The sequence below is a fragment of the Balaenoptera physalus genome (assembly GCF_965194825.1).
Source record: "Balaenoptera physalus genome assembly, chromosome: 2".
Taxonomy (NCBI): domain Eukaryota; kingdom Metazoa; phylum Chordata; class Mammalia; order Artiodactyla; family Balaenopteridae; genus Balaenoptera; species Balaenoptera physalus.
In genome coordinates, this window is record NC_138883.1 from 118,411,733 (window position 1) to 118,694,258 (window position 282,526).

General features: G+C 48.2%; 8 protein-coding genes, 1 long non-coding RNA gene and 1 pseudogene across 26 annotated transcripts; 6 read left to right on the plus strand and 4 right to left on the minus strand.

The window, feature by feature from the left end:
• The first annotated feature begins 11,651 nt into the window (after positions 1-11,651).
• ARID3B (AT-rich interaction domain 3B) lies at positions 11,652-75,174 on the plus strand. Of its 8 annotated transcripts, XR_014260622.1 has the most exons (10): positions 11,652-11,758; positions 14,362-15,010; positions 42,120-42,191; positions 42,411-42,483; positions 55,464-55,647; positions 56,898-57,178; positions 57,297-57,551; positions 58,955-59,056; positions 59,615-59,951; positions 60,779-62,139. XR_014260622.1 is itself a non-coding variant. In XM_082449955.1 (9 exons), the coding sequence occupies exons 2-9, from the start codon at positions 14,441-14,443 to the stop codon at positions 74,440-74,442; spliced, it is 1,635 nt and encodes a 544-aa protein (XP_082306081.1). In that variant the 5' UTR covers positions 11,652-11,758; positions 14,362-14,440; the 3' UTR covers positions 74,443-75,174. The 8 variants fall into 8 exon arrangements, 7 of the variants coding, with proteins under 7 accessions (XP_082306081.1, XP_082306082.1, XP_082306080.1 ...); XM_082449955.1 differs by lacking the exons at positions 59,615-59,951; positions 60,779-62,139 and adding an exon at positions 74,345-75,174; XM_082449956.1 differs by lacking the exons at positions 59,615-59,951; positions 60,779-62,139 and adding an exon at positions 74,345-75,174 and having other exon boundaries at positions 58,958-59,056.
• LOC309655112 lies at positions 65,699-80,384 on the minus strand. Its single transcript, XR_014260625.1, has 8 exons — positions 79,191-80,384; positions 77,301-77,419; positions 75,168-77,228; positions 73,470-73,657; positions 68,055-68,128; positions 67,020-67,104; positions 66,584-66,737; positions 65,699-65,815 (listed from the first exon to the last, which is right to left on the minus strand). It is a non-coding gene; the product is annotated as an uncharacterized lncRNA (long non-coding RNA).
• Positions 80,385-80,883: 499 nt separating this feature from the next.
• Positions 80,884-95,051, plus strand: CLK3 (CDC like kinase 3). 5 transcript variants are annotated; one of them, XM_082449959.1, is made up of 13 exons: positions 80,884-81,027; positions 84,449-84,600; positions 85,284-85,500; positions 87,382-87,478; positions 87,756-87,822; positions 90,128-90,244; positions 90,904-91,070; positions 92,324-92,418; positions 92,509-92,638; positions 92,881-92,963; positions 93,528-93,607; positions 93,799-93,889; positions 94,098-95,051. In XM_082449959.1, exons 2-13 carry the CDS (start codon positions 84,449-84,451, stop codon positions 94,356-94,358), a joined length of 1,557 nt encoding a protein of 518 aa, XP_082306085.1. In that variant the 5' UTR covers positions 80,884-81,027; the 3' UTR covers positions 94,359-95,051. The 5 variants fall into 5 exon arrangements, with proteins under 5 accessions (XP_082306085.1, XP_082306087.1, XP_082306088.1 ...); XM_082449961.1 differs by having other exon boundaries at positions 94,390-95,051; XM_082449962.1 differs by having other exon boundaries at positions 80,887-81,027; positions 94,557-95,051.
• Positions 95,052-95,383: 332 nt separating this feature from the next.
• EDC3 (enhancer of mRNA decapping 3) lies at positions 95,384-147,950 on the minus strand. 4 transcript variants are annotated; one of them, XM_082449967.1, is made up of 8 exons: positions 147,779-147,950; positions 139,869-139,961; positions 131,241-131,451; positions 127,371-127,687; positions 117,293-117,628; positions 103,668-103,821; positions 100,328-100,545; positions 97,415-97,825 (listed from the first exon to the last, which is right to left on the minus strand). In XM_082449967.1, the coding sequence occupies exons 3-8, from the start codon at positions 131,402-131,404 to the stop codon at positions 97,491-97,493; spliced, it is 1,524 nt and encodes a 507-aa protein (XP_082306093.1). In that variant the 5' UTR covers positions 131,405-131,451; positions 139,869-139,961; positions 147,779-147,950; the 3' UTR covers positions 97,415-97,490. The 4 variants fall into 4 exon arrangements, with proteins under 4 accessions (XP_082306092.1, XP_082306093.1, XP_082306094.1 ...); XM_082449968.1 differs by lacking the exon at positions 139,869-139,961 and adding an exon at positions 146,972-147,066; XM_082449966.1 differs by lacking the exon at positions 139,869-139,961 and having other exon boundaries at positions 95,384-97,825; positions 147,779-147,947.
• A 5,403-nt stretch (positions 147,951-153,353) lies between these two features.
• LOC309655081 (DNA-directed RNA polymerase III subunit RPC6 pseudogene) lies at positions 153,354-155,059 on the minus strand (annotated as a pseudogene). The gene is made up of 2 exons (XR_014268276.1): positions 153,836-155,059; positions 153,354-153,590 (listed from the first exon to the last, which is right to left on the minus strand). The product of XR_014268276.1 is annotated as a DNA-directed RNA polymerase III subunit RPC6 pseudogene (transcript).
• Positions 155,060-184,450: 29,391 nt separating this feature from the next.
• On the minus strand, positions 184,451-191,317 carry CYP1A1 (cytochrome P450 family 1 subfamily A member 1). Of its 2 annotated transcripts, XM_082449964.1 has the most exons (7): positions 191,220-191,317; positions 187,520-188,384; positions 186,841-186,967; positions 186,663-186,752; positions 186,446-186,569; positions 186,214-186,300; positions 184,451-186,050 (listed from the first exon to the last, which is right to left on the minus strand). In XM_082449964.1, exons 2-7 carry the CDS (start codon positions 188,354-188,356, stop codon positions 185,765-185,767), a joined length of 1,551 nt encoding a protein of 516 aa, XP_082306090.1. In that variant the 5' UTR covers positions 188,357-188,384; positions 191,220-191,317; the 3' UTR covers positions 184,451-185,764. The 2 variants fall into 2 exon arrangements, with proteins under 2 accessions (XP_082306090.1, XP_082306091.1); XM_082449965.1 differs by lacking the exon at positions 186,214-186,300.
• Positions 191,318-205,747: 14,430 nt separating this feature from the next.
• On the plus strand, positions 205,748-212,282 carry LOC309654814 (cytochrome P450 1A2). 2 transcript variants are annotated; one of them, XM_082449280.1, is made up of 7 exons: positions 205,748-205,848; positions 207,158-207,997; positions 208,570-208,690; positions 209,154-209,243; positions 209,526-209,649; positions 210,801-210,887; positions 211,615-212,282. In XM_082449280.1, exons 2-7 carry the CDS (start codon positions 207,167-207,169, stop codon positions 211,910-211,912), a joined length of 1,551 nt encoding a protein of 516 aa, XP_082305406.1. In that variant the 5' UTR covers positions 205,748-205,848; positions 207,158-207,166; the 3' UTR covers positions 211,913-212,282. The 2 variants fall into 2 exon arrangements, with proteins under 2 accessions (XP_082305406.1, XP_082305407.1); XM_082449281.1 differs by lacking the exon at positions 210,801-210,887.
• Positions 212,283-240,042: 27,760 nt separating this feature from the next.
• CSK (C-terminal Src kinase) lies at positions 240,043-257,984 on the plus strand. The gene is made up of 13 exons (XM_082450910.1): positions 240,043-240,668; positions 252,981-253,060; positions 253,414-253,527; positions 253,631-253,743; positions 254,093-254,312; positions 255,123-255,216; positions 255,411-255,476; positions 255,560-255,659; positions 255,749-255,839; positions 256,330-256,403; positions 256,487-256,682; positions 256,791-256,877; positions 257,126-257,984. Exons 2-13 carry the CDS (start codon positions 253,046-253,048, stop codon positions 257,306-257,308), a joined length of 1,353 nt encoding a protein of 450 aa, XP_082307036.1. The 5' UTR covers positions 240,043-240,668; positions 252,981-253,045; the 3' UTR covers positions 257,309-257,984.
• Positions 257,985-258,689: 705 nt separating this feature from the next.
• Positions 258,690-275,110, plus strand: LMAN1L (lectin, mannose binding 1 like). Its single transcript, XM_082442329.1, is given in 14 exon segments — positions 258,690-263,252; positions 265,583-265,737; positions 265,869-265,958; positions 266,050-266,100; positions 267,537-267,680; positions 268,042-268,137; positions 268,141-268,162; positions 268,744-268,799; positions 269,427-269,559; positions 269,847-270,016; positions 271,112-271,179; positions 272,129-272,252; positions 272,911-273,038; positions 274,104-275,110. Coding segments are annotated over 14 exon segments (1,566 nt in total). The 5' UTR covers positions 258,690-263,071; the 3' UTR covers positions 274,252-275,110.
• A 160-nt stretch (positions 275,111-275,270) lies between these two features.
• On the plus strand, positions 275,271-280,135 carry CPLX3 (complexin 3). The gene is made up of 3 exons (XM_082448356.1): positions 275,271-275,479; positions 276,650-276,737; positions 278,456-280,135. The coding sequence occupies exons 1-3, from the start codon at positions 275,316-275,318 to the stop codon at positions 278,678-278,680; spliced, it is 477 nt and encodes a 158-aa protein (XP_082304482.1). The 5' UTR covers positions 275,271-275,315; the 3' UTR covers positions 278,681-280,135.
• The last annotated feature ends 2,391 nt before the right edge of the window (positions 280,136-282,526 follow it).

The following is a 282,526-nucleotide window of genomic DNA, read 5'->3' on the forward strand; positions in this document are numbered from 1 at the left end:
TAGATCTGCCCATTTTTTGATTGGGTTTCTTTTCTTTTCGTTTTTTTTTGATATTGAGCTGCATGAGCTCTTTGTATATTTTGGAGATTAATCCCTTGTTGGTTGCTTCGTTTGCAAATATTTTCTCCCATTCTGAGGGTTGTCTTTTCGTTTTGCTTATGGTTTCCTTTGCTGTGCAAAAGCTTTTAAGTTTAATTAGTTCCCACTTGTTTAGTTTTGGTTTTATTTTCATTACTCTAGGAGGTGGATTGAAAAAGATCTTGCTGTGATTTATGTCAAAGAGTGTTCTGCCTGTGTTTTCCTCTAAGACTTTAAGAGTATCCGGCCTTACATTTAGGCCTTTAATCCATTTTGAGTTTATTTTTATGTATGGTGTTAGGGAGTGTTCTAATTTCATTCATTTACATGTAGCTGTCCAGTTTTCCCAGCACCACTTAAGAGACGGTCTTTTCTCCATTGTATATTCTTGCCTTCTTTGTCATAGATTAGGTAACCATAGGTTCGTGGGTTTATCTCTGGACTTTCTATCCTGTTCCATTGATCTATATTTCTGCTTTTGTGCCAGTATCATACTCTTTTTTTTGGTTTTTTAAAATTTTTATTTATTTATTTTTGGCTGCATTGGGTCTTCGTTGCTGCGCGGGCTTTCTCTAGTTGTGGCGAGCAGGGGCTACTCTTCATTGCGGTGCGCAGGCTTCTCATTGAGGTGGCTTTTGTTGTGGCATACAGGCTCTAGGCACACGGGCTTCAGTAGTTGTGGCACGTGGACTCAGTAGTTGTGGCTCACGGGCTCTAGAGCGCAGGCTCAGTCGTTGTGGCGCACAGGCTTAATTGCTCCGCAGCATGTGGGATCTTCCCAGACCAGGGCTCGAACCTGTGTCCCCTGCATTGGCAGGCAGATTCTTAACCACTGAGCCACGAGGGAAGCCCCATACTGTTTTGATTACTGTAGCTTTGTAGTGTAAAGAGTGGAATTTTCCAGTCTTATCTCCCTTTTGGTCCTCATTGACAGATCATGGAAGAGGCTATTAAATATTGTCTAGAACAAGAATGGGCAATTTTTTAAAAAGGTACAAATGAACTTATTTACAAAACAGAAAGAGACTCACAGACATAGAAAACAAAAGTATGGTTACCCAAGGGAAAGGGGGGTGGGGAGTGATATATTAAGAGGTTGGGATTAACATACACACACTACTATATATAAAATAGATAACCAACAGTGACTTACTGTATAGCACAGGGAACTGTACTCAATATTTTGTAAAACCGATAAGAGAAAAGAATCTGAAAAAGAATATACATATATATATGTATAACTGAATCACTGTGCTGTACACCTGAAACTAACACGACATTGTAAATCAACTATACTTCAATTGAAAAAAAGATATTAAAAAAAGAATGCTAAAAAATATGTGCACAGGTATGATAGGACACATTTTATTAAAAATCAGAAAAAAAGAATGGGCAATTTTTTTCCTGCAAAGGACCAGAAGGTAAATATTTTAGGCTCTGCAAGCCGTCCGGTCTCTGTTGCTGGTACTCAGCTCTGCTGTTGTAGCACAGAAGCATCATGGACAATATGTAAACAAATAAGTGTGGTCATGTTCAAATAAAACTTTATTTACAAAAACAGGTGGTTGGCCAGATTTGATCCACAGGCCATAATTTGCTGACCCCTAGTCTAGAATTCTAGATCTAATCTATCTAGGTTAGATATGGTTATGGTTTTCCCTGCTGGGTGAAATGGTGGTTGTAGTGATCATCATGATTTCATTTTGTTTTTGATTCAGGATCATCTGTTGCACCATCTGATGAGGCAGCCACCACATAGTAGAGTTTAATTCCGACACCAACTACATAGAATATGACTGCAACATAAACAAATATACAACTAGTAGAATAAGGAGGGACTGGAAAGTTCACCAAAGTCATAATTCACATTTTCACAGATTAAACCGTCAGATAAGATCTTCTTTTTTTTTAAATATTTATTTATTTATTTTTATTTATTTTGGTTGTGCTGGGTCTTAGTTGTGGCACTCGGGATCTTTGTTGAGGCGTGTGGGATCTTTAGTTTTAGCATGCGGGATCTTTCTTTTTTTTTTTTTTTAGTTGCAGCATGTGGGCTTCTTAGTTGCAGCATGCATGCGGGATCTAGTTCCCCGACCAGGATAGAACCGAGGCCCCCTGCATTGGGAGCGCAGAGTCTTACTCACTGGACCACCAGGGAAGTCCCAAGATCCTCTTCTTGACCTAAGTTATGGTAATAAGAAAAGGAGTATAGACCAGGTTGTTACCTTTTGAAATTTTTTGAAGTTTCTCTCACTTTTTTGATAATGTTGAAAACCTGTCTGAGAGATCTTTGGGAATATAAGCTGCTTCAAAGCAAATAGATCTGAAGTTTCTGAGGGAACTGTATTGCCAAAAAACCCCACAAGCCTGGCCTGAATAAATAAGTAAAGCCATAAAACAACACTTGGGTCTCCAACCCTGCACCATCAGGAAGCAGGCTGTCAAAGCTGTATAGTCCCCAAGGAAGGCATGCTCCCACTTCACGTACAGCCAGGGAAAAAAATGGCTGAGGGAGGACTTGCCAGAGGGCAGAACCAGGGTAGAAGGAGAACAATGACAAGAGAATTATTCCTCGAGAGCAAAACTGGGTCTAATCTGAGAACTTCCTTCACTGCCCAGAAAGGGTGTCTTTTTTTACCCGCCCCCATTTAACTTTTTGTTTTAATTGAAGTATAATTGACCTACAACACTGTGTTAGTTCCAGGGGCACAACATGGTGATTTGATATTTCTATACATTACGAGACGCTCACCACAATAAGTCTAGTTACTATCTGTCACCATGCAAAGAGATTACATAATTATTGACTATACTCCCTATGCTGTTCATTTTATCTCTGTGACTCATTTATTTTGTAAATGAAAGATTGTACCTCTTAATCTCACCACCCATTTCATTTATTCCCCACCCCCCAGCCCCCGGCAACCACCTGTTTGCTCTAAGTATCTATGAGTCTGTTTCTGTTTTGTTGTTTGTTCATTTGTTGTGTTTTTTTTTAGATTCCATATATAAGTGAGATCATACAGTATTTGTCTTTCTCTGACTTATTTCACTTAGCACTATACCCTCTAAGTCCATTCATGCTGTTACAAATGGCAAGATTTCATTATTTTTTAGGCCAACATTACATTGTGTGTGTGTATGTGGGAGGAGATATATAGAGAGAGACAAATAGATCCAAAACACGACTCAGCAAAATAGTCTATTTCTTGCTCACCTAATAGTCCTGGACAGATATAGTTGATTTACAATGTTGTGTTAGTTGTCTTTTGATAATAGCTATTCTGACAGGTATGAGGTGATACCTCAGTGTGGGTTTTTGTTTTTAACTGTTAAACTCATTGTGGTTTTGATTTGCATTTCCCTAATGATTGAGCATCTTTTCATGTGTTTCATCCAGGCTAATTAGAAAAGACTGTGATCCAGATATTGATATGAAATTCAATAATTGAATGGGACTTTTGTCTTCTCCCTTGGGGGAAGGGTGAATATATTTGGTGACCAGAGAGGCTGACTGTAACAGAGACCTTGTCTGTCTACCGAAAGCTATTAATCTCTGCGACTACTAGACTAGTTTCCCATATTCCCATTCAATTTGGGTGCAGCCATATGACCAAATTTTCTCCGATGTAATGTGAGTGGAAGCAATATCTACCACTTTCTGGGGATGGTAGACCACAAGATGAACAGATCCAAGGACCCTGAATGACGGCAATGTAGGAGAGCTTCCTCCCTGACCTGAATATCTGTCCAGGACTATTAGGTGAGCAAGAAATAAACTATTATGCTGAGTCGTGTTTTGGATCTACTTGTTGCAGTAGTTTAGCCTGCATTAACTGATATACACCCCATGAGTCATGCTTGTTCAACATAATGATTATATATATACATCCTCTTTAAACATAATTATTAATGGTAACATACTAAACATCCTGTAACGAGCCTTGCTTTTTTCATTTAATGTCTTGGAAAGTGTTCCATATTAGTACATTAAAAACTTCATTTTTATATTCTTTCTTTTTTGCTTTTTGACAGCTTAAGTACAATGTTACCTAACCAGTTCCCTACTGATGGACATCTAGGCTTTTTCTAATCTTTAGCTAGTGTTCTATGTTGCAGTTCTTTCAGCTGGTACTCTGCAAATGCAAGGCACAGTTCAGCTTCAGGTCCAGCAGTGTCTGGTTTTACTCTCTGAATTAGGACTTTACTTAGTTTCTTTTAGACAAATTACAAAGCTAATATTTGACCATATTGATTCTCTGTGGCCTACTATTGTAAAATTCAAATGGTTACAAATTCAAATACTTACATTGATGGGAGGAATATAGCATGGTGGTTAGCAGCACAAATTACAGTCAGGCAGCCCTGGGTTCAAATCCCAGCTCTGCTACGTGTAACATGTAACTTAACCTTGGGTGAGTTGCTTAACTACTATAAGCATTAGTTTTCTCACCAGTAAAATGGGGGTTATTTTGAGGATTAAATGATAATGTAAGTGAAGTGCTTAGCGCATGATAACCATCAGTTAATAAGCACTGTAGAATTTTCCTTAATATACAATTTTTTTCTAAGTACCAAAGAAAGCAAAAATTAAAGCTGAGTCTAAGGTTAGGACATGTATCATAACTATCTTTATTGTTAAGATGGGAAATTGTTTTTTAAAAGATTAAATGATTTTTTCTTTTTCAAAATGATTTTATTTTACATACTTTTCTGTAACTTGCTAGTTTCTTTTTAAATTCTACAACTGAACACTTCCTATGTCAGTAGAAATGTACTGACTTCATTCTTTGTAAAGACTGTAATTTGGGGGGTGGGGGATGATTCATTTTTATTGAGGAGAGAGCCCTCAAATCTTGTGACTATTCATTTGAATTTTGTATCAAACTGTCAGGGTTAGATTGTATTGGGTCCAGGCTGATTCTATATTGCAGGTTCAGGAAATTCAGTCATTGCAGATGCCATAATTACTGTTAAAGCAAACAACACAGATGCTTCATCGAGTTGGGGAGTGAGAGGGAAGGAGCTACAGAAAACATACACAAACGTAAATGCCATTCTCCTAGCACTTGAATTCCAGAAGTGAAACTGGAGGGTTCAACTGTCCATATTAGGAAATGACTGGTTGCTTGATGACCACAGCGTTAAGCTAAGTATTTTGCCCTATTTATTGTGAGGGTAGGAGGAGGCATGAAAGGGAATTGGTCAGGAGGACATTATTAGTAAATCAGTTTTAGTAAAACTAACAGTTTTATAACCACCCTATTCTCTTCCAACCTAATCTCAGTGCAGTTATAAGCATTATAAAATCAAACTCTCACTTTAAGTGGAGAGACTGAAAACCGAGCTCAGTTCTTTAAGACGAAGTTTCTGAAACAGATTCCCAAATGGGGTTATCTCCTATTCCCTGAAATTGCAGCAGAGTTAAGAACCTGTGTTAAGATTAGTTTGAATCCATCAAAGCCTTCAACATGTGCTCTTGCCATAAAGTAGCAAATGAAGGCATGGAGAACAGACAACCTTTTCAACTTCTCTGGCACTGAATATATTTCACCTTAATAAAATGTCAGGAACTCCCATTAAACTATACTTGGTTTCCTTTAGCTCAGATTCAGGATTAACTAGCATTAAGCTTGCAACAGAAACACAGCTGTGGTGCACGTGCTGTGTGGAAGCAATAAAGACATGATGAACCTGGTGCCCAAACATCACAAAGGCAAGTGCTCCCCTCCCTATATTTGGGAAATTTCTTTTCCACTGATGTTTCTTCAGTATACCTTGCATCTTCTGAGCTCTTGTTTCTAAGATCCTTGCCTGGTCTCCTCCATAACATCTCTATACTTGTCTTGATTTTTTTTCTTTTAACACAGAAAGGGCAAGGGTCCTGGCCAACCTTGACAATAGAAAAATGTATATTACTATTCTTGAGAACTCAACCTTCAGTGCTGGTGCTTGGGAGTAAAGATTTTTGATGGATTAAAGCCCCTGGGCATGTGTAGGTATCTGTGGACACATTTACAGGAACCAGCTGGACCCACAATTCTCCCAGCCAACCAGCCTCACTGGCAGGCCAACTTCAGCTTGGGCACCCTCTCCTCTTAGTCTCACCAGCACTTGATGGTGTCTGGTTTATAACAGCTCTGTTGGATGGGGGGCCACATGGCTCCCAAAGAGCCCTGACGAGAGGCACAGACCTGAGACCAGATGTCTCGTTCTAGGACAGATGGCTTGAACGGCCTCCTGTTCCCCTTTGCTCTGGAAGTCTACGGGACTGCTGAGTGCCAGGGCCACCACAGAAATCTAGGTGGAGCTTTGCAAAGACAGCTTTCAATTAAGTGTCAAGAAGAGTGAAATGATCCAATGTTTTCAAAGATGAACCAATTGCCTTAGAGGTCTGACCTCTTCTATTCCCAGGTGAGGGAAAGAACAACATAGTCCAGTTCACCAAAATGTTGGCAAATCCCAGAATCACAGGGTTGGAAAGGACCTTCGTGGTGAGAGCAGGCTGAAAGGGAATGTGGCAAGAGAGCTGCTTCCTGCAGGAGAAGGCTGGCTGCCCACCGCCAGGAGTCCTCAGTAACTAGGTGCTGGCAGTTCCTCAGCGTTGACTGGCTTGTGGAGGCTGACACATCACAACTCGAGACATCAGACACCAAATACCAATTATCTGATTTAAAAGATGAACCACAACAACAAAAATACAAACATTTCTGTGAAATAAAGGACCCAGGAGTCAGCCTGATGGGCATATGCCCCTCTGTAGGAAAACACATTGGAAGCCCAATCAGGCGGCAGGTAACGTTACTGGTACAACCACCACCACAGCAGCAAGGTCCCCTCGGGAGTGTGTGGACTGGATATACCTGCCTTCAGACCCCTGGCCTTGGACTGTCACATTCTTTCCTTACACACAGTTAATACCATTTACTCATCAGAGGCTTCACACGTGCTAATTGAGGTTCCTGAGGCTATACCTTGATCTCAGAACAAGAAGAATCTTAATCATCTGTTACATTTTAATTTCCTATTACAGTAAAATGTATAGTAACTGCCTCACTGCCCTTCTGCCTTACCTGAAAAACCTCTTGTAGGACCAATGCAAGTCGAAAACATCATCACTGTTAATTTCAATGGGAAAACATTTTATACGTTCCAAGTCCCCAAACTGACATCCATTCATGTGAAAACACCAGATCTCTTTAAGATGGACACAATTACAACAATAATTAACATTGGTTATCATAAAGACATAAAGGCACTTTCTCTTCATTAATTATTACTAATTACACTATTATTCTATAATATGGCCATTTACCTGTTGTTTCTTAGCTTTTATGCCCTGTACTATTTAAGACTAAATTTATAACAAAACATACATACAAATGATACCCAATATTTATACAATTCAACTTTTATTTTTAACAAGAGAAATAAAATCAATGAAAACCATGCAAATGATATCACCTTTATTGAACAGTTGAAATAAAAGAGACATGATGTAAGATTATCCCTGCTATATTTAAGCAAAACACTAAGAAATGTGATGGGAGAACCTAAGGTAACATGGGCCAGCTATGTGAAGATGATACACGGTGACGCTCTTCTTCAGCTCTAAGAATTACACCAAGTAAATCCAACTTGATTGACAGATGCAAAGAAATGCCTTGGGTATCAGTTATCTTTTATTGCAAAACAAACTGCCTCAAAACTAATTGGTTTAACTTTAAAACAATAAACCTAATTTTTCACTGGTCTATGGGTTTGTCGATGGGCTTCTTCTGGTCTGGGCCAGCATAGCTGGGTCTAGATGGTCTACAATGGCCTGGCTCACATGTCTGATGGTTGGCAGGCTAGTTGGTCTAAGGAGCCCCACTCATATGTCTGGCAGTTGCTTAGATGTCAGTTGGGGTGATGACCACATGTCTTTCATCATTCATCAGGTTAGCCAGGAGTTTTTCACAAGGTGATGGAAGAGTTCTCAGCAGCAAGAGAGAGCAAGCCATAATTGTAAGCATTTTTTAAGACTTCTAGTATCAGAAGACTGCTAATATCCCACAAAACAAAGCAAGTCACAGAGCCAAGCCTAGATTCATAAAATGGAGAAATAGACTCCACCTCTCGATGGGAGAAGCTGAAAATACTATGGCTATTCCGTTCAATGTACCACACCTCGGAAGCCAAAGTAGCGAGATTAAATGGTATTCCTTGTAACCAGAATGGGTGAATATCTCAGGATTTAAACACATTACTATGAAAGGGGAGGGGGGTGTTTCTGCTTCAACTACTGAGGTTACCTAGTAAGGCTGCCCTCTTGGGTCCTCTACTACATGTGAGGCAAGGAAATAAAACCAAAGAGGTAGGCAGAGGCTAGGGCTCTGCAGGCCACATGAAGGAATTTAGGTCTTGATCCCAAGAGTAATGGGAAGCCATAGAGCGTTTTAAGGAGAGAGATAAGATCACTTGGGCTGCAATGAGGGCAGTAATTCTAGAAGCTTTGCCAGGAAGGGGAATCTTGAGATAAGGCTTTAGTCACAGAATATGGGGTCAAAGGAAAGGGGTTTTTTTGTTTTTGTTTTTTCAAAGCAAAAGATGGTTGAAACTGATGGAAGGATCCAATATTGCAAGAGGTTAAGGGGAGAACCCTGAGAATTGGGAAAGGAAACTTGAGCATGCATGGAAAGTTTAAAGTTTAAAAAAATTATCATACAATAAAATTGATTGTATTTTTCTTATACAGTTCTATGGATTTTAATACATGTATAGACTCATGTAACTACCACCACAGTCAGAATACAGAAGAGTTCCATCATCCCAAAACCCTTCTTTTTGCTATCCCTTTATAGTCACTCCTCCATCCCTAATTCCTGGCAACCACTGACTTATTTTCCATCACTATAGTTTTAATAATTTCAAGATTTTCATTTTGAGACTAGCTTCCTTCATTCAGCATAATGCCTTTACTGTTATGTTGTTATAATGCCAAGTTGTTGGGTGTATCAAAACTTCTTTCCTTTGTATTGCTAAGTAGTATTCCATTGGGGTCAGCTTCTGATAGAATTCCCCAGGTAGTAGTGATATCACTATTCTACCATTTACTTGGGGCAAAAACCTTGATCACCCTTGACTCTCTTCTCTAACCTATACATAATCCATTAGTAAATCCTGTGGCTTTACTTTCAAAATACACCTGAAATCTGACCAGTTCTTACCACCTCCAATGCTATCATCTAGTTCAGGCCACCATCATCTTCTGCCAGGACTAGCGCTTCCACTCTTACTTCAATACCCTCATTGTCTATTCTCCATACGACAGCTAGAATGAAACTTTTATTTTTTCATTTATTTATTTTTGGCCATGTGGCATGCGGGATCTTAGTTCCCCAACCGGGGATCAAACCCATGCCCCCAGCAGTGGAAGCTCAGAGCCCTAACCACTGGACTGCCAGGGAATTCCCTCAAATGAAACTTTCAGAGACTTAAATCTGATCAAGTTACTCTTGTGCTCAAAACTCTTCAGTGGTTTAAGTGGTAACAATCCAAAGTTGTCACCATGGCCTACAAAGTCCCACATGACTGGGCCCCTGGCTACCTCTCTGATGTCATCTCCTACCACTCTCCCCCCACTCACTCTGTATCAGCTATAGTGGTCTCCTTGCTAATTCTATAGCATGTCAAGCACGTTCCTCCCTCAGAGCATTTGAATTTGCTGTCTCCTCTGTCTGGAACATGCTTTCCCTAGTTATCCACATGGCTTATCCCCATCAAGTCAATTCCAGTTTCTGCTTAAGTGTCCCTTATCAATGAGTCTTTCTCTGACTAATGTCTAAAATAGCAGCCACCTGAGACCAATGTCTAACCCTTACCCTGCTTTGTTCTTCTTAGAATACATATATATATACATATGTATAAAAACAAATATATATGTATTGTTTTTCTGTCTCCCCACATTAGGAAGATCCTTGAAGACAAGGAATTTTTTTGTTCATTGCTCAACAAGCACCTAGATGAGTACATGAGTGCCTCACCTGGCATACAGTGGGAGTTCTATGATTTTTTTTTTTTTTTGGCCACACTGCGCAGCATGAAGTATCTTATTTCCCCAACCAGGGATGGAACCCGTGCCCTCTGCAGTGGAAGCATGGATTCTTAACCACTGGACTGCCAGCAAAGTCCCTCAGTGAATAGTTCTGATTGAGTAACTTATAGGAGGAAAGGACAGATGGGAACACATGTAGATTTCTAGATTTTAGGGCATTCTACATTTTCTATTACTTATACAGTAAGATAATCAGGGGAAGGGGTACGGGAAGCATAGGGGATTAGAGACTTGCCGATAGTGGAGAGCAGGTTAACTAGAAAAATATAATGAAATTTCCAGACACTGTTCAAAACCCATTTAAGGCTGACATTATTATATTTAGTGATGCCAATCTGTTCAGCAGGACAATTTACTATGACAAGTTACAGGCATTGAGAAGAATGTTAGTCCACCCACGGTGGAGGATTTAGTTGGGGAAAAGAGGAGTGTTGGGGCAGGTTTAAGAGTAAGTAAGAGGGGGATTGTAATGAGGTACCATTGAATCTAAGATGGATAAGGAAGGAACTGAAGAATGAGAATTAAGTAGAAGCTTTCAACAGATTGGAGGTTCTGATAAAGTAAAAAAGACCGTTATGGTGAAGTTCTTAAGCAGTCAAGCTAAAGGTTATCAGGCTGTGGTTGGACAGAGGGACGTTCGAACTACTGATTCATAACACGATAGGGGTTCTGGTGACAAGGTCCAGGTTTTTGACTGGGATTGGGAGGTTGATGTAAGGGATGAGGCCTGCATGTTAAATGAGTTGTCCACAGTGACTCTGAATTTATCAAGATGGAAGATGGTTAGAGAAGAGAAAGTAAGACAAGGACCTGGATGCACAAATTAAAAGATCATCTCTACAGAGGCGGTTAAATGGGCAGCAAAGTCTTATAAGTAAGCGTCAGAGAAGCAAGGGTTTTTACAAGAAGTGACAGTATATGGCACCTTGCCCCCACTTTTGGAACCTGGGAAGCGAGACTACTAATCCATGTGAGGGAGCTCCAGGGGACGCAGCATCCTCAGAGAACAGAGAAAAGCTGATCTGGAAGCGGGAATCTCAGAGGAAGATCGGTTTGAAGGTAGGAGGTTGGGGAGGGGACCGAAGCAGCAGAAAACCCTGACACTCCTTGTCCTTTATTTACCTTCCTCCCAACTTACCGCCCGCCCACGCTACACCAACCTCCACAACTAGAAAACACTCAGAAAAGACTGTAAGCAGACCGGCTCTTTTCAACTCCCCGCGGAAGTACTCACACCGGAACTCCTCCATGTCTGCGCTTCCCCATTGGCGGAAGCTTCCGCCAGCTTCTACTCACTTCCGCCCACGACTCAGTTGGGCGGGGCTTTCCCTATAAGTCACTTCCGCCTGACCCCGCCCCTCGTTCCCTTTTTGGCCGTTTCCGGCCTCAGGCCCCGCCCCATACCGTGTGACCCCGCCCCCTTCCCGCCCCGGGCCGGCAACTCGGCCCCGCGGCGCCGCTTCCGGTGCGGGCCCCGCCCCGGCTGTGGCCCCCGGCTGCGGAGAAGTCCGAAACGCAGCTGCCGCGCCGGGGCCTGAGTGGCTGCCTCTTCCACCGCCGGCGGACCCGGAGCGCCCCGTACAGGTAAGCCGCGCGGGGCCCAGCTCCCTCAGCCTCGGCGGGAGCGAGGGCTGTGGCAGGTGGAGGGGACTGCGGAGTAGGAGGAGAGGCAGGTGTGTAGGGGAAGACGTGAAGACGCGGGCCAACGGAGCACGGGGGCCAAGAAGGAAAAGTGAGAGCGCTGGGAGGAGCCCGGAGGCGCCCTCGCCCATTAGGGTGATATGAGATAAAGGGATGGGAAGAGTGAGGGGCCCCTGGGAACTGAGAGGGCTAGAATAGGTGGGGTTGGGACAATCTAAGAAGACCCGGCGGATTGGCTGGGAGGGCTAAGTAGAGGTAAAAGTGATAGAGTTGGGTTGTGGGGGTATAAAGAATGGCGGGGGGTGGGGGTATGGGGCTTAAAGGGGGCTGAGGCCAGAGGGATCCGGCAGCGAAGGTAGAGGGAATGGTGGGCGAGGCCGGCTTCAAAGCTGCAAGGAGTCCGTTGCGCCGGGCTTAGAGGTTCGGGACCTTTAGGGGAAATGGGAGAGGGAGCCGTGTGAAGGGATGGAGTGGTTTAGATTTCTGAGACCTAAGTTTTCTAAAAGTAGGCAGGTGGTATTGTTGTTTGGATCAACTAGCTGCTTAGGGACAGGGGAAAGATAGGCTCTTTGGGGGAGGGTGTGTGTATCGAGTTGTAGAACTGAGTCATCTCAGCCTTAACTAAAGAGGCTGTGAGACACCACCCCCTCTGCTGGGGACAGCATACAGAGAAGATGGTGCCACAAGATGAGAAGCAGTTGTTCAATGACTGGCAGGACTTGGATGAAAAATTATCCCGCTTTTGATTGATTGATGTTATAATGTTGTAAGGAGAATTAAAATGACCACCGAATTATTTTCTTTATTCTTTGGTTTACTTTTCTTTGATGCAAATTGTTTTTATTTTAAATGAACACTTTTGGCAACTGGATTTAATGTGGGTGTAAATCTTTTCATGCTTTGTTACACTGTAAAAAGGGCTATAGCAGAATGAAAGTATTGCTTCCGGCATAATTCACACTTTCTAAAGTGCCAAGAGAGGAAGTAAAGGGAGTAAGAGGCAAATTGGAATTTGAATCTTTCACAGAATGCAAAAGACAAAAGCAGTGCTTCTAAGATTAAACAGAAAATGAGAATTTTAAAATTTCTACTTTTTTGCCTAGCTTTAAAAGTCGTACCTTTTTTCTCTAACCTGGTTTTTAAAAACTGCCTAAATCCAAACAGTTTTTATTGCTAGGAGTTTGATTACTTCCCCATGAATTTTTGAAGATACCTAAGATATTTAAGTTTTTGGGGTTTTTTGTTTTTTGTTTTTAAATCTTTCTACCCAGTCCTAAAACAGTGGAACAATGCAAATATCAAGTCCCAACCTGTGCAGTGCAGCTTCTTCTTTCATGTGATGACAACATTGTACGCCATGTTGCAAGTCCTGTTAACCTAAAATTTGCCCATGCATAGTAATCCATTCAGTTATGGAGACTTGCTGAGGAAGCATAACTCAAGTGAGGTTTGCTGGGGATGGGGGCCTGGAAAGGAGGAAGGAAAGGGGGGTTGGTTAGAGGAGGAGAGGGTGTGAAAGGGGTGTGTGTTTGGAGACTGATTGGTAAGAATGCTGATAAACCTGCCCCCAGAATACTTCTGGCCTGAAAGCCTTTTCTTTTTGTATTCGTCATAGAATGTCATAGAAGTGAATCAGAAAGAAAGGGGATGTGAAGAGATTTACTAGGCTGTTTATGAAAAAGAAGCTTTGCCTCGTTTAGACAATATTGATACCTGTTTCCAATTAATTACCTTAAAAATCTCCAGAGGAATTCCCCCGTTTGTTTTTTGAGTGAGGATTGCAATTTGAAACTCTTGCCTCCTTGCGTGTTTCTTTCTCTCATGTTGTTGAAATTGGATTCTTTTTGAGGCTATAATGTCTGGTTAGCATTGGCTCAGCCCACTCAAAAAGCAGGCTTGGCAATTTGATCTGGGAAATTTTAAAAGTTTAGACCTAAGAGCAGTTTGCTAGGTTCCGCTTTTCTATGAGAGAAATCTTGCCGTCTGCCTGATAGCTCTGTGCCTTGCTTAGATGGTAATATCTTTCTCTGATGGGCCTGGGAACCTAAGCAATATTCTCTTTCTTGTAGGCAGGCCCTTCTTTCCCTTTTTTTTTAATTGTGGTTTTCATACTCGCAACCTCTGTACAGTGCAAACCCAGTTGCTTTTTCAGTAATAAACAGATTAATGTTTGATAATGTTGAGGAAGAGAGATCAGAACACAGATGTTTGCAGACTCAATGTCATCTGGATTTACTTCATTTTAAACCCACAGTAGTCCACTGCAGCTGAGATTCATCCTGTATTTCTCCTCTTAAATCCTGTTCCTCTTCTGCATACTTTTCCTTACCCAACTCCCACCACCCCCTACCCCGCCCTACCCCACCTCAAACTCCCACCACTTACTCATCTTAAAACTCAGGTTTACGGGCATGTGTTTAATACTCAGAACTCATGCCCTTTCCTGGAGAAAAGAAAACCTTTTTATACCTGCTTTACATTGTTGGTTTTTTTTTTTTTTTTCTTTTTTCTTTTCTCCTTCTTTGTGGTTTCTATTAATCACTTAGAGGTTTACACCCAGTGTGCCTGCCGAGCTGTGCCCAGGTTCAGAGCCATGCCAATCGGTGGGTGAAGCTTGAGGCAGTGATGGAGCCACTGCAGCCTCAGCAGAAGCAGCAGCCGCCGCAGCAGCAGCCGCCGCCACCACCACAGCCACCACACCTGGCTCCTCTGCAGATGGACGCCAGAGAGAAGCAGGTTCAGCAGATGAGAGAAACCCCGTTCTTGTTTGCCCAGAAGCTGGTCACACAGCAGACTCACCTTTCTGCCACACCTGGGAGGCCTTCTGGCAGCCCTGCCCTGGGTCCCTTAGCCAGAGTTCCACCAGCCCCAGCAGTGGCCCGAGTGTTTGAACGGAGCAAGGTGAACTCAGAGCCTGAGGAAGAGGAAGGAGGTTTGGAAGATGAGGATGGGGATGATGAAGTTGCAGAGGTGGCTGAGAAAGAGACCCAGGCTGCTTCAAAATATTTTCACGTGCAGAAGGTGGCTCGCCAAGACCCCAGAGCAGCACCCGTATCTGGTCTGCTTCCAGCGCCAGGGCTCCCACCACATGGACAGCAAGCTAAAGAAGACCATACCAAAGATGCTCCTAAGGCCTCAGCTTCGGTCTCCACAGCAGGGCAGCCGGGCTGGAATCTGGATGAGCAGCTCAAGCAGGTCAGTCTTTCTGGTATGGGGGCGTTATTTGTTCTCCCTAAAGGCTAGCCAGGGAGGGGTACTGGACTGCCAGGGTCTGTGCCAGTCTGTGCCTTCTCAGCCTACTTCAGTGACCAGTAGCCTAGAATGAATAGACTGAGTTTTTTCCTCATAGTTGTTTTCTTGATTAGAGCAGTGAAATGTGTAAGTTATTCCTAATATAGATTGTTCCAAGTTTAATATGAAAGACTGTAAGTACAGTCTTTTTTTTTTTTTAAAGGAAGAATGAGGTTGCAACAGTGTTATGAGGGATATCTAAAAATGAGATGTGTGGCTCTAATTTCAGTTTTTCTAGTAGTAGTTTGATAAGAGAACAGTCTTGCCTAACACAGTGTCTTAGCTCCAGGCTAACGCAGGATCGTGCTTTTTAAGGTCAGTTTTGTTGTTTTGCTGCTAAACATAGCTGATGAGAACCTTTTGCATTGTGTATATTTTCCAGCAAAGAGCCTTTAGACATGATTTCATTTCACCCTTATATCACCTCCTTTGAAACAGGGAAGGGTAGACCTCACAATTCCCTTTTTATTTTTTTACTTTTTTTTTGCTGTGCTGTGCGGCTTGCAGGATCTTAGTTCCCTGACCAGGGATTGAACCCAGGCCATGGCAGTGAAAGTGCGGACTCCTAACCACTAGACCTCCAGGGAATCCCTCACAATTCCCTTTTGAGCCAAGGCAAGCTTCAGTGATTCCCAAACATGGCAGAGCATCAGAGTCATCTAGGGAGTTTTTAAAAATATAGATTCAAGGGTCCTAATGAATTATCCTAGGGGGTAGAGCCTAAGGAATCTGTGCTCTCTTTGCCTTCTAATTCTTCTTGTCTTTCTGACTTGCCTTGCCGCTTTTCTTCAGCTGAAGAATGGGAGTGATGATCAGTTCTTCCAGGCTAAGTGACTTGTTGGTGATTAGGCAGGGAGTTCATAATAAAGCCGGTAATATTTGGGTCCTCCCCATAAGCACATATACTCCATGTGGTCCAGTGGCGCTGTTTAGAAATTAGTTGTGAAGGGCTATGGATTTACACAGGGCATCCGAGAAGTCATATGAGAAAGGTCCTTTGCAAACTGAAAACTCAGCATCTTTCTATCAAGGCGCCCTGCCTATGCAGTTGATCTGAGTTTCACAGTAGCAGTGTTTGTAGTAGATCCCAGAGCCAGCAAAGTGGGGTTCAAATCCCATCTCTTCCATCTATTACCCTTGTGATCCTTTGGTAGGGCTCTTAATTCCTTTGAGCCCTCTGTGAAATCAAACTAACGACGCCTACCTCCAAGGATGTTGTGACGATTAACAGAACCAGCGTGTGGTGGGTAGTAGTGCTCCAGGTGCTCTTTCATGCAAACAGTGCCATCCTCTGCTGCATCCACACAGACATGCTCGGAAGCAGGGGAGACGCTGAGATGCACCGAGGTTTTCCCTCAGATCACCAGGGAGGTAGTGGCAGAGCTCAGACTAGAATCAGAGAATGCCAGCTTCCCCGACAGCAGCAGCCTGGCCGCCAGCCCAGATCCGCCTCCTGGCTGATTGCTTTGGTTTAGCAAAACATCTGTGACTTGCCGGCAGCCCCCGCACTGCTGTGTGGTTGGCAGAGTTCCATGCTGGCCGCTGAGTCAGCTCCTAGTGGGATCCCGCCCTGACAGCACTGGGAAAGTTCAGGCCCGAGGTGGCTGGGCTGCCCCCGCCTTGGCAGCTGGCCAGCCTCTGCGTGTGTGCGGTCGTTCCTAGAAAGTACAGCCTCGTGCGAGGAACAAGTGGAGCTCCAGAGCCTGTCTGTCTTCAGGAAGTGCAGCAGGTGTTGAGGTCAAGCCATTAGAGCTTTGAAAAAAGACACTCTGCAGAAGTGGCGTGTGCGTGCACACACGTGTGCGCCATGCAGGCACCCAACACTGGTTCTAGACAGCGTCAGCCCCGTGGCTGCACAGCTCAGTGCTTAGGAGGCTGGCTGTTGGCTTCTGAAACCCTTTGAGTTCATTTTAAGTTTCCGAGGCATACTCACTAATTATAGACTGCCTGGCAGAGCACCTGCCAGAATGTTTTTAAATGCCAGCGTAGCTGAGGCCTAATCTCGCACCCTAAATTTACCCTCCCCCTGGATTTGGAGATCAAGAGCTGGGTTAGGGGGTCACTGGGTAACGATGACTTTAAACCTTAGATGTGTACCTCCTTTTCTCCTTTTGAATTTAATTTTTCAAGATTGATTTGGTCTGTGCCCTCCTCCTTTATCTAATCCTGCTTCTAACAGTAAATAATGTGCTTGGGGATTTTTAAAATGTTTTAGTTGTGCTTTGGAAGGGGGACTAAAAAAATAATATCCTACGGGAGAGCCTTTAGAAACTACTACAAACTGTGAGACTAGCTTTTTTAAAAAATTATTCAAAGTCTTTTGTTTCTTATGCAGTTAACTTCCAGAGAGCAGAAAAAGATCTTATTAATGGGTGACAGTGTCCATTTTGTTCTTTTACATGACAAACTTTTACAGAGGCTTCTTTAGGCCAGGCCTCTGCTCCAGGGGCTAAGGCATGCTTCTCCCTTGAAGAGCTCACCAGCTAGGTTTAGCAGAGGCAGTGTGGGAACTCAAGGGGGATTGAGTCTTGGGTTGCAACAATTTTACTGTCCTGACTCAGTTAAAGCCCAACTGTCCGGTCTGAGCTATGCTGCAGATATTTTAAAACAGAGTTTTGTTTCAGGTATTCATACACCAAGATAACGTTGATTTTGTCTACAGCATAGCTAACATAGCTTGGTAAATCAACATAAATACTCAAAAGTATTTACAAGATTTGGGGCTGGTGTGGGGGCCTCAGCGGGCATCTGCCAACTGCAAAGCAAAATTTGGAACACTTAAGGGCTCCACAGATTATCTTTTGTTTCTGAAATCACAATCTTATAACATGTAAAGTCAAAATTATTTCATGTTTTCTCCTTGAAGAAACTCTTAGAAAGTAAGTAAGAAAGTAATTTGCTTCTCAAGGCCTGGATTGTTAGAAAGAGTGTGGTATCCTCTGACACCAGAGCGATGGGAAGATGGATAATGCCCTTGAGCCAAGCTTCTAAAACCCATCAGATTTCGATGGGCAGAGTAAATAATTGTAAAGCAAGACAACAGAGAGCTGAGTGTCCCTTCTCTCAAGGGAGATCAGTAGAAGCCTGTCAACATACAACCAGCTAGGGGTGTTGCTGGCCTGTTAGGGGTGGTCTTCTGTCCTTCTGGAAAGAGAGCAGTTCAGGCAGTGCAGGCTTTGTCTGTCTTGAGCCCATTAATGGAGCCAGTTTTCCAGAAGGGCAAAGACTCCTTCCCATAGGATAGGAAGATGAATGATGGCTTGATGGGCATATGAGAGCCAGAGAGTGTGTCTGATTTTCTGTATACTTTGGCAGTCTCTTGGATTACTGAGTGTGAGAAGGAGGAAGGTTGACTGACTGCTTGGTCTCCAGAATCCATTACCAAGAGTTCGTCTAAGTAGTGAGGTGTAGTCTCTCAGGCTAGGCCTACTTTTCTGGGTACATACTGCATGTCTTGGAACATTTGATGCTTTTAGTAAAGATTGTGCAGACTATTACCTGAAAATAAATAAGATCATGCGCTTTCTCCACTTTCTTCGTAAGTCTGCTTTGCATGGCCTTAGCTCCGATATTCATAGTGGAATCCATCTGGATCAGTGTTTCTCAATTGGAGTTGATCTCCCCAACCCCTCCTTCTCCCAAGGGATGTTTGGCAAAGTCGAGAGATATGTTTAGTTGTCATGACTGGGGCAGGTGGAGCTGTGCTGCTGACATCGCGTGGGTGGAGGCCAGGGATACTACTAAACGTCCTGCAATGCACAGGACAGTCCCCCACAGCAAAGAATTATCTGGCCCCCAAATGTCAGTAGCGCCAAGGTTGAGAAACCCTGCTTTAGACTGTGTAATTAGAACGAGAACATATGCTGTGCTTTCATCAGACACTGCCCTAGACTCTTCCTTTGTGTTTTGGTCCTGGTAACTGAAGTGTTTGGCAACCTTGAGTTTTCTTCACTTCTGTTTTCAGTATCCGTGTTGAGTTTGTGTCTTCTCCTGTCATCATCTGGGTGAGCAGACTGTCCATCACTTGGGGGAGGAATGGGACCTAGAACTTGCGCTCTCTTATTTGGCTCTGTCAGTGGTTCTTCAGCCCGGTGTTCCATGATATCTAAGGTGTCGATGGTGATTTGTGAGAGTGCTCGGTCGCCCCTCTAGACTTTAACCCCAAAAGGTCAAGGCATAAATACTCAGCAAACGTGTTATGTAGTAAAAGATGTAATTATTAAATCAGCATTGGTTTCGGAGCCAAAAGATGTGGATTTAGATCCTAACTCCACCACTTGCTTGCTATAATGCTTGGGACAGATGTCCTACCCTACCTTTCTGAACCCATACATACATCTCTCCCAGAGGATGATAATCCTCTCTTGCCATCCTCAGGGAGCAATTTTAAAGATACTACAAAGATGGAAGAAGAAAATGAGTGTGAAAGAACCTTTGTAAAATTTATACCATTATGCAAAGATTAGGTTGAATTGTCATTAGCACCTAAATACTTTTTGAAGCTATAATTTTTCAGTTTTTACTATCTTTGTAGGGTAAGATGTTCCATAAATCTTAGTGCTCTCAAGCAACTCCTTTTCAAGTTTTCTAGAGTTGTGACCAAACTCTAGTATTCTAGGGTTCTCTGAAGCATTTCAGGATTATGTGAGTTAAAGCCATTGCACTCTTGAAGCTGCTTCTTTCCATATTAAAATAGGGATATTTCTCCTTTAGGTAGAAGTAAGCTTTGTTTATATTGAATTCTTATAAATACATGATTAGGGACTTAACTTGGGTCTTTATCTTTCTTAGCAAAGACTAATCCCTCCATGTGTGTCCCAGATCCCATCCCCTCCTAATTTTCAGGGACCTGCTCCATCCGTGAACCCATTTCCCTGACTCTTGGGACTCTCTTCTGAAGTTTATTCCACATTAACACGTGTTCTACTATCCCCAAATTAAAAAAAAAAAAAAAAAAAGTCTCCTTTTAATCAGTAAATCTGCCTGATTTGATTGCTACCAGGAAATGAGAAGTCACTTTTTATTTTTTTAATTTTAATTTTATTTTTTTTGGCCACGCCACTTGGCTTGTGGGATCTTAGTTCCCTGACCAGGGATCGAACCCGGACCTTCTGCAGTGAAAGCATGGAGTCCTAACCACTGGACTGCCAGGAAATTCCCTAGAAATCACTTTTTAAAAACCTTCCCTTGACTGCACATCTCTTTCCAACATGTTCTGTAGTCCTGACTATCCACGCACTTCCCACAACAAAGCCTCTCAGAAGTCGTTTGCACTCCTTACCTCCACTTTGTCACCTTCTACTCACTCCTCAACACACTTCAGTCTGGCCTCTGTCTCTTCCATATCCCTGAAGTTCCTCTTGGTAAGGCCTCCTAGTGATCACCATGTTTCCAAGCCCTGCCTGCTCTCGCCTCATTTGATTTCTCTGCAGTATTGAATTCAGTAGACTCCTCTCCTTGAAACATTTCCTTTTCTTCCTTTCTGTAGCTCCTCCATTGGCTTATTTTCTTTAACCTCTTGAACTCCCAAGTTCCCCAGGGCTCAGTTTTAAACCCTCTTCTTTATATGCTTCCCCTGGGCAATTTCTTTTACTTTCATGGCTTTAAATACTGTCCACAAGCCACTGACTCCAGTGTACATTGCTTGAGCCCATGTTTCCATTCTGAATTCAATGGATATATTCCCAACTACCTTCTTGGGATGTTTTACTTAGATGTTTTACTGGCACCTCACGTTTAATACATGTAACTCTTAATTTCCAACCTACTTCCCACAACTATTTCCTCTATTTTCCTTCTCTGTAAAGGGCATTTCTACCCACTTGGTCATTCATATCAGAAACCTTAGAGCTGACTATCTTTGTATACCTTCTACTCTGTCACTCCATCTGGTAATGTCCAGTTCATCACCAATTCTTATCAGTTCTCCCATCTAAATATCTAGAATCCTGCCACTTCTCTCCTCCACCATCGCCTGCTTAATCCAAGCTTCTTACCTACTGTTGTAACTATCAACAAGTTTCTGTGTCTTCCCTCCTCCATTCTAATTCTCCGCACAGCAGCTACAGTGATCTAAAAACCAAATCAGATTATGTCACTACTTTAATGCCCTCGAAGTTTGTCATCAGTTGCTCTAATTGTAAAAGCCCAAATCTGCATAATCTGATCCCTGCCTGCTTCTCCAGCCTTATTTTTGCCAATATCCTGACCTATCACTGTACTCCAGTCACCCTGGCCTTTGCATATGCCAGTGCTACTGCCTAAAACACTCCTTCAGGCTCTTACCCCAGCTTCCGTTTTCACCTTAAACATCACTTTCTCAGAGGCACTGTCTTCACCTTTAGTGTAGGTCATGTTACAGGCATACCGTGGAGATATGGCGGATTCGGTTGTGTATATCACAATAAAGTAAGTCACATGAATTTTTTGGTTTCCCAGTGCATATACAAGTTATGTTTACATTATACTGTAGTCTAGTAAGTGTGCAATAGCGTTATATCTAGAAAAACAGTGTACATACCTTAATTAAAAAATGCTTTATTGATAAAGCATACTAACCATTATCTGAGCCTTCAGCAAATTGTAATCTTTTTGTGATAGTAACATCAAAGATCACTGATCACAGATCACCATAACAAATATAATAATAATGAAAAAGTTTGAAATATTTTGAGAATTACCAAAATGTGACACAGAGACATGAAAATGAGCAGAGGGTACTGGAAAAATAGCACCAATAGGTGTGCTCCAGGGAGGTCGGCTCGGTGCTTTGTGACGACCTAGAGGGGTGGGATAGGGAGGGTGGGAGGGAGGCTCAAGAGGGAGGGGATGTGGGGATGTATGTATACTTATAGCTGATTCACTTTGTTGTACAGCAGAAACTAACACACCATTGTAAAGCAATTATACTCCAATAAAGATAAAAATTTAAAAAATTGGTGTGCTCAACGCAGGGTTGTCACAAACCTTCAGTTTCTAAAAACAATGCAGTACCTGCAAAGCGCAGTAAAGCAAAGCACAATAAAATGAGGTATGCCTGTATATGTTGTCACTGAACATTATACTTTGTGTGGTTTATTTGTTTGATATGAGTCCTGTACTGGATGGTAAGCTCTCAGAGGACGGGGACCTTGTCTGTTTTGCTTATCATTGTGTCCCAGCACCCAGCAGAATAATGTCAGATAATAGGCGCTGCATAAATATTTGTTTCTTGTGCTTTCTTTTAATTTACCCTGTTTTTTTTTTCTTTTAATTTACCCTGTTGGTTTTTTTTTTGTTTCTTGTGCTTTCTTTTAATTTACCCTGTTTTTTTTTATGTTTTTTTTTTTATGTTTTATTTCATTTCTTTAAAAAAATGCTTTTTTTTAAGAGCAGTTTTAGGTCACGGCAAAATTGAGCAGAAACTACAGTGATTTCCCATATACTCTCTGCCCCCACGCATGCACCGCCTCCCCTGTATCAAAATCTGCACCAGAGTGCTGCATTTGTTATAGTCGGTGAACCAACACTGGACCATCATTATCACCCAAAGTCCATAGTTTACATTGGGGTTCACTCTTCTTCATTCTGTGGGTTTTGACAAATGTATAATGACATGAATCTACCATTATAGTAACATACAGAGCAGTTTTGTTGCCCTAAAAATCCTCTGTGCTCCAGCTATTCATACCAACCTTTTCAGATTGGCTTCTTTCACTTAGTAATATGCATTTCAGTTTCCTCCATGTCTTTTCATGGCTTGATAGCTCATTTCTTTATAGCCCCAAATAATATTCCATTGTCTGGATGTGCCACAGTCTATTTATCCATTCAGCTACTGAAGGACATTTTGGTTGCTTCTAAGTATTGGCATGTATGAATAAAGCTACCATAAACATCTGTTTACAGGTTTTTGTTAGACATAAGTTTTGAACCCATTTGTGTAAATAACAAGGAACAAGATTTCTGGATTGTATTCAAAGAGTATGTTTAGTTTTATAAGAAACTGCCAAACTGTCTTCCAGAGTGGCTGTACCATTTTGCATTCCTACCAACAATGAATGAGAGTTCCTGTTACTCCACATCCTTGCCAGCATGTGGTGGTGTTAGTGTTGGGGATTTTGGTCATTTTTTTAAAACTGAATTTTCATTGAGATAATTGTATATTCACGTGCAGTTCTAAGAAATAATTTAGAGAGATTCCTGTACACTTTGTCCAGTTTCCCCCAATGGTAACATTTCATAAAACTGTAGTATACTGTGACAACCTGGATATTGACATTGATACGATCCACTGATCTTATTTAGATTTCCTAAGTTTTACTTGTACTCTGTGTGTCTGTCCTGTTTTTAAGCCTGAAATTCTTTTTACTTAACAAATGCATTTGAAGCTGCAGATTTCTCTCAAGGTTGCCCTTTTGCTGTATCCCACAAGTTTTGATATGCAGTGCTTCCATTGGTTAGTACTAAACGTTTCAAAATTTCAGTTGTGATTGCTTCTTTAAACCATGAGTTGTTCAAAAGTATTTTTTAGTTTTTGAATACGTGGGTTTTATCTTTTTAAAAAATATTATAGCTTATAATTAAGCTCTAACCATCGTTGTTAGAGAACTGGTGCATTATCAGTTTTCTGGAATTTGTTGTGATATCCTTTGTGTTGGCCTTGTGTAAGATCAGTTTCTATAAATTCTCCATATATGCTTGGAAAGAATGTATATTCTCTATTTAATAGAGGTGGGGTTGTATATCTGTATGTTGGATCAAGCTTTTTAATTGTGTTATTCAGATCTTCCTTATCCTTACTAAGTTTGTTTGTGTGATCACTTTCAGAAAGAGGTGAATTAAAATATTCTGGTGTAAGACTGGCTTTCTTTTGATTAGTATTAGTGCAGTTTTTCCTTGTACATTCCAGTCTTTATATATTGAGACCACATACAAAAGACCTATAATCTGTCTTTTTTATTAGGTTAATTTAATCCATGTAGTTATTAGAACTGGTGATACATTTGGACCTATTTCTGCCCTCTAACTTTGGATTTGCAGTTTAACCATACTTTTTCTTTGCTTCTTGTTTTCTCCTTTCCTGTCTTTTGTTCGTTTGATTGAATATTCTTTTCTTTTCTTTTTTTTAAAATTAATTAATTTATTTATTTTTGGCTGTGTTGGGTCTTTGTTGCTGTGCGCAGGCTTTCTCTGGTTGCGGCGAGCGGGGGCTACTCTTCGTTGCGGTGCACAGGCTTCTCACTGCGGTGGCTTCTCTTGTTGCGGAGCACGGGCTCTAGGTGCACGGGCTTCAGTAGTTGCGGCTCGCAGGCTCAGTAGTTGTGGCTTGCAGGCTCTAGAGTGTAGGCTCAGTTGTTGTGGTGCAGCAGGCTTAGTTGTTCCATGGCATGCGGGATCCTCCCGAACCAGGGCTAGAACCCGTGTCCCCTGCATTGGCAGGCGGATTCTTAACCACTGTCTTTTTCTCCTTTACTGGCTTAGAAGTTATGCTTTCTGTTTCTATTCTTTTGTTGATTAGATTTTGACTTTCATTATTGACTTTTTATACTGCTTTCTTTTTTATTAATTAATTAATTAATTTGGCTGCACTGGGTCTTAATTGTGGCACTCGGGTTCTTTGTTGCTGTGTGTGGGATCTTCGTTATGGCATGTGGAATCTTTAGTTGCGGCACGTAGGATCTAGTTCCCTGACCAGGGATCGAACCCAGGCCCCCTGCATTGGGAATGTGGAGTTTTAACCACTGGACCACCAGGGAAGTCCCCTACACTACTTTCAAACAATATTAGGATCTCAGAAATTCTACTGTAGCTTCTGCCTCTCCACTTCCATCATCCAATATTCCAATTTGTTTTACCCCCACCCCCAAATTAGGGTTTTTTTTTTTCCCTACCAGTCAATAGTTATTTAAACTTCCCAACAAGTTTATCCATCTTTCTTTTCACCATTACTTCTTATATCCCATTCTTTCCCTTTGGGTTCAGTCTTCTTCCTTTTTTAGTAACTCTTTCAGCAGAGATTTGTATATAGTAAACTCAGTCTTGGTATGCCTGAAAAATTTTTTTTAAATGTATGTCTTTCTTGGGACTTCCCTGGTGGTGCAATGGTTAAGAATCTGCCTACCAGTGCAGGGGACACAGGTTCAGTCCCTTGTCCGGGAAGATCCCACATGTCGCGGAGCAACTTAGCCCATGTGCCACAATTACTGAGCCTGTGCTCTGGAGCCTGCAAGCCACAACTCCTGAGCCCACATGCCACAATTACTGAAGCCCACGTGCCTAGAGCCCGTGCTCCACAACAGCAGAAGCCACTGCAATGAGAAGCCCGTGCACCACAACGAAGAGTAGCCCCCGCTCGCCACAACTAGAGAAAGCTCACGCACAGCAACAAAGACCCAATGCAGCCAATAAATAAATAAATAAAATTAATAAAAAAATAAAATAAAATAAATGTATGTCTTTCTTTATCTTGCCCTTATTGTTGTACGATTGTTTATAGCTTTAGATTCTAGATTGACCATTAGTCACCTTAACGCTTTGAGGATATGATCCCATTTGTCTCCTAGCAACTATTTTTGCTGTTGAGAAGTGTGTTATCAGTTTAATTGTCACTGTTGTGAATCTTAAAGCTCTTTTGTAGCTTTAAAATTTTTTCTGACTCTGCTGTTTTGCACTTGTACTAGTGTTCTGGGTTTGAACATATTTTTATTTACCCCACTTGGGCCTTGATCTGCACCTTCAACCTGATTTGTGTCATTTTTTTTTCTTGGCTGCTATTTTTCCTTGACCACTATTCTTTTTAAAAAAATATTTATTTATTTATTTGGCTGTGTTGGGTCTTAGTTGCGGCACATGGGCTCTTCGTTGCGGCACGCAGGCCTTTCTTTAGTTGTGTGGGCGGGCTCCAGAGTGCGTGGGCTCAGTACTTGCGCCCTGTGGGCTTAGTTGTCCCGCAGCATGTGGGATCTTAGTTCCCTGACCAGGGATCAAACCCATGTCCCCTGCACTGGAAGGCGGACTCTTAACCACTGGACCACCAGGAAAGTCCCTTGACCACTATTGTAATAGAAGTATTTGAACCTTCTCATTTAGCCTTCTTTGTATCCTTTCTTTTATAACCTTATCTCTTTATGTCTTTCTCCTGAATTCTGGAATATTTTCACATTCTGTTTTCCAGTTTCTAATTCTCTCTTCAGCTCTGTCTGTACTACTTAATCCCTTAAAAAAAAGTTTATCTTAATATTGTGTTTTAATATCTATTCTTTTTTGGTTTTTAAAAATATGCCTCTTCTTACCATATGGTTTCTATTTCCTCCTTTAGCTCTTTGAACATCTTTAACTTTTAAAAAACTTTATATGGACTTGTTAAAACTCTTTATTATGGGAATTTCATATATACAAAAGAAGAGAATGGTAATGAACCACCTGTGTCCTTTGCCCAGCTTTTAGCAGTTACCAACCAACATTCTGCCATTGTTTAAACATGCTTGTTTTTGTTTTTTTTTAATTAATTTATTTATTTTTGGCTGTGTTGGGTCTTTGTTGCTGCACGTGGGCTTTCTGTAGTTGTGGCGAGCAGGGGCTACTCTTCGTTGCAGTGCGCAGGCTTCTTGTTGCGGTGGTTTCTCTTGTTGCGGAGCATGGGCTCTAGGTGCGTGGGCTTCAGTAGTTGTAGCATGTGGGCTCAGTAGTTATGGCTTGTGGGCTCTAGAGCACAGGCTCTGTAGTTGTGGCACACGGGCTTAGTTGCTCCACGGCATGTGGGATCTCGCCGGACCGTGGCTCGAACCTGTGTCCCCTGCATTGGTAGGTGGATTCTTAACCACTGAGCCACCAGGGAAGCCCTAAACATGCTTGTTTTAAAGATGCTTTTAGAATGTCTGTATGTGTATAACTGAGTCACTTTGCTGTACAGGAGAGATTGTCACAACATTGTAAATCAACTATACTTCGATAAGAAAAATTAAAGGTGCTTTTCGATTATTTTATTATTATCTCTAATTCTTGGGGTGCAAGTTCTCCTTGTGTCATGTTACTCTCCCCTTTGATGGTTTGTTTCCTCTTGCAGTGGTTTGTTTTTGTTTTTGTTTTTCAGTGTAATCCTCTTTTGAGTTGGGATTTGTTTCCATGGGAGTCCCATGTGTTTTGGATTATGGAAGCATTCCTAAGGGGAGTTTTGTTTTCTCCCCTGCTGGGGCCCTACAAGTTTAGCTGGTTGCCATTGGTTTGGGGTATGAATTAGGAGTTTACATTTGTACCTGGTGAGAGCCTGGGTTTCCATTTCTTATGGACCCTCTTTTTCCATGTGGACCCTAGCAGATGGCAGTGTTCGTCACTTCTTCTCCAGGTTGGTGGGCAGTTTTTTATAGGCCCTAGTTCATGGAAGGGTGGAAGCGTAGTCCTTCCTGGCCTCTGGCTTTATGCATTTATCTCAACTCTGGTTCCTGGCATGGACTTTTCTCCCATAGGGGTGATTAAATCCCCAGTCCTCAGCCCTCAGCTGTTAAAAACTATATCTAGGTCCCTTTTCCCTTGAGCCCTTCAGCTTCGGTGCCTGCTCACTGCTCTCTGATTCCTTCCTTTTTGTTTCTGGCACTGTGGGCTCTTGGTTTCAAGCTTAGCTATGTGTGTAAGGAGTGTGGAGTGTTAAATTTTATCTAGCATGTCTAGTGAGGTTTTCTTTGGAGACGGGGAGGTGGTAGAGTTGCTCCACATCAGACTATCCTCGCTCATGATTCTGTTTGCTACTTTGGTTTTTTGCTTGTTTGTTTTTGATTTTTAATAGCTTGGACTTTTTTTTGTCTCTCCTGTGCTGGATATTTGCCTTATTTCAATGAGTTGTGTGAGGTAAGCCCTGATATTATCCCCCCTTTACATGTTTGTTTTATTTTACAGATGAGGAAAGAAGGGTGAAATGGGCTGCTTGTGGTCTCAGAGTTGGGAAGCTGGGCTATGAACACAGGTGGTCCGACTTCTGCCTCCATGCCTCTCCTCTTCCTATTCCAGAGAGAGCAGGGCAAGGATAATCTTTTCTCAGTGGTTTTGTTACTCTAAAAGTAACTTTATTTTTTCTGATTTTCCAGGTAATTCAGACTCATTTTAGAGAATATAAAAATTTGTAAAGAAGAAAATATAATCACCACAACCATATAACTTAGGTATAAATGTAAACATTTTCTTGTATTTCCTTTGTGTTTTGTTTTAAATGCCTATTACAGACATATTTTTTTGGTTTTATTTTTGTTCCCAACCTTTATTACCTAACAGTCCATGAGCAATTTTTATAAAGTGTTTATTATTTTAAAGTGTTATTTTAAAATAGTTTAATTTTTTTTTTAATAGTTTAATTTTTAAAAAACATTTTACCAAAGTTATATTGACTCAAATAATTTTTAAAGTACAGAAATGTGTAAAGTAAAAGTCGGCCTTTCCACAGGTCATTGTTAACAATTTGGCCTGTACCTTTTCAGAGCTTTTTCTCTTCACAAATACATTTGCTTGCTTTTAACAAATTACTTTTTTATTCAGGAGTTTTACAACTTTTTTACTCAGTATTATGACTGTCCTTTGATGCGTGTTTATAAAGATTTATTTATTAATGTTTTTATAATCATATCTCAAAATTATATAAGTAATGTGAATAGATGCTCATGAAAAATTGAAACTATAGGAAAATACAGAGTGAAAACTTATAGTTTTAAACATATTGTAGTGTTCTGTTGCCTACTCTGCTCTCTCCCATCCCAGAGGAGGCCACAGTTAGGCATGAATCAGCTTCTGTGGCTGTTTCTGTATATTTACCTATTTAGTGTATAGTCACACAATGTGTGAGAGTATGTGTGTTTAGTATAAATACAGACTATCTTTGTAGATGCCGTTTGACCCTTTGCCCTTCTGTCTGTATTTCTGTGGTAGGATAGATTATTCTAGAAGTTGAATTTGCTGTATCAGAGGGTATATGTATATTACTATCTTTTCATATATTTATTTGCCTTTTGTATTTGTTCTGTGACTTACCCTGCTTGTAGCCTTTGCCCATTTTTCTTTCTTTTTTTAACTGTGAAAAGCACATGAGATTTACTCTAACAAATTTTTAAGTGTATAGTTCACATTATTAACTGTAAGCATAATGTTGTACAGCAGATCTTTAGAACTTTTCCATTTTGCATGACTGAAACTTATACCCATTGAACAGCAGCTTCCCATTTCCCATCCCCCTCCCCTCAGCCCCTGGCAACCACCATTATACTTACTGCTTCAATGAGTTTAATTACTTTAGATACTTCATATAAATGGGAGTGGCTTATTTCACTTTATTTACATTTATTTAAATTTCTATTGAAATGTTTACATTATTTAGCATAATGCCCTCCAGGTTCATCCATGTTATCACATATTGCAGAATGTCCTTTTTTGTGACTGAATAATATTGCATAGTGTGTATAAACCACATTTTCTTTATCTATTCATCCATTGATGGACACTTAGGTTGATTCTATATCTTGATTATTGTGAACAGTGCTGCAGTGAGCATGAGAGTACAGATATCTCTTCAAGGTCCTGACTCCAGTTCTTTTGATTAAATACCCAGAAGTGAATATTGCTGTATCATATGGTAGTTCTATTTTTTATTTTTTCAGAAATCTCTATACTCTTTCCCACCAACAGTATACAAGGATTCCAGTTTCTCCACATCCTCTTCAATACTTGTTAATTTCTGGCTTTTTGTTTGTTTGTTTTTTATAATGGCCATCCTAGCAGATGCAAGGTGATATCCTGTGCTTTCAGTTTGCATTTCCCTGATGATTAGTGATGTTAAGCATCTTTTCATATACATATTGGCTGTATGTGTGTCTTCTTTGGACAAATATCTATTCAAGTCTTTTGCCCACTTTTTAATTGGGTTATTGGTTTTTTGCTGTCAAGTTGTAGGAGTTCCTTATATCTTTTGGATATTAATCCCTTATCAGATGTATGGTTTGCAAATATTTTATCCCACTCTCTAGGTTTCCTTTTCACTCTATCTCCTTTATCTCCTTTACTGTGCAAAAGCTCTTTACTTTGATGTAGTCCCATTTGTCTATTTTTGCTTTTGCTGGCTGTACTTTTGGTGTCATATCTAAGATCATTGCCAAAACTAATGTCATGTAGATTTCATCCTATATTTTCTTCCAGGAGCTTTACAGTTTCAGGTCTTACATTTAAGTCTTCAATCTTTTTTTTTTTTTTTTAAGATTTTTTGATGTGGACCATTTTTTAAAGTCTTTATTGAATTTGTTACAATATTGCTTCTGTTTTATATTTTGGTTTTTCGGCTGTGAGGCATGTGGGATCTTAGCTCCCTGACCAGGGATCAAGCCCACACCCTGTGCATTGGAAGACAAGGTCTTAACCACTGGACTGCCAGGAAAGTCCCAAGTCTTTAATCATTTTGACTTGATTTTTTATGTGTGGTGTAAAATAAGAATCCATTTTCATTCTTTGCATGTGGATATCCAGTCTTCCCAACACCATTTGTTGAAGAGACTGTCATTTCCTCATTGCATATTCTTGGCATCCTGTCAAAGATCAGTTGACTGTATGTACGTGGGTTTATTGCTGGGCTCTGTATGCTGTTCCATTGGTCTATTTGTCTGTCTTTATGTTAGTACCATACTGTTTTGATTACTGTAGCTTTGTAATATGTTTTGAAATCAAGAAGTGTGAGGCCTCAGATTTGTTCATCTTTCTCAAAGATTGTTTTAGCTATTCGGGGTCCTTTATGGTTCCATAAGGATTTTAGAATTGTTTTTTCTCTTTCTGTTAAGAAGTGCCCTTGGGATTTTGATAGGGATTGCATTGAATCTATAGATCACTTTTGGGTAGCATGGACATTCTAACAATATTCAGTTCTTCCAATCCATGAACACAGGATGTCTTTCCATTTATCTGTATCTTCTTTGTTTTCTTTCAGTAATGTTTTGTAGTTTTCAGTGTACAAATCTTTAATTTCCTAGGCTAGATTTATTCCTAGGTGTTTTGTTCTATTTGATGCTATTGTAAATGGGATTGTTTTTCCTAATTTCCTTCTCAGGTTGTTTGTTGTTAATGTACAGAAACAAAACTGATTTTTGTATGTTGATTTTGTATCCTATAACTTTCTGGAATTCATTTATTAGATCTAACAGTTTGTGTGTATGTTGTGTGTGTGTAATCTTTAGAGTTTTCTACATATAAGTGCATGTCATCTGCCAACAGAGGTACTTTTATTTTTTCCTTTCAAGTTTGGATGCCTTTTTACTTGTTTTTTTGCCTAATTGCTCTAGCTAGGGCTTCCAGTACTGTTGAATAGAAGTGGTAAGAGTAGGCATCCTTGCCTTGTTCCTGATCTTAGCGGAAGAGCTTTTAGTTTTTCACCATTGAGTATGATGTTAGCTGAAGACTTTTCATATATGGCCTTTAAAATGTTGAGGCCATGCGTTCTTTTCCTAGTTTGTTGAGTATTTTTATCATGGAAGGGTGTTAAATTTTGTCAGATTCTTTTTCTGCATCTATTGAGATAATCATGTAATTTTTATCCTTTGTTCTGTTAATGTGGTATAGCACATTGATTGATTTTTGTATGTTGAATCATCCTTGCATCCCAGGGATCAATCCTACTTGGTCATGGTATATGATCCTTTTAATGTGCTCTCAAATGTGGTTTGCTAATAGTTTATTAAGGATTTTACATCTATATTCATCAGGTAGTTTTCCTGTAGTGGCATATTTTGGCTTTGGTATCAGGGTAGTGCTAGCCTCATAAAATAAGTTTAGAAGTATTCCCTCCTCTTCAATTTTTGGGAAGAGTTTGGGAAGGATTGGTGTTTTAATTCTTTAAATGTTTGGTAGAATTTACTTGTGAAGCCATCTGTTCCAGGGCTTTTCTTTGTTGTGGGGTTTTTGATTACTGATTCAGTCTCCTTACTAGTTATAGGTCTCTTCAGATTTTGTTTCTTCATGATTCAGTCTTGGTAGGTTGTAAGTTTCTGAGAATTATCCATTTCTTCTAGACTATCCAGTTTGCTTGCATATAATTGTTCACAGTAGTCTCTTATAATCCTTTTTATTTCTGTGGCATTGTTGTAATGTTTCCTCTTTCATTTCTGAATTTGTCTTCTCTTTTTTTCTTAGTTTAGCTAAAGGTTTGTCAATTTGGTTCATCTTTTTTCAAAAAACCAACTGTTACTTTCGTTGATGTTTTTCTGTTCTCTGTTTTGTTTATTTCTGCTCTAATCTTTATTATTTCCTTCCTTCTGCTAGCTTTGGGCTTAGTTTGTTCTTCTTTTTCTAGTTCCTTGACGTATAGTTAGGTTGTTTATTTGACATCTTTCTTGTTTTTTAATGTAGACTTTTATTACTATTATAAACTTCTCTCCTAGTACTGCTTTTGCTGCATTCCATGAGTTTTGGTATGTTGTGTTTTTGTTGCCTTTACCCAGCTTTCTATTCTGTTATCTTTTTCTTATTGATCTGTAGTAGCTCTTTTGCATAGATCCTCATCTTTGTGTTTCAAGTATTTTTCACAGTTGTTGGTCTTCCAACTTGATTGTAGTTCTTTCATCAGGTAGTTTAAATTTTTGATGTTGCTAAATCTATTGATTTTTTCCCTTTATGGTTTCTGTCATACTTAAAAATTTAAAAAGGCCCTCCCATCCCCCAAATTATAAAATATATATAGTTATTATTTTATGGTTGTATTTTTTATATGTAGATATTAACTCCATCTTGAATTAATGGGAAGGATGTGAAGTAGGGATCAAACTCTTTTAAAAGGCAGTGTTAAATGGCTGCACAGTGTTCTGTCATGTGGGTAGCACCTTCATGTGTTGCCTATGCCCTTATTGTCACACCTTTAGGCTATTGTAATTTTTTGCTATTAAAAATACAATTGTACTGTATTTCTAGTTGTTTCTTTCAGGTAGATTCATAGAACAGAATTACAAGATCAGGAGGAGACTAAGAAAGTAAGGCAGTTACAAGCAGGGACTTGAAGGTGCACTGCCTGCATTTGATTGTCAACTTGACACTCTTGGATCACTTTGCAGCCTTCTTCAAGTCACTTCCTTGTGTCTTCCTTGTTCCTTGGTTTTCTCATCTGAAAAATGAGGGTAATAATAGTACCCACCTCAGAGCATTGTGCTGAGGTTTAACTGTTTAATGCACATAAAACACTGGGGGTAGGTCCTGGCACGTGGTAAGTATTCAATTATTATTGGTTGTTGCTGCTGCTGTTGTTTTTATTGTGATGGGTATTTTAAGGCAAGTGACTTTCAGAAAAGGTCATGGTATTTTAATATTTCCCTATGGGAATATAGGAGATCCCATTGCCCCAATCCTTGTTATCATTGAACATTGTCATTTTTTTAAAGCTTTTCTAATTTTACGTATGAATAACGGGGCTCCTTCTTTGCCAGCCCGGGAGAGAGGGTGCACTCTCCTCTGTGTATCCTCTTGAAACTCAAAATTAAACTGTTTTCTTTAGGAAATGGCTTATATTGCTTTCTAGATCCCTTTTATGGAATTGTATTTTAGAACTTGAAGTCCACCTGCTTTTCAGTATGTGATTTTTTTTTCCCCCCAAATTCATCAGTTAGCCCGCAGCAGTTCTCCTAAGTTCATTCCTGTGGCTTGCTCTTCAGGTATTGACATTTATTTGAGCCCCTACCGTCTGCCAGGCCCTGTGCCAGGTGCACAAGCCTCACAGAGGAGTAAGTTACTGTCTCTGTATGAGAGAGACTTAGCCTGGGCGAGGCAGCGGGCAGCACAGGGGCAGCTGGCCTCAGAGTTGGAATGTGTATACCGTAGTGCTGTCCCCCAGGGTGTGGGGCCGTGGGTCGGGAGGAGCCCTAGGAGATGCTCTCAAAGTTGTAAATGGGGCTGACTTGAAACACAAAGTGCATCTGTGTGGTCTGCCTGAGAAGACCTGCTCTGGGGAATCCCACACTTGAAAATTTTTTTTACTTTATAAAATGATTCATCATAGCATTTTTTAAAAATGTGTTCTTCCTATACGTTTAAAATATGTAGTTTGAAGAAAAAAGTTTGGTGACACTTTTCTGAAGCACCAACTTCGGGCAGGTTTCTTGACTTCCTCTGTTCTCAGACGAAGGTCAGATGAGGTGTTCTCCCACTCAGCTCAGCTCTGGCTTTCGGAGCTCTGTGGTGTGAAGTGATGTCAGCAACCATTGTGGACGTTCAGGTGGTGGATAGTTCATGGGCTGGAATAAGCAGTGCTGCCGACTCGAATTCTGCAGAAAAGGAGCTGGGGCTTTCCTCTGGGGCGCTCAGACTTAGACTTGGCTGGGCCGCTTCACTCTTTGGCATAGAGGTGTCCTCATCACCAACAGTGCATTTTAGTTTTTCTTCCTCCTTTTGTAGAAACACCCCATTTCTGGGCAGTCTTCTTGATTATTGCATGGAGTGATTATATACCTAGATGGAAAGGTAGGACTGCCACCCTCTCTCCCCTCCCCCACCCTTCCTCCTTTCTACTGCTTAATCAGAAAAGTGTCCCTTGGCTCTTTCCAAGCCACCGAGTTTGAATTGATCTTTGTTGCTTGTAAGAGGTGGGGAGGCACTTTCTGGTTCCTGCTAAAGTTACCTGACAGCGGAAGGTGTGCATCTGATAATTATAACTCTAGTGCTTCCAAGGCCTGAGCGATTGAGCTAAGAGCAGTAATCCTGATCTTATCAGGAGGGTTTTGTAGTCCAACAGTGTTGCTTATAACAGTATCTGTTTTACTTCCTGGGGCTCCCCTCTCCTTTTAGGATTCTCCTATAATCCTGCCCATTACCCCCTTGTGCATGTCTCATTACCTCCTGGGATCAGTTAAAGCTGGTGGGAGGGCAGAGATGTTTTTCTTTTCTTCCTCCTGAGATCTGGGAATTGGACTTATAACATTACAACATCATTAACCCGTCCAGTAGTAGGATAGTCACAAGTGTGGTATAGATAATACCTACAGAGCCACAGGTGTAGCCAAAGAAAAGGTAGTTTATGTGTTGCTTATTAAAAAAATAATAACAATACTAACAACAGCACTATTCAGCCCGAATACTTTTGTTACACTTCGTATTTCAAAGTTATTAACTGATATCCATGAGCTTGGGATCAGCCCTTTGAAGTCTGGTGATTTAGCTAATGACTACTTTGAGGTTCAAGTCCCAGGAATTTGCCCAGATCCGAACCTTGGGTGGGGTTCAGAATCTATTAGATTATAGAGAGTAGACGGAAAGGAAACACATGACTGTTTGTGTCTTCAGAGAACACTCAAGAATCTCTATAAAAGTTGTGGTGTGTGTGATGGTGTTCTAAGGATGGGGCAGTTTCTGAGAGGTTTCAGAATATGGGGAGCTCAAGTGAAGAGTTAGTAGCTTAGCCTCTGTGCTTTAAACCTGAAGGAAGGGGTTAACTCTTGCCTTGGGGAGGAGTGAGGAATGGGAACTAAAATTGCTTTGGACATCTGAGCTGTGCTTTAATAAGATATTCCAGGTGGTCAAGGAGTAATCCTAAAATAGCCTAGATACTTAATTGCTTTTAAAGTCAGGCGCTCCTGTCTCTGGGGAGGTACAGCTCTAAGGAATGCAGTGCTGGCTCCTAAGATCTTAGAGGCGTGGTCTGGTTGGGCTTTTTTTTCAAATCCCAGTAAAAAAGCCCAAGGTACCTTTCTTGGGTCAGGAGATGCTGGTTAAATGTCTCTCTTCTCACTGGAAGTTTGGCAATAAGCCTTTGGCTCTTGCTGCTGCCAGTTGCCATAACCTGGCATCCTCCAGGGCTGTGGGATTATTTTTGTCACCCCCGATGCAACCCCGGAGACAGTGGTCTGTTTTCATTAGTGCTCAAAGACCTCCTGCTTGATCCCCTGCCCAGCGTCTCTCCATTTTCATCAGAACATACCTTTCTCACGATAAGATTCAGATTCATCCTTCTCTTTCTCTTTCATCCCCTCAGTCCAGATCCGGTTGATTCTCTGACTTGGCTGCTTCTTAAGACAGTCATTTCTTCCTGATTCTACTGCTTTCCCCACCCCCAACCCAGATTATCAGCGTGGGCTACTGCATAGCTGGCCAGCCCCTGTGCTGGCTTTCCCTCTCAAATCTTCCATACCGTTTACAAAAGTAATATGTTAACGTTGTAAATCATTACTGAGGAGCATTAAAAATATGTTTTATTAAATGAAGAGTATTGCTCTCTTATATTGTGATTGTGTCAGTTCACTAAATTATTCTGTAATTTCAGTGCAGTCCGAATTTTCTTTGTTGCGGGGGGTGGGGAAGAAGCAAGTGATGGGTCTTGACAAATGATTCAGACGTTAATCTAGAAAAAATAAACAGTTTTTTTAATCGTCTCTCTCTCTCTCCATTAGACTGTAACTTCCAAGAAGTCAGAGGTTCTTATCTGTCTTGTTCTTTTTCCCTCAGAACCTTTCACAGTATCTAGTATATCCTAGTGATCAGATGTTTGTATGTGAATGAATGTAATGAAAAAATTGAAAAGTGAAAATCCCCCATGATTCCAATCCGATTAGGTGCCTATATACATTTGTATGTGTATATTATGTATTTTCCAACAAAAACGGGTCATTAAAATCATCTAAAACACTGATTTAATCATTTATTTTTCTGTTCAGAAAACATCCACCGCCTCCCCCCTCTTCACAGTTCAGAGTTTAAATTTCCTCCTGGTATTCAAGGCATTTCACAGCCCGTTTCCACGTTAACTATTCAGACTTGCATCCTCCCTGCCAAAACATGCCTTGTTTATCCCCCACTCCATGCTCACCGAGACTGTAAATCTCTCAGCCCATTCTTCGAGGCCAGCTTCATCTCCACCTCTGAGCCGCCTCCTTTTTTCCACCTCCTGGGCACTTTGTGTTTTGGTACTTTGACTTGCTCTATCTATTAAATGCTGTGTGTGTTCAGCTTGTTTTTCCAACTCTGTGGTAAAACTCCTGGTGGTGGGAACCACTTTTTGGGGGGAGTGGGTAATTCTTCTCAGCAGCTTGCACAATGCTCTAACTGGGGTGGGTTCTCAGGAAATCAGCGTTGAATGAATTTGTCCTAGGCTCTTTGCTTCTCAGGACAGAAAGGGCCCCTAGGGGCCCTCTCATCCAGCCCTATCTCATGTTGGAATCCACACCATGACATCCCAGACAGATGGTCATCTAGGGACAGGAAGCTGCCTACCTCCTGCGAAGTCCCACTCCATTATTGGTCAGTTCTGATTGTTAGAAGTCTTTCTTCTAATCGACCTGAAATCTTCTCCCTGTTAACTTTTGCTCGGTGACTCTAGTTCTGCCCTCTGGGGCTTTAGAGAAAAAAGGAAAAGGGGGAAAAAAAAAAAAAAGACAACCCTGCTTCCTCTTCCACAAGGCAGCCTTTTAGATTTTCAAGGATAGTGACTACATTTCCTCTTCCAGGGTTGAGGTGTTGAGGAAGCACTATTTAAATTTTGAGTAGCAGTCAGATTAGACTTTGATTTGTTATTTTTTCAAGGCCTTTTATTTGCATGCTGGCAGTGCTAGGTGCCATATTCTTCTAGTCCCCTCAGAGGCATAACCCACTTGTCTGTCTGTCTGTCTGTCTGTCTCTCTTCTGAGAGGAATGTGGGGGCTCCTCTTAGCCAGGATGTTCTGTTTTGGAGGTAGTGGTAAAAGGTTAGCAGTTCTTATTCCAGTACCCCCAGTAGCCCCAGGTAAGTCTCCTGGGCAGATGCTGTGTGAGGGCTGGTTTTCTGTTTGGCTGCACCTCCCAGATGAAGCCAGTGAGAAAAATCAAGGAGCAAAAGAATCTCCCATTGATAGAGCCACCCAAGGCCAAGACTTGGCATTTGTAGACATTCTGTGTACAGAGGACATTATTCTTCTTTTCCTCCCTTTCTCCCTTCCTGATGTCCCCACCCAGAACACTCTCTACTGTTCTTTCCACCCATGAGGCAGGGTGGTGTAACAGAGAGCCAGGCAGACCTGGGTTTTAATGCTGACGCTACCACTTGGGAGCTCTGAGACTGTGGGAAAGGTAACTAACCTACTCTTTGAGCCGTTCTTTTCCCATCTCCAAATAAGCACCTCTGCATTGTAGAATTAAGGGGGAAAATGCTTGGTAAGCTCCCAGTCTAGTCCTTGTTACACAGAAGATGCACAAACACTAGCTTCCTGCTCCGCTTTCTTCTTTCCCCAGCCTTCTTTCACTACCAATCTTGAGAGATTTACAGGCAAAACACCCGGTGGCCTCCCTGGGGAAAATGAGCTGAATGTGGGTATGGTAGCCGAAGCTAGCCTTGGGTGGGTATTTGGGAACAAACTGTCAGTTTCCTGTGAGCTCCTGGTGAGATCAAAGCCCTTAAAGGGAGCTCTCAAGTAGGAGAGGCTGAGAAGGTCGTAAATGGCAGTGAGCGGCTGCTCTGGCTACTGTTGATCCCACACATTTCTCGGCTGTTGAATGCTGCTGCCTGCTGCCCACAGGGAACAAAGCCTCTTCCCCCGGCTGGTAGACTTGCACGTGGCGACCCTTCAACTGAAACACTTTTCTTGGGGACCCCTCTTGATCTCTAAACTGTTGAGTGGGGTGCGTTTTCCCCACACTTGCTTCTACCACTCCCTGGTTTCCTCCACCACTACTGTCTCAATCAGGCACATTCTACATTCAAGAAATTCAATCATTTCTGAGCTGATAACTTTCTAGCAGGCACACCCACACCCCGCTGATAGGCCAAGAAACCTGCACATAAACTTGAAGTGCATAAGTGAGCTGTGTTTTACAGCAGTTGATCAGAGTTAAGAACCAAGAAAATAACTGCTGAAGCCTGTAATCCTCCCAGTGAAAGGAGGAGGGGAAAATAGGAGTTGTGGGGTTGGAGGTCCCATGGGGGAGCCCATTCCTGTCTCTGAGCAGATGTGTCAGTGCTTTTTATGTACTGGGGGCTGGGGATACCCTGACAGGATGCTTACAGACTGGGGACATAAGCAGGGGCACAATAACCAGAACACGAGGTGACACAGCCCAGAGGAGAAAGACACTGGTGGGCAGAGAGGCTGCACGGAGGAAACAGCATTCCAGCTAGACGGTGAAGGGTGGGCAGGGCTTAGGAATTACTCTCACCTCAGCCAGAAAATCCTGTGAATCAGGGTTGAAGTTTAATTGCCTCAAAACAAAGTAATGCAGAGAGAGTGGACGTTTCCCCATCAGCCCCAACTAAATGTTTTAAATTGTGTAATGGCCCAATTTTGCCTTGGACAAAAGAAAACACCTCCGCTCCTGGGCAGCTCTTTTCCTGTGTTTTCTTTAAATAGTAGCTGACACTCCTATCTGTGTAATGGGTCAAACAGTGGGATTGCTCAAAGAATGTAGTGTCCTATTTCCATCCTGTTCTGACAAGTCTCCCTGTCCTCTGTGGTCACCGACCTAGTGCGTGTCAAGCTGAAATCCCGTCTCTAAGCAGATTTTGAAGCTGAGTGGTTCCTACTTAGTGGGCCGTGGCTAGTGCACGGTCTGACCATCCCACTGCTCGGACTCTGCTGAGATTTGGGCAGAGCTGGTGAAAGCCACGGGGCCACGACGACCCCCATCCCCATCCTACAAGGCATTCTCCTCCGTTCCCGGAGCTGAGCCCTCACACTCGGGTGTTTATTTTCACACGTAGTCACACCCGTGGTGGCACTGGCACTGGCGTGCTTGTTTTTACACTCCCTTAGTGCTGTGGAAAGCCCTGTCTGAGATTCTAGGCTGTGGATTCCATCCTCCCCACCCACCTGAGTGTTAAATAGTTTTTGAGTGAGCATTCAGAGTGCCTAGAAGTTACTGTGATGAGCAAAAAACTGTGTTTTCATCCCTCTTGGTGACTGATAAAGAATCCTCCTGTGAACAGAATCAGCTTCAGATCTCCAGCTAGAGAGTTGGGAATTGAGCTGCCACAGTAAACAGCTGACATAACAGAAGCAGCAATGATCCCCCATTAAATGTCTTTCAGCTGATAGGGGCCCCAGGGATAATTGACTTTCCAGCAGGAATTACTGGCTCAAACAAAATCACTGGGCATTAGGGCGACCTGCTGCAGCCTTTGAAAGGGGACTGTAACTGTCTGGTTTTGCTGAGCTGACAGGCAAATTCATCTTGATTATTCACTGTGCTAGTTGCCAGCAGATGACACCAGATTTCTGTTGACTGTAATTACAACGTGGGGGTGGGTTTTAGCTTTTTTTTTTTTTTTTTTTAATAGTGTTCCTCCTGCTTGGTTGTTGGCCTCCCTGAGCTGAAGGTGCTATAGGAAGATTTCTACAGCATCTGCCTGGGGAGATGATGTGTGCACAGTCAGATAGCATTTCCTGAGCACTTCCGTACACACGTCTTTTACTAGATAAGCAGGGAAACAATTTGATGTAGCCTGTTTCATGTCGACTGACAGGGTGTCACTTCTTCTCGGTTATACTTACCTCTGTGTGCGCTAAATTGCTGCTCTCAGAAAGTGGGTCTACATCTCAGAACCCACTTTGAGTAGGGGAAGCAAAGTACGGCCCCAGAATTTAACTGAATAAACTGAATAACCTCCTGCTTTCAGGCAAGCTTTACTAAAGAGAGAGAATGGAATTAGAGCACGCTTTCATTTATTGGCATGATTTTACGAGATCCCTAAGCAATCCAAAGAATGTCCTCCCAAGAAACCTGCTCCCCAACCCCAGATGTCTCTCCCCAGCCACTTACACACCCCAGCCAGCTGGGTGGCACACGTGTGTGCTTGTGCCTATGGGCACCTTTGGTCCTGGGGGAGAAATGAGAGAGTGATGGTCTCAGTGTGTCCATTCCCATCCCTGGGTCCTCCACTGACAGGTGGGATGAGGTGAACAGGCGACTTCTGCTCTGACATTTCATACTCCCCACTAGCAGAGGGCCTTTTGGACTCTTCTGTATGGTATATATGTCTATATTTTTTCAAGAGCTGCTTAATTGGTTCAAAAAAACAGTTAATGCCTTTTAACAGTGATTATAGTTCATTAGGTATTCACTGGAGCCTTATAAGTGTCAGGCAGTGTGCTGCGTGCTAAAGGTACAAAGATGAATAAGACACTTTGCTCTCAAGGAGCCTACAATATGTGGGGATGACAAATAATTCCAAAATAATGTGTGAAATTCTAAGCTCGAAATGTACAGAGTGCTTCCAGAGTACTTGTGCAGCTGGGTGTGAAGGGAAGGCTTCCCATAGAAGATGATGCCTGATTTGAGAAATAAGAGTTACCCAACTGATAAAAGTGGGAAGCAGATTTCAAGAACATAAACAAAAGCATATTTGCCATTTCCTCCTGTTCAGTTGAATGGTGTTGGTTTGACCTAATCAATTGAATTAGGTTTAGGTTTTTATTACTTCTTTAATGAAAATGAACTTCACCCTAGTGGCATAGAGTCTCTGTGCCTTGGGAATAATCTCAGGCCCTGGGGGCCCTCATATCACTCGGCAGTTCTAATCACTAGAGTTAGGGCTTCTGGTGGTGAGGCTTGGCTGAGAGACCACAGGATCTTTGAGATCTTCGAGATCTTTGTCTTGCTCCCTTTGACCGTTTATCTTCCACTTACAGTGTTGTGTGGGAGGCCAGGCTAGGTATCTTCACAACATACCATATAATATACAAACACATCATAAAACATACAAACATATGCCATATAGAACCTGCAGGAAAGTGGTACATCTCAGAGTGATGGCTTCCAGAAGATGAGCTAGGGTTGAGCAGGTTTTCAGAAAATGGGGCCTTTGTGTCCTCCTTCCCCAGGGTTATCAGCTACAAGTAACACCCACCCCCCTCCAACAAATGGACATGATTCTTCCACGTGACTCCCTCTGGTTTTGGAACCATAATTGAAAGCATAAAAACAAGATGTCCCTGCTCGGGTGGCAGTCAGTCTTTCAGTGTGAGCCAGGAGAGCACAGTTGCTAAGGGTCCTCATCTGCACCCCAAACGATTGCCTTGCCCTCTCTCACTCTCTTCCTGCTCCCTTCTGAACGCTGTGCTTTGTTCCCCTTTAGAATGGTGGTTTGGCCTGGAGTGATGATGCGGATGGAGGCCGGGGAAGAGAGATCTCTCGTGATTTTGCCAAGGTCTGTAATGTTTCCTTTGTGATAACGAAAGGGGCGGTTCTGCAGTGTATCTGGGTCGTTGTATCTGATCCCCAAGGAATAAGGATAGAAGTGGCCTATGAGTCACATTTGTAGTCATTCAGATGGTTGTGTATCACTGACTGGTGTAAGACTTCCTGCATAAGATGGAATTTTTCATTGTGGTGTTTTTTTCCTCCCCTGGGGGGTTTGGGATTACAGCTGTATGAACTGGACAGTGATCCAGAAAGGAAGGAGTTCCTGGATGACCTCTTCGTCTTTATGCAGAAGAGAGGTGAGTGTTCAGTCTACTCATCATTTCAATTCACTGAATATTTACTGAGTGCCTACTGTGTGCAGGTCACTGTTAGCCATCCTCCCTGCGGAGTGCCAGCATCTTAGCCCAGGAGGACGAGAGCCGTTTACTGCCAGTTGGTCCCATACTTATCAGAATAATTGACAACCAGGTTGAAGGGGGCAAAGAGGGCCTGGGTAGAAAATGAATGGAATGATCATCCAGATTTGGTCCTGCCTTATTTTTGTCACTGTTCTGATTAACTGGTCTCTGGAGTCATTTCAAATTCAATTATACTTTTTTCTTAGCCTTATAGCAGTCCTGCACATCACTTAAACTGGTATATGGGGCTTCCTGCTGGCGCATCTAGCTTAGTAGAGACTTAGAAGGGTCAGTGAAAGAATAGAGGCCCTTCAGGATTTGTTGGGAGGATCTGAAATGATCCACGAAAAGGAAAAGCTAACTCTTTTTTTCTTGTCCATTGGCTCTTTGATTTTTGCATTCACTGGCTTGGTTGGGGTGTTCCTGCAGTTTAAGTGTAGGGCACATGGGCATCTGCCTTAAAATGCACCTTCCAACTTCCCTGTCCTTCTCTCCTCACTCTTCCCCGCCCACCCACCCCCAACCATCTCCACTTTGGACGATGGCATGTCTGAGTCTTGAGCCCAGTGACTCAACTTCCTGGCTTTGTATCCTGTCACAGCAATGGGTTCACCAGCTGGGTCAGCCCTCAGGAAGCACGGTCAGAACCCCAGCCTCTCTAGGAGATGATCCTCTGCAACCTGTGTAGCTCCATCTTCTTCACCTCAGGACAAAGCTGTAAGGGAGAGCTGCTCCTGCCAGCATGTTCCCTGGGATCCTGTCTGATCATGTATCCCTTGGTTTCTGTGTCAGCTCCTTTATTGAGACCTGGGAATGAAATCCTCCTCTTTATTCTGGGCTGAGCTATAATGACAGCCCCCAGCAACTAAATATTCTGAGTTAACTCCTCTCCCTCCCTCTTCCTCTCCCCACCAGCCCCATCCCTCTTTCTCTCCCCCTCCTTCCCCTTCCTTTACCTTCCAAAGCCTTATTGCCTTCTTAGTAGCACGCCTATTACTGCTGGTTTGCTTACAAAGGCAATCGAAAGTTTTGAGTCTCGGTTTCCCCCCATCTCCAAGCCTATCAAAGCAGTCTAAGAAGCTCTAATTAGTTTACTCCTCCAACTGTTATCTGGAGCTGCATGTGTCAGTAAAAAACAAGAATATAATCCCGAAAGATAATGTGACTGGCAGCAATGAAACTCCCTGGTTGCCCTGAGAGAGAGAAATCCACTTAATACTTTGGTCTCCCCTTCCAATTACCTTTTAATTATTTACAAGCTCCACAAGCCCAGCTGGTGCAAACCCGGGAGCTGATCTCATCTCAGAGGGGCTGCTATAACAATATAGATTTTAATCAGCAGTGTGGCTCCACTGCTTTATAGTCTATTGATAACTTTATTGTTTTTCTCCCTTCCCAGAAGGATTTTTAGTTATATCAGCCTAGCCAAGAGTGAAGATCAGTAATTGTTTGTTTACTTCTATATGTCCTCACTAGAGGAGGCGCTCCTTGAGGACAGCCACTTTGTCATTTCTCCAAGTCCCCAGTGCTAGCACAGGGCCAGACCTGGAGGCGGGTGCCGCTCAGGATGTGTTTGCTGTGGGAGCAGTCCTGTTGGTTTTCCTAACTCAGCTGCCCCACGCAGGGAAGCCGAGCTTCCCCTCCCCCACCTCACTCCCACCCACAATTAGACCTCGGCCCGTGATTGGAGGTCAGCAGTAGAGAGCAGTGTGTGCTGAGTGTCCCGCTATTGCACAGCACTGGGGCTACCAGACTGCCATCTAGTCTATTCCACCCAAAGCAGGAGTAAGAGACTCTCTTTGATCATGTGAATTTATGGTTATTCAGGCCCTGAGTAAATCTTTTTTCTGTTTTCAGCACTTATGTTAGGTATTTCACTATTTGCTGGCATCAGCAGTAGAAGGGAGACAGTCAAGTCAGTTTTGCTACTTGTTAATTACTCTAGTATAAGGTTTCTCAGCTTCAGCATATTGACTTTGGGGATTGGATAGTCCTTTGTTGCAGGGGGCACCCCCCAGTCTTGATAACCAAAAATGTCTGCAGATATTGTAAATGTGCCCTGGGGGACAAAACTGTCCCCCTGTTGAGAACCACTGCCATAGAAGGATAGGAAAGAAGGTGAAGATCAAAAATTTCCTCTGCAGAGAAACTCTTCAGGGAAATCATCTTATCTCCACTCAGGTAGCAATGCCTGAGGGCGGCAGGGCCTGTGTCGGGCAATAGGATGAACTCCCCGTCCGTGGCTGAGTGCCAAAGGAATGGGTGGTGGGGCCCCGTCCTAGGCTGGAGTGTAGGGACCTGAGAGTTGCTGTAGCTCCAGCATAGGGAGAGTGGAGGCAGAAACGCGGGGCATGCGTGGTGTACGTGGTCCAGGCACGGCTGAAAGAACCCTTGTCTGTGGCCTGGATGAATCAGCTGGCACCGGACTGTGAAGAGCCGTGTTTGGCCAAGAAGTTAGCACTCCTGTCTGTGACATAGCCGAGCTATTGAAGTTAACACATGAGAAGTATCGCCAGAGCTGTGCTTTCAGGAGGTTTGCTGTGGCAAACAGTGTATAGTTGGGCTGAAGAGGGAAGGCTGAGGCAGGGAGACTGTGGAGGTTGTTCCCTTTAAAATCACAGTGTTCTCCTCCCTGGAAAACTCATGGTTGACGGTCTAAATTAGAATGGGCAGTTCAAGGGGACTGGGAGCAGTTTGCGCTTCTAACCATGTGAAGCTTGCTGTCTTTACTCTTCACAGAATGGTGAGACCAAGGGCCCCCAGACGTTTGTGACTTATTTGTCACTCCCAAATTGGAGTGTCTGGGGCACTCGGGAGCCCAATCTTGTTAGCTGGCTGGGTGCAAGGAAAAGCCTCATAGACCCTGGCAGTGGGTCAGCAACTCATCCTCCAGAGCTAATATGAAGGATAAGCAATAGATTTCAAAGGAACCACTGAAAGCGACCTGAGTTTGAAAGGCCCGGTGCCGCCCACCTGGGCCGTGAGTGGGCCAGGCAGCGTTGACATGGAAGGCTCCGCTGCAGAGGAAGTGGACCGGGCTCCAAGGGTGGCAGGACACAGCAGGCGGCCCCAAATGACTGCAGCTGCAGGTGATAAAACGTCTGTCCAGTGGGAGAGGGGCCCAGCCGTAACCGCTGCTTTGTGCTGGGTCTCTCTGGCTTGTTAACATGTTTGGGTGAATTGACTGCAGCAGATGGGCCTTTCAGCTCGAGGCACCTTGGTTTCTAGGCCAGACCGGGTGACTTGCACCTCGCGACTCCTCCCCCACCAGCAGAACAACCCGGCCCAGAAGGCGCCTGAGAAGAGGCCGAGGCAGTGCCCAGTCGGGCTCCCTGTGTCCTGCCTGCCTCAGGAACGGCTGCTGCAGCCTGTCGGGAGGCATGCGGAGGGGGAAAGAGCTCTGGACTGAGGAGTGTGAAGCCAGTGCTAACATCCCACCCTTCTCCACGATCCTGAGCAAATCCTTCCTCTTCTGGGGGCCACAGTTTCCTTATCTATAAAATGCGCAGGTTCAGTTAGAGTCAATCTGGAAATTTCTTCCAAGTTCTCTGTTCTGTGTTATGTGTCCCTGATTGTGTCTGTTGAGCTACAAACAGATAATGAGCCACCCTCGATAACCAAAATAGAAGAAAAGCCCCTTGAGCAATTTTCTATCAAAATAGTTGTGTAAAAACTACACCAGGGACCCCCAAAACCAAATGCTTCACTCCTTTCCTTGGTGAATCATGTGTTTCTTTTGCTGACTGAAGCCAAACTGAATTAAACAAGTTTCCTTTGTTTGTGCTTCCCCCACAAATGTTTCTGTAGAAAGATGGGTTAGATCTCAGAACACCTATGCCTCTTTTTCCTCACCTTTTGCCATGTGCACGTTTTTGTGTGTGTGTGTGTAAAACACACACACACATACACCTTTCTTTGTCCAAAAAAAACGCCAAACATTTGTAAATAAAATTCTCTGTTTAATTTAACTCACGGTGGGTGATTCCTGAGGTATCATTCCCTGGTAGATTTTCCAGGGGGTACAGAGAGGGGGCGGTGCTAGTTTGGAAGTCTCATAAGCAAAGGCTTGTAAACAATTCCATTCTTCCTTCATCACTAAGGAAGAAGAGCTTGTTCTCTTGTTCCCCAGGCAATGAAACAGAAGTGTGGTTTCATCAAAGAGGAGGGAGATGATTTTGCTGTTAATTTTATTATTGTTACCCCATGTACTTTACAGAACCCTTTCAACCCATTATCTGATCTGCTGTTCCCCACAGCTCCAGCTCTGTGGGGTGGAGAGAGCAAAGGTTATCACGTTAGCCATGAAGAATCAGCCCCCACGTTAAATGACTCACCTGAGGCCACAGAGCCAATTTAGCCCTTGGTCTCCTAATCCCGAGGCCAGGACTTTTTCCCCTCTCCTGCACTGCCCTTGAGAAACTTGGCCCCTGGCACCAGCAGCTCCATCACTTCCCACTGGGACAGTGGACAAGCCTCATCTCTCCTTCAGCCTTCTGAGCCCCACAGAGACCGTGGCCCGCCTCCACAGGTCGGTCTCCGGTAGGGTCTGACAGCATCTAACTGATTAACACGAGGTAGAACTCTTCATGCAAGAAGAGTCTTCATCTCAGGGTAAGGCGGCTTATCTCTCAGGGAAGGGCAGATGTGACAATTCACAGTGGCTGGCACAGAAGCGCCATCTGTCAAGGCAGGATGAGGTTGGGATTGGGGGCACTGGAGACAGAAGCCCTAACGGTAGCATCTTGCGCGCACCAGGAGTGCCCACAAGCAAGGATCTCCCCTCCAGGCCCCGTCCCAGCTCGGCACACCAGGCTAAGGACCTGCTTGGTCATGTGGAAGACAAGTTTTGTCTAGACCTCACCGGAGAACTGCCCTCCCTCCCCCACCAGTTCTGTTCAGGGCTGCAAACTGACCTTGGTTTTCCCAAATGGATTGTTGGATCTGTTTTTGATGTGTATATACAAAGAATTTACTGTGGGAAAAGGGCTTGGTCTGCCTCGAAGTGCAATTTGAGTGTTTTTCCTTCTGTTGTGTGCTTATCTATCCATCTCAGGCAAGGAAATGTTCGTGACATATATTGCTTTGCCTTTTGGTGGAGGGAGTTTCTTGTATATTCTTTGTATCTTGCTGTAAATGGTCTGTGCCGTGGCCACTCTTCCTGACAGACTAAAATATGTTTGTCTTTGTCAGATAAAATAGGCTTTGGGGCTTCATATTCTAACTTTACCCCCAAATGAGAGTCCAAAATGCAAATCTTCCTTTGTCTTAGGCCAGATCTTTTTCTCTCCCCAGGTGATCCAACCACTGTTCAGGTACTGGGGGTTTTTTTTCCCCCCACTTTTAATAGTCATTTAAATACCTTATAACTACCCAGTTATCCATGATAATGAGAAGAGACCCTGGTTTTTGAAAGGCATGATTAATTTGAATAGCTCACTTTTGTCTTTAAATTCAGCCTCTTCCCCTTCAAGATCATTTATTGGTACTTCTAGCACTTGGTAAAATGGGGTTGATAGTTTTGCCTCCTTTTTTCCAAGGTGAGCCAATATTCAATAAATCGTCCTAAGGTTGGCGTAGGAAAAGTTTAAAGGGAGAGTTTGACCCAGTTACACTGTGGGAAAATCTACTAGGTCTGGAGAGGGAGGGGCATGGATTGGCAATGGAAGCTCAGACAGCCATGCACTGCTCAGGCCAGAACACCCCTGAGTTGTTGCACCTCTCCCCGGCCAGCCTTCCACCCCCTCTCCTGGAGACGCGGGCCAGGTCTGTTGACCAGCAGCAGGCGAAGCAGAGATGACCCGATGGTCCACCTCCTTCTAACTCCTTAGCCTACTTCTCTGAATGTAGTTTTTATGGAAGGAAACAGCACAGCCATAACCATAATTTTGTTATTGGCCATAGTAGAGTACAACACTGCACATACTGTTGAACTTCACCTAAAGCAATTAGTCTGAACTAGAGTATCAAGAAGGGTAATGGGTTTAAAATTAGCCTCTCAGGTTTGGTGCCTCCAGAACTCCCATGCATTGCTGGTGGGAATATAAATGAGCATAACCACTGGAAATCTGTTTGGTAATGTTTACTAAAGCTACACATATGCCAACCCTATTACCCAGCAATTTCACTTCTAGGTGTATCCGCAGTAGAAATGAGAGCTTATGTTCACTGAAAGACACATGCGAGAATATTCATTATAGCCAAAGAGTGGAAAGAACTCAAATTTCCATTGGTAGTAGAATGGGTAACTAAATGTTGGCATAGTCCTGTAGTGGAATACCACACAGCGATAACAAAGAATGAATTGTTGCTGTACCCAACTGGGATGACTCTCACAGGCCTAGCGTGGAACAAAGAAGCCAGACACAGAAGACTATATACTGCATTCTTCCATTTATGTAAAGTTCAAGAAAGTCACCTATAGTGATACATGTCAGGATAATAGTTACCTCCTGGGGGGGGTGGTAGGAGATGGATATTGATTGGGAATGGTAATGGAAGAGTTTTCTGGGGTGCTGGAAATGTTCTGTATTTTGATCTGAGGAATGGATACAGGGGTATACACAGCAGTAAAGATCTGGAGGGCTGTATACTTAAGATTAGTGCACTGGGCTCTATGTCAGTTAGACCCCCCCCTTCAGTGGGAAATCAGAGGTAGAGGGCTGAAACATACGTGTTGGTATTAGGATACTTGCGCATCTTGCCTCTGCCCTGACCTGTGGAACAGTCATCTACTACTCACTGCATGGCATGCCACCAGAGCCTGCTGCCCAGTTTCCCGGTGGGAGGTATTTTCTACATGAACGAGTCAGGGGGAAAAAAATCACCAGTCATTCCTCTGCTTGTTGCTTGGGAGCAGGACTAGAGCAGGGCAGGAATTAATATGCAGAGGAATAAGCAGGAGGCCTGCCTGCCTGTCTGCCTGTGCACATTCCCTGCTTAACGTGGGACTTAACTCTTCTAGGCTCCCTGGTCAGCCGCCCAGCTCTCTTGACAGGCTATGGAAATGATTAATGATCTTGTTCAAAGTCAGGAAAAAGCAGCGAGGGTCCTTGGCAGGGCCACGCCCTGGGTCCTGGGCCCTCACCCCTGACCAGTAGGCAGGAAGGCAGCCATGCGACTCTGTCTTGGGTCCCTGCCCCCTGATTGCTTCTGGTCTTGACTGGAATGTGCCCATTCTCTGTGGTGGGGAGGAAGTGGCCCTCCCCCCAACACTCCTGCCATCTCCCATCTTTGTCTCTAGTGCCAGAGGAGGCCATCTCCCCGCTCTGCCCTCTACCCCACTAAGCTCTGTCTCCACAGTCTGATTGCTGGTAAGACTGAGCCAAGTGCCGGGGAGCAGCTTTTGTTTAGCTCCATCTTCGCTGAAAGCTCCGGATCACAGGTTTGGCCTGCGAGCGCCAGTGCCCAGCGGCATTCCCACCTCCAAGGGTTAAAGCCCCAGGAGCCCCCACAGCTTCGCTGGGTCCGGGCCTCATAAAAGCCTTTTCCACATCTCCCTCGGGCTGCCTCAGGCTCCCCGGCTGAAATCTGATAAGGGGCCTCTTTGTTGGAACTGTCAGTCTCCTTTATTGAGGAGGGAACTGGAGACCAGCGGCATTTCTTGGGGTACAGATAAGGCCCTGGATTGCTGTCAGAGGAAGCATGATTAATTACCCTCAATCCTAGCTCCTGCTTTGATAGCAGTGACTGACAGTCCACAGGCTTCCCCATCAGGTGCTCCCGCCCCCTCTGGGAGGTGTGATGGGGGCGGAGATTCGGCCTCCTGCAGGGCCAACACTGGTGACCCACCGAGAGCTCCCTGCAGTGGCTGCTGGCCTCCTTCCTGGTTCTCTGCAGGTTGCTTTTGCATTTATTGTGGACTGAGGCCTGCCCCCTCTCAGGTGAAGAGCCTCTTTAGAGGAAGATGTAATCCAGCCCAGAGAATAGGCCAGAGACTCCCCCACAAGGCTAGAGAAAGAGCCATTGCTTATGGACTTGAACTTCACAGACCTGGTCCTAAGCCACACAGGCGCCCTTCATCGGAGAAGATCCCAAACCATCCATCTCAAGGTTACCTGGCAACATTATTTCGTAATTCAGGCAAGCTCCTAAAACCAAGTCACCTCCCTTGGTAATAGTCACAACTATCAATTTTTTTTAATTTAATTTAATTTTTTTACACAGCAGGTTCTTATTAGTTGTCCATTTTACACATATTGGTGTATATATGTCAATCGCAATCTCCCAATTCATCCTACCACCACCACCACCCCCCCACCCAAACTATCAATTTTTTTAAAAAAAATATTTATTTATTTATTTGGTTGCACCGGGTCTTATTTATTTATTTATTTTTATATTTATTTTTGGCTGTGTTGGGTCTTCGTTTTCTGTGCGAGGGCCTTCTCCAGTTGCGGCAAGCGAGGACCACTCTTCATTGCGGTGCGCGGGCCTCTTCACTATCGCGGCCTCTCCTGTTGCGGAGCACAGGCTCCAGACGCCCAGGCTCAGTAGCTGTGGCTCACGGGCCCAGTCTCTCCGCGGCATGTGGGATCCTCCCAGACCAGGGCTCGAACCCGCGTCCCCTGCACTAGCAGGCAGACTCCCAACCACTGCGCCACCAGGGAAGCCCAAAACTATCAATTTTTGTTTTAAGTTTTTATTCATAGACTCATAGGACTTTAGAACTGGAAGTCATCTGGAAGCAAATTCCTTGCTTCAGACTGACAGGGAAACTGAGGCCTGAATATTGTCGATCCCCCCCATCCCCACCCCCCAGCGTGATGTATTGGTTTTCTTTCTTGTTCAGGCAGGGAAATTCAGCTAAAAGGCCTTCTCCCCTTCTCTTCATAGTTGAGTCTCCTTGGGACAAGGGAGATGGCTGCCAGGCCCACTAAGCACAGAGCAGACTGCAGAGAGAGACCAGCCTGAGGATCCTGCCTCTCTCTTAGTTGTTGAAAGAATCGAAGCCAGGGCAAGTTTTGTGTCTGGATTGGCTGCATAATGTGAGAAAACCATGATGTCATCTAGAGCTGGCTCTCAGAATAGCTTCAGCTTTGTTTCTGACGGTACTGAGGGGCCCGCCTGCACTGGGAGCTACTTTTAGCCGTTTCGTGGAGAGCCAACCATGAGGAAGAAAATGCCCATTCCCCTTACCCACTGATCCTGGAACCGGGGTGCCTGGCCAGGCCTTAGGGGCCCTGGTGAGAGAAGTCATGACCCCCACATGCCCAGAGTGGGGCTGGGTTGCAAAGCAGCCCTGGCCTGTGTTTTCTCTCCAGCGGTGCTGGGAAGAGGTCACTCTGGGGACTTGAAATGCCACTTTGCTCCTTCATTGTCTTCTCAGGTCCGGTATCTACCTGTTTCCCTTGCCCCTGAGCAGTTCCCAGCCTAATGCAGTCACTCTCTGTGTGACTATAAAAAAGGCTAATTTTTAATGAAATTTCTACCTCTATGACATTGTTGTCTTTGAAAGAAGCCATCTCAAATGACTAGCCATTTAGTCTAGTGACTACTCCGAGCAAATCTATAATTCCTCTCTGGGGAGTTGCCTTCAGAGGCAGTTTGAGCCACACTAGATAATCTGTCATGGTTTATGGCCACACCTCATCTTCACACAAAATCAGTATAAACAGCCTGGTCACTTCATCCTATTTTCCTGGCTTGTTTCCATGAATGACCATTTCTAAAAGTAAAATACACCCTTTACATTTGAAGATTTACCGCCCTTGGAGAGAATCAAATGAAAATAGAGTAAACTCTGAAAGCTCTTCACAAACGGAGCGGTAGCTGGCTCTCCAAGGTGACAGTTCCGAAGGACAGCACTCCCTCGGCTGGACATGCCCTGCTTGGTGGTCACTCACTCAGCCACGCCTGCTCTGGGGGCATCACAGACCCAGCCCCCTTGCCCTCTTTTACACCTGTCTCGCCTTCCCTTTGGCCCCACTGAATGAAGTCACGGTTTCTTTACCGTCTCAGTCCCCAGCTCTCCATCCGTTCCTGTGCTGCCAGTTCTCTTATTGTAGGACTCGGACACAAAGGGCTTAACCACCCTGGGCCTCGGTTCCGCAGTCGTTTAATAAGGGTCGTGACCCCCTAATGAACCTGCCAGGACCTGAGAGGAGAGGGTGACTTCTGTTCAGGGCTGTCAGCAATTAGACACTTAGAGTTAGTGACAGACCCTGGTGGGCACACCACAAGCAGGAAGGAAATGCGTTTAATATTCCCAGTTGGGTTAAGACAGAGCTGGTTGCTTTGACTCTGAGAAGCAGGTTGGTTGGTTGGTTGGTTTAATCTGCATGGTAGTTTAGCTTATTAAACATTATAATATTCAAGACATGATGAAGGAAAAACGGTCCCTGCCTTCATTGAGCTTACAGTCCTCCTGGGATACCAGACGAACATATGTGAAACAAGTGTAACTATTTGCTGAACTTGTAGTGGTTATAATAGAAATTCTGAGAGGAAAGAAATCCATGTGAACTGGGGTAGTTGGAAAATTCTTCCTGGAGGGAGTGAACGTTGAAGGCCAGTGTAGAGAGGATTTGAGCACAGACAGGTCATTTTAGGCTTGATGAGGAGGGAGAGTAAAAACAAAAAGTAGAGGAGAAAGGAGCTTGGCTTTAGGGGTGAGGGTGAGAAGACCCAACTGATTGGAGTAAGAGTGAGTTGTTGGGACATGCTTGAAATACATCGTACATAATCTTCTAAGGAGTGTTGGGGAACCCGAGTCATGAGATTGAACATGTGAGGTGGGCTGGGTTGGCAGTAAGAGTCATTGTGGGTTTTTAAACTAGGAAGCGAGTAATGGCGTGAAAGTGGTGTTTTCATTAGATGGTCTGGCAGCAGCTTGCAGGTTGAGCACGTGGATTCAAAGCTGCTGGGGGCATCTGATGGTGAGCCAGCGAGGGCCTGGCCCAGGGTGGTGTCTGAGGGCCGGAGAGGAAGATGGCTTTGAGAGGGGCCTCAAAGCAGTAATCGGTGAGCCTCCCGACAGCCTAAAGGTGGGTGAGAGAGGAGGGAGAGGAGCCAGTGCTGCCTCGGAGGTCTACCCAAGACCTCAAAGAATGATGGTGCTGCTGGAAGAAGAGGAAGTGATGGGAAATGGGAGCTGGCCTAGGGGATGAAGGTGAGCTCATTGTGAACATCTGACCTGGAAGTGAAGAGGTCACATGTATGAAGATGTTCTGGAAGCTTCTGGAATTGAGAGCTTTGGGGTCTTGTGTGAGGGGGCCTTGGGAGTGGTCCTCCCAGACTCTCCAGGTGATGCCCTGAGGGTATGAACTCGCCAAGGCCATGAGCGTGCTCGGGCAGACAGGCCTGCAAAGAAGGGAGACCTCAGCCGTGTCCTGCCAGGAGGCCAGTTCTGCTGCATGAGACTCTTGTGCTTATGACAGGAATAAGGTCTACTATCCAGAACAGCACAGGGAGAAGAAGTTAACCAACACGCGAGCTGTCGTGTCTTAGGAGCATGCCAGCAGTCCTCTGATACTTCACCAATGAACCTTTGAACTTAACTCTATGGCCCTTTTGTCCTTGACCCTCCAAAGATCAGCCGGTCAAGACAAAGGTCTTCAAGACCTCTAGCTCCCTCTCCACACTGAGAAGAGAGGCCCGGTCCCACCATAGCAGTGCCACGTGTTCGTGCTCACGCTACTTCCTCCTCATAAACGTGGGACCCTTCACTCCACTCTGGCTTGAATTACCCTATAAAAGAGTTGGTGAGGCCAGTGTTCTAGAGCTGAGAAGAAAATGCCATTCCTTGAGGGGAAAGAAGCAGGAGGAGCTGAAACAAACAGCCCTTCTCTAATCAAGCTGGCCTAACTCCACCAGGCAGTCAGTGAGACCTCAGCAAGCCTCGGGGGGGCCACGACACAGGAGGAGCAGCCTATGTACAGTAAAAGGACTTGCCATCAAAAGGCAACAAGTCTCATACCCTGCCCTGGACGGTGACCCTTCCTGCTGGAATTCTCCCCTCTGACCTCCAGATCATTAATCCCGAGGCTGCCAAATGACAGTCATCCATCACGCCTCCTGACGAGCATCCCAGCCGCCCGAGAAAGGAGCCTGGCCCCGCCCTCCCTGCCGTCCCCCGGTGCTCATTAGTGGGCCTTCCTGCTCGGTGCCAGGTTTCCTAATCAAGTCCCTGGCTCCTCTCACTTCCCTTCGGGGCCAGTGGGCGGAAGCGGCTCTGACCCTCCCTCTTTCAGAGGCCAGGGAGGGGTTGGAGTGATTAGCGGGGAGAGAATTGTTGAGTGGCTTTTCATCCCCCTGGAGGCCTGTGTGCCCAGCAGCTCCTTTGACATGGTGGGGACACAGGAGAGAAAAAACCATTTCTCCGTCCTGCAGCAGGAGAAGAGATGAAGAGAAAACAGGCAGTAGGCAAACAAAAACACGGTTATAAACTGCACTGAGAGCTGCAAAAGAGAAGCCCAGGAAGCTCTCCAGGTGGACAATGGGGCAGGACCTCACCTGTCTTGGGAGTCAGGGAAAGACTTCCCTGAGGAGGCAGCTGAACGGCTTCTGAAGGCTCCAGAGGACTGAGTTGCCAAATCATTAGGAAAGAATCTGGAATCATACTGCTAGCCAAAAAAAAAAAAAAATCTTTGAAGTCATTTAGTCTGGCCCTCTTATTTACAGATGGGAAACAGACCCAGAGAGGCTGTGTGTTTTACCCAAGGCCACACAGCCTGTGAGTTGGACCTATCTTTCTGTTCTTCCCAAGGAGAACTGGCAGCTAGTCTGATAGCTTCCAGGCTTTGGGAGTTTGAGTCAAATTATACTTCTAAGCAGATTTATGAACATATTTCCAACTCAGCAAAAGGTGGGCATCCACAGATGTCTTCTTTCTCTGCATGGTAATGACACAACCCTCTGTTTCTCTCTTCGCACAATCACAGGGACCCCCATCAACCGAATCCCCATCATGGCCAAGCAGATCCTGGACCTATATATGCTGTATAAGCTGGTGACAGAGAAGGGGGGCCTGGTGGAGATCATCAACAAGAAGATCTGGAGGGAGATCACCAAAGGCCTGAACCTGCCCACATCCATCACCAGCGCCGCCTTCACCCTGAGGACCCAGTGAGTGGCCAGAGCCTTGGGGAAAGGAAGCTAAGGCTGGAGAAAGGGGATGCTTTAACCTAGAGGAAAGGAAGGAAGGAAATTCCACTGTATAGTGAGCAAGATGGGCGGAATTCCTGAAAGGGCCAGGAGCTTTCTGAGATGAACCCCTCCCTAACCTAAGTAATCCTGAGAGCGCCCCTTCCCAAGCATCTCCTGTGTGCTGCTGCTTCACTGTTCTGTTTCATTCAAACCTCACCAGCAACCCTGTCAAGAAGGTTTTTGTCCCTGTTTCCCAGACAACAAGAACTAAGTCTCAGAGGTTAGATCGTTTGGTCAGAGCCATACCAGCTAGTAAGTGTTCAGGCTGAAGAGTCACGCCTGGGCTTCTGTCTCTGAAATCCACGCTTTTTCCAGGACGTCGTCTCCCACACAGCGCCTCCACCCTAAGCCTGGCCCTTCCTACCTGACACTCAGCTTGCCCAGCAACAGCGGACCCAGAGGAAGGCAGGCAGGCTGGCCCCACTGGGACTGGTGACCTGTTTTTCTACCCATTTGAGTTAATTACAAGGGTGATAGAAGCAGTGAGAACAGGAGGAGCACTGGCGAATGAGGGCCAGAGGGGAATCTGTTCTTTCAGAACTCTGGACGTTGTTCTGTGAAAAATACGGAAAGATCAGCCATGTATAGGTTAGGTGGCATGTTAAGGCCTTGTTGAAAAGTAGAAGGGTTTTATCTAGTGAAACTGTTCCAGGAGAAGTTGGGAACAGAGCAATATCCAGCATAGCAGTCCTTCTCCCAAGGTTCTTGGGTAGCGAATTGCTTCTTGGGGCATCTGACACAAAGAGGGACAGCACTTCTAGGTCCACACACAGTGGGAAGAATTGCTCCTGTCTGACCAGCCTGACTCAGAACGGTTAGGAGATCAAGGAGCCAGAAAGACATTGCAAAACATGGCATTTCTCATTTCTCCCAGGGCACTAGAAAGGCGCCACACAAACATGAAACGTTAGCGAAAATATCTATTTCCCTAATGAACCGTGCCTCCACTTCGAGCTGCGTTTAGAATTGGGTAGCAGTTAGAGGGCCTGGGGTGGGGCATCGCTGTCCGGGAGGTTCCTCTTCCATCGGGTGCACCAGGTTGTGCTCCTTTGTCCTAGAGGACAGAGCCTGCCCCACAGAGCCCGCTTCCAGAGGCCCATCGACTTAAACTGGGCAGTCCTCATGCCACATTTTGGATGACTCTGGCTTCCTTCCTTCCTTCCCTCCAGGTATATGAAGTATCTCTATGCCTACGAGTGTGAGAAGAAAGCCTTGAGCTCCCCGGCCGAGCTCCAGGCAGCCATTGACGGCAACCGGAGGGAGGGCCGCCGGCCCAGCTACAGCTCCTCCCTCTTTGGCTACTCGCCCGCTGCTGCCTCTGCCGCTGCCGCTGGGGCCCCTGCCCTCCTCTCCCCACCCAAGATCCGCTTCCCCATCCTCGGGCTGGGCTCCGGCAGTGGCACCAATGCCAGTGGCCCTCGGATATCCCCAGCAACCACTCTCAGGAAAGGTCTGCAGGGCCCTTGTGAGGAGGAAGGGCAGGGAGGAAGGACGCCAAGTTCCCTGGGTCCAAGACACAGGTGGGAGGGTGGGTTATGGGTTGGGTCCAGCTCTGGTGCCTTTGTCAGGTGATGGAGTCCCAGTGACAACCGTGCACGTGCCAAATCGCCTGGCTGTGCCCGTGACCTTGGCCAGCCAGCAGGCGGGTACCCGGACGGCCACGCTGGAGCAGCTGCGGGAGCGGCTGGAGTCGGGGGAGCCCCCTGAGAAGAAGGCGTCCAGGCTGTCAGAGGAGGAGCAGCGCCTGGTGCAGCAGGCCTTCCAGCGCAACTTCTTCAGCATGGCGCGGCAGCTGCCCATGAAGATCAGGATCAACGGCAGGGGTGAGCGCCGGGCGCAGGCGCCAAACCCCGGCTCCATTCGAGGGCCCGTTTACGTCCCGGGGACTGGGGTGGAGCCCCTCCAGGTTCTGCCCCCCTGGCCCCCAGATGGATCTAGAGGCCAAAGAGCCACCTGAGGCTTTGGTGGCCACAGAGATCTCAGTTCACCAAAGCTGAAGTCATTTTCCAGGGGACCTGCAGTTGCCTCAGGCGTGCCCTGTTCTCTAGCAAAGAGGAAAAGCAGTTGTTCAAGGAGGAGGAGCAGGAGACCTTGAGGGACAGCTGCTGTGTCTTCCCTGTCCCCTCCTGCCTTTTGATCTGTCTCAATTAAAGGGCTCGCCCTTCACCCCCGTGCCTCACCGTCTGGGAGAAAGACAGCACCTCCGTTCCGGAGGCTCAGTTAGGGGCCAGAGCTGCCTCAGGCCAGGCTGCCGGTGACCCCCGGGAGAGAGGGCAGGAGGAAATACAAGTTTGGCAGCATAACTGGCATCTTTTCCCTTCCCTTCCACATTTTTCAGGTGCCCCACCTTCTCCCCGGCCCCCCCGAACCACACACTCCACATCCCTTGTTCCCCTTTCTCCTCTTTCCCCCTCACACACATTTTCTTTGCCATTCTTGACTCTGTCTCAGAACAAACATGAGCAGGCTCGTGTTGGGAAGAAATCGGGTGTGAAGAGAGCTGTGCGTGTTCCCAGGCAGCCCCTCCCCGTCCCTCTCCCCCCCGGCGAGGAGCCGAAGGGAACTGGAGGCGACAGCCCAGACAGCAGGGCTCTGCCCTCTTTACCCACTCAGGCCAGGTGCCCCTGGCCCTGCACAAGCCAGAGGCTAGTAGATGAGGCAGCTCATCTGGAAGAATTCTTGGCTCTCAACATCATGAAAGGGCAGAGGCCCTGTGTGCCAGCGCCTGCAGCCTTCCACAAACCACGGATGGCTCAGATTGAGAGGGAGTGCCAGGTGCTGGGCAGGTAGACCCTCTCCTTGAGGACCTCCCAGCCTGGTTACGGGGAGGAGGCAAGGCGAATCCTCAGAGGAAGGGACTGGGTCTTAGTGACCTCTGATGCCCCACCCGGTGGATAGTGGCTGCTCAGGGTTTGCTGAATCGTGTTGAAAGCATCAGTGCGCAGCTGCGAGCTGAGGTCAGCCTCCTTGTCTATGTGATCCCTCTTCTCTGAGAGCAGAGGGAGTTGGGAAGGTGAAGTGGTTCAGTGGAGAAAGCCAGCCGTAGGACGTTCACCAGCCTGGTTCTCCTGCCACACCTTACACTCGGCCGAAGGTTATCCAGGTGCTTTCTAACTCTGGGAGGCCTCAGCCTGCTGTGGCCAGGCCGGGAGGGCGGGAAAGCCTTGGAGGGAATGACAGAAATGCCGGAGGGCTTGACCGGGCCTGCTGTCTCCCTTGTCCCCAGCAGAGGACAGAGCAGAGGCCTCGGCTGCAGCACTGAACCTGACCACGAGCAGCATTGGGAGCATCAACATGTCTGTGGACATCGACGGCACCACTTATGCAGGTGAGGCTCTTGGCGCTCTGAAGGAGGTCAGCCTAGAGACACGCGGGCCTCCATTTCCTCGCCCTCCCACCTCTCCAGCCTCCTGTGCCGCATGCCTGCCTTCAGCTCCCCCCCAGGCCTACCGCATTGCTGCACCAGCCTCCAGCACGTTCGTCGCCTCTCTCTGTTCTTTGTTCTCTCAGATTTCCTCTGCCTGCCACACCGTCTCCTCCTCGTCATGTGGCCACTTTTTCTAAAAAGTCCAGGCATGCTCTCCCGCCAGAGCTTCTCCTTACCCACTTTCCCCTGCCCTCCAAAGCCGCCTTTTTACCCCACAACACACTGGGTACACTTCACTTAGAGCCTTTGTGACATTTCAGCAAAATGACTCTGTCCCCCTCACCAGCCTGTAAGCACCTGCAGGCAGGGCAGTGTCGTCACCTAGCGCAGTGTCCAGCATGGAGCCTCTTCGCCCAGAGTTAGGCGGCAATAGATACAGTGGAATGAACTGAACCCCTGAACCTGTCCGTCCTCTGCCCATGTGCTCACACTTCCTTCTCCCCGCCCCCACTCGCTCAGGTGTGCTGTTTGCCCAGAAACCTGTGGTCCACCTCATCGCAGGATCCGCTCCCCAGAGCATCGGCAGCAGCGCCAGCAGCAGCAGCAGTTCTCACTGCTCGCCAAGTCCTACCTCGTCTCGGGGCACCCCCAGTGCAGAGCCCTCCACCAGCTGGTCCCTCTGAGGGGCAGGACCCAGCTCCCAACTCCCTCCACCCTCCCATCGAGAGTGGAGGAAGTTGATGCACAGAATTTACCTCATCTCATGGAGCCCACATCAAACACCGTTTGGCCAGATGTTGAGAGTTTGGACCTGTCCGTCTGTCTAGGCTCCACCAGGTCCTGCTGTACTCTAGAGGCAAGGAGAGGCTGGAGGGGCCTGACAGGGCAGCGTTGTCCAATCAGGGATTGTCCTGGAGAACTGGGCGGGGTCTGTGGGCGTCCAGCTTCCTCCAGGGCTCCCAGGCCACCTCCCATCCCGGGCACAATGTATTGACAATCTGTAAGCTGACACAGGGCTGGAGGCCCTCCACATCCCTTCCCCTTTAATTTATTTCCCTTCCCCTGCCTTCTGCCATGACCCCAGGGTCACTGGTCTCTTCCCCTGCTCAGTCCCCCAATCTTTGACTCCACTGTGGGGCTGCTAGGAGCCAAGAGCATGTCTTTGTGGCCCTTCTCTGCTGAGCATGGCATGGGGTCCTCCCAGCCCACCTTGCCTCCCATGTTTGGTTCTTGGGGTGTGGGTCTCTCAAATTCAAGTCTTGAAGCAGTCCTCAGGGCCCCATATCCCCCTTTTAATGGTCCCCAAGACAGGGATCATGAGGGCAGTTCCTCAGGACCCAGGGCCTGCTGGGCATCTGCTGAGGGAGAGGCAGAGCCTCAGGGGCTGCCCAGGCAGGCCCTGGCACCCACTCCACTGACCCTTTTCTGACCCTCCCAGACCTCACACCCCCACTCATCCCTGTTGGCCAGCTCTCCCAGGAAACAGCCCACTTGTCCCTTGGGCCCCTCTTCTTCTCGTGGGGCCCAAACCTGCCAATGTCAGGTTCATTGAAATACCTCAGATTTGTAACTGTTGATGTTTGATTCTTCAGGAAGTATTTGCATCTCTGAAATCTTTTTTATATGTGTTTGCTGACTTTTGTGTTTTTTTTTACTTTAAAATTTTTATTGTGGTTATTGTAGCACCAAAGAAATGAAAGCAGATCACCCCCAAAGCCGAGCAAATGATTTGGTACCCCAGCCCCTCCGGCCCTTCCCTAAGACCCCAGTGAGGGTGCGAGCGAGGCAGCAGGAGAGATGACTCAGGGATCACAGTGGCAGGAGGAGGTGGAACGGAGAGGCCCGCTCTCACGCAGGTTGGATCGTGAAACCACACCGGTTCTCAAGATGGCCCTTGACCCATTTCCCACCAGAGCAGGGCAGTCCCAAACCCCAGCGCCCAGCTCGCCAGGGTGGGGGCAGGCCATCTTCCCTTCACTCAACATTCCCACCTCAGGGCAGGAGCGGGCTGTGGAGGCCATGGGCCTTGGAGAAGTCGAGCTGCCCCAGAGGGTGAGGAGATGCTGAAAGAGCTCTGTCTCTCCTCTTGGACCCTGGGGTGGACTGGGCTGTTCCTGTGTCATAAAAAAGAGGTAATTCTCACACAAGGCTCACTTCTCAATCGAGTAAGCCCTGCAGTGTTCAGTGGAACCCCACCCGCTGTGATATCGTCGCGCTGTGGCGCTGGGAGACCATGGTGGCACAAGCCCACGCACAACTAACGCTCAGTCCATCTAGGAAAGGAAAGGGAAATCATACGCTTGAGCACAAAACGCATACCTCAGCCCAGTGAGCTGCAGCTGCACTGACTGCATCTTCTCTCCCTTCCCTAGCCCTCCACACTGTCTCACACTCACACATACTCACACACACAGCCCCATCCACTGGGGGCTGACCCTCTCCTGGCCTCACCAGGCCGGCGCAGGGCCTGGCAGAGAAGGGCCTCTGAGGTCTGTGTCAGGGAGGAGCCCGGTTGGCTGGCGCTGGGCCCACTTGAAGGCATCGCAGACATTTGGCCAGTGTGTCTTTCTCAGGGCTTTGGTCACAAAGGACGGACTCTTCCCACCTGGAGGACACAGGGGTGGTGCACTGTGTCTTCCTGGTTGTTGGATCCTCTCCCTTTCCTCAGGCAGCTTGCCCAGCTTGCCCTCTCAGCAGGCCCCCGCTGCCCTCAGGGGCAACAGCAGGGTCTCAGCCTGAAAGCCCGAGGGTGGGAGCGCCGGCAGGTGCCCCCAGAATGGGGCCCTGGGCCAAGAGGAGCTCTCCTGACGGTGCAGCCCTGAGGTCACATGGCAGCCATTGGCCAGGGCCGCTCCGTCCCCTACCCTTCCCCATCTTACTTGTATTTAACCAGGAAAAAATGTGATAGCACATGGGTAGCCTAGGCAGTGGATAAATACCTCAGAAGTCCTCTTGCAGCAAGTGTCTGTATATGTTGTGGTCATTTTCTATCTTACATGTTCTCGAATGTTTATATTTCAATAAACCTCTACCTCTTCACACAAGCAGGTCTCGCAGGCGCTTTCAGTGACTCTTTCATTTGACAGTACTAGGGAAGAGGCGAGGACCTTCAGAATAAAAGGGGCTAAGTGAACTACTCCTCTGATCCCTTAATTTTTCCTAACCCTTCTCTTCTTCGCTGCTCACCCATCGTTTTCCCAAAGCGCTTACTCTCAGCCTGTCTTCTGTATTAGCCGGGCACCGCTGATGTTGCATGATCACCAAAACTGACTCCCCTAGTGTCACGCGAGGGTCCCAGCAGGCACAGGGCCGGGGGTCTCCTCCATGAACAAGCCCTCTTTGAGCTCCTGCTGAATAAGTACACTCCCCACGCTCACAGAGCTCATACTCTTGTCTGGGAGGCACACACGACTCTAGACAAAAACCGAGTCTTTAGAATACAGCATGACTGGGACCAGTGGGGTAGATAAATGCTGGAGCAGCTCACTAGGGAATCTCTGGAAGGCTTCCCAGCAGCGGACATTTCAGCTAGAAGAATGAGGTGGCCAACTGGAGACGTGAGGAAGAGCAGAGGAAGTGATACATGTGGAAGCTCGGTGGCATCAAAGGACCTGCCATTGGGGAACTGTGGGCAGTGCCTAGGGTTGGGGTGTGCTGGAAAGAAGTGTGGCTGGGGCCAGGATGGAGCCCAGGCTAAGGAATTTGGGCACCATCCTCTGAGCATCGGGACCCTGCTGACATGTTTTAAGGAGGACATAGGCTTAGAAAGAGGCTTTTCTAGAAGGGTGATCTGGAGCTGGGAGACATTCTAGGCATGGACACCCTGGGACACTGCCACTGAAACAGGCCTATACCCAGACTGCTCAGCCTTTTTCTCTGCCACGATGCGCATCGTATGGGCACAACCTGGTTTTGGCAAAACCAAAAGAAATGGGCAGAGAAGTAAAGCACTGGGTGGGTTTGTGATTGCCCTCCTCCATCCATAACAACATATACCTCGCCTGTCTGTAACCTCTGAGGCACAGGTGGGGTTCTCTCTGCCATTTTGAAGTGCTAGAAAGTGAGGGTGACACTGGGACAGTCTTGAACCTCTCACTGATTCTTTAAAATCTTTTGAAAGAAATAACCAACCCTTTAGTACTTTAATTACTAAGCAATAGTTGGGATCACACATCACAACCTCCTGTGACACACCAGGGGGCTGCCACATGGAGATTCAGTGGGCCTGGTATAGGAGGCGGCCCAGAGATGAGGAGAAGCAGGGTCCAGAGACATATGAGATAGAAAAAGTATGGAGTGGATGTGAGGGGATGCTGAGGGAGAAGTGGCAGCTGAATAAGCCTCCTGATAGAGATGGAGAATCTGAGAAGAACAAGGCACTGAGCCACTGCAATTCCATCCCACTCTAAATTAACAGAAAAAAATATAGGAGAATATCTAAGACCTCGAGAAAAGGAAGAATTCCTCAAACTAGACCCTCCGAAAAAAGTTCATCAAAAGGTACCATAGATAAAAAGACAAACTGGGAGGAGATACTTGTAACACACAACTAGTCAGAATTTCTTTCTTTTTTAAATGCTTATTGTTAAGACAAAAGCAAAAAGGATTGAGGAGAGGGGGCAAAGTCATGAACAGGTGTCTGGCAGAAGAGGAAATAAAATGGTCCTCATTAGTAATCAGGGAATTGCACAAAAAACCATTCCACACCATCAGATTGGCACAAACTGTAGTCTTAAAATACCAGGCCTTGGCGAGGATGGGGAGCAATGGGAACTCTCACAGATTGCCGGGGGGAGTGTAAATTAGCCTAACTCTGGAAAACACTTCGGCTGTACCTAGTAAAGTGGAACGTGCCCACGCCCTGGGGCCCAGCAATTGTGCTCCCAGGTTTGTACCCCAGAGGAACTCTGAACGTGTGCCCCAGGACATGGGATGGCACTGATGGTAATAAGAAGGCTGTGAAATTACCAATTACTGAACACTGGTGTATGCCAGGTGTGGTTTAAGTTCTTTGCGTGAATTAACTCGTTTGCTCCTCTACACATTTATGAATTTGGAGGCGCGGAGAGGTTGAGTAACTAGCACGAGGTCCCAGAGCTGTGAGAAGAGCAGTCGGTGGCTACGGGGTCCAGAATCTGCCCTAACCACGAGCGAGGCAAAGCACTCTGTGCTCAGTGTCTCATTTAACACTGCACCCATAGACCTGTGAGGCAGTGACTTTGTTCATTTTACAGATGAAGAAACTGAAGAGCAGAAGTGTGCACGAGGTCACATACGTAGTGAATGGCAGGGCTGGGAACGGACTCTTAATGCAGCTGTCCAACTTCTCCCGCAGATGCCTCTTTTCAGTTAGGTCAGGGGTAACCCAGCGCGGTGACGAGAGGGAAGCAGAGGACGCGGGGAGGGGGGTCTGATCATCCCACGTCTCGGCTCTGGCTACACCCGACCCCCCAAGCCTCGCACAACAGGGGGGTCACCTGAGGGACATGAGCATCTCCGGGACCAGCTTTCCCAGCCAGGAGCCGCAGCTTCCCCCACCTCATTGGCCAGGGCTGGGCATGTGCCCTCCGCGCAGCCAATGGGGCGAGCGGGGGTGGGGGGCGGCTGGGAAGGGCCTGGGGCCGACAGCGTCTCCGCCCGCCTCCCTGTGAAATGAAGTGCCGGTTACTGCCCGGAAAGGAGGGGGAGTTGGTGGCTTGGGACTTCTGAAAGAGAAGGTTTGTAATCACCACCGGAAGGAAGGGGAGAAGGAACCGACCAGACCAGCAGGACTGGGAAGAGTGGGAGCCCCCGCTGCGCTTGGAGACAGTGAGTACAAACCCCGTCAGCAGCTGGGACACAGGGACACACAAGAAGGCAAAGGGGTAGTGGGGTGGCCTTCTGTGCCAGGGGAACAAACCGGAGCCGGGTCTGAGATACGACGGTGGAGGGCAATGCTCCGCCTATCGGGAGGGCCTTTGGGACAGGGGGACAGCCATCTGGTTTGGAGGCATTCCCTCGTAAGGGACCCAAATCGCTCAGGCCCATATGAGCAGACAGGACGGGTATTTATTCTCCGACACCAGGGTGTGTGGAGGAGCCCAAGGGCAATGGGACCTGGGGCTGGCCTCAGGAAGGGTCTGGAACCCAGAAGCGCTGCCTGTGGAAGGTATTCCTCCCCTCCTGAAGACCAGCTCAGCCTGACGCCTGAGCTACAGAGCAAGGTGAGATGACCATCCCAAAGGTCAAGTTTATGTCTTCTGCATGCATGAGACCCCCTGGGCTGAACCAAAATCTCTCCATCCCAATTTCACTTTCTGGGAATCATCAGCTCCATTTGCTCTTACTGAAATACAACTTTTTCCGCAGAGAAAAACAGGGCGGTTGACAGCTCCCCAGTTTTATGTGTCCAGTCTTCAGCTCTGGAAAGATTACTCTTTTGTCCTAAGTCCAGTGACCCCAGGAAGGAGACCATTGGTTCAGTTGGGTTCAGCACCCAGTGCTGGACCAATCAGTTGAGAACTTGGCAGCCCCCACAGTAGCCTGTATATGGCAGGGAGGGCAGAGAACATTTTGTGGAGGACGATGCTGGAGAAACAATCCCAAAGATGTTCTGTCCCATCACCCTGCCAGAGTCCCCCTCTGCAAAACCCTGCTTCACTTAAGGCAGTAGATGGGGGGAGCGTTCAGTGACAGCATCGAGGATGGTTCTGGGGGGCATGTGGCCCAGCTGACAGAGCTCTGTAGGGGAAGGAAGCACAGAGGAGGGTGGGGAGGGAAGTTCAGAAAAAGAAAAATGGCCAGATGACCTTGAGGGGGATGACAACCCTAAGCAGGCCTGGCCTGTGGCCATTGGAGATGGTCCTGCTGTCAAGCTCAGAATAGGCAGTGTGAAATGGGAAACCACCTTTCTGGGACAGGTTAGGGAACCAGCGGGCTTAGCTGCTGTTTTGCTGTGTGATCTAGGGCAAGTTACGGCCCTTCTCTGGGCAGTTTCCTGTCTGTGAAATGGAAACTGTAGAGTGATTTGAATGAAGCACAAGTAAATGAAAACTCACTTTGAAAAGCCTAAAGCCCAGTGCCCAAGGCCTTCACCAGTAAGACAGAGGGTCCCAGCCATCACTCTGCTGGCACTGGGGCAATGAGTGGGCCAACCAAACCCCACAAGGACCCCAGCATCCCCACTTGGCCACTCCCTGCCCAGCTCTACTCTGAGCCACAGGGTCCCCCTGGGAAAGAGCCAGGTGGCCTCAACCACTGAGAGTCAGGAACCTTGTGCCGGCATGAGCATTTCAGGCCCCGTGGCAGGTGGGGGACAATGACAGCCTCTTACTGCAGCCACCTACAATAGGCCTGACAGAGACTTTGGCCTTGGGGGCTAAAGGCATAGCCACCGGGGCCTCCCCTCTCCCCAAGAGTCTTTGTCCCCGCTTGGTTTCCTGAGGCCTATCAATCCAGGCCCTCTGTGCCAGGACTGCCCGGCTCCCTGGGGCTGGGCCAGGGGCTGACCTCAATCTCTCATGCTGCAGAGCGAGGCTGTGAATCTGTTCCCTCGTGGCTCTGGGCCTCAGTCTCCACGCCACCTTTCTTCCCCAGCCTGGGCACTGCCCCTGGCTGCTTCTCAGATGCTCCTCTCCTCTGGTTCCAGGGCTGTGGCTAAGATCTGGAAGCAGATGAGGCAGAGGCAGAGGCTGACCCCCACAGAGGGCGCAGAGGCAGGGCAGGTACCAGGTATGCGGTAGCTCCACCTCTGCCAGGGAAGGGTGGGCAGTTGAGGAATCCAGGAGAACCAGCAAAGGTCCAAGCTGGAGGGACCCTTCGAGCCTCTGTTTCCCCCTCCAACTTGCGGATAGGGAGACGAAGACAGAGAGAGAAACTGGGCCTGGGTCCCACAGGGAGGCAGGGGTCACTCTGCCTGTCCCTCTGGAGAATCCCCAAATGCTACCTTCAGGAGTTGAGAGGCGGATGGAGGCTCCTGCCCTCCCGGCGCTGGAGCCCTTGATGCTCGGAGCTGCACCAGCTCCTGTTCCCTGTGGACACAGTTCCCAGCCTGAGGGTCCACTGACGGATCTACCTCCCTTCCCCCGGGATCCCCAGAGAGCAGCTGAGGCAAAAGACAGGATCCCCCACCCCATCCAGCTCCTCCATGCGGGGTCATAAAGATGAGGCCCTTGGTAAGAGTGAAATAGGATCCAAGAACTAACAGTATTCAAGCTCCTGGTCGTGGGCATTGCTACATTGTCTATCACTGGTGGCTGCACATTATATCAAATTGTTTCCTGAACTTAATAAGAAGTGCAAACAATGCCTAGTTGGAACAATGGATAGACTTTGTGACTGAAGCCCCATACACAGTTGGTCTTGGGCACATCTCTGTGGTTTTATGGTTTTAATACTGACTCACCCAAACTGGACCCCAGGTATCAGGAAGCTTAGGGGGACTGAAAACAGGCACTGTGCTCCATGCACTGTCTCGTGTAATCCTCACATCGTCCTTTGAGGTAGGTACTGTCAGTATCCCCATTTTGCAGATGAGGAAACTGAGGCTTAGAGAAGGCAGACTTGCTCATGCTCACCTAGTTGGTTGGTGGTGAAGCTGACTCGAGCACAGGACTTTTCAGCTCTGAAGGCCACTCTCCTTCAATCTCTGACGCCAGGCCCAGGAACCCAGACATCCTGACTCCCTGTGCCCCCAGAACCCACCTAGCCACGCTTCCTCCTGCTTCTTCCCCTAGATTCCCCTCTTCAGAGAGGAGAAGGCAGACAGGGCGATACATCAGGCCCCAGGCCCATCAGTATCCCCCGAGGGGATGAGAGGGCTCACTTAACAGCTTGTCCCCAAACGCCCCCTGCCACCTGCCCCAGATTCTCAGGGGCAGGGGAAGAGCTGTGGGGCCTGGTGAGCATCTCTGTGAGGGAGGGGGGTTTCTCCCCGTGAGCCCCTCAGATCCGGGTGCCCCTCACCACCTGTGGTCCTCACTTTCCCACCAGCTCCTGCTCCAGAGTCCTCAGCTGCTGCTCCAGCCTCAGCTTCTCAGCAAGGCTCTCTGCCACCTTGAGGGAGAGTGGGGAGAGGCAGTGAGCACATTCGAGGGCTTCAGCCCTGTCGGGAAGGGGGCAGTGAGGGCTTGGGAGGGACTTGACTAGGGAGTCGAGGAAGGGAAAGCCAGTGGCCACAGTGTGACCAGGAATGGGCAGGGGAGACTGTGGGTCCCTCCCTGGGCATGCAGGCCTGGCAGCGGCACAGAGGTGGGGGTGAGTTGAGCCCCTGGTTCTGGGGACCCTCCAGGGCCAGCTGCTGAGCCTCCAGCTCTGAGGCTTGAGCTTTCAGCACGTCCCAGACTTTCTCGAGCTTAGGCCACATCTGGGTCAGCTCGGAGCCCACCTCCTGCAGCGAAGTCTGCAGGAACTGGGGGCGGGGGGACGGTCGTTGGCTCCTATCTCGATCTGGTGCTTCTCCAAGGACATCACCCCACTCCATTCTCACAGGGGCCTGCCTGGGACTATGCCTTGACCCAAAGAAGGGACAGATGACTATCAGGTGCTGGGAGAAGCTGATGGAACAGCACTAGGGGGAAGGAGCAAGATGGCCTCTTTCTTCCCCTCCAAATTTTTAGGTGACTAAAAATTTCCCTGAATCCAAAAATATTGATGGGTGAAACTCCCTCAGTGCTTCCTGTATGACTAATTCCTTCCAGCCCGAGAGCTTCCTAAGGGCAGGCCCCGGTCTCCAAATCCCCCTCTGTCTCCAGATCCTCCCCTCTCTCCCTGCACTGGGTCCCTGTGCACCAGGCCAGGCCCACAGAGCCTTGACCGTGATGCACTTGCTTTGTGTTGACTGGTGAGCCCACCCTGCCAAGGAGTGAGTGCCTGGTCCCCACCCAGGGCCACCCCGAGACCATGCAAGAGCAGGGCAGCCTGGGGTCCAGCCTGCAGTGGGTCTAGGCTCAGCTCTTGGCCCTCGGAGGAGACATCCTGATCCCGATTCACTAGTTCCAACAAGCCTTCCCCTCCCCGCCTCCGGAGTTCACCCTACCTTCACCTCTCCAGGTGGCCTCGGCCTCAGTTTCCTGGCCGCAAGGACCCAGTGTGGTCTTAGAGGGCCCAGTCCACACAGCTGCATCCTCTGCCTGGGAGGCCCTGTCCCCAGCCCTGAGGGAGGGCAGCCAGGACCAACCGAGGCCAGCTCTCATCTCCCAGTGGGGCTGCAGTGGCTCTGCCCCTGCCTGCTCCCAAGCTTTCCCCTCTGCCACTGGGAGCCGGTGGGGCGGGGGGGGTGCCCTGGACACTGCTTGGGTTTCTCTGCAGGCCTCGGCTCTGGCAGCACCTGGGGCAGGCCTTGCCCACATCCCATTCTGAATGTCATTAGCCCAACCAAGGACAGTGGGCCACTCCACTGGGACACAGGCCCTAAAGATCTGGAGTGTGACCCAGGGACAGCAACCTAATGGGTAAACCAAATAGGGTCACAGTATCAGTGAGGGTCAGGAACCCCCGAGTCCTGCCGACACCAGGCCCAGTGCACAGATGGGAACCTGAGCCCAGAGTCAGCAGAGGGTTTGTCCAAGGCCACCTGGCCACAACCCCCATCTCTGTGTTCTTGGAAACCCTGCTGCCTGAGAGGCCCAGGGAGGATTCCACAGCGGCCTCCCCTGCAGACTATGGGACTGGAGGCTGAGGGGAGTGGGCTTGGCTGGTGCCCACTCAGTAAATGCCAGTCTGGTCCCCAGAGAGAAGCCAAGCTGGGCCCAGACCTCCACAGGGGGCTGGGGATGGGGTGGAGCCCACCTTGCGTGCACAGACTCAGAGGCTGCCTGGGGTCTCTGCCGGGGCCCGCACCTGTGGGAAGAGGGTGGGTGCCTAGGACTTGGGAACACCTGGGCGGCTGGCCTTCCTTCTCAGCCGGCTGGACTGTCCAGGGTTTCGTGTCCCTGTCCTGGGGTGTGAGCAGGCCCGGGCCACACTCAACCGAGGGCACCGACCCTTGCCCCTAGTAGCTCACGCTGCAGGTTCCGGTGCCAGCTGCACCCAGAGTCCTGCTCCTGCCCCCAGGCATCCAGCTCAGACTGAAGTGAGAGGCCCTCGTCCATTTGTGGACAGAAGGGCTGCCTTAGCCCAAGAGGCCCCACACCCTGGACCTGAGCCCCCAGGTACTTACAGGGGCCAGGACAGGGAGTTTGCGACCCATTATACAGACAGGGAAGCTGAGGCACCATGAGGGGAAGGGGCTAGTGCCTGTGACGGAGCCCGGGCTGCTTACTTTTTTGCACTAGGTCCCTGGTTTCAGGCTTGGGGAAGACTCTAGGGTCATCAGGAAGGGCTTCTGGGGGCCCTGACCCCAGGTGGGCCCCAACTCCCCCCACCCCAGGCAGCCCCTAGCTCCTCCCACCTTCCACCTGTGGATCCTGGCAGTCATCTGGTTGTTTTTCCTCTCCAGACCCTGCGTCTTGCTCCTGTCACTGGCCAGGGCCAGGCAGTGAAGGACAGATTGCAGCCCCATCTGAGGGGAGCCCCACCCCCATCCTCTCATGCCCACAGACACCCCCACACAGGCTCTTGAGTCTGGGCAGGGCCCAGCCTGCAGAGAGGAGCCTGATTTCCAGCCTGGACCCCAGTCTGCCTCCCTCACCCGTATGTGGATGAGGTGCCTGGGGGCTCACTGAGCGGCCCCTCCCGTGGACACTCCAGCCCCTCTGCGGCTGTGCCAGGGTCCTGGGATTAAGGGAGGGGAAAAACAAGACAAAGAACAGCTGGGTCCCCAAGATCCCAAGTCACACCCAACCCACCCAACAAGAAGGTAGCAGGAAGCAAATTGGAGGGTGTTGTGGGTTGAACTGTGTCCCCCACAAAAAATGGTATGTTTGCATTCTAACCTCCACTACCCCAGGATGGGACTTTATTTGGAGACAGGGTCTTTACAGAAGTAAATTTAAAATGAGCTCATTAGAGTGGGCCCTAATTCAGTGTAACTGGTATCTTTATAAATAGGGGAAATTTGAACACAGAAACATACACACAGGGAGAGTCCTCTGTGAATATGAAGGCAGAGACTGAGGTGATGCGAATGTCCAAGACTGTCAGCAACCACCAGAAGCTGGGGGAGAGGCAGGAACAGATGCTCTCTCTCACAGCCCTCAGAAGGAACCAACCCTGCCAACATCTTGATCTCGGACTCCAGCCTCCAGAACTTTGAGACAGTAAGTTTCTGTTGGTTAAGCCCCCCATTTTGTGGTCCTTGGTTATGGCAGCCCTAGCAAGCTAACACAGAGGGTGAATGAGATCAAACCCCCATGGCAGCTCTTTGGCCCCAAAGGGACCCTGATTCAGAAGGGAGACTTTTGCCTCAAAGCGGCCAGGCCTGCAGCAGCATGAAGTGTGTAACAGTAGCAGCTAACATCTCATGACTATGTGCCACGTGTCCAGCACAGCACTGAGCCTCTTACATGCTTGTCCAGTTTAACCCTCACAGCCAACTGCTGGGGGAGGAAAGCTGTTGCTGTTCTTGGTTTTTACAAATGAGGGCCAGAGAAATGGAGTAATTTGCCCAAGGGCACACAGCTAGTATAATGTGGAGTCAGTGGGCAGGCTCCAGAGCCCACAGTCTTAACCACTATTTTGGGGACAGTGAAGCCCACAGAATTCTGGGATTGAAGAGGAAGACAGACTGAGGTAGAGACCCAGAGAGGGTCAGGGTGGAAGGAGCCTGAGGTGGGGGATGGGACTAGAGGTGGAGAGTGCTGGAGGCCCTGGGTGCCCCTCACGTCCCCTGCAGCCAGATGTTGATGCAGCATCAGACCCTGTCCGGCTGCTGCCCCCTCTCCCTGCTGTGTTTGGCCCATTGGCTGCTCTACACAGGACCCCTGCCCATGATGCACGGCCAACTTCTAGGTCACCTTCCCTGGACAAGCACAGGGCCTGGGGCACCCATTCACTCACAGATGAGTCCTAGTCCTGGGAGGAGCTCCCAGGGACTGGAAAGAGGGAGACAGGGCAGGGCAGTCCCTGAGGGGCACGGAGCTGGGAGACCCTAGAGCTGGGGCTCACATCTGTACTGGTTACGGGCCAACTGCATGGTGTTTGCATAGGGCTCCCCTGGCACCACCTCCTGCCTTCCCGGAGCCTGAATCTGACCAGAGGGCCTGGCCCTTGGTCACTGAGTGCCCTACCTTCTCGCTGGCACACCCCGTAAAGAACAGAGTCCCTCCAGGCCCCAGGGAGACAATCTCCGACCCTCAAGAGTCTGGGTTGAGAAACAGACAAAAATCGAGATTTTTTTCTGTACAAATGTGCAGTTGCAGACTGTTACTGCAAATTTGCTTCCTTGAGGAACTAACAGCCCTCTCAGAGCCCAGCTCTGGACCCCAGTTTCAGGTTCACCAGTTTAGACCAACTCCACCTTCTATGAGGCCCGGGCCAGCTAAGCACTGCTGCTGAGACCCCTCTCCCTCTGCTTCCAGCCATAGCAACAGATCACCTCTGGTTGGGGTCCTGCTGCACAGTGTGGATCCCATCCAGGTCCTTACAACTCTCCATCCCTGTGGCTCTGAGCCATCTCCTCGGTGTCTGTATCTATTTCTCTGTGTCTCTGTGTGGGCACATCTGGGAGCAAGCGCACGTGTCTCTGGGTGAGTGTCTGATGTATATCTTGGTGTGTGTGTGTGTCCAACTGTCTGTCTGCCTGTGCACACAGGCATTTGGCCAGGAGACTAAGGGAGGGTGCTGGCCAGCAGGAGGCCTCCTCCAGGAGGAGCTAGAGGTAAAGTTGGGTGGACAGGGCCTGGGACCGCAAGCCCTTGCTGTGGCCCCCACACTTCACAGCAACTCCTCACCTCCTCCACTTCTCATTTGGGTCAGGGACTATTCACAACACCCCCGCCTCCATGCCTCTCCTCTCTGGGCCTTTGCATGAGCTCTTCCCTCTTGTTGAAATGCCCTTTTTTCTTTTGTTCCTTGAAGATGCCTGTTCATCCCTCAGTGAAGATTTCAAGGCTCAGAAGCCCCCTCTCTGGGGAGGACTTTGCTATCTGCCGCCCTGCCCATAGCTTTTATAGTGCCTCTCCCCTCATTAGGCACATTAAATTATAATTGCCTGCTTGATTCTCCCCACCCCCAATGCCAGAAGCATTTGGGGACAGGGAGTGGTCTGCTCCTACTTTGGTTCTACTGTGTACAGAAGAGGGCCAGACACGTAGTGGGTGGTTTGTAAATGCATGCTGAATGAATGAATGGAGAATGACGGAGCATGATGAGGAAGAGGCAGAAGGGAAAGAAGTGGAGGACAAAGCCGGGACATCCTAAGAAGGGGGAAGAGATTCATTGGCATGCAGGAGGAAGGACAGGGCGGTGGGGAAGAGAACGGGGAGGGAGAGGAAGGGGGTGGACAGAATGCACCAACCTGGGGAGGTCAGGCCTCATTCTGCTTCTGAAGTCTCTGTAGTTCTTCCTCTGAATTTCAGAGCAACTGCTACCTGGTGCCAGCATGCCTTCCAGTGCTCAGCCACCTTCTCATGAAGCCTGGGATGTGATTCTTTCTCCTCCTGCTCTTTCCCGAGGGGCACTGGTACCTCGTGGACCTTGAATGTGCTAGTAGAAATGGGGTGGTCTGGGCACAGCATGGACCTCAGATCACCCACACCTTGTTTTCATACATTTTCAATGATTCCTTTCCAAGTTGCGTGGGTGTCCTCACTATGTCCTGATGGCAGGGATGGGGACTAGGACAGAGACCGCTCCTTCACGGCTCCCTGTACACACAAAACCCTCTGTCCCGAGCACTTCCACTCCCAATCATCCTGCCTTGAGCTCAGCAGCTAAGGTTATCTCACCTCCCCTGAGCCTGGCCCTGGGCCAGCAGGAGGGGCTCAGCCATGTGTAGGGGAGACAGGACTTGTTGAAGCTGACATATTTCCCACATGCTCCCATAAATGAGCCAGAATGTGACAACCAGGAGTGTTGATACCTGGGGAAGGGAGTCTGGCCTTGGCCACGTGATTTAGGGATTGGGGTTCTGGGCTCCTTTCCTTTACCGGCTGTGACAGAGGCTGGCCCACCTCCTGCCCACAGGCCATCTCACCCAGTGTGAGAACGGGACCGCCCACCCCAGCCCAGCTTGAGCACTGAGGGGTGGGCCCGGGCAGCCATTTACCAGACCTCCTGGCCCAGGGCTGCCCTCAGCGCTGCTAGCAGCACCGACTTCTCCCCAAGCAGCCAGACACGCTCTGCCTCCAGGGCCTGCACGTGGCACTCCAACACCGTCTTTTCTCCTTGCAGCTGCTGCAGCTGCTCCAAGCAAGCCCCTGGCTGCTGGTGGCTCTGGCCCAGCTCTTCTGAGTCTCTTGTTTACCTGTGAAGACCCCGCTCCATCCTGAGTCATGGCTCAGCCTCCCCTGGCTGGGATCTGTCTGCTTGAGCTAGCCCGTGGGTCTTTACCCACGCAGCTCCCTCCTCCCGAGTTCCTGACCTCTGCATCCTCTGAGAGTCAACCCTTCCAGGAGCCCTTCTCTGACCACCCCGGCCCACAGAGGCTTCTCAGAACTCCAGGCTTCAACTCTGGACCAAATGATTTAAGGCTGGACAGTCCCTGGCTGCCCACCAGCAGAGGGTGCTGTTTTGGTGGACAAGGGTGTGAACTGTGCTCTCTGGAGTTGGGCTGTGTGGGGGCCCTGCTCCAAGCTGTCCCTCCTGGTCGTTCTCTTCTCCATGGTGTCCTTAGGGCCACTCAACCTCAGAATCCCCCAAGCACAGGGCCCAGGTTCCCCTGCTTCTCTGCTCCCTGGCACAGGTGGGCATAGCCTGGCTCATGTGGTACCCTGGGTTCCCTGCAGGGCTGACAAGTTCCCTGTCTTGACCCACCTGGGTGAGCATCAGCAGCCGTTCCTGCAGGAAGGCTGTATCCTGAGCCTGTGCAGGGGTCTCAGCTACCCCCACCGAGAATCCATCTGGGTCCTGAAGTACCTGTGCCCTGTTGCCATCCCAGCTCCGCTCCTGGCCTTGCAGGCCTGGCACCAGCATCTCCTGCAGGTACATTCAGTCTAGGGGGCTCCTCCCAATCTTCAGACCACACTGTTACGACCCTGAACAAGCTTTTCTCTACCATCCGGACTGTTTTCCCATCTGAACCGTGAGAGGAGTCAGCTGGATGATCGCAGGGTCTTCCCAAATGTTTGGGAGAGGGGCGTCCCTCTTGGGCCGAACAGAAGCCCCTGCACTGGCCTCCTTCCCCAGCTACTGCTCCAAGAATGAAGACCTGGGAATGAAGTATAGGGAGGGCCGAATGTGTGGGAGGGCCAGTGTTCAGGGCCCTGCCATGCACCCACTTGGGAGGGGGGCTCTGGTCATCCCTACCTCAGGGGGCCCCAGGCTGAGCCCTGCGCCAAGGGACTGTCGGCCCATCTGGTTCAAACACTGCTGGGCCTTTTCCACTTCTGTCTGCAGTAAGTAGCAGGATCATGGGGGCAGAAGGGACTGTCTGCCCCTCCCCCATCTCTGAGCACCCTCACTTGTCTTCTGCGTCCTGGTCTGGCCTCCTCCACTCCTTCTGTCTCTGAGATCCCCACAGCCTCTCCTGCTCCAGGCGGGCCACAGAGCATTCCACCTGCTGGGGGGAGGGCTGAAGGCAGCACAAGTCCCTGGAGAGGGCTGGCCCAGTCTCATAACACACATCCCCCACCCCCGGCAGGGTAGCATCTGCAGCCCCTGATAAAGCAGGCTCACTCCACAAGGCCCTGCCTGCTCCACCAGCTGTGATAAGCCCAGCTGGGGGCCCAGCATGGACCTGTGCCCTGGCTTGTACACAAGGGACTGTGCCCTGCAGCTCTGAGGAGCTGCACAGCTGTTACCACCACTGGCTCCAGATGTGAAACCCTCCACCTCCAGCTGGACACAAGACACATCACCTTCTCCAGCCCAGCTCCTGATGGCTTTGGAGCTCCAGCAAGAGTACAGGGGCTGAGACTTCCCTGGTGGCGCAGTGGTTAAGAATCCTCCTGCCAATGCAGGGGACACAAGTTTGAGCCCTGGTCCGGGAAGATCCCACATGCCGTGGAGTAACTAAGCCCGTGCGCCACAACTATGGAAGCCCGTGTGGCTAGAGCCCGTGCTCCGCAGCAAGAGAAGCCACCGCAGTGAGAAGCCGGCGCACCGCAACGAAGAGTAGCCCCCGCTCGCCACAACTAGAGAAACCCCGCGTGCAGCAACAAAGACCCAACACAGCCAAAAATAAATAAATAAATAAATTTTAAAAAAACAACAACAAAAAAGAGTACAGGGGCTGCTGTTGTGGAATGCTGGAGAGTGAGCAGGCATGTCAACTGGGTTCGCAGGGTCCTCCCTGGCCGGTAGGGAGCAGTGGCTCTAGGAGGGTCAGCTGTGCGCTGAGACCACCAGGTCACATAAAGGCTTAGGTATCTAGGCCATCACAGGGTAGCACTGTCCATACTCTCACATGGGGCAGGGATGCTGGGTACCTCCCCTAGAAGCCTCAGTGTGCATAACCCTCTCTCCCTCCCTGGGGACTGAAGCTTCACCAGGGGTGACTGGGCTTCGGAGGAAACTCTTCTGTCCACTGAGCTAAAACCAGCCACCTCCTTCCCTCTTATTCTACCTGGGAAGGGAAGGGCAGAGGTTCCCTGGTCCTTCCTTTGCCTCTATCCACTGCTCCCAGCCACACCAGGCAATGCACTGCACACCTCCAGGGGGTGCCATTCACAGAGATGACACTTTCAACATGGTAGCCCTCTTGGGGACTCAATTTCCCTCTGTCTCCTTTGGATGCCCCAGGCCCTGACAAGCCTTCTTCCTGAGAATATGACACCAGATATGGGCATCAGCCCTGAGCATTCTGGGGTTTTCAGTCTAGTAACGGGAACTTGCTAGCTCGGGGGACCTCCCTGGGGCTGTGGACAAGCAAGGAAGACCACAAGGAGAGGACCAGAGCCTCACTTTCTGCTTCGGAGCCAGCAACTCACACTGGATCCTGCTGAGTCCCAGCTCGCGTTCCCGCTTCTGCAGCACCTGTGCTTGCTCAGACAGGGCCTCCAGTGCTGCCCGCAAGCGACCAGCCAGCTCAGCCCGCTGCCACCTGCTCTCTGCCAGCCACACCCACAGGTTCTTCTCTGACCGCTCCCAGTCTCCCTCAGAGGCCCTGTCAGAGCACCTGCCAGGGAAAGAGCAGTCAGGCTTTGGCCCAGGCCCCAGGGACTGCCGTGCCCAGCCTCCCCACACTCACCTGCATCCTTCAGTGGGGCTCAGTGAGTGAGCACAGTCCAGTAGCCAGGGGTGATGGGAGTGCCGGGAACAGCAGGCAGCACCAGGCATCAGGTCCGTGGGGCTCTGACTCAGTGGGTCCTGACAGCAGGATAGAGGGGAGACCCTGGAGCTGGGGCACGCCTGCCCTCCCAGAGCACCAGCCTCTGAGGCCTTGCCTCAGTTGCAGAAACAGGCCCTGGGGCTGAGTGGGCACTTAAACCCTTCAACCCCAAACTTTCACCCAGGATTCTCCCTGGTGATTCAGATTTCAAATAAACACCAGCCTCAACCTCGCTAAACAGTTCTCATTTCCAACAGATTCCATGATCTGTGGGTGCTATGGCCCAGCTACTTGCTCAACAAACACGGGTTCATTTGATCCTCCCGGGTTTGGGGTGGGGGGACTGAAGCTCAGAGGGGAAATCAGTTGCCCCGAGTCACGCAGGTAGTTAGTCCACTGCAAACTGGGCCCACATTCCTCCATCCTGCTGCTCTCTTTCCCAGTGTGGGAGCCTAGAAATGGCCGGAGCTGGGGAACATCTGGGGAGACACTGTATTTTAGCTCTGACGTAGGGGGTCAGAAGCCCTCAAATCAAGTCACTGCTCCAGTACCTCTCTGGCTTTCAGAGCTTCAGCTGTAAGGCGGGGGCCCTGACCCGTAACTGACCTGCCTATTCCTCACATTCCCAGACCCGTCCCCGCTCAGGATTGTAGCACCACCCACCAGGCCCTCTCCCTTCTAGACACCTTGACTCTCTCCTCTCCCCTGACTCCAGGCTCAGGTTACTGTAGCTCCCTCCTGAGCTGTCTCCCTCCATTTCACCAACACACAAGGCCTCTCCCAAATGGACCATGAGGACCAGTCCCTGCCCCGCTCCTTCCACACCCTGCATAGCACCCACAGCTTCATACTGGCTGGGTTCTCTGTCTTTCCCACTTAGAGGCAGGGGCTCGCTATGGGCAGCCCCTAGCCCTTACTGAGACCCTGAGCTTGCCTGGCTTGGTTTGCGGGGGTGCTCATGGTCTACCGGAGTGGGGAGTGGTACAGGTCAGGCTGTTGAGCTTGTGGAGCCAGTGCAGAGGGAAGCACAGCCACCAAGTGCCGTGGCAGCAGAGAGAAGGGAGTCTGACCTTTCCTTGGGGCTCCCAGAAAGGCTTTCCAGGGTGACCCTTGGGCTAAGGCCTGAAGGTGAATTAACTGCCCCGGAAAGGGCAAAGATGGATGTGGCAGATAGAAGAGAGCAAGGGCAGGAGGACAAGGAGGGGATCAGAGAAGGTGGGGCCTGGGGGGAGAGGTGAGCTGAGCCAAGAGCACAGGGGGGCCAAAGGGAGATCAAGGGGGCCATAGTTGCTGTGGGGCTCAGGTGGCTGGTGGCAAGGCACAGGGCAGAGGCATCTCCTTGGTGTCCTCAACCAGCACAGAAAAGACTTGGCGGGCACATGGGTTGAGGCCCAGAGAAAGAGCGTGGACCTGAGGGGTGGAGGATGTCGAGCAAACCTTCTCTGAAGGTGGTCCAGGCCCCTGACCTCCCCAGCCACCAGTTGCCAAGGTCTCAGCCATCCAGCACTGGAGGAATGAGGGGGGTGGGGTGGGGTGAACTGGGGGTGGGGGAGTTACCCATACTTCACTTTTCCCAAGTGTCTCTCTTTCTTCTAGGTGTGAGTTCTTTTAGGAACAAAGAGACAAAAGAATGAGGCTCTAAGGCAGAATTTCAGGCAGGACAGCTGCTGGACTGAAGATTTTAGAGGGGGAGCTGGGAGATGGCACCTATCCTACTTCTGAAAAAGAAAGCTCTGCTTCTTTACTGGGAGGCGGGGACTCCTGTGTTCTCGATGGTGGGAGGGCTAGCGGGAAGAGGGCCCGACTTACCCCCTCAGAGCCTGGCGCCCAGGTCAGGGCTAGGGACAGGAGCCTCTCTGAGCTCCTCCACCCTCAGCTGCTGACGCAATCGCAGCTTCCAGGAGCCATGGAAACTGCGGGCAACACCAAGAGGTGGGAGGAGGAGACACCAGAGTCCTCCCGCCTTGTCTGAGTGGATGAAACCCTTAGATGAAACCCGGCTGGTATGGCTGCGGGCCATAGGCCAAGCTTTGGGGCCCAGGAAAGAATGGCAACTCAGAAGCTCCGACCCCTGAGGCAGGAGCCTGAAGGGGCGGGATCTAGGGGCGCAGACAGCCGGGCTCTTGGTCATCAACTGCACACTAGAAGCGGCTGCTGAAATTTCTATACTGGGGGAGAATGGGTGCATTTGGTTGGAGGGGGACCGGGAGCCGGTTTTGAGGCTGCAGTAGTGTAGCAAGCATCCCGTTTTTACTTAACTTCTGTTGTTTACTTCCGGTAGGGATGGTGGAACTAACGGAGATTTTGGGGGTACCAAGCACCCGCTCAAGCCACGCCGTCAGAACCCAGTTTAAGGGGGAGCCAGAGGCTAGAGACTGGACAGCCCTCCCTAACTCCCGAGGGGGCGGCTCCGCTCCGACAGCGCCTGAGTGGCTGCGAGGTGAAGACTCGCGCCAGGGGCGTGCCTAGCCTCATTGGGGAGGGGCCGGGGGAGGGGCCGGGGCGGGGCCGGGGAGAGGGAAGGCAGGCGGCCAGGCCCCGCGGTGTTGTCCCGGGGAGCGGTGGGGCCTGGAGGGATGCTCTGTCCCTGGCGTGGCGCGGGGGCAGTTAGAGGACGCTCCCGCCCGCTTTGTTGAGCGACGCCAACTAGAGCCCGGGGGCGGGGATTGTGGGGCCCTCATAAACAGTGAGGTCTTCCAAAGGACCCAACCTCGGTTTTCTCATCTGGAAACAGGGCCTCGTTATTCCGCTCTGACCATGCGCGGGACAAGTAGGTGGGCGGGGCTTTGGTGAGCCCACTCTCGCGGCCCGGGCAAAGGGGTCGCCCAGTGACTCCGGGGAGAAATGGCAGCTGGGTCGGCCCGCGGCGGGGCTCAGGGCTTTTGTTTGGCAGGGGTTTATAAACTGAGAAACAATGCTGGTCCGCTTAGTGCCGTCCTCCAAGGATGCTCAAGGAAAAGGAGACACCCCCCCCCCTTTCTTCCAGACCCCATCCCTCCAGAGGCCCCGCCTACGTGACTCTCCGGTATCTTCTCAGAAACTGCTGTGCACCTACGGCTTGCCGCCACGGCTTAAAAAAAACCTCCACACAAAGAGAATAAGGTCTCATTTGCTTCTTCCACATAACTGGGAGCCGGGACAGCCTTCCCGAGCCTTCCGTGATCTTTAGCGCCCTCCTGGGCCCCGGAGCCAGGCGGGCACTCAAGGCCCGCCTGGTTTTCACTGGGGCGACAGCGGAACAATGCCCTCCTCCCCGCACGCAGGAAGGGACAGGCGGGCACAGGCGGGGTTGGGGCTCCACCTTTTGGCTTCCGGCGCCGTGGGCCGGGGACGCCCCCGTCGCGTCTTTGGGGCCTACGTGCGACGCGACACGGCGGGAGGCGGGCCGCGGCCGGGGACTTCCTCTCGGCCTTCCCGGAACCAGGCTCCGCAGCTGCCTCACCGACCTGGCCTGAGAAGGCGGGTCCTCCATAGCCTTCGAGTCGAGGGCTAGAGCGGCCAGGCCGCCGAGCCGGGTCGAGCCCGGGCGGGCGACGGCTGCGTCACGCGAGGGGCGGGGCTGCCACGGGCGGAGGCCGGAGCCGGAAGCGGAAGAGGCGCTCGGAGCGGGGAGTGGGGCCTAGCTGCAGCCGGAGCCTGGGAGACGGTGAGTATGGGGTCCGGGCCCGCGACGGGAGCGGTGGCGGGCGGTGAGTCGGAGGCGTGGGCGCGCTGGGTGTGGATCCCAGGGCTCCCGGTTCGGTCTCGGGCTACTCCCTTTCGTTTTCTTCTCGGTCTATCTCAGGCCGCGGACCCGACCTCTCACCCCTGACCCGTCGCTTCTCCCCCAGAGGGCGGTCACCGCAGATCCCGACCTCTCGATCCCGCGTGTCGGAGTCCGAGCCTAAGAGGTCTCTGAGGCCCCAGCAGGGATCCTGTTTGGGCCCTGCACCTGCCCGCGGAATGGGGTCGGGGTCCTACCTGGGATAGCCTGGAGGGGCTTTCAGACCACTCCCCTACCCCCGGCTCGAGGCTTAGTTCGCACACTCCTCTTCCCCGCGCGGGTTGGAGTTTGATTCTGGCCCAAGCTGGCATTCCCCTCCCCTCCCCCCTCCCCCTCCCCCAGGTCTCCCCTCGCCTCCACTGGCGGCGGTTACGGGGGACGGGGCTCTGAGATCTGTGGGAACCGAGGCGTCAGGAGGGGACGCGAGCGAGGGTCTCAGGCCCCCTGCGTGTTTTGTTGTGATGCTGGATCCGCTCCAGCCCGGAGGAGGGGCCCGGCCAAGCTGACAGTACAAATGCCCGGGCTGCTCCTCGGTCCGGGAATCTCTGTGCTTTAGTTCCGGGTGCGGGTGTCCTCGTGTGGAGCTGGGGTGGGAATCGCCTGAGCCAGGGCTCCGTCGAGGCGGAGTTGGCGGCCTTCCAGCTTCCCTCCTCCATGCCCTTGAAAAGGAGGAGCGTTTCACCCGGTGGTGGCGGCTTGCAAGGTGGCAGGTTTGAGGTTGCAGCGGTGGGGCAGCGTCAGCCAAAAATAACCATGGGGCGCTGGGGTGGCTGGAATCCGGGAGGGCAGCCACTGACCTGGCTGGCTGCTCTTCTTGTCAGCCCAGTTCTCTGGCCAGGACCAGCAAATGAGAAGACAACTAGGCCTGTGCTCAGAGAAAAGCTGGCATCCTCCGCCTGGTTTCCTTCACTTTACCTTTTTCTTCATTGTGCAGAGGCAGAGCCTTCCAGAGCATAGCTTAACAACCTGTTTGCTGAGGTCTCAGAGAATCAGAGATAATTGATGAGAAATGGGCCCTAGAGCCCTAGCTGGGAAGATAATGAGGAGCATCTGGTATTCCTAATATTTCACTTGCCTAGAATGTGTTAAAGGAGAAGTTATATCCTCTATGATTGCCTTGTGTGTGATGTCTTACATAGTTTTCATACTTGTCATCTCCTTTGCCAAGTTGGTTGGGAGGTCGTGTTATCTCCATTTTCCGGGTATGGTAACCAATGCCCAGTGTATAAGGTCACGAGGCCAGTAAGGCAGCACTGGGATTTCGTTCAGGGTTTTCTACCCGGATCTCTCTCCCCTCTGGTGCCTTGGAAGGGACTTAAAAATGTCCTTAATGCCCTTAGGGCATTTAACACAGACCCAGAGGTGTTACCTGGAACCTTTTTAATGTTGGTAATGAAAAGCTGCCTTCAGTACCTCTTGTGGGCCCAGACCTGTGCTGGGCCTTTGACCTAAAGGCATGTACTACGCATGTTACTTAAAGGAGTGATATAATTTAATCTGCACAGAACCCTGTAAGAGATTACTATCCCCTTGTTGCAAGAGAAAGCTGAAGGTTAGACTTGTTTAATAACTTGCCTAAAGGCACAAGCTAGAGGTGGCAGTGCCAGGATTCAGATTGACATTTGAAGCTGTGATCTTTCCACTAACATGAGCATACATAAGAATCTTCTAGGTCCCAAGAGAGAGTCTTTGGCCTGTTGTAGACTAGACCATGTCTTCCAGGTCTGGTGCTTTGCCCAGTGAGGATGGGCAGGGCCTTTGTCCTGGCCATTGGAGCATCTTCCTTGTCACTTATTGAGATGCGAGATAATGCCTTCATTCCATCGCTTGGGCACCTGACCCAGCCATAATTACAGGGAAACAGTGAAATATTAGTCAGAACAGAACAGTTCTTGAGCTGTTACAAAGTACTTATCTCCAAGGGTTGCTGTGGCCTGGGCTTCCAGGTAGAGGGCAGAAGACAGCTGCTCGCGGGGAGACAGGGCAGTGACTTTCTCATGATTGCAGAGAAGCTCTCAGGGGTTTTGTCAGATACGCCTCCCTGACCTGCTCGTTTACGGAGAGCCATTCCATTCTGTTCTCCTCCAGACAGACCCTTTTCATAAGATGGGACAGCCTCAGTGGATTTGTCCAAAATGTGCTTGATCAGGCAAGCCCAGGACTGACCACCATTGGTTGGCTATGGCCAAGTGAAGGGTTGGGAGGAAGGCTGGCTACGGTCTCTGGCCCAGCCCTCCTGTGGAGGCAGTGTCAGGGTTTGGGGAGTGGGTGGAACAGGGAGCTGGCCTCACATAGCCATCTTTCTCAGCTGATGGCTGATCCAATCTGGCAATTTTCTGTGGTGGGTGTAAGTCCCGACTGAACCAGGAATAGTGAGGTGGGGCCCTTTTGGCCTGCCTCTCCGAACCCAGAGCCTGCCAGACAGCCAGCCTTCTGACTTCTCTTGAGATGGGCACAGAAGAGGATATTGGAGCAGGGAATCCAGAAGAGGGCACAGTAATGGTACTGTTGGAGGTGAGGCACTGCCTGGCATGGCACCAGTGACAGGCGGTCTGCGGGTGCTAAATAGGCCTCGGGCAAGTGACTTGGTTGCTCTGAAGACCCTGGCATCTTTACAGATGCTAGGACTGAATGTAGACCAACAAGGGCTGCAGAGACCCCCATGTCTGCTTGGCCAGACCCTCAGGTAGGCTAGGGAATGTTTGTGGGACCCTCTTTGTCCAAGGGCTGGTCTTCTCGATTCTGCTTGTGGCTCTTCACACTGATTTGTGGTCCTTGAGCAGGGTACAATTCAGGGCCTCAGCCAGGCAACTTGGCTTCTCAAACTTGAGGGCCTTCACCCCTTGCTCCTGTGTATTGGCTCCCTGCCAGCAGCCTTTTGACTCTGGCCTCTGGCTCGACAGAGCAGGCACTTCATAGGACTCTACAGACAGTCAGGAGGGAATTGAGCACAGGAGGCTCCCTTTCTACTTGGCCCTGGTCTCCTGTGATGGTGCTCACCAGCCCCTCCCTGCATTCTGCCTCGGCACCTGTCCTGGCTCTCCAGGTTCCCTGAGTGCTCAGCCCACCAGGCCAATGATGCTGTGCTGGGGAGGCAGCTGCTTCTTTGTTCTCTGGTGGAGAAGGGTGTTACCCATTGTCTGCTGTTTGACCAGTGTGACCTGAGTTCTTCACTTCATGAACCCCTGGGAGGGGCTGCCCCCAGACAGAACAATGGGCCTCTTCTTCAGGAGCACCTAGGCTGCCTGGGCAGCCCTGTGGCTGGCTGCGTGTTTAGCAGGGCTTTCTATTTCTCATGGCCTAGATGCATCACTGTAAGCGATACCGCTCCCCTGAGCCAGACCCGTACCTGAGCTACCGATGGAAGAGGAGGAGGTCTTACAGTCGGGAGCATGAAGGGAGACTGCGATACCCCTCTCGAAGGGAGCCTCCGCCCCGGAGATCTCGGTCTAGAAGGTAAGAGGGAACTAGGTTGGAAGAAAGGATTCCTTCCCACTTCCGGGCTAGGGAGACAGCCTGGAGGCTTGTGGCAGCCCTGGGCCTCTTCAGGTGACTGCCGCCTCTGCCCGGCTGCACACTGATCACTGCCCTGTCCTCTTCAGGCTCTTCCCCTGATCTCACCTGCATTCCCTGGCCTCAGTTCGCCACCATCCGTGCCAACCCTTCTTTCTCTATCCTTGAGTCTTCCTTCTTCTGACACATTCCCCCGTTTTCTAGGCCAGCATCTCCCCTGCTAACCTCTGAGCCTTCCTCATTGTGGATTGGGAACATAACCTCAGCCCTTTCCAGAAGTTGGTCCCTGGTCTTAACTCAGTCCCCAAACCAAAATAACAGTCTCTGCAGGCCACAGAGAGCTCTGGGATGGGGGACCCTCAGAGGTCCTCCACCATGCTCACCTTTCCCAGTGCTCTGCCTCCTGTGGCGCTGGAGGGGTGCTGTCAGGAACCGGGGTTCTGGAGGTTGGATTTCACGCACACGTGCTCCCCCTCCCCCACTTCCCCTAGTCTGGATGCCTCTGCTCCCACAGGCTACCCTTGTGAGCTCTTTGCAGGGGCCCCACCACATGAGTCTTGACTAGTAGCAGGAGCCCGGTTGGTGGGAGGAGGCTCTGACCAGTGTCCCTATCCCCGTCTTGGCAGCCATGACCGCCTGCCCTACCAGAGGAGATACCGGGAGCACCACGACAGCGACACATACCGGTGTGAAGAGCGGAGCCCATCCTTTGGGGAGGACTACTATGGATCTTCACGTTGCCATCATCGACGGCGGTCACGGGAAAGGGAGCCATACCGGACCCGCAAGCATGCCCACCACTGCCACAAACGCCGCACCAGGTCTTGTAGCAGCGCCTCCTCGGTGAGTGGTGGCCAGAGTGTGCTGGCTGGGGCTTAAAGGCCTCGTCTCTTTCTAGCCTTCTCTCAGGCTGGCTGGTCTGGGTGAGTACTGCCAGCCCTGCGCACGTGCATTTGGTGTGCGTGCGTGTGTGTGTGTATGTGTCGTCTGGTCCAGGTGCAGGGCTGGGCAGGGGGCCCGGCTCCTCTATCTTCTGGCCCATGGGCAGTGGCAACTTAGGGGCTCTGGTTCCGGCGCTGGCTGGTCCCCAGCCTATCTGTGTCTCCACACCGCTCCAGGCACAGGCCACATGCGCAAGTAGCCAGAGACATTTCTTCAGAATCCTTAATAGGGTTGCTGGTACGTGGTCTGGAGCTGTATGGCCTGGTCCTCCCCACCCAGAGATTGCCCTACACACACAGCTGAGTGCTCCGACTGGTATGGACTGCATCCACCTCTGCAGTCTCTTCTCCACACCCCTCAACAAAGGCCCGGAGGCTGGAGCGCCCACGGGTAGGGGAGGGCCCGTCAATTAGCTTGGACTGGGACCTTCCCTCTAACCTCCAGTCAGGTCCTCTGCAGCCTAGCCTCTTCACGTGAGGGGCAGTCAAGGCAAGGGGGACGAGCTGCCTGTGTGGTGGGGCATGTGAAGAAATGGCAGAAAGGCCCGCAGCTCCAGGCCTTGTCCAGCTGCAGGCCACATGCCCAGAGCAGGGCCTGGAAACATCCTTAATGTGAAGGGTTGTATAGAAGGGTCTCTGCTGAGACCAGGAAGCCACACTGCGCTCAGGCCTCTGGGAAGGAAGGCCAATTGTGTATCTCTGAGGGTATATGCTGTCTTCTCTTCTCTTCCCCAGCTCTCTTCCCTCCCTCACTCGCTGCCGGCCGTGAGGCCCCTGAGGAGTAGTGGTGCAGCAGTGGAGGGGAGCCAGGCGTCTTCTCTGCCGAGCTTTCCCGTGGTTCTTTGAGTAGCCACGGGTTGAGGTTGACTGGGCACCTGGCATGGCCCGGTGGCCTCTCTGCACACTGCCACAGGATGGTAGTGCAGGTCTGTGGCTCTGCTTCTTCTCTTTTTGGTGCCCTCTGTCGTCATGAGGCTCAGGATGGGCCGGGCCTGGCCTGTGAGTAGCATAGGTGCCAAGGCCAGGGCAGGAGCTGGCTTGGGGCCTGTGTGGGCCATCGTGGTGGTAGGCCTTGGAGAGTCGACTGGCCCAGAGGATCCAGGGCTCCTTCCCTGCTCGAGGCTGGTGGCACAAGGGCTGCTGACGGAAGTCCGTTTCTGCTGGTGATGTTAATTAAGTCTGGCCACGGATGCCGTCTAGGGACAGGTGGCAGCTGTCGGGCATGTGCAGGACTGCGTGGGCGAACAGAGGCAGGCAAGGGCAGGCTGGGCATTCTGCAGCTGAAGCCAGCCAGAGTGGCCTCTGACCATTCTGGATGATCGGACCCAGGCTGGGCCAGCCATCTTCTTGCGCCGTTCTCACTGCGTCTTCACCCTGGCCGAAGCCATCATGGGAGGGCCCGGGAGGGGGAGACTCAGTGGAGGAGGAAGTCAGGCCTGTGACTCCCTACACGGCAGCCCCTCAGCAGCAGAGGCTGGTTGTCTTTCTGAGCATTTGCAGCGCCCTTCTCTTAGATAATGTCCGAGTTTTCTTTACATACCTGTAGCTGTTTTTACTTTTCTGTTTTTGAAGTCAGTTTGTGTCTTGACGTGTCCCTTGCAATATCCCTATCGTTATATATGCTGTGTGCCTTATGAAATGCTGGGATCTGGAAAATCCAATCAACCAACCCACCGGCTCCTCACCGTCTCCACCTCTGCCTTTGACTGACACCTCAATCTGTCAATCGGAACCGCCTACCATGCGATTGGTCGGATGGCGTTTCGGGGGGCGGTGCATGCAGAGAAGCCAACAGAGCAGTAAGCGCAGCAGCCGGAGTGTGGAAGATGACAAGGAGGGCCACCTGGTGTGCCGGATCGGCGATTGGCTCCAAGAGCGATGTACAGCCACCTTTCGTAAAACTTTACCTCTCTACTTTCTACCCCCCTTGTTAGACGAGACCTCTCCTGCCTGGAGGGGCCTCTAGTGCGCGTGGCGCCTTAGCGGGGCCACCAGTAATTGCCTGAATGACACAGACGCTAGCAACTTCTGTTTTTAAGAGTGTAGCAGTGAGAGAGAAACCTTTTTTGTTTTTGAGAATTTGAATGCTGTGAACTTGCAGGAGCTGCCGATCCTCTGTCCTCCAGATCCTCATGCCCTGTTTCTTTTCTCTCCTAGATGAGATCGTGGGGAACCTTGGTGAAGGCACCTTTGGCAAGGTGGTGGAGTGCTTGGACCATGCCAGGTGAGCCATCTTCCTGGGAAGAGTTGGCCTGAGGTTCTTGAAGATGGTGACAGAGCTTAACCTCTTTCTTTTTAAAGGGTAGCACCAAAGCAGAGTTCTGACCTGTGCATATTGGGGTTGTGCTGATCCCCTGAACTAGGGAGAAATTCTTGGGATTCCATAGGCATGTGGCATCTCTGCCCAAGAACTGCTGGTCAGTGAATGGCGCTGCCCCAGTTTCCCCACTTCCCCAGGACTGTGGTTGCGGATATCAGAACAGGGCAAGGACCTGGCTCCTCCGTGGTCTGGATCTGCTTCCTGTGATCTCTTAGAATCTGGGCCTGGCAGGGGGTTGAGAGTACTGCTGAGCCCGACTCAAGCATGAGCCCTCACCCTCTGGAGGTCTGCTTGAGAGGCCGTGCAGGCCCCCGCTGAGAGAAAAAGACCCTGGGCTTTCTCACCAGGCAGGCTGCTGCCTTCTCCAGTGTGGCTAGGGTTGGGCCCCTTTGAGTGTGCCGAGGTAGAGCAGGGGTGCACCCGTGTGTGTAGGGGTGCTCCTGGGGGTACCTTGCTTCCTTCTAGACCGAACAGTGAAAAACATTTCTGTCCCCTTGCCATTCCTCAAGACCAGAAGCCTTGCCTCCTCCACCTTAGGCTGGGAGGCTACCTCCTGGGAGCCCACTGCCTTCCCGCCTTAATGGCCCTCTGTTTGGTTTGGCGCTTTGACCAGGAAGTGCTTGTGTCCTTGTTGTCTCATTTGAGGCACGTGCTGCCCATATGTGACTTGCACTATTTTAGAGATGAACAAACACACTTGGGGTCTGACTGTATCCCCCAGCTGTTGAATGGAGGAGCCGGGTACCGCTGTGCTTGGTGTTCCCACGTTCAGAGGGTTGCTCGGAAAGGACAGTTAGACCCAGCAGCCCGGCCAGCCATGTGGCCCCAATTTAAGGTAGTGATTATCACTGAGGAAGCCTCCCTGGGTGCCCAGTTCCCATTTAAACACCCCTCAGACCCCGTGTGGCCCAAGAGGTTAGGGCCGGGACCAGTGGGCATAGGGACATGTAGACTATACAGTGACCAGAGAGAGATGTGGCAGATCTGAGAGCTGTGCCACATGGGGGCTCTCTGGGCTGTGTCACTCTGAGTAGCTAGATGGAAAGTGAGCCTTTGAAGTCACTAATGGGTAGGCACAGGGCTTGGGGGACCTTTAGGGAGTCCAGAGGGAGTCGGCCAGTGGGCTTGTTGTGAGGAGGCAGAATTCAGCTCAGCAAAAGGAAGGGCCGTCCAAGCCTGGCAGTAGTTGTGTGGAAGTGACAAGCTCCTTGTGTCGAGGGTCGGAATGCCCTTGAGGGATCCTGTTCTAGGAGGCTGGAGTGGTGGTTTTTCCTGAGGTCCTCTCCTGCCCTGAAAATCTGGGAAAATGGGATAGGGAGAGAAAAGCAGGGTGTTCTCTAGAAGATGCCTCTGCCCTGGGGCCTGTAAACCTTTCCTCAGGCACCGAGGCCAGCTTCCCAGAGGCCTCAAGGCCACACCATTGTGGGCCAACACTTATCACTCTAGTATCCCACTGGGCATCTGGACTCTGGCTGTTCCTTCCTGACAGCGTTGGGCCTAGCAGGCTACCCTCAGCAGATATTCTCTGCTGAGATTCTGCAGGTGGCCTACAGGGGTGGTGCTGGGGGTAAGGGTGGGAGGTGTGGAGCAGGAATTATTAAAATCCTCATGGACACTGAACAAGGGTTCCTGGCAGTCAGTGGTCTCTGATAAATGCCGTGGCTGGTAGGCAGGCAGGTGGGGCCAGGGTGGTGTGCTAAAGGGATCGGCCCTGGGGTTCCCAGGGGGAAGAACCTGCTGCTGGGGCCCTTACCCTCTTGCCAGGCCCTCACTCCATGCTGGAACCCCAGACTTGTAGATGTGCTCTGGAAGGTCAGGAGGTGCCGCAGAGGGTTCCGAGTGGGACCGCCTGGCCAGGATCAACGGACTGGCCTACAGGTTGGGTTACTGAGTGAGCTCTAGGGCTGGCGCTGGTCAGCAGGATAGGGCTCTACTCCTCTGCCCACCCCCCCGGGAGCTGGCAGTGGCTGAGATCATAAAAGCCTAAGACTGGTACGGATGCCAACAGCAACTTGTTGTTATAAGGGTAGATAGAGGTCTAGTGTTATTATAAGGGGTAGGCTGGGCATCAAGAATCTGCTGTCTTCAGGGCAGGCCCTGCTCCTAGAGACCTGAGTAGTGTTTGCCAGGAGTTGCTGGGTTGGGGTGGCGGGTGGGGGAAGGGCTGCACAGCTTCTCATGAGAAATTCTGCTTCCTTCCCTGGTCCAGAGGGAAGTCTCAGGTTGCCCTGAAGATCATCCGCAACGTGGGCAAGTACCGGGAGGCCGCCCGGCTAGAAATCAATGTTCTCAAAAAAATCAAGGAGAAGGACAAAGAGAACAAGTTGTGAGTGTCGGCAAGGAATGGGAGGGAAGCTTCCTAGGGGGCAGCGTCCACTCCGGCCCCAACTGCCTGGACCCACTGGGGCTGAGCAGTGCCCTTTCACCTGGTTGGCACCATGCCTTCTGCCGACAACCAGAGCCAGGGGAGTTTGGCGAGTGAGTCTTGCTGGAAGGAACCTTTGGATTTCAATCTAGGCTTCACCACAACCAGCTCTGTGTTCTGAGGCGGGCCTCCCCGCCCTGAGTTTGTGAATTGGGGGCTTCACTGGGTTGTGGTGGGCATTAGACAAGATACAAACCCAAAGCTGTTTGGGGCTCTCATATAGTCAGAGATATCCAAGGGAGAGCCACCTTTGGCACACAGACACTGAGCATTTCCCCTCCTCCAAGCACTGTGCTGAGCCCTGCAGGATCTCAGGAAGCTCAGCTGAGGGAGTTGAAAAAAGCAATGCTTGTTCTGTGGAGTGTACTGCTATTACCCCACCTCTTTCTCTGAGATGCAGGGATTGTGCCCATAATTTTCTTTGTCTATGTGTATCTGCATCCTGCGTGGGACCCAGCAGCCTGGGAGGGAGTGGGGACTGGAGTCACCTGAGGAGAGGGGGTGAGGCAGCCAGCTCCCCCCAGTGCAGACCCTGAGCCCCATCCATCCTTCTCCTCCAGCCTGTGCGTCTTGATGTCTGACTGGTTCAACTTCCATGGTCACATGTGCATCGCCTTTGAGCTCCTGGGCAAGAACACCTTTGAGTTCCTAAAGGAGAATAACTTCCAGCCTTACCCTCTACCACATGTCCGGCACATGGCCTACCAGCTCTGCCACGCCCTTAGGTGTAAGTTTCCACCCTCAAATGGAGCATGGGTCAGCCACATATCTGCAGCAAAGTCATCTGGTGGTCCTGCTCTCCATCATTCGCTGTAGCACATCGTTAACTATTCTGCTGGGCCAGAGACACCAGGGCCCCTTTGGCTGAAAGGCCTTCAGGTAGGAATCTGTGAGGATGGAGAGGCTGCAGTCCCCTCCAGGGGCCTCCTGAGCTGGCTTCTGCCCCCAGGCACTCGGGAAAAATAAAAGGAAAGAGCCGCTCTAGAATTAGCCCCGTACCACCCCGGTTCCTACCCTCCTGCATAGGATGAAGAGGTCAAAGACTGACCTGGCAGGTCCCACCCACAGGTCCTGTCAACATAGACACCCTCTGTCTCACCGTCATTTCCCATCTGTCTGCCAGCCTTTGAGAGCATATCTGGTGGTGCCTGTGCTCAGCACTGCAGGATTTGCAGTGGTTGGAACAGGTCGGGAAGGCTCGTTGGAGAGGAGGTGGATAGACCTAGAGCTAGACTACAGGGTCTGCATAGATGATGGGACAGGGGGGAGTGTTCCAAGCCAGGTGAGCACTCAGCGATGGCCCAGAGCCTGGCATGTGCTGCAGCTCATTCTGGTGAAGAGAGGGCCCATGTTGGGAGAGATGGGCCACATCGTTGTGAGGGTCTTGAGTGCCAGATGGGAAAAGTGATGCGTGGCAGGGTACCACCATCGGTGGGACAGGAGTTGGAGAAAGAAGGCAGACCTCTCCCCGCTCGGGGCTGGGGATGAGGAGAGGCAGGACTGGCTTCATTGTTGTGCTTCATAGGGGGCCCTGTGCTTGGTTTAATACTCTGCTGCTACCATCTTGAGATTCTTAACTTGAATAAGAAGACCTGCATTTTCATTTTGCCCTGTGCCTTGCAAATTACATAGCTGGTACTGGGGAGAGGGAACCACCCCAAGGCTGATGCTGCAGCTCTGGTGAGAGACAGGTTGAGGCCTGGTCCCCTGCAGAGAGGTGGAGGGAGGTTTTATAAATGGAAAAAGTCTCCCCTGCCCCCTCAAGAATCAGAACCTTCCAAGGCCCTAAGCACAGAGAACTCTAGAGAGGGAAGCCAGTACAGAGGCACTTCGGTCTGCTCCCTTGGCCCACTGCTGAGGTTAGGGGCTGTGAGGGGCTCTGGCAGGCTGGCTTTGGAGGAGGGAGCTGGCCTAGCGCTGGCAGGTGCGCCAGAGAGGAAGCCCAGGTTTTCAGTGTCTGCTTCCCTCCTGCTTCCCCAGTTCTACATGAGAACCAACTGACCCACACAGACTTGAAGCCAGAGAACATCCTGTTTGTGAATTCTGAGTTTGAAACTCTCTACAATGAGCACAAGGTATTGGTGGGGGAAAAGATTGAGGCCCTGTTCCAGGGTGCGTTACCCACCAGGACAGACTCGACCTGGCTCACCTTCCTTGCCCTTCAGAGCTGTGAGGAGAAGTCGGTGAAGAACACCAGCATCCGAGTGGCTGACTTCGGCAGTGCTACCTTTGACCACGAGCATCACACGACCATTGTGGCCACCCGTCACTATCGCCCACCTGAGGTGATCCTGGGTGAGTGACTGTGTAGCTCCCAACCCTGATAAAGCGGGCAGTTGTTGGGAGGGTATAAACAGGGAGTGAGGTGCCTGTCCACCACCTGAGGCCAGTGTCCTGAGTCACTGTGGCTGTTGACTTGGCCTTACCAAGAAAGAGACTTCTACTGGGTTTTGGGCAGGAGCCTCGCCAGGCAGTGTGGTAGCTGTGCTGTGACCTCTAGGCTGGGATCTCATAGCCTGTCCCATCTTGGCTTTCAGAGCTGGGCTGGGCACAGCCCTGCGACGTCTGGAGCATTGGTTGCATTCTCTTTGAGTACTACCGGGGCTTCACACTCTTCCAGGTAAGGCCTCTCCCACATCACCCCACTACCCTAAGGGCTGCTACTCTGACAGGCTGCAGAGGCCTAGTGTGGGACCACTGCCCACCAGTCAGCATGTTGTGAGATTGTCTCCTGAGGGTTGTAGATGCTGGAAGGAAGAGGTCAGGGTAGCTGGAACACTCAGGGAGTCTTGTGGTCAGCCATCAAGGATGGAGGACTGGGGTGGGAGGAGTGAGCATTCCAGGCAAGGGGCACCGCATGCGTGAGGGCACGGAGATGGGCTGGGGCAGGGCACCTTCTGGGGAGAGAGTGAGGAACGTAGCCAGAAAGAGGTGTGTAGTTATGCAGTGCACCTGAAGGGTCAAGGAGTCTGACCGTGACCCTGAGAGAACAGGCTGGCCTCATCCCTGGTCCCAGGCTGCCACCAGGTCAGAAAGGCTGGGACTGCTATTCCATTGGTGGGTTTGCGTCTCCTGGGGCAAGAAGGGAACTTGCCCATCTTTTTTGTCCTTTATTCCCTGAGGGACCCTGAGGGGGCGGAGGCTGGCACTGACCCCCACTTGCTGTGTCCCTAACCTTCCACAGACCCACGAAAACCGAGAGCATTTGGTGATGATGGAGAAGATCCTAGGGCCCATCCCATCACACATGATCCACCGTACCAGGTAAGGAGCCCTGGTTGCTCCCTCAGGGCTGGCCTAGGGGCCTTTCCCACCTTGGAGTGACCTGGCAAACCTGTTGCCGAGACCTTCCTACTGGGTCAGGCCAGGATCCCCTGCCTTGCTTTGCTGCCATTCCTCAGGCTGCCGCTGTCTTTCCCATTTAGGACTTGACCCTTCTTGTCCTTTGTTTTCAGGAAGCAGAAATATTTTTACAAAGGGGGCCTGGTTTGGGATGAGAACAGCTCTGATGGCCGGTATGTGAAGGAGAACTGCAAACCTCTTAAGGTCAGTTTCTGGCTTCCCCCAGCTCAACTTACGCCAAGCAGACCCCAGGCACTGGGCAGACACACTGCAGAGAGACAGGCCAGGCAGCTACAGGCTGCCTCCTGGTTCCGGCCCTATGGGAGGCTGTGCCTAAGGCTGCTGGGTGCTGGCAGTGGGGCTTCTTGCAAACTGCCCCAGAGGGGCCCTTAGCTCTACCCCTTCCCCACAGGGTGGCTGTGAATGTAATTGGGGAACACCAGAAGAGCCAGATGTCAGAGACCGTGCTACTTCCTGCCCCCTCTTCTCTCAATTTTGGGAAGAACTAGGCAGGACTGAGGTGAGGGGTAGGGAAGACCTAGACATGGCCAGGAAGCCTCTGTCAACTGCATTTGGTGCTTGGACAAGTGAATTCCACAGAGGTGATTTCTACCCACCTGTCAGAACTTTGCACTTGGGGGCAGAGGCACCAAGCCAGCAAGACACCCAGTAGCCTGACAAGTTCAGAGCAAACATTATTACAGGCACAAAAAGAAAAGAGCTGCTCATTGTCCAGGAGGGGAGAAGTAGTCCTCCAGGGAGGCATCCCTGCCTCCTCAGCCACGCAGCAAGGCTTCCCAGAGGCAAGGGGACCTGCTGTGGCTTCCCACGACCCTGCCATCACACTGAGACACCTTGTGTCCCTGAGCAGAGTTATATGCTCCAAGACTCCCTGGAGCACGTGCAGCTGTTTGACCTGATGAGACGGATGTTAGAATTTGACCCTGCCCAGCGCATCACATTGGCGGAGGCCCTGCTGCATCCCTTCTTTGCTGGTCTGACCCCTGAGGAGCGGTCTTTCCACACCAGCCGCAACCCAAGCAGATGACAGGCGCAGGCCACCGCACTGGGAGATGGAGAGCGGAACTGGGCTGCCCGGCCCCTTTTCTCCAACCTCTACCACCGGCCCCAGGGCCAGAGCCACCCAATGAACAGTGCAATGTGAAGGAAGGCAGGAGCCTACAGGGGAGGAGACTTGATGCCCAGCTGCCAGAAAGCACAGATTTGACCCAAGCTATTTATATGTTGTAAAGTTATAATAAAGTGTTTCTTACTGTTTGTAACCCCTGGTACCAGTGTGTCCATCTCCAGGCTCCTTGCCTTCTCCCTTCCCTACCTTATTAATAAAGTCTTTCTTAGCAGTTCAGCTTGTGGAGAGCTAAGTGTGAACTGGGCCAGGCACAGAAGGGCTAGCCAGAAGCTCGGGCGTCCCTCTGGGCCCAGAAGAGCAGTGGTAGGTCTGCTGAACAGTCCTAAAAGGGGACTGCAGGCCCCTGTACCTCTCAGCCCCAAGGAACGTAAGGGAAATGGCCCACTGGTTTTACCTATCCTTCCAGCCCTGTCTTTGGCTGGGACTTTAGGCTGTTATGTGCCCGATAACTTTAATGAAGTGAAGTGTGAGAAGCAACGCAGGCTCCTAGGGCTGGGGATGCAGTACTTCACTGCAGCATACCGAGCAATTTACCACAGAGCACAGGACTCCGTCATTCAGCTTTATTTTCGTGCTGGTTTTTGGTTCCCCAAGAGCTGCATGAGTGATCATCTTGGCCACCTGACAGGGGGTCCCTGGGACTGGGCATTGTGGGCAGGGTTCCTCTGAAAAGAGCTGAAGAGAGAGGAATCATGCTTAACTTTACCACCACTGGGGAAGGCCCAGGCTGAGGGCAGGAAGAGGCTCCAGTGCCACCTGGGGAGAGAACAGGGAGAGGCTTGGGCACCAACTCCCAGTGGCCCCTCAACACAAGGCCATCACCCCAGGGTCACTGTGACTTACTGGAGCAAGCACAGTCTTCTGGGCCAGGGTTCTTCTAGCTCGTTTTTCACTGTACCCAATTAGGAGACCTCACTGCATTAACAGGCAGCCAGAACCTGTTTAATGGTTGCTTACTAAAATGCCTGTAATCCAGCACTGCTCCTCAGATTATGGCCCTGCCTCTAAAGAGAGGGCCCCATTTTGGGAGCTTCTTGGCCCTGAGAGTGAGCAGAGGCTCAGGAAGGATACACAGCACGGGATTCACAGTCGCTGGCCTTCCACTGCTGGAGACAATTTAACTAACATCTGAGGGAAGATGAGAGGAAAGGAGGGACCAGCCCTCTCTCCCCTGCCTCATCTGCTCCTGGCTATGCTCCTATAAGAAAAGTGATAAGTAGCCTGAAACCCATGGTACCAGGGCCTACCCTGTGTCCATGATCCTTGGCAAGCCCTTCCACTCACCCCTTTAACCAGAGTGGGTGGGCACAGAGCAGAAGGAAGCCTGAAGCCCTGAAAAAGGCTTTAAAGCACAAGCCTTCTGCAAGGGCCCTTCTCAGGAACTTCAGGGCCTGGGCCTGTGAACAGCTGGGGGCTTAGTGCCTTAGGATCTGAGCAGCAGTGTGTTCCTAAGGCTGAGCCCCACCAGCTGGCTCATCCAGAACTAGCCTCATTTTGGCATCTTTGAGACAGGGTGCTGGCCCTGAGCCCACTCATCTAGAGACAACAATCATAAAGGGTTCAAGGCCCAGACTGTAAAAGCTGGGGTAGAGCCCACATGGGAGGGACGTGCGCCCTGCTCTGGGATCACAGCTGCCGGGGACCATTTCAGGGGAAGGGCAGAGGGGGCAGAAGAGCGTAGGGGTGTGTGTGCAGGCAAGGAGGGGTGGGGAGTGGTGGCTTAGGACAGAAGCACCAGGGAGCCTCTTCTGGCTCAGCACCAGGCTCCCCCAGGGGCCTCCCCAATACTGAACATTAAAGCTGCACCCTGAGGGGTCTGGCCCCAGACCAGGCAAAGGCTCAGCCCCCAGCTATAGAGTATGGGGTTGGGGGGGCACTGCTGGCAAGATGGGCACTGTGGTTCTACAGTAACATAACCTTATACTACCTGTGCTGAAGACAACAGAAAAACAGTAAAAAAAATCCCAATACAGTACAGTTAACACCATTCTGATGCCATTCCCCTTCCCTGCCTCCCAGAGTGATGGAGTGGAAAAAATCTTGAAAAAAAAAAACCCCAGCATAAAACTTGGATCAGCTCAAGAGAAAGGGTCAAAAGCCCCCAAATCAACCTGTGGCGGGGCTGAGGGAAGGCCTCAAAGCCCTCAACGGAACGGAGACTGCAAGTCTGCCCTCTAGTGGACAACTGCAGCGCAGCCAGTTCTACGAGATCTGAGGAAGGGCCGCTTAGCTGGGGTTGTGAGGGAAGCAAGGGAGACAGAGCCAGCTCGGCACCAGAGCCAGCTCAGGCCCCAAACAGGGCTGCCCCACCCCGCGAGGCGCTCGCCCAGGCCCAGTGGCTGTAAACCTGACACACAGTCTGTGAGCTGCCTATGTCTGTAAACAAAGCCCCACCTGATCACGCAGGGGGCCGAGTGTAGCGATGCCTGGAGCCACTGTGCACCGAGCCTGCCACTCGCCCCGCACACCCAGTGAGAAAGCCTTCCCTGGCTAAGGGCAGGTGACAAGTCCGTTTTAAATATGAGCTGTTCTCTCAAAAAAAGAAACCAAAAAGAGAAAAAACTTAACAACAAGATCCATGAAGCTTCACATCCTTAAGGCGTTCGTTGTCAGGAGCAGCAGGGGACTGCAGGGTCCAGCCTGCCCAGAGCCCTTCTAGGCAGAGTGCAATGGGATGACAAATTTGCAGCCAAAGGGTGAGTGGTAGCTGATGCCCACCTCCTGGAATACCTGCTGGGGAATGCCGATGTCGCACAAATAGACGCGGCCTGCGTGCTCCCCCAGAGGCAGAGGTAGGCCCAGAGCCAGTGACCACTTGGCATCGATGCCCTGTTCGACTTCATGCACAGGAGGGTCTATGCTGAGTACTGGTGCCCGGTTCTGGTTGGCCCAGGCCACGGCTGCTTTGTACCAGGGCTGATCCCGCAAGAAGGCATTCTCGGGACAATCCAGGCAGTTGATCACCAGGTCCACAGGGCTGGTGGGCAGATCTGTAAGTGGAAAGAGTGCCATCTGAAAACCCCTACAAAGTAGAGAGCAGCCCAGGCTGGGACTAGAACCATGGTGGCCCCCAAGAGTGTCTTGTTCAGACACCACTCCAATGCCTCTCCAGAGGCCAGCCTTCTCAAGGCTGGGTCAGTACTCAGGCCCTGGAAGTTCCAAGGCCTGGTTAGGCTGGGTGCTAGAGACCAAGGGCGTGTCAGCCTGATGGACCACTGTCCTCATGGAGCTCCCAGGCTGAAGCACTGTCCTGCTGGGTGTGCAGAGCTTCTCAGGACACAAGGCCCTTGCCTCCTCCGCACATCTGACTGACTCCCTGGTAAATTATAAGCTCTGGGAAGGTGGGCTCTACTGCCATGTCAGCCCTCACAGGGAGACCGTGCCTAGGGCTCAGGAGAAATGGGCTGACTGCCATTTGCTGTCCGGCCCAAGAAGTGTGAGCAGGCAAGAGCATGCTCATTCTACACCAGGCTGGCCTGCTCCAGACTGCCTGGCCTTGCTGGCCCCTCTCACCATCCTGGAAATGAGTCCTCCTTACAGCCCAACCTTAAGAACGGGGAAGAAATCTATCACTTCTCCCAGATGTTTTAAAAGGCTTCTCTGCTCTAACCAGGCCTCTGGGACAGTGTAAGAACAGATGTCTCAACAAGTATGTAAGTCTTGACCAGCCCAAGAGGTTAAACTGAGACTAGTGGAAATCAGACCAAACTCAAAGGTGAGCATCCTCAGACTTGCCTCCTGGGGCAGTTGGGATAGAAAGGCTTGTGGGCAGCTAGAGGAAGAACCAACTGCCTGGAAAAGGGCATCATGTTATAGATCTCAAGGGGGGAACCCACATACGAGAGCCCCTCCCCAGGTCTCAGCCTTAAGTAATGACACATCTCAATTAGAGACTGATGGCTTCCTTACTCAGAACAGGCCACTACGGATGGAGGTGGTGGTGTCCCTGTGGGCCCTGAGGCTCCCAAGAGTGGGAGCGGCATCTTATCTTCCGCACGCCCACAGGAGGAGCCTGGCCTGAGAGTAACGCAACCTAGAATGGCTTGCTGACATAGCTGAACACACCCTTCTTTCTTTACTTGCCTTTCAGGTACCAGGCCCTCTGGGTTTTCCTTCTCCTTCACTGACCACTCTTTCCCTGTCTCCTTAGCTGGTCTCTCAAGTCCCTGACTTCTATACAAAGAACTCAGTCTAACAACTTCTCTATCTAATCTCTCTTCCTAGGAGGTATCTTATCCAGGCTCGTTATGGCTTTAAATACCACCCACACACTTGTAACTCCAGACCAGATCCCTTAACTCCAGACTCTTCTCCATCAATCAACATTTCCACCTGCATATCCAACAGGCATCTCTAACTGAGCTTCTGCTCTTCTTCCCCAAACCTCCCCCCCAGCTCTTCCCATCTCAGTGATGGGACCTCCATCCTTCCGGTTACTCAGGCCAAAAACCTTAGAGTCATTCTTAACCCTTCTCTTTCTCTCGTCCCTTACATCCAATCTGTAAACTCTTATCTTCAATACTGCTTCAGAAACTAACCACCTTTCATCACTTCCACGCTGTCTTAGCCACCAACATTTCTCTCTCCAATTATCAAACAGCCTTAATAACTCTTTGTAAGCCTACAGTCTGCTCTCACACAACAGCCATAATGATCATTTGGAACCCGAGCTGGATTACATCTTTCTTCTACTAATTCCTCCAGTGACTCTCCATCTCACCCAGAGTAAAATTTCAAACCCTCACAGTGATCCACAGGCCCTTTATAACTGGACCTTGAAATGTCTAAGTCTGCTACCCTCCACCCAACCCTCCGACATTCTCTGTCTTCCTTCCCTGCTTTATTTGTCTCCATAACACTTACTGCCATGTGACCCGATAGAGATATTACTTGTCATCTGTCCTAACCAGAATGTAAGCTCCACGGAAGCATGGATTAAGAAAAAAAATCTGGGACTTCCCTGGTGGCACGGTGGTTAAGACTCCACTCTCCTAATGCAGGGGGCCTGGGTTTGATCCCTGGTCTGGGAACTAGATCCCACATGCATGCCGCAACTAAGAGTTCGCATGCTGCAACTAAGGAGCCAGCGAGCTGCAACTAAGGAACCCCTGAGCTGCAACTAAGGAGCCGCCTGCCACAACTAAGACCCAATGCAACCAAATAAATAAATAAATATTTTTTTTAGAAAAAAAAATCTATCGCCATATCCCCAGTGTCAAAAACAGTGCCCGTTCTGTAAATATCTGTGAAATGAATAAATGGGTCCCCACCTCTCCATTTGAGTAGTGGGAGAAGGAGGAGGGTGAAGGGATAGGAAGTAGGCAAGTCGACACCAAAGGTATTTATTTCCTTCGACACTAAGACTACTTGAGGGCAAAGCACTCTTTACACTTGTGGTGCTTTTCCACCTGTCACCACTGGGCGGCACCGCCAGACCAGTGAAAGCACCGAGGACGGAGAGGGCCTCAGCCCAGCTCTGTGCAAGTGCTCACCTTTGAGGCTAGACACTTGTTGGCCCTGGGTCTTGCTGAAGAGAGACAGTTCGTTGGTAATGGATTCCAGCATCTTCACGAAGTTGGGCAGGAAGAGGATGACCTGGACATCATGGTTGGCTAGGTGCCTCCCACAGCTGATACCCTGAGCCCCCTTCACATGCGGCCCACATAGCAGGGCCACCGTAGGCCTCTGGTGAACATTTTTGGGATTCAACCTGGAACAGAAGGCAAAGAAGCATTATCAGCTGCAGACTTGCCAATCCCTTGCATCATATACCAGGCAAGTGCCTCTCGGCACCTATTGCTCTCAGAGTTCTCGCTAGTCCCAGGTTCCAGAGGGGGATGGACAAAATGCACTAAAGGCCAGGTTTACAGGGTGGCACTCCCACTGTCCCACATCCCGGTGTCACGTCATCTGCTGGGTCCTCTCATTAGGTAGTTCACTCAGATCTTGTTCCATATAACACTGTTGCCAGAACATTGCTTTCTGACCAAGGACACTGACTGTTCTCTCCGTATGACCTATTAGGTCCAAACTCTTCTTAGCAAAGAGGCTTTTCTACCTCTGCAGCCTTCTTTGCTCTTCTTCCCCGACATGCCTGCTCCACTGCAGGAACACTGGTCTCATCATTCTCTGCAGCACGTGTAAGGTTCTTTCTTGCTTCTGCTCCAACTATTTCCCCTGCCCAGAAACCCCTTCACTTGTGAAACTCTGACCCACCCCTTTTACGATTACTCTGGCTCAACTCCTAAGACACTCACAGCAAGTACCCAAGAGGGTAGTTCTAAACATCCTCAATCAGTTGCCAGTCCAAGTTCTCTGTACTGAGCTGCCAGTAAGCTAATAAGGGCAATGGTGTAGATACTAATAGTACCTATTTCACAGGACGCTGGGTGGATGAATGGATGTAAAGCACTTGGAACAGGAACCGACACACAAAGTACTCAATCGATGCTGGCACTGTTACACTACCGGTCACAGAGGAGGCAGCGGGCAGGCTAGGGGCTTCCTGGCCTCCTAGGCTGGTAGCTGCCTTGGACACCCACTTCCTGATGAAGTCACTTCCAGCTTCCTGCCGTTCAAAGCTGAGACCTCTCTGGTCTCAGCCACAAGTAAGAAGGTTTAGAGGATTAGCCCTAGAGCTGTGCCCGACTCAGTCTGCCCCCAGGGCAGGAAGGGAAGGGGAGATGAACAGCAAGAAAGAGGCTTAGGCCCCTGCTTAGGGGCGGAGCAGTGACAGTCACTGTTTTTCCCCAAAGAGAGGAAGACAGATGTTGTCAAGCCAAAGAGGAAACCCCCACTCTCCAAATACATTTGGGGGAATGTGGTAATGTACTTTACATATACACCGAGTCATTCATTTCCCTCACCGTGTTTGCATCTTACGGAAATATGACGAGTACTTCTCCCTTCACAGGGGTTATTCCTCAAGTTGCCCCAATGGCTGCTCTGGGAGAAGGTTCAACGGTCATCAGACCCAAGGGCAGGATACTCCTTCAGAGAGCAGCTTGCACTACTTCCTCTTTTGGGGTCTCCACTGGCTCTTTCCTGGCAGAGGAGAGGCCAGGGATCCAGGTTGGGAAGCAGGCCTAAATCAAGGGACAAGGAGGAATGAACACAACGCTATAGGGTGAGGGGAGTAGAGAAGCCAGGAGGGGAAACCTCACAGCCAGCGTGGATCACTTTAGACACCACTCTCCCACAAGGCTACCAAAGTCCTCCTCTTTATTGACAAATCCAGCAGATACCTGTCAACTCTAATTGTGCTTGCTCTCTCAGCATCGCCACTGCTGACCATCCCTTTATTCCTCAAACACCATTCCTTTGGTTCTTACACACTGCCCTCGTGGTTCTCTTACCTCTCTGGCTTTAAACTTTCTTAGCTAGTTTGGAAGGCTCCTCATCTCTTAACTCTGCTTTAATGCTGATGTTCCCCAGAATTCCACCCTAGGCCCTTTCCTCCCTTTACACCCTCTCCTTAGAGGAGCTTGCCTATTCTTATACCATGTACCAGATGATGACTTCCAGATCTTTATCTTCTGCTCAGACCTTTTTCTAAACTTCAGATCCAGATTGCCAGTGGTTTATCTGGATGTCTCACAGGCCTCCTAAACCCAGCATATCCAGAACAAAATCCATCATCTCCCCCAAACCTGCCCCTCTTCCCACGTTCCTTATCACAGTGAATGCTATCACTATCCAACCAGATGTCCATGCTAGAACGCTTTAAGTTCAGTGATCACCGACACTTCACTTTCTATCACCATCCATATCCATTCAATACCCTGCCCTGCTGATTTTACCTTTAAAAATTCCCTCATCCACCCACTTCTCTGATCCCTACTTCCCTGCTTGGGGCCACCATCATCTGGCCCCTGGCTCAGTTTTCTAACTGGTCTCATGGCCCCAGTCTTGCCTCCATTAATCTACTTGGCCAAAGTCGCCTTTTTAAAACACAAGACTAACCATGTTACAGCCCTACTGAAATCCCTTCAGCAGCTCCCTATCTCTCAGCTGTACCAAAGCCCTACTTTCCAGCCACACAAAGTGACTTATGGATCCACAGTCTCCTGATCCTTTCTGCCCTTGGCACACGCTTTTTACTTTTCCCCCTTCCTGCTCGCCGCTGTGAACTCCCCCTTGCTCTGTAGGACTCAGTTTGGATGCTACTGCTCTAGGAAGGGTGGTGAGTGGCTTCTCCAGCCTGGAGTAGAAATGTGGCTTCCTGGAGAGTCTTCTGTTTCCTCTACCACAGCACTGGACTTTCTGGAGACCTCACTAGGCTACTGGAGGACAGGAGCAGTATTTTCTTATTCTTTGTATCCCTAGCCCTAGCACAAGGTCTGGTACATGGTATCAGTAAACATCCACAAAACTAAGCGCTGCCCCTGATATAGCAGCCTAAAGGGCAAGTGGAAAGGTACCAAAGTCTAGCTCTTATACCCAGTTGTCAGGGTTATTCTAGAAGCTCTCAGGTATAGAACTGAGGATTGATTTTTATCCCAGCCCTCTGAGTGAATGGCGAGTTCCAAAGGCTGGGTCTCTGAAGGTTCTTAGAAAGCAAGCCTCTGGTAGTCAGCAGGAGTCTGACAGTCAGCTGTTACCACGAAGGAAGGATCAAAGGGTGGTTTGCTGGGAGAAGAATGAGGACTTCCAGGACAAGGGTGAGAGAGGCAAACAAAAACCTTGTAGCATCCAGGAAAGTGACTTCACAGAGGTACTCACGTTAGAGGAGCAGCAACGGTCTGATGAACTGTGTGTGTGACGCACTGTGCTGGTGCTGAGGCAGAGCAGCCTCACCCCACACTCAGCCCCCGCGGATCTGGAGGCATTTACCTGTTGGGTCCTCCGAGTAGGGTCAGTGCCATCTGACTGGCACACACGCCTGTCATCTCCAGTCTCCGCTCCAGAGTCAAGCCATGCTTCTCAGCCACAGACAACAGCTTTTTATGCAGCTCATAGGAAATACTTGGGACAACCAGGCCAGAGTCTGCAGTTGGAAAGGAGGTGAGGAAAAAGGGAAAGTGATTACAGGAAACCAGCTCCACAAATGGGTGTAGTTGATCTGTGAAAGCCAAGACTTTAAGACTGACCCTCCCCAGCCCATCTGCCTAATCTGGGACTTAGGCGTGCTATGCAGCTCTCCACAGAGCTCAGGCAGTGCATGGGGAACTGAGTAACAACCTGTTCAGGTTACCACAGAGCAGGGATGAACTTAAACTCTCTTAGAAGTGTAGCTTTAGACCACAAAGGCCAAATCCATGAAGATGTATCTGGTACTATCAAGAAAAGGCTGCAATCTATCAACCACATAAGAAGAAAACATGCTTTTCTCAAAGTGGGGGAAATGCCGTTCCTGGCAGTGAGGTTTTCCTCACAAGCAGACCCCCTTATCCTTCCCCAGAGTGGAACAGACACTAGCTAACCCTCCTGACCCTCTTGGTCCCTGCTGTTCAATTTCAAGGCAGGATGACTTGTTCATCCCATCTGCTCCCCACATCTTCTTCCTCCTATTGTCCTCTATTTAGCCCTTCCTTTTGGCTGAAGAAATTCAACTAGGAACTTGTTTTCTTAAATAATTTTGTCATTTTCTCCCCATTTGGGGTGACTGTAACCCAATACTCTTACCACAGGGAAAGAGTACACGGAAAGTAACCTATGGCTTGCTTTAAGCGACTCAGAAGAATCTTTTACTCACCATAAACAAACAGAACTCTATAAAGGTTAGGGAGAATCACAGTCATTGAAAGTACACCATGGAAAGTATTGATACCTGGTTTTACAAGGTCAAAGTCTGCAGCAGCTGGGTACACTTGAAGGAGTCCATAGTATTATACATATCAGTAGCAAGGTGCCGTTTCAGGGCCCAGAAAACCAGGACAGGAAAGAGACAACAAAGTCAAAAATTGTGATCTTTTGCCTTGACAACCAATGCCATCTTACAAAGGCTAAAGCCACTGGGCTGACCCCAAGGGAGCAAACCCTCTGCCAAACAGCCCCATCTGGCCTCACTGGCAGACCAAGAAACACAGATTCCAATCAGCAAGTCATCGTGGGATTGCATGTAATTAGTTTTGTCTGGCTGGATCACATGCCTTTTTAGATCCTGTGTCCTCATCTATACTGGACTGTAAACTCCTCAAAGTAGGAAATAAGCCTCTTACCTCCTCAGCCCCCACCTCAGTATACTGTCCCAGCTGTAGTTATTTACCAATAGAGGCAAGTTCTCATCAGGTACTCAAACGTATAAATGATGCAAACCTACTGCTATTTCTTGTGTGGCTTACTTAAATCGAAGGCAGAAGTTTTCAGAAAGTGCATCATCATCCTGCTGGTTCCAGAACCCTGTATAGAAAAACTTCTCTTCCTCACTGATCCTTTCGGGAGAAATTTCTTGAGGTTCTATCAGATATCCAATCCTGCCTACATGGATTCTTAAAACCACACAGAATTAGGCTGTGGCTGTACATTTTAACAACAGAAATCCAAGCATAAAGACTGAACTTAAAGCACCCACATCTGTATCCTCTCAAGGGAAGGCAAAATAAGGCAAAATGATAATAACTTAATGTAATAATGAAATAAAAACCATCGCCATGTCAAAATTCACACTATCCAGTCGGTTAATTGACCCCTTCCACCTGTATGAGTCCTACTCCTGCCTGGGGCAGAGACAACGAACAGAGAGCTTCGCCTCTCCCCTCACCCTTTGTGAAATGTCAGTCATTGATATCCCGGATGCCGATGCTGGAGGCTGTAGCCTGACCTTGCAAGTCAACCGCTGATTAAAAGAGCCATTTTTATGGCCTGCTCCAGACATGCACATGTTATCAGAACTAATTAGGAACCACTGATAGCAGTGTGAAAAAGCTGAATGAATTCTCAGGAGTCCTAAGCCACTAACAACTCTAAACCTGTCAGACAAGTCATGCACTTGCCTACTTCAAACACCCTCTTCACCTGCAGAGTCACGCAAGGGAGAGCTTTCCCTCAAGTCTGTGCATTTCTTCACCTACGTATTCCCTTCCTGGTGAATTTGAAACAGATCAGGGCAGTGAGTCTTGGGCCTGCCACCCCACTAATCAAACTTTCTTTCTGGGACTAGGTCTTGTGCTCTGCGTATAGGCACCCCCTCTCCGGTTCTGAGGGCTCTCTGGGGGCAGGCTGAGTGTTTTCTGCTACCTTCCTCCTCAGTCTTAGGGGTACAAAACTCATGGCACAGGCGGAGAAGAGTTTACTCCACGCTGGCTGGCTGAATGCTGCAGCTGGAAACTGTGTGTCTGTTACATCTCACTGATTTGTGCTGCAGGGAAGGGGTCCTGTTGATGAACTGGCATGTTTTGTAGCCTAGGGAAAGATACGGCCAGGAATCCTTTCTGCTTAGTCTGCCGGTCGCAGGGTCTAGGACTTCACTGTACTCTACTCTGTATCTCTGAAAGGAACACGCTAGCACCACAAAATGTTCCTTTTCAACATTTACACACAGAGTCCAACCAGTCAGACTGGCTTATCAGAAACAGGCAGAGGGAATAAAATAAACTCCAAAGGAAGGGAACCAAGAACATAGCGTGTAAACTGCAAACAATAACATCACCAAAGCCTGAACATGGGCCAAGCCCAATTATATTTTGGTTGGAAGGTGGATCTTTATTGTTTGGGAACCAAGGCAGTAAAATTAGTTGGTAGGGCTTCTCTTAATATTAATATGTACTTCAGAGCTGTCAGTGAAACAAGAGAGAGATATAATTATAGCCAGTTCGTGACAAGCAGAGCACTTCTTAGGATCTGATTAATCTTAGGATATCAAGGAAAACGGCTTAAGCACACCCAGTACAGGCCAGGAGAGAAGATGCCTCCTCCCCGCACAGCTCATCCCACAGCCTGAAGCAGGGCCATGGAGCCTCGTGGCCCAGCACCATGTGTGCTGCCCCTTCTTCAGGTCTTTGTCACTTCCGCACTGCTCCTTCCAGTACATACTATTTGGGGCCTTGCTCTCCCTTACGGACACATACGCATGTTATCACACCCTCCATCGCACTTCCCCACCCTCAAGACACCTTCTAGCACCACGTCCAAGCCTTCCCCCGCAGCCTCTGCATGTACCTCCCAGCCTTTGTTGTGTAACAGGGCTCCCACAACAAAGTGTCATCTCAAATCCAAACTCAATCCTCACACCGGCATGGCCTTTTAGTTGGAAAGGCTGTTTGTATCCTATGTCTTATCAATGAGGAGCACAGCCCATTACTGGGCATGGGGATTTCTCCAGGACTATGAGTTCTGATTCCATTCTGTGGTGGTCACACAATTGGGCAGCGATATCAGACGAGTTCTTTTTTGGAGTATAAAACAACTGGTAAACGCATACCTTTAGACCCAATGTACAGACAGCCCCTGTAGACTTATATTAAGGCTGCCACAAAACGCAATTTGGTGTCAAGCATACCTTTGAAAGAAGAATTTGTTACGAGAAACCTAAATACCCCTAGTACTCTTTACTGGGGTCCACAAGGCACCCCGTGATCTGGCCCCTGTGCACTTCAGCCCCTTTACTTCGGGCCTCAACCTGCACCACGCTCTGGGCATCGGGGCTGCCTCCTGGTTCCTCAGTACTCCAGGTTCCTCCCAGCCTCAGGAAGCATGTCCCCTCACATGCTTTCCCTCTTCCGGCACTCTCTTCTCTCTTCCAATGCTCCCTGACACCACACATGGCAGGTTCCTCATTCTTCAGGTCTCAGTTTAAAGATCCCTCAGTCTCAGCATGCTGCCTACCTGCTTCACTGTGCTTAATACAATTTGTAAATAACTCTTTTTTCCTTTTGGACTATCTACTTCACTAAACTGTAAGCTCCACGAGGGCAGTTAACTGTCTTGTTCACTGCTGTATCCCCTTCCTCTCCATTGTGCCTTCAGTGCACAGTGCCTAGTGGAGGGGCTACATAAATATGTGTTGAATTAATGAATGAATGTGAAGGAAACCTGTATAACAGCCTCAGGGCATTCCTCTCTGCAGCTGGGTAAGAGTCCAGCTGTAACCAAAGGCAAGTGCAGGTAAGATGTTTCTGACTCTTTCCCCACTTCTTCCTTCCCCCATTAACAACTAGAACAACCTCCTATCCACACTGGACCTCATTCCCTCAGGTTAAAGCTCTACTGGAACAAGCTTTGGACTCAAGAGGTAAAGGACTTCCTGACAAGATACTAATTACAAAGGGGAAAAGTATCTTTATAAGGAAGAAATCTGTTGGACAACACCTTACCAAGTGATCAAACTAGCCTCAGTGATGGGACAAACTGACGTTGTGTACTGTATGATGTAATGCTCCAAGAGAGACAGAGTCCCACCAAAATCCTGGAAAAAAGGTTCAACATGAAATCACATCAAAAGGAAACAATCAATAAATCAAAACCAAGGGTTATTCTGCAAATCAACTGGCCTAGACTCTTCACAAATGTCAATATCACAAAGGACACCAAAAGTTGTGGGAACTGTCCTGATTAAAGGAAATGAAAGAGATCTGACAACTATATGTAATATGCAATGGTTGATTAAAAATACAACTATAGGGACTTCCCTAGTGGCGCAGTGGTTAAGAATCTGCCTGCCAATGCGGGGGACATGGGTTCGAGCCCTGGTCCGGGAAGATCCCACATGCTGTGGAGCAACTAAGCCCGTGTGCCACAACTACCGAGCCTGCGCTCTAGAGCCCGTGAGCCACAACTACTGAGCCCACGTGCCACAACTACTGAAGCCCGTGCACCTAGAGCCCGTGCTGTGCAACAAGAGAAGCCACCGCAATGAGAGGCTTGCGCACTGCAACAAAGAGTAGCCCCCGCTCACCGCAACTAGAGAAAGCCCGTGCACAGCAATGAAGACCCAACGCAGCCAAAAAAATAAATGAGTTAAAAAAAAAAACAACTATAAAGGACATGATTGGGACAACTGGAAAACTTTGCATATGGAATTAGATAATACTTTTGTATTAATTTTAAATTTCCTGAGCGCAATCTTGTAGTGTGGCTGTAGAGAGCAACATCCTACTGAATACATATGGAAGTATTTAGGGGTGAAATGTAATGAGTGCAACTAAATCTAAATTATTCAGGGGTGTGTGTGTGTGCATTTCTATAAAGTAAATGTGGCAAAATGTTAACTGGTGAATCTAAATGAAGGACATATGGTTGTTCACTATACTATTCTAGCACCTTTTCTGAAAGTTTGAAATTTTTTTCAATATAAAAAGTTGGAGAGAAAAAAGAGTAAAGTGCCTCCAAATACGATCAACAAATGTTTGCAGAGTAATAATACATCAAGCCAGTGGTGGTGGGGGGCGGGAATGGCAGGAAACAGAATAAATAAAAAGAATATGAAAACAAACCACATTCCCAGTCTTACAACCTAGCTGGAAACAAAAAATATATATGTGCAAACATCAGAGAAAAAAAACTGTGTCATCCTGAGCACAAGTGTAAAATAGGAATTTCAAACCAGGAGCTGTAGGTAGTGTCAAATCCTCTATCTGAACCATGCCTCACAAGACAGACAGAATTACAGTCACAATGATAGAAAAGGGAGCGCACCTGAGGTGGTGGAGGAACCATGAACAAAGTTACAGAGGCTGGAAAGGGTGTGACATGAGCAGATGAAAACTACCCTGGCTTGGAGCCCAGAGACTGCCATGAAGGCTAGTTTAGAGTAGTGGGCAGGGCCAGACTTCAGAAGGCATTAAAACCAAGTTGTTTTATACAGGATGAAGTTGACAGGGCTAGAAAATGAGGGCAGAAGGCCATGTAGAATCGATTTCAAGGGACAAAGGGAACCTGTGGGGTAGCATAAAAAAGTAAAAGGTCATGACAATTTCAAGGACCACTGAGGAAGAAGAGAATCTAGAGTCAGAATGAATACTGAGGATAAAGGAAAACTCCTTGTCAGAAGGAATCACTGTGTTATTAAATTAGCAAAAAATGGCCTCCAGGGTTCTTTCTAGTCATGAATTTTTTTTTTTTTGGCTGCATTGGGTCTCCATTGCTGCACGTGGACTTTCTCTAGTTGTGGCAAGCGGGGGCTACTCTGTTGCAGTGCGCGGGCTTCTCACTGCAGTGGCTTTTCTTGTTGTGGAGCACAGGCTCTAGGTGTGCAGGCTTCAGTAGTTGTGGCACATGGGCTCAGTAGTTGTGGCTCGCGAGCTCTAGAGCGCAGGCTCAGTAGTTGTGGCGCATGGGCTTAGTTGCTCTGAAGCATGTGGGATCTTCCCGGACCAGGGCTCAAACCCGTGTCCCCCACATTGGCAGGTGGATTCTTAACCACTGAGCCACCAGGGAAGCCCTCTAGTCATGAATTTTTATGAGAAGTAAGAGGCAAAGATGGCCACAAAGTTTCATGCTGGACACTTTAAAAATGGTGATTCCACTGAAAGAAATGGGAATGCTAAGGAGTCAAAGCTATGGGAGGGGGTGAATGACTGACTTAGCTTTGATATATTGAATTTAAGGAGGATGATGGATACATTGAAATCAAACCCCTTCCTTGCTCTGGCCAGACGCGTGTGGCTGTGAAATGGCAAAGGGCACATAATAGCAAAAAAAATCACATTTGCAGAGACCAACTCAAGTTTCTAAAATGACCAACTGGCACCTTCATCAAAACTCAGGCGTCAGGCCATCATGTGCTGGCTCCAGATCCCCCAGCCCTTAGTTTGAGCTTAAACTCTTAAAATTAAAAAACTCTGGCAGTAGGGCTTCCCTGGTGGCGCAGTGGTTGAGAATCTGCCTGCCAATGCAGGGGACACGGGTTCGAGCCCTGGTCTGGGAGGATCCCACATGCTGTGGAGCAACTAGGCCCGTGAGCCACAACCACTGAGCCTGCGCGTCTGGAGCCTGTGCTCCGCAACAGGAGAGGCCGCGATAGTGAGAGGCCCGCGCACCGTGATGAAGAGTGGCCCCCGCTTGCCGCAACTAGAGAAAGCCCTCGCACAGAAACGAAGACCCAACACAGCCAAAAATAAATAAATAAATAAATAAAAATTTAAAATACAGACATACACTTAAAAAAAAAAACAAAAAAAAACTCTGGCAGCAAGTTGCCATGAGACCTTTTCCAGTAGGACTGTAGGAAGCACAAGTGTTCACTACTGGGGGAAGAGTCTAAGCCAAGACACCTGTCTTAACAGTACTGCTCTAAATCCTCATGAGCGCCAAGGACGACAACCAAGCCCTTCAGGCTGATGACAAGTGTCCACCTGATTATCCAAGCCCAGAAACTCTGAAGGATTCCACATTAAAAGAAATAACTGGGCTTCCCTGGTGGCGCGGTCGTTGAGAATCTGCCTGCCAATGCAGGGGACACGGGTTCGAGCCCTGGTCTGGGAGGATCCCACATGCCGCGGAGCAACTAGACCCTTGAGCCACAACTACTGAGCCTGCGCGTCTGGAGCCTGTGCTCCGCAGCAAGTGAGGCCGCAACAGTGAGAGGCCCGCGCACCGCGATGAAGAGTGGCCCCCGCTCGCCACAACTAGAGAAAGCCCTCGCACAGAAACGAAGACCCAACACAGCCAAAAATAAAATAAATAAATAAATTTTAAAAGAAATAACTACTCCCTCCACTCCTGGCACCGGAGGATCTGCTAGAACCTGAGGTTCCCCAGAATCAACCAAGTCACTGTCAAGGAAGTCTGCCTGCAGAGACACAATTTCAGAAACTAGGCTCATCAGCTCTGCTCAATGAAAAGCTGTGGCGGCACTTGGTGCAGGAGCACAGGTATTGTTAATGCAGGTTTTCTGGTCCAGAACACCTCCTAGAATTTACCTCCTCATGTCTCCCCTGTGGCTCTCTTAGGATGAGAAATGTAAAAGAGGTGCCTCCCCGGGAATGGCATCCCTGTAGCACATGGTCTAATCTGTAAACACAGGAAGGGGAATGAGGGTTGAAGGGAGATCAAGGAAGAACCCATGTGGGTTGGGTCAATGGTTTGAAAAAGCAGTGAGATCATGACCAGTTCCATTGCAGCAGACACTCGAGTCTCCGCGCGAGAAGGGTCCTCCTCAGGAGCACGACAGCCACTGAAGGCAGTCTTCACTATCCTCAGGGTAAAATTCCTCGATGGCCACTTCTAAGCTCAAAGATTTCTTTCTTTCTGAATTCCTTCTGAACACATAAACAAACCCAAAACAGGTTTCCTGATTACCTGTTCTTCAGGAGGTAAAAAACACTGCTCGTCTTGAAAGCATTAGGACACATCTTGAGGGCCTCTGGGGACAAGAAGCAGAGGAAGGCAGACAGGGCTCAGAGGCAGAAATGGAACGCCAGCTGTGGAAAACAACTGACAGCCTGGAATGGTGAAAGCAGAGCTTGTCCTGAGAGCAATATACAGCGCTACTGAAGCGCAAAGAGAAGAATAAAGAGGCAAGCCAGAAGCAGCAGAAACAAGCCAACTGTGGCTTCACCAGCTACTCCCCTTCAGAGTAGAACTAGAACTGCTTTTACTGAGAAAAATGAGTATGCGTTAAGTGGTGCTGAACTAAGGGAGCTCAAACCAGAGTGCCTCACTCAAACTCTAACTTGATCCTTTTGCAAGACAGTAAGCAGTAACTCTACTTCAGGTCATCTTCATACACTTGCTACTCCCCAAACTTCAGCAGACACATAGTGTGGAGGCTGAGGAACATCCTTCAGGCAAAGCCGATGGGACAACTGTGGAGATTCAGTGCCTGTACCAATAGCACCCTGTTGCCTCCCATCTGGCTTCTATATACTTGAAGACAAAAGAAGGCTACACAGTGGGAAAAAAATGGCAGAAATTAAATCAGAATTCTACCCAAAATGAAGGGGTCTTGAATAAATGAACCTGAGAAGAATTTATTAGAACCCAGGGAATGAAGAATTCTAGACACTTTAAAGCCATTCCTGGTGAAAGATTTAATGGAACACTTAACTCCAACAAAATGAGGATAATAATAAAAAGGGGAAAACAGTACCTCATAGAGATGCCATGAAAATTAACTGTGATAAGCATGTGAAGTGCTTAGAATGGTGCCCAGGACACAGTAAATACCCAATGAACATCCAATATTATGACGGTGATCATAACGTTGTTTCTCCTGAACCAGGCACTCACCCTTCCTTTTCTGCCACCTCTAAATCTTGTACACACTTCCATTATTTGTTTACACATCTGGTTACCCTATGTAAGGCCCCTGAGGTGATGGACAATGACTTACCAGAGCATCTAGAACGGTGCCTGGCACATAGTAAAAGTTTTATAAATGTTGACGCTTTGAAGTAACTTTATTGAGACAGCCTTTGCACTTCACATTAAAGTCATATATTGACTGAATAATAATTATAAGCCGGGCATTGCACTAGCTGCTTTCCACGTGATCTCATTTAATTGCCAGATATTATCCCACTTTACAGACAAGGAAACAGGCTCAGTAGTCCCCACGTGGCTACATATCTCAATTCTCTGACCCTACAGAAGCCTCCTCATTGAAGCCTTTAATATTGAATAATTAGTAAGTCCCTCAGTGTGGCAACTCTACTAATTGCTTTCTCTGGGCTCAGCCACAAAGCAATGCAAGAAGAAAATCACAAAAACTTGGCCCATTAAAACCTAGACGTTCCACAACTAGACTCGCTGCCATTCTTCACACCCCACAGATTCAATGCTTTTGAATTCTGTTGTTCACTCAACCCTCTTCAACCTGTCTTCAATCATCAAATCCTATCAAATTCCCCTTTGTCACTTCTCTCACATCTCTGTCTTCCTTTCCATTCAGAGGTCCAAACCCCTGGCATATTAGTTATGTCATCAGTCTAACTTATCTTCCTGCTCTGGTCTCTCTCCTCAAATTCTACTCTGAACTCTATCACGAGACCAGTCTTGCTAAAGACTAACAAATTTTCCTAAAAGAGATTTTGGATCATGTCTTTTTCAGAATCCTTCAGTTGCTCCTCATGGCCATAAAACAAGGGGCAGCATTAGCACACAGGCTCTCTGAGCTCTGGTCTAAAGCTATTTTTAATTCCTGCTATTCCCCCACACAAAAATCTCCGCCCTGGCCAAACCAGCCAATAGCCAATCTCCCACACAGCCCTTTATCACCCTACACCAGCACCTGCCCAGCCTACCCATAAGTATCTTCCTCTTCCTCTCTGGTGAAATCCTGCCCATGCTTCAAGGCTTCTGTCCTGCTCCCTTTGTGAAGCCTTTCCTGATCAGCCCAGCCTTCAAGACCTCTCGTGCCTCTCAACACCCAATGCATTTAATGTCCACACTCTCATTGGACTCCAGGCATATATGGTATCTTTCCATTTCCTAGTACATCTTAATTACTTGGATACAAGGACTGTCTTAGAGTGACTTACATATAATAAGCACAGTGTTCCTACTGGCCCCCACTGTCTTAAAAATTACTTTGAGAATACTATGAATGTTGAGCAAAGATTCTTCTCTGAAGCCTTACCACTCTCCTAACCGGTGTTCTTTGGGGACCTCTCACCTCTGAACACAGAGCGCTCACATGCATCTAGCATTTTACAGGCAAACTTAACCAACATGTATGCAACCACAGGGTACCATTATTTAGCAGCGTAGGTCCAAGCTGGAGGAATGTCTGACAATCTGTTGGAGATAGCAGCACTGTTAAAGGACCCAAAGGGACCCTCCAGAGAGAAAAGATTTGGGTTAAACAAAGAGCTAAATTTAGCTGCTTCCTGAATGTGTTTTCCCAATCAATAGACCTTTTATAACACTGCCCCCCTCCATGCACACAGTTGGCAAAGAGTATTGCCAAGAGGAGTATGAGCAATTAGAGAATAACAGCTTAGAAACTGTTGACACCACTCAGCATGCAGTCAATGTGTAGGATACCAGCAGCAAGCTGCCAGAATCCTGAAACCCAAGCCATTACCAAATGGGTAGTAAACATGTTCTTTTGCTACTCTGGGAATTAGCAGAAAATAAGTATTTGGGGTTCTAGGACATGAATGCCACAAGGCTAGATTGGGGAGCTAGCCAAACCACTCTCTACAACTGCAGATCTAAGTTGGTCTAGTCCTGAGGGAATACTAAAGAGAAAAGACTATATAGTCTAATTGCCATTAAACTGCCCTTCTCTTCTTATATCCTTCTTTCTCTTTAACATATCTGTATTCAGAAAAGGAAAGGAAATGTGATAGATAAGGTTTATAGAGCCTTTACCTCTCTGGACCTCAATGTCCTCAATCTGTTAAATGAGAAAATTATACTAGGTGATCAAGTAACCTAACACTAACATTTTTTTTTGTCCTAGCTTGTTTCCCCACATATTCCAGATAGCTTGCCTCATTCCGATACTAACATTTGGACAGTAAATCCAACTGGAAAAGTGTCCCCAGCCAGGCACTACGTGAATAACATTGAGTAAAAACCTGCTTTGAGACTTGTGCCTTGGAGCTGGAACAGAGACAAAATCACCTGTAGAAGCTGCTCAGCAAGATAATTGCTTGCTTGCTCTATTTCCAGCATAGATCCTGCTTGGCAAAAGGACTTCATTTCCACTCCTTATCACTGCTGAGAACAAAGAGAAAAACCAGATGGCATGAGGCTATAGGGCCTCTTGTACCCTCACTGTCATGCTCCAGTGAAACGCAGCTGGTTGCTACACACCACAAGCCGCCATATCCGAGTTCTTGGCCAATGCCTAGCACATGTGGTTTGTAGTATGTCTGTTAATGGCAATTCTGGAAAAATATGAGAGGAGGGAACTTTCACTTCTGTCATTAAACAAAGTGTGAACATTAAGCTGAGGAGATAAGAGTATGTAGGAAGAAAAATTCCCACCTCTCCTGTTGTCTACTTTGGCAAATGTTTTCTTAGGCTCTTTTAGATCTGAGAATCTTTCCTGATTCTTATTGCTATTCTCTCCCTGTTAGCCACTTCACTCCAAGGCAGGCTATAATCTCCCCAAGCTCAGGAATTTCAGGGAAATCACATACGGCACGACCCAACCACCTCAGCTTCCAGAGAGTTACCAGTAGAGGCAGCTTATTTTGCCACTGAGGGCAGTAAAAAGGAGAACAGTCAAAAGTGGATGGACGGTGTATGTATAGCTGATTCACTTTGTTATACAGCAGAAACTAACACACCATTGTAAAGCAATTATACTCCAATAAAGATGTTAAAAAAAAAAAAAAGTGGATGGACGGCAGGATCTGAGTATACAACCAGACCTGCTGGATGATAGCTGCCTTTGAAAAGCTTAAAACCTGGCAATTTAAATTAAGCCTGATTCTGAGCTAGGTTGTTTGCCTTAACATAGGTGATAAAAATCAAAGGAGTTCAGCAACTCACACTGTCAGTGTCACTTAAGGAAACTACCTTAGTAAAGAGGCGTGCCTGCCAGAGTCTGATAGTGAAAGACAGAAATTAGTAGTCTTTCTTAACCTGACAACCTGTTTATTTCTTTTTTTTCACATGGAAGCTTTTACACTCAGCAAAACCAAATACCACAGAGCCCTACTGATGTTTACAAAAATGCCATGCCATATCTCTGATTTTCCCCCATATGTAACTAAGCTGTCTCCATAAATTTCCCTGTAACTGCTACTAGCATTCAAGGTTTATATTCCCTATATTCAAGACTCCAAGACTTCAGATGATTATTATACTTATTAAAATGACTGATTCCTCCTTTAGCTCCTAAGATCATTTAACAACAATAGTTTCAATCTGTAATCTAAGAAGCCCAGTTAATAATAAGTTTGGGGGGAAGGGACAGAGACAGGGACGAGGTAGACCACCTGTCCTACAGCTGCCTCAAATGCCATGTTTGAAGAAAAGATCCAAATGCTAAAAGATAAAACAAAACCACAAACTTAAAAATCACTGAGTTAACAGACTAGGCTATCATACACAGTGACCTACCTAATTACCAAGGCACTACACTGTCACATAAGCATTATGACTAGCCAACCCTCAATGACCAGGGTTAGCAGGAGATGAGGACAGTGCAGTAAACAAATGTAATTTATTGAAACCCTAATTTTAGCCAATGGTTTCAACTACTCAGCTCTATTTCTTACCCCAGCAAACAACCAGTGAAGCAGAGTTGAACTTCTGGTAAAATCTACAGGCAGAAACAGGGAAGCCAAAGTAAAAATAGAGCTGACTATGTCAATCTAGATAGTCAGCCTCTATGCCTTTAGTTGTTAATCATAACATACTTAACAGCAGACCAGATCCTGCCAGGTACAGGATAAAAATGGACATGTAGAGAAATCAGCCCCCACCCCAGCCTAGTGGTAGGTAGGATGCTATATTGGCCACAGTCTCTAAAAGACAATATAATGGGCCAACCACCATGCCCCTTGAGTTAATTCCTACTACAAGACTCTGACTCAGAATCTGGGTCATTCTGTTTCAAGTATTAAAAAAAAAAAAAAAAAGGAAGAGCAGCCAGTGGGATGTGTGTGGGGTTAACTTACCTGTGCAGAACTCCTTGCTCACGTTGTGGGGCACTGTGATCCGACGATAGACGATGGGCTCTGACTCCAGGATGTTCTCATCATGGCGGTACCGAGTAGGCCTCTCATTTGGGATGCCCCGGGAACGGGTACCACTTCTCCTCTCATAAGTATCAATCTCCTCAAACACAGCTGCTTTGTCAAAAAGGGCCAGGTTCCCTTCAAAATCAAAATCTGTATCTGGGATCTCCTCAATATCATCCCCAAAGCACTCGTCATCTTTATTCTTCATCTGGCCGTTCTTTAAGCCACTTTTCTTTGGAGTTGCCTGATTTGGGTGCCTGCTACTAGATGACCCTGGAGAAAAAAAAGGGATTAAAGTCAGTGTGCCCACATAAAGTGCTCATTTATAAGTGGAAAATACATTAGTCCTTTGTGGACAGTGTTACAGGAATCAATGTGAAAATGGTATAAGGTAAAGCTATTCCTAAATCACATTAAGTAGAAAAAATTACCACAAATCTCATGGAATAATAGATTTCGTATATTACCCGACTAACAGTGAATATGAAATAAGCAGTGCGTCTGGAAATCTTAAGCTCTGCTCTTCATAAGGGAATTGGTAATGACTGAGGCTTTTTTGACAACTGAATATACCAAAAAAGTGGAAGGGCAAGAATACAGCAGTCTCTTCCCACAGGTCTGGGTGGTTTGATTCTGAATGTCCAGCAGTTAATTAAGAGAGAAATACCCCCAGAGTAAAAGAAGGCCAAGTCCTCATAACCTGAAGCTCACAGGAAGATCTTATTCAAGTGGCTCTGAATTCCATGCTTACCAAGCAAGCAATCTTTTGATTTTTTAACTCAGTCTCAGGCTACCCCAGTAGGAGGGAATCCCTGGGTTTAGACAGATTCCAGACCTTGAGCCAGATATACATCTACCACTATAAGTTGATATATTTTGATTTACAGGCCTGTTTTTATAACTTTTGGTTAATGTGAACTCTTTTCTCAAAATTTTACCACTTCTAGGAAGGCAATTTCTGAACCATCAAATGACGACAAGGACCATATTGACCTGATCCTGTAGAGGGCACACCAAGATGCATATCAACACCACAGCAGTCAGTCACTCTCTGTCTCTGAAACTCTGTTTGGCCACCACGTATCAGTCAACTACTCCTCTAGCAGCCAAGGCAGAAGACCCCACAGAATTCTCCAAACCATCCCTTCCCAGAGAATCCTGAACTGAATTTATAGTTTGAGCCCCATCTGACCACCCTGAAAGGATGGACCAGCTGACTGGTATGGCAAATGGAACTGCCAACATAGTCTGGATAAACATCATGCACTTCCTTTTGTGAGAACAAGCTCCTCAATTATTGAAAATACTCAAGAAGAGGTTAGGATGATCATGAGCAAACCCCCTCACACGTATCATCCCAACTATACTGCTCTAACTTTTCTCACAGCAACTCCCTTCTATCCAATGGACCATGAGTCACGAGACCTAGGATCTATTTGCGTGTTGTATAATCTTATACCTATCACCCAACTTCTCAATTTCCTTGTGTGTAAAATGATCACTGTGGTACCCCCAGCAGGGTTTCTAGTACATAGGAGTCAGTCAATAAATATTTGTTTAATGTTATCAATCAACATCAGCAAGATCAATTACAATAATTATTCTGAAAGATATATACTATGCAAATATAACTCATGTCTAAGTCTTCCTAATGCCAAATATTGGTATGGAAAAGGGCTATGCTGGCAGTTAGGATGAGATTTAGGCCTCTGAGAAAAACCTAAGGCTGACCAAAATTATGAAGGGGAGGAAGAGTTGGCTGAGTCACCATGAACAGCTGAGATTACGAACCACTGAGAAGCTTGTCAAAGTCTGGGTTAAGTTCTAGTTCTGATAATTTGATAAAAACATTTAGTGAGAGCATGCTGTGTGCCACAGCCAGGTACCGGGAATATAGTACATAACCAAGACATGCTACCCAAAAAGGAAGGAGGAGAGATATATAAGCAAATAACTAAAATACAATATAATGAGAATTATAATAGAAGTTTATATAAAGTGCTACAGCAATATGGATGAGAAACAGAGCTGGGTTAGGAATGGGAGAACAAGAATGAAAATACAGGGCTTCCCTGGTGGTGCAGTGGTTGAGAATCTGCCTGCCAATGCAGGGGACACGGGTTCGAGCCCTGGTCTGGGAAGATCCCACATGCCGCGGAGCAACTAGGCCCGTGAGCCACAATTACTGAGCCTGCGCGTCTGGAGCCTGTGCTCCGCAACAAGAGAGGCCGCGATAATGAGAGGCCCACGCACTGCGATGAAGAGTGGCCCCCGCTTGCCGCAACTAGAGAAAGCCCTCGCACAGAAACGAAGACCCAACACAGCCATAAATAAATTAAAAAAAAAAAAAAAAAAAAAGACAGAGACTGTCTAATTAGAATGTAAATACTGTTAAATACTGTTTAAAAAAAAAAAAAAGAATGAAAATACAAGGTCAGGATAACACCATTAGCAATGTATGTAGGCAAGGGAAGAACTAGAGAAAAAAGTCCAGTTTGTAGGATTATCAATGTATTGCCTCAATGTTAAATCAATAGGGACTTCCCTGGTGGCGCAGTGGTTAAGAATCCGCCTGCCAAAGCAGGGGACACGGGTTCGAGCCCTGGTCTGGGAAGAGCCCACATACCGTGAAGCAACTAAGCCCGTACGCCACAACTACTGAGCCTGCGCTCTAGAGCCCATGTTCCACAACTACTGAGCCCATGCACCTAGAGCCCACGCTCCACAACAAGCCACTGCAATGAGAAGCCTGTGCATCGCAACGAAGAGTAGCCCCCGCTCGCCAAAACTAGAGAAAGCCCACACGCAGAAATGAAGACCCAACGCAGCCAAATAAGTAAATTTATTTTAAAAAATAAAAAATATTAAATCAAGATTATTAGGAAATAGGTCTCTGGCCCAGTGGTCTCTCTCCAGTGGTTGTGTGCATACCCAGGAGTGCAAAGGATGATCCACTGGGATGCAGAGAGAAGATATTGAATATTTTATTTATTCTTTCTTTTAACTAAAAACAGGAAGAAATTAAGCCTTATGAACTTAATGTACAGATGGAAATTGGCACCCTTATGAGGTTTCATGCCACCCAATCACTGCCAGTATTTGAACTATCTGAGGAATGAATGATGTTCCATAACAAGAAGTGTGTCCAAGTGGATTTACATCAAAATTTTTAAATTGTGGTAAAATATACATAACATACAATTTACCATTTAAACCATTTTTAAGTGTACAGTTCGATAACATTAAGTACATTCACACTGAGCAACTATATACATTTTTAACTACTAAAGCATACAAAAATGAGTAAGTCGCTTTAAAAGATTCCTATAAAAAAGCTATGTATTGGGACTTCCCTGGCGGTCCAGTGGTTAAGACTCCATGCTTCTAATGTAGGGGGTGCGGGTTCAATCCCTGGTTGGAGAACTAAGATCCCACATGCCGTGCAGTGCAAACAAACAAAAAAAAAGCAGCTATGCATTAAAGATAATACTAATAATGCAATTATAAGTGAACAAGAGAATGGCAGAGATAACACTTCCTCTATTTCTCTTTTTTTTTATTATTATTTATTTATTTATTTATTGTTTGGGCTGTGTTGGGTCTTCGTTTCTATGCGAGGGCTTCCTCTAGCTGTGGCAAGCGGGGGCCACTCTTCATCGCGGTGCGCGGGCCCCTCACTATCGTGGCCTCTCTTGTTGCGGCGCACAGGCTCCAGACGCGCAGGCTCAGTAATTGTGGCTCACGGGCCTAATTGCTCCACGGCATGTGGGATCTTCCCAGACCAGGGCTCGAACCCGTGTCCCCTGCATTAGCAGGCAGATTCTCAACCACTGCGTCTCCAGGGAAGCCCCCTCTATTTCTCTTATAGGCTTCTTTAACCAGACTGTTTTAAAAATTTAATCTAATCAGATCTAAGAAGACAGCCTCCCAAATTAAAAAGTAATCAAGGTTATTCCAAATATGAATCCATATGGACTACCACTGATTAACTTCACCCTAAGTGTATACTCTACATCATAGCCCTGGGGCCAAATCCAGCCCAAACACTGCCTGTTTCTGTAAATAAAGTTTTACTGGAACACAGTTACATTCATTTGTTTACATATTGTCTAAGGCTGCTTATGTACTACAAAGACAAAGTTAAATGTTTGAAACAGAGACCTTATGGCCTGCAAGGCCTAACCTATTTAATATCTGATCCTTTACAGAAAAAGTTTGCTCAGTCTGCTCTACATCATGCCTCTCACAGGTATTCTCTCCAACTATGACTGCCATTAAAATAAAAAAAAATTTTTTTTAATTAACTGAATGTAACCAGAATTCTTTGAATCTCTGTTCTATTCAAGGTGTTAAGTGTGTCACTTGTCATTCAGACCTGTCAGCCAATACTATGCCTGGTCCACCATAAGTAAACAAGAATCTCTGGTGAATTATGAAATCAAAACAGTCACATCAAAAAACAAAAAACAAAAAAAACCCAAACAACAAAAGCCTCTAAAGAGGTTATAAAAAAAAGACAACTTGAGACTATGAGAAAGAAAGGGAACCAGCAAAAACTATGCCAAGTGTGTTGCGTGACTGAAAAGGACAGGAAGATGAAGTCAACAATGATTCAAGAGGGAGTATGAGGCAAGGGCTTCACAGGAAAGCAGTTCAGTCATGTCCATTATGAACTGACAATGAACTATCCTGGACCTATCAAAATGACAGATGAAGACAAGCAGTTAATCAATGGTAGAGAAGACAGAGTAAAAGAAGCAAAACGGGAAATCATTTTTGGCTTGGCCACAGACTCTACAAACGTAACTTACAAACCCACAGTTCTGACTTTAGAAAGTATCAAGTATTTTCTCATGCTCCCTCTGACTAAAGATCTTCCATTCATTCATTTGACAAAGATACACTAAGGATCAGCTATGTTCCAAACACTGTCAGGAAAGCAGACAGTGAAAAAAATTTCCAAGAGGAAATACTGACACCATAGGTCAGCAAGAAAAAGAGAATATAAAGCAAATGAAAGGCAGGCTAAAATTCTCAGTTGTCTCTTATTCTTCCCTTCCCTCATACCTTAAAACAAATATTGGGAAGTCCTGGGTCAATAAGCTGTCTCAATACTTGGCTTATTCAGCCCAAAGGGCCTGGCTCTGTATTAAACTGGCCTTTGGCCACTAGGAGAGAAAAGCACTTCCTCTGGAAAAGATAAACAATGCTTCCCAGATTTCTTTACCTTTCAATTACAAGGGCCAAGTGTGTGTTAAGACTAGAGGCTGGCCGCCTTCCTGTGCCATTTTGCTGCCAGCCTTTGGCACAGAGGCCCTTTGGCCAGGACAACTTATAACAAACCCATTGTTGTGTAACACTCAGTGCCACTTATTTATTGGTTTTTGTCACACACATATTGTAAAGGGGAACTTTGTCCTGCACTTACAGCACGCTAAAGGGCACCTGAAGGTCAAATTACAAATGTTTTAGTGCCAGACTCAATGGGCTTTGTGAGCAGGTTCCTGAGAGTATCTGGTACCTTGTTTTCAACTCCCAAATTCCAGGCCCTGGTAATCAGTCAACTTCTTGGGCTCCAGCAGCAGCACCAGGGTTTTCAAGTCTGGTGGGTATATGAAGCACATCCAAGGAGGTTAAGAAGTCACATTAGAACCTCAGAAGGACCATGAAAACTTAGCAAAAAATAACTTTAGGGCCTCAGATGGTGGGATCACTGTTACACTAAACAGACCATATAACAGGCCTCAGGAGGTTTCCCTCTGCTCCCTGGGACTGATGCTCCATTCATCCACTTGACAAATATTCTAAGTGGTCAAGTTCAACGACCAAGGTCACAGGAACTACTCTTTATAACCACCCTTCCACCCTCCCTTCTTTTACAACCTAAAAGAAGAGATTAAGATCTGCATGTGCTAAATCTCTCATCAGTTTTGGATTAGGTAACTAGAACCAACAAATCCGTCAACAACTTATTACTAACTTTGAAAGAACAATTAAAAGCCAGAATCAACGAGAGATTATATTCTTATAGCTTTATCAATCTATTAGTCTCAACATCAATGTACATATACCAGAGAAAATTTGATTTAGAGATCTCTAATGAGAAAAATACTTAATCTCCATTTCTCACTCATCCATGAAAAAAACATTAATAATCTACATTACAACTGTGGTGGGAAGAAACCAATCTACTTCCTTGGAATCCTTAAAATGCTACATAAATGCTAAGTCAGTCAATCTCCGGCAGACCTTCCTACTTACCTTACAGGGTTCACTGACCAGATAAATAAATGTAGCTCTGTTTTCTATCACAAACCAATTCTGAGCCACATCACATCATCAAATTCCCAGGCCACAGACATCTTCCACACAAATCTGGATTCAAAAGAAATTCTCGAAAAGAGAGTCTAACAGTTTACTGCCCATGATCTCTTTACCTTATTTAAATGCACTTAATAATCTAGGAAAGGGGAATGGATCAAACAGCGAAAGCAGAAGAAGTGTCAATCAGAGTACACTTTTTTTTTTAATTTTTTAAAAAAATTTTTTAGTTTTATTTTTTTGGCTGCGTTGGGTCTTCGTTGCTGTGCGTGGGCTTTCTCTAGTTGCGGCGAGCGGGGGCTACTCTTTGTTACGGTGCACGGGCTTCTCATTGCAGTGGCTTCTCTTGTTGTGGAGCATGGGCTCTAGGCACGGCGTGGGCTTCAGTAGCTGTGGCGCATGGGCTTAGTTGCTCCGCAGCATGTGGGATCTTCCCGGACCAGGGCTCGAACCCGTGTCCTCCACATTGGCAGGCTGATTCTTAACCACTGCACCACCAGGGAAGCCCAACCAGAGTATACTTTTGAGAGTGACCCCACTTTTTACTATATCAGAGTGACTTGTTAAAGATCAAATAAATTACTTGTTTTGAAGTTAACTGTACTCTTTCAAGAGAGTTGCTATAATCGTTAGTAATGGGGGAAGAAAAGAAAAAGAAACAAACTGACAGTCTGACCATAACACCCAGCAATCACACCCCTAGGTATTTACCCAACTCACCTAAAAACTTGTGTCCACATAAAACCTGCACACAAATATTTACAGCGGCTTTATTCATAATCACCAAAAGCTGGAAGCCACCAAGATGTCCTGATATATCCATACAATGGAATATTATTCAGCAATAAAAGGAAATGAGCTATCAAGCCACAAAAAGACATGGATGAATCTTAAATACATATCAAGTGAAAGAAGCTAGGCTGAAAAGGCTACATACTATGTGATTTTAATTATGTGATATTCTGGAAAAGGCAAAACTACAGAGGTGGAGGGTAAAAAGATCAGTAGTTGCTGGGGGAGGGGGGGCGGCGGGCGGTCCCTGAGAGAAAAGGGGAAGGACGGAATAGGTGAAACACAGGCGATTCTGCAGAGTACTGTAATGAGAGATACAAGATACTATGTACTTGTTAAAACCCACAGAACTTTAGAGCACAAAGAGTGAGCCTTAATGCATGCAAATTTTTTTAAAAAATCACTGAGGAGGTTGGAGGGTCCAAGGATGAAATGCTGAATGTAAGGAAACAATCTGTTACGAATACATGAAACAAGTCAATGAAGGGGGTGGGAGTATGGATTAGGGTTAGTAATTCTGATACTGTATATTGGAATTGAATAATTTAAGTCAATGGATGGCAGATAGTATGGGTTTCTCACAGTTGGAGGGAGAGGTTACAGATAAGGAGGAGGCTAGAATGACCCACGTGGTCATGGATTAGACTTGGACACATCACTATGAACTCGTATTTAGCTTAATATTATAGTAGTGAAGGTTACATATAGAAGTATTTACAGATATGTGTACATACACTGGTTGAGTATACACATATACATTTTCCTGCTCTGTCAGCTGAAGGGCGACACCCAGTAGCAATGAGCACATCTAGTGGCTAGACTGTGGTTTGTAATACCATTCTCCAGTAAAAGGAAACAAGGCTCCTTGGGGACACGGCTGATTCTAGGGTTGGGGCAGGAAATTTAAAAGATAAACCTGGAGCACCTTGTAGTGCCAGAAAGTAAGGAAGTACTGGGGGGAAAAAAAAAAACCCACCCACAATGATGGGAGCATGTCAAAGGTACACAGTAGCCAACTGGAAGAGCTCTCAGCATCCAAAGCTGAAACAATCTGAGTACCAAAATAAAGTGGTATTGAATTATAAGCCAAAGTATAAAATAAATACTTATAAGTCCATACTGATAAAAATAAATGATAAAAACAAATGAGAGAGAAGAGACAAACCTCTGATGCAGAAGAATTCCAAGTAACTTATGTAGATATTCTGCATAAGTCTCTACGCCTTAGGTGTGGGCTGTACATAGTGACTTCAGAGGAGAACTCTGACACACACTACCTCAGCCAGGCAATCAAGGTCAACATCAAAAGTCATAAACCATGGTGACAGTACATATTCTTGATATGATGTGATGAAAATGACACTTTCTCTCTGTGGTCTTCCTCCCAAAAGCATATAACCCCAGTCTAATCATGAGAAAAACATCAAATACCAATTGAGGAATATTCTACAAAATAGCTGACCAGTGCTCATCAAAACTGTCTAGGTCATCAAAAACAATGAAAGTCTGAGAAACTGTCAGAGCTAAGAGAAGACATGACTACTAAATGTAACGTGGTATGCTGGATGAGAGTCTGTAACAAGGACATGAGGTAAAAACTATGGCAATCTGAATAAAATATAGACTTTGGTTAATGTATCAACACTGGTTCATTAAATGTAACAAATGTATCATACTAATGTTAAGATGTTAATAACGGGGAAAATATGTGTGAAAAAAGTAATTTACAAATTGCTAATGAAGATTATCTACAAGTACATGAGAGATTATAAACTGCTTGAACATTCGAACTTAACAAAGAGTCAATTTTTTGGTAAAGAAAACAGGTGTTTTTGTTTTTTTTTTTAAAGGGCAGGTACATCAACCTCGAAGCTCAGTACATTGGTTCTACCTTTTTATTTATTTAGAAAAAAGTTTTGTTTTGTTTTTTTTCTTAAAGAGAGAATGAAGCAAAGTACAGAAGGTTGAAGTCTAAATAGAAAAAGTCATTTTGTATCCAATAATTCTACAGTTTTTCAAAGGATACAGAAGAACTAACAACTCAATTTCAGTCTCAGATCTTCAATCATTGTCAATTCAGAGAGTTATTTAAGAAGCAATGAAGGAAAAGTGCCTTGAAATACCTTTTTTTTTTTTCCTCAAAATTTCAATAGTTTATTCACGGAATCAGGCACTTTCAAAACTTAAAAATGCTGGCTTCTGAAGGGCCACACAGATTCTAGTGAATCTGCTATAATTCATTATTATAACATTATTTTAGTAAATATTCAATATGTTAAAGAGCATACCTGATTCTAGTGAATTAACTATGGTTCTATAATGAGCAAATGACATTCAACAATTTGTCAGTTACCAAATAAAACTGGGCATTAACACACACCAGTGTATGCCCTCCTTGGTGTGCCGGCAGGTACAGTGAACACAGCAAATTTAAAACTGTGTCTGTCAGAAATTGTAAGATCACAGAGATGTCTAGGCCCGTCCCTTCCTCTCCTCTAACTGAGGATGGGAGTCAAATCACAAAAAGAGAAGTTATTCAAGAATCCCCAGAACAGCTTTAGTGCAGGTTCAACCCAGACATCACTACTACCACCAGTTACCAGATTAAAAACAACATCACTTTTGTCTATGTGAACTCTAGGCAGATCACTGACTTTTTTTGAAGGAAGGGAAGTGGTGGGAGAGGGCAGGGAGCTGGTGTGAGTCTCTAACAGCTCATTTCCTTTCCCTTTAATATCTTGACGAACTAGCTCCGGAAGAAAAGAAACATGCTATATTTTTGTGAAGCTCTGCCAGCATCCTTTTTTTATTAGGGTAATAAATGACTTATTTAAAGAACAGAAGTGGATAAGTAGACAGGAAACATCAGATTAAGAAGACATATTAATTTGATCCAACTTACAAGAGTTGTGCCGACGACGGAAACTTTTGGACTGACTCAAGGATTCCATGTGCCTGTCCACATAGCTCTTTGAGCACTGCTGCTGGGGAGAGACGGCAACATCTTGGCTCTTCACATCTGTCCTCTTAGGGATGTTCTGAGGGGCACTGCTGGAAGAGGCTGGCTTCTTGACCAACTTGCCCGTGCCATTCTGATTGACACCTACTTGGCACCCAACACCAGAGGGGCCTAATTCTGTCTGATGAAGGTCTCCAAAATGTTGGTTTTCTCCAGGACCTGGTATCTCCAGAATTTTTAATTCCGTTATGTCACCTGCCCTGAAATATACAAAAGAGTCCAAGTCTCAAAATTATAATAGTGATAACAGAGATGAAACTGGGATCAATAGCAACCAGCTACACCTTTGCAGGGCTGCATTTCAATGAGTCATCAGAGGCAAAACCTAGAAAAGGTAGTAGAGCACTTAAAGACAAGGCTCAGCCACTGACATTCAACTGACACAGCACTGGCCTTTAAAGAGACCTATTGTTAAGGGGGAGTTGGGGAGGGGGAGGGATGGACTGGGAGTTTGGGGTTAGGAGATACAAACTATTACATATAGAATGGATGGACAAGGTCCTACTGTAAAGCACAGGGAACTATATTCAGTGTCCTGGGATAGACCATAATGGAAAAGAGTATAGAAAAGAATGTATACATATGTATAACTGAGTCACTCTGCTGTACAGCAGAAATTAGCACAACATTGTAAATCAACTATACTTCAGTAAAAAATAAAGAGACCTATTGTTAATCACAAAACTATCATTAACATCTTAGATTTCTAGACTGCTTAATAGTTTTTTTTCATTCATTCACTCACCTGCTCATTCGATAGGTATACACAGAGTACTTACCATATGGTAAGCCCTGTACTAGGAGTGGGGTATATAGATATGAAAAGCATTACATGCCCACAAGGAACTCGCAGTCTGGTCGGCAGAAAATTCAAGTAGGTAATCAAAAGTGTTAAATACTATGACAGAAGTGTGTACAGGGGACTAGAGCTCCCCAAAGCAAAATACATGTGAGTCTGGCAGAGATAGATGAAGCGCTTAAGCTAAGTCTGGTCAGGGAAGGAAAATAAGAGTTGGCCAAGCAGAGTATGGTAGGGAGAGGGGCATCTTAGGCCAAGGCTCAGAGATTGAGAAAATGTGGGCCATTTGAGGACCTGCAAATGTCACAGTGTTACTGAAGAGCAAAATGCTTATGGAGGGCCATTAGGAGCTAAGGCTGTGGAGGAAATTAGGAATCAGATCATAATCACACTGGATTTTCCTGGTGGCTGTAAGGAAGGTGGAGAAACTAGACACAGGGTCACCAGTTAGGAGATGAGGCAAGAAATAAGAGGGGAAGTGACAATGCAAAGAGAGAGGGGAGGGCAGAACCAAATAACACTTGGAATCCACAGAATTTGGTAACTAACTGAACATGAAGATCAAGAGAAAGAATTTATTATGACTCCTAAGCTTCTAACTTGGGTGAAAGGTGTCGTTAGTCACTAATTAAGGGTACACCTTGGGAGGGAGAAATCTGCAGATAACATAATGAGCTCAGCTTTGAAAATCTTAAATTTAGGATATTCTGTGGGATATCCACCTGGAAATGACCAGTAGACAATTAAAGTGTATGGAACTCAGATAATGGGTCTAAATTAAAGATTTGGGATCTCACTAATGTGTAAGAAGGTACACATGAGACTGTCTAGAGAGAATACAGACTCAGAAAAGAGCCAAAGATAGAACTTTGACTAACCCCATCTTAAAAAGTGAGAAGAAAAGGAATCTGGGGGTGAGGGGTGGGGGGAAGGTGTATAAAGGAATGGAGGAATATATGGCAAGAAAACCCAAGGGGTGACAAAGAAACAAAAAGAAGAGGCCATTCCAACAGTTAGGGCACATTTGAGTAAGATTAGAATTGAGACACTCTACTGCATTTGGCACTTGGCAAAAGCTACTTCAGCAAGATGGTAAAGTTGGAAAAAAGACAATGGTGGAGTAGGGAGGGCCTAGAGGGACCAGGCCACAAAGGGAATGAAAGCAGACTACAGTTGACCCTTGAACAACACAGTTTGAACTGTGCAGGTCCACTTATACATGGATTTTTTTTTTCCAACTAAACACATTCTATAGTACCACATGATCCATGGTTGGTTGAATCTGCAGAGACAGAACCATGGATACTGAGGGTCAAATGTAAAGTTATACACAGACTGTCGATGGTGCAGGCAGTTGGCGCCCTAACCTCCTCATTGTTCAAGGGTCAACTGTATTTTGCTCTGAAAATAATTGTGAGAACAAAGAGAAGGGAAATGACAGGGCAATACCTAGTGGCAAATGCAAGGTGTGTGTTGGGGGGGGGGGAAGGGGGGAGTGTTTTTACTATGGGGGAAGCCTGGGAATGTTAGAAAGCGAAGAGAAGAGACAGTATAAAAGTTGCAAGTGAGGACACAAAAGAAAAGGAGATAGAAAAGGATAGCACGTAAAGCATACGCACGATAACGTTAGCCCTGAACACAAAGGATATTTCTTCCATGAAGACTTCAGAGGAGATAAGCAATAAGAATGGATACACCTACAGAAAAGGTTACATGTGGATGTTGTTTAGGAAGTCAAGGAAGCTCTTGCCAGACAGTCTCTTTTTTTTTTTTTTAAAGATTTTTTGGTTATTTAAATGTTCTTCTTTTATTTTTTTATTTTTTAATTAATTAATTTATTTATTTATGGCTGTGTTGGGTCATCGTCTCTGTGAGAGGGCTTTCTCCAGTTGCGGCAAGTGGGGGCCACTCTTCATCGCGGTGCGCGTGCCTCTCACCATCGCGGCCTCTCCTGTTGCGGAGCACAGGCTCCAGACGCGCAGGATCAGTAATTGTGGCTCACGGGCCCAGTTGCTCCGTGGCATGCGGGATCTTCCCAGACCAGGGCTCGAACCCGTGTCCCCTGCATTGGCAGGCAGATTCTCAACCACTGCTCCACCAGGGAAGCCCCTCTTCTTTTTTTTTTTTTAAATTAATTAATTTATTATTTATTTTTGGCTGCACTGGGTCTTTGTTGCGGTGCACGGGCTTCTCATCGCGGTGGCCTCTCCCGCCGTGGAGCACGGGCTCCAGGCACGCAGGCTTCAGTAGTTGTGGCTTGCAGGCCTAGCCGCTCCACGGCATGTGGGATCCTCCCGGACCAGGGCTCAAACCCGTGTCCCCTGCACTGGCAGGTGAGTTCCCAACCACTGCGCAACCAGGGAAGCCCCAGTCTCTTTTTTAAACAAAACAAAACAAAACAAAACATAAGAAAGGGAGGTTTCTGTCAAACTTGTGAAAAGAGGGATGTGGAGACATCTAAGGTTGAGATCTGTTAGCAAACACTAAGAAAAATACATTCCTGTAGCTAAGAACTTCAGCTACTGGCTACAGTGTGCCTCTGGAGATAAATCATAATATAAATCTACAAAGAGAGATAGTTACATGGTGGGGCGGGGGGGATCAATAAAGACCTTAGACGTAAGAAAGCACAAATAATACAAAACTGAGAAAGGAAATCTGAAACCATAAAAGAAAACAGAAATATTATTCTGAATTTGACGCATTTAAATATAATATTGCATGTTTGACAGAGATAAGAAAAATGTTTCACAAACCCTGAATCATTAGCTGAAAGCTAATTACGACACAAAGTCTCTGCTGAAAGAGTAGAACTATAACATCTAAGATTGCAAAATCTCACCCCTGATAAGACTCTACTCAAAAGTAGCCCTATGCAAGAGAATATTGGCAATGAGACCTAGGTCAAGCTCCACAGATCACCAGACTGGATTTGGAAGAATCAGGATACTCACCTGAAAGTGACTTCTGGCACAAGGCACTTCACTCCATTGTGGAAAGGCCGGGTGAGAGAAATGGTCTGGCTGACCTGATCCACTGCTGATACTCTTCCCTGATAGACACCCAAGCTATCTCCACAGTTGATGGACACAATACTGCCCAGCCAATCCGTAGCCATGTTTCAGATGTGAGACCACCGCGGAGAGAAGGAACAATGCAGTGTACCTTGAGAAACAGATAAATCTTTAATAAAATTCACCAAACATTATATCAGGTCTGTACCAGGTGTTGCTCAATAATATATATTCTATCACATCCTTAATTGAGGTAATAAAGCATAAAAAAATAAAGCTTTTTTTTTAGTAGGAGTAAGCATACTAATGAATAAGCAATACCATTATATATATAGATCTTATAACTGCTTTAAACCACATGTACTGGATAAATATTTACCTGGACATCAAATCACAAGAACTATCACCTGTTTATAACATTATATTTTAATATATCTGCCACCAGAATGCTTTCAAAGAGAATAAATAAGAAACAATATATTAAATAATAATGTTGGTAGTCACAGTAGCTCATATCAGACTAACCCTCTTGCTGATGATAATGAAAAATTGTGGACAAAATTTTTTTTAAAAAAGCTGACTGAAGGCATTAGAGAACACTACACCAAACTACAGAATAACATTCTTTTCAAGTTCACCAACACATGCTGGGCCTTAAACTAGTATCAATTCATTTCAAAGGACTGAAATCAGACAGAGTATGCTCTTTGTCCATAACAGAATTAAATTTGAAGTTGATAATAAGATATTTCAAATATCCCAAAATATCTGGAAATTAAGCAAGACATTTCTAAATAACCTATGGGTCAAAGAAGAAATCAAAAGGGCAGTTAGAAAATAGTTCAAATTCGGGACTTCCCTGGCAGTCCAGTGGTTAAGACTCCGCGCTTCCACTGCAGGGGGCGCGGGTTCGATCCCTGGTCGGGGAACTAAGATCCTGTACGCCATGCCACGTGGCCAAAAAACAGAAAACAGTTCAAACTCAATGAAAATGAAAATAGAACATATCAACATTTATGGGATGCACTTAAAATAGTGTTTCAAGGAAATTTATATATTTATCTATTTCTAATATAAATGCTTATATTAGAAAAGAAGAAAGGTTTAAAACCAATGATTGGGCTTCCCTGGTGGCACAGTGGTTAAGAATCCGCCTGCCAATGAAGGGGACACGGGTTTGAGCCCTGGTCTGGGAAGATCCCACAAGCCACAGAGCAACTGAGCCCATGCGCCACAACTACTGAGCCTGTGCTCTAGAGCCCATTAGCCACAATTACTGAAGCCCACACGCCTAGAGCCCATACTCTGCAACAAGAGAAGCCACTGCAGCGAGAAGCCTGTGCACCACAATGAAGAGTAGACCCCGCTCGCTGCAACTGAGAAAGCCCGCGTGCAGCAACGAAGACCCAACACGGCCAAAAAAAAAGAAAAGAAACAAAAGGGTTGCAACAGAGATGTCAGATAAAAAATTAAGGCAAAAACACAGAAAGAGATTTAATTCATGTCCATACAGGGTACAACTCACTAATAATATATATTACTATAATTCTCCACATAGGTAATTTTATTATATCAAAATATAGACTATAAAACAAGTATATAAAATATTCAAGAATAGGGACTTCCCTGGTGGTGCAGTGGTTAAGAATCCACCTGCCAATGCAGGGGACACGGGTTCAATCCCTGGGCCTGGAAGATCCCACATGATGCGGGGGAAGATCCCACAGCTGGCGGAGCAACTAAGCCCATGCACCACAACTACTGAGCCTGAGCTCTAGAGCCCGTGAGCCACAACTACTGAGCCCATGCGCCACAACTACTGAAGGCTGTGAGCCCTAGAGCCCAGACGCTGCAACTACTGAGCCCACGTGCCACAACTACTGAAGCCCACGCACTCTAGGGCCCACGTGCCACAACTACTGAGCCCGCATGCTACAACTACTGAGCCCACGCACCTAGAGCCCATGCTCCGCAACAAGAAGCCACCACAACGAGAAGCTCACAGACTGCAACGAAGAGTAGCCCCCACTCACCACAACTAGAGAAAGCCCACGCACGGCAAAAACCTGATGCAGCCAAAAAATGTAAAAAAAAAAAAAATTCAAGAATAATTTTTTAAGTCAACAGAAGAGAATTAAGACAATCTTCTTTGATGACTCAAGCAGCAGAACATCAATATTTTTTAAAATAAAATAACATAGATACTTAGTTTAATAACTATATCAGGCTTCGTATCCTCCAGTGAAAGAATACAATTATACCTTGCTTTTGTTGTTAAAACAAACAAACAGTGATGGAATAAATGGATATCCATCAGTAGAAAATGAACACTGACCTAAATCTCATAATTTATATATACATTTACTCAAAATGGGTCATGGACTTAAATGTAAAATGTCAAACTATAAAACTTTTAGGAAAAGCATAAGAGGAGCCTTCAGGATCTAGGGTGAGGCAAAAAGTTCTTAGACTTGATCCATTAAAAGAGAAACTGATCAGATGGACTTCTTGAAAATTAAAAACTTTTGCTCTGCAAGAGGATCCTTGTTAGGAGGATAAAAAAGACAAGTTACAGACTGGCAGAAAATATTTGCAAACTGCATTATCTGACAAGGACAAATGACTAGTATCTAGAATATATAAAGAACTCTTGGGACTTCCCTGGTGGTCCTGGAGTAGCTAAGACTCCGTGTTCCCAATGCAGGGGGCCCAGGTTCGATCCCTAGCCAGGGAACTAGATCCTGCATGCCACAACTAAGAGTTCGCATGCCGCAACTAAAGATCCCGCATGCCGCAACTAAAGATCCCACATGCCACAACTAAAAATCCTGCATGCTGCAACTAAAGATTCCACATGCTGCAACGAAGATCCCGTGTGCCACAACTAAGACCTGGCACAGCCAAATAAATAAATATTTTTAAAAAAATTTTTTAAAAAGGACTCTCAAAACTCAATGGTTAAAAAAAAAAACAAACAATCCAATCCATAATGGGCAAAAGACACAAAAAGACATTTCAACAAAGAAGATATACGGATGGCAAATAAGTACACGAAAAGATATTCAACATCATTAACCATTAGGGAAATGCAAACTAAAACCACAATGAGATATCACTACATATCCACCAGAATGGCTAAAATGAAAAACAGTAACACCAAGTGCGAGCAAGGATGTGGAAAAACTGCTTTACTCATACACTCGTACATTGCTGACAGGACTACTAAATGGTGCAGCCATTCTGGAAAACAATATGGCAATTTATAAAAAATCTAAACATGCAACTCCTCAATGACCTAGCAACTGCACGACTGGTCATTTATCTCAGAGAAAGGAAAACATAAGTGCACATGAAAACCTGTACATGAATGTTGATATCAGGTTTACTCCTAATAGCCTCAAACTGGAACAGCCTAGATGACCTTCCATGTGTGAATGGTGAAACAACCTGTGGTATATTCATGCCAGGGAGAAAAAGTGAAAAAAGCCAACCCCAAAAGATTACATTCTGTATGATTCCATTTGTGTAATATTCTTGAAAGGACAAACTATAGAAATGGAAAAGAGATTAGTGGTTCCCAGGGGTGAGGGAAGTGTTGGGAGGCAGGAAGAAAACAGGGATGACTATAAATGAGCAACATGAGGGATCCTTGTAGTAATGGAAACATTCTATATTTGACCATATCAATGTCAATATCCTGGTAGTGATATTGTACTATAGTTTTGCAAGACATCACCAGTGGGGAAAACCAGGTAGGGTATATGGAATCTCTCTGTATTATTTCTTACAAGTGCATACGAATCTACAGTTATCTCAAATAAAAAGGTCAATTTTTTAAAAAATCAATGTCTTCTACCACATTAACAAAGTAAATGGGAAATCATGAATGGTCATGTCAATAAATGTAGAAAGATAATCTGACAAAATTCAACATCCATCCATGATATAAAAAAGGGGCAGTGGCAGCTACAAAACAATTAAAGCTAACATCATACTAATGGTGAAACAATGAATTCTTTCCCCCGCAAGACTGGGACAAGGCAAGAATGTCCACTCTCACCACTTCTGCTTCTTATTCAACACTATATTTAGGTCCTAGCCAGTGCAATAAAAAAAGAAATAAAAAGCATAAATATTGGAAAGGAAGATGTAAAGTTATCTTTATTTGTAAACTGTATTATTGACTGTGCATGTAGAAAACCCTAAGGAATGTACCCCCCCAAAATCTTACTAGTATGACTTTAGCAAGATCACAGGACACATGCTCAATATAAAATAAACAACGGTATTTTATATAATAGCCACAAACAAATGAAAATGAAATTTTAAAATACTATTTATAATAGTATTAAAAAACAAAATACTTAGGAATAAATCTAATGAAAAATGTGCAGGACCTCTATGATAAAAACTGAAAGACTGCTGAGAAAAATTAAAAGAAGATCTAAATAAATGGAGAGATGTACCACATTCACAGACTGAAGAGCTTAAAGTTATCAATTCTCCCCAAATTGATCTGTGGATCAAATACAAATATTAATAAAAATCCCAGCTGGCCTTTTTGGAGAAACTGAAAAACTGGTCCTAAAATCTATATGGAAATGCAAAATACTTAGAATAGCCAAAATAATCATATAAAAGAAAAACAGAGGTGGTTGTTTTACACTATCTTATTTCAAGTTTTACTATAAAGCTATAGAAAATCAGTGTGGTATTGGTGCGAGGACAGACAACAAGATCAACAGAACAGAGTCCAGAAATAGACCTACACACATATGGTCAACTGACTTCTGATCAAGGTACCAAGATAAATCAATGGAAAAATCAAAAAGTATTTTTCAATAAACGGTGCTAGAACAACTGGATATATATGAGAAAAAAATAACGTTCTAGTCCTATCCCACATAGATACCAAAAAATTAATTTGAAATAAACTATCTAAACATAAAAGCTAAAACTAAAGCTACTGGGAAAACAAAAAAATAGAATATTTTAGTGATCTTAGGGCAGAGAAAGATTTCTTAGCCAAAACACAAATAAGTACTAATCATAAAAGAAAAAATCTGATGAATTAGATTTCATCAAAATTTTAAAGTCTTGCTCATCAAAAGTCATCATTAAAGAATACAAATTGGAAGAGGTATAAAAAAGATGCAGGAGAACAGCTGGGAGGCAACTAGAGCAGCCCATTTAAGAGATGGTGGTAAGCTGGAATAGGCAGAAGAAATGAAGATGGAAAGAAGATGACAGATTCAAAACCTATATAGGTGATGGTTTAAATTTGGTGATGATTTAATAAAGTAAGTAATAGAAGGGGGGGGAATCACCATTAAGAAAACAAAAGGTGAATGGAACACACATAATCCCACAGCCTTTATACACATACCATCACATTGTGTAACAACAGCAGCAGCTAGCATTTATTGCACACTTACTATGTCTCAGGAACGAGCTAAAACTTTAGGGGCATTCTTTCCTTCAATCATCATGACAACTCTATGAGGTAGCTACTTTACTATCCCATTTTACAGATGGGGAATTTACAACGGAGAGATTATAATGGATATTTTACATACTTGTAATCAGAGCATAAAGGCAGCTTCTTAGTACAATGGCATATTTTCCATGCTGTACATATTCCACTGCATTCACATGTCACAGTTTTTTTCTCAATGGGCATTTAGATAATTCCATTTTTCACAATTATAGTTAGTGCAGCAATGATCAATTTCATTCAGTGCTTGTCTTAAATAATTTTCTCAGGATGGAGCCTCAGTCAGTCAAAAGGTAAAGCCACCTAGCTTTGATTACAATACTCCAGAGCAGAAAACTCTTTTTTTTAACCAAATTATTTTCCATTTTTTCCCAAACCAAATCATTCTCTGGATGGGTTAAGACAGTCATAAATTTAAAACAAAGGTACTGTAATAAAATACTTAGGAAGGTATTCCATATAATCTAGCCCCATCTCAAAATCATTCCAATGAAGGCTACCTCCCAGGCAGCCAAGCATTTCAAGAAAACTCTCAAATTTATGATGGCAAAAAGATGTTTCTGCCCTCTTCTATTACAATCACCCCAAAACAAGAAAAGAAAAAAAGAAAAGGTAAGTCACAGTCAAGGAGAAAATATTCACAATAGATATATCTGATAAAGGACTTGTATCCAGAATATATAAGGAATGTTTACAAATCAGGAATAAAAAGGAAACACCACATTTTTTTAAAGCAGGCAAAAGAAGTTATATGAATAGCCAATAAACATATGAAAAGCTGTTCAATTATCATTAATTATCAGAGAAATGTAAATTAAAATACAATGAGGGACTTCCCTGGTCCAGTGGTTAAGATTCCGTGTTCCCAATGCAGGGGGCCTGGGTTCGATCCCTGGTCAGGAAACTAGATCTCCCGCACGCCGCAACTAAAGATCCCATAAGCCACAACTAAAGATCCCGCACGTGGCAATGAAGATCCCGCGTGCCACAACTAATACCTGGTGCAGCCAAATAAATAAATATTTAAAAAAAAAACACGCACGAGACAAGCCAAACGTCCATGCTGGACGAATGTATAAACAAAACACGCTATATATGTAAAATGGAATATCATTCAGTCTTAAAAAAGAAGGAAGTTCTGATATATGTTACAACACAGATAAATCTTGAAGACATTATACTAAGTGAAATAAGACACAAAAGCACAAATCATGTATGATTCCACTTATAGGAAGAATCTAGAATAGTCAAACTCACAGAGACAGAAAGTAGAACAGTGTTTGCCAGGGGTTGGGGGAGCAGGAAACGGGGTGTTACTATTTAACGGGAACAGAGTTTCAGTTTGGTATGATGAAAAAGTTCTAGAGATAGATGATGGTGATGGTTGCATAACAATGTGAGTGCACTGAATGCCACTGAACTGTACACTTAAAAATGGTTAAAATGATAAATTTTATGTATACTTTACCACAATAAAAAAAAATATTAAATTGGGAAAAAACCAACAGAGGATACTACACCCACTTGTATGGATCAAAATTGAAAGCACCAAATGTGTATGACAATGTGAAGCAACTGGAACTCTCTTACACTGCTGATTGTGTAAAATGATACAAGCACTTTGGAAAAGAGTTTGGCAGTTTTTTACAATATTAAACACACACCTATGACCCAAAACTTCATTCCTAGGATTTACGCAGGAGAAATAAAAACATATATTCACAAAAAGACCTGTACACAAATGTACAAAGTACATTATCACAATATCTGAAAACTGGAAACAAGGAGAAGAGAGGAAACAAATTATGGTGTAATTATACAACAGAACACTACTGGACAATAAAAAGGAACAAACTACTTATGCTACAATGTAGATGATTCTCAAAAACTGAAAGAAGTCATACAGATACATTTATATGAGTCTATTTATAAGAATTTCTACAAGAGGCACTACTTTATAGTGAGAAAAATCAGAAGTGTTTGCCTATAGGGTGGAAAACTGACTAGAAAGAGGCACAGGGGCCTCTTTCTGTGCCTCTTGAAATGAAAATGTTCTCTGTTTTTACTGATGCAGTAGTTACAAGGATGTACACATCTATCAAAACTCACTGAATTGGGCATTTAATGTCTGTGCATTTTTATTGTATGTAAACTATATCTCAATAAAAAGGGAGGAAAAGTATATGTAGCCAACATAACCACTATATAATGCCACAGAATATTTAGCCATTCCTCCAATAAGATTAACTTCCTAGAAAGGTTTTCCATAAAACATAAAGATGAAAACTCACACATTGGACAGTTCCTACAAAGATGTCTGTCAGGCATCTCATAAATGCCCAAAATAGAATTCTTGATTTCTTTAGCCCCACACTCAACATCCCCCAATTTGTTCCTTCCCAAGCTTTTCCCGTCTCAATAAATGGCACCAATATCCACTACGCTGCTTAGGCAAAAAAAGAAAAAAAAAAAAAGAGTCAGGAGTCATCCTTGATTCCTTTCTTGTCCTTCATCCCATACTTTCAATTCATCAACAAATCCTATTGTCACAACGTCAAAGATAGGCCTATTTCTCTCCATCTCCACTACCACCTTCCTAGTCCAAGTCACCATCATCTCATAATTACAGGATACCTCTAACTAGTATCTCTGCTTCCACTTCTGTCCCTCCAATTCTTTCTCTACACCGCAGCCAGAGCAAATTTTAAAATGTAAATCACTTGTCATGATTCTGCTTAATAACTTCCTTTCCATGGACTGTAGGCCCTACATGATCTGATTTCTGCTAACCTCTACAGACAGCTTCATCTCTCACCACTCCCTTCCCTCTGTTCTCCAGACACACTAACCTGCTTACTCTTCCTCAAACATGTCAAGTTTGTTCCCTCCAAAACTTTGCACCAGGTATTCTCAGAACACTCTTGCCCCAGCTCTATGAATGGCTAGTTCTACCTTTTCTTTCTGTTATCTGCTGAAATGTCACCACCCCAAAGAGGCCTTCCTTGGCTATCCAATTTAATGCAGCTACTCCCCATCACTCTCCAACACTTTGTTATGATTTCAAAATGACTCACCATATGAATTATCTTATTTGTTTATGTTGCATGTGTTACCCCACTAGAATGTAAGCTCCACGAGGGCAAGGGACCTTGTCTGTTTTGTTCTGCCTAGAATGGAAGAGGAACTCAATAAATATTAATCCAATCAATGAATGAATTAGATATAGTAAATCTGACAGAAGTTAATCACTCAAAATCTAGAGTATCTAAATATTTATATCTAAATGCCTTGGCTCTCCTTGGAAATGGTTCTAAAAATACAATATCCCTAAGCATATTCTATGCAAAATCCTATGTAAGATATGAAATCTAACACTGCCCTACACACAGAAGGAAGTCAGCAAACAGCAGATGAGTATATAAACATAACATGCAATACTCAGTATAAAATGAAACACTGGCTTAGTGTTTCCCATGAAAAATAGAAAAGAAATAGAATAGCATTTTAAACAGTTTTCAAATATTAATTTCAGAAATATACTTACATAAAACAGAGTCTAAAAAAGGAAAAATAGCTATATATATATATATATATATATATTTAAAGAAGCAAAAAAGGCACCCCTGTGGTTAAAAAAAAAAAAAAGTATGTCTCATTAGAAACACAAAAACCTAAAGACAAACTCAGGTCGTTCTCTAGTATTGAACTGAGCAAGTATCACAAAACTGTGCTGACAGAACAGAAAATAAAAGAAACAATAAATTAGCAGGCTCATCCATAAATTTTTTTTTACATTTTATTATAGAAAATTTCAAACATATCCAAACATAGACAGAGCAGCATAATGAACCCCATATACCCAGCACTGAGTTGCAACAGTTACCGATATATCTCAAAGAATTTAAGAGATCAAGTGAACTTCCAATGCAACACAATTTCCACAACACTGATGATGGTAAAAGGAACATAATACACATGTTTTATACTTATTTTCCCCTTCCTGATTGGCCTTTGTCTACTTAATGTCACAAAAGTATGAAATTCCTTTCCTATCATTTGTACCCCATCATAATCCTACTCTGATGCTTATTTTATTTTTGCCTTTTTCTTTTTTTTGGCCGCACCTCACAGCATGCCAGATCTTAGTTCCCCCACCAGGGATCAAACCCGTGCCCCCTGCAGTGGAAGTGCGGATTCTTAACCACTGGACCGCCAGGGAAGTCCCTGATACGTATTTTAGATAGATGCAGAATGAAGAGCTGTAATAAGAATTTTAGAAATACCAGAAATTAATCAGATGTGAAAAGACTTTTTACTTCTTCATTCAACATGTATCTTTAAGACACTGATGTTATACATTCAAGTTTATATTATGTTAATAATAACTAGGGGCTTCCCTGGTGGTGCAGTGGTTAAGAATCCGCCTGCCAATGCAGGGGACACGGCTTCGAGCCCTGGTCCGGGAAGATCCCACGTGCCGCGGAGCGGCTGGGCCCGTGTGCCACAATTACTGAGGCCCAGGCACCTAGAGCCCGTGCTCCGCAACAAGAGAAGCCCCAATGAGAAGCTCATGCACCGCAACGAAGAGCAGCCCCTGCTCGCTGCAGCTAGAGAAAGGCCGACGCAGCAACGAAGACCCAAAGCAGCCAAAAATAAATAAATAAAATAAATTTATTTTAAAAAATAATAAGTAAATAGAATTTTAATAGTTTTAAAGAAAATTCCTTTATTAATTGAAAACAGTAAATCTAAAACAATTGGAGGGGCTTCCCTGGTGGCGCAGTGGTTGGGAATCCACCTGCCAACACAGGGGACACAGGTTTGAGCCCTGGTCTGGGAAGATCCCAGGTGCCACGGAGCTACTAGGCCCGTGCGCCACATCTACTGAGCCTGTGCTCTGGAGCCCATGAGCCACAACTACTGAGCCCGCACGCCTGGAGCCCATGCTCCGCAACAGGAGAGGCCACCGCAATGAGAGGTCCGCACCCCGCAGCAAAGAGTGGCCCCCGCTTGCCAGAGCTAGAGAAGGCCCGCATGCAGCAGTGAAGACCCAACACTGCCAAAAATTAATTGAATAAACAAACAAACAAATAAATAAAACAAGTGGAATGCCAACATCTGGGTTTCTAATCAGATGAACACACTAAGCGAGGAGGCTTCATCAATTACAGGGCTAACACCTTCATGTCAAAAGAAGAGCTACCACTGAAGATGATCTAGGAGCTACAAACAGACCAATCTTTTTCTTTTTTCGGACACACTGCGTGGCTTGCGGATTTTTTAGTTCCCGGACCAGTGATCGAACCCTTGCCCTCAGCAGTGATCGAACCCTTGCCCTTGCCCAAAGCAGTTGCCTTGCAGTGTCCTAACCACTGGACCACCAGGGAATTCCCAAGCAGACCAATCTTTGTTTTTTATCTTCTACTTTTCTATCATGGTATTACATAGATAATAAGTCTACATATTTTAAGTTTACAGCTCAATGAATTTTTACATATTAATTTACCCAAATAACCACCACTCAATCAAGACAACATATTTTTTTTTAACAAAGGCACCAAGACCTATTTTTTTTTCCTTTTTTTTCCGCAGTTGCATTTTTTATTTATTTATTTATTTATTTATTTATTTATTTATTTATTTATTTCTGGCTGTGTTGGGTCTTCGTTTCTGTGTGAGGGCTTTCTCTAGTTGTGGCAAGTGGGGGGCCACTCTTCATCGCGGTGCGCGGGCCTCTCACTGTCGCGGCCTCTCTTGTTGCGGAGCACAGGCTCCAGACGCGCAGGCTCAGTAGTTGTGGCTCACGGGCCTAATTGCTCCGCGGCATGTGGGATCTTCCCAGACCAGGGCTCAAACCCGTGTCCCCTGCATTGGCAGGCAGACTCTCAACCACTGCGCCACCAGGGAAGCCCAATCAAGACAATATGTTGAACACTCCAGAAGGTTCCACTGTGTTCCCACAAAGGCAGCCATTATTCTGATATCTACCACAAAAGATTCATTTAGCCTGTTTTTGAACTTCATATAAATGGAATCATAAAGGTTCTCTTTTAAAGTGTCTGGATTCTTTTGCTCAATATTACATCTGTGAGATTCATCACTATGTAGTATTCTATTATATAACTGTGCCTCAGTGTATTTATCCATTCTACTGCTGATAGACAGTTGGATTATTTCCAGTTTGGGGGCTATTATGAATAAAGAATTAAACATTTTTGTATATGTCTTTGTGGTGGACAAATGTACCCATTTATGCTGGGCATACCACACATAGGAGTAGCTATGGGATGATTTTGCTCAAATGCTATCAGGATTTCCAGACTACCGAATGCCACACTATGAGACTTTACTGAATCATTTCTCTTGTAAGAAGCCTTTAGATAACAAAGTCAGGTAGACCTAAACGGTCTTCCACCCATTATGCAACTGAGGTAGTTGTCAAAATGATTCAAAAACAACTTGCCAATAACAGACCTACAAACTTCCATCTCATCTGCCCCATCACACAGAACTCACAGCATTCAAATCCAAGGAGCAATCCCTTGGTCTGCTAAGGACAATTAAATCAACAGTTATGGACGAGTGGTTAGTTATGGATTTCTGAAAAACTAAGTATTTTTCCGCACATCTATGTAGAAAGGTGTTTGTAGAATCAAAAGCTTGGGAATGGCAGAGATCTTAAAAGAAAACATCTAGTACAACCCTAGTACTAAGTCCCTATCTTCCACAAAAGGCAACATAGTGAAAAGGGCATGGACTTCTGAAGTCAGACGTTACAGGCCAGAATTACGAGCAAATTATCCTAATCTGAGTCTTAATCGTCTCACTATAAAATGGGAATTACAGTTGACCCTTGAACAACATGGGCTTGAATGGTACAGGTCCACTTAAATGCCAATTTTCTTCACTAAATACTACAGTACTACACGATGGGCGGTTGGTTGAATCTGAGATGCAGAACCGCAGATAGAGAAGAACCAGGTGTGTGGAGGGCCAACTACAGATTATACTCGAATTTTCAACTTTGCAGAGGGTTGGTGGCCCTAGCCCCAATAGTTCAAGAGTCAACTGTACACCAATTATACCACCACCTCATAGAACCACTGTGAAGATTAAATGAGATAATCTATACAGTTTCTAAGATACAGCAAATTTTATTTCAAATGTCTCTCTTTTTTTTTTTTTTTTGGGCACAGCTTGCAGGATCTTAGTTCCCTGACCAGGGATCAAACCTGTGCCCCCTGCAGTGGAAGCACAGAGTCTTAACCACTGGACCACCAGGGAAGTCCCTCAGATATTTCTTTTTCACAGAAAGAATACTAGCCGGATAGGGGATTTGAGTTATGGTCCTAGAAAATCATACTGTGAGGGCCTCTCCCATAACACCTGAACAAAACTACAAATTGGAATATATCCTTAGGGGTACACAAAGATATGCAAGCAAGGGAATCAATTTCCACCCTACTCTTTCATAAACCTGATCTGCCTAGATAACTGGATTATCAAATAAGGTTTTCAAGTATAAAATTTATTATTTTAAAACAGGGGTCAGAAAACTACGGCCCATGTACCAAATCTGGCCCACTACCAATAAAGTTGTATTGGAACACAACCACGCACAGCTGTTTGCTTATTGTCTGTGGCTGGTTTTGCACTACAATGGGAGAACTGAGTAGTACTGACAGAGACCACATGGCCCACAAAGCCTACCACCAGGTCCTTCACAGAAAAAGTTTGCTGACTCCTGTTTTAGGATAAAATTCTGTGGGAGAAGTAGAATGGATACAAGTTCAAAAAGAAAAAGGAAAAATATGAAATGGACAAATTCCCAGAAGGATACAATTACCAAAACTGACTCAAAAAGTAATAGAAAATCCGGATAGACCTATACCAAGTAAAGACACTGATTTAGTAATTTCAAATCTTCCTGCAAAGAAAAGCCCAAGCCCAGAGGACTTCACTGGTAAACTCTATAAAACACATAGAAAGAAAGAATTAACAATTCTACATAAACTCTTTTAGAAAGCAGAAGAAGAGGAACATTGCCCAACTCACTTTATGAGGGTAATTTTACTCTAATACTAAGGCCAGCCAAAGATATCATAAGAAAAGGAAACCTCAGACCAATAACCCTCATGAACATAGAGATGTTCACAAAAATTCTTAATATTAGCAAATTGAATTCAGCAACATATAAAAAGTATTATACACCACGACTCAATGGGATTCATTCCAGGAACACAAGATTGGCTTAACACCTGAAAATCAAGTAATGTAATACACCATTTATACATATCCATATCTTAGAGGGCTTTTTTAATATAAAAAAAGGTTATCTGAGGACTTCCCTGGTGGTCCAGTGGTTAAGACTCCACGTTCCCAATGCAGGGGGCCTAGGTTCGATCCCTGGTCAGGGAACTAGATGCCACAACCAAGAGCCCGCAGGCCACAACTAAAGATCATCCAGGCCGCAACGAAGATCCTGCATGCCACAACTAAGACCCAGCGCAGCCAAATAAATAAATATTTTTAAAAATAAATATATCTGTATATTTTAAAAACATCAAATTACTATTACATTTAGAAACTTTGTATTTATTTTTAAAAAGTCAATATTTACAACCTGTCAGAAATTACATCCTAGGGACTTCCCTGGTGGCGCAGTGGTTTAGAATCTGCCTGCCAAGGCAGCAGACATGGGTTCGATCCCTCGTCCAGGAAGATCCCACATGCCACAGAGCACTAAGCCTGTGCGCCACAACTACTAAGCCTGCACTCTAGAGCCCGCAAGCCACAGCTACTGAGCCCATGTGTCATAACTACTGAAGCCCGCAGGCCTAGAGCCCATGCTCCACAACAAGAGAAGCCACCACAATGAGAAGCCCGCACACCACAACGAAGACTAGCCCCCACTGCCCACAACTAGAGAAAGCCCACGCACAGCAACAAAGACCCAACGCAGCCATAAATAAATAAATTTAAAAAAGAAAAAAAAAAGAAATTACATCCTAAACTATTTAAAATTAAATATTTAGACTACTTAAATTTCTGATGACCCTTCCATTTCATTAAACTGCACTGGGCAAATCTTGAGATTACCCAGATGATACCTTCTCTCTTCACTTCATAAAGGCAACAAATTGATAAGCACACTCTCTAGATAAGGCTTCAAATACACACTGTGTATAAAGAAAGTGACAGAGCCTCAACACTGATCACCAAAATCCCAGCTGTAAATTGTGTCCACAAATCAAATCCCTACAGACATAGATGCTCAAAGTCATGACGTCATCAAATTTTACCACTATATGGCAAATCCCCCCCATGTCACCCACCAGGTCATCGGAAAAGACTCAAACACCTTGCCAAAATTCGGACACATTATCACTATGAATACTGCACTCCTGTGAGATACCGATGTGGATGTCCTGTCCTGTTGCTCTGGCTGAAGAACTCTAGTAACCCTGCTCCTCTGGTTGATAAGAACAGAAAAATGACATATTTTCCACCTTGCATTACTTACAGAATGTCAGGAATCTCAAGAATCTTAATTAAACATTTTTTAGTCCAATGTTTTTCAAACTACAGGTCTTTAGCAGTCAGACCCATTACAGGTCAGAGTCAATTTAGTGAGATGCAATCAACTTTTTTTTTCTTTTAATGAAATAGAAAATGTCAGAGGGCATCATATATAGAAAGGGTAAACTTTTGTTTCCTGTGTGTGTACACACTCTGTGCATGCAGGGGTCACACAGGGTCAGCATGTAAAATACATTAACTGTGGGTCACAGGTCAAAAAGTTTGCGAGACACTCTGCTAGTCCCACAGCCCTGACCCCTCAAGAAAGCTCCACCAAAAATTTCTTAGCAATCAAAAAGTTATGTTACGGCGTGGGGGGGGGATGAATTGGGAGATTGGGATTGACATACATACACTAATATGTATAAAATAGATAACTAATAAGAACCTGGTGTATAAAAAAATAAAATAAAATTCAGAAATTCAAAAAAAATTTTTTTTAAGTTATGTTATTTGTAACCATCTCCGTTTCATACAGAGAAACCAAAAAATAGGAATTCTGTGTTCAGTACACTTTATCTGCCGTTCATAAAAAAAGCCTGGAATCTATCTGAGGTTTCCAGTTGAAACAGTGACCTGCTCAGGGACAGTCACTTACGTTTTGATGGGACTGAGACAGACCACAGACTGAAATCAGTTTAGCCTGTGGCTAGGAAAGAGAACAAAAACCATTCTGGGTCTCGAGTTCCTCACCTGTAACCACAGGAGAAGATTGTTAGGACTCCTAGCTACGGAATTGGGAGGTTTACTGACAACCAACTGGCCAAGCAGGTGAAGACTATGCCTCCCTCACACCAAAACACTTGAACTTGAACCATTTAACAAGTCAATTACTGATCAATTCACCTAATATCGCACAAAGAGTACTGATAATAAGAAGCTAAGACTTTCACCAACTGCAGTAAACAATCAAGGGGAAGTCCCCAGGATTCAGCAGAAGCTGCACCCTAGCAGGTATCATTATTTCTCTGCCACCGTTCCCTCTCAGAGTCCAGTTCACCTCTGTCCTCCAGCTATCAGTCATGGATGTGGCACTCGCTCTCTTCCCTGCCACCGTACTTCATTGTGCAAAAGGAAACTGAAGCAGGGAGCAATGAGTGGGCGGGCTGCAGGAGCCATCAACAAGGCTAAACTAAGAGCCTAGGCGGCTAATGCCTCACACCTCCCACAATTCCTCGACTATTTAGAATCCCGCTCCCCTCGGCCTCCCACCCCAAACCATACCCCGGAGGCAAGCCCTAGTAATGGGCCCCCTGCGCACCCGAATTGGCCCCCAGCTCGTGCCCGCCTCTAAAAAGGTCTGCAAGGCCTGGAACCACGAAGCCTAAAAGTAAAGCCTCCTGGCAACCCCGGAAGCCCCCTCCCACGAGCGCCCACTAGCCACCCGCCTCCCCCTCGCTCCCACCTCCACGCCGCCGGGCCTGCGCCTCCTGCGCACACCACACCAACACGGCCCTGAAACACCGCAGGACCCAGAGACCACAGGGCTTCTCCACGTCCACCCCAACAGCCGCGGCCGCCGCCAGAAGCGCCCGCGACTCCACGCCGCCGCCGTGAGGTCACTTCCGGCGCGACGCCTCGGAAACCGAAGGGCCGGCCGCTGAGGGGCGGGGCGCTCGAGAAATTTGAGAGTTTGGGAAGAGCACTGCCAGGGTCAGCTCTGTGGCCTTCCGGAACCGCACCTGCTATCCATTTTGCATTCCCCGCCTTCTTATATCGGGTGGAGTCTGGGTTCGAGCTGGAGTTCTGTCCCCACTCCCCGGCTCAGATGCATGGGGAGCTCCCCTCTCTTGCGTAGTCTTTTTTTTTTTTTCTATCATGTTTAGATGAAGTTTATTTTTTATGATTGAAACATTTTTTTTAACATCTTTATTGGAGTATAATCGCTTTACAATGGTGTGTTAGTTTCTGCTTTATAACAAAGTGAATCAGTTATACATATACATATGTTCCCATATCGCTTCCCTCTTGCATCTCCCTCCCTCCCACCCTCCCTATCCCACCCCTCTAGGTGGTCACAAAGCACTGAGCTGATCTCCCTGTGCTATGCGGTTGCTTCCCACTAGCTATCTATTTTACGTTTGGTAGTGTATATATGTCCATGCCACTCTCTCACTTTGTCATATCTTACCCTTCCCCCTCCCCGTATCCTCAAGTCCATTCTCTAGTAGGTCTGTGTCTTTATTCCTGTCTTGCCACTAGGTTCTTCATGACCTTTTTTTTCCCCCTTAGATTCCATATATATGTGTTAGCATACTGTATTTGTTTTTCTCTTTCTGACTTACTTCACTCTGTATGACAGACTCTAGGTCCATCCACCTCACTACAAATAACTCAATTTCATTTCTTTTTATGGCTGAGTAATATTCCATTGTATATATGTGCCACATCTTCTTTATCCATTCATCCGATGATAGACACTTAGGTTGCTTCCATGTCCTGGCTATTGTAAATAGAGTTGCAATGAACATTTTGGTACAAGCTCTGGCTTTCCCTCCAGTCCCTCTTGGGCTAATCGCAGAACCAGAGCGGAAGACTTAGGCGTGGAGGGCGCCTGGTCACGTGGCCCCCATCCTTGATCAGTTGCAGCTGTGGGGTGCAATTAGTAGGCCCCTGTGATGGATTAAAGGAAACAAAAAATTCCCTTCGTGGTTGATCTTCAAAGTTTATCAGCTTCAGCTCGTTTTTGGCCTAGTGTCAGCCAGTCTGTGCTTGACTGCATTCCACCATCCCCACCCCCAGTACTCGGTACACAGGAAAGTGCCACTCTCCTTCCCGTGGCATTTTAGAGTCTTGGTAGTCTTGATTTTGGAAAGAGCAGGCGTTTAAGGCCAAGATTGAGTGTAATGAGGAATTTTGGAGTTCGAGTTTGCAAGGTTATCTTGAAGCGAATTTGCAAGGTTGTCTTGAAGCCTGACACCTGGTTTAGGAACCACTGCTTGTCAGGCAGCATAGAGTAGGGCTGTGGTTCCAAATTTGGCTCTGCAAAATCAGTTTAAGAACTTTAAAATTTTTTTCTCTTTTCAGGAACTCTCCCTTCCCTTCCTCCATCACTAGAGATTCCATTTTAGTAAGTCTGGGGGGACCGTGGCATCTATTATTCTAAAGGTTCCTTCCAGTCAATTCTTAGCACACCCCAGGTTTGGGAACCATTGGTGTATCAGACTCAGAGTTGAATCCTTGCTCTACCTTTTCTTTTTAGGTATTATTATTATTTTACAAACAAGCTGTGCAACTCTGGAGATAATAGCTAACAAAGTTGCTGTGAAATTAAATGAGATAATGTGCGCCTGAGCATGACTGATAGTCCAAAAAGAAAGGTGGTTAATTCTCTTATGCCTCCCTTTGGTTCTGTGGTTCTATAGTCCACTCCAAATGATTTTTTAAACTCACAGGAGAGATTGGAGACCTTCAAAATGGCAGAGGAGTAAGACGTAGAGATCACCTTCCTCCCCACAAATACATCAGAAATATACCTACATGTGGAACAACTCCTACAGAACACCTACTGAACGCTGGTGGAAGACCTCAGACTTCCCAAAAGATATATTTTTTTTCCCTTTTTCTCTTTTTCTGAGTGTGTGTGTGTATGCTTCTTTGTGTGATTTTGTCTGTATAGCTTTGCTTTTACCATTTGTCCTAGGGTTCTGTCTGTTCTTTTTTTTTTTTTTTAGTACAGTTTTTAGCACGTGTTATCATTGGTGGATTTGTTTTTTGCTTTGGTTGCCCTCTTCTTTTTATTACTTTTTAATTTTTAATTTTAATAACTTTATTTTATTTCTATCTTTCTTTCTTTTTTTCTCCCTTTTCTTGTGAGCCATGTGGCTGACAGGGTCTTGGTGCTCCGGCCGGGTGTCAAGCTGTGCCTCTGAGGTGGGAGAGCCGAGTTCAGGACATTGGTCCACCAGAGACCTCCTGGCTCCAAGTAATATCAAAAGGCAAAAGCTCTCCCAGAGATCACCATCTCAACGCTAAGACCCAGCTCCACTCAAGGACCAGCAAGCTACAGTGCTGGACACCTTATGCCAAACAACTAGCAAGACAGGAACACAACCCCACCCATTAGCAGAGAGGCTGCCTAAAATCATAATAAGGTCACAGACGCCCCAATATACACCACCGGACGCAGCCCTGCCCACCAGAAAGACAAGATCCAGCCTCATCCATCAGAACACAGGCACTAGTCTCCTCCACCAGGAAGCCTACACAACCCGCTGAACCAACCTGAGCCACTGGGTGCAGACACAAAAAACAATGGGAACTATGAACCTGCAGCCTGCAAAAAGGAGACCCCCAAACACAATAAATTAAGCAAAATGAGAAGACAGAGAAACACACAGCATATGAAGGAACAAGGTAAAAATCCACCAGACTAAAGAAATGAAGAGGAAATAGACAGTCTACCTGAAAAAGAATTCAGAGCAATGTTAGTAAAGATGATCCAAAATCTTGGAAATAGAATGGAGAAAATTCAAGAAACGTTTAACAAGGACCTAGAAGAACCAAAGAGCAAACAAACAATGATGAACAACACAATAAATGAAATTAAAAGTTCTCTAGAAGGAATCAATAGCAGAATAACTGAGGCAGAAGAATGGATAAGTGACTGGAAGATGAAATAGTGGAAATAACTACTGCAGACCAGAATAAAGAAAAAAGAATGAAAAGAATTGAGGACAGTCTCAGAGACCTCTGGGACAACATTAAACGCACCAACATTCGAATTATAGGGATCCCAGAAGAAGAGGAGAAAAAGAAAGGGACTGAGAAAATATTTGAAGAGATTATAGTTGAAAACTTCGCTTATATGGGAAAGGAAATAGTCAATAAAGTCCAGGAAGCGCAGAGAGTCCCATACAGGATAAAGCCAAGGAGAAACATGGCAAGACACATTTTTTTTTTTTTTAATGAAAGCTTCTTTCTTTCTTTCTTTCTTTCTTTCTTTCTTTCTTTCTTTCTTTCTTTCTTTCTTTCTTTCTTTCTTTTTGGCTGTGTTGGGTCTTCGTTTCTGTGCGAGGGCTTTCTCTAGTTGCGGCGAGTGGGGGCTACTCTTCATTGCGGTGCATGGGCTTCTCATTGCAGTGGCTTCTCTTTGTTGTGGAGCACGGGCTCTAGGCGTGCGGGCTTCAGTAGTTGTGGCACACGGGCTTAGTTACTCCGCGGCATGTGGGATCTTCCTGGACCAGGGCTTGAACCCGTGTCCCCTGCATTGGCAGGCGGATTCTTAACCACTGCACCACCAGGGAAGTCCCTACGTGGCAGCTTTATTCACCAAAAATTGGAAACAATATAAATGTCCTTCATCTGGGAAATGGATAAACAAGCTGTGGTAGATCCATACAAACAATAAAAATGAACAAATTAGTACATGCAACAAAATGCATGAATCTCAAATGTGTTATGCTAAGTGAAAGCCAGACTCAGAAAGCTATATACTGTATGACATTGACACTTGTATGACATTCTGGAAAAAGGCAAAACTACAGGTACAGAAAACAGGGTTTGCTTGGGGGTGGGGGATGGGAAGTTTGACTACAAAGGGGTAGCACAAGGGAATAGAAGTGGTGATAGAACTGAATCTTGATTGTATGCATTTGAGAAACTCATAGAAATGTACACCAAAAAGAGTGAATTTTACTGTATGTAAATTAAAGATAAATTTTAAACTAGATTGCGACATTTTATCCTGCCGAGAATGTATGAAATCTCATTTTCTCAGCTCTTTGTCAATTTGTACTTGTTGCAGTACAGGAAAAATACAGCAATCTAAAAACAAAAAAAACACAATAGGTAACTGTTGGAGGATGCTAGAAACCAACACATTATTTTGAAAACTAATAAGTGAAGGGAAAGAATCAGCATTTTCCTTCTTATGCTATCTGTACTACTGAGTAACCAAAAGGAGGGGAAGTTTCTCTTTGAAAAAGTATTCCAGCTAATATACGAAGAAGAAATGACAGAATATCGTTTTGCTATCTCTAACGAACTAAAGGATCTAGGCATTGAACATCAACGGCTACTAACATCACAAAAGAGAGACAACCAGACACTAAGTGCCTCTGGATGGAAGAATATAGCACTATTTAAGAAGTAAACTTGCCCCTCAAAATCAAATCGGAAGCTGAACGAAACCTCTAGATACAACTGTCAACTTACAGGAAATACCCTGGACAAAGAAACATATTAAATGACTGCATAGAGATATACTCAGCAACGTCCAAACTGTGAGAAGTTCTATAGGACAAACCACCTGGTTTTTTCAGCACATTTCAAGAGGGAACAAAAAGAGAAGGGTATAGTTACATGAGCCTTAAAAGACAACCAATCACAATATGTGGATTTTGTTTGGATCCTGATTTTTTAAAAATACTGTAAGAAATGTTTTTGACATTTATGAAACAATTGTAAGTTCAAACACCCTGGATATTTGATGATAGTAAGGAATTACTAATTTTTAAGCATGGTCTTGTTTCTTGAAAGTCCTTTCAGAAATACACACTGAAATATTTTCTGGTGAAACCATGTGATGTCTTCTTGAAAATAATATGAGGCTGTCAATGAGGTATTAATGGAACATGACTGGCCATGGCTTGATATTTGTTAGGGCTGGATGATAATATATTGGGATTTATTATATTATTATCCTGTCTGTTTTTATGTATGTTCAAAAGTCACCATAATAAAAAGGTTTTCTTTGAAGTAACAAATATTTAAACACAAGTAACTGACCAATGTCCAGCTTTACCAAGGTCAAAGCAGCCTTATTTGGTGTATTAATATAGTTCAAACAATATTAGGTATGAAATGGTTAAAATAAGAACATCTGGAACTATAGAGCAGCCAGGAAGAAGCTTAACAATATTACACTGAAAGTGTAGTGGTGGTTGTTTATGGCACATGTGTGAGGCACTATGGGATAAGATTTTTTTTTTTTGAAACTTGTAAGACTTTAACAAAGAAGAACCAGTGAAAATATTCCATTTAGGATGAGAGTAATTAATATTTATGCACTAAAAAGATATCCTTGACAACAGCATCATTTGGGTTTGGGGTAAGTACAGAGGCATAATCCTCTGAAAGAATATTTCGGACATAAAAAGGCATCAATAGTGTGTAGAAAAAGAATGTTCCACTGTGTCCCCCACTCATGCCCCAAGTCTGCATTCTCCCCTGCTATTCCTGCCTTCACCACTTTTCATTTCTTCTCAATGAAACCACTGAGAAAACAAAACAGAAATGGTGACACTGGGTCATATATAAAAAATTCCCAATGAAGACCTTAATAAGTAACTTTAAAACAGGCATTTTAAAGCTCTGGCCGTTATCACAGTACTTGGTGAATATGAACATATTTGCTTGTTTTCCCGTGAATCATCAAAAGTCTTGGAAGCTTCAGAAGGTGGTCTTCCAGGAGTTCAAAGTATTTTACTTATGGAAGAATGGATTTCACTACTAACCTTACCTGTTTCATATCCTGTTGCCTACTCTACCAATGTAAATTTAGTCTTCATAGATTAAAAAATTTTTTTTCATAGCAGCAAGTTTGTATCTTGAAGTTTGCTTTCAAGGGAATTTAATGTTCCATCATGAATCAAATTATTTGTTCCCAAAGTAACTTCATTTGCAAAATGTCAGTAACGTTTATAGCTCTCTATTAAAATTCGAGCCACTCTGTCATGTAAATACAGTTAGATGGTGAAATCTCACCACCTTCATGGCAGTCGTCTAAAACCGGGCAGAGTCCGCAGGGGGCCCGGACCAATCCGGTGGGCGGGATGATCGGATTGACTGCCCTGTACAGTTTCATGTGTCCGTCCACACTGCCTACGGTGCCTTCTTTTGCAGCGATGATAGTCATCTCCACTTTCTCATCATAAATGAGTGTATTCAAGATGGTCTCAATGTCCTCCATGGACAACTCTACCTTACTGATCCCCAATTCACAGATATACTTCCACACTTCATGTGATGAAGCAAATGAACTATTTCTTTGTATCATTGGATTCTGTTTGTTTTCTCGTGCTGTTTCTGCCTTGGTTTGTAGGAACTTAAAACACTGTTGGTTAAGCACCTCTACAAATTCAGATTCAAAATCCTGGTCACTGTACCAGGCTCCACCGGTCACAGAGCGGTCTGGCTGCAGGTTATAGAGCATGTACACCTTCTTTTTTGAGGCTGCCACAGACTTAACAGCTTTAATTAGCTTTTTACTTTCCAAATTCTTTATAATTTTGTTAATTTCTGTTAATGGCAAGTTGCTTTTGTATCGGATATCTCTGCTCCATATTCCTTTATTTCCTGCATCTTCTATGATTTGATATACTAGTTTTTCCTGGTTATCTGATCCTTTCATTTTACCAGCATTCTGAGACTCCTTTATTCTATACAGAAGGCCTGTATTACTCCTTAAGAGATACAGCTGACCCATGGACAACAGTCTGTTGATGGCCACTGCCCGCTGCTGGGCTTCTATATGCGGCATTTCATTCTGAATTACTTGGTCTGTGATTCCATGAGGGAACTGGTGACATAATTCTATAATCCTGTTTTCGATTTCGACCGGATCCGCGTCCGGCGGCTGCACCTTCACCTTCACCTCGGCCATGAGGGCGCAGGTCCCGGCCCCTGGGGGAAGAGACGCTCCGGGTGGCCGGACAGCAAGCGGGGGAATCCTGGAACCTATGAAGACAGCAGCTCTATGGGATAAGATTTAACAACAAAGATTATAATAATAAACTGTTAAGAGCAAACTGTAACTACAAATAACTACTGTGGATATAAGGCATAATTAGTACGGAAAATTAGTAAAAGAAAGGGATTCATAGATTTCAAACAATTCTTGGGGGTAAAAAAAAAGCTAACTCTACACCTCATCTCAACAAAACCAAAAGTAGCCTTCTTGGTTTGATAAACTTAGCTCAGTTTGGGAGACTTAAGCACATTCATCAATAGAATGGTATTCAGCTGCTAAAAGCCAATGACTAGTGCAAAAAAGTAGGACACAGAACAATATATGTATTACAATCTCATTTGCGTGAAAACAACCTACGTGTGTAAATGTATGGAGAAAGATCTGGAAGGATACCCCTTAAACTGTGTACTGTAGATATCTTGGGGGAGAGGTATGGTACAGGAATATGGGAGTAGGTGAAGTTTTCACTTTTTACTATATACTTCTGCATTGTTTGAATTTTTACAAAGATTATGTATAATTTTAAAATATTTAAACACAATTTTAAAAATTGTTTCAAAGAGTCCTGAAATGGAGCTTCTTAGGGGCATTTCATTCACCACCTCTACCCACCTACTCTAGAGAAAGTTAGCTCCCACTAAACCAAAGCCAGAGCTGGCCATTCAGAATGGGGCATTGGTTGTTTATGCAGAAAGGTGTGTTAAAGCTATCAAAAAAGTATAATTTCATGTGCACTGGCAATCAGTGGGGAAATCCATTTTTACAACTTGGATCCCAATCAAAGAGTTACTTCCTGCTTATACCCACGAAATGGGGAATTTGCAGCAGTCCACCCTTCACCTCAGCACTGCAAAGAATACAAAAGAATTCAGGATTTAGAAACACAGATCAGGACACTGAAAACTCAGATGCCATTAGCAAGCCCAAGTGCCTCCCAAAGTGAGAAAATTCCTAGCTTATTAAGTGGAGCAGGGTACTAGCAATTTACAGGGAGCATTAAAGGAAAGCAAAGCCTCCTAACAGCAATACAAACAGCAATTTTTAAAAAATTACTCAAAATGAAGGTTGAAGAAGGATGTACGGAGCCCCAGACTGGCAATAAGGCATTACAATCCCAGTACAGCATTTTGGCATCCAGAAAAGGTTCCACAGAGCTTGGAAGAGGAGGAATCCAGGCTGATCACAACAGAGTCACTTTTTTATGGTCACACCCATTTAAGGATCGTCATCAGCAAAATCTAGAAGTTGATTTCAGAACTGCTCTACCTTATAGTAATTATTAGCATATAAAATTGCTTATTAATAGCATAGAAAAACAGTACTTTTTAAAAGTACATATAAATAGAATCTTCATTCCATAGTTCTTTGATTTGTTCAGTAAACATTTGTAAAGGACCTGCCTACTAAGTGCACTGCAGTGTGCTAGGCTGGGATAGGGATATAGCACTGCCTTCAAGGTGCTTACGTTCCAGAGGGGAAAACAAAGAATTACAAACCAGCGTGATACAAAAGCACAGAGTACCATGAGAGCACATAAGAGGAGCCCCTAACAGACAAGGAAGTGGAAGAAGGGGGCACAGACTGGGGAGCACAGGGTTTTCTAGATGTGACATCTAAGCTGAGGTACAAAGGATGAAAAGGGATTAATTAGGTGAAACATGGAAAAAGATCATTCCAGTAAAGGGAGAGTTGCATAGAAGGCCAAGGAAATGTGGGTAAGCACGGCCCATCCAGGGAAATACAGGTAGTTCAACTTGTAAGGAACGTATTTGTAAAGGGAGGAAGTGATAATAGATTGATCCAGAAAGATAGGCAGGAGCCAAATCCCAAAAGGCCTTCTATGCCATAAGGAGCTTGGATTTATCCTAAGGGCAATGGGAAACAAACGAAGAATTTTAAGCAGGAAAGTGTCCTAGTCAGACTTATGGAGAATGGACTTGAGAGAAACAAAACTGGTGGGGGTGAGACCAGGTGAGAAATGATGACTAAGGCATTAGCAAGTGGGGCTGATGAGGCAAAGACAGACTACTTATAAAGATGTTTAAGAAATAGTATCAATGCCTAGGTTTATAGCTAAGACAGAAGATTGTTTGGTGGGGCTATTTGCTCAGGTATGGAATAGAAGAGGATGAAGAAGTTGGGGGTAGGCAGTAATAGAGGGGGAAAGGAGGTAGATAATAAATGCAGGTCTGCTTATGTTGAGTTTAAGGTACTGTGGGAGCGGTTAAAATCCTTAGACTTGGGACACTGGGGGCCTTGCCCTAGACCCCACGCTGTAGATAGTCCCCAGTCTGGTTCTCCTCGAGCCAAGCCTTTCACTGTGGGGCTAAGGGGACATGATTGGTCAGAGCTCACACCCCTGCTTCCAGACCTGCTCCATTTTGTATTCCTAGGATTCCCTCTCTCCCAAATGGCTCCAAGCCCACTTTCAGCCCATAGACAAACCTCTTCCCCAGGCCTGTCCAGGTGATGGTGAACCTCACCGCCAATCATGCAACTCCCCCAGGCCCAAGGAGTGGCCAGAAAGGTGGCTGTTTGGGAGGAGTGTGGGTGGAGCTTGGAAATTCAGGCTGAAGTGTTCACACATGTGGACCTGAAAAGCCCCTCACTGTAGAATAGGGTGGGAAGGAAAGCGGAAGAGGTTAGGGACCTCTGTGTGTACTCTTGCCCTGGCCGTGCACATGCTAAGAGTAGGCCTGCTGGAGGGCATCTGGTGGGAAACTGGATATGTGGATCTGGAGCTCAGGAGAGAGATATGAGGTTTAGAATTCATCAATAAGCAGGCAGTGACTAAAGTTCCAGTAATGGGCTATTCAAAGATAACATATAGTATGAGAAGAATCAAAGGCCAAGGACAGAACGCTGAAGGACACCAACATTTATGGGATATACACAGGAAGCGAATGATTCAAAGGAAATTGAGAAGCAGCAGCTAAGAATACAGAAGGAAACGCAGCAGTGGGTGATGCCAAAGAGACCCAGAAAAGAGAGAATTTGAAGAGAATAGTCAACAGTGCTAAATACTGCAAAGAACTCAAATCAGAAGACTGAAAAAAAAAATGTCCATTAGATCTAGCAACTAGGAGGTCCATGGTGATTTTGACAGGGGTTTCATAGTGGACTGAAGGGGCCAGAAATCAAATGTCAGTGGGTGAGGAGAGAATGGAAGGTGAGCAAGTGGAAGCAGTGAGTGTAGACAGCTTCAAGAAGTTTGACTAGGAAGGTAAGAAGTGAGATATAGCAATAACTACAGAGGCCGGTGGAACAGAGTAACAGTTCAGTGACAGAATTTACTACTTACCAAATCCTCTTGAAGCCTTCCTAAACTACCAAGTTATAGAATTCCACCAGGTATTGCTGGTTATTCACAGTTACCTGAACTGGGTGGACCCTACCTGACCACTAGAGTCAAGTATCCAGGAATCATTGTAGATAAAACCAGTGAAAAGCACCCACTTGCCTCTCCTGATGTATAGGAATAAGCATTTGTTTTAACAAGACTTGCTTCTGCCTTAATGTACTGCAGGCCACACTAACAGTCTCTAACAAGGACATCAACCATTACAGAATTAAATTCATAGGTCAAGAACAGCACAGCACTAATCTACAGTTCTTGACTTGACAGTACCTGTCATGGAGTTCTAGAATGGTAGAGCTGAAAGGAAACTTAGAAATTATATACTTCACAGTGGGCATAGAGGGAACCTACCTCAACATAATAAAGGCCATACACGACAAACGCACAGCAAACATCATTCTCAATGGTGAAAAACTGAAAGCATTTCCTCTAAGATCAGGAATAAGACAAGGATGTCCACTCTCACCACTATTATTCAACATAGTTTTGGAAGTCCTAGCCACGGCAATCAGAGAAGAAAAAGAAATAAAAGGAATACAAATTGGAAAAGAAGAAGTAAAACTGTCACTGTTTGCAGATGACATGATACTATACATAGAGAATCCTAAAAATGCCACCAGAAAACTACTAGAGCTAATCAATGAATTTGGTAAAGTTGCAGGATACAAAATTAATGCACAGAAATCTCTTGCATTCCTATACACTAATGATGAAAAATCTGAAAGAGAAATTAAGGAAACACTCCCATTTACCACTGCAACAAAAAGAATAAAATACCTAGGAATAAACCTACCTCAGGAGACAAAAGACCTGTATGCAGAAAACTATAAGACACTGATGCAAGAAATTAATGATGATACGAACAGATGGAGAGATATACCATGTTCTTGGATTGGAAGAATCAATATTGTGAAAATGACTATACTACCCAAAGCCATCTACAGATTCAATGCAATCCCTATCAAATTACCAATGGCAATTTTTACGAAACTAGAACAAATAATCATAAAATTTGTATGGAGACAAAAAAGACCCCGAATAGCCAAAGCAGTCTTGAGGGGAAAAAACGGAGCTGGAGGAATCAGACTCCCTGACTTCAGACTCTACTACAAAGCTACAGTAATCAAGACAATATGGTACTGGCACAAAAACAGAAACACAGATCAATGGAACAGGATAGAAAGCCCAGAGATAAACCCACGCACCTATGGTCAACTAATCTATGACAAAGGAGGCAAGGATATACAATGGAGAAAAGACAGTCTCTTCAATAAGTGGTGCTGGGAAAACTGGACAGCTACATGTAAAAGAATGAAATTAGAACACTCCCTAACACCATACACAAAAATAAACTCAAAATGGATTAGAGACCTAAATGTAAGACTGGACACTATAAAACTCTTAGAGGAAAACATAGGAAGAACACTCTTTGACATAAATCACAGCAAGATCTTTTTTGATCCACCTCCTAGAGTAATGGAAATAAAAACAAAAATAAACAAATGGGACCTAATGAAACTTCAAAGCTTTTGCACAGCAAAGGAAACCATAAACAAGATGAAGAGACAACTCTCAGAATGGGAGAAAATATTTGCAAACGAATCACCGGACAAAGGATTAATCTCCAAAATATATAAACAGCTCATGCAGCTCAATATTAAAGAAACAAACACCCCAATCCAAAAATGGGCAGAAGACTTAAATAGACATTTCTCCAAAGAAGACATACAGATGGCCAAGAAGCACATGAAAAGCTGCTCAACATCACTAATTATTAGAGAAATGCAAATCAAAACTACAATGAGGTATCACCTCACACCAGTTAGAATGGGCATTATCAGAAAATCTGCAAACAACAAATGCTGGAGAGGGTGTGGAGAAAAGGGAACCCTCTTGCACTGTTGGTGAGAATGTAAATTGATACAGCCACTATGGAGAAAAGTATGGCGGTTCCTTAAAAAACTAAAACTAGAATTACCATATGATCCAGCAATCCCACTACTGGGCATATACCCAGAGAAAACCATAATTCAAAAAGACACATGCAGGCTTCCCTGGTGGCACAGTGGTTGAGAGTCTGCCTGCCAATACAGGGGACACGGGTTCGAGCCCTGGTCTAGGAGGGTCCCACATGCCGTGGAGCAACTGGGCCCGTGAGCCACAATTGCTGAGCCTGCGCGTCTGGAGCCTGTGCTCCGCAACATGAGAGGCCACGATAGTGAGGGGCCCTCGCACCACGATGAAGAGTGGCCCCCGCTTGCCGCAACTAGAGAAAGCCCTCGCACAGAAACGGGGACCCAGCGCAGCCATAGATAGATAAATAAATAAATAAATAAATAAAAATTAAAAAAAAAAGACACATGCACCCCAATGTTCATTGCAGCATTATTTCCAACAGCCAGGTCATGGAAGTAACCTAAATGCCCATCGACAGACGAATGGATAAAGAAGTTGTGGTACATATATACAATGGAATATTACTCAGCCATAAAAAGGAACAAAATTGAGTCATTTGTTGAGGCGTGGATGGATCTAGAGACTGTCATACAGAGTGAGGTAAGTCAGAAAGAGAAAAACAAATATTGTATATTCATGGATGTATGTGGAACCTAGAAAAATGGTACAGATGAACCGGTTTGCAGGGCAGAAGTTGAGACACAGATGTAGAGAACAAACGTATGGACACCAAGGGGGGAAAGCCGTGGGGGGTGGGGATGGTGGTGTGATGAATTGGGTGATTGGGATTGACATGTATACACTGATGTGTATAAAATTGATGACTAATAACCTTCTGTATAAAAAGATAAATAAAATTAAATTAAAAATTTTTTAAAAATAAAAGAAATTATGTACTTCACGTCCCATTGTATGGGTGAGGGCTTAGCAAATTAATGATGGATTCAACACTGGGACTCAGGTCTCCATTACTTATATGTAGAGAGAACATATGTCCCAGTTGGCCTAAAACAGTCCCAGTTCACACCTGTTAATCATAGTAATTATTATCACCTGCTTTTATTCTCAAATGTGTTCTGGTTTAGACAATAAATTCTATAGTCACCCTACTTATATAGCATAAGTTTTGGGCCCAGGCAACCATTACTGTTTACTTATAAGATTATTTTTCTTTTATGTGATCTCAAAGGTTTACATGTCTTAAACTCTTACATGTCATTTTATAAGAGAGGTAACGTACGTGAAAGCAGGTCCCAGACTATAAAATGCTAAACAAAGGTCAGGATTAAAAATAGTAATAACCTTGGATTAGGCAAGAGTTTCTTAAATATGACACGAAAAATACGAGCAACAAAAGAAAAAATAAATTGTACTTCATCAAAATGAAAATTTGGGGCCTTCAAAGGACATATCAAGAAAGTAAAAAGATGACCCATAGGGGCTTCTTCCCTGGTGGCGCAGTGGTTGGGAATCTGCCTGCTAATGCAGGGGACACGGGTTCGAGCCCTGGTCTGGGAAGATCCCACATGCCGCGGAGCGACTAGGCCTGTGAGCCACAATTGCTGAGTCTGCGCGTTTGGAGCCTGTGCTCCGTAACAAGAGAGGCCGCGACAGTGAGAGGCCCGCGCACCGCGATGAAGAGTGGCCCCCGCTTGCCGCAGCTGGAGAAAGCCCTCGCACAGAAGCGAAGACCCAACACAGCCAAAAATAAATAAATAAATTAAAAAAAAAAAAAATGACCCATAGAATGGGAGAAAATATTTGCAAATCATATATCTGATAAGGATCTAGTATCCAGAATAAAGAACTCTCACACCTCAACACCAAGAAGATGAACAACTCAATTTAAAAATGGGCAAAGTACTTGATAGACACCATCAATTTTATCATGGAAGTTAATGGGGGAATGGATTTATCTCATAGAACCTTGCCTTGCCATCAAACTTGTTGCAGTTTTCTCATCCCATTAAACAAGAAATTTCCAAAGAAACGAATCCAGATTTGTCAAGGGATAGCTTTGCATTTTTGGCTGAAATCATCTGAGAATTGCCTTCCCTTTGTATCTCATTTTGGTGAAATCAACTTAGGCATGAAACAGTAGTCTGTGCAGTAAGCAGGGCTCCTGAATCACTGCAGATGAGGTTGGACTTGAAGGGTCATCCCAAGGAGTCTGTGGTCCACCCAGCCACGCAACAAACCTCTCCCCCTCAATGCAATGTCCTCTCTTCTCTTATACCTCTCCCACCACATCCTGTAATCTTTACCACGTCCTTGGTTTTCTCTTTCAAGCTTCTTTCCCAGTGTCTAAACTAGAGAGAATTATCTTAATTTTTAAAATGGGGCAGGGATAGATATTGAGCAAAGAACAAAGGTCATCTAGAACTGTGCTAGGTAACAGGGGAGGGTGTGTTGCCTGTCTGAAAAGATGTCCAAGGAGAGAACAGACGACAGCTGTCACTGGTGTGGCAGCAGCCTTGCCTCAGGTGTGAGGCCCCTCCCAGCTCCAGCCACTCAGCCTTGGTGTCCTCCCTCTCCTTCCCCTCGGATACTCAGAGAGAAACCGGCTCAGCAACAATTAGGCTTTTCAAATGCTGCCGCTGAGTTGCCACTTCTTACTCCAGTCCTGGGGCTTTAGTTTCAGGAACGTCAGCTTCACAACTCTCAGGTTCCCAGGCAAGCCTTAAGGGTTGCGTGCAGACACAGAAGCTCCTGATTTACCTCAGCTGGACCTGCAAGCTAGCTATTAAAATGTTCAGGAGAGGTGATCTCACAGTGCAGACACATAGGTGGACCAAACAGAAACCCCGATGTTGGTGGGGAGAGGATTGGATGGGAAAGCCTCCTAGCTCACCATGGCTAACAGCCCACAGCCTGGGCTCCCTTCCAGGTGCAGTGTGCTCCTGGGGACTTAGAAGCTAGGTGTCCTCCCCAAGCATATCTCAAGGGTCAGACTATTGTGCAAAATGTTTAGGAGTTCAGGACACTTGTGCACGTTCCCCATGGCCCAAATAAGTGAATACTGCAAGCTGGATCTCTCCTTGCTCCCTTGCTCTTCTTCTCCACTACCACTCACCTTAGAGCCACATCCTGACATATCTGATGTTCCCCCTGCAAGAGAAGTGCTGAGGGCTTCCCTGGTGGCGCAGTGGTTAAGAATCCGACTGCCAATGCAGGGGACGCAGGTTCGAGCCCTGGTCTGGGAAGATCCCACATGCTGCGGAGCAACTAAGCCGGTGACCCACAACTACTGAGCCTGCGTGCCACAACTACTGAAGCCCACGCGCCTAGAGCCCGTGCTCCCCAACAAGAGAAGCCACCGCAATGAGAAGCCCGCGACCACAACAAAGAGAAGCCCCCACTCGCCACAACTAGAGAAAGCCCACGCGCAGCAACGAAGACCTAATGCAGCCAAAAATAAAAACAAATAAATAAATAAATAAATTTATTTTTTAAAAAAAGAGAAGTGCTGGGAAAAGTGGGAAGTAAATGAATAATTTCACATTCAGGGTAAAAACATTTAAACAAAGTGATAAACCCAAGAATGCTTTGGGCTGTTTTGCAAGTGTGCATTTTCTTCTTCTTCTTCTCCTCCTCCTCCTCCTTCTTCTTCCTCTTCTTCTTCTTCTTTTTTTAATAGATTCAGAGTATTCTATGGAGGACCCACCAAGAGATATTCAGGAAAAGTCCCAACAGGGAAACATATCTTTATTTACTAATCATCAAATCCTTTGGAAAGATCAGACAGAGGTGTGAACAAGAGAAAAGTAAGCCCAGAGAGGCAAACGAGATGCTCCAAGTCACCCATAAAGTTATTAGGGAAGGCCTGATTAATCAACAAGTATTTATGGTATGCCAACCATGTGCTCAGCCCCAGTGCTAGAAGATGGGATGGAGGCAACAAAGAAATAGGCCTGCCCTTATTGTTCAGCCAGGGAAACCAAATTAACACAGTGTATCGATTTTTTTATTGCTGTGTAACAAACTCTCCCAAAATTTAGTGACTTAAAATAACAAGCACTTATTTAGCTCATTACTCTTTGGATTAGTTGGATTGTTCTGCTAGTTGGGCTAGGCCTGGCTGATCTTGGCTGGACTCACTCAAGGAAGGTTGACTAGGGTCTGGCTGCTTTAAGGTGACCTTGACTTGGTTAACTGCTTTCTGTTTCATATGGTCTTTTATCCTCCAGCAGGCTAACCCAGATTTGTTCTCATGGTGGTGGCAGGATTCCAAGAGAGGACAGAAGTGTGCAAGGTTTCTTGAGGCCTGGGTATCACTTGCAATGCATTCTGTTGACCAAAGCTGGTCATAGGCCAGCCTAGGTTCAAGGGCTGGAGAAATAGACTATATCTCTTTACAGGAGGAGATGTATAAAGTCACTTTGTAAGGGACATAGATATAGGAAGGAAAGAAAAATTGGACCACTGTTAACTGACCACTCATAAGAAGTAACAAGCAAAACAAAACAGTAAATGGCTAAGGGCTACTCTGTGCTGGGGGAAGTTTACCAGGTCCCAGGCCTAGACCTGGACATGGCTTCTAGTCAGAAGTCAAAGTAGCAAACCACTCATGTGCAGCTTCACACTGTTATGCTGATAGGGTCTTATTGCTATTGTCTGGGTGCTTTTATTGATTCATAACCCAGATGCCCAAAACAGCCAAATAAGCCATTGTTTAGTCAAATTTGTTAAAATGCTAAGACCTACTTTTCAAGGGGGCACCCACTTGGAAAGGATACTCCAAGTTCTACATCCCAGGCAACATGGCCCTGGCTCGAGAGCTCACTGCTGGAGGTGACATTGCCCCAGTCCAAGACCTCAAAGTTGGAGATGTCTTCACCTCCTGTGCCAGAGACAACTTCACCCCAGACACTAAAACCTCCTCCCCGGTAAAGCTTATGGACTGCTTCTCCTAAAATTCATATTGGACACAGGACATTTCTGGTTTTCTTCCTTTGATATTAGAGATGCTATTATATTCCCAAGCTTTCTGTCTGCTTAGCCCATGATCCTGGTATATTCCTTGCCAAAACATATACCCCTACAACTCTCAAGCTGAAAGAGAAATCTGGTAGAGGTTAATACTATCTGTGCCATTCTAAAACTTAGTGGACATTATGGAGGCATCTGCCTTCGGTCAGTCAACCCCAGTGCCTCCCTGGGAAGAGGACTACTCCCTCTGCAGTGCCTTCTCCTACTACTCTCCTCCAGCTTTCGACCACAGCCTTTCCACCACAGCCATCACAACTACTCCATCCCCTGGTTACACACAATACCACTAATCTTTATGTTTCCTTTCGAACTTATCAGTTCATATCCTCCAACAACATAACTGCCAGACCTACCACCTTGAACTGAGCATATTTCTAACACACTCCATAATTCCACCAAGATATTGTTAGAAACTCCAAAAATTTCAGATCTATTTTCTTGGCTAATGCCATGCAAATGGGAAACTTAGTTATGGCCAGCCTACAAGGATTCCTTACACTTCTATTTGTGTTCCTCCTTTCTTATCCCCATAATAAAAGGTTTTCTATGCTGCTTAGGGCAACTCATGCCCTGCTCTCTAAAAGTCTCTATTATCATTACTGAAAAGTTCCCTTAAAATGATGCCGAATAGCCACAGAGTTGATTGTTCTGTGTTTTCTTAGATTCTGTATCTTTCTATTTGGCATCCATTGGTTAATAACATTAACTGTATTTTCTTATTTTTTCGTATTCTTTATGCTCTGGCATTTATGAGCCTTACAGACCCTGGGAATTACTGCCCCTCCCAGGGCTAGTCAATTCTTACAGATAGCAAAGGGCTTGACCAAAGCACACTTTTTACATACAAACCAACAAATCCAGAGTCTATACCCCACAACCAACTCCTTATCTAACTCTCACACACCAAGCAAGTATTTCTCCAGCCTTAAAGCATCCCAGGACCAGGTACTAGGCAACTGGAGAACACTCTATGCCTCAGAGCCTGCCGGAATTATTCAAACTAGCCATTCCTAAGATGTTTACCTTGTCCTGACTTGTCTTTTCCCTGGAAACAAAAATAAAGCCTCTGGCCTAGGCTTTTCTCTTGTTTCTGTCTTCTGCGCCTGACCAAAACCTGGCACTTCCCCTGTGGCCCTGCATGGCATGCAGTGACCCCCTCTCTGGGACCCATGGGGGAAAAAACTTATTTCTTTCAAGCCTTATTCTTGATTCCTCCTGTGGCCTCACCAACTTTACCATACTATATCCAGTATGTACATTCTTAGAATAGGTAAGAAGAATTACCTCATTTTATAGTTAAGAAAATCTGAACTGAAGGAGCTTAAGTCACTTACTGAGGCTCATATAGTAAATGAAGGAGCTGAGGTTTAAACTCAATTCTCATGGCTAGGTCTTGGAGAAACCTTAAATTATGGTTTAGAGGTGCTTTTCACAACCTCCTTATAGTTCTAATTGGTATTTTTACCTCAGGGTCTTAAAAGCTACTGTACAGCCACTATTTTGAAAACTGAGTCATCAAATGACATCGCAGAGAAAGCAAATGGATCAATTATGGCATCAAGTCAATTTAAACACCTGATGATCACCGGGACAGAGAGAAGGAATATACAGTGCTGTGAAGATCTGGGAACATGAATCAGAATATTGTGTTCCCTGGTGGTGCAGTGGTTAAGAATCCACCTGCCAATGCAGGGGACACAGGTTTGATCCCTGGTCAGGGAAGATCTCACATGCCATGGAGTAACTAAACCTGTGCGCCACAACTACTGAGCCTGTGCTCTAGAGCCCACGAGCCACAACTACTGAGCCCACACACCACAACTACTGAAGCCCGTGCACCTAGAGCCCGTGCTCTGCAACAAGAGAAGCCACCACAATGAGAAGCCCGCGCACCGCAACAAAGAGTAGCCCCTGCTCGCCGCAACTAGAGAAAGCCTGCGCGCAGCAACAAAGACCCCACGCAGCCAAAAATAAATAAGTAAAATAAAAAAACTTATTTAAAAAAAGAATATTGTGTTCTTTTCTTATGTTAGATTTAAAAAGATCAAAAGGGAGATTTTAAGGGAATTACCTGGCAGTCCAGTGGTTAGGACTCTGAGCTTCCATTGCCAGAGGCCCGGGTTTGATCCCTGGTCGGGGAACTAAGATTCCACAAGCCACATGTGGCCAAAAAAAAGTGTGTGGGGGGGGAGATTTTAAAAAGGACAAACAGGGTGCTTCTTCTGTTATGTGTATCAAGGGCATAATATTAGGAATCATGTTCATTGAAATCATATCCACATCAAGGACAGTGCTAAGGAATATTGTTCTTTTAAATAGTAAGACCCTGAGAAACTTGCTGTTTAAAATCATATCAGGGAAAAAGAAGAATAAAGTTGGAGGAATTACACTTTCCAATTTCAACACTTACTACAAAACCACAATAATCAAAACAGTGTGGTGCTGCCATAAAGAGAGACATATAGGTCAATGGAATATAATTGAGAGTCCAGAAATAAGTCCATAGATCTATGGTCAATTGATTTTCAACAAGGAATGGGGAGTGACTGCTTAATACAAGCAATGTATCTAAAATATTTGTCGAACTATTATAACTAGTTTTATTTCCTCAATTTAATCAACCTGTATGATGTACTTCTTTTTACATTAAAGTTATTAATTGTGCACCAATCTGAAACAGAAATTAATTTCAATGAATGAGCCTAATCATAATTGCAGCTGGTGGCAACTTTAGTAGAATACACTAACAGAAGAGATCTCACCAGTATTCTTGGATACCCAAATGGGAAATCCAACAGTAAGTTAAATTTCCTGAGCTAGCTAGTATTGAATCTAAAAAGTGAGCTGTTTCTATATAAAAAGTTAGTCCTAGAATCAGGATGGTCAGAAAAATTAAAAATAGTTAAAAGAATTAAAAGGTAAATCAGTAGCCCTACTCATAGGCATGATCTTGATTGAAAAGTCTTGGAGTTGAGCTGTCCACTTCCATGAAGTCCCTGCCTCTGGACTACACTGCAGGGGGCACGGGTTTGGTCCCTGGTTGGGGAACTAAGATCCCGCATGCCTCACAGCAAGACTGAATGACTTTGGTTAATTTATTTTAATAATAACAAAACTAGTAATACAATACAATGAGGAAAGTGGAATCTCTGTTGAGAATAATACACGTCAATCTATAAAGCTTTCATCAGTCATTTATAGCATCAAGTGTTTTTATGATTGTTCCCAATAGAAACAGGTATTTAAACTTAGAAACAAAAATTGTTCATTAATTTGTGTACAGTTATTGTTTCAGTTGTTGTAGGTGAACATGAAAATGCCTATTCTCAAACTAAAAAGTACATAGTCCGTGAAACATATTTATATTAATATCAAAACTGAACTTCTCTTTTGATGTGTCAGATTTTAATTTCTTTTCATCATGGGTATGGAAAACAAAAGAATTTTCTCAATATGTTGAGTTAAATAAAATATGGAAATTAGCAACAACCTAAAAAACCTATTATTCCTCCTTTCATGAGAAGAAGCAAATCTCTGTGGTTCCCCAGTGACCATCTGGGAAACCTCAAAGTCAGTTTAGATACGAAAGACTCTTGTTCTTTTTTTAATTGTGGTAAAATATATATAACATGAAGTCTACCATTTTAGCCTTTTTTAAGGGTTCAATTAAATGACATTAAGTGCATTCACAATGTTTTATAACCATCAAACACTATCCCAAAGACTTAAAATTTCATTATCTTGAATTTTGGAAGGGCAATCTCAAAAAAGTTGTTAGAACAGATTAGCCACAAGAGCAAGGAATAAGTTGTTATCTTGGTTACCTCATTAATCAGAATGATAATAATGATATTTAAAATAAACATAATAAAAGTTTACATGATAATCATTAAGAATTTTAGTCCTTCCTGAAGTGAAGAATCCTTGTTGCTTTATTTAAAAAAATCCTTGGAGCATAGTAAGAGGCAGCATAGAAACACACCAAAAGAGTAGATTTTTGAGAATTGAGAGTATGCACATAGGTGAGACAAAATAAAATTTTGTTGTCTGAGTAGAGTATGCAGAGGGCAAAGATTATTATTTATTTCTTCGTGTCTAGAACAAACTGTATATTCCAGGCCATAATATTTCTTTAGCTATAAGTCCCCTTTTCCTATCATATTTAAATTTTTTTCTTACTAACATTATTATATGAATACATTTAAAGATTTAGTCATACCCTACAATGTTGGATGGCAATATTATTTAAAGTTTAAATTTTCAAGTTAAAAATATAATTAATTTTATTAAATGTTGTTAGATAGTATATATCACATTGGCTTTGCTATTTTATATTAAGCCCTATGTGAGATAAAGACTTTCCATAACAAACAAAAGCTAAGGGAGTTCATCATCACTAGTCTTGCCTTACAAGAAATGTTAAAAGAATTCTTCAAGCTAAAACAAAAAGATGCTAATTAGTAACATGAAAACATATGGAAATATACAATACACTGGGAAAGGGAAGCATATAGTAAAATGCAGAACACTCTAATACTGTAGTATGGTGGTGTGTTAAGAAAATTAACTCTAGTGTAGAGGTTAAAAGACAAACAGATTAAAATAGCTAAAGAACACACAATATAAAGAGATGTAAATTGTGACATCAAAAACATAAACATGGGGGGGGAGAGTTTTTGTATGTGATCAAAGTTAAACTGTTATCAGCATAAAATAGACTGTTATAACTGCTTTGGGAGAGATCCCAGGTGTTCTCCTTACTTGCTGCAAGTGATAAATCCTTCTTTCTCCTGCAAATTAAAAAAAAAAAAAAAGACTGTTATGAGATGCTTTATGTAAGCTGCATGGTAACCACTAAGCGAAAACCTACAGTAGATTCAGAGAAGATAAAGAGAAGGGAATCAAAGCATACCACTATGGAAAATCATCAGTTCACAAAGGAAGGCAGCAAAAGAGGAAGAAAGGAACATGAGAAAAGCAAAATAGCCAGAAAACAATGAGCAAGATGGCATTAGCAAGTCCCCATCCTTCCACAATTATTCTAAATGCAAATGAATTGAATTCTCTAACCCAAAGACATAAAGTGGGTGGATGGATAAAAACAAGACCCAACTACAAGAGACTTACTTCAGCTTTAAGGATACACATAGGCTCAAAGTGAAGGGATGGAAAAAGATATTCCATGGGTAGTTATCCTTATATCAGACAAATAGACTTTAAGTCAAAAACACTAACAAGAGACAAAGACAATCATTATATAATAAGTGGGTCAGTTCATCAAGAAGATACAATGATTATAAATATATATGCTCCCAACATCAGGGCACCTTAATATATTAAGCAAATACTAATAGATTTGAAGGGAGAAATAGACAGCAATACAATAACAGTCAAGGTTTCCAATACTCACCTTTCAACAATGGATAGACCATCCAGAGAGAAAATCAACAAAGAAATATTGGACTTGAACCATACTTTAAACCAAATAGACCTAACAAATGTATACAGAACCTTCCACCCAACAAAAGCAGAATACACATTATTCTCAAGTGCACATGGAACATTCTCCTAGATAGATCATATGATAAGTCACAAAACAAATCATGGCAAATTTAAGAATATTTAAATAATACCAAGTATCTTTTCCAACCACAATGGAATAAAACTGGAAATAATTAAAAACAGGGAAGATAGAATATACACAAATACGTGGCAATTAAACAACACACTCCTGAACAACCAATAGGTCAAATAAGAAATCAAAAGGGAAATTTTAAAAAAATCTTGAAAGAAACAAAAATGGAACCACAACATATCAAAACCTATATGATGCTGCAAAAGCAGTTCTAAGAGGGACATTCACAGCAATAAACACCTACATCAAGAAAAAAGAAGGGCTTCCCTGGTGGCGCAATGGTTGAGAGTCTGCCTGCCAATGCAGGGGACACAGGTTCGAGCCCTGGTCTGGGAGGATCCCACATGCTGCGAAGCAACTGGGCCCGTGAGCCACAACTACTGAGCCTGCGCGTCTGGAGCCTGTAATCCACAACAAGAGAGGCCGCGACAGTGAGAGGCCCGCGCACTGCGATGAAGAGTGGCCCCCACAACTAGAGAAAGCCCTCGCACAGAAACAAAGACCCAATACAGCCATAAATAATTTAAAAATAAATAAATAAATAAAGTGAATGATTTAAAAAAAAAAGAAAGAAAAAAGAAAGATCTCAAATAAACAACCTAACCTTATACCACAAGGAACTAGAAAAAAAGAACAAAATAAGCCCAAAGTTAGCAGAAGGAAATAAGAAAAATCAGAGCAGAAATAAATGAAACCAAGATCAGAGACACAATAGAAAAGATTAATGAAACTAAGAGCTGGGTTTTTTATTTTTTTAAGATAAAATGGACAAACTCTTAGCTAGACTAAGAAAAAAAAAGAGAGAAGACTCAAATAAATAAAATCTGAAATGAAATAGGAGACAGGGAATTCCCTGGTGGTCCAGTAGTTAGGACATGGCACTTTCACTGCTGGGGCCCAGGTTCCATTCCTGGTCAGGGAACTAAGATCCCACAAGCTGCATGGTGCAGCCAAAAAAAAAAAAAGAGGAGACATTACAATTGATACCACAGAAATACAAAGGACCATAAGACACTACTGTGAAAAATAAGATGCCAACAAGTTGGATAACCTAGAAGAAATGGATAAATTCCTAGAAACATACAAACCACCGTGACTGAATCATGAAGAAATAGAAAATCTGAACAGACCAATAATGACCAATAATGAGTAAAGAGATAGAATCAGTAAACAAAAACCTCCTAACAAATTAAAGCCCAGAACCAGAAGGATTCACAACTGAATTCTACCAAACCTTTAAAGAAGAATTAATGCCAATCTTTCTCAAACTCTTCCAAAAAACTGAAGAGGAAAGAGCACTCCCAAACTCATTTTACATGGCCAACATTACCCTGATACCTAAACCAGATGAGGACACTATAAGAAAAGCAAATTACAGACCAATATCCCTGCTGAACATGGATACAAACATTCTGAACAAAATACTAGCAAACTGGATTCAACAGTATATTAAAAGTAACATAGGGAATTCCCAGGTGGTCCAGTGGTTAGGACTCAGCACTTTCACTGTCATGGGCCCAGGTTCAATCTCTGGTCATGGAACTAAGATCCCAAAAGCCGCATGCGGCCAAAAAAAAGAAAAACACAAACAAAAACAAAACACAACAACAAAGTAACATACACCATGGTCAAGTGGGATTTATCCCTGGGATTCAAGGATGTTTCAACATACACAAATCAAAAATATCCAGTTAGCGTTAGGGTTAGGGTTAACAAAATGAAGGATAAAAATCATATAATCATTTCAATAGATGCAGAAAAAGTATATGACAAAATACAACATCCTTTCATTATAAAAATGCTCAACAAATTGGGTATAGAAGGAACATGACTCAACTTAATAAAGGCCATATATGACAAGCCCATAGCTAACATCAAACTCAGTGGTGAAAGGTGAAAAATTTTCATCTAAGATCAGGAGCAAGACAAGATGTCCACTCTCACCACTCCTACTCAGCATCATACTGGAAGGCCTAAGCCAGAACAATCAGGAAAAAAATAAATAAATAAATAAAAGGTATTCAAATAGGAAAGGAAGAAGTAAAACTGTCTTTGTCTGCAGATGATATGATCTCATATATAGGCATAACTTGGAGATAAGTGGGTTCAGTTCCAGATTCACAATAAATCAAGTCACATGAATTTTTTTTGTTTCCCAGTGCATATAAAGTTATGTTTACCCTATATTGTAGTCTATTAAGTGTACAGTAGCATTATGCCTAAAAAAGAAATACACATACCTTAATTTTAAAATACTTTATTCCTAAAAAATGCTAACCATCGAGTCTTCAAGTCATAGTAGTAACATCAAAGATCACTGACCACAGATCACCATAACACATATAATAATAATTTAAAAGTTTTAAATACTGCAAGAATTACCAAAATGGGACACAGAGACACAAAATGAGCAAATGCTGTTAGAAAAATGGCTCCCATAGACTTGCTGAAAGCAGGGTTGCCACAAACCTTTAATTTGTAAAAAAAACATAATATCTGTGAAGCTCAATAAAGAGAAGCACAACAAAACCAAGTATAACTGTACAGAATATTCTGAATATTCCACAAAAAAACTGTTAGAACTTATAAACAAAGTCAGTAAAGTTGCAGGATGCAAAATCAACCTACAGAAATCAGTTGCTTTTCTGCACACTAACATCAAACAATCTGAGAAGGAAATAAGGAACACAATCCCATTCACAGTAGCATCAAAAACAATAGAATAGGAATAAATGTAACCAAGGAGATGAAAGAGCTTTACACTGAAAGTTCTAAGACTTTGATGAAAGAAATTGAAAAAGACACAAACAAATTGAAAGATATCCCGTGTACATGGATCAGAAGAATTAATATTTTTTAATGCCCATGCTACCCAAAGCCACCTATAGATTCAGTGCAATCTTTATCAAAATTCCAGTGGCATTTTCCATAGAAATAAACAATCCTGGGACTTCCCTGATGGTCCAGTGGTAAAGAATCTGCCTTCCAATGTAGGGGACACGGGTTTGAAGCCTGGTTGGGAAACTAAGATCCCACATGCCACAGGGCAACTAAGCCCGTGCGCCACAACTACTAAGCTTGCACGCCTCAACAAGAGAGCCCGCAAACTACAGAACCCATGCACCCTGGAACCTGTGTGCCACAACTAGAGAGAGAAAACCCACACGCCACAACTAGAGAGAAGCCCACATGCCACAACTAGAGAAAAGCCCATGGACCGTAATGAAGAACCCACACGCCACGATAAAAAAGATCCCACATGCCACAACTAAGACCCGATGCAGCCAAAAAAAAATCCTAAAAATCCTAAAACACACACAAACACACACACACACACACACACACGCCCACACGCAAAACACAAAAAAGCCAAAGCAATCTCGAGAAAGATGAACAAAGCTGGAGGCATCATACATCCTGGTTTCAAACTATATCACAAAGCTATAATAATCCAAACAGTATGGTACCAGCATAAAAACAGATACATAGACCAATGGAACAGAATTAAGGGCCCAGAAATAAACCCTCACATATCTGGTCAACTAATATTTAACAAAGGAGCCAAGAATTCTCAATGGGGAAATGATAGTCTATTCAATAAATAGTGTTGGGAAAAATGGATAACTACATACAGGAGAATGAAATTGGACCCCTATTTACACCATTCACAAAAATTAACTCAATACTGGTTAAAAATGTAAACATAAGAACTGAAACCATAAAACTTCTGGAAGAAAACAGGGGGAATGCTCCTTCACATTTGTCTCAGCAATTATTTTTTTGATGTAACACAATAAACACAAGTAACAAAAGCAAAAATAAACTAGTGAGACTACTGCACAGTGAAAGAAACAACGAATGAAAAGACAACCTACAGAATGCGAGAAAATATTTGCAAATCATATATCTGATATTTTGGTTAAAATCCAAAAATACAAAGAACTCATACAACTCAATATCCAAAAAACGAACAATATGATTTTAAAATGGGCAGAGAAACTGAATAGACATTTTTCCAAAGACATGCAAGTGGCCAACAGGTCATGAAAAGGTACTTGACATCAATAATCATCAGGGAAATGTAAATCAAAACCACAATGAGCTATCACCTCACACCTGTTAGAATATCTATCACTAAAAGTACAAGAGATAACAAGCGTTGACTAGCTTGTGGAGAAAAGAAAACAACTGTGCACTGTTGGTGAGAATGTAAATTGGTGCGGCCTCTATGGAAAACAGTATGGAGGTTCCTCAAAAAATTAAAAATTGAGCTGCTATATGATACAGCAATCCCACTTCTGGGTATATACCCAAAGGAAATTAAAACTGGATCTTGAAGAGATATCTGCACTCCTATGTTCATTGCAGCATTATTCACAATAGCCAAGATGTGGGAGCAACCTGTGTCTGTCAAACAGATGAATGGATAAAGATGTGGTATATACATACAATGGGATATTATTTAGCCATGAGAAATAAGGAAATCCTGCCATTTGTGACAACATGAAGTGGACCTTGAGGGCATTATGCTAAGTGAAATAAGTCAAACAAGGAAACACAAATACTGAAATATATCACATATATGAGGAATTTTAAAAACCTAAACTCATAGAAACAGAGAGTAGTGTGGTGCTTACCAGGGGGTTGGGGGTGAGGGAAATGGGGAGATGTTGATCAAGGGTACAAATTTTCAGTTATAAGATGAATAAGTTCTGGGGATCTACTGTAGAGCATGGTGATTATAGTTAATAATACTGTATTATACACTTGAAAGTTGCTAAGAGAGTAGATCTTAAATGTTCTCACCAGAAGAAACAAATGGTGATTATGTGATGTGATGGAAGTGTTAGCTAATGCTATGTGGCAATGATTTTACAAAATATACGTGTATTAAATCAACACATTGTACATCTTAAACTTATACTATAGGTCAGTTATATCTCAATAAAGCTGGAGAAAAAGGTTAAGCTTTATAAAGGATAACTGTATTTGTACATAGCCAAAGGATAAGAAAAAGCTATTATCTTAACTCCGTACATTTGTTCTCACTGTCCTATAAGGTCTAATTTCCTTAGGTTATTTTATACTTAAAAATTAATAATTAATAACTTTCAAGAGCTCAAAGTCAGAGATCTTAAAAACTAAATTTTAGTTTAATTTAAAAACAATCAATATTAATATAAAAAATTAACAGAAAAAAAGACAGTTTAGCATTTACATAGAAAGCTCAAGTTTAGATTTAAACAATTTACAGTACTGTCTGAAGTTACAAAAGTCTATCTTTTTATGAAAACATTACTTATCATCATTTAATTTAGTTGAACACATAGGTTTACAATTTTATTTTATTTTATTTTTTAACATCTTTATTGGAGTATAATTGCTTTACAATGGTGTGTTAGTTTCTGCTTTATAACAAAGTGAATCAGCTATACATATACATATATCCCCATATCTCCTCCCTCTTGCATCTCCCTCCCACCCTCCCTATCCCACCCCTCTAGGTGGTCACAAAGTACCAAGCTGGTCTCCCTGTGCCATAAGGCTGCTTCCCGCTAGCTATCTATTTTACATTTGGTAATGTATATATGTCCATGCCACTCTCTCACTTTGTCTACAATTTTATAAATAATAATAAAAGTAATATTAGCTTATCTGACCAGTAAATCTAGTATAGGAAACTTAAGAGATTCAAACTTCAGTTATTAGGCTTTCTTTGAGAAATTCAAACCTTTGCATCATCTAGAATAGTGCTAGAGTTGCTAAAATTGTGATAAAATCAGGGTTAAGTCATATTATCAAACCAGACTAATTTCCGAGGATTCATTTTAACTAGAAATACTGCTTTATTTTTTCCTTTTATGGTAATATTCCAATTATTAAATTACTTAAGTTGGTTAAAAGCTCTGAGTGACCTATATTGGTTTTTACCTTTCAACTTAGTAACCAAGGCTATTAACTTAATTCAATTATTCCTTTTTATTCCCTTAGGAGTTCAGCTTCAGCTAGACACACACACACACACACACACACACACACCAAAAAAAAAAAAAGTCTTTAAAGAATCAGCATATTTAAAACACTATAAGTTAAAATCATCTCTTTCTTTTAGAAATTCTTGAGTTTCCTTATTTTAAATTCACACAAGTCCTTAGCAGATAGCACAGAGGTCTTACAGATTCTAAGGAACCTTACAGTAACCTGATTTAGTAGTTTTCTCTTTTTTTAATGTTAGATTTGTCTGAACGGATATTCCTAAAGTGTACAAAAAATGAAAGCCTTTATCACCAACAAAAAGACTGACTATTGTAGACTGAGTTTCTGTTTTCCTTTTTGTTCTAAAACATTGGGGAGGTATAAACTCATAAAATTAAAAAATTCCCCAAAGTTCCCTGAAATGGCCACTGTAACTCAAACTTTCTTTAATAAAAATCTGCTATTTTACCAAATGGGCTCAGGAATTAAGGTTACAAACAGAGAAACAATAGGAAGCAAGAATTCAGCCAGGAGGAGTTTGAGGTTAGATGCTGACACAGCCAAATAGATAAGAGAAGAAAATACCATGATTATAACAAGGTATGGAGGTTTGAACCGAGCACACAGCTGGGCTGTACCGCACTGATGCAGAGACCTCTGACTACACTTCCAGCAGCCACCATGTTATCCTATGGCAAGGCTGTGGAGGAGGAAATGCCACACTCTTGCCACCAAGGCATTCCTTTCCTCCAGACAAGACATGGAATGCCCCGCACTATATGTCCACAAGTCTGATGGACCTACAAACATAAGGATTGCTAGATTTAGCAAATAAAAATATAGGATGCCCAGTTAAATTTAGATTGCAGATAAACAATAAATTTTTTTAAATATAAGTATGACCCCAAAGTTATTAGAGCTCTCGAGGGCCAGTTTGGAAAGAGACTTATTAGGTCTGTGCCTCTATCTGTTCCCTAAAAAACTGTTCCCTTGTAACAATCAGAACAAAAATTACCAAGGAATGGGAAAAAAAATCATTTGACAAGTCAATTAAAAGTAATAGAAGAGGGACTTCCCTGGTGGCACGGTGGTTAAGAATCTGCTTGCCAATGCAGGGGACACGGGTTCGAGCCCTGGTCCGGGAAGATCCCACATGCCACAGAGCAGCTAAGCCCACGAGCCACAACTACTGAGCCCTCGAGTCACAACTACTGAAGCCCACTCACCTAGAGCCCGTGCTCCACAACAGAGAAGCCACCGGAATAAGAAGCCTGCGCACCGCAACGAAGAGTAGCCCAAGCCCGCACGCAACAACAAAGACCCAATGCAGCCCAAAATAAATAAATAAAAATTTTAAAAAAGTAATAAAAGACAAACAGGTTTAGTAAAGGATTGCCTAATGCTCTCCAAAGTATTAACCAGGAGAGGAACCATAAAGGAGCCTAGGATATCCTAGGATAACAAAATACAGCAATGAGAACTCAACAGAAATACCTGAAGTTCAATATTGTCCTTGAGACATACCCAGCGGCAAACCGGAAGAAGGCCACACAACAGTTCAGAATTGAGCGCTTAAGATTTGAGGGTCCTGTGGGGTTGCCATGATGTGGGGTCTTTATTTTGATGAAACTTCCAAACTATTAATAATAAGGAGACCAGCTAAAAGAGAAAGCTGAGTTTATTAAACCTGCCGAGCAATAGAGACATGCATTCATTTGGAAATACAATCTTTCCCAAATAATTCTTCAGCCGGGCTTCTATCTATTACACTGAATATGCAGAGAGAATTCTGATTGGCTCTAACAGAAGGGGGAAAGATTCTGATTGGCTCTTACACCGAATAGGAACAGCTTCAACAGTCTATAAGACTGGTTTATTCTGGCCTCCTGGTCCCTGATGTGATTTGTTAAATTGAGATATATGCAATATGTATACCATAATATTCACCCTTTAAAGTGGGCAATTCAGTGGCTTTTACTATATTCACAAAGTTGTGCAGCCATCACTGCTAATTCCAGAGTGTTTTCCTCACCCAAAAAGAAACCCTGTACCCATTGGCAGTCACTCCCCATTCCTCCCTCTCCTTAACCCCAGGCAACCACTAATCTGCTTTCTGTCTCCATGGATTTGCCTACTCTGGATATTTCATATAAATTGTATCATTTAATATGTGACCTGCATATAATGTGTGGTCTGGCTTCTTTCACTTAGCCTAAAGTTTTCAAGACACATTCATGTTACAGCATGCATTAGTGCTTCATTCCTTTTTATGGCTGAATAATATGGATATATCACATTTTGTTATCCTTCCATAAATGATCAACATGTGGATTGTTTCCACTTTTTTGGCTACTATGTATAACACTGTTGCGAACATTCATGTGCAAGTTTTTGTGTGATATTTTGTGTAATATTTTCACAACATTCATGTGAAAACTTTTGAGAATGTTAGGCATAACTAAGAATGGAATTTCTGGGTCATAACTATGTTTAACCTTTTGAAGAACTGTTTTCCAAAGCAGCTACATCATTGTACATTTCCACAGCAATATATGAGTGTTTCTTTTTATGGACACTAAAGTATATCATGCTTCCTTAAAAAGACACTCAGAAGCCTCCAAAATGAGACAAGCACAGATTATTCAGGAGAACTTCCAAAAGGAATAACTGAATTCCTCTTCATGCGTACTCTGCCAACTACAATTCCTACAGTGGGAACAGTACAGCTAAAAAACGTTTAAAGCTTGTCTCTGACCTACCAGAAGTCATATAGGACCCCACTGCTCTGAAAGCCCACAAAGTACTCTAAATCCATTAACAAGAGTTGTCATGGACAATCATATGGCCCGTGATTTCCTCTAGTCCACCAAGTCAACATTGCTACCACTATGTAAATACTACAGGACAAACAGAAAAAGCAACCTGACTCTATAAAATAGGCCCAGTTGGATTCTGGGACATGTTTTGATTGCATGTATTTAATAATCTAGATCCTTGGCTTCCAGACCTATCAAAAGACTAATAGTCACTTTGATCCTGATAATTACCTATGTTACAATACGTACCAATACAGCCTATCCAGAATCTAAGTATCATTGGGGCACTACTAGTAGGGCAGCCATTGTCACAACAGATGGTCCAATAACTCATCCTACAACAGAAACAAAAGATTAATCCTGGTTCAATTATAGACTACATTCAGTGGATGGCCTTCTTAATCAGCAAATTGATCTTAATCAGCAAAACCTTGGCAATGATGAAAATCTGGATATAATGTATGAATGTCCTGAGACTTAACTTTGTTCTTTTTTTTTTTATTATTTTTTATTTTATTTTTTTGGCTGCATTGTCTTTGTTGCTGCATGTGAGCTTTTCTCTGGTTGCAGTGAGTGGGGGCTACTCTTTGTTGCGGTGTATGGGCTTCTCATTGGGGTGGCTTCTCTTGTTGCAGAGCACAGGTTCTAGGCTCACAGGCTTCAGTAGTTGTGGCACGTGGGCTCAGTAGCTGTGGCTCTTGGGCTCTAGAGCGCAGGCTCAGTAGTTATGGCACACAGGCTTAGTTGCTCCGCGGCATGTGGGATCTTCCTGGACCAGGGCTCAAACCCGTGTCCCCTGCATTGGCAGGTGGATTCTTAACCACTGTGCCACCAGGGAAGCCCTAACTTTGCCTGTTCTTGACCAAAAAGGAGGATGGAGAAAGAGCAGCTCCTGACAGCTGGAACTGATCTGGTGCTCACAGCTGGACCACAGTATTGTTAACAGGCTGTTCTGAGGCTCATAGGCCATTTTGTTCTCCCCTTCTCTGGTTCTTTTCTCACAGAACACCAGCCCCATACAGGTTATTCTGAGAACATGATAAAAATGAAACTGTTCATAGAGACAGAAGTAGAATGGCTGCAGAAAGGAGAAAATCGGGACTTATTACTTAATGAGTATAGCGTTTCAGTGTTCCAGTGCTATGGATATGGACGGTGGTGATGATTGCCTAACATTATGAATGAATTTAATACCACTGAACTGTATACTTAAAATGGTTAAGATGGTAAATTTTATGTTATGTATATTATACCAACATTTTTTATTTTATTTATTTATTTTTAATATTTATTTATTTGGTTGCACCAGGTCTTAGTTGTAGCAGGCAGACTCCTTAGTTGCGGCATGCATGTGGGATCTAACTCCCTGACCAGGGATCAAACCCAGGCCCCCTGCATTGGGAGCGCAGAGTCTTACCCACTGTGCCACGGGGGAGGTCCCTTATCAATGGTTTTTAAATGGAAAAAAGCAAGGCTACTTTATACTTTTGTCTGAGCACAAATAAAAGCAAGGTCACAATGCTACCCACCAAATACCCTATCATAGAATTGTCCCCATTTTCTGACAATGTCCAATCTAGAGCTAACCCTCCCCTGTATCACTCAGCCAAAGCCCAAATCGTTTAAGTTCTTTCTAACATCCTCTTATTGAGACCCCTACAGCTCCCCATGGTGTGTGTTTTCCCTTAGTGCAATGAATAAGAAACCTGGCTTGTTTAACTACAGGTGTGTTCTTGGTGGTCTCTGACTGAAGGGCATTGACAACATATATAAATTATATTTCTAAAAAGCAATGAGCAATACAAGTTATTTCTACTATTCCCTTCATTTTTATAAAACAAGTTTTCTTGAACCACACCCAGGTTAAGAAATAGAACTTTATCTACCATCCTAGAAACCCTCCACATGTCCCATTTCAATTATAACCCACTCCCTCCCTGCAAAAGTAACCACTTTCCAGACTCTTATAGTAATCATTTCCTCATTCTTACCAAGATTTATTACCAAGTGTATATTCCTAGACACCATGTTTTAGCATTGTTCATTTCTTAAAATTTGATACGTCTTTTAAGTCTACAAGTTTCCACTCCATCTCTTTCTCTTTCTTACAGTTTTTCTGTTGAAGACCCCAGGGCTTTTGACCTGTAGATTTTCCCAAAGTCTGAATTTTGTTGATTGCTCTCTGATATTACCATCCAGCATGTTTCTTCATCCGCTCCATTACTGCAAATTGACAGCTGGATCCAGAGGCTCGGCCAGACTCTTGTTCAGTCCCTTTGGCAATACCGTGGGCAGTGTTGGCTTCTTTTATCATGAGGCACATATCTGGTTTTCTCCCTTTTTATGATGCTGGCGTTTGTTGGATGCAATGCCCAGATCCATTCATTTAGTGGTGGATACAAAATAGTGACATTCCAATTCTATTATTTCTTTTTCATTTATTAATTGGAATACTTTCATTAAGAGATGCTTCTTCTTATGTACTATTTGGTTATCTGTAAGTATAGTTCGCATAGGGAAGGTAGAATGAATGTTTGATTCTTTGCCTTTGTTTTTCATTTTTTAAGGTAGTGAATTGGTTTTTCTGAAGATGAACAACTAATTTAAATATATGTGTGTGTATATATATATTATATATATATAAACTCATGGATTCAAAGGTATCTGATAGGTTTTAATCAATGGCAATTATTATTATTGACAGTCAAGTTGTCCTATCTTTGGCCTCTTGGAGCCTCTTCAGTTGGGCTCCTGAATGGCTTGATCCACTCCTGGTAGTGTTTGTGGCTTCTTTGCTATCTTGTATGAGCAACTGTTCCAGGCTCATCTTTTACATTTTCTGCCCCAGTTCTGTAACCAGCATTTCTCCAAGAAGCCCTGGATGGTAATCTAGGCATTAGGGATGCTCATTGCTATGAGTTGGTCATTGTTTCTAACAGTTAGAAAAATATATACATATAATACATTATATATAATATAATAATATACAATACATATCATATATATATATATATATACACAACATATTTTTTAACTTAAACTTTTATATGTTACATGTGTACCTCCTTTTTTCCATGCCAAAGATCCTGGTTCTCAAGGATAGAGGGGATGATGAATTAGAATATTCTCATTACTAGTTGCTCTTTGTTTTAACCCACATTACTCTATAGTCTCAAAATAAAAATATTAATATTACCATTACCAATATGATTAGTGAGAACAGTTCCATAAGTTGCTTTGCATATGCTGTCCCCATTCCTCCCTTTTTTTTAGAATAAAGATTGGCATACTTTTTCTTTTTTTTACTGTTTTAACTATTTTAAACTGCATAATTCAGCGGGTTTTAGTATATTCACAAATTTATATAACCATCACCACTATCTTATTCCAGAATATTTCCACCACCCATAAAAGAAGCCCTGCACCTTCCATTCTCCTTGCCCCTATCCCCTGTCATCCACTAATCTACTTTCTGTCTCTCCGGATTTGCATGTTCTAGACATTTCATATAAATGGAAGCATACAACATGTAGCCTTTTGTGTCTGGCTTCTTTCACTTAGCATGATGTTTTCAAGGCTCATCTATGTTATAGCATATAATACAAGTTATTTTTTAAGTAAAAAATAAGTCAGTACAGGAATGATTGGATGCCAAATTCCTCATCTTCCTATATAGACAGGGTTGCTCCAGCTGACTTCAGCTCCTTCCTTGCAGTAGCCTGAAACTCTTGGTGAGTGGGAGCTGTCCACTCCTGCCAGAAAGCACAGTGCATGCATGGCAGGTCCTGGCTACTGCACAACGTTTCAGGAGGAAAGGTGGGCTGTGGTCACAGTGCATCTCTCCTCAGTCCCTTAGACAGAATAGCTCCTGACTATGTGGGTCCAGCCTCTGCCCCGACTTGGCACCACTACTCTGCCATCCCAGATGGAGAGGGATGATCTCAATATTGAAATCTGGGCAACAGTCGGCTTATAGGGCCTGATAATCAAACACTTTGTTCTCCATCTGTGACCAGTTCTGGGTTCTAATAGGGGTGCAGGACCTGAACCGGGCATGGCTAGTGAGGAGCAGACCATGACTTCTGAGCTGAGAACCTTTCCCCTCCCCCACACCATGACTAGAGTCCACCTGTTGGACCTGAGCATCTAACGCTGTGAGACCCAAGTGAGTCTGCCTCCCATCCTCCAAGGAGGGCCCCACGCAGATATCCCCAAGACCTGGTAACCTTTCCCAGCACCCACTCCCCCACCCACCCAGCCCCCTCTGGCTCTGGGCTTCACCCTCCTGTATGTATCTGTCTGATAGAGACCTGATCACAGTGAATTGGGTGATGTTTTAATGAGTTAGGTCCCCCAACTAGCTTGGGAAGCTCTTGAAGGAACCGTGTTTTATTCACTTTATCTCCCCCAGTGCCTGGTCCAGAGAATGTTCTTCATCAATGTGTGATCAGTTAGAGAAGGAAGAGGGCAGTGAAGTGATAGAGTCTTGTGCCCCAGCCAGACTGTGAGCTGCCTGAGAGCAGCAAGTTCCCCTCTCCACCGCCTCCTCCTCCCCTTCGTCCTCCCACAGTAAAACCCAACACGAGATCGGGCTCAGAGTGGGCACATAGATGAGTGACGGCTTCACTCAAGATTTTAAAACTCTCCACCTATACGACTTTTGGATAATATCTTTATTTAGCTCAGGTAGATGCTTCCCACACATTTCTGGATACTTGGGTTAGAATTTTCTCCATAGCACTCAATAAACAGTTCTTAAGCTCTCATATATGGTAAATGCAAACATACAAGTACAATACAGGCTAAAATAAAAAGGCCCTTGCATACAAACATTTTTAAAAGACGTTTTAACACAGGGCATAGGGAAAGGAGACCCAGTAGAAGGTGATTGAATTACTACCCCTTCCCTACGGACCTGGTCCTGGTGCCTGGATTTGGGCACTCCCTCTGCTCTCTGCTCCTCTTAGACACAAGTCCCCAGCCCATCCTGGACAGGAACAGGGACCTTGCAAGGCCAGGAGGCAGACCTGTTCCTGCCTGCAGAGAGGAAGGCGATCTCCCAGGCACAGTGTCCCAGACCCTAGTGGTCAGATTGCTCAGCCTTGCATAAGCGGGGAGACCACCCCTGTGTCAGTATCCTGGACTGCCTCTCCCTTTCACTCTTTTTTTTTTCCCTAATAAATTTATTTATTTTTGGCTACATTGGGTCTTCGTTGCTGCGCGCAGGCTTTCTTTAGTTATGGCGAGTGGGGGCTGCTCTTCGTTGCGGTGCGTGGGCTTCTCATTGTGGTGGCTTCTCTTGTTGCGAGCACGGGCTCTAGGCATGGGGGCTTCAGTAGTTGCAGAACGCGGGCTCAGTAGTTGTGGCTCATGGGCTCCAGAGCGTAGGCTCAGTAGTTGTGGCACACGGGCTTAGTTGCTCCGTGGCATGTGGGATCTTCCTGGACCAGGGATCGAACCCGTGTCCCCTGCATTGGCAGGCGGATTCTTAACCACTGCGCCACCAGGTAAGTCCCTCCCCTTCACTCTTGACGCCTCCCAATTGTCAAAGAGATTGGACAGGCCCTGGTGTTGCCTGCTCTAAATGTTTCTCAAGCCAGTCAGCCTGAACAGAGAGCCAACCAGCTGGTGAGCCCAGGGGCTTCCAGAGAGCTCTTTAGAGGTTTCCAGAGGCCTGAGGACCTCCTATCCCTTCCAGGCCTCCTAGCTTAAGCACAACTTCGGAAGGGCTCCATCAGCTCCTGTGTGGCCCCTGCTGTGTCCACTGTCTGTGGTCAGTGCGCAGAAGGACAAGTCCACGGTAGGCGGCAGGTATAATCTCTCAGGTTTGCCCACAGCTCAGACAGCAAAAAATCAGCCAGACAATATCTGTGCGTTTAGGCCAAAGTTTAGATTCCCCTGGGTCAGCCCCCTGGCCTGGCTGCCCAGACAGGCCAGTAGAGAGTCTAGGCTGCAGGGCTCTCCGTCCCCTAAGAGCGCATGTGCGCCTGGAAGTGCTCACAGTGAGCGTGCTTCATGGTCAGCCCATACACGGGGGTCATGTCCACCTTCACAGCCGGGGTCACACGGAATTCCACCTGCTGCAGGAGGATGGCCAGGAAGAGAAAGACCTCCCAGCGGGCAATGGTCTCACCGATGCACTTACGCTTGCCCAAACCGAAAAGAATCACTTTCTCACTGAGTGCTTTGTTGATGGTGCCATCAGCGGTGAGAAACCGTTCTGGCCGGAAGGCAGATGGATCATCCCACAGCTTCCTGTAATTGGAGAGAGGCAGCTGAAGTAGCAGCCTGGGGGCTCAGGACCGTCAGGTGGGTTGAGCCCCAGCTCAAAAGAATAGGGTTTAGGCAAGAAGCCCAGGGACAGGAGAGTCTGAAGCTCAGGAGAGAGTGAAGCTTCCCCTGCCCCCTCTCAACTTACTGGTCATGGTTGATCTGCCACTGGTTCACAAAGACACAACGCCCCTTGGGGATGTAAAAGCCATTCAGACTTGTGTCTCTTGTGGTACTGGGGAGGGGGGAAGCTCAGTTAGGCTCAGGGCCACAAGGAGAACCCCCTGCCTCCCATACCGTGTCCCTCCCACCACCCTGATCAGGTACATGAACTGGAGTAAGGCCCAGCATGAGACAGCAGCGGACCCGTGGAGCCTCACCTGTGGGGGATGGTGAAGGGGATGAAAGAGGAATGTCGGAAAGTCTCCAGAATGAACGCCTCCAAGTAGGGCAGCTGGGGTCTGTCAGAGAGCCGGGGCTGCCGTGCGCTGCCAATCACTGTGTCTGCAGAACACAAAGGACCAGACAGATGAAGGGGCCACTCAGACCTTGGTTGGACCTCCTGCCTTGAGCACACTGAAGGAAGCCACCACCTACCCAGCTCCTCCTGAATCTTTTTCTGCACGCTGGGGCTTGTCACCAGGTACATGAGGCTCCAGGAGATGGCAGTTGTGACTGTGTCAAACCCTGGCCAGGGGAGAATAGAGGGCAAAGTTAGGTGGTTGGTGGGTCAGGACAGCTGGGAAGAGGAAGGGCACAATGAGTTAGCTCATACCAGCTCCAAAGAGGTCCATGACGACATTAACGATCTTCTCATCTGACAACTGGATATTGGCATTCTCGTCCAGTCTCTTGCCCTGACAGTGCTCAATCAGGCTGTCTGTGATGTCCCGGATACGGCCCTGGGTAGGGAAGGCCCACGGGTGAGCAAGATCCCAAACCCAGACTTGCCTGTCATCCAGGCCTGGTCCCTTCCCATCCCTAGCATCTTCGTTCGGGAGGTGACTGCCCCACGCCCGAGGCTACCATTGCAGCTTCTCTCGCCTCTACAAGGCTGTCTCCTGACTCAGGATACTTGCAGCCCCAACTCGAGGGACACCTGACACAGAGTCCAGTACCATTATCATCTGGACATGCCCTTTACCCTTTTCTCTCCCATAAGGCCGGAAGACCAACTCTTTACTCTTCCTGGTCCCCACGATAACTGGTCTAGGGTCCTGCACGGACTGGCTATTCAGTAAATATTGCTGTCTGATGGAAAGATAGAAGGGCTGGTCAAGAAAAAGTTCTATCTCCCTGCCAAGGATGGAGTCTCCTCCACTACTGGCTTCAAAAGCCCAGGGTGAAGGCCCGCGAGAGCCTGCCAAACCCTATGCTGCTCCAGTTATCGCTGATCTCCTGACCCCTGACCCTACCCACTCCCTACCATTCATCTGCCCCTCCCCAGCCTGTACCTTCTCAAACGTTTTATAGTGTTCCTTGAGCATCTTCTGCATGAAAATGTAGAACCTCTGATTCAAGTCCTTGAAGTCATCCAGGGCAGTGTTGGGCAGGTAACGGAGGATGGGGATGAAGTCGGCTGGGTTCCCAGAGGCAGCCACCTCCCCGAACTCATTACTCAGGCCGACTACGCTAAGCAGCTCTTGGCTGTCATGGTCATAGCGTCGGCCAAAGCACATGGCACAGATGACATTGGCCACTGACACCACTACATACCTGTAGGGGTCAAAGCGCCCAGACCCTGCCATCAGCTCCTGGAACTTGCCGATGAGGTACTCGGCCTCCTTGCTCACGTGCTCTTCCAGGTAACAGGAGGACGAGGAAGCTGGGTCTGAGGCAATGGAAAAACTCTTCAGGGCATTCTGGGCCAGGCGTCGCCGGGCAGCCCACACTGGTCCAGAGTCTGGGTTGAAGGTCATACTCTGGCCATCAGCGACTAAGGTGAAGCTGTAGAGGTCGGGCCGGCCCTTGAAATCATCGCCCTGCCGCACCAGGGCCTGCCGGATGGTGTCCAGGCCGCTGAGCACCAGCACGGGTGTGCAGCCAATGCGGATCTGCAGCACGTCTCCATAGCGCTGGCTCAGCCGCGACAGGGCCAAGTGTGGGTTCTTCCCCAAGGTCAGCACATGCCCGATCAGGGGCCAGCTCCAGGGCCCTGGTGGACTCTTCAGGCCTTTAGGGACCCGAGGCTGCCAGGCCTTGACCACCCAGAATACCAGGCAGAAGGTGGCAGAGGCCAGGAGAAGCTCTGTGGCCGAGATGGGGATGGAGAGTCCAAACACAGAGAACATGATCAGTGTAGAGATTCCAAGGTGGCTGCTGAGAGGTGGGATAGGAGGGAAAGATCAAGACATCAGATGGGGAGCTGGCAGGAGCCAGTGTCCTAAAGTGTCAGCACACTGGTCAAAGAAAGGGAAAACCTTATCCAGAACTGTTCACTGGACATGAAGGGGAAGAGGAGGTAGGAGAAGCTGTTTGTTGAGCTGCCACTATGTGCCAAGAATTTTAGTCATTCTTCATTCAGTCCTGGCCACAGCGTATGTGGTAGGCTGCAGTGAGGCTCAGAGAAGGTACGTAACTTGCCCAAGGTCACACAGCCAGGAAGTATAGGATCCAAATCCCAATCCAAATTTGCCTAATTCCAGAACACTTTCTCTTAACTGCTGCACCAATCTAAACATCAGCCTGTGATTTCCATAGAGCACCTATACTATTATTTGCTTCATATTTTTCTAAAATCAGCTTTAAATCCACCCACTTAGCATCATTCCAAACCATAATATCTGTGTGAAAGTACAGGGGTTTTTTTCCCTAACATATATTAAAATAAACACATAATCGATGTGTATCACCCAATTCCCCTTGAGTACTACCCACCCAACTAGGGAAAACGCTATCAGAGCGCAACGGATCATCCACTCCTTCAGCCTCGTTTCACATTTGGGGAAACTCACCTCCAGCGGAGGCACTGACTTGGCTAAAGGCACCCAGCACTCAGACAGAGCCAGGACTCAGACCTCTTAGGGAAAGTTCCTTGGGAAGTTTCCAGCTCCTGTCATAGGTACCTCCCTTGGAAGAGTGGTCAGATCAATCGATGAAAAGGGATTTTCCCGGAACCCTCAGTTCTCTATTGCTCAAACCCAGGGTCTAGGGAATCCTGCCAGACCCTGGGACAGGGTGGGGACAGGGACAGGGGACTGCCCCCTTACTTACTGTCTAAGCCACTCTGCCCTCATCCCCAGCTCTCTGAGTTCAACTGACCCACGGTTTAAAAGCAGCTGGAGGCCAGCTAGATTGAGGCTCCAGGTCACAGAATTCCAGGCCAGGGTTTTCATTGGGCTCAATTCTCAATGAATGAATAGTCTGGGCCTCCCCCATTTGCCAGTCACTAGAGAGCTGTGAATAAATGGAAGGCTCCCACCAGGCAAAGGCTGCAAGAAAATTCCAGACTGGAATCTGGGGAACTAGGAATGGAGCTGAGTTTAACAGAGGCTGAGACAATACTTTCTCTCTAGGTTCGGTCTAGAAAGGGTGTGCAAATTCATGGACTACTCTCTTCGAGGCATGGGGCTCTGACTGGGACATCTTACTGGTGCCCTGGATTGGTGGTCAGGACACCCAGTGTTCCAGGCTCGATGATGTGGCCTTGGATTAGTCGGTTCATTTTACCCTTCTCGGCTCCAGTCACATCACCTGAGAGAGGGAGTGCAACATGACCTCTGATTCAGGGTGCCCAGCTGATCTCAGAGAAGAGAAAACCCAGATCTGACCAGGGGAAACTCACAGTCTGACTAGTGAGGTTTCCCCACAGAAGAGCCAGCCAAGATGGGGAGATTGTATGGTTCCTACCTCAACTACTATAGCCATCTGTCTAGGGAGGCTTCCTGGAGGAGCTGAATCCCAAAGCACACTTTAGTCTCAACACCTTGAGTGAACTGGGGACACTGCTAGGCCTTGGTGTGCCATGGTTTTCCCTTCTGCACACTGGGTGTCCCAAAGACCTCTAGCCTTAGTAAGATGGTAGGAGGCCAATCTTCTAGATCAATTCTCCTTTGATTTGGATATGTTGAAGTTTTGTTGAGAAGGAGGTTGGAGAGTAGATTAGCAAAGTTCCAAGAGCAAAATTACAGTGTGTTAAAGTGTGGGGGGAAAATTAGTCTTATTTTTTCCCTACGTGGGATACAACACTGTGAATTCAATCTTCAACTGAAGGCCCAGCACTTCTCCTAAAACACAGTTCTTTGTTTCTTTCCTTAACAAAGTTTAAGCTAGTGTTAATAAATTAAAAAGAGAAATTGCTTGTCTGTCCACTTCAGCTTTGTTTTATGCCCATTTCATATTGTTGTCTGTGTTGTAATTCATACTTTTATACCATTTCTGATGTGTAAAATTGGTTGTCTTGTAAATATCTTATAAAGAGTTCAATGGTAAATAAACTATTGTGGCTGTTAATTTTGAAAAAAAAAAAAAAAAAGATGGTAGGAGGCCAATAGAGATGTGACTGCTGAATTTTCAGGGTCAAGCTTTCTGCAGCGGGCAGTCTCTCACATTGACTGCTCCCAGCAGAGGACAGAGAAGACAGTCAATGGAACAAGGAAGGCCCCTCGGCAGTGCTCAGGACTCCCACTCAGATCAGCCTCCCATGTCGGGCCAGCACACCTCAGCACTGACAAGCTATGCCTTGGGAGGGTGGCTCCAGCCAGGGGTAGCTTTTAGATAAGTCAGGGTACAGCTAGTAAGAACCCAACCTGCCCCCTCCATCCACCCTGACCACCCAGGAGAAGCCTCCCCTCACACAGCCTGAAGGAGGGCTGCACTGGCTCACCTGTGTCCTTATTCCAGCCTCCCAGGTGACCCTTATGAGGAAGCCCCAAGACATTCATGGAGTCAGTGGGAGATGGAGCTGCAGCCTGGGTCCTGGAGTCCTGAGAGGGGAGCATCTACGTCTAGAGTTCTGGTACTAGTCGAGGGACCTTGGGCAAGTCCTGCCCTTCCTCAGGCTTCAGTTTCCCCACTTAGTGAGGGAGCTGGACTGCCTCCTCACTAGGGACACTCTTAGCCTTTTTTTGAGATGCTAGACCAGGAAGACCTTGATGCATCAAAATTTTCCTTTGGGGGGAGGGAAGGGACAACCCAGAAGCCCCCAGCACTCACCTGCGTCTGTGGGGGGGTACAGAGCTGAGCTGGGAAGAGTGGTCTCTGGAGCCAGGGACCCCCGAAGAAGATCACAGAAGGCTCCAAGGAACTGTCACCTTCTGGGTGAGGGTGAGGGTGAAGGCACTGCCACCTTTATAGGCGGCTTTCGTTTGTGGCCACGCCTCCTGGAGCGCTGGGATGGGGCGGGGTGGGGGGGGCGGGGTGCGGCTGGCGAATGGTCGCTCTAGGATGGAGGGAGGAGTGGGGAGACAGGACGCAAGGGGATGGGTAAGAACCCACTATGGGATGCCTCAACCAAGTGCCGGCACTTAAAGGGGTGAGGGTTAGGGACACCTGGGACCCCCAGTTCCGAGGTACCCCATGGATAGCGCAGAGCCCAGCTGAGAAGGTTTTGGGGAAGTAGTCCCATGATAGCCCAAAAGAGGGTATGGGGGTGCTCTATCCCCGGACACGGGGACCCCTCTCCCTCATTTTTGCACCCACTGAACTTTGGAAGTGCAATTGCTTCCTCTTCACTACTAGCGGATGGGGGCCAGGCAGGCAGGGAGGGGCGGAGCTGCCGGGTGATGACCTCCTAACCCGGGTTATTGAGTCCAGGCTCGCGTGAGAAGCACGACGACCCCAGCCCCGAGGTCACCGGGGCCGGAAGGCCAGAGGCGCCGATGGGCTGGCCCCTTCCCCCAGAGCCCTCCACCCCCCCCACCCCAGAGCCCGGAAGACTAGCAGAAGTCAGCGTTCCCTGACGGAGGGGCGGGAAGGGATGGAGAAAGTGCAGTATCGCCGAGCGCGCACTAGCGGGGACACGTTGAGGCGCCTCTGGGGCCACTTTGGAATGCTGCAAACCAAGGGTACTTCCAGCCAGGACCCACGGGCCCTCGAGGTTCCCAGGGTTGCTAGCGCTTTGGCATGGCAGAGAAATCGGGAGGCGAGTGGATCTCCTGGTGGCCGAGCAAAGGGTTAGAGGGAGGCCCTTGGGCGGGCAAGAGAGGGGGCCCAGGGACTAAAGAGGGGGGCGCCCGGCGCACATGCCTCCCCAGGCTAGCGTGCATGTGTCTGGCACATCCCTCCAGGGGGCAGAGGTCACGCCGTCCATCCCGGCCCCACCTGGCTGGGGGCGCGGTGCCCAGAAGTTGCGTGAGAAGGACCCGGAGGCCCGCGCAGCCACCCAGCCGCCCAACTCCCGGACCCGGCTCAGTCCCGGCACAGTCACGCGAGCGCGGGCGGTGGGGGGGGATGGGGGGGGTGAGGGGTGGGGTGGGGTGGGGGGGAGGAGTCGGGAGCGGGGCTCTTAAAGGGCCAGTCTCTAGTGGAGCGTGTGGGTAGAGGTGGAGGGAGAGGAGCCGCCGAACCCTCGTAGGTGAGTGATTGGATGGGGGTGGGGGGACAGTGCAAAGGGCCTAGGTTTGCGTGCAGAGCTGGGCTTTTGCAAGCAAGCGGGCTCCTGAGTGTGTCCGTATTTTTGGTCCACGCCTGTGGCGGGACATGCAACCCCAGCACAGCCCGGGTCGCCTGGCCGGCTGCCTCCGACACTGTCCTCGCCCCTGCCGAGGCTTCCCGATGTAGGGTGTCCAGGTGTATTTGCGTGTTTAGCTCAACGTGTCCCCAACCAACCACATCACCCGCCCTCGCCGCCGCGCTCCCCAACCCTACGAGTAGCACTGCCATCCACTGGCCCAGACGAGAAAACGGAGCCTCATCCTGCCCCATCACCTCCCACTGCAGTTGGATGCCACCTCGTGCACTGCACAAATAAATATTTACCAAATGCCTACTATGTGCCAGACACAGTTCTGGATGCTGGCGATTGATATAGAGGTGAACAAAACTGACAACCTCCTGCTTTCCTGTAGCTTACATCGTGAGACAATGGGGGTGGGAGGTGGAGACAGAAAACGCAGAGAGTCTCAGAGGGTGAAAAGTGCTATAGAGAAAAATAAGGCAGAGAAGGGGTAGGAATCATGTGGGGTCAGACTGCAATTCAAAAAAAGGCTGGTTGGGAAAGGCATCACTGAGAAAATGACACCCAGCCCAGGCAGGAGGGTGAAATCAAGAATCAAGGCACACGGATATCTGGAAGAAGAGTGCACCTGGCAGAAGGAACAGCAAATTCAAAAGCCCTGCACAGGCGGGGGTGGGGGGGGGGCGGGGGGGGGGAAGCCCTGCCCCAGGTACAGGGAACACCTCGCTGAGAAACATGGGAATTTCTTTGTGTGAAATAGAGACATTGTGAGGTCTGAGTCAAGGAAGATCACTGGCTACTGTGCTAACAGACTGAAGGGGTAAAGGACATATTTTTCCACTTTGGTATCTGTCCAACCCCACTGCCACATCCTCATCCAGGCCCCCATCATTGCTCCCTAGAGTACTAACAGCCTCGAAGCCTGGGTACCATCTGCCTTTCACTCTCTCCAATTCCTTCTCCACCCTGTGGCATCCAAAGTGGTCTTTTCAAAAATGCAAAATCTCATTCCATCACCACCTTGCCCCTTCAGTAGCTGCCATCTGAATAGAAACCAGAATCTTTAGCAGAGCCTACCAGGAATGCCCACCTCTACTTCTGTAGCTTTTTTTTTTTTAATTATTTATTTATTTATTTATTTATTTTTGGCTGTGTTGGGTCTTCGTTTCTGTGCGAGGGCTTTCTCCAGTTGCGGCAAGCGGGGGCCACTCTTCATCACGGTGTGTGGGCCTCTCACTATCGTGGCCTCTCCTGTTGCGGAGCACAGGCTCCAGACGCGCAGGCTCAGTAGTTGTGGCTCACAGGCCTAGTTGCTCCGCGGCATGTGGGATCTTCCCAGACCAGGGCTCGAACCCGTGTCCCCTGCATCAGCAGGCAGATTCTCAACCACTGCGCCACCAAGGAAGCCCCCACCTCTACTTCTAATCTCCCCTACTTAAAGTCTCAGCTAAAACATCATTTCCTCTGAGAAGACTTCCTGGATCCTTTCCACAGCAAGTTAGATTTCTCCTGGTCTGTTTCCAGCACTATTCCATGGTAATTCTCAGGACATTTGACTCTTGCTAGGACCCCAACCCAACCTGTCACTCCATCCCCCATGCTGTAACACAGAAAACCAGCCTGTGGGAAATTGATCTAATAAGCCAAGTCCTTGCAAGATAAAGGACTTGGTAAAGGAGTTAAATCCAGCTGTATTACGAATGGGGCACATGACCAGGGTCATGTACTTTGAGCCCAAAGTACTGATGATATAATGGTGGAATTTAGGTAACAGAACAAGCAGGAGGCAAGGGAGGTATTGCTGGGCTTCCATTCTGTCCAGCATCCTTCCATTCATTTCACCTTTGCATCTCTGGCTCAGCCTGAGAAACTCCACTGTACCCAAGAGAGGTCTGTCCTTTAATCCCAACTGGGGCTAGAGCCATAGAGAGTGGAAAAAACTTGTGTAGAAGCCATGGCAAGGAAGTGGGAAGCAAGGTACTCCCAAATCCATCACCCTGCTCTGCAGCCCAATCTCTCCCTTGGCACTCAGGGTTCCCACCAATGCCCTAGCTCTAGAGAATCGTGGCAGCCTGCTCAACATGGCTGGAAGACCATCTGCTGGGGTTCCTGACCAGGACACAGAAAACCACTTCTCTTGGTAGAAGATGCACTGCTTTTCTCACACTCTCCAAGGGGCTCTTAATCCCAAAGAAATTCGTTAGCTAATTAAGCCAATTCCTCTCCCACTTCTCAGCTGGAGAGACCGATGCCAGAAAGAAGAAGGCCCGAGGACAAATGACAAATCAAAGCAGAGCCCAGAACTCTAGCCCCTTGCTTCCAGGCAAGGGCTCTTCCCACCATGATTTATTGTCCCAGACCAGCAGCAAAGCCCCAGGGGGCCAAAGGTAGACAGGCTCAGACTCTAGGTCAGGGCCCCCCATCTCCCCATCTTCCTGGACAAGAGTCTGGGGCACTGAGGTTATGGGAGGCCCTGCACTTCTCATCACCAAGCCCTGTCTTGGGGAACAGCTCACAAGATAGAAGGGGGCCCTCAGGAGCACCGGGCAGAGAAAGAGGGAGACAGACAGGAGGTTAGAGGACCTTGACCTGGAGCTGAACAGCCAATTCTGGGTCAAAGTTTGTATGCCTTTGCGTGAGAAGCCCTTTGGCTAGGATTCCCTAGCGATCGATACCAGGAACACAGAGGAAGGGGTGGGCAGTGCAGAAAGGAGAGGGCTCTGGGCTGGAGGGAGAGACAGCTGAGGGTTTTGGCCCAGCAGAGTGACCCAGCTTAGAGTCTTCAGTCAGCACTGCTGAGGGCTACGTGGCAAGGGGATGAGGAGACAACAAGACCCAGAATAAAACCCCTACCCCACAGTGGAAGCAGGAAGCACGCTGAACAGAGCCTATGCCAAATCTGGAAATGCTACAGGAGCTGTGAGAAGGCTGAGGCCCCTGGGGGAGAGCAGAGGACTAGAGAAGGGTCCTGGCATATGAGGAGTACAGGAAGGGCACACCTGGCATAAAGAGGGGCCATAACTTGAACAAAGCATTGGAGTGGGAGGTGGGGGTGCGGCAGTTTGAGAAGGTGGAGTTTGAGTGGATGTGGAGAACTGGGACTTGTCTTCCAATGTGTCCCCACCCCACCAAGCCACCCTCCACCCCACCTGAGATCTGAGCCCTGAGAGCCTTCTCCTCTCCTACCTGTGCCCAGAGAGCCAGAGAGATTTGGTTTGCGGGATCCAAGGCTCAGATGGGGCAGCCCCTGGCTCTCTGGCTCTTTGCTGCTATAGATAGGGTGACGATACTTTCCCAGGATAGTTGTGGACTAAGCCTGTTGTCTTGTCTATTAAAAGTGTCCTCTTTCCTTCTCAAAAGAGTCCTGGCTTGGACAATAAATTATATGGTCACACCAGTGATAGTCGACATGTGAGTGGTTTCATGTGCCCAGCATCCATCCTCTCTTCTTCTTGAAATACCACTTCAATTGTCCTTTGGGGACCACCCCACCCCTACTCTTAGCCAATAGGCTTGGTGGAACTAACCCTACCCCAGGCTACCAGGCTGACACATGACTCAGACCAAGCCACTGAGAGCCCTGTGGGGTTTTAATGAAATTGTTGGAAAAGAAATGTTCTCTTTCTGCCAGTGGTGGCTAAGCTGGTTAGAAAATAATTCTGGACCTACCAGTGGCCATTTTTTAAGAAGCCCATTAGAGGAAAGCAGAACTGGGAGATGAGGGGAGGGAGGGAAAGAATTGATGACATTGAGCACCTAGATCCAGTTATTCCTGAAGCCAATGAAGTTCACCATAAAACATCTCTGTTATGTGAGTCAATAACATCACCACCTCCGCCATCTCCTCCTTTCCCCCTTTTCCCTTCTTCTTTACTGTTTCCTCTTTCTCTTCTTCTTTCTCCTCCTTCTCCTCCTCCTCCTTATCTTTCTCTTTTAGTAGGAGTGGGTTTGGGGGCTTGCAACTGGAAGAATTATAACCAAAACCTGCAGGTCAGAGAGGCTTACCCAACAGCGTTCTCTGAGTGATTAAACCTCGGAACTTGAGACAGATCCAAAAAGGCCTGGGTAGGTTGGACAGAATCCTAAGAAGTTACTCCTATCTAATAGCTTCCCACTGGTTTGCCTCTGTGCCAACAATGCCACCATCAGCACCACTGTGAGCGGCTAGTTTTACCTCCAGAAGACCCCATGATGGAGCTGAGGAGTTGTTGGCTGGGAAGTGCGTGGAGAGAACCCACACTCGAGGCAGAGATCATCAGATGAGTCTGTGCCGTCTCACTGCTCTGGGAGCAGAGTTCACACCCTGCTGGCTGGGATGCCCTGGGAAGGAAGGTGCCCCATTTGCACTCCCAGCTCCTAGCTGAGGAAGGGACCCCATCCTTTCCCCAAGTTGAAGTTTTCAGAAGGAAGTATTTGAAGAATCTCAGAGGAAACAGTCCTTACAATGGCCTGCAGGGCCCTTCCAGATGTGGCTCCCATTACCCCTCTGACCTCCTCACCTGTTACTCCTACTTCCCCGGCTCACTCCTCTCCAGGCACAAGAGTAGCCTGAGGTTCCTAAGACACACCAGGCAAGTCCCTCCCTATATCTGTCAGGGTCAGTCCCTGCAGGAAACAGAGAGGCCCCTCAAACTAAGTCATTGAGGAGAATTTAATAAAGGGACCATTCACAAAGGTTCAACGTTTAGGGAAATCAATAGGGACAATGCAGCAGTCCAGGGCTAGCAGCAGCAAGGCCAGAAGTGATGAGGAGAAAGAGCAGAAAACAAAACCCAGAGGAGGTGGCTGTGGAGAGGCTATAGAGAGGAGCTGTGGCCTTCAGTAGAGAGTTGCTGCTAGCATGCAAAGACCCTACAGGGAGAGAGCCTAATACTCTGATCTGGGACTTCCCTGGTAGTGCAGTGGTTAAGAATCCACCTGCCAATGCAGGGGACACAGGTTCAAGCCCTGGTCCGGGAAGATCCCACATGCCGTGGAGCAACTAAGCCCGTGTGCCACAACTACTGAGCCTGCGCTCTAGAGCCTGTGAGCCACAACTACTGAGCCCACGCACCACAGCTACTGAAGCCGTGCAGCTAGAGCCCATGCTCTGCAACAAGAGAAGCCACCGCAATGAGAAGCCCGCACAACACAACGAAGAGTAGCCCCTGCTCACCGCAACTAGAGAAAGCCCACGCACAGCAACGAAGACCCAACACAGCCATATAATTAATTAATTAATTAATTTTTTAAAAAAGGGATGCATGACAAGAGATGCACTCTTGTCCCTCTGGCCCTTGTCATGTCTGGATGTGATGGCCGGAACTGCAGCAGCCATCTTGTGACCTTGGGGAAAGGCTGATATTCCAAGGATGGTGGAGCAGAAATTTGCAAAGAACCAGTTTATTATTCACGGTCCTTGCAAGAACAGAATTCATTCAAAACTGGATCATTGAGAAGAGTTTAATAAGGGGACAATTTACAAAGGTGTTGACAGGTTATAGAGAAACTAACACAGGATAGTGTGGTACCATATGACTAGTAACAGAGAGGAGCCCTTACTATCTTGAGCCTGAAGGGGCAAGAGGAAGGATCTGTTTCTGGAACCCAGAGAGAGAGACTGTAAGGAGAGGAGAGCTGCCTGGCAGGAGCTGTGGCCTAGCATGGTGACTTTGCAGGGAGGGTCTAGAGAAAAAATACCCCAAACTCACTCTCCTCCCACCCTCCCATCTCATGTCCATGCCTCCCATTGACTGAACCCAACAAGTCGCCAGAGGATGGGGAGCCCACTGACACAGTCTGCTGAAGTCAGCCTCTCAGTGCATAGAGCAGGGTGGAGAAGGGGGCGAGTGGATGTGGAGGGCAAAGAGGATTTTCAGCACAACCTGGGTCTGCAATGATCTCATTCATGTTCGCTTGCTTGTTGTCAATCTCCTCCACAAAGACAAGGTCTGTCTTATTCACTGCTCTAAGTTTCCTCTGAGAACAGTGGCTGGCAACGTAATTTATGCTCAAAGAATATGGCTGAACATCCACTATGTGACAGGTACTGTACTAAAAACTGAGTAAATAAGAACATAGTTTGCTTCAAGTTGTTCATGGTCTAGAGAGGGCAAAGGAAACCAAAGCAATATGCCACCGTGGTGTTTGTGCCACGGGAGAGCTATGTCCAAAGGAGGAGGATCTAAAACAGAGTAGGGGGTCAGGGCACACCCTAGAGGAGGTGGACCTGGAGCAGAGTTTTGGAGGCTTTGCTTTAATGGAGAGATGAGAATGCTTTGTCATATATCCATCATAGTACTGCAATATAAGTAAGAATCTCTAACCTGGAAGCAATGCATTTCCATGAGAGTGTTTGTTGGATGGGGAAGAGGTGGTTGAGAGGAGGGTAGGGTGTTCCAGGCAGAGGGAACAACATGTCTGAATGCACAGAGGCCGAAAACTAGAAGAATTCTAAGAGTTGCTTCTGACTGGTGGGAAAGATGCATGAGAGGGAGGGAGTCGTGGGAACCAAGCTCAGAGAAGTGAGTAGGAACTGGCTCACATGCTGAGCTAAGGAGTTTGGTTTGGTTTTTGAATGTCTTAAGATATTAGTACTAAGGGATTTTACAAAGGGATATGGATTGCTCAGATTTGCAATTTCAGGAAGTTCACCTGGGTGGCAGTGTGGAGCCCAGATTGGAGGGATGGGATGGAGGGAGCCTAGAACTGTGCCATCCAATACAGTAGCCACTAGCCACATGCAGCTACTTACATTTAAAATTAAATAGAATTAAAAATTCAGTATTTCTGTTGTACCAGCCATTTCAAATGCTCGGTAGCCACATGTGACTGGTGGCTACCTTATTGGATAGCACAGACTTAGAATATTTCCATCATCACAGAAAGTTCTACTGGGCAACACTGCCCTAGAGACAGTGATACCACATAGGAGGTTCCTGCAAAAGTCCAGGTGGGAAGCGGCTCTGAGAGTCTTCTCCAGGCAGTGCCACAGTGATGGAGAAAGTGGTCAGACTCAAGAGGTGTTTAGGTGGTAGAATCTTGAGAGTTTGGTGGGAGCTGAATAAGAGAAGGAGTCTTTGCGGATTCCCAGGTTTCTAGCTAGGGTGACGACCCAGAGGGAAGGTGTTTGGGCAGGGAGGTGACATCATCCATTTGGACATGTTGAGGAGGCAGGAGCAGGGACCCTCTGGGTGGACACATGCAGTAGCGGGTGACTGGATGTCCAGGACTGAATCTCCCGGTCCTTATATAATAGACTGAGACACACACCCGCCCCAGCTTTAATTATTTGCCTGTGCTTCCCACAGCACCTGTGTCCAGCATGGTCCTTCCTCTCTGCCAGGTCTGGGCACAGAGATGAATGGGACTCAGTCTCTGTCTTCGAGGGGCCCACAGTCTGATTTAGGGTTTGGTTTAGATGATGATCCAGCCCCAAACTACAGCTCTTTGTGGCTAGATCCACAACAGAGGTGAGAATGGAATGATGAGGGGCACAGAGGAGGACTTGCCCCACAAGAAGCAGGGAAAAGGCTGCCATTTACTGTGTTCTGACCACTGGCCAGGTTGGTGACTGTGCACTGAATAAACTTGTTGAGTGACCCTCACCCTAACCTTAGCCACACCCTGCCTCTCCCTGGGCTCCTCTCTGGATAGTCAACTCTGAATGTGCCTTCTCTCATGATAGCTTCCTGATTTGCCCTCTCCCCTGCCCCGTGCCCACTGAACTGCTTTTCCCCCATATTCTGGCTCTGGGGAAAATTACTTAACATCTTTAGGCTTTCATTTCATCAACTGTAAAATGAGGCCAATAATAGTACCCATCTCGTAGTGTTTCTATGAAGCTCAAAGAGACGGCCAATGTTAAACATACAGCACAGATCTTGGGGCATAGTGGGTACTCAATAAATTTCAACTGTAAGGATTATTACTTGTAATTTCTATAAAACCAATGCAGGAAAATGCTGAAAGCAGTCTTCACGAAACTCTTAACACAGGCTAGCACTCTCACTTGTGAACACTAATTGATTCACAAATCTTTTTCTAAATACATGCTGTGTGTCAGTCCCCGTACTAGAGACTAGAGATCTGAAGAAAAGCAGAGGTTGCCTTGACCTTCAAGGATCTCACAGTCCATGGGGGAAACAGCATGATGGGGGCTGTCGAGGAGGGCCGTTTGGGGCCTGTGGGATCTCAGAGGAGGGGCTCAGACCCAGCCAGCATGGTGACAGCTGAGCAGCGTATAAAATGATGAGCAGGAGTTGACCAGGGAACACAGGATGGGGTGTAGGTTTCCAGTAAAGGGATCAATATATGGAGAAAGACAATGGAGGCGGGGGCAAGTGGGATATGGTGGCAAACAGGGCCAGAGAGGTTAAGCAAGAGCTGCCGCTGAAGCCTTTGGGTGCCAAGCAAAGGAGTTCAGTTTTTATCTTGAAATCTATGGGGAACATTGAGGGGTTTTAAAAAGGGAAGTAGTCAACAGACACTCCAGGATGGCTGAAATCAAAAGATTAAAAACAATCCAATGGTGGTGAGCATGAGAAGCAAATTGAACCCTCAGTCACAGCCAGCGGGAGTAAAACTGGTTCAACTACTTTGGAAAATTGTTCAGTGCTAGGATCTATTAGCACTGAACTATGCCTAGCCTATGACCTAGCATTTCCACTCGTAGGTCTATACACAGCAGAAATGCATACAAAAACATGTGCAAGAATGTTCACAGCAGCAGGGCTCATCACAGCCCAATACAGAAAACAACCCAAATGCCAATCAACAGTTGAATGGATAATACATTGCTGTGTATTTTATTTTAACGGAACACCATACAGCAATGGGGATGAGCTACAACTATACCCAGCATTGTGGACGAATCTCCTAAAAAAGAATAAGTGACAGAAACCAGATACAAAAGAGTACACGTTGCCCACTGAATCATACACTTTAAAAATGTTTGAAACAGTAAATTTTATGTTTTATATTTTACCACAATTTTTAAAAGTGAAAAAAAATTCATAGAACTGTATAACACAAAGAGTTCATCTTAATGTAAACTATTGACTTTAGTTGATAATATTGTATTAATATTCATTCACCAATTGTAACAAATTTATCACACTAACGCAAGATGTTAATAACAGGGGAAACTGATTGGGGAAGGAGGCATATGGGAGCTCTGTACTTTCATTCCATTTTTCTGTAAACCTAAAACTGCTATAAAAATGAAATCTATTAATTTTTTAAAGTTCCATGCCAAAAAAAGTACACAGCATGATTTAATTTACATGAAAAACAAAAACTAACAAAACTAATTTATGCTATTAGAAGTTGGGGTCATTGTTACCCTTAGGGAGAGAGCACGAGGGGTTTCTAGGGTGTGGTAACATTCTGTCTTTTGATCTGAGGACTGGTTACAAGAGTTTTGTTAAGTCTGTAAAAAATTCATTGAGCTGTACAGATTATCTGCACTTTTCTGTATGTATCTTGTAATTTAATAAAAGGTTTTAAGAAAATATTTAAAATAAAAAGATAAATCATCTCTTATGCAGAAGTCCAAATAATTTACACAGAGACTGTCCTCAAGGAAGGGAGCAGAACGCTTCACTTGCTGGTGTGAGCTGTGCACATGACTCCCTTCCAAAGAGCACAGTACAGAAAGGGGAAAGGAGTAATGTGCCCGTGGAGAAACCTGAGAAACACTACTGCAGCCAGCTGACCAACACCGTCAACCTTCCTGTCAAGCTGATAGTATGTACCCTTGATATGATATGATGAAAATGGCACTTTACTCCTGTGGTCTTCCTACCAATAACCCATAACCCCAGTCTTACCATGAGAAAAACATCAGGCAAATCACAATAGTGGGACATTCTACAAAATACCTGACCAGTTCTCCTGAAAAAAGAGTCTGAGAAATGTCTCAACCAAGGGGGGGCCTAAAGAGATATGGTGACTCAATGTAATGTGGTGTCCTCCTTGATGGGATCCTGGAACAAGAAAGGACAAAAGGACGTTAGGCAAAAACTAAGAAAATCTGAATAAAGTATGACTTTAGATAATTGGGGTGGGGGGAGAAAGGAAAAGACAGGAGGGGAGAGAGACAGAGAGAAACAGTCAGTTTTCTACAAAGCCTACTCTAACTTCAAACCTTGACCTTTTTTGTAGAGTGAGCTGAACCCAATGAAGGTACAGAGAGAAAACGGCTTTCCTTTCCTCTCAGCCACAGTCTTCAAACAGGCCCTGTGGCTTTGTCAGATTCCCCAGCCTTGCCCTTTGTTTTTTGTTTGTTTTTTTTTTAAGTATTTTAGAAATTTATTTATTTATTTTTGGCTGCGTTGAGTCTTCGTTGCTGCGCGCGGGCTTTCTCTAGTTGCGGCGAGCAGGGGCTACTTTTCGTTGCGGTGCGCGGGCTTCTCATTGCGGTGGCTTCTCTTGTTGCAGAGCACGGCCTCTAGGTATGCGGGCTTCAGTAGTTGTGGCAGGTGGGCTTCAGTAGCTGTGGCACATGGGCTTCAGTAGCTGTGGCTCGCGGGCTGTAGAGCACAGGCTCAGTAGTTGCTCAGAAGTCCAACGCATGGACTTCGTTGCTCCACGGCATGTGGGATCTTCTCGGACCAGGGCTCGAACCCGTGTCCCCTGCATTGGCAGGTGGATTCTTAACCACTGTGCCACCAGGGAAGTCCCAAAGATAGCTTTATCTGCTTTAATCTTCTGTTGACTGGGGGCAAGGTCTCACTGCGGACTGCCACCATCGTTGGGGTAAAGGATCCAGGCCACGACCACTGTTTCCAGACTCTCTCCATTGTTTCTTTGTTTGATGGTTGGTTGTTGTTTTTTTCTGGGAATCCCCAGCAACACCCCAACTATTTTTCCCTCTTAGGGAGGCCACTGGGATCCCATAACAAGTTAACCAGTTTCTCAAGTTCATCAAGGTGTTTTTCTACCTCTTCTTTTACAGTTTAACTCCCTCTTTCCCTCTCTCTGTCTCTGTCTCTCCGTCTCATTATCTGAATTGTGGGCCAACACTTTCCTCCTGGCCCCCTAAGAATCACTCTGACCTGGCCCCAAGCCCTTTGTTTGGATGTCTCAGACTCAGTGCTAAAACCCAAATCCTTGGATTCTTAACCACTGTGCCACCAGGGAAGTTCCAGGAGCCAATCTCTTTTTATTTGGCTGGTGCTGTTTATCTTTTCTCTTAGCTCCGAATGCCCTTGCATGTAGCAGACGTTCCACTGCCAGCTTTTCATCGAGTACCTTTGAGCCCCAATGTGTCCTCCACATCACACAGTTCCTAACATAGCTGCTGGACTCCGGCTGACCTCTTGCCCACCCCTCAGCTAGTTCCCTCAGGGTACCCCCTAGAGCCTGTCATTGCGGGGTTTCCCACCCCTCTGTAGCCAGGTCTCATCCGTGCAGTTCAAGTCCAGTTCCCTTCAGCATGTCCACCGGCCCTTTGGAGACTCACATCCTAGTAAGGCACCCAACTCGGGCTGTGCAGGCTGCCCTGTGCTGCCCCTGCCATGACAGGCTACTCTGCTCTGCCTCCATATGTCCACACATTTCCCCCAGATCCAGGGACACGTGCCGAGCAGGTGCATATAGTGGTCTGGAGCACGATCTTCTGAAGGTTTGAGCCCAACTCTAACACATTGCTATGTGACCTACAACAAATTACATAACTTTTTGTGCCTCAGTTACCCCTCATATTGTAATATGAGAATAGTATTAATTTCCATCCCATAGGATTACTGAGAATGTTTTTTGTTGATACATATAAAGCTCTTATAACAACGCCAGCCCATAAGCATGGGGCGTTGTAAAGTTTGTGATAAATACACGAATGCCACAGTCTCCCTCACCATGGCCCAACCCATCTGGACTCACAGCTGAGGAGTTCCCTTCTTGCAGGTATCCCACTCTTAAGGTTTGGGTCTCCTGGAGCTCCTTCACTTGGCTTTGTGAGATGAGGGAAGAGAGAAGCACCATGCAACTCCTTACCAGACTACAGCCAGCCCTCCACTTCAAAGCTTCCTTTCATACAATGGACACCCACATACCTTCACGTAGGTTCTTAGATAGCTGACATCTGTCATATCTACTCTCCCTCTCCTCTCTATAGAGATACGCAGATAGATGTACATTTTTTTTAAACAGAACCATTTAAAAGTAAGTTGCAGAAATCATGATACTTCACCCCCTAAGCACTACAGCGTTCATCTCCTAAGAACATTAATCTCCTAAGAATATTTCCTGAAATATTCTCCCACATAATCATGATGCTAGGCTCATATCTAAAAAAATTAACATTAATTCCATAACATCATCTAATCTCCAGTCCTTGTTCATGTATCTTCAGTTGTGCCAAAAATGTCTTTTGTAGCCTTTAAAAAAGTTTTTTAAATCCAGAGCCCAATCAACGTTCACACATTTTTGGCATTTGGTTGTCTCTTTAGTCTCTTTGCTCTAGGAAAGGCCCTTGTCTTTTTTTTTTTCTTTCTTAATGACATTGACTTTGAAGATTCCAAGCCAGTTGCCATGCCCCCACAGCATGAATTTTCTTCATTCACTTTTACCATCTCTCACCAAGAGGGAGGAGGCTGAGGGGGCCTCTCTTTAGAATATAGGATCCTCATCATTTCTTGTTTTCAGATTAAGGACCCGGGCTGAAATTCAGAGGTGGTCAGAGCATACCTATTTCTTACCTGGTTTCACAGGTTGTTGGAGGGGTATTACAGGGCACCTTTCTGGAGAGGAGCAGTGAGTCTCCCCCGCTGATCAGCCTGGACTGAGTGCCCCCAGGCAGGGTCCCTCCTCGTGGGTACAGTGGGAAAGTAGGTTGGACTAGCCCAGAGAACTTTCACTCCCAGCACCCTGCCCTGCCCTTGAGAGAAATAAGCATTACCTCCCGATTCTGGACCCTGAAAGGAGCTGGACATTCCTCCCCAGGGACATAGCACCTATGCCCAGAAGAGCTGCCCCTGGGCCCTGGGAGGTAGGTGGAGTTGAGGGATCATGGCCCAAGGCCAAGAGCTGATCCTTTCAACTTTTTTTGGTGACTTTGATATCAGGTGACCAGGACAGCAAGGCCAACCTGATTGGGGTGGTAGTTATAAAAGGCCACTCACCCGGAGCCAGAAGCTCTGTATCAGCTCCCACAGTCCTGCTGATCTCAAGCACCTGCCTCCACAGGTACCTTTCTTGGGCTCATTTCTTAGCCCTTGGGATCCCCGATCATATATCCTGGGAACCAGTGGAGATGGAGGGATATGGGGAAACACTGGGTTAGGTGTAGGAGGCCTGAGTTCTGGTTCTTTTTTTTTTTTTTTTTGGCTGCATTGGGTTTTCATTGTTGCACGTGGGCTTTCTCTAGTTGTGGCGAGCAGGGGCTCCTCTTGTTGTGGAGCACAGGCTCTAGGCACTCGGGCATCAGTAGTTGTTGCACGTGGGCTCAGTAGTTATGGCTCGCGGGCTCTAGAGCGCAGGCTCAGTAGTTGTGGCACATGGGCTTAGTTGCTGCACGGCATGTGAGATCTTTCTGGACCAGGGCTCAGACCCGTGTCCTCTGAAATGGCAGGTGGATTCTTAACCACTGTGCCACCAGGGAAGACCTGAGTTCTAGTTCTTGCTGCCCAGCTCCAGACTTCAGTTTCCCCATTTTTAAATGAGAAGCTTGGACTGGGCCACCTCTAAGGACCCTTAGTGTGACTGGAGTGAAGAGGTGGGTAGGGCTCCCCACCTGGCATGAGGGCAGCCCTGGCCCTGGCTGCAGCCCAACCTTAGCCTTCAAGACTGTGAGAGGATGGGGGGTGGGGAGGGGGGTGGAATTCCCTGGTGGCCCAGTGGTTAGGACTCCACGCCTCCACTGCAGGGGGCACGGGTTTGATCTCTGGTTTGGGAACTAAGATTCCCACATGCTGTGCCATGGAGCCAAAAAAAAAAAGAAAAGACTCAGAGAATGGGGACTTGTCCTTGGAGGAGGTGTCCTGGTTGGTCTTGATAAAGAATGCCCTGGGGAAGGGGGCATCAGAAGCCATTGGCATCAGCCCTGGGACCTTGGTCCCATCAGTGTTGCTAGCGGGGAGCAGCTCCCTGTTCCCAGGGTATGAGGAGGTATCAGCAGGAAGGGTCCCCGCAGTGCAATGCCCAGCATACACCCTGCACTGGGGTCCACAAGAGTGCTTCTCCGTTTTGAAGTGATCACTTCAGCCTCAGGGTTGGAAACAGGTGATGGGCAGAGGGGATGGCCAGGGCTGGGATTTCAGACGCTCAAGTTAGGAATCTCAGGGCTCTTTTCCAGCCCTCAGATTCTGGGATACACCATGGGTGAGCTCCTGGGATGAAGGATCCATGTAATTTAGTGAATGCAACTTAGTCTTTCTGGTGTCCAGCTGGGAGCCAAGCACAGAACATGTACAAGTGCTTATTGACTGAGTAAATGAATGAATGAGTGGCTCTATCTCGTCCCTCAGTCTGGCTCCTCCTTTCTCTTCCCCTGTAGTTGGTACAAATGGCATTGTCCCAGGCCACTCCTTTCTCAGCCACAGAGCTTCTCCTGGCCTCTGCCACCTTCTGCCTGGTATTCTGGGTGGTCAGGGCCTGGCAGCCTCGGGTCCCTAAAGGCCTGAAGAGTCCACCAGGGCCCTGGAGCTGGCCCCTGATCGGGCATGTGCTGACCTTGGGGAAGAGCCCACACTTGGCCCTGTCGCGGCTGAGCCAGCGCTATGGAGACGTGCTGCAGATCCGCATTGGCTGCACACCCGTGCTGGTGCTCAGCGGCCTGGACACCATCCGGCAGGCCCTGGTGCGGCAGGGCGATGATTTCAAGGGCCGGCCCGACCTCTACAGCTTCACCTTAGTCGCTGATGGCCAGAGTATGACCTTCAACCCAGACTCTGGACCAGTGTGGGCTGCCCGGCGACGCCTGGCCCAGAATGCTCTCAACTCCTTCTCCGTTGCCTCAGACCCGGCTTCCTCGTCCTCCTGCTACCTGGAGATGCATGTGAGCAAGGAGGCTGAGGCCCTCATCGGCAAGTTCCAGGAGCTGATGGCAGGGTCTGGGCGCTTTGACCCCTATGACCACGTGGTGGTGTCAGTGGCCAAGGTCATTGGTGCCATGTGCTTCGGGCAGCACTTCCCCCAGAGCAGTGGGGAGATGGTCAGCCTTGTGAGGAACACCCATGATTTCGTGGAGACTGCCTCCTCCGGGAGCCCCGTGGACTTCTTCCCCATCCTTAAATACCTGCCCAACCCTGCTCTGCAAAAGTACAAGAGCTTCAACCGGAGGTTCCTGCAGTTCCTGTGGAAAATGGTCCAGGAGCACCATCAGGACTTTGACAAGGTGAGCCCAGGGTACGGGTGGTGTGAGGGCACACAGAGTCTGTGTGTGGCCCCTCTCACCCAGCTCCAAGGTACCCACACAGCCAAGGCCTAGGAAGGCTCTGGGACATCTCAGATCACCTGTGCGACTTGGAGCCAATCCCTCTCCCTCTCTGGCCTCAGTTTCCTCATGCCTATAGCCTCCCTCTCAGGGCTGCTCAAAGCCCCAGAGAGATAAGGTCGTGAATGGGGCCCTGGCAGAGCCCTGTAATGTGGGGTGCTGTTATCATGAGAAGGCTTTTGTTCTGCAGGAAACTGAACCCTGACAGAGACTAATTCCCAGCTCGAGTGTCACTTTACTTCCCTGTACTCACCCCAACCTCCTTCTCTGAAATTGGACCCCTGGAGTTATTGGGAGGAAGGGTCAATGGGGCATGAAATGATACTTTTAGCCCTTCCTTGGGCTGCTACCAGCTCCTGTCGTGAGCTCAACCCACTGCCCAGAGGCCAGCAGGCAGTGCCAGATGGGATGGGGCAAGGTCCAGCCTTCCACCCCAGAAGTGCTGGGGTGCTCCTAAGCTTGTGCCCCCTCAGAACAGAGTCCAGGACATCGTAGGTGCCCTGTTCAAGCACTACGAGGATAACTCCAGAGCTAGTGGGGGCCTCATGCCCCAGAAGAAGACTGTCAACCTTGTCAACGACATCTTCGCAGCCGGTAGGAGCCAGACCCCTGCCCCTCCACCCCTCAGTGCCTGCTGTTCACACACAGCCTTGCCCAGCCCCGGGGTCCATCAGATAACTCACCAACTACATGTCAGATGGTGCAGGACACAGAGACCAGGCCCAGGCTCAAGGTTTGAGCCCAGGCTGTACCACCAACTCCCAGTGAAAACTCAGCCAAGTCCCTCTCCTCCTCTGGGCCTCCATCTAAACAATAAAGGCTTCTCTGGGCTGTAAGTCTAGGCCCTTGTAATTCCAGTAACTAATCATGGAAGCAGTGACTCAAGTTTGTGCTGAGGTGACTCCACCTCTGCCCTTAGAAAATTCAGGGTGAGGGGCTTTGGGGGAAAAGGAGGCAGAGGAAGACAATGTTTGGTACCTACATGGTGGGTGCGTGGTAAATGCTACCTTCTTGTTCCTGTCTTCCTTTCTTCCTCACCTTGCCCCATGCTGCCCAGGGTTTGATCCGATCACAACAGCCATCTCCTGGAGCCTTCTGTACCTTGTGACAAATCCTGAGATACAGAGGAAGATCCAGGAGGAGCTGGGTATGTAGTGTCCCCTAACCCTCTGGTGGAGAGAAGCCTTGGGGTCCCAGGTCATCTGTTCAATCTACATATAGCTGCTTTATACCTACTAAGTACAAGCCCTGGGCATACAATGGTGCCCACCCTTGCCTAGAGGATACTGGGGCGTCAGTGGGTCTCAGACCTGTAAACAGACATAGCACCACATAGAGTGACACCTGGTCACTGGTATGACTGGGGATGCAGATGTCATGGAGCAGTCAGGACAACCCCTAAGCCTTGTCCGTCCTCTGTGTTCTGCAGACACGGTGATTGGCAGGGCACGTCGGCCCCGGCTCTCTGACAGATCCCAGCTGCCTTATTTGGAGGCCTTCATCCTGGAGACCTTCCGACACTCCTCCTTCGTCCCCTTCACCATCCCCCACAGGTGAGGCCTGCCTATTCTGCCCTCCCACCTCTGAAATCATTGCCATGTTTTCTCCCCAGCTTCTCAGCCCTGGCGCTGGTCAGACCTCAGCATCTCCTTCCTGGCCATGACACCAGATTCCTCACAGACCTTGGCCTCTACTCTGCCCCCATCCAGTCCAAACATAATCAAAGTACCCGGCTCTCAGGAGAAAAACCACACTTCTGACCTCAGCTCTCATTCACCTCTGCTCACATTCCCTCCCTACAGGTATTCTCAACCCCGCCAGGCTGGCCTCACCATCCCTTACAAGCAAGAACCAGCCAGCCTCCAATTTTGCTTATGCTGGACCTTCTGCTTGGAAGGTCTACAGTCTTCTCTGGCTACCAGAATCCTATCCTACCTTATCCTGACACAAACTTCCCCTCCCCTAGAAGCCTTTCTTGATTCATCCAGCTGACATAACTTCATTCTGATATTTTGTAGGACTTACAGCAATTTGTCCTTGATTAGGTCCTGGGATTTTAACAATGTCAAGAGAGTTAGTGAACACTTACTTCAGCCCATATTTTGGTCTAGTTATATCCAGAGGAAGAGGCCTGACGCCTCAGCCAAGCTGAGAACTCCCCAGGACTGACCCAGACTGCCTGCTTCTTGGCTCCAGAGAATGGCCAAGGGCACAGCTGGGTACAAAGAAAAGTTTAGTAAACATCTGTTGAAGAACAGGATCTGAGAAAGGGGAAGAATAATTTCAACCCTTCCTTGCTCCTGATATTCCCTCCTAGTGTACGGTATAGAGACCATGGTGGACAGGCTATTGGAGTGGGGTGGAGGAGCAAGAACCTCTGCGGGGGGGTATAAATTAGGAGTTTGGGATTAATATATACACAACTACTGTATATAAAATAGATAAACAACAAAAACCTACTGTATAGCACAGGGAACTATATTCAATATCTTGTAATAACCTATAATGGAAAAAACCTGAAAAAGAATATATATGTATATATATGGCTGAATCACTTTGCTGTACATCTGAAACTAACACAACATTGTATATTAACTATAGTCAACGTTTTTTTTAATTGTTAAAAAGAAAAAAAAACAACCTCCCAGAGACACACCCCAGTTTTCCAGCCCCTGAGCCTGACAGAGTCCTCTTCCCTCCTTAGCACAATAAGGGACACAACACTGAACGGCTTCTACATCCCCAAGGAACTCTGTGTCTTCATAAACCAGTGGCAGGTCAATCATGACCCGTGAGTACATATCCCCCACTGAAAAATGTGTGAAGTTCAGCAGTCAGGAAGGCTGTTTGTCCCCCTAGGAACTGGTTATACAATAAGGGAATGGTGCCTCGATGGCTCTGCAGCCTGCTCTAAGGGACAAAATTTAAGTCCATGTTTCTCAAACTTTAGTGCATTGACCAGGAAGTTGGTTTTAGATTTCGGTGCCCAGTCCCCCGAGATTCCTCTTCGGTAGGTAAGGTGGAGTATCTCAGGTGATTCTGATGTGAATGGCTTAGGGACCTCTTTGGAAAATCTCACTTTATAGGTAGGAGGATCATATAATTTACCATCCAAACTAGGGCACTTCTGCATGTGAAAAAGGATGCTGTAAATAATTACTCCAAAACAATAAGCATAAACCAGGATGGACGGTTTATTCCCCTTGTATATTGAGTAGGATAGAGATGGACATGTGTTCCTTCTTTTAATTTCTTTTAGTTAAAGTATTATTTCTTTAAAATAAAAAATTAATATTAAAAAGCACTATTTTCAAAAAAAAAAAAAAAGCACTATTTTCAAGGCTGGTGATTTTAGAGAGAGCTATGTAAGAGAAATAAACATCAAAATACAGTTTGGCCCCTTTCCCCACTCTCCCTTCATTGCTCTAGATCTATTCTAAGACACATGTCTCCCACCCAGGCCTTTCCCACAGGGCCTCCCTAGCCCAGAGACACCACTTCCTCTGTTCATCCCGCAGGAAGCTGTGGGGGGACCCATCTGAGTTCCGGCCGGAGAGATTCCTCACTGCCCATGACACCACCATCAGCAAGACCTTGAGTGAGAAAGTGATGCTCTTCGGCATGGGCAAGCGCCGGTGCATAGGGGAGGTCCTGGCCAAGTGGGAGATCTTCCTCTTCCTGGCCATCTTGCTGCAGCAGCTGGAGTTCAGCGTGCCACCAGGTGTGAAAGTGGACCTAACCCCTACCTACGGGCTGACCATGAAGCCTGCCCCCTGCGAGCATGTCCAGGCACGGCTGCGTTTCCCCATCAAGTGAAGAAGTTACCAGCATTCTGAGGCAGAGGGAAGGGTGGAGGTCACTGAGGAATCTTTGTTTCTTTTCTTTTCTTTTTTTTTTTTAACTAACAGCTTTATAGAGATATAATTCATATACCATATAATTCACCGCCTTAAAGTATATGATCAATGGCTTTTAGTATATCACAGAGTTGTGCTGTCACACCACAATCAATCTTACAACTTTCTCATCACCCAGTAAAGAAACCCATACCCCTCAGCAGTCACTCCCCGTCTCCCCCTAACCCACCTTCCCTACCCCACTAGTGCTAGAAAACTACTAATCTACTTTCTGTGTGTACAGATTTGCCTACTCTGGGCATTTCATATAAATGCAATTATACAATAAATGGTCTTTTGTGACTGGCTTCTTCACTTAGCATGATGCTTTCATAGTTCATCCATGTTGTAGTATGTGTAAGCCCTGGTTTCTCGAGTCCTGAGACTAGGCCCAGTTCACTGTTCTTACTTCTTTCCTGTATGAGTCACATCTTGGAACACTTGAAGGGAACAGAGAGGAAGGGACCCAGCCTTGTAGGCCAAACCCAGATGGGTGAAGGGGGATCCCTCATGTCCTATCCTCAAAAGGTAGAGAACATCTGACCTCTCACAATGTTCTGATTTGTTCATCCATAGCTAGGGGAAGATAAGCCCCCCAGAAGTGCTTGGGTTACCTGCAAAAAGCCCAGGTCCCATCAAAAGGGGACTATCAAAAGAGTGAAAAGATAAGCCACAGAATGGGAGAAAATATTTGCAATTCACATATCTGTAAAGGATTAATATCCAAAATATATAAGGAACTCCTACAAATCAACAACAAAAAAAAAAACCCAATTTTTAAAATGGGCAAAAAAGTGGTGATCATTTTGTAATGTATAGAAATATCGAATCACTACGTTGGGCATCAGGAACTAACATAGTTTTGTAGGCCAGTTATACTTCAAAAAAAACAAACAAACAAACTCATAGAAAAAGAGATCAGATTTGTGGTTACCAGAGATAGGGGGAGGGGAGGGGAATTTGAATGAAGGTGGTCAAAAGGCACAAATTTCCAGTTATAAGATAAATAAATAAGTACTAAGAATGTAATGTACAATGTGATTAATATAATTAACACTGCTGTACATTATATATGAAAGTTAAGAGAGTAAATCCTAAAAGTTCTCATCACAAGAAAACTTTTTTTCTATTTCTTTAATTTTCTTGTATCTATACAAGATGATAGATGTTCACTAAACTTACTGTGATAATAATTTCATGATGTTTATAAGTCAAATCATTATGTTGTACACCTTAAACTTATATCATGCTGTATGTCAATCATATCTCAACAAAACTAAAAGGAAAAAAAGACAAACAGAAATGGGCAAAAGACTTGGATAGACAGTTCTCTAAAGAAGATATGCAAATGGACAAGTACATGAAAAAACACTCAACATTATTAGTTATTAGGGACATGCAAATCAAAAACACAATGAGGTACCATTTCACACCTACTGGAATGGCTACAATAAAAACTAAAAACTTGGGACATCCCTGGTGGCGCAGAGGTTAAGAATCTGCCTGCCAATGCAGGAGACATGGGCTCAAGCCCTGGTCCAGGAAGATCCCACATGCCGCGGAGCAACTAAGCCCAAGCGCCACAACTACTGAAGCCCGCGCTCCTAGAGCCGGTTCTCTGCAACAAGAGAAGCCACCGCAGTGAGACGTCCGCAAACTGCAACGATAAATAAATAAATAAATAAAAATTAAAAACTAGAGAGCTATTTGGGAATTCCCTGGCGGTACAGTGGTTAGGACTCCGCGCTTCCACTGCAGGGGGCCCAGGTTCTATCCCTGGTTGGGGAACTAAGATCCCACAAGCCGTGTGGTGTGGCCAAAAACGAAAAACAAACAAACAAAAAAACCCACTAGACTGTGATCATATGATCACCTTAATAGATGCAGAAAAAGCATTTGACAAAATTCAACATCCATTTATGATAAAAACAAAAACCCTCCCAACAAAGTGGATATAGAGGGGATGTACCTCAACATAATAAAGGCCATATATGATAAGCTCACAGTTAACATCATACTCAGTGGTGAAAGCTAAAAGCTTTCTTCTAAGATCAGGAACAAGACAAGGATGCCCACTCTCACCACTTTTATTCAACATAGTATTGGAAGTCCTAGCTAGAGCATTTAGTCAAGAAAAAGAAATAAAAAAGCATCTAAATTAGAAAGGAAGAAGTAAAACTGTCCTATTTGCAGATGACATGATATATAGAGAAAACCCTAAAGACTCCACTAAAAAATTTGTTAGAAATTATAAACAAATTCAGTAAAATTTCAGGATACAAAATCAATATATAAATATCTGTTGCATTTCTATACACTAATAATAAACTATTGGAAAGAGAAATTAAGAAAACAATCCCATTGCTTCAAAAAGAATAAAATATCTACAAATAAATTTAACTAAGGAGGTAAAAGACCTGTAGGAGGTAAAAGACCTGTACACTGAAAACTATAAGACACTGGTGAAAGAAATTGAAGAAGACACAAATAAATGGAAAGATATTCTGTGCTCATGGATTGGAAGAATTAATATTGTAAAATGTCCATACTGTCCAAAGCAATCTACAGATTCAAGACAATCCCTATCAAAATTCCAATGGCATTTTTCACAGCTATAGAACAAACAATCCTAAAATTTGCATGGAAGCATAAAAAGGATCCCAGATAACCAAAGCAATCTTGAGAAGGAAGAATACAGCTGGAGGCATCATGATCCCTGATTTCAAACTGTATTACAAAGCTATAGTAATCAAAAGAGTATGGTATTGGCATAAAAACAGACACGTGGATCAATGGAACAGAATAGAGAGCCCAGAAATAAATCCATGCATATATGGTCAATCAATTTATTATAAAGGAGCCAAAAATATCCAATGGGAAAGGATAGCCTCTTCAACAACTGGTGCTGGGAACACTGGACAGCCACATGCAAACGAATGAAACTGGACCACTATCTTACACAATACACAAAAATTAATTCAAAATGGATCAAAGATTTGTCCATAAGGCCTGAAACCATAAAACTCCTAAAAGGAAACACAAGTGGTAAGCTTCTTGGCATCGGTCTTGGTGATGATTTTTTGGGTTTGATACCGAAGGCAAAGGCAGCAAAAGCAAAGATAAATAAACAGGACTACATCAAACTAAAAACCTTCTGCATAGTAAAGGAAACCATCAACAAAATAAAAAGGCAAAATAGGAGGAAATATTTGCAAATCATATATCTGATATTTTGGGTAATATCCAAAATATATAAAAACTCACACAATGCAATAGCAAAACCCCCAAACAGTCCAATTTAAAAATGGGCAGAGGAACTGAATAGACATTTTTCCAAAGAAGACATACAGATAGCCAACAGATAAATGAAAGGTGCTCAATATCACCAATCATCAGGGAAATACAAATCAAAACTACAATGAGATATCACCTCACATCTGTCAGAATGGCTATTATCCATCCATCCAACGGTCCATCAATGGATGAATGAATAAAGATAATATGGGATATATATATATTATGATTATATATATTTATAATTCAGCCATAAAAAAGGAAATCTTGCAATTTGCAGCAACATGAATGAATCTTGAGGGCATTCTGCTAAGTGAAATAAGCCAGGCAGAGAAAGCCAAATACCATATCAACTCACTTATATGTGAAATCCAAAAACAAACAAGCAAAAAACCCCAACACCCCCAAACAAACAAAAAGACCAAGCTCATGGGTATAGAGAACAAATTGGTGGTTGCCAGAGGTTCGGGTGAGGGCAGGGGGTGCAAAATGGGTGAAGGGTGTTAAAAAGTACAAACTTCCAGCTATAAAATAAATAAGTAATGGGAATGTAATATACAGCGTGGTGAGTAGAGTTAACAATATTATATTGAATATTTGAAACTTGTTAAGAGAGTAAATCTTAAAAGTTCTCATCACAAGAAAAAAATTGTAACTATGCGTGGTGACTGATGTTAACTAGATTTATTGTGGTGATCATTTTGCAATATATACAAGTATTGAATTATTATGTTTTACACCTGACACTAATATAATGTTATACGTCAGTTATATCTCAATTAAAAAAATGGACATTAATGTGTTGGTGAGGACATGGAAAGATTGTGGCCCTTGTGCATTACAAGTGGGAATATAAAATGGTACAGTCCCTGTGGAAAATGCTTTGGCAGTTCCTCAAAAAGTTAAGCATAGGGGCTTCCCTGGTGGCGCAGTGGTTGAGAATCTGCCTGCCAATGCAGGGGACACGGGTTCGAGCCCTGGTCTGGGAAGATCCCACATGCCGTGGAGCAACTAGGCCCATGAGCCACAACTACTGAGCCTGCGTGTCTAGAGCCTGTGCTCCGCAACAAGAGAGGCGGCGATAGTGAGAGGCCCGTGCACCGCGATGAAGAGTGGCCCCCGCTTGCCGCAACTAGAGAATGCCCTCGCACAGAAATGAAGACCCAACAGAGCCAAAAATAAAATAAATAAAATAAATAATTTTTTTAAAAAAAGTTAAGCATATAATTACGTATAACCCAACAAGTTCACTCCTAGCTATCTACCCAAAAGAATTGAAAACAGGTGTTCAAACAAAAACTGGCACAGGAATGTTCATAGCATCATTATTCTCAATAATTAAAAGGTGGAAACAACCAGGGTCCAACAACAGATACATGGATAAATAAAATGTGGCCTAAACATACAATGAAATATTATTCAACCATAAAAAGTAATGGCATTCTGATGCATTCTACAACACGGGTAAACTTTGAAAACATTATACCAGGTGAAATAAGCCAGGTACAAAAGGACAAATATTGTATGATTCCACTTACATGAGGTATCTAGATTAGGCAAATTTACAGAGAAAAAAGTATTGTAGAGGTTACCAGGGCTGGGGCAGGTGGGGTGGGGAGGGAAGAGTAGAGAGTTATTGTTTAATGAGTTCAGAGTTTCTGTTTGGGACAATGAAAAAGTTCTAGAAATGAATAGTAGTGATAGTAGCACAGCATTGTGAATATACTTAATGCCACTGAATTACACATTTAAAAATGGTTAAAATAGTAAATTTTATGTATATTTTACCACAATTTTTTTTTTTTAATCTTTTGGCCGCACCACACAGCATATGGGATCTTAGTTCCCTGACCAGGAATCGAACCCGCGCCCCCTGCATTGGCAGCATGGAGTCTTAACCACTGGACTGCCAGGGAAGTCCCTCACCACAATTTTTAAAGGCAAGTAACACAATAAAACATTGTGTGCAATAAAAAGAAACAAGCATCAAAACCACGAAAAGACATGGAGGAACTTTAAATACATATTGCTAAGTGAAAGAAGCCAATCTGAAAAGGTTACCTATTTTATGAATCCAACTATATGATATCCTGGAAAAGGCAAAACTATGGAGACCATCAGTGGTTGCCAGGATTTCAGGGGTGAAGGGGTGGGTGGGAGGAGGGGGAGATGAACAGGTGGAGCACAGAGGGTTTTTAGGGCAGTGAAACGATTCTGTATTATACTGTAATCGTGGGTACACAGCATTATACATTTGTCAAAACCCAAAGAATGTACAACACGAAGAGTGAACCCTAATGTAAACTATGGACTCTAGTTAATAAAAGTGTATCAATACTGGTTCATCAATTGTAAAATAATTACCTACTAATGCAAGACATTAATAACAGGGGAAACTGGGAGCAGGGAGGGCAGGTACATGGGCACTCTCGGTACATTCTGCTCATTTTTCTATAACCTACAACTGCTCCAAAACTAAAGTCTATCAGTTAAAAACACAAAAGGCAAGTAATCCAATAAAATATTGGCAAAACATGAGGGGAAAAAGGCCCAGGCCTTACCCTCTCTTCACACAGCCCTGGGGGTGGAGCACGCACTGAGCTCATTTCCATGGTGCCAGAGCCCCCTTTTCTGCTCCGAAGCTCCCTAATTTCACCTCCAGTGTTTCCACCTGCAAAATGGAGGCAAAGAGTTGAATTAGTTTATCTCATAAGAGCCCTCGATTCTGAGTGCATATTAAGTTTGCTTTGGGCTTCGCAAAATGAAAGACCTGTTCATTACGTTTTATATGCATGAGCAAGGCCCTTCACCAATGAAAAAAATGGATACAGAAAAACAGAGCTTGAGGACGCTGAGATTTGGGCTTTGTGCCTTTCCACACACACCTGAACTGACCACTGCTTCCTTATTGCCCCTCCAGCCCAAGGCTCTTTCCAAGGACATACCTTTATGCCTGGAGGGATCAACTGAGTATAGTGTGACTCCAGAGTACCCACCCTGGGGGTTGGGGATGAAGGAAGCAAAATGATGGAGGAATTCTCAGGGAGGGTCCTAGAAGGAGATAGAAGAGAACGACACAGAAAGAATGGCTGTGCCTGCACATCTATCCTGATGCCCTGCTTTCTGGAATAGCCTCATCCAGCCACATCGGCAGTAGAGCGGATCTCTGCAAAGTGAATCCTATTTTCCTATTGCCTTTTATTACTGCATTAGAGATGTGTTCTGTAGGGAAAATAGCCACTAATAGTTCAAAATGAAAATTTAGTAAGAAGATGGTTCAAATAGTGACCAACCCCTAGCTGTTGTGGTCCTAGGAGTGAGTTTACAGAGTTTTGACCCTGCCAGTGCTCCTTTCCAAGTAGCCCATATACATGGCTGCTGGACCTCACTTCCTACCACTTCTGAGCAGTAACCACAAGGACTAATAGGGCTAAGCTGTAATGCCACCCGACCAACAGGAGCTGCTACCTAATATATGCCATCTGCACTCTTGCTGAAGCGTTCCTTCAGTTTGTTTTTTTTTTTTTTTTTTAAGGGAACTTTATTATTATTATTATTTTTTTTTTTGGCTGCGTTGGGTCTTCATTGCTGCGCGCAGGCTTTTTTTAGTTGCGGCAAGCAGGGGCTACTCTTTGTTGTCGTGTGCGGGCTTCTCACTGTGGTGACTTCTCTTGTTGCAGAGCACGGGCTCTAGGCACGCGGGCTTCAGTAGTTGTGGCGTGCGGGCTCAGTAGTTGTGGCTCGAGGGCTCTAGAGCACAGGCTTAGTAGTTGCGACGCACGGGCTTAGTTGCCCTGCGGCATGTGGGATCTTCTGGGACCAGGGCTCGAACCCGTGTCCCCTGCATTGGCAGGCGGATTCTTAACCACTGCGCCACCAGGGAAGCCCCTTCAGTTTGTTTTTGCCTTCTCTATTACTAATCAAGACTCGGCCTTATCTGTCCTGCAAATTATGATTTTCTGAGATGAGATGAAAATGAGCCAGACCTCATTTTCAAAGTGTTCATCCAGTGGCAGAATTGCCCCAACATTCTGGAAATAATCACGGCTGTCTGTGGCTTTGAAGAAAATAATAAATTTAAGAATAAAATCAGCCGGATTCTGTGCTAAAGTCCTGGAGGGAGGAAGCACCTCACCTGAGTTCCACTTGTCTGTCCTCAAACCCACAGCAAACTCCTCAAGGAACCCCTTGAGGAAACTCAGCTCACCTGTCAGACGAAGGAGGCCCAGCTCTGCCCTAGGGAACTCCAGTCTGAGGGGGAAGATAGTCCTGTCCTGGGAACCTGAGGCTGAGCAGGACGTGACCCTGTCCTGCACGTCACAAGCAGAGGGAGGAGACACAGGCCAACCTGGGGACTCCAGTCTGAGGGGGAACTGAACCTGCTCTAAAAGTCCCAGTCTGATGAGGGGGATGCAGCCCATGCCCCGGAATCTCAGGAAACACGGCCCCGTCTGAGGAAAGAGACAAGCCCTTGTTCTGGGAGCTCCAGTCTGTCGGGGACATGGTCCTATCCTTCAGAGCCCCTAACTAGTGGAAAATTCCATTGAAGCACCCTAGTGGCACACGTAAAGACCCCCAACAAGCAACAAACAGACATTGCCATACTTTGTCAATCCAAGACTCAGCCGAGGCCCAGCTCCCTGGGAAATTTCAGGCCCAGTGGTCACTCAGGGTCACTGCCCTGTCTGGCTCCCTGTGGTCAGGAACTGGCCTGAGCTTCTCACGCACACCTGGCCAATCTTTAACTCATTTGGGCTGGCTTAGGGCTCCCCTCTGGCCAGAGCCACAGGAGGAGAAATTGGACATGGAGACTTTGCCCCCCACAGCAGGCTGGAGGTAGACTGCAACGGTTCTGTCCTGCCCCTCCCTGGGCAGGTCCTGGACACACACCATCCCAGGCTGTTCTCACAACAACCCCAGGAGGCAGACACCATGATAGCCCCTTTAGAGATAAGGAACACAAGGCTCGGAAAGCCTGAGCTGGGAAATGGTCGGGGAGGGACTCAGGGCTGTGTCTCTTATACCCTGTGCAGGGTCTCTTCCCCTGCCTCACCCACATAGCCAGGACTGTTCGGATAGAACAGGGCAGCTCAGAAAGGCAACACGATCATTGAACCGTGTGCAGAGTTGGAAAGAACACTGGGCTGGAGGATTAGGAACCCTGAGCTCAGGTTTTACCTGTGGGTGACCTTGGGCGAGTCCCTCCCTCTCTCTGGGCCTCAGATCCCCCATCTTCAGCCACCTCTGAGGTCTTCTCCAGCACCATAAACCTGAAGATCAGGCCACTGGGAATGACCCCTCATCTGCCAGCCTCACTTAAGGCTGTGGGCGAAATCCCGTGAGAATCTGGCAAACTGTGGGGTGTAGTGCACTGGGGAGGGGTAATTTGGTGAAGATGAAATGGTGGGAAAAGCCCTGGGCTGGGAATCCCACGTCAGCCTCACAGGGAAAATTAAGTGATTTTCTTAAGTCTCCTAGCTTATCCAGTTCAGTCTCTCAACTCCTTTTATCTCAAGCATCCACCACTAACCAGCTCTTTCCTTTACTTAACTCAGTTCAGGTTCTTGAGAAAGGAGTTTGATTGAACCAGGCCATGTGTCAGTCAGTGTTGAGTCCCCTTGGAGCAACATCTGTCTTTGGTCCAAGTAGTCACAGCACACATGCCACCTTGGCAGGTGGACCCTTCACACCAGGCCCAGAGAAGACAATGGTACAGGAGAAAGCTTACAGAGTCACATAAAAGACTCCATTTGTTATTTTCTCCTGCCCTGCCCACCCCTCCCCATACCTTTAGTGCAAAGCAATCTTGCCCTCACTCTCAGTCTTCCCTGAGACTCCAAAAGGTTAGGTTTCTTGACAAATTACAGAAGAAAACATCACTATTCTTATTTTGGCCCAGCTCATCCTTTTTCTGATAGGGACTGTGACACTGGGGTAGGTGAGCCTGCCTGGCTCCTTTTTTCCTCAAGGTGACCTCCTCCCAGGATCCCCTTGGTCCCTATGCAAATGAACCCAGTCACTGGGGACACCCCCCAGATCTGCCCAGATAAGTCTTAGTCCAAAGGCAACTTGCTCCCCAAGGAAGGATTTTCCAAGTGACAAAGGACTCGGAGGAGGGAGCAGACTTCTGAAAGAAGAGTGGTGAGTGCACCATCTGGGTGGGGGAAACCAGACGCTGGGTTTTCCTAGTCCAAAGTTTATATGGTTCAAAGAGGCAATCCATGAGTCAGCCCTCCACCTTATCCCTGTCATTGGCTCCTGTCCCTGAGAGGGGGCTGCCACCAGAGGTCATCACACCCTGAGCCAAGTTCCCCATCCCTTAATGATCCCCTCTCTCAAAATTTGCCCCCCAAGATCCTGCACTCTGGTTACCCCTGTACCACGACATAACACCAGGTTCGCAGGATGCCCCTGGAATTGGGGCCGTGATTCAAGGTTGTGCAACTGTAGCAGCAGCTCTCAGGTTGTGCAGGGGAGGGGGCATTTTTGGATAGGGAGCCTACCCAACAGCCCTCAACCTGCACTGATGAGGGAGGCAGCCTCTGGTCTGCACTGAGGCCACCTGTGCTCTCCCTGCCAGCCCTGCGTGCCAGCAGATGTTTCTAGTATTAGAAGGACGACATGGTGATACTTGATATGCTTCCCCAAGCCACCCCCTCACCTGTGCACCCTCTATGCTATCCTGGGCCAGTAATTAATGATAGTCTAATCCCCAGCAGGGCCTGGGAAAGGGAAAGGGGATAAGGTAGGAGGCTGGCTCGCAAAGAGGTCTAAATCCCAGCTCGCCCACTAATGCTGGGCCAGTTGCATAACCTTCCTGAGTCTAGATTTTCTCAGCTTGCAACTGGGGATGATAATCCTACCCTGCAGGGTTGGGGAGGGCCTAATGAGATGGAGTGTGTAAAGTGTCAGGTATTAAATCAGTGCTACACACACACACACACACACGCACGCACGCACGCACACCGGGAATGCTAGGAAAGGTGGTCTCGGGGCAGGACTGAACCCGGGACATGGGCATGGCATGTGCAGCTGTGCATATACCAGGTCCATGTGTGTGAGCCGGCATTCCCGGGACCCCACACCCTCTCACTGGGGTCCTGCCAGGGCCTGGGCTCAGCCTACTTCCTTCCACTGCTCCCCCCACCCAGCAGCTGGGGAGGGCTGGGGGTGCTGGCGTGCCAGGGAACAATGGGCCCCCAACCCCTTCCGGCCCATTGCGTGAGAAGGAGCTGCCGGAAGGAAACTCACCTCCCAGTGGGACAGGCCACCGCCCCCCTGATGACTGCCCCAGGGAAGACTGGAGACCCCCCATGCTGCTCAAGGGGAGGGATTGTGCACTCTAGGCCTCTCATTCTTGGTACATTCTGTCCTTGAACCTGGACTGGCCTCCCCCACTTCCTTTCAGAGGCATCCCTGACCCCCTCCCCAGGGGCTGGGCTGGGTCCTCCTGCAAGAGTCCAGGGCCCTGTTCTCATTCATCTCTGTGGCCCCAGAGTGGCCTGGCTAGAGCAGTCCCAATTGATGAGTATTGACTGAGTAAGTAACTGAGTGCAAGAAGCCTGTACAAACTCCTACATTGCAGATAGGGATGAGGTCACAGCCCCAGAAATCCCTCCAGAGAGCACAGGGTACACTGCTGGGGGACCAAGGATGTTCTCCCCCCAGAAGTCCTTCCGGTACGCAGGGTTTCACTTAGGTAGCAGCATCTTCACCTACACCCCCAACTTCCTCTCTCATGCGCAATCACCCTCACCCCAGGTGGGTCCAGCGCCTCCACCCTCAGAGGGGGAGCCCCCTGATGTGGGGGGAGGGGGCTCTTCCACTGTGCCTGTCCACACCCAGCAGGACGTCTCAGAGGGTTCACCTCTGGTGGGCTGCTGACCAGAGGCTCTGGACAAGATGCACCCTGTCTGGGCCTCAGTTTCCCCACGTGGCAGCCTGTGTGGGGAGTGGACTGGGTGGGACCATCCGCGTAGCTGGGTCCTCCTGGCCTGGCTGCCCAGCGCACAGCTCTGTCTGATCTGCATCTCTCTCTGCTACTCCTTTTCAACACCACAACTCCCCAGAGCTCTGGGCAGGGTCTCGGCTCGCCCTGTCCAGGCAGATGGCGTCACCAGATCCAGGTCTCCAGGCTCTCAGGCGTGACCATCGTCAGCGAGCGGGAGGAGCAGAAACACGCTTCGCAAACCTGACTGGTTACCCCACCGGCCGCCTCCCCACCTCCACCCCCACCTCAGAGGACGTGCTAACCTGGGGCCTGAGAGATTCCTCAATTCCCACGGCAAGAAGGACTCTCAGGCACGCGAGCAAGCAGCTCCCGTGGCCCTGAGGGTGCAGGAGACAGCAGGCACACCTGCAAACACACGCCTGGCTGCAAGCACGCACATACCTGGCTGGCAGGCTGATCCACCTGAACGCACACCTGGCAGACTCACGCACAGGTATACCCCTGACCGCGCCAGGCTCATGCTTGCCCATGTGCACGCACGCACAGAGATTGGGTGCCCCACATCTGTGGGCTTATCCACCCCCCAGGACTAGCCTTGACGTGCATGCCCACCCCCCACCCCACTCCCCACCAGCCCACTGGTACTCTTGGCTGGGCCACCCCGCAGGAACGCCACCTTCTTTTTTTTTAAGTTTTATTTATTTATTTATTTATTTATTTATTTATTTATGGCTGCGTTTGGGTCTTCGTTGTTGCACGCGGGCTTTCTCTAGTTGCGGCGAGTGGGAGCTACTCTTCGATGCGGTGAGCGGGCTTCTCGTTGCGGTGGCTTCTCTTATTGCGGAGCATGGGCTCTAGGCGCGCAGGCTTCAGTAGTTGTGGCGTGCAGGCTCAGTAGTTGTGGCGCACAGGCTCAGCTGCTCCGCGGCATGTGGGATCTTCCCAGACCAGGGCTCGAATCCGTGTCCCCTGCATTGGCCGGTGGATTCTTAACCACTGTGCCACCAGGGAAGCCCTCCACCTTCTTATGGACCCACACCATGTCCACTTTGGCAGCTCAGAGGATACTAGGGGCATGGCAGGGCTTTGGACATAAACCCCAGGCAGGGCCCAGGGGTAACCATGGGGTCTAGTGCTATGTAACAAATGATACAGCAGTGAGTTTTTGTGCCCAGAAATGCTACCGATTCATTCATTCATTCATGTAAGTTTTTACTAAAAGGTAACATTTCAAATCAATGGGGCAAAGATATGTTACTGAATAAATCATGTTGAAAATAATTGGAAAGATCGATCCTACTACATAAAAATAAATCATTTCTACATTTAAAAGAATCATAAAGTCAAAAGACATACAACAAATGTGTGCTGGATTTCTTCCATTTTGCCCCTCCAGATCCCCTCTCTACCCTTGTCTACCCTGCTCTCTGTCTTGTGAAGCTGGCCTGCAGGGGCCTCAGCCACAGGCTCCCTTGCCCTCTGGTTTCTAGTTGGTTTCCTGGAACCAAATCTCTAATGGGAGATGGGAAAGGTGACCTCTCAGGCATCCCTCCGCGTGCAGCTCTTTCCCTGAGGGTCTAGTAACAGCTCCCTCTAGTGGCATCCTTCGGGCAACTGAACTACCCCGAGAGCCCCCACTACTCCCTGCCTATATACCTTTGTAAATAATCCCTTATTAACCCTTCCCCAAATTAACCTGAATTGAGAATTCCATCTGTTTCCTCCTGGAACGCTGCATGATACACAGATAAAAGAATAATGTCCTTAATATGCAAAAAGGTCCAACCAAAAAACAACAATCCAATAAAAAACGGACAAAAAACATGATTAACAGAAGAGGAAAATACAAATAAATTTTAAACTATAAAGAGATACTTATACAATATTGTACATCAACTATATCTTAATAAAAAACAAAACAAAAGAGAGAGATGCTTGACCTCGCTTATAATAAAAGAAATATAAACGATATACAATTTTTCACCAATCAGATCGGCAAAGATGAAATGTCTGCTAACGCACTGTGCTGGAAAGGGTGTTGAAAACAGACCCTCATATTCATTTTGGTGAAGGTGCATTTAAGTTAAAAGTAAACCTCTAAAAAATAAATCTGACAGTATTCATCAAAATTTTCAAAGTACATACTCTTTGACCCAGCAATTCCACTTCTAGAAATTGATCCTTCAGTTAAGCTTACACAAATGACAATAATATGTTCAAGGATCTTTGCTGCAGCATTCCATTATTTCCAATAATCTGGAAATGACTAAGTAAATTATGATAGATCCATACAAAATAATATGCATGATATGGAAGATTCTCCAGAACAAAGTATCTAGTTTTGTTACCATTTATATTTTTGTGTTTTTTTTTAACATCTTTATTGGAGTATAATTGCTTTACAATGGTGTGTTAGTTTCTGCTTTATAACAAAGTGAATCAGTTATACATATACATATGTTCCCACATCTCTTCCCTCTTGCGTCTCCCTCCCTCCCACCCTCCCTATCCCACCCCTCTAGGTGGTCACAAACCACCGAGCTGAACCATTTATGTTTTTAAACACACTATACTAATACATGCAGAGAAGATCCTGCAAGGATGTATAAGAAAAAGTAAGTCTCTTCTCTAAAGAAAGTAACGGATGTCCAGAGGACATGTGTTTGAGAGAGATTTTATCCTTTTGTAACTTTTGAATTTTGTATCATGTGTATAGATTTCCTATTCCAAAAAAAGGAATTTACATCACATTGATTGAATATCTACTATGTACTAGGTTCTGTGCTGGCTGGTGGAGACACAGCTGTGAACAAGATTAGCATATGGTTATCTCTGCTCTCATAGAGCTTAAAGTCTAGTGAAGAAACAGACTAAAAAAAGTAAACATACAAGTAAATACCCAATTACAAATTGTAATGAGATTTCTGAAGAAGCAAAAGTGCAATAAAGAGACAAACAAGGATGATGGCTTTAGATGGGTGGATCAAGGCAGGCTTCTCCCAGGAGGTAGAATTAAATAGGAAGGGAAGAGGAAAAAAGAGTTCTGGACAGAGGGAGCAATATGCACAAAGGTCCTGAGACAGGAAGGGGCTTACTGTGTGCCCAAGGCAAATCACCACCCTTCTCAGGGAAGGCACAGCCTCACAAGTGAAATAACTCCATTGAAGAGATGGAGAGACAGAGCCTCAGACAGGGAAGACGGCTTCCCCAGGAAAGTTGACGTGGCAGGACCGACACCTGTATCTTCTGAGTCCGTGAACTCAGTGCTATTCTCAGTTCATTTGGGGACGTTTTTTGCAGGATCACAGAGACCAGGAGCAGAGGTAAAGAGAGGAAAAGTTGGCCATTCCCCTGGCTCTTTCCACCATCTCAGGGCCTGAGGGAGGGGGAAATCAGAGACTTCGTGCACGTGCAAGCGTGTACACACACACCATGAGCACCAGCCACACCCCAAACAGCTGAGCTGCTAAGCTACCGTGGTCATCTCAGGCCTGAAGTCAGATACTCCCTCTACTGTGCCCCAGACTTTGAAATGTGCCTCTTTTAAAACAATTTTTTAAAAATATTTATTTATTTATTTGGCTATGCTGGGTCTTAGTTGCAGCACATGGGATCTTTTTTAGTTGCGGCATGCAGGATCTTTAGCTGCAGCATGCAAACTCTTAGTTGCAGCATGTGGGATCTAGTTTCCTGACCAGGGATCGAACCCGGGCCCCCTGCATTGGGAGCACGGAGTCTTAGCCACTGGACGACCAGGGAAGTCTCGAAAGGTGCCTCTTTTAGAATGCTGCTTCTTTTGTGTACAAACCTCAGGGCACGCAAGTATGTGTGTCCTTGTGTATCTGCAAGCTTATGTGTGAGTATTCTCGGTGTGTTTATACTGAGCGTTCCCCAAGAACAGCATCCAGTTCCCATTTTCCTCGTTGTGTAATAATAATTTAATCAACAATCCTATGGGGCACACACTACTATTCACCCCTTTTTACAGATGAGGAAACTGAGGCCCAGATCATCACATAAATTGTCCAGCAAGTAAGTGGCAAAGACTCAGACCCAGGGGTGTGGGATGGCAAAGCCCCTGCCCTTAGCTCAACACTAGATAAACATGCAATGAATAAATGAATAAGTGAGCCTCATGGCATGGATGGGGAAACTGAGATCTAGATAGGCACCTAGCAAGCTGATGTAGGCAAGGCTAAAACCCTAGCCTTCATTCTTCCCAGGCGGGCCCCCTCCCAGGAGCCACCCTCCTCAGGACTGCAAGATCCTGTCCTCCTGCCAGGCTCCCACACAGCTGGGCAGGCAGGCAGTAGATGGGAACGGGCAGGATATCCTCTTTGCCATCCTGGCATGTGGCTGAACTCTCTGGCCCCTGTCCTGTACCCCCAGCTTGCAGCCCGAGGGAGTCCTGGCCTTCTCTGCCCTGCACCCCCAGGGATGCACCAGATGATGAGTGTGACAAGCCTTCTCCCTAGGCTACTCCCTCACCCTATCTCCTCACCCAGAGAGGGCCCCAGGCCCCACTCTGAGGGTAGGTGGAAGTCCTTTGCTTACCCACAGCTGTGCCTGTGCTAAGCCCATGCAGAGCCCAGGGGAGCAGCTGACCTGCGAGGAGGCCAGGAGCTCTGAAATGAGCATACTCATTACACACAGGCCTGCTCCCTCCCACACCAGAGCCCCCCTTTAGCCTCCTTTCCCTGCGAGGTCTGTTTCCCTGGAGGGATGTGCAAGCCCAGGATACTGGAAAGCCTGCACCACGGTCTTCCCTCCCAGGGGATGATGAGAGGTACTCCAGGAAGGGCTATAGCCCACAGCTCACCACCCCCCATGCCTCCCACCTGGGGTCAGCACTGCCCTCCAGGCTCCTCTCCTCCTGTGCTCTAGGCCCCCTCTTCCCTCCTCCCAGCAGCCATATGCTTACATTCTCCTTGCCCCAGAGGAGGGGGAATCTGTCCCTAGAGTGCCCCACCCCTGCAGCTGTTCGATTCTGTGCCCCTCTTCCTGCCCCCAGATCTCAGATCAGGATCTGCCTCCATCCTCCTGCTTGGAGCTGGAGCAGCGATAATGCAGTCTGGGCTGCCCCCTCGTGACCACTCAGAGAAGCACATGCTTCCCAAAGCCACTGACCCATCACCTGCAGCCCTGGGAACCCCATGCCAAATAAATAGACAATCGAAGGAAAAGTGAGTTTATTTCGCAAATGCAGCTTCAAGACAACTCTCAAGTCCTTCCTTCCCAGAAACTGTGGATGGAGAAGCCACTAAGAATGGCCAGAGGACTCTCCTCCCAACCCCTTCCCTCTCATTCCCCGGCCTGGTCTTCAGAGACACACCTAAAGTAGAAATTCCCTGTCCAGCTTCCTGATAGGCGTTCACTTCCATTCTCTTACTTCCAGAGACAGGGAACTCGCCCAAGGCTGACCCATCATCTTTTCTGTTCTGGGGCACCAGGAACACTGACAGTGTAGACCCACCCCTGATGTCCTAGGACTCACACTGCTCAGGTAAGCAAACAAGGGCCTCAGGTGCACTGACCGGCACAGAGATGGGTGTGACCAGTGCTACAAGGACCTACACATTCACCTACCTCTTCTCGGGGGTCTTTTTGGGTTTTTTTTGGCTGCTCTGGGTCTTCGTTGCTGCGCGCGGGCTTTCTCTAGTTGCAGCGAGCGGGGGCTACTCTTCGTTGTGGTGCTCGGGCGTCTCGTTGCAGTGGCTTCTTTTGCAGCGTAGCACGGGCTCCAGGTGTGCAGGCTTCAGCAGTTGTGGCGCGTGGGCTCAACAGTTGTGGCGCACGGGGGCCTAGCCGCTCCGCGGCATGTGGGATCCTCCCGGACCAGGGCTCGAACCCGTGTCCCCTGCATTGGCAGGCGGATTCTTAACCACTGCGCCACCAGGGAAGCCCTTCTCAGGGGTCTTGTAGTCAAAGGAATTTAGCCCTGGAATCTTGAAGATATCTGGAGGCTGACTGCCCCCTTAATTCTGCTTGAGAATCAGCCAGAGTCCCGTGAGCACTTGCTCTCTGCCAGGTCCCTCCTGGTACTTTGCCCCACTTAGTCCTCACAACACTGTGAGGGCAGTGCACTCGTGTCTGCTGGGCAGATGGGGATGGGGTGCAGAGCGGGAGGTCAGCCACCCAGGATGTCATGGCTAGTCATTTGCAGAGTTGGACTTGACCTCAGCCTTGCTGGTGGTTCCTGCGGCTCATGCAGAATACCCTGCCCCAACGCATGACGTCTGGGCCCAAGCCAGACCTGCTGAGAAGGTTCAAGGCGGACTCTGAAGCCAGAAGTTTCATCCCAGCCTGCCCCCTCATGCCCCTCCCTTCCAGCTCTGCCTCCACCAGTGCCCCCACCTTGAGGCCCAGGGCCATTCCAACCAGACCCTCCTGCCCTGCACCAGCAGCTCCTCTATACCTCGAGGGAGGACTGGCCGGCGGGATGTAAACATCCTCCCCACAGCTCACTGCCCCTTCACTGCCAAGCAAACCTATGGCCTGGGGACTCTGGAACTGCCATCTGAGACCAACCTCATGGGGCAGGAGAGAGAGCCCAGGCTTTGAGGTGGTTCTGCAAATCACCTTCTGTGGGCCTCCCTTGCCATACAGATAAGATCTAGATGCTACTGTTTTCCTTGAAGGATAGTGATCAAATGAAATCCAACGTACAAACACCCAGCACACAGTAGGTGTTCAACAAAGCATGCCTTCCTTCTCGACCTTGCCTTGCTCTTGTTATTCGGAAGAATACCAGGAGCATCAGCAATGCTCAGGCCAGTCCAGGCACCTGGGATCAGTGTGGTAATGGCCTTGGAATCAGAGAACAGTCCAAGGTGGGGGACCCTGGGGAATTCTTTTTTTTTTTTTTTAATAAATTTATTTATTTATTTATTTATTTTTGGCTGTGTTGGGTCTTCGCTTCTGTGCGAGGGCTTCCTCTAGTTGCTGCGAGCGGGGGCCACTCTTCATCGCGGTGCGCGGGCCTCTCACTGTCACGGCCTCTCTTGCTGCGGAGCACAGGCTCCAGATGGGCAAGCTCAGTAGCTGTGGCACACGGGCCCAGCCACTCCGCGGCATGTGGGATCCTCCCAGACCAGGGCTCGAACCCGTGTCCCCTGCATTGGCAGGCAGATTCTCAACCACTTCGCCACCAGGGAAGCCCGACCCTGGGGAATTCTGGCAGCCAGGACAGATCTGGCTGTCCCCCACCAGCATCCTGCGTGGAAAAGCCCTTGCAGAACCAGACAACAGCCACTGGGGGTGGTTTCTGGAACAGCTGGATTCTGCCCCTCTGTAAAGGGATGACCAACCCACCCATGCTTTCCAGAAGTGGCCTTATCTCCTCCCCTTCTAGCTGCCCTGGGTTCTCTGTCCTCATCTACCCTGGCCAGTACTGCTCAGAACCCGCCCTGCGGCACTCTCAGTTGGTGAGGGTCAGCTCTGGCTCTGGCCCTCGTTGAGCCCTGGACAGGGTCCTGCCCAGGCTTCTAGAAGCCAACTTTTTCAGAGCAGACACCTGCTCTTCAGGTGAGGCCCTGGGGCTGCTGGCCAGGACCTTGTGACTGCCTTGCCTCCAGCCCCATCACGTTCCCTTCCCTTTGGGATCTGCACTCTGGCCACCAGGAGGCGCCGTTCCCCCTCAGACCCGATGAGACCACAGGCCTCAACGTTAAATGAGACCAAATTCTAAGAGACAGCAAAAGGCAAGTCATAGCGGAGACTGCAAGGGGAAGACAATGGCCTTTGTCTAATCGCTGCTATGAATCTGGCACTTCCCACGCAGGACCGTACCTCATCCTCCAGCCGCCACGATGGGGGCGGGGTCGGGGGCACGGGGTGGGGTTCTGAGTCACAAACAACAGAAACCGACCTCTGGCTAACAAGCAAAAAATAAATGTGCTGTTCACCAAAACAACAGAAAAGATAGTCACTCAAAGAAGACAGCCAACATCAGGCCTCCAGTGTGGTTTGAACAGGATGCTGCCCCCAGCCTCTTGGCTCCCAGCTGCAACTGAAAATAATCAAGGGTCTCTAGAGTTCGTGGCACTGCTTTCCTCTGTTACACACCCTCACCCTAGCTGACTTTGAAGCTTCATGTTCCCTTTGCACCACGAGCTCAGGGAAGCAACCAGCTCCTCCCAAGTTTTCGACCTATCACCCCAACCTTCATCCTTCACTCATATCAACATCAGGCACCTAGGACCCAGTCTCCCAGACTCAGGCAGGCCTGCCTTTCCTCTGAGGCTGCCACCCTCACTGCTGACTGGCCACACGGTTGAGGGCCAGGGGGAGGGGGGGAAGGCTGGCTGAACTAGGTGTACCTGAAACTGGAGTTGCATGGCCCCAGGGATGGGGGGGGGGGGCGGGTCTTTGGAGATAAGAGGACCACCTCTACAACCAGAACTGGCTTTGGCTGGAGAGAGATGTGACCTGGACCTCTATGTCAGGAGAGCACTCCTGGAGACCCAGTGGTTAAGAGCAGCGGTCTAAGAAGATGGGCTGGGGGGAAGGACAACAGGGAGGCAGGCAAGGCCCTTTTCCTTGGGATGGGAGCCCTGAGACCCATGGCAAGAATGGCAGCCAGAGACCCCAAGGAGAACTCGGTTGCTCACTTATTCACTCAATACACATTTACTGCTACAGGCTCTGTTTGCCCCATGGAGAGACAGTTCCTCTCCTTTCCACCCAGGCACCCACTCTTCAGAACTAAACTCTGAGGGCCTTAAAAACCAAAGGGAAGGGACATTTCCCTCCAGGTGCCCGTCCCTGTCTCAGGCAGCTTCTAAAACCTCCTCCGCTCAGGGAGGATCTCCTCCCCGCGCAGTTTCACCCCACTCTTCCAAAAGCTCCCCCGATCTCAGACACAGACACACAAGTTTATTCACAGGTACAACACCTGGGCAAGAGGATTTGCATGTGATTTGCAAAAGCTTGGCCTGAGGCTCACCAGCACCCAGCTGTTCTCCCTTTGCAGCCCAAGCCAGGCAAACGTCCTGCTCCTTCTCCTTGCCCACCCCCATCCTAGGCCAAGTTTCCAACTTTTGTACCGTGAAGAACCCAGAACCCCTTTTCGGCTTTCCCCCAAACAGTTCCCAAGAGAAAGGCAGAACAACACCAACTGCGTTTCCAATCTGTGCAGTTGAGCCTGGGGACTTCTGGGTGGAGGTTGGTCCAGCTCAAAGATGACACGTGGCAGGAGAAGGTCTCCAGGCAGCCTTGAGGGGGAAGCATCAAACTTTCAGAAGCTTTCCGAGCCCAGGACTCCGGGTACCAAGAACCAAGGAAGCTCTGGCCCTGCCTGACCCCAAGGGCTCTGGTGCCTGGGAAGTAGTACACATGCCCTCAATATTTGGGGCATGGATGGAGGAGGGTTACTGTTCACAAGCCATTGTGAAACTGTAGGCTCAGGAACAGACAAAAGCCTCAGGAAGCTGGACTTAGAGGACAGCAGGGGAGAGCCAGTACTACACAGCCTGTTTCAGGAGTCAGAGAAAAAATATTCATCTCACTGCCAGTGAGTGCAAGTGTGCCTGGGGCCAAAGCACTGTGCTAAGTGATTAACTTTTCTTCTTCTCTGTTTAGCATCACAAGTGAGGTGAGCCTCTCATTTTAGAGATCAGGAAACCGAGGCTCAGAAAGGTTATATGACTTTTACTTAAGGTCACACAGCTGGGCAGGAGTGAGGCCAGGACTCTAATCCAGAAGCTGTTAAAATAAATCGGGTGAGAATGATACAATGGCATCCTGAATCCTTCCTCTCCTACGCAGGGTCTGGTGGCTGAGTTCCCTCATGGAATCCCCTTCAGTTCCTTTTCTGCAAAACGGAGAGAATAATGATACATACCTTGCGAATATATTACAAGGATTAAATGACACTTAAGACATGTAGAGTGCTTAGGACAGTGTCTGGCATATGGTAAAGCCTATATCAGTGTTAACTACTGTTATTATTATTATTATTATTATTATTATTGTTAATTAAAATTCACATCACTCAGTCATTCAACCAACATCTGAGCACCGTGTTTCAGCCTCCAGTGGCAGACCAGGAAACTCGTACAAAGCAGGTAGTCAATGCTACAAAGCTGAGAAGAGGGCCCACTGAGGGGCACAGCAGAGGGTAGCGATCTAGCCTGGGGATTTGGGAAAGGCCATTGCAGCTTCCTGGAGGACAAAAAGCCAGTCAATTCTCCATCAACAGGAAGAAGTGATCTTTTAAAAATGCAAACACAGGGACTTCCCTGGTGGCGCAGTGGTTAAGAATCCGCCTGCCAACGCAAGGGACACAGGTTTGATCCCTGGTCCGGGAAAATCTCACATGCACAGAGCAACTAAGCCCATGCGCCACAACTACTGAGCCTGCGCTCTAGAGCCCGCAAGCCACAACTACTGAGCCTGTGCGCCACAACTACTGATGCCCGTGCACCTTGAGCCTGTGCTCCACAGCAAGAGAAGCCACTGCAACACAAAGCCCGCGCACCGCAACGAAGAGTAGCCCCTGCTCGCCGCAACTAGAGAAGGCCTGCATGCAGCAGCAAAGACCCAACGCAGCCAAAAAATAAATTAATTCATTTTTTAAAAATGCAAACACACAGCTGAGGCATTGGCGAAACCCTCAAAGAGCAGGGTCCCTCTGCCCTGAGGTGGACACAGGAGGCCCTGCAGGCTCTGGCCACTGACCTCTGCTCCCAAGACTGCCCCCCATGCCCTGCACCTCAGCCCATCCTGGCCTGTTTCTGCTTCTCCCAAAGCTCAACCCCTTCCAGCTCCAGGGCCTCTGCTCCTATTATCCCAGGCATCTCTCCTCCTGCAGGGTCTGAGCGCTCAGGTGAGGAGCGCTCCTCTGCTGTGCGCCTGCATCACACCTGCACATCCCTCCCAGTAACTCTCATCACGCTGTTTAACGTCTGTGCCCCACCAGACAGAACATTCCAAAACCAAGGACCAAGGAGGAAAGAAATATGTGCCATGAGGAAGGCACCAGATAGTTTGCAGGGATCCCAGGTTCCTTGACCAATTCATGTCATGAACTTGGCTCTGCATCTGCCTGCTCCAGAGAGATTCTGAATTGGGAAGCCCAGACCCATGACCTTCAAGGTTAGGAGACCAGCCAATTAACCCCTGTGGTGTGGTCGAGGAAGCCCTATGTACCGGCTGCCTCAAGCCACAAGAGTGAGGTCCTCCAGCTCCCAATGGCCTCTCGGTTGGGTCACCACCACCGCTAACACCACAAAAGCCAAAAAGCCACCAAGCCATCAGCACCAAGACTTCTGCCACCATCATGGCGGAAACAAACAAACAAGTTTCCTTAGAAATCCCCTCAGAGCAAACTGTTGCGGTAAAGAGAAGAGACCTTAATCTGACATTAAAAATGTTTGTGGGCTTCCCTGGTGGCGCAGTGGTTGAGAATCTGCCTGCCAATGCAGGGGACACGGGTTCGAGCCCTGGTCCGGGAAGATCCCACATGCTGTGGAGCGACTAGGCCCGTGAGCCACAATTGCTGAGCCTGCGCGTCTGGAGCCTGTGCTCCGCAACAAGAGAGGCTGTGATAGTGAGAGGCCCGCGCACCGTGATGAAGAGTGGCCCCCACTTGCCGCAACTAGAGAAAGCCCTCGCACAGAAACGAAGACCCAACACAGCCATAAATAAGTTAATTAATTAATTAATTTTAAAAAAATGTTTGTGCATAGTAAGTGTCCAGTAAAAATCAGTATCATCATCAATAATAATAATAAAGTATCGGCACATAGCAGGTGCTCAGTAAATGGTAGTTCCCTGGTCCCAGGGGGACAGAAGTTGGAGTCCGTTGGCAGCTGCCCACCCTCCCCATGCCCAGGGCCTCCACTTGTGCACAAGGAGTCAGAGCTGCAGGAGATCACCAGATGCAACCCTTCGGTACACAGGAGGGGAAACTGAGGCCTGGATGGGGAGGACTTGCCCAAAATCAGAAGCCAGTCTGTCCCTAGAACCTGGGTCTCCCAGGCCAATGCCTTGTCCTCATGATAAACTCAGCCAGCCCAAGGTGGGAGGTTTTCAATGCGTGATGCCTCAGGATGCAGGTGGGCAATGCTTACTCCCAAGGACAGCTTTGTGAGGGTGGGGTCTCAGGCCCCTTGAGGAGAGCACAGGGCTTATCTGGAAGGTCAAGGCTTTGCCTCTGCATGAGGCAGGCGTAGCTTCTTGCCTTGATGGAGCCCACGGAAGCCAGCTCTCCTGCGGGTCGGGAAGGGAAAGAGGTCACAGGGGAGGCCACTGGTTCCCTGAGCCTTTAGCAGCTGTGGATATCAGCTTGGCCAACCCGCCGAGCGGTCCCTGATGTTGAGATGGCCACTGTGGCCACTTGCTTTCTCCTGGTTCTGCCCTTCCCTAGGCCTCTCAGTCCCCAGCATTGGTCCAGTCTCCCTGGCTACCTTCCCTGAAGCCCCCCTTTGCATTGCTTCTACCCCTCGACCCACTCCCACAGGCAGTGAGACCCTACAGCAAGAAGTGGCATTCACACCAGGCCTGAGCGATCCCAAAGCCCATGCCCTCTCCGCCTGGTCTCACTGCCTCCTAGGTGTCCTCAGGTGCTGTTTCCTGTTGGTGCCACCACTAGGCCTCCTTCCACCTTCCACAGCCTCTTTCTGGAGGAGGCTCATTCCCCCAAGGGCCTGGCAGGAGCTTCCTGTGGGGATGGTGATGACGAGGTTGAAGAACAGCTCCTAAAGCAGGAGAGCCGGCCTCTGCAGAGCCACCCAGAGGTGCTGTCAGCAAGGGAAGCTGCTCACAGTCAGCTCAGCCTGAGCACCTGCTCTGCAGGAAGTAGAAGGGGACTTTGCTGGAAATCTGCCTTTAATCTTGGCTTCCTGTTTTCTGCCCTGAGGGACTGCCCAGACATCTGAGTTTCAAACTATTTCACACCAGTTTCTCTAAACTGTCATTTCAGAGCAAAGAGGCTCGGGGAGAGGAGGAGGCTGCTTGGCGGGAGGTCCTTCCCTTCCCAGGGGACCCTGGGATCAGAGCTCAGTCCACCCATAAAGGTGCTTAAGCTCTGGACTTCTGGCGACCAACCCAACTTTGCATCGAGCTACTGCGGTGGCGTTGTGTCATCAAAGGCAGACAGAAGTCCTAAGCCCTGTTCCCACATCCAGGGGTCTCAAGCCTCCCCTCTTTTCTCCATTCCCCCAAGGTGGGGACAATAGCTCAGCCTGGGAAAGCTAGCACTTGAGCCTACCTGGCAGGGAGGGGTTCCTCTTAAATTTCCTCCCCTGTCCTAAAACCCGAAGACCCTTCTCTGATGAGTTCCTTTCCTAGGGTCTGCTGAGAGGGGAGGCTGTTTGGTGCCCCAGGCTTTGGAGGTCCTCAGACTGGAACCCCAATTCTGGGAGGGGGACTCTGGGAAAGTTCTGAGTTCTTCGAGCCTCAGTGGCCTTGTCTGTAAAACGTGGCTCCAAACGCCGACTTGACATCGCCTTGTCTCACAGGTGTCTTAACTTCAGCTTGTCCAAAGTACAGCTCCTGAGCGCTACCCCCAGCCTGCCCCTCTCCCAGGTCCTCCCTACCTCAGCAAAAAGCACCAGCATTTCCCCATGTTCCAGCTGTACTGGAGGATCAGGCCCACTTTCTCCTGGGGCCTCACTCCCCCAAACAGCCCATCACCCAGAGCTGCCACGTGGCTCTCTTTTGTCCACTGGGGTCCATGCCCATCATCACTGGCCATAATATGCAAAGTCTCCTCACTGGTCTCTTGACCTCTGCTCAATCGTGTCACTCCCCTGCTTAAAAATCCTTCAGCGGCTCCCCATCGCTCATGTAATAAAATCCAAACTCATGTAATAAAACCCCCGCCCCATAACACCCTACCAGCTCCAGCCCCTTCCTCTCATACTACTCCCCCTCGCTTGCTGGTCTTGTCACCTTGGCCTTCTGGCTGTCCCTTAAGCTGCTGGGCCCTCTGTGTCTGTTTCCCCGCCCCGTGCTCTCCTCCATCAAGCATTCATTGCCCTCATGCCACAGTGTCTGATTGCCCTGCTTATTTATTTATCCCATGAGGCAACAACCATGGTGGTCTTTCTCGCCCCTTCAACTCCTGCATCCAGGATAGTGCCAGGCACTTAGTAGGTGCTCAGTAAGTATTTGAGTGAGGGAATGAATGAATAAATGAACGGTGGTGAGGTTGGAAATTCATTGGCTCTTCCACTCGAGGATAGCTCTGTGGGGCAGGACCCTTTATTGATTTGTCCCCTGTGCCTGGGGTTCAGGGAAGTTAACAAATTTATTTCATTCTACCGTGAAGAGGTGGAACCAGGATGCAAATACAAGTCTATCTGACTCCAAAGTTCACACTTAGGCCACAGCAAACCCAGGGGAAAATGTCAAACGCGTTTGGGGGTAAAGGAAAACAGATTGGTGAAAAACTGGGGCAGGGATTAGAGCATTTTCCACATATCCCCACAGCCCTTTCCCATTTTGCCAGCTGATTCAGTCAGGGGAGGGGAGATATCAACTTGGCACTTCCAGAAGCCTTCGCAGAGCTGCTGAAGTGCTTTCCTTTAGGCTGAGAGGTGGCCCCATCCGGTCCCACTTTATCATTCCATCTTGACCTCAGAGGAAAGAAAGGGAAACCAGCTAAGCTGAGCACCCTCCCCCCCTCCCCCACCCCTAGGCCATTATCTTGCTGAATCTGCACCATCTCTTGTGAGACAGTTGCATTTTGAGCTTGATCTTACAGAGGAGGAAACTGAGCTCAGAGACGTTAAGTAACTAGCCCAAGATCACACAACTAGGAAGTGGCCCAGCTGAAATTTAACTTTACAGTTTGAACCCCAAATCCATGCTTTTTCCTGTTACACCATAGCTACCTCTGAGACTTACTGGATGTCTCCTCAAAGGGCAGTGGCTACCACTTCCCTCCTTGAAGGGCTGGCTCCTTTCTGGAAACCAAGGGGTGCATTGGGTCAGAGGGCCATCCTGCAGTTTGTCTGGGGAGGCACACCCAACTCCTGTTCTTTGCAATGTACAGCTACACTGTCTTCTCAACTCACTCTCCTCCAGGATCCTAGTCCCTCACTTATTTTGAATTTCAAGACTTTGCCAGGGGCTTCCCTGGTGGCGCAGTGGTTGACAGTCCACCTGCCAATGCAGGGGACACAGGTTCAAGCCCTGGTCTGGGAGGATCCCACATGCCGCGGAGCAACTAAGTCCGTGCGCCACAACTACCGAGCCTGTGCTCCAGAGCTCGCGAGCCACAACTACCGAGCCCACGTGCCACAACTACTGAAGCCCATGCGCCTAGAGCCTGTGCTCCACAACAAGAGAAGCCACTGCAGTGAGAAGCCTGTGCACCGCAACGAAGAGTAGCCCCCGCTCTCTGCAACTAGAGAAAGCCCGCGCACCGCAACGAAGACCCAACGCAGCCAAAAATAAATAAATAAAATAAATAAATTTATTTTAAAAATAAATAAAGTGAGGCAGGCAGGGTCTTGAGACTGGCTGGGACCTACCCACAATAATGTCCCAAATGGGGATCCTTGTTAACTGCCAAATGAAAATAAAAAGATAACATATAGAGAAAGGCCCCCTTCTTTAAAAAAAAAAAAAAAAAAGACTTTGCCTGTACACCTCATTTTCCCCACCACAGAATGCCCCTCCCCTCTGCCCCGCCAACCCTGACCCTTCCTTCAGAGCCCAGTCCCTAGGAAGTGCCCTGCCTCCTTGTACCCACACTGGAGTCTCTGGTCTCTCCTCCATCATTGCCCCCACCCCCAACTCTATGCTCCCCCCTCACACACACACGCACACACACGCACACACACACACACACACACTGTCTGCTCCTGAGCTCAGAGCAGATCACGCCCTGCTCCTTGTTAACAGTAATATATAATAACAGGTGATATTTAGCTAAGGGCTGACCATGTGCCAGCCGCTGCACGCTAAGCACTTTAAGGGTATTAACTCATTTCCTCCCCACAAAACCTTAAGAAGTTGGTGCTATTACTTTCCCCATTTGGTAAACTAGAGCACAGAGAGGTTAAGTAACTTTCCCAAAATCACATAGCTATTGACAACTTCCTCACTGCTACCAGGCTGAAAACAAAGTCCAGGAAAGTTCCATAAGGGCCTTTGGATCTCTCTTGTCTCTGGGGCTTGCAGGGACCCCATCTCCCACTACTTTCCTGGACCCACACTGCAAACTGCAGCCATACTGAGCTATTTACAGTTCCCAGAGCCATCAAGTGCTCTCACCTCTCCCTACCTTTGTCCATGCTGCTCCTTCTGCCTAAGGTCCCAGCTCTGTGAAGTCTCATTAGGCCTTCCCTCTTTTCTGCTTCCTGTGGACTTTGTACACCACTTCTTCACTTTTATCAGTTATTTCTTAGCGCTTGTCTGTTGGCCTGTCAGTACTGGGAACTCCTTGACGGTAACGAAGTGGTCCTACTAGTAGACTGCTGAATTGTCACACTGTCAGCGCCAGGAAATGCTTGTGAATCTATGAATGCTGCTGTGAGTGAGGCCCACTCTCCACAAACAGATCCGAGGAGAGGGGACCAGGCCTGGCCTCAATCGCTTCTACATCGAGGGAGCTGCGCGCGGGGAAGGCTTGCACGTTGCTCCAAGGCGGGCTGGTCGGCCCTCGGTGAGGGACCTTCAGGATCCTTCAGCGCCAGTGGGCAGGTGGGGGCAGGGCGTGGGCGCGGACACACCCCCCCCGCAGTGCCCCCGGCGCCCGGCAGGGGGCGCCGGCCCGCCGGCCCACGCCCCGCGGCGCGCCGGGCCGGCTCCCTCGCGCAGGCGCGCTGCCGCGGGCGGAGGATCCGGGCCGCGCTTCCTCTCGCCAGGCCTGCGAGCTTCCTCCCAGCGGAGCCCAGGGCGAGCCGAGCTTGGCCGCCGCCACTGAGACCGCCGTCGCCCTCCCGCTCTCGCCCCACCCCGCACCCTGCCCGGAGGTCTTGCCGGGGTGGGGTCCGAGCGGGGCGATCGCCCGCCCGCGCCGCCGTCGGGGCCATCCCCCGGCCAGCGGTCTCTCCCGCTCCAGCCAGCCTGTGGCCGCCAGAGCCTCCGGGACGTGGAACGCGGAGACCCCCCTGCGGCCCCGATCCAGGGTCCGGGGCAGCCCCGGGCAGCCGGCGCGACGTCCCCAAATCGAGCCTCTGTGGCGGCGTTCGGAAGCGGAACTCTACCGGGGCCGCGCCGGCTACATTGTTTCCTCCCCCCGACTCCCTCCCGCCCCCCTTCCCCCGCCTTTCTTCCCTCCCCGACCCGGGCCGCGAGGCCATCCCCCTGCCTCTGTCTGGCCGTCCCTCCTCCCCCTCCTTTCGCACCCAGACCTCTTTGTACCGCACAACCCGGGGACCCCTGCGCCCCTCCCCTCCCCCCTGGCCGCATGGACTGCCCCGCAGGCCGCTGATGCTGCCCGCAGCGAGGTGGACCGGACCGCAGTGCCCCGAGAGAGGTGAGTGCCTGGCAGACCTGGAGGAGGTGGGCGTCCGAGTGCTTCCCGGCGGGAGGCGGGTGGAGGTCGCTCGTCCCGCTTCTGTTGCTTCTGTTGCAGCTGCCGTGGCGTCCACACCCATCCCCCACCTCCCTTACCCCCTCCTTCCCGGGTTCGAAATCTCCCGGGAGTCACTGTCAGCCCGACTGGGAGGGGAGCGCACGAGGGAGGTACTGCCTTTCGAGCGCCACAGACTTGTCTTAGGCCACCCCGAGTCTGTCCTCCCCCTCTTGTGGGGGCTGGCTGGAGCCTGGAGTGAGGGGGTCGGCATGGGCCAGGGCCCAGGAAAATGGGCGGTTTGCCATTCCCGGCCCAGGGCCTCCCTGCAGGTTCCTTGGCCTGCCTGGTTCTGACCCCTCCCGCATTCCCCTGCGGAGGCCCTGCCGTCTCCAGGAAGCCCAGGGCCCAGCCACCTCCCTTGAGCCTGCCAGAGGTTGAGCCTGTCACCCTCGGCCTCCCAGAAGACCAGGCCTAAGCCAAGGGACCTCTGACCCTAGGGTGGGGAAACTGGGCAGGGCCTCTGTCCTGGGTGGAGGTGACACTGGGCATTAGGACCATGCCCCCACTTCCTGGCAGCCTTGTCAGCCCGTTCTCCCAGGCTCCTCAGGGCCCAGCCAGGTGTCAGGAAGGGGCGTGTCCAGCCACTAGATTCTTGGAGCTTAACTAGGGGTTTATTTTCCCTCCTATTTTGTAGACCAGGGGACTGAGGCTTAAAGGGGGAAGTTGCTATCCCAGGCCTCTGGCAGAGTTAGGCTGTCTGTCCTTTCATTGCCCCTGCTCTGCAGGGCTGGACTGATGTGGGTAGCGAGAAACCAGGCAGGTGCCTTTACCCACCAGGGACATAAGCCCCCAGCCTGGCCCATGGGTCCTTGCGGGGTGAGCACGTGCTCCCCTACAGAGAGCTAGAGAGAAGGGAGAGGGCTTCCGGCCCCGGCTCTGCCTGGGTCTGGGCTCGGGCAGCATCGGCACTGCCCGTGGGATTTCCCCCTGGTGCCTGAGGCTGGGCCCCACTGAGGGATGCGGTGAGTGTGTGGGGCACCCACGGGGTGCAGCCCTGGTGCTGAACTGAAACAGCCTGGTGGTCATTCCTGACCGCTCCCTCCTATACACCTTGGCTCAGCTGGTGAATGGGATCTGGATGGGGAAGGCGAGAGCCCCGTTTCCACAGGGAGCACCCTACAGCCTTGGCATGGGAGCATTGTCAGAGTGGGGACACCCAGGGGGTGTCTTCCAAGTTCCCTACACCCTGGTGTTCCCAGTGTCTTTCTTGGTGGGGCCCCAGCAGGAACAGGGTGAAGGCAGCAGGAAGGAGATTGGGACTGTGGCAGGATCCTTTTGCTGCTGGAAGTGTGGGAGGTTCCCTGGAGGATACTTAGCCATGTCTGGGGCCCCTTGGGGCTGCTGGCAGTTTTGTCCCGCTCAGGCCTCTGCCCTTGATTTAGAGTTGTTTCCGGTTGCCCTGACATGCACAGTGGAAGGGACACAGATGTGTTGGGCCTGTGAGGCTCCCCTCACCCAGCCCTAACTTCCTTGCCAGCCTGAGGGCCTGGGGCTGAAGCCTGACGTGGTTGGACGCCTGTGAGCTGTTGGGTGCAGGCCGGGGTCCCAAGACCCTAGTAGAAAGGGGTCTGGCCTCAAGCAAGCACGTGTGCAGGGCTTCACTTTTTGTGTGGCGAGCTTGGTGCCTTCCTCCCTGCTCTTCTCTCTGCCTTGGGTCTGAGACAGAGAAGGACCAGAAGACGGTCCCCAGCACCACTGCAGAGGGCACCAGGCCCCAAGGGGTTGAGCCATCACAGAACAGACCAGAGTACAGGCAGAGACAGAGGCCCAGGGCTCACAGTGTGACGTGGCCGCCCCAACAAGCCTGATCTGGCAGGACGGCTTGGGTCCAGTTCTGAGCTTGTTCTTTGGGAGGTTTTGAATCTCATTGTCCCCAAAGGTGTTTGATCTGGGAAAGAGAAGGTAGGGAAGGACCCTCATGTGTCTGACGGGCTGTCCCAAATCAGAAAGGCCATCCCTTGATGTCCCAGACACCAGGACCGGAGCTGGGTGGCAGGTGGGTCCCCAGGAAGCAAATCTGAGCTCATTACGAGAAAACTACGTATGTAGGTAAATAGTATTAGGGTTCTTAATTAAGAAAGTAACAAAACAGCGCTACAGAAAATTCAGAACACGGAAAATTCACCCACTGTTTCTTCACCGGCACAGTGACTGTTAGTATCTTGGAGCTCCCAGCCAGTCTTTTCCTGATCTTTTTTTCCTTTGTCGCTGTTTTCATTTGGGTGTGCGTGCCATCACACCTTTTTTCATTTAACACCATATCTGGGCATTTTGTCATGTTGCTACACAGTCTGTGCAACTTTGCCCCTAAAAAGCTATAAAATATTCCCGAAAGCTCTGCCACAGCAACCTCACCCCAACCCTCTTACCAAGCTTGTGCACTGTTGTTTCCCATCTGTTGCTGTTGTAATTGTTGTTACTGCAGGCCCCCAAAGCAGCTGAGGGTGTAGGAGAGAGTGGGCAGCTTGGCACCCAACCAACGTGATTCCAGGCCCAGCTGTGCCATTTAGGCCAGGGAAGAGGGACCTTGGACAGGTCATCCTTTGAGCCAGAGTTCCTTTATATACACAACAGGGACGGTGATACCTACTTCAGAGGGGAGTGTGCGGACACGGAACTAACTAACCAAGGTACTAGAAGGTGCCTGGCACACCCCCTGGCATCCACTAGGCGCTCTGTAAGAAGGGGTAGGCTTTGTTGAAGGAGTGCCCACGGCAGGCTGCCTCAGCGTGTGCAGAAGACACCCGGGCCAGGGCTGGCTGATGGCTCACCTAGCCAAGGGTGGTCTCTGCCCAGGGAGCCCTTCAGAAACCCTGTGTTCAGAGACTGCTCTGGCCAGTATCCTGTCCCCCCCTCTGCCTTCCCCCATCCCCATCACCATGTGGAAGGTGGGCTACTGGTTGGTTTCTGGGGCCTGGCCCTACCCATTCTCCCTCTGTTCTTCCAGCATCAGGGCTGAATGGACGAGGCCTTTTCTCTGAGAGCCTGGCTACCTCCTGTCCCCCAGCTTCAGCTACTTCCTAGGCCAGCCCCACATTTCCCCAGTGGAGATAGAGGCCTACTTTCCCTGGGAAAACTGAGTCTTAGCAAGGAACCCAGGCATCCTGAGCCCCAAGCCAGGGACAGCCATGCCTGCCTCATCCTCCTGCCCAGCGGCTGGGGAAGGAAAGACAGTTGGGGTCAGAAGGCAGAGATTCTAGAGCCTCCCAGCTGGGAGTTGAAGGGGAACATAGATGGTCCACAAATCACTAGGGAAGTCTTGTGTGTTAGTGTCCTTCTCTGCAGCAGGTGCTCCCCAGGTCTAATCTGAGCGTGTACTGCTGTGACATCGCTTGCTTCCTCTTGTTCCACTTCTGTGGAGATCAGAGAACTGGGAATGCCCTGCTAGGGTCAGCCCATGGACAGTAGGAGGAGACCAGTCTCAGCTTGGCACTCCCAGGGCCTAGGAGACCATAGCCCCAGATGACCCTGGTATGGCTCAGGACTAACCTAGGTAGAGCGTTCTCCCCAAGGTGGCCCGTTCATTGCAGAGGGCTCCCAGGCACATGACCTCGGACTCCGGCCGCCAGACTTTTGCCTTTGGAGTGTCCCCCTCCTCCCTGGTCTTGGCGCAGGGGAGGCGGGCATTACAACTGCCCTCCTGTCCCACAGCTCGGGCTGGGATGAGGTCACAGGGTGCGGTCCTCTCCAAGATGCTGGCCTGGCTGGGGTGAGCACTTTGGGAGTTTCTCAGTGCCCCCCCTCCTTGGTTGGGGACAGGATGGGTGGAGGAGGCAGGCCACCCTCCACACCAGGCAGGGAGCACTGCTTCCCCTCCTCCTCTCCTCTGGGTCCCTTCATCCAAGGGCTGGAAATAGAATCCGCTAAGTAATGATTAAAGTCAAATTCAGACCTAAAAATAAAGAGCTGGTGAGGAAGAGCTAGTGTGCTCCCTGCGTGGCTGAGGGGAGAAGCAAGCAGGGCGAGGCTGGCTTCGGGGGGCCAAGCCCTGCTACCCGGGAGAGGCCAGAGCCTGCTGGGGGACCAGGAGTACTCCACTAACTGGGGTGGGGGGGGTCTCTTGTATCAGGCATGATGCAGCCCATACCAATCAGGGTCACACTGGCAGGACCAGGGAGAGAATCCCATTTTTCCCATGGGGAAACTGAGGCCTGGGAGGGACAAGTGTTTGTCCAGCGACTGTCCAGGAGCTCCCCTTGGCAGGCCCCCAGGGACCTGAGGGCCCCATGCAGCCCAGCTCGCCCTTCTGCCAGCTCGGTTTCTCTTCCTGGTTTTGAGGTACTGTGATGAGGGTAGCTTCTCATCACACACCAGCTATGTACGCCTCAGTGGGGCTGGGCCTCCAACCGCAGCTTCCCTCCGCCTCCCCCTCCCCTTCCGTGGTCTAGGCCCCTAGAAGCAGGAGAGGCTGCCTGGTGCCCCCCTCCTCCCCGCGGGTCCTGCTCTCTGCACAGTTGGAAGCCTCGTGAGTGGGTGAAAACCTGGGTGTCATCTGACGCCTGCACACCCTGGCTGCTGCTTCTCAGCCCTGCCCAGCCCAGCCCCTGCTCCTCACCCGGGCCGGACATCTGTGGCCCATGCTGTCAGGGAGACTGGAGGGGAGAGGAGAGAAGGACCCGTGAGGCCCCCCTGCCGACCAACAGAGGAGGCCAGAGTCAGAGAGGAGTCAGTCAGTGGGGAGAGGCCTGTGGTTCCAACTTCCTGGCGGGGCTGGGGGGAGCTCAGAAGCTGAGGATCTGTGTAGGCTGGAGCAGCCAGGAGGGCTTCCTGGAGAGGAAGGGCCATGAAAATCAAGAAGCATTTGAGAAAGAGACAGGGTAGGGGCAGAGGTCCTTGCTTAGAGCTGCTACACTCTCTAGGGCTGCTGGCTTCTCCAGTTGCTGTGCGAGGCACGGTATGGCACAGATGTAACCCATCCTTCCCAGAGCAGGAGGGCCGATCTCTGGGTGGACCTCCCCTCAGCTGCCCACTCTCACCTCTCTGTCCAGGGTGTCATCTGTCCTGCCTAAGGAAAGGGAGGGGTTTTCTCCCGACCAAGTTCAGACAAATCTGAGCTGAAATCCTTGCTCTACCCCTTGGAAGCTGGGTGATCCTCCTCAGCCTGGTTCCTCCTCTGTCAAACAAATCAGCAGGAAAACCTCATGGGGTTTTTTGGAGGATTAAGTAACTAAGGCAGGATTGGGTCAGTAGGCTCTCCCTCTTCGTGCTTTCATTTTTACAGTCCATCCTGTGGGGCGAGGGTGTTGGTAACCCTTCTCCCTACACTGGGTAGCAAGACTGCACGTCCTTTGAGCTGGGGCTCCTCAGCTTTACCTTCTGAGCCGTGTGTTCTCGGGGTCCCAGTTCTGAGATGGGGAGACCAGGAATCTGGGGGCCAGCTCACCGGCCTCTGGGCCGCAGTCTCCCCACCTATAATGTGGCTAGGGGACTTTGGGGTGAGGGACAAGGACACTCTGGTTTTTAAGGGTTCGTTGGAGGTGGTTTTTAAGGGTTCATTGGAGGTCAGTGCTGAGAGGCTGTATGTAAATGTAGGCAAATGAAGATGCAAAGACCACAGCCTGTGCTGAGGGGGGTGGCGGAACAGAGGCCTGGAGTCCCCACTGCCCAGTGCATGTAGGTAATTAGGCTCCTGAGCGGTAATTAGAAACCTTTCTGGGCCAGGAGTGTCGGCCTCAAGCTGCAGCGGTGCCTGGGGAAGGAGGCTCCCCTTCCTTATTAGCCTCCTCTAGCTCCAGCCCCCACTGAGCCATTGGAGGGCAGGAAAAAAGCCAGTGAGTTGCTGTAATTTGGTTTTTAACACTTTGCAGCCATTAAACTCACCCCTCCCCTTAGGGCAGGGGTGCTGGATGCTGAGGGAACGCTGGGGGTGAGGGTGGGGCAGCTCACACTGGAGACAAAGTGGGATCGTCCATCCTTCCAGCCCTCTCCTGACCCCCAGGGAGGTTCGGGTCTCTCCAAGGGTCTTGTGCCCAATTCTGCAGCTGCCCAGCTGAGGGCTCTGGGACCACCCATCTGGCTCAGTGGGAACCAGCCTCCAGCCCATGGCCTGGTGTGTGGCCAGGGGCATCACAGTGCCATCAGCCTGGGTGCCCTGTGCAGAACCAGAGGTGGGGCTGATTTTACTGCTGCCAAACCAGCCCAGCTGCTGTTGGTGCCCCGCCCTCCTCAGGTGTCTTTCGGAGGGGCGTGCCCAATCAGAAACGCAGAGCTGTGTGCCAGACTGCCTGGGTTCAGAGCCTCTGTGGACCCTCACCCCCCTCACCCTGAGCCTCCTCCAGCCTTGATTAACTCTCTCTGTACCACTGTTTGAAATCCTAATCCTGGCCCGATCTAGCACAGTCGCTTCTACCTGAGATCCTCCCCTCCCCTCCCCCTCTTCCTGGAAGCCTTCCCCAGTGGCCTTTGTCTCGCTCCTCTGCTGAGGCACCAAGCACACCTGGCCGTGATTGATCACCTGGTAGCCAGGAGGGCTGGAGCAGGGCTGGGGACAGAGGAGAGATGCTGGGTAGCATTCTTGGGGTCCCAAGGGCAGGACCTCCTGGGCGCTTCCCCGCTCCTGTCCCTCCTGGCCACCACACATGGAGCTGGGCTCACAGGGAGCCTCTTGAAACAGTGGCTCAAAGAATGAGAGGGCAAGGTGAACCTGCTTGTTGCCTCTGGGGGCTGCCCTGCCCAGCAGAGGCTCCAGCTGGGTCCTGTGGCAGGACCAGAGTCTCTGGGGGCTGTGGCCCCTAGAGTTCCCCCAGGTCTCTTGTGCACTTCCCTTTTCAGTGGCTATTTTTAGCTGGGTGTAAACAGTTACAGAAGGCTCCCACGCCCCATTAGGCAGTGGAGTTTTGGTGAGGGGGGCAGGGCAGGAGCCCCTTAACCTGCCCTGGCCCTCAGCACGTGCTAGGCTGTGAGGGTCTACAGCTTCCGCAAGGCAGGGAAAGGGCAGTTGCTGGGCTTCCCCCCTCCCTGCCAGCCTGGGCTCCCAAGAAAGGCCTGCCTGAGGCTGTGGCCACTGACCTCAGCGCTTGGGCACAATACCCAGCCTGTTCCCGGGACCCCAGCACAAGAACTCCTGGGAGCAGGGTTTGGGGCAGGAAGTCGGAGTGAAAGCCCCCTGTCCCCCAGCCCTGTGGGGGTGGGGTGGCATCTGCTGTCCCTTTGGGGTTAAATATAGTCCTGTCAGTTATGGGACCACAGTGTGGTGCAGCCAGCCTAGCTTCCCCCTGTTGTTTATTGGTTCATTCATTCATTCAGCACTCACGCGCTGAGCAGCCGCCCTGGGCCCGGCTCTCCTCCTGCAGGGGCTCCCAGGCCAGGGTCAGTGAGCTTCTCACTGGAGCGTCGGGCGTGAGAGGCTCTGGAGGCCCGGAGCAGCCGCCACAGCTGGGGAGCCACGGAAGGCTCCTGGCACAAGTGGTTTTCAAAAAGTTATTGATTTTCTTACTAATCTTATTTTTAGGGGGAAGGTAATAGATGCATGTGGTTAAAAAAACAAAAGTTAAAAGAACAAAATAGCAAATATACAACGAACAGTAAGTTTCCCTTGAACTTGATACTCACTACTCCTTCCCATTCCCAGAGACAACCCCTGTTATCAGTTTCTTCTATCTTTCAGAGATAATCCGTGCATATCTAAGGTTAGGGGTGAATGGTATGTCCTTTTAAAAAATAATAATTTGTAATATACCATGGGGGATGTCCTGCACCCTGCTTTTTTTTTCGGTCTTTGAGTATTTCAGACCTACCAAAAAGCTGAAATAATGGTATAATGAATACCCATGTATACTTTACCCAGATTCACCAGTTCTTAGCATTTTGCCACATTCGCTTTACCTCTTCTTTTATATACATGGACATATGTGTATACGTATTTTTTTTTGCTGATTTATTTGAGTGTTAGTTGCAGGCATCGTACCTTTCTCTCCTAAGTACTTTATCATGTATCTCTTACATAATCACAGTACCATGATCACAGCTAAGAAAATTAACATTAATTCCATAACATTATCTAACATTTCATTTTCCCAGTTGTCCCCAAATGATCTTTATAGCTATTTTTTCCCTCTGATCCAGAATCTGATTCAGAATCACTCATTGAATCTTGCTATCATGTGTCTTTTCTTTTCTTTTTTTCTTTTCCAGCTTTGTTGAGATATAATTGCAATTTAATGTTGTGTAAGTTTAAGGTATACAGTGTGATGATTTGATATATGTGCATATTGTGAAACGATTACCACGATAAGGTTGCTTAACACATCATTCATCTCACGTAATTACCATTTTGTTGTTCTGTCATGTTTCTTTTGTGTCTTGCTTAATCCAGAACATTCCCCAGCCTTTCTTTGTTTGTTTTGTCTTTTATGACATTGACTCTAAGAGTCCAGGCCAGTTATTTGGTGTCTGTCTGCCTACGTCTTCCTGACTGGAGTCAGATTAAGCAGCTCTGCGGGCCCATCGCACAGAGGATGCTGTGCCGTCCTTAGTGCAGGAGGCACTCAGTGTGCTCCTCTCATTATTGGAGATGCTTAATTTGATCACTCGGTTAACGAGGTATCTGCCACATCTCCCTGTGGTGGAGGTGCTTTTTCCTCTCTGTGATTAATCTGGAGGGTGGTACTTAGATGCCATGTCACTGTCCTATTCCCCCAGCAGCGTTTCCTTCGTGACTTGAGCTGGCTTTTTGCCATTTCTACTTACTCTATCATGGGGAGGTTTCTGTATCAGCACCTAGAGATCCGTCCTGGCCCCATAACAGCTGGAGTTGTGTTGTTGCCTTTTAGGGCTCTCTGGTCATTTATTTACTTGGTTCTTTATTAACGGACATAAAGGTTGTCTCCCAATCTCTTGCTACAACAAACAGTACTGCAGGGACTGTCCTACTACATTTTTTTAGGCACACGTGCAACCCTGAAGGTTGAGTAGAAGTTCCTTGGGTAGAGAAGGGGGAGGGAGTGGAGAGGGAATGCCAAGGCGGGGAGGTGGGTGGGGCACCGGGGTCCTAGGAGCAGCAGGTGAGAAAGGGATCTGGTTCAGGTGCTGGAGAGCCAGTGAGTCCCAGAAGGGTCAAGGGACTTTCCCAAGGTCACACAACAAGTTGGTGGCAGAGCCAGGAACAGGACTCAGAGCCCTTGACTCCCAGGGTGATGTTCCTGCACTTCTTCCACAAAGTGGCCTGAAACAAGGTTCACATAACCCTGGAAGGGCCCCTCTGTGCCTGATCAAGGCCTGACTAGAGGCCTAGGTTTGCAGTAGCCCCTCCCAGCCGCTCTGACTCTTGGCCTCTGACCTGGAGGGGGATAGCCCAGCTGGACCCTCAGAGCCCTAAGGACGGGACTGTCCTGGCCTCATGACTTCACCAGGGAGGAGCCGTCAGAGAGGGTCTGCAGCTCCTGCTGGCAGGATTTCTGTGGGAAGAAAGCAGGCTTCAGAACAGCCCTGGGAGCTGTAGGGTTGTCTCCAGCCCATTGTACAGATGGGGAAACTGAGTCCTGAAGTCGTAGCCAGTAGAGCAAAGGGGAAAGGCTAGCTCCTTCCTCTCGTTTCCATATCTGTCATCGTCAAAACCCAGACCCTCAAGGAAGGCCACCCTGACCCTCCTGGCCTTGCCCCTTCCTCTGAGCACCGCTTGCTTCTCCCTCTTCCCTTGCACTCTGTTTTCTAGGCCAGTGTGGTCCCAGCCTGCTGGCAGCCCCCGCGTGGTGCGTGCATATAAGGCAGGGATGCACCAGGGGTGGGGGTCAATGCTCAGGCATATGACACCTGCGTGGGGCAGGATGCTCACTGGAGGTGTAGCCTCAGGTAAGGCCTCTTGCCTCTCGGCCTGGCTCAGCATGCTCATCTGTAAAATGGGGATAATAATGGCCTCTCTCTCTCTCTCTCAGTTGTTAGAGGATTTGATGAGCCATAATGTGCCAAGGACAGGGCCCGGCACAGAATAAGTGCTCAGCAAACAGGACCTATTATTATTTTTGTTATTATCATCTAGTCAGTGGGGAGGCGGCAGCAGCAGCTGCAGGCCTGCAGGGGAGGGAGTGTTTGCAAACTGACAGCTGGGAGGGTGACTAATGGTGCCTCAGCCTCCTCGCCCTCTCGCCCTCGGTGGTGGTGAATCTTGCGAGGGAGGGGGAGGCATGGGGATGTGGAGAGCTGGCAGAGCCCCTATTCAGAAGGTCTTGAAGGCTGGGGACCCAGCCAGCCACAGAGGGACCCCAGTTCAAGTTCCGGACCATCACCCCTAACTAGCTGTGTGACGTAGGGCAAGTTGTTCAAACCTCACGAGCCTCAGTTTCCATTTCTATAAATTGGGGGCAAGAGGGGAGCTCACGGCTCCCACATGTGGTTCTTGGGAGCCTGGAGGTGCTTCCTATACTCATGGTGGCTCAGTCATGTCAATGTATGTGTGTGTAAGGGAGTCCAGGCTCATCCTTCTTGTGCCCCAGGCTCCCTGCCCAGATGGCAGAGGTTGACGGGCTGACTTTGGGACAGGAAGCACTATGTATTCCGGGAGAAAGGGAAGCCTGGAAGTGGGGCCTGGACGCCGTGGTGCTTCTCCCCAGCTCTGTTCTCCCCGGCTCCTTCTGGTCTCCAAGACCACACACTCCCCTGCTGAGGCCCCCAGACCCCATGGCCCTCAGAAGCAAACCCTATTTCTTCACATCAGCATGTGAAGCCTCCGCCATCCCTGCAAGTTTTGTGCCAGGCGGACCCAGTACACACGGTCCCCTGCAGCAGACTGACAGGGTGCTCAGACCGTCAGGGTCTGTTTCCTGCCCTCCTCACCATGGGCTTCCAGCCTGGGGTGCCCCTGCCTTTTTTAGCCCTCCAGCCTTCAGGGCTCAGCTCCAGCGCTCCCTCCTCCAGGAAGCCCACCTAAGCTCTGCAGTCCTCACTCACCTCACACCCGTAGGCACTTGCACTCAAATGTCTTCTTCCACCCCCTGGCCTGGGGTAGGTGGTAAAGTTTGTGAGTGTCAGCCAGGCCCCAGGCCTTGTGTGTCCTGCAAATGAGCCTGGGAACAAGGCACATGGAGGAGTTTTTCTTCTAACATACTGTGAGCACGGAGTAGTCACTGGCCCTGTCTAAGCCTCAGTTTCCCCATCTGTCAGAAGAGAACAGTAGCCCCATCCCTCTGCTTCCTGGGACAGGTGCACGGGGGCTCTGGGCTGTGTTTGGGAAGATGCTGGTCATAGAGGGAGTGCTGAGCTGGGGCCACAAAGAGTGTGTGTGCAAGACGGGGTTGACTTGCTGCTCTTGGGGCGTGGGGTTGGCTGGGGTAACTTTCTCAGAGTAGTCAACTTTATTGAAGAAAACACATACACCAAAACGTATACCAGCCACAAGGGTACAGCTCAGTGAAGTGCTACAGAGTTGAACTTGCCCCCTTCCAGTCACTGCCTCCTCCAAGGGGAGTCTCCATCGTGCACTGGAAAATCCCGATTGTGAAGCTTATACAAATGGAATCACACGGCACGTGTGCTTTCTGTCTGGCGTCTTGGTTAGCGTGTTTAGACGCATCAGTGTTGTTTCATAGCTGTAGTTTATTCATGTTTACTGCTGTCCAGTCCTCTGTGAATGTACACAGTTTATCCATCTCACTCCTGATGGGCATCTGGGCAGTTCCCAGTGTGAGGGTTGTTACAGATCATGCTACTGTGTGTGTGCTCCTGTGCCTGTCTCAGCAGTGCCTGCCCTGTTTTCTCTTGGGCGTGTGCTGGGAAGTGGGGCGTCCAGGCCATGGGGTTGGCATACATTTGGCTTCAGAGATACTGCCTGGGCGAGTTTTTATAGGTGACAGAACTAAGAGGCCCACAGAGGACAAGGGACTTTCCCAAGGTCCCAAGCACCTTCCCCAGGTTCACAGCTGCCCTGTGGTCCCCCACAGACCACTTAGCTGATATCCAGCCATGGGGCTGGTGGGGCAGGCACTACTCACCCCCTAGGCTTTGTAGCCTCTGTTGGTCATTCCAAGGGCTGTAAGGCCACAATGGGCTCAGGGTTGACGGCCCTCTGTCCTTGGGGGTCCTCAGCCCTCATCCCCTGCCTCCTCCCCTGCCCAGTGCCCTCAGCCTGCTGAGACTGGAAAGGACAGCACTTGCCCCAAGTCCCAGCCCTGGAAGCCTCTGGCATCTCTTCGCATTGCTATGGGGAAGGAGCAGGGTCTCAGTGACGGAGGGAACTATCTCCTCTCACAGCCTTCCGTCAATCTTCCCCTCTCCCCACAGCTCTCATGGTACCAAGTGACAGGTTGGCCTTCCTGTGACACGGGGACACCAGATCTTCTGAGAAGATGTCGGCAATTCAGGTACTGCAGGGGCAGGGGTCTAGGGCAGTGGAGTATCCCCACCACCACCACGGGGGTGCTGAGAAGAGAGAGAATGAGGATTCAGGTCGATTTACTCCCCTTTTCCCCAGTCCTGGCTTTCAACAAAATGGAATTCCAGGGCCCACTGTCAGATGGGGGGCCCTCAAGATGGGAGCACAGGTCTGGGGGCAGTGGGGAAGTCTCAGCTAGAAGACACCCAGAGCTCTCCGGCGGAAGGGCACCTTACCCAGACTCAGGGAGGCCAGCCAAGAGGCTGTGACCTTGAGGGCTTGCAGGCAGGTGGGTGGGGGCTGCCCCAGGCTGCACCCGCCCACGTGTCGCCTGCCCTGCAGGCTGCCTGGCCATCCGGTACAGAATGTATTGCCAAGTACAACTTTCACGGCACTGCTGAGCAGGACCTTCCCTTCTGCAAAGGAGACGTGCTCACCATTGTGGCTGTCACCAAGGTAACCAGGGACTTCACACCCCTACCCGCTTCCTACCTCTGGGTTTTGTCTCCCCTGCACGGGAGGGTCAGCCTGAGAACTGTCTGGGCTCCCCTCTCCCCAGGACCCCAACTGGTACAAAGCCAAGAACAAGGTGGGCCGTGAGGGCATCATCCCAGCCAACTACGTCCAGAAGCGGGAGGGCGTGAAGGCAGGCACCAAGCTCAGCCTCATGCCGTGAGTACCTCTGAGGAGCGGTTGGGAATTCCCAGTCTGGGAGGAAGGAGGACAGGGAGCCCTGTTACCCCTAGAAGAGAGTCAGGAAAGCAGGGAGGCGAGAGTAAGGGGCTGGGATGTCCGTGAGGGCCTTTCGAGACGAGGGGAAGGGCCTGGGTGCTGGACCTCAAAGGGGAGGACGGAGCTAGGAGGGCTGAAGAAAGAAGGGCAGGAGGCAGAGGATGAGGGCCTCCAGAGCCTGTCTGAGCCCTGAACTGTGGAGAGGTGCCAGCCAGAGGGAGGGCCTTCGGGAAGTGGAGCCTGGCAGTGCCCTTGGGCCACCATGACCCCAGGCCCGGCCTCCCCGCAGCTGGTTCCATGGCAAGATCACGCGGGAGCAGGCAGAGCGGCTCCTATGCCCACCAGAGACAGGCCTGTTCCTGGTGCGGGAAAGCACCAACTACCCCGGGGACTACACGCTGTGCGTGAGCTGCGACGGGAAGGTGGAGCATTACCGCATCATATACCACGCCAGCAAGCTCAGCATCGACGAGGAGGTGTACTTCGAGAACCTCATGCAGCTGGTGGAGGTGAGCGGAGCGTGCCGGCCCTGATTCCGGCTACAGTCCCACCGCTCTAGCTGGGTGACCTTGGGCATGTCCTGCAGCCTCTGCAAGCCCACATTTCCTCACGCCTCGATAGAGCCCATGCTGTGTGCCAGGGTTGATCTCTGACCCCACAATGCCTGCACAGGGAGGTGGTACCCCAGTTCATAGGCCAGGAAACAGAGGTTCAGAGCAGTTAAGGGACCTGCCTCTGGTCACACAGCTGTGAATTGGAGGTGCCAGGACTAGAATCTGAGTATTCTGATCCCAGAACTAGCTTCCTTCCAGCCGCTCATAGAACTGTATGTCCAGCTGTGTGTACGTAAACATGTCCTCATGAGCTTTACCTTGATGGCCCACATGTCCCTGCAGCTCCCAAGGCCATCTCTGCCCCAGGCAGCCTCCAGATGCCTCCTGTACTCACTCTCAGCACATTCCCCCTGTTGGCCTGGCTTGGCCTATGGCAGGGGAGGGTCCTGTGCACACCTGGCTAGAGGCTGGTATTAGACTGAGCCAGGACTTGTCCTCTGCTTTGGGATGCTGGTGAGGCCCAGAGTGATCACAACATCCCGGTATCCGTCCAGCACCTGGGTGTGGGGTGGCATGGGAGATGGGCCATGTGTCTGGGGCCTCCCTAACCCCTGCTAGAAATGGAGAGCCCTCCTGACCCAAACCAACTCTTGGCTGGGTGGGACAAGCCTCTGCTGCCGTCTGGTGGTCAGACCGGGGCAGTGCATGGGAGCCGCGGGTGGTGCACAGGGGGCTGGCCCTGATCGCCTGCCCTGCCCACTACAGCACTACACCTCAGACGCAGATGGACTCTGTACTCGCCTCATCAAGCCAAAGGTCATGGAGGGCACCGTGGCAGCCCAGGATGAGTTCTTCCGCAGTGCGTGCCACCCCCCCACGCCCACTCCTCACTTGCCCACTCGCCTCCTCCCACCCGGGCTTCCTGGCACCACCCCATCCTGGAGGCTCTGGAGACGCCCAGGGAACCCCACATAAGTCACAGTCCAGTCTGCCTCTGCTGTGACCCCTGCTCTGACTTCAGCACCCCTCACTCACCACCCACTCCCCCCGCAGGCGGCTGGGCGCTGAACATGAAGGACCTGAAGCTGCTGCAGACCATTGGGAAGGGGGAGTTTGGAGGTGAGCCAGAGAGGGTGGGAGCCCTAGGAGAGGCTGGTGACTGGGGGGAGTCCAGGAAACGACCCCCAACTCTCTTGCCCCAGACGTGATGCTGGGCGACTACCGAGGGAACAAAGTCGCCGTCAAGTGCATTAAGAACGACGCCACTGCCCAGGCCTTCCTGGCTGAAGCCTCGGTCATGACGTGAGTTGGGGCAGGGGGTGGGGAGGTCACCCGGGGCCAAGAGGTGATGGGGAGGCTTGGCAGGCTCTGACCACCCTGTCCTGCCCCAGGCAACTTCGGCATAGCAACCTGGTACAGCTTCTGGGCGTGATCGTAGAGGAGAAAGGTGGGCTCTACATCGTCACCGAGTACATGGCCAAGGTGTGTGCCTGCCCCGCGATCCAACTGCCATCCTGGAGCTGAACGCTGGGGCTCGAGCCTTCCAGCCGCCCCAAGCCCCCCACCATACCCTTGGGCCCCTGCTCCCTCAGTCCCTTCTCTCCAACTGGTCTTTGAAGTCACCAGGGCTTGGCTTTTGTCTTGGCTCACCATTTATTCACTACGACCTTGGAAAAGTTGTGTCACCCCTCCAAACCTCAGGTCCTCATCTGTGAATGGAGATAGTAACAAAGTTTACCTCAGAGATTTATGAAGATTAAGAGATAATGCATGAAAATTGCTGAGCACAGCGTCTGGCGTCTAGACTCTGATATTTCTTCAGTAGCGACGTCCTGACCTCTCCCCTGCCCCTCCCCTCTCCTCACACCTCCCTTGAGTGTCGCCATTTACCCAGCCCCAGACTCACTGTTCCCAGGGTCTAGAGGGCAAGTCTGACCTATAGGTCCTGTTGGTCTGTCTGTCCTGCCCCCAGGGGAGTCTGGTGGACTACCTGCGGTCTCGGGGCCGGTCGGTGCTGGGCGGAGACTGTCTCCTCAAGTTCTCACTGTGAGTGAAGCAATGCCTGATTGGGGGGGGGGGGCGGCTATGGGATCCCTGTCTGAGGGGACATGTGGCTGGCTCGCCCCCAGAGATGTCTGCGAGGCCATGGAATACCTGGAGGGCAACAACTTCGTGCACCGGGACCTGGCTGCCCGCAACGTGCTGGTGTCCGAGGACAACGTGGCCAAGGTCAGCGACTTCGGCCTCACCAAGGAGGCTTCCAGCACCCAGGACACGGGCAAGCTGCCAGTCAAGTGGACAGCCCCCGAGGCCCTGAGAGAGAAGGTGGGCGCGCCTCTCCTCAGGGCCTGAGCAGTGGTGGATGGGGTTCCCGGGTCACCCGCACCCCCCAGTTCCCAGGACCTGACACTGCCTCTCCCATCCACGTGGCAGAAATTCTCCACCAAGTCTGACGTGTGGAGTTTCGGGATCCTCCTCTGGGAAATCTACTCTTTCGGGCGAGTGCCTTATCCGAGAATTGTGAGTGTGGGCGCTGGGGCTGGGTGGGGCTTGGAGCAAGAGAGGGGGTGACGGGGAGGGGTACCGGATGGGCCCCGCCTCCCCGGCCTGAGCCCTAGAAGCTGCAGACCTGCCCTCGGGACCTTCCAGGCCGCTCCCCGGGCCGGGGCTGAGGCGGAACTAGGGGGTCCTTGGAGAGCAACGCTGAGTGGGGGTCCCCTCGGGGTCAGGCCTTACACCGATTCATACCACCACCCACCTGCCCGCAGCCCCTGAAGGACGTTGTCCCGCGGGTGGAGAAGGGCTACAAGATGGACGCCCCCGATGGCTGCCCACCTGCGGTCTACGAGGTCATGAAGAACTGCTGGCACCTGGACGCCGCCCTGCGGCCCTCCTTCCTGCAGCTCCGTGAGCAGCTGGAGCACATCAAAACCCACGAGCTGCACCTGTGACTGCCGGCCTCCGCCCAGGTCGTGGGCCTGTGGGGACTGAACCCGGAGAGGGTGCGGACCTGGCGCCCCACTCGCTGGGCCCAAACCCGAACTGAGCCCAGCAGGACCGTGGGCCTCTTTTCTCTGTCGCAGCCTGCGCCCCTTCTGGCCCCCGGAGACCCCGCCTAGGCCTGGCACCTTCTCTCATGGACCCACCTGTGGGGCTTTGGGAACCCGCCCAAGGGCCAAGAAGGGAGGAGGCTGAGGAGCCCTACTGGGGCCAGGCTCCCCCTGGCCTCCCGTATCTCGCCTTCTTAGAGTTTTATCCCTTTCCTTTTTTGAGATTTTTTTCCGTGTGTTTATTTTTTATTATTTTTCAAGATAAGGAGAAAGAAAGTACCCAGCAAATGGGCATTTTACAAGAAGTACGAATCTTATTTTTCCTGTCCTGCCCACAAGGGTTGGGGAGACCAGGCCCCTCTCTAGGGACCCATCGCCCCAGCCTCGTTCCCCACCCCGTGTTCCTTGTCCATGTTGCCTCGGTCGCCCCGTGTCTGCGCTTGACCATGTTGCACTGTTTGCATGCGCCCGAGGCAGACGTCTGTCAGGGGCTTGGAGTCCGTGTGCCGCTGCCGCCCACCCACCCACCTGCCTTGTGAGATGGAATCGTAATAAACCACTCCATGAGGACCCCGCTGCCCGGTCTCGGCGCTTCCTCCGCCGAGCCTGCCCGTCCCACCTGGCCTCCCATCCCCGTGCCATCTTGTCCATCCCCCTGTCTCTGTGAGTGAGGCTGTGCTTGCCCTGTGAGTGGGGCGGGGTGGGGAGCACCGCGGGGAGATGTAGCCGCCGCCTTATGTCAGCTGCACGAGCGAGTGTCCTGTGTCTGCCATGGGAGAGCTCTCACTACCCGCCTCTCCCAGTGTCCTGCTGCCGGGCAGTCTTGGCCCTGAGGCCGTCCCGGGCTTGGGTCCCGTCCACAGGGTGATGCCTGGGCATCCCGGCCGCCTCTCCTGCCGTGTTGTTCAGGCCCTCAGCACGAGGGGGGCTGGAGCCACGGACGGGGGAGAAAGGCAGGCCTGACCAGCTGGAGATGGGCTCCCCTTGGTAGGAGGCAGGATAAATGTCTCGTGCTTCAGAGGAGATGGTGACCTGGAGCGGGATGGGGAAGGGGAGACTCTGATACACTGGTGGTTCTCACAGTCCGCCTAAGATGTAGCACTGCCGCCCCGTCCCCAGCCCTATGTGTGCCCAGCCCCGTGCCTGAGGACGCAAAGGTCGGGGGGGGGGGGTCTTCCCCACCCCACCTTGTGGGGCACAGATGGAGAATGTGGACCAGCCATGGGATTTTCTCCTCTCGGGTTCCCCAGGGCCAGTGGTCAGTGCAGAACCTCTGAGGGCTGTGGGGGGGCTCACCACATTCACTGAGACAGGCAGCAGGGGTGGGGTTCCCCTTGTTGTCGGCACTCTGCGCCCGCCTTTCCTAGCCAGCAAGCCCTGAAATCCAGGCAGTTCTGACTTGGCAGTAGGCCTCACATCTGCAGCTCCTCGGCCCGCTGTGGTCCAGCACCATCACCTCCCACAGCCCAGTGCTGCCACCCCTCACCTCCCCGAATCCGTTCTCTCTGCACACAGCCAGACTCATTTTTCTAAAACTAGACTGTTCATTCAACAACAAATATTTGGATACCTGCTGTGTGTAGGACTGGGGTTCAGCAGTGAGCAAAACAGACCCCGTGGAGTTCACAGTTGGGAAGGCAATCACATAGACAATTACAAACTGATAAGTGCTGTGAAAGAAACGTATATCATGGGAATCGGGCCTTGACTGTAGGTCAGGGAGGGCTTCCCAGAAGAGGCAGCATGTAAGCTGAGGTCAGAAGGATGAACAGGAGGGTAAGGGAGTGGGTAGCAGCATACCAAGAGGGAGGAGCCAGCTGGTCCCTGCTTCCCAGAAATCACGGGAGAAGGGAACTGAGCCTGCCATAGGTGTTAGCCACAAGGAGGTTGCTGGTGACTTTAGCAAGACCTGAGTTTGCTGGGGGTGAATTCCAGATCACAATGGCTAGAGGAGGTGCGAGGAATGCGGGAAGGTAGACAATCTTTGGAGGAACCTAGCTGTAATGAAGAGGAGAGGGGGTAAGAGGATATTTAAGGCAGCAGAGGCTTGAGCAAATCTGACTGCCAAAGGGAAGGACATTTACCTTGGGATAGTGTCCACATACTGAGAGGGAGGCGGAAAATATAGAGGGGAGGTCATGGTAGTGATTGAAGGTGGAACCTTCCCTAGAGCAATGTCGGGCAGCTGGAATCCAGACCGGGAGGGGCAGTGGGTCTGCGATGGGAGAGGGACTGTCCTGGTGAGACAGCCGAGGAGAGGGAATCACGCAGTGGCACACTGGTAAATGTCTGACACTCAGGTCTAGGGCAGGTGTGGGGGAAGGGAGCTCTGATGTATAGTGTGCCGATGTCCATGGTGTACCCTCTGCCAGGGTAGATTTCATGCTACCAACCTGACTTCATTGAAAGCAGGGATCAGGGTGGACTTTGACAATTGGCTCTCACTAGCTGGTCCGGAAGCCAGTTCAGGTTCAGAAACATGCAAAGATGCCTGTGGCCATGAGGTCACAAGAGGGGCCAGGCAGGCATCATAATGGAGAATTGCACCAAGTGTGACAAGCAAGAATAAAGGGGCAAGGTCCGGCTGATGGGGCGCTGTGGGAATGCAGGCGCAGGTAACGGGATGTTCCTTCTACCTGGCGGCATGTGAGCCCCCCTCCTGCCCACATTCCTTCATTACTTCTCCCCTCTCTCCCTTGGTTTATGGTTTTTTATTTTCCCCCTCTTTCTTCTCTCTCATCCTCCCCTTGTGCTCTACTGGCAACTACTGGCAACTGGCATGTCATAGATGAGCGAGACAGAGTTCTCACCCAAGGAGCTTACAGACCTGGGGGAATCCGCTCAGGACTCAGCTCGGTGCCCAGACATCTGGTGGGTGTTGCCCACTGCCAGCACCGAGCCAGTGAGGCAGAGGACGGAGGCGTGGGGCGGCTTCTCAGACGTGCAGAGAACAGTCAGGGACAGGGTGCGGTGATCCTGGCAAGGGAAGGGCACTGACTGGGCAAAGGCGGTGAGGTGCTTAAATGTGGCCGGGCTAAGGTGCCAAGGGGTGTAGTTTGGGAGCAAGTGAGGCTGAAGAGAAAGCAGGGCCCAGACCCCACCTGGCTTTGCAGGCCCCTGAAGGAGTTTAACTTTATGCAAAGATGACCAAGAGCAATTGAAGGATTTAGGGCAGAGTGACATAGATCTGCATTTTAGAAAGATCATTCTGGCTGCAGTCTGGCTAGAGGAGGTTGTTGCCAAGATCTTGGCTCTCTGTGCACCGCTGCCGAACGGAAATACGGAGACAGAGTTATGGAGGAGAAAGAAAGAGTGGCTTTATTTCTTTGCCAGGCAAAGAGGGAACACAGTAGTCTAGCGCCTCAAGAACTCTGAGCCACTCTTTCTTTCTCCTCCATAACTCTGTCTCCGTATTTCTGTTCAGCAGTAGTGCACAGAGAGCCAAGATTTTGGCAACAGGGTGGTGGTGTCCGGAGTGGAGACAGGGAGATGGTGGGAAAGCTGAGAGGCCAGACAGGAGGTGACTGATGGTGGCCTGGACTGGGGAAGCTGGTAGGAGGTGGAGAGGAAGATGAACACAGTTGGTGTTTTACTGAGCTGAGTTCTGTCATGCCTTGTTCTAATGGACGTATTACCTCACGTAACTCTCCAAACAACTCTTGGAGATATACGCTATTATTATCTCCATTTTACAGATAAGAAAAGTAAGGCTTGGAGAGATTAAAGCATCAGGTAACAGTATGAGAGTGGCAGGAGCAAATTGAAGAGCTTGCTGATGGCTGATGCGAGGATGAGACAGAGGAAGGGATCTGGGGGGATTCCAGTCTCCAGCTTGATAAGGTGGGTGGTGCCACCCATTTCCCCCCAGCCCTGGAGGAGGATGTGCTGGGGGTTGGAGAAGAGGAGTTTGGTTTGGACATGTTGTCTGGTTTGGACATGTTGTCTGGGGGCCTTTGAGACATCCAGGCAGAGAGGTCTACTCCAGGGTTAGACATTCATTCGGGGCTGTGGCTCCAGGAGAAGCCAGGCTGAAAGTAGAGATTTGGGATCATGGGCACAGCAATGGTGGTTGAAGCCATGGACGTGGATGAGCTTGGCCAGGTAGCACGTGGAGCCTGAGGAGAGACGTGACCCGTAAGGGGCCAGGGAGGGAGAACAGTGACCAAGAAGCAGGTCCTGGGATGGCCCAGGGCAGCAGAGAGGCAGGTGAGCCCTGGGGCAGGGGTTCTCAGAGCAGGGGGAAGAGAGGGGGTGTCCACAGCATTTCACGTTGCAGAGACCTTGTTGAGAATTGTCCACTAGGCACAGAGAACGGGCATCGTCAGGCCTTGCTGGAGCAGTTTTCCTGGGAGGCGGAGGTGGGGAGGGCAGGAGCTGGAAGGACTTAGGGGGAGGCGAGGAAGCAGGGCTGGAGGGGAGCCCACCTTTCCACAGCTTGGCTGTGAAGGTGAAGGGGGAGAGCAGGTGGAGGTAGCTGAGGGCTTAGTGTAGAGAAATGAAGTTCTTCTTTTAGCATGTCCTAAAATTTTCCATTTACAGCCTTGGTTTTAATTACCTTGTGGAGCTTCAGAATCTTAATCCTACTGGGGGTTTACAAAGTACAGTAAAACTTCAGCTACCCAGAAATCTTGGCAAGCGAGCTACTCTGGAAAACCAAAATGTATTTGGATGAAAATATTTGAAATATAGGATTTCTTACTTTTTAAAAACTTTTTTGATTATGGAAATTATCAAACAGATAAAAGTAGAGAGAAGAATATAAGGAAGCCCCACTACCCATCTTTATCACTTATCAGCTCAGGGTCAATCCTGTGCCATCCACACCCTGTTCCCCTCAAGCTCTGGGATATTTGGAAGCAAATCCTAGATGTTACATCAATTCATCCGTAAAGCTTTAGTATGTTTCTCCGGAAGACATAAAAAAAAAAAAAAAAGCAACACTACCACAATACCATTATTACTCCTAAAAATTCTAACAAGAATTCCTTAATTTAATCAAATATCCATTGTTCAAATTTCCCCAGTTGTCTCATTTTTTCCCCCATTTAGTTGGTTAAAATTAGGCTCCAAACAAGGTCTATGCATTGCATTTATTTACTCTGTCTCTTAAGACTCCCTTTCTATTTTCATATACTTTATTTGTTGAGGAAACCAGGTTGCTTGGAGGCATGAGCGTTTGGGAATATGGCAGAGAGCCGAGTATCGCAGCAGGGAGAGCAGGATAGGGAAGGATGGGGTGGGTAGGTAATGACCAGACAGTGGGGACATCCATCTGTGGGAAGGAGGCAGGATGTAGGGGCCCATCCCAGGCAGGGAGGAAAGTCAGAGCTGCGGAGGGTGGCCCGTCCCAGTGACCCCTGAGGCCCTGCAGCCGCTGGGGCGGAAGGGAGGTAGAAGGATGGCCTGAGCCAAGGAGCAGGGGCAGAGCTCAGGTTGACAAGAGGTCGGGCTGCCCGTCAGGCTGGAGGTGAAGTGACGGGCGGGGCCTGAGGTCAGGCCTGGAAGGAACAAGATGTCTGTGCTGGGCAGGTGGGGAGAGGACAGTGCCAAAACCCAGCTCCTGGCCCATCCCAGCTCCTCCCCACCTGGCCCCATCCCAGGAGGCCCTCCCTAGCCTCCCAGCTGCAAATCCACCCTTGGGCCCGGATACCAGATCCTTTCACAATGCTGGTGGTCGGTGGCCTGGATCCCTTGCTCAGCCTTCTCCTCCTCCTCTTACTCCTGGACCCTCACAGCCCTGAGTGGGGCCACCCTCCTCAGCGAAGGTTTGAGTACAAGCTCAGCTTCAAAGGACCAAGGCTGGCATTGCCTGGGGCTGGAATACCCTTCTGGAGCCATCACGGAGGTAAGGGGACCAGCCATGCCCAGGGTGGAACACTGGAGGGGCTGACCAGCTCTGAGTGGCTGTGACTTGGTGGGGAGCAGGCCTGCCAGTACCAGCCACTGCCCAAGATGGGGCCAGGCCTGGGCAGCCAGTGCCAGGGGCCCAGGACCCCTCCCAGACCTGTCTCCTGCTCCACGACAACCCCAGCCCCACCCAGCAGCCTCAGTTTCTCCTCTCTGCTTCTCCTCTTCTTTGCCCTGGGACTTCTCTCTTCTCCTCTTTTTACCCCTCCTTGGAGGACCCCTCACCCTGCCTCTTGGACCTGTGAACACACACACACACACACACACACACACACACACGTTCATATGCTGAGTCCCAGACACACAGACACCAGGCAACTTGGACCAGCACCAACCTACACTTCGGCTCCACGCTGTTGGGTCTGTGGCTGTCCGAGAGAACTAGGGGGCTGCCTGGAGGGAGGCATCCCCATGGCCAGCTGTTTTGCCAGAGAGGGCCCCAGCCCTGCCCTGTATGTTTGTTGGGTGGAAGCAAGCATGAGAGCATCTTAGCCCATACTTTGTATCCAGGGCCTTCCAAATCCAGACCTACGAAGAATCTGTCTTCTGCTTGGTCTTGTTCTAAAAAGATTCTGGAGGACTTATAAGGACCTATGCAATAGAGAGAAGTTTAAATTAGGAGTGAGCAAGAAGAATAAGACTTAGGGTTGAGGTCTGAAATGAGTCCAAGAATGTGGCTTGTTGCCAAAACATATGCTGTGAAGTCTGCCCACCCTTCAGAGTTGGGCCATGGATCTGGTTCAGAGCCTCCTAGCAGACAAACCAAAGAGAGAAAGCAGATCCATTGTGTATTTCCGTGTCTGTGAGATGAAATTTCTGAAAAACAGCATGATTCCTAACTGAGACCAGAACAAATATCCCTTTAAGAAGACGGGCCCTCTCAGCAGGGTTTTAGGCCCAGTCCTCCCTCACAGAGACACAGGAGGTAAGCAAAGGAGGGGGCTGTCCCTCATAGCCCCGAGCCAGGCCCTGCCTCAGGGCCAGGATGCCTGAGGGCCAGGATGGCCAGGCCCGTACCACACTCGCTGCTCTGGGCCATGCCAAGTCTGGGGTGTTCCAGGCCATATAGGGGAGCAGAGGTATATTCCTCAAGGTCACCCAGTGATATGCTCATTGTCCATTCATTCATTCCTCCTTTTATCAGACTCACCCCATGCCCTGTGTGCCCAGCCCAGAGACACAGGGCTGAGTCTGGTTCAAGGAGCCCACAGTCTAGGGGGAGGTCCCATGAACAATCCACATGAGGCAGAGCACAGAAGGGTGGCAGGTGTGGGCAATCTCTGCCTCCTGCCTGCCACTCCAGAGGCAGTGGTGGCTCCCAAGGGCTCCAGCACTCCTGGCCTTGCAGCCTCTGAGCCTCCCTGCCCCCAGCTCTGGCCTTTGCCAAGCAAACAGGCTGGATTATCAGTCTCTAGAACGGCCGGCAGGGACTGGGCCCTGGGCCAGGTTCCAGGCTGGCAGGCCGCAGAGGAGGGGAGCCAGCAGGGGCGGGGCCTCTGATCGCCCTTCTCCTTTTCCTGCCAAGGCTGCCTCAGTTTCTCACCCCTTTCTTCCCTCCTCCCCCACCCCACCCGCACCAGTGGTAATTCTCACACTCGCTCCATCCCTCACCCTTTCCTCAGTCCTGCAGACCGTTTCCCACCTTCACTTTCATACTTTCCCCACCTTGAGATGTCCCCTAGGTGCCCCCATCAGGAAGGCCCAGCCGCGCATGGACACACCCAAGTGTCTGTTCAGGGTCTAGAGTCCTGACCCTCCACGTGGTTATTCTCTCCAGGTGATCCCCAGTGTTCTGTGGTCTCAGGCATGTCCTTTCCCTCATAGGGCCTCTGTTTCCTCATCTGAGAAACACAAAGGGTTGGACACAAATCTCTCTCATGGCGGAAAAAGCTTGTACTTTGGAGTCAGACGGAGCTGAGTTCCAATTCACTCAGTTCCTTAACTTTTCTGAGCCTCAGCTTCCTCATCTATAAAAGGGGGTCTTATAAAAGCAGGCCACACAGACCTGTGGTGAGGCTTACATGAGAATGCGGGGAAAGTGCTCTGTGTGGGTTTGGCCTCCGTTGCCCTCCCTTGGCAAAGGCCCATCCAGCCGTGCTGGGGTCCCACTTCTTCGGTGAATTCCTGTGTTGGACTAGCCAGCCTGTTATCTAATGGCTGTGATGTTACCTCCTTCCTCCTCCTGGAGCCCAGCCTTGACCAATGAGAGAAAATGATGGGGGAGCAGGGGCTGGTGGGGCCCAGGCCCTGAGCTGCCCTGGTCCACAGATGCCATCCCAGGCCTGGAGGAGGTACGGCTGGCCCCAGCCATGCAGAACCGGAATGGCGCCGTGTGGAGCAGGACCCCTGTCCTCTTCTCTGCCTGGGAGGTGGAAATGCAGATGAGGGTGACGGGGCCGGGGCGCCGGGGAGCCCAGGGCATGGTGAGTGGCCCCCCCAAGGTCCAGCAGAGGGGGTGAGTCAGGGGGGCTGGTGGTGAGCCCAGGGTTCCAGTGTCCTGCAGGGAACCTTGAGCTGAGCAGCTGGGGACCAGCAGGCAGTGTGGTACACCCAGGGCAGGGGCCAAGTGGGCTCTGTCCTGGGGGCGCTGGACTCGGGGGACGGCATTGGGATCCTCTTCGACTCCTCGGCTGAGGATACCCAGGTGAGTCATGGTCTCCTGCCCGCCGTCCCGCCCACACCCTCACCCTCCTCCCTGTGCCCGTGGCTCAGGCTGCTTGTCACCTCCCACACAGAACAGCCCTGCCATCCGTGTGCTGGCCAGTGATGGGCACACCCCCTACGAGGTGCTTGGGTAAGGCCCCGCCTGGCCTGCCCTGCACCCCATTCCTGCGCTGCGAGGGGCTTGGCGGTTACCCGCTCTGCCCACCATGCCCCTGCCCTGGCCTCTGGCGGGGAGGCCCGCTCCTAGGGCGGTGCCCTCCTTTCTGGTCTCTCATCTAAGCTGATGGCACTGCCCTGGGACTCCCTCCCACTCGGTCCCAGCGGTGCCTCCTCCTCCGGGGCCTGGGACCAGAGTTTGCTTGCTGTTCCTGGGAACCGCCCACTGAGTCCTCAACTCCTTCAACCCAACAGCCCCAGGCAGTGGGAGCAGAGAAATGATGCGGGGTGGGGCCCATGCTCAGTGTTTTCACTCACATCATCTCACGTTGACACTCTTGAGAAGTGGGGATTATTAGTGCCCAGTTACAGGTGAGGACACTGAGGCCCAGAGAGGGGAAGTGATTTGCCCCAGGTCACACAGCTGTGCACAGAGCTGAGCTATGAGGGCAGACTTGCCCATGAGTGTCCACGCCTTTCCCGCACCAGCTGCCTGCCTGCCTGCCTGCCTGCACCGGCTCTTTCTCTCAGATGACGCGGCTGCCCATCCCTCCTCAGCCAGGCTGCCTCCTCAGTAGCTGGGCCAGTTCATCAGTGTCTCTCGGCAGACATCCCTTAGCTCGTAACAATTAGAATAATTGCTAACGTTTATGACCTGAGCTTACTGTACGCCAGGCACAGCGCCAAGTGCTTCACATTCATTACTTGGTTGACCCTCATAACAATGTTATGAGGGAATCTCAATTATTATCTTCATCTTAAAGGTGGGGAAACTCACGTTTGGAAAGGTGAGGTAACTTGCCCCAGGTCACACGGCTCAGAATGCGGCTCAGAATGCAGATACGGCGGCAGCTCTGGGGCTGGCTCTTCCCCTGCCCGGAGCCGCCTCCCTCTTGGCTGAAGGCAGTGGTGACAGGCTCTCTGGTGTGAGAGCTTCTGCGTGTCCATGAGCCCAGAAAGACTCAGGACGGCTCGGGCTCAACACTCCTAACGCCCAGAGCAAGCGGCACCGCCCCTGGGGGGAGGCAGGCTGGTCATACTGTCCTTGGCTGCTAGGGTGAGTCTCGTGTTGTCTGTCCTGCTGCAGGCCAAGCTTGGCAGAGGGAGAGGCAAGAGAAGCCGTACCCAGAGGGAAGCCCGTGGGACGAGGCCCGGGGGACTGGGGGTGGAAACCCCACTGTTGGTCCAGGCTCTGCCCCCTAGGGAGGAGTCCCAGGGAGGGTCAAGTCCCAGCATTCCGCCAGGTAAGGCCTGCTTTCCCGCTCCCCTCTCTTCTGCTACGGGAGCAGAAGACAGCAAGGGAGGCTCGAGCTAGACAGCAAGGACAGGTCCTGCACCAGTGGGGGTGGGTGGCACTGCAGGCCTGGGCAGAACGGCCTCTGGGACCACCCCTGCTGGTTAGGCCTTGGGTCCTGTGCGGCCTGGCTGGATTCCAAGTGCCCACAGGGATGGAGCCAGCCGGGTGCTGGGCTCCTGCCACCAGGACTTCCGGAACCAACCTTACCCCTTCAGAGCACGGATCACCTACTGGGGGCAGAGGCTGCGTGTGAGTCGCCCCTCCTGCTTTTGTGGGCCCACCGGGCAGGGAGTGCAGATGACAGGGCTCGGAGCTTTAGGAAGGCCCATGACCCCAACCTGTGACACCACACAGGGTCCCTGGCACATGCGAGCAACACCCCAGGGACCCTCCTCCCTACACGGACTCCTAAGTGGCCCTGAGCACATGCTTGGGAGGGCTGGCGTGAGACCGGGTGTGCCGGCCCCTCCGCACCACTCTGACACCAAACTGCTGCCTGCCTTCCGGGCCAGGGGAGCCAGTGAGTAAGGCGGGGACGATCCCCTTGCCGGGGTCAGGGGAGAGGAGGGGGCTCCCTCTGCAAGGGGCTCACACCCTCTGTGCCCCTTAGGTGTCTTTGAACAGTGACCTCACTCCCAGCGATCCGGCTGAGGTCTGTGTCGATGTGGGGCCCCTGTTTTTGGCCCCCGGAGGTTTCTTTGGGGTTTAGGCAGCCACCAGCACCCTGGCAGGTGAGGGCCCCTAGCTGGGAGCTGCGTGGCAAGAGGAAGAGGGACAGCCGCAAGGGACATTTAGAGAAATGGAGCAAAGGGATGTGATATAACAGAGAACCCGTGGAGGAACTCAGCTGGAAAGCAGGGAGCAACCAGAGGTGGGAGTCCTGGAATGCCAGGGCTTTGGTCTTTAGACTCTGGGTTCTGGGGAGCCATGGAAGGTTTCTGAGGAGGACAGTGACATGGTCAGAGCCATGCGCAGGAGGCGGCCTCCCTGTGGTGGCTCCTGCCGGCAGCAGCCAGGCTCTGGGCCTGAGGGTGCTGCTCGGCCTGTGGTCACGGCTCTAGGTCAGGACCGTCCAGTTTTCTCACTCACTGGGGGTCCCCCTCTGGCTCTGTGTGTGGGTCAACCCTCACAGCCCACCCATCTGCTAGTCTGATCCTCACGCCTCTCCCATGCAGTGAACAAGACAAGGGTCAGAGCTGCCCAAAGTCACAGATCTCTTGCCTGCCAGGAACGTAATGGAGGCTGGGGAGAGAGGGCTGAGTGAGTGAGCTGCCGGGTGGGAGCTACCTTCCCTCTCTACCCCCTTTTCCAGATGACCATGATGTCCTGTCCTTCCTGACCTTCAGTCTGCGTGAGCCAGGTGCAGAGGTAGCGCTGGCCCTGGGCCTTCCCTGGGGGTAGGGCTGGGGGAGAGGCAGCCCAGGGTTCCCTCCCCTCCCCGGATGCTCTGCTCATGTCCAGCTACCAGACCTGTCATTCCAACCCTTATCTCTACCTGCTCATGGAGCTCTGCTCAGGCCAAGCCTTGTGCTAGGCAGTGCTGGGGACCAGAGGTGACCCAGAGCCAGGCCAAGTCTGTCCTCAAGGACCTCCCAGCCTGACTAGGAGCTATGGGAGCACAGAGGGGTCCTAACCAGCCAGGAGAGCAGGGAAGACCGCATGGCAAAGATGAGCTTGAAAGAACACAGGGAGTGGCATGGACAAAGGTCTGAGGCCTGAGAGAGCTGCTGGGGTCTGGGCTGCAGCAGGAGGGAAGGGTGTGAGGGTTGGCAGTGCAGTGGGGCTGGGAGGACTGGAAAGTTCTGGGCCTGGTGGCGGAAGGAGAACCAGCTGTATGGGGAGGAGAACCAGCGGGGGCGGGGGTGTCTTCCCATGCTGGGGTGAATGTTTGGTCAGGGAGGGGGGACTGGGCTTGTGGGAGGCCCTGTGAGGAGACTCCCTGGCCCCCAGATCTCCCATGGGTTTGGGGCCTAAGTTTTCATCTTCTTCCTCCAGCCTCCCCCACAGCCCTTCCTGGAGACAGAGCAGCTTCGCCTGGCAAGGCAGCTGGAAGGGCTGCGGGCAAGGCTGGCCCTGGGCACCAAGGAGGACATGATTCCAAAGCCGAACTGTGAAGTCCAGGAAGAGGGTAGGGACCCAGGGAACGGGCAGGTGGGGCATGGCCCTGATTGAGGGTCACAGGATCCTCTTCCCTTCGAACCAGGAGTCCTTTAACCAGTGAGGACATGGAGGCCCGAGGATGCCATATGTAAGCAGGCTCTGGGGCCCAGGTGATGTGTCCTGTCCCTGCCCCACCACCCAGACACCTCTTTCCAGGGGGTCTTGGAGGCAGAAGCCACACCTTTCTGGCCCTCCAAGAAGCCTTCGAAAGATAGGATCTGTTGCCCCACCCCAGCTGCTGGCTGACTGTCCCAGCTCTGCCCCAATCCCCAGGGGAAAGAAGCTTTGACCTGGAGGAGACACTGCACAGACACAGCCAGATCCTGCAGGCTCTCCAGGGTCTCTCCAAGCACTTGGCACAGGCTGAGAGGCAATGGAAGAAGCAGCTGGTGTTCCCAGGCCAGGCCAGGCCGGAGGGAGCCTGGGTGAGTGGCCTCTCAGGCATCCAAGGGTCTGCCTGCAGGCCTGGAGAAGCCGAGCCCCATAGGCACTGGGTCTGATGGTACCAGTGGGCTCCCTCTGTCCAGAAAGAGGAGCAAGCACCGTACTTGGGAACTAGTCTCCCCCAAGGTCTGGAGGGAAAGGAGGGCAGGGGTGAAATGCTGCAGGTCGCAGGATGGGGTGGACCTGCCAGGCAGGGGAATGGGCAGGAGGGCGGCTCTGCACAAGAGAAGGCTCACAGAGCCCCACGGCTGGGGCTGGGGAAACGAGTTGCCACGTATTTAGATGTGGGTCTCCAGACAAGTGACAGAAATAGACCGGGTGTTTATTTGCATGTAGCTCCACGTGTGATTTGATTCACATACGCTTGCTTAATGCTCAGAGGCACCAGAATCCTCGTTTCCCCTCCACTGCCATCCTGGCTTCTCCCCTGGGGAGTCATGTCCCATGGCAGACCCAGCAGCTGAGCTCAGTCAAGATGTTAGATGCTGGGCAGAAGATGCCAGCGGCTCCTGTGAGCTTTGCTGGGCTCTGGCAGCTCGAGATGTGAATCATGTCCTCAGGATAGAGCAGCTGAGGCTGGGCTGCTGGAGTGGGGCAGAGGGGAGGGAGGCCACACTCCAAGGCCAGGTCTCCCTGATCCTACTGCCAGACCCAGGACTCCCCCTGCCAGGTTCTACCGACCCCTGAGAGAGGTGGCCAACTCTCCAGGTCACTCGTCAAGACAACGGCCCAAGCACCGGGAGTTGACTGTGCCCTGGGGGAAGTGGGGAGGAGAGGACTGGCCTCCTTTGGGGGCAGAACCACTTCTGGAAAGGGGAGGGACTTTGAGAAAGCTCCCAATTGGCCACTGTCAAGGGGGAAACCACCATCCTCAAGGAGAGGCTTTGAGAGGAGGGAGGAGTCAGAAGCCCAGGTGGAGAGGGTCAGATAAACCTAACGTATCCCAAATGAGGAGGGCCCAGGTAATGGGGTAAGGCCTCTAGAAGGAAGAAGGCTGCAAACCCCTGGGGAAGGTGAACTCTGAGAAGAGAGGGGCTGTGCCCTGGGCCATAGAGAAGAGGCTGGCACTCCTGCAGGACTCAGCTAAGGTCAGTGCCCTACTCCGTGGACAGCAGACTCTGCTCCAAGACCTGCAAGAGATGAGGTAAGGGCACAGGGAGATGAGGATCCTGGGGGAGAGGGAGGAGAAGTCCCCATCCACCAACTTGGCTTCTCTGCCTGAAGATGCCCCCATTAGTCCTCTATTCCTTTCATCATTTCCTGAGCACCCAGCACAAAGTCTGGAGCATAGCGAGGGGCTAGGGGCCGAGTTAGGTTTGTTGAACTGACCTGAATCAAGTTAAAATTTTGAAACTCCTAGTTTAAGCACAACTCCCTGAGACTTTCTCACCTCAGGGAGCGTTAGTAAATTTGAGCCTTCCTTCAGTGATAGCTTCTGGAAGGAGGGAACTTTTTTTTTGGCTGCTCCACGCGGCATGCAGGATCGAACCTGCACCCCTTGCATTGGCAGCGCGGAGTCTTAACCGCTGGACTGCCAGGGAGGTCCCAGCAGGGAACATTTTGATGGGGTTCTTGGAGGGAGCCCAAGCAAAATCAGGCCCAGTTTTGGGGTGGGCAGTCCATGACTTCATTTTACCCTCCTCTGGCCTCCCAGCATCCCTCTCTAGGCCAGGCCTCTGGAGTTACCCATGGAGCCCTGGGCGCGGGGGGTCACCTTGATGCCATGGGAGGAGGATGGCTTCAGGTTGTATGCTGTGGCTGCACCCAACCCCAGCCCTCCTCCCTACATCTAGATGCCTGGAGGAGGGAAGATGGGATGAGGAAGAGGATCTAAATCCCTGGGGGCCAGAGACTGAAGGCAGAGCCCAGGGAGCCTGGGGTTGAGACAGACAGCTTTAGGGAGATGCTTCTCTGAGCTAAAGCTGTCTTGAGGAGAAGCTCTGGGGTACAAAGACCAGTCCCCAAAAGGAGCCGTATGGGTGGTGCCTGTTCCTCACCCAGGTGCTGCCTTTGGGGATTATGAGAAATGGTTAGGCAGTTTGGGTGCAATCAGAGGGGATAATGAGCTCTTTCCCTTGGTTTCCACCCTCCAGGGATGCAGCTGCTCACGTGGCCTCAAGAGCCCAGGTCTTCTATCTGCCTGTGGGCACCAAGCATCATTTCTTAGAGCTGGCCCAGATCCTGAGCCTTCTGCAGAAGGACCTGCGTGGTCCAGTGGTGAGGGGCAAGGAAGGGGGGACCGTGGGGCTCAGCCCCCTTCTTCCAGCACTTCTGCAGCCCCAGGCCCCTCCTGCCTTTGCCCTCCCCTCCTGGGACTCCTGTCAGGCACACCTGTGTCTGTGTCTGTGTGTGCATGCACACAGGCATGCAGGCACACGGATCTCATCTTCTCTCTGCCTTCTCTGCTCTCTGGAGAGTCCCACAGACCTCAGAACCAGCAGAGCCCTGGAGACCACTTGGCCCAACTCCCACAATGACCAGAAGATAAATGGGAATGGGCTGTGCCCAAGATCATTCAAAGCTTCGTGGTGAAGTCCACTCTTCCTTGTGCCCCGCCCCATCTTGCTCTTTTCCTTGCCCTCTCCATCGCGCTGTCTTTTGCTCTCTACTTCTCTCTCTTGCTTATCTCTAGAGACTTCGGCCCCCTGGAGATCCCAGGCCCCAGGCCCTCCCAGCTGTTCCCACAGATGGAGCCATGGGACCTGGGATGGGGAGGCAGCTTTGTACTCTGCCCTCTCTCCAAGTTCCCTGGATGAGAGTCAGGGTACCCCAACACTGGGAGAGGGAAACAAAGCCAACAGTGGCCCAGATTCTAGATCCCCTCCCTCCTTCTGGGTAAGAAGCTGATCCAGGATCTTAGAACATCTCCTTTCAGAAAGTGGCAGCCAAGGACTCCTGCCCACCTGGTCGGCCCCCAGGGGTTTCCTCATGCCTGCAGCCTGGCATCTTCCTGTTCTTCCTCCTCATCCAGACTGCAGGCTTCTTCTGCTATGTACACTTCAAGTGGGCCTTCCCATGGCAGGACTCCCCACACCTACCTAGCATCTCTTGGGTCTGGGCCATAGCCATTCAATTTGAGAGAGGGGATACTGAGGCCCAGCGGGGGACCTGCATGGTCCACCAGCTGGCAAGGAGCAGCGCCCAAGTTAGGACCCATTTTTTCAATAGAGACTACTGACTATCTGCTCATTTGCTGGTCCCATCTAGGTCCTACCCTCACAGAACTCACTCTCTAATGTGAGAAACTGACAAGTAACTGACAGTCACATCCTTTGTGGTCAATGCCATGATGGCAGGAAGCTCAGGGGCGTTAAGAGCGCAGGAAAAAGTACTTGAGCCAGCTTGGGGAGATCAGGGAATCACCTGGAAGGGACATTTGATATGGGTCATCAAGGCCACCAGGAGTTTTCCAGCCTGACAAGATAAGTAAAGGCATTGATATAGAGGAAACAGCATGAGAAAAGGCATGGAAGCATGAAAAAATATATATTTTGGAGAAAAAGTGGCAAGTTCAATACTGTAGAACAAAGGGTGGGACCAGTTTGTGAAACTGGGCAAAGAGAATTTAAAAGGTTGGGGGGAGGTCACTGTTTCTGCTTAATGAGTGTTTGTAAATGAATGAAACACTTAGAGATGTAAGGTGTGCTAAGGAGCTTAGAAACGAGACAGTCCTTGTTGGTGGTATTTCAAGACAAGAAGAATCAGTGTGCACTGGGATGGTCCTGGAGGAGGAGTGAAGTGTGCTGAGTTTTAAAAGCACAGTGGGAGAGGGGATGGCCTGCAGATGTGGAGAACAGCAAAGGTATGAGGTGGAAATGACGACAGGCTTATGTGTTATATATGAGTGCAATGGTGGCCATACAGCTGGAACCACCTGGACAGACCTTGAATGCCAGGAGGAAAGTGTGGTACTGATGAAGCAGGCCAAGGGAGCCATAGAAGGCCCCAGAGCAGGGGGTGCTATGGTACAGTGAGTGTAGGGAGGTGGGTGTAGTAAATATAAGGAGCCTGCTCTCAAGAGCCCAGAAGGGAGAAGACCAAGTAGACTTCTTCTCTCCCTGGCAACAGGCAGGAGCTGGACAAGAACCTTCAGGACGATTTGTCCACAGGCAGCCTTCCTTTGAGTCCTGCACCACAAGTCCCTAGGACCCTGGGAGCTCTGAGGAGGCAGCCCCTCTCCCCCAGCATACATGGGCGACCTACCTCAACGCCCTGAAGAAATGTCCACTTCTCATCACTAGGAAGTCACTCTATGTCTGGGAGGTGGAGAGCTTGGCCAGTGTCCTCTGCCTCTGGGTACCCAGCTCTTACCACACCTTAGCTTTTGGGGAGCTCCAACCTTATTAAAGGTGATTTCCCTCTCCTCACGCTTTGATATGCTCATTTACCGTCCAGCTTCACCTTAATCTGAAGACAACCTCTTCTAGATGGTAGCTGAGAGTGGGCTCCAAGCAGGCAAGGAGGCCAAGGACTGGCTTGACTGACAAAAGACCAGATACCCCACAGGCCTTGAACCCTGGGCTATGGTGGGAGATGGAGTCACAGCTGTGTATAATTCTGTCCCCAGATTCAGCCAGAACAAGGAGTGGTGCCTCCAGGTGCCCTTCCTGGTCCAGCCCAGGCAGCATCACCATGAACAACTCTCTCTCGCTGCTCCCTGTAGCTCCAGGGGTCAGCAGGGCAGGCGCGTGACCCAGAACTCTGAGAGGCAACCCATGGAGCCATAATTGGGATTCCCTGCTCTCTGATCTCCCTCCCTTTCCCAGTGTCAAGCTCTCTGGGCAGCTGCTGGGGCAGCGGGTTGGAAAGAAGGTTGGGGAGGGCCCAGGGCTACTCGCATTCCCAGCTGAAATCCTGGCTACCCGGGGGAGGAGGAAGTGGGGGGGGGGAATAGGGAGCAGTGTACTGGGCGCATAACAGCACAGCTCGTTCCCCTGGGGAGCGACCCCCCTCCCCGAACCCCTCGCGGCCGGCCCCAATCCGTTGGCAGCAGTGCCCAGATGAGCTTGGCATTGAAGGAGGCACGTGGGGGAGGCGGGAGTGAGGAGCGGGCACGTGGTCCAGCCTCCTCAGCCCCGTGCATGCCCCCCGCCCGCTGTGAGGAGGGGTTTGGGGACGTGGAGGCGGGCCCGGACAGGGGCGGGCGGTGGGCGGTGCAGAGCGCGGGGCTCCTGCCGCAGGCAGGAGCTGTCCGTAAGACCTAGTGCTGAAGTAGGCGCGGACGTGCCTGGGTGCCGGCCGCGTGGTACCCGGCGCCCGGTGCCCGGGCCAGCGAAGACCATGGCGTTCATGGTGAAGACCATGGTGGGCGGCCAGCTGAAGAACCTCACTGGGAGCCTGGGGGGCGGCGAGGACAAGGGGGACGGGGACAAGTCGGCCGCCGAAGCGCAGGGCATGAGCCGAGAGGAGTATGAGGAGTACCAGAAGCAACTGGTGGAAGAGAAGTGAGTGGGATCCCTTCCTGGCTCCAACAGCCCTCCCCACCCTCCAAGGGCCGCCCGGCCCACCCTTAGGGCAGTCTCAGACCCCGATCCCCTCCCCTACTTTTCTAGACGAGGTGAGAGGCAGCGATGTGCCCTCTAGGCTGCCCCCAGAGCCATCCCATCTCAAACCCAGAACCCCGCTCCACATTCGGGCCCAGAGGGAGTGGGGGAAGGGGAGATAGGGGCCTGGGACAAGGTGAGGGCACGTGCATTTCTGACGAAACAAGTAATCCCTTAATCCGATCTGGTCCCAGACGTCTGTGTCTTCCAACTGGAGCTCTTCTGAGCCTGAGGCTCTGAGAAAAGCGGTGCAGCTGAGGCGGAATCAGTCATGGAGACAGATCCTGAGATGGGGTCACTCATAGATAATTGAGGCTACTTGTGTGAGGACGACGCTGGGACAGAGAGGGAGCTGGAGTGGCGTTAGGGGCTGAACTCCACAGCTAGGCTGTTTGGGTCAGATCCTGGCTTCGCTTCTTTTTATCTGGGTGACCCTAGGCAAGTTACTTAACCTTTCTGTGCCTCGGTCTCTTCTTCTGTAAAATGGCAATGGTAATAAGACATGCCTTATATACTTATGAGGGTTAAATTACTTAATGCACATAAACTGCTTAGCGGAGCGCCTGGAACATGGCAAATCATTAAATGTTAGCTATTATTTCACTTAATCGTGATAACAGTTTTGTGAGTTGCAAAGTCTTATCCCCATTTTACAAAAGAGGAAGGTAAGTGACTTAAAGACATAAAGTGGTAGTGGATCCAGGACGCGAACCCATGTCTGTCCCGAATACTTTGCCCCACACGACACAACCTGTCAGGAAAGGAAAAGACCAAGTCGGAGACTGCGAGGGACATATGTTAGGGTCCGCAGAGACAGACAGCCAGACACCCCCGCCCCGCTAGCTCCCGTCCAGCGACGGGTACGGAGGCGATAAAGCGCTCTGTGATAGCTGGCAGAGGCAGTAAAGATTAATCCCGGCTGGTCAGAGCTCCGAGCACCCAACATGCAGGCCCGCGGGCAGGAGGGATGCAAACTGCGCCCAGGACCCAGAGACCCTTCCCGCCCCTTCCTCGCAGACCCCGCCCATTTTCTCAGCCCGGGCAGTGATTCCGCCCCCGGTGCCCCCACAGGATGGAGCGGGACGCGCAGTTCACGCAGAGGAAGGCAGAGCGGGCCACGCTGCGGAGCCACTTCCGAGACAAATACCGGCTGCCCAAGGTAAGCTTAGGAGCCCGGGCTGTAAGGCACCACCGGGACCCCTGAGCTCTGGGCTCCGGACTCCTTTGCCCCGCTCCCGGCGCCGCAGCTCTCAGGGAGTGTCTGATTAAATCATGGGTTCTCTCACTCGTTCATTCATTCACCGTTAACTGGAGCCCACCAAGGGCCAGGGCTTGGCCCTGAGGGGTAGTCCAGTCCTCGGGAGACTGATAGGTTTGTGTTTCTGGAGCCAGTCCAGGCCCCTTCTCTCCTCTAACGCCCACTCACCCAACCCAGAGTCAGGCCTAGGCAGATGGAGAGTTGGAAGGCAGTAGATTTTACCACAGGTAAAATCTCTTGGGGCTTCTGAAAACCCAGGGAGGGAGGTGGGTGGAAAGAAGGCAGCACCTTCTGTGGGCCAGGCACTTGACCTTCACACCCTTACCTAACCCCTCAGTAACTCTGCCAGTTAGCTACTACCCACATCTACAAATAAGGAAACTGAGGCTCAGAGAGATTAAGGGACTTGGCTAAGGCCATACAGCCAGCGAGCGATGTAACTAGGATCAGAGATCAAGCCTCTGCATGCTGAGCCTGCACTTGCTCCCAGACCCCTGGCTGCCTTCCGGAGTATGAAGTCTGTCTGCAGAGAGCAAAGGAACCCCTTTGGTTGGCCAAGCGGCCAGGAGGATGTCTCCCCTAGGTACTGCAGCATCAGATGACCATGTAAGTGTTCTACTCCTGTTGCCTAAGGAGGGAACTGAGGCACAAGCCACTCCCAGTGCCCAGAATTGTGCTAGACTCTGAAGAGAAACAGAAGCACAGGCTACGGTACACCTGACCTTGATCTTGCACTTGAATTGGAAGATCAGATATGTGAATGTCACATTCACTCACTCAACAAATGTTTACTGAGCCCCTGGCTGCCTCTGACTCCCCACAGCACACTAGTCTTTTGAACATCTCTCTAAGGGAGAGTTAAACTCAGCTAGGAATGGAGTCATTCCTCCAATGCTCGCACTAAGCATATAAGAGACACAACTCTGCCATCGGGGAACACTGAGTCCAGTAGGAGAGAGAAGACTTGGCTGTAACTGAGTAAGACATAAAGTGGAAAGCCCCAGGGCCCCCAAAGGGACAGCGAAGTGCAATGACAATCAGTAGGCAGGTGCTGTGCAAGGAGAGCACAGATGTTGGAATCAGGGACATAGGTTTAAATCTAGCTCCCTCACTTCCTAGTGGTGTGACCTTGGGCAAGTTACTTAAGTTATCTGAGCCTCAATTTCCTTTTTTGTAAAATGGAGCAAACAATACCTACCTCACAGGGTTGTTGTGAGAATTAAAAGCACTCAGCTCAGTGTCAGCCACAGGATAGGTGTTTGGTGAATGGAACCCATCACTGTGATTGGTAACATCCTTCAGTGTAGTTAATGATAGTCAACACACGACTTAGCTGACTCAGTCTGACTCTGAAGGATTTTCATGTTGTCATTACTCACTATGCTAGTGTCTTACCTTCAGCATCTCAGAGTGAAGTAAGGTGGTGTAAAAGTGCAAGGTCTCCATATCCAAGCATCAAAAGCTTGATCCTGGGATGGGGGAGGGGGACTGAGCTCACTGGAACATGAAGCTCCAGAATCTTGGGGCCTGGAACCCAGTCCAGGCCTCCTCCCTGCCACTCAACTCTGGGTTCTCACAGACCTCCAACCCCACCCCACCCCTTCTCCTCTTCCCTTCAGAACGAGACAGATGAGAGCCAGATCCAGATGGCAGGTGGAGACGTGGAGCTGCCCCGGGAGCTGGCCAAGATGATTGAGGAGGACACAGAGGAGGAGGAGGAAAGGGCCTCGGTCCTTGGGCAGCTGGCCAGTCTCCCTGGCTTGGACCTTGGCTCACTTAAGGACAAGGCCCAAACCACATTGGGGGACCTCAAGCAATCAGCTGAGAAGTGCCACATCATGTGACTACTTCCTCTGGGGTTGCCCACTGGGGTGACCAGAGGGCTGGCCCCACATAAGTGCTAACAGCATGCCTCAAATTCCAGGGACCCATATCCCATCTTGGCTTTGTTTCCCTGCCCCAGGCCAGCCCCAGGACCCTTCTCATCCATGGCTCCAATCTGCCTTCTGCTTTCTCCCTCTCCACTGGGAGCAAAGTCCCCATTCCTCACCCTACCCCTCAGGACCCACCCTCCTTACTCAGCCTGGGAAGGCCTCCCAAGATAGTAAGAATAGGCCCGACCCTCTCTGGCCATGGCCCCAAGTTCCTGAACATAGAAGCACACATAGAGGGACACACAGAGGGACACAGAGACCCTGGCATGTGCAGAGGGATATGCCGCAGATGCATCCTGGCACACGCAAACACAAACACAGGCCAGCTCCCCTGGGTGCCTAGCTCCTCTAGACACCGACATTCAGATGCGATTAGAGAGGGGCTTGAGGCAGACACCCTCAGCAGTCAGGAGGCCTGAGTTCAAGTCTCCACATTTATTCTCCTTAAAACCCAGTGTCCTTTCTGGGCCTTATTTCATCATCTATAAAATGGGAATGGACTGGGTGATTTCTAAGACTTTCTAGCTTGGCCTCCCTGGCCCCTGAGAGTCAACCCCACACCCCTCGTTGGGTAGGGCAGCAGCTGCAGCCATAGTCTCAAGCGGCTGCCACTGTGGGCTCTGGCTCTTGGAAGCTGAGTGATGCTGTGTGAGGGGCCGAGTGCCAAGGATGAAGCTGGCACTGAACAGCAGCCCAGGTGGCTCCGGGCCTTCTCTGGGCCCAGGGCCCAGCCAATTTCTGTTCTGTTCCTGTAGAACTCTCTCTGGATTCCATAGCTGGATTTCCTCTCTCAGCTCAGTGAAAAATAAAAATTCCAGATGACCTGCCTATTCTCCCACTTCTTACTGCCCTCCAGGAATCTTGGGTTTCACAGGCCCCTAACCCTGCCCTTGGAGGGGTGTCCTCTGCCTCCTCACCCACAGCTTCACAGGAGTGCCAGCTCCTATAAGATAAGATATTCAAGCTCTGCCCTCTCAGGGCCCTGGGCTGTGGCGGGGTCCCCGCACTGACGGAGCACCAGGTTCAGCCTGTGGCCAGATGAAATAGATCTGGGCTTTGAGGAGGCTGTGGCAGCCATCTGGATGGGCGGCACCTCAGGAAGGCAGGGCCTCTGGGTCACTACCTGAGACTGTAGGAGGGGCTGAGGCTCAACCACAGCTGTCTCTGGCACCTGTGCCTATATCCCCCGCCACACCTTGGAAATGGAAGGTGTAACAAAAAGAAGGCAGGGCAACTGTGTTCCAGCCCAGGCACTGCTGTGTGACTTTGAGCAGGTCCCTTTCCCTCTTTGAACCTGTTTTCCCTCCTGTGAAATTAAGAGCCCCCACCCCTGCGCAATAATAATACCTGTTTCAAAAGGTGACCATTTGTAAAGCCCTTGGCACATGATGGACCATATCAATAAATGGTAACCCATTCTTTAAAAAAAGGTGAAGAGTCCAAATCTCATCCTCTCATCCTGCTCACTGGTGTGTGTGTGTGGGGTGGGGGGTGTCCAGGAGACCAACCAGGAGGGTCCACAAGCAGGCCATCCCAGGGGCCGGAGAGGAACAAGGTGCTACAGGCTGACCCTGGTGCCCCCACTTGACACCAGCCTGTGGAGAAGCCAGCCAAGATTTACAGGTGGAAGAGCCATCCGAGGGTTTGGTTTCAAGGGCAAAGCTTCTGTTAGGGCGCCTTTGTAAAATAAGAACAAGGAACATAAAACCTGTGCGATAGGTAACGTGGGGAGGGACAGGTGGAGGAGAGAGGACGAGGAGCTAGGAGGGTGGAGGCAGGGAAGGACGCAGGCCCAGGAGCTGGGCAGTGCTGCTCAGGCTGTCACGCTGGGCCTTCTCTCTTGAGCATCCCAGGGGAAGGGGTCTGGTCCTCTGAGCTGCTCCTAGGCTGCACCCCGGGGTAGTCACTGGACGAAAACCCCTCCTGATCTTCCTGGAGCTGGAGGAGACCAAGTCCCGGCCCCAGGCTGTGTGTGGGGGGCGGGCATGGGCCTCCTTGGCAGCGTCAGCAGGAAGGTTCACATCAGCACTCCACCCTCCGGGGCCTTCTGCCTAATGGGATTGGACAGACCCCTTTCCCCTCAGTGGTTTGCAGGACCAAGAGCAAAAGAGGCAGGAATGTGGGCCCGTGGGGAGGCGGGGGGGTGAGCACTCACTGAACCCTCACAAAATGGGCTGATTGGGGCCTGGGGTTAGGGAGCGGGAGGTTCCTTCCTCACAGCCTGAGAACCCTAAGCAGCTCTGGCCTGTCTGCACGTCCCTGGAATCGGGGTGGGGGGGTGGGTAGCGGAGGCTCTGGGACAGGAGCTGGCTCTGGGGCTCAGGCAGAGATGGGCACGGAGGGCAGGCTGAGGGGTCCCCAGGCTCTGCTGGCCTCCCCGCCTCCCGCTTCCTTCCCCTGCTCTTCTCCCACGGTTGGTCCCTTGGGAGAAGGGCCCAATGCTGGCTGGGCTTGGGGGACTTAGTGGAGGTAGGAGGACAGGGCAGAGTGAGCGCCCAGATGCTGGGGGGTGGGTGGGCAGCAGCGGGTGGAGGGGGCCTGCCCCCCTGCCTTAGGCATGTTCTTCTTGCTTTTTTTTTTTTTTACAGACCTAGTTCTAACTGGTAGTCGAGAACCATAGATACCTCACAAACATTACTTGGGCACTTTCAAAGTTTTAAAGGTGAGAGACAGAAACAACTCTCGCTCCTAGGAGAAAAAACATATTATTAAAAAAGCAGATTAGCATATTTCCCATAGGCCTCTGTCATTCAAAGAAAGTCCTAGGGAGCCCCACCTCCTCTGGCTGGGCTGCCTCCCTCCTTGGCAGGTGGCTTAGACACATCTAAATGTCTTGCCCGGGAAGGGCCCTTCCCCAGGGCCTCCTCCACCGGCCTCAGCCTCCCAGGCCTTTCCCGTACCCAGTGCCCCCATGGGGGCCCAGTCCTCTCCACATCCACATGTATCATAATACCAGGCCCCTGTTCCCAGCCAGCCAATGCAGACATCACAAACAAACAACTGGGGTCTGAGGGGCCAACCTTTCGTCCCATCATCCTTCTATTCAATTAGTCTTTCACAAACCCTGTCCTCCTCATTCCCACTCTCCCTCCCACCCATTCTTCTCCATTCACCCACCCAGCTGGGCCATTCATTCTCCTCCTTCCTTCCCCTCATTTTACTCACTGAGGCTTTTTCGTCCAGCCCATTCCCCATCTGAAAATAACATTTATTGAATTCTGTGTGCCAGGCTCATGTACGGTGACTCATTTAATCCTTAACATTCCCATGGGGCATTTATCTTCATCCTCGTTTTACTGAGAAACAGGCTAATCAATGGGTCCCAAGCTTCAGGGCCAAATAGCAAGGCCAGAATTTTAGCTATGCCTCCTGCCCTCTGGGCCACTGCTCTACACTGCCTCCCAACAGTCAGGCTTCAGGGAAATTAGGTCCCTCCTCACGTTTCCTTCCCTGTACAGCAGCCCTTTAAGGTCTGCATGGAAGGCTGAGCAGCCTTGGTGGCTGTTCAGGGGGTGAGCTCCCCTTCCCCTAAGTCCCCAAAGATGCTCCTGAGTGCCATTCAGGCCAAGACCCCATCAGTGGCTGGGGTGAGGGCTGCTGGAAACCACCCCAACTTGGGGGGCCTGGGGAGCTGAGCATGAACACAGGACACCCTAGAGGATGCCCTTTCCCCAATCTAGCTCACTGCCCACTCACTGGCCCAGGGTAAGAGGGGGTAGCGGCTGGGGTGAGGGAGTGTACAGTGCAGAGCACAGA

Coding starts and splice junctions, on each gene's coding strand:
- CPLX3 (XM_082448356.1), top strand. CDS start 275,316: ATGGCGTTCATGGTGAAGACCATGGTGGGCGGCCAGCTGAAGAACCTC. Junction 275,480..276,649: donor AAGCAACTGGTGGAAGAGAA/GTGAGTGGGATC, acceptor GTGCCCCCACAG/GATGGAGCGGGACGCGCAGT. Junction 276,738..278,455: donor ACAAATACCGGCTGCCCAAG/GTAAGCTTAGGA, acceptor TCTTCCCTTCAG/AACGAGACAGATGAGAGCCA.
- CSK (XM_082450910.1), top strand. Junction 254,313..255,122: donor ACCTCATGCAGCTGGTGGAG/GTGAGCGGAGCG, acceptor TGCCCACTACAG/CACTACACCTCAGACGCAGA. Junction 255,477..255,559: donor TGGGAAGGGGGAGTTTGGAG/GTGAGCCAGAGA, acceptor CTCTTGCCCCAG/ACGTGATGCTGGGCGACTAC.
- LOC309654814 (XM_082449280.1), top strand. CDS start 207,167: ATGGCATTGTCCCAGGCCACTCCTTTCTCAGCCACAGAGCTTCTCCTG. Junction 209,650..210,800: donor CCCTTCACCATCCCCCACAG/GTGAGGCCTGCC, acceptor TTCCCTCCTTAG/CACAATAAGGGACACAACAC. Junction 210,888..211,614: donor TGGCAGGTCAATCATGACCC/GTGAGTACATAT, acceptor TTCATCCCGCAG/GAAGCTGTGGGGGGACCCAT.
- EDC3 (XM_082449966.1), bottom strand. CDS start 131,404: ATGGCTACGGATTGGCTGGGCAGTATTGTGTCCATCAACTGTGGAGAT. Junction 117,629..127,370: donor CCGTCGTCGGCACAACTCTT/GTAAGTTGGATC, acceptor TTTTTTCTCCAG/GGTCATCTAGTAGCAGGCAC. Junction 100,546..103,667: donor CTACTCGGAGGACCCAACAG/GTAAATGCCTCC, acceptor CTTCTGTTCCAG/GTTGAATCCCAAAAATGTTC.
- CYP1A1 (XM_082449964.1), bottom strand. CDS start 188,356: ATGTTCTCTGTGTTTGGACTCTCCATCCCCATCTCGGCCACAGAGCTT. Junction 186,570..186,662: donor AAAGATTCAGGAGGAGCTGG/GTAGGTGGTGGC, acceptor TGTGTTCTGCAG/ACACAGTGATTGGCAGCGCA. Junction 186,301..186,445: donor CCCTTCACCATCCCCCACAG/GTGAGGCTCCAC, acceptor CCCCCTCCCCAG/TACCACAAGAGACACAAGTC.
- ARID3B (XM_082449952.1), top strand. CDS start 14,441: ATGGAGCCACTGCAGCCTCAGCAGAAGCAGCAGCCGCCGCAGCAGCAG. Junction 42,192..42,410: donor TCTCTCGTGATTTTGCCAAG/GTCTGTAATGTT, acceptor TTGGGATTACAG/CTGTATGAACTGGACAGTGA. Junction 42,484..55,463: donor CGTCTTTATGCAGAAGAGAG/GTGAGTGTTCAG, acceptor GCACAATCACAG/GGACCCCCATCAACCGAATC.
- CLK3 (XM_082449959.1), top strand. CDS start 84,449: ATGCATCACTGTAAGCGATACCGCTCCCCTGAGCCAGACCCGTACCTG. Junction 87,479..87,755: donor CGATTGGCTCCAAGAGCGAT/GTACAGCCACCT, acceptor TTTCTCTCCTAG/ATGAGATCGTGGGGAACCTT. Junction 92,639..92,880: donor CCCACCTGAGGTGATCCTGG/GTGAGTGACTGT, acceptor CTTGGCTTTCAG/AGCTGGGCTGGGCACAGCCC.